Source organism: Lycium ferocissimum, chromosome 4 (genome assembly GCF_029784015.1).
Source record: "Lycium ferocissimum isolate CSIRO_LF1 chromosome 4, AGI_CSIRO_Lferr_CH_V1, whole genome shotgun sequence".
Taxonomy (NCBI): domain Eukaryota; kingdom Viridiplantae; phylum Streptophyta; class Magnoliopsida; order Solanales; family Solanaceae; genus Lycium; species Lycium ferocissimum.
Window position 1 is genome coordinate 39,637,228 of NC_081345.1, and position 255,386 is coordinate 39,892,613.

Below are 255,386 nucleotides of genomic sequence, written 5' to 3' on the forward strand. Positions count from 1 at the left end.
CATTTTCAGAAAAGGTTATTATCTTCCGAAACTGATTTATCAGTTGAAGCATACAGACGAACCATCACCTACTTCTATAGCACGGGACAGTAAGTTCAACACGAAGATCAAACATCTGTGAAATTATCAAAATGTTAGCTATATCTGTCCACGAGTAACACACACACAACACTCACGCACACATATACGGGCACACACACACCACAAAAAAAAAAAAAAAAAAAACTCATACGCACACACACCTACATACACGCACAACACTCATGCACACATACACATACACACACAACATTCACACATATTACGTATACATACACACCCTCACAACACTTACACGCACATATACACACACACACACACACACACATATATACATACACACACCCTCACAACACTCACACGCGCGCACACACACACACACACATAGATACACACAGACACATATTACATATACTTATACACACACAACACTCACACACACATATACGCACACTCACACGCACATATACACACAAAGATACACAGACACATATTACATATAGACACACAACACTCACACACACATATACACACACAGACATACATAGATACACACAGACACATATTACATATACACACAACACTCTCACACACACATACACGTGTCCAGTAAAAAAATTCACACAACACTGACACACACACAACACAAGTCCCGTAAAAGGTTTCGCGAATTAAAAAGAGAAGATACTAAAAAAACATCCGGAATTAAAAGTTCAGCATGCAAAAATGAAATGTAGCAATTATCGGAATGAAGGCGATTCATCAATGCAACTGTAGAAACCCTAACCCGAAATTCAAACGCTAAGACATTGAATAAATTTCATCTATCAAGGAAAATTTGGCGAGTTTGAGAGAAATAGAACATTAACTTATCTGTTTGTGAAGCGCAGTATCCAATACTATTCCAGAATGAGCTCTTAAGCAGATTTGAGTGTTGATTGCATTTGTGTATTCAAAGAGTCACTCATTCTGAGTCAGACAACTGGGAATGCCGCTTAATGTGATGATCCAATTTTAACCGTACTATTTGTGTTAATTTCAAAATCTTACATTAAGTAGGCGTTTGGCCATGAAAACAAAAAATTATTCACTTTATTTGGAATCCTGGTTAGTAGAAGGCGATAGCTAGAAAGTTAATATCGATTGCTTTAATATAACGAAAGTTTTTAAAAAGCGAAAGAAAAAAAAGTAAAAATAAGGTTTTTAGTATTCTATAAATTTCAAATATAACTTCAAGTTGTATTTAAAATTTTTACTAATTTTTTAATAAAGTAAAAAAAAATAAGAAAAAAGTGAAAAATTCTCATGGCCAAATGGGCCCTAAATTTATACAGTAGATTTCTTATTTTCAGGATTAATTTGGAAAACAAAACTAGCTTTCTTAAATCACATAAAATTGTTTCAAATAAATATATAAAAAACTTTTTTCTGTTTTCAAATTTAAACATATCTAGCACTTACAAAAGAAGTTATTTCATCCGTATCATTTTTATGATACTACTTATATTTTATAAGTTCAATTTTTTTTTAAAAGGCACATTTCTCTATTTAAAAATAATTAACTTTAAATTTTTTATTTCCTTATTGTTAGCTTGCTTTTATTGTGATAGAAATTTCATGACATCTGCGGCTGAACTAGAGTTTCATATAAGAGGATTAAAAATAAAAAACTTAAGCGGCACACCTAAAATTTTGACTTATAACTTAAAGGATTTGTTAACCTATTTATCACAAAACTAGAATCTTCCGCTATATATAGGGGAATTCAACAGTGTATACACAACAAAACAAATTTTATTTTATTTACACAATATAATTTTCTGGTGAAAGAGATTCAAATGAACCTTTTATCTCAAGCTAGCTCTGTCAATGCATATTATGGTACTCCTATTTAAGATCATACGTTCTAAGTTATTTCATTTTTTAAAAATAATCAATTAAACTACACCACGTAAGTTAAGGAGTAGTTGATTGTTAAATAATGACTTCACTTAAAACAAAGAATAATACTCCTAAATCCGAATAAGATCAGGCTACATGAGGTGTGTGTCTAATCTAATCAATAAAGTTGAATTTTATGAGTTTTTGCTCTCCTCACTCCACGGACTTGGTGTCCAGGAAAAGAAGTTCTCCCACTTGCCCCGAATCGCCCACAACTCACAAGTGACCAAAATGTCACGATTGGACAAAAATATCAGCGACTAACGAGATATTTTAGCAAATCAAATAACAACCACAGGGGGCATTTTCGGCACACGGCTCCGCTTTATAAACACCCGAATTCGTGGCCATAACGAAATAGAGCCAAAATTACCCGTCAAAATTCACAATAGCCTGACCACTCCTTTCGTAACCACAAACATCATTTCCCGGTTTATGGCCGGCGCGTGGTCGTCTCCCGTCACTGGGCGCGTGGTCGGTTCCACTGTCATCGAGCTTACCCGAAGAAACTCCCGAACCGGAGCTTCGTTTCCGGTCCGGATATCCACAAGGAGGCATGGATTATCAACTAGTGAAGAGCCTGAAGGACCTTCATGTATATTCGTGGGACCTATTGAGACAGCTAGCAAAGAAACCTTAGAAGCCCTCTACCGCCAGGTATTACTCATCTCACTCTTACAATCAGTAGGATTTTGTTTTACATTGACGACGTCTATTCAAGACCTAAGTTACCTTGTAGAACTATCGATATATTGATTAGTTTCTGAGTACTGTATGTTTGAGCCTTTGCTTTAATTAAGTCAAAGAAATGATTAGTGTTAAGGTGCCTTCAGGCGTTCACATATATTAGATATGTGAAGTAAGGAACCTATCATGTGTTGAATCACTTGAGTTTAATGACATACTTCATCCGTCTCAATTTATGTGGCACTGCCTAACTAGTTACAAAGTTTAAGAAAGAAATTGAGACTTTTAAAATTTGTGGTTTAAAACAAATCTCAAACATTGTGTGGCTATAAATCATTTCATTAAGGGTGAAATGGAAATTTTAAAGTTAAGTTGTTTCTAAATATAGAAAGGTGATATCACAGACTAAAAAGGAAAGTGTGTCACATGCATTGAAACGGAGGGAGTGGCATGTTTGATAGTTTGCGTGGTTAAAAGCTTTCTATGCTTTTGAATACTTTATACTTGTTGGTTGAATTTTTTTGGGTTAAATGATTTTAGTCCTCCAACTTTACTTTAAAAATCAAAGACCTCCCGTTTATCAGGGTTTGAAAGGTTCTCTGTAAATATGAAGAACTACTTAGGTTATGGAGATTGGAGAAAAATTGAAGACAGCAGAAAGAGTTAGAATTAATTAACGGAGGAAACTATGGAAAATTTATATATTATTAATTAGGGTACTAGCTAATTAATTAAAAATATAAGTGAAATTCCCTTTTACCCCTTTGATGACAATCAAATAATATAAAGTTACCGGTCAATGTACGGAAGTTGAGATAAGGGGATGAAAATGTCGATTGTTCAATGTTGGGGGAGGTCTTTGATTTTTAAAGTTAAGTTGGAGGACTAAAATGATTTTTACCCGAATTTTTTTGATAATTTGGTGAGGAGCTAAAGAAGATCTGAGTGGTATATATGAGGTCCATCTCTGTGATTTTTAGTTCATGATGGAGCAGTTTTAGTCCTTGGCCAAAAAACTGGCGTTATAAACTGTATGTATTTCAACAAGGATTTATTAGTAGATAGTGTTTGTCAAAATCCCCTTTAAACTAAAGACTGGTAGAAACACAGAGAAACTTGATTTCTTTTTCCTCCATTTTTTATTTTTCTCCCCTGTCCGGCTGCTCTCTGATTTTGTACTTCTGTTTTCTCTTAGGCACGTGATGCTTATTACAGTGGAACGCCTTTAATAGTTGATGATATGTTTGACAGAGTAGAGGTAAGTTTCTAAATATAGCGGATAGCTAATGAAATCTTGAATTTTCCTTTTATGTTCTGATCCTCATGCACAATGTTTTCTACTACAGTTAAGATTGCGGTGGTATGGTTCAAAGCATGTAGTCAAGTATCCCCGCTGTAGTCTCAGGCGGCAATCAACTTATGCTGATGCAGAGGTGATACTACTGTGAAATGAATTGCTTATTGTGCTATACATAGGTTATATCAATTGCTTATTGTGATATCCCTTTGAGTTTTTTCTTTAACTTTTTGTTGGTCATAACTATTTGTGTGTTTGGAATATTACTTCCATTCATTTTAGAATACTGTAAACGTGAGTACTTCAAACTCCAAGTGGAAGTATCTTAAATTTCCGTTAATATTGTACCTTGTTATAATATTACTCTCTACCTTTTCTTTTCTGTTGCCTCTAACTTGTTTGATATATTGAAGTCTATTAAACTATCATGTTCCAAACTTGATCCATCGACTTTGCTTGTGCCTTGTATGTCTTCACTAAATCCTATTAGATTGATATTTTCCTTGGACCTAATAATTGTTCTTCGTAGATGAAGTCTCTGCATCTGCCATGACAAAAGGAGAAAGAAAACATTATGGATGTATACAAACATTACTTATCCCACAATTTTAGTTGTGCTATTTGCAAATCTAGTTCAGCTGTGTCATTCCGTAGAACAATAATTTTTCATCCTGGAGTAGTTTTTCTACTTGTAGACCAGGCTTTCGTCCTACCCTTGAATATTGATTAATGTGGATGTAGGGCAGGAAGATCCTTCACAGGCATTTGCATTAGCAAGCGTATGGTTGTTGATTCTTGGGTTTGGGAGTTCATTCTTGATTGTGCCTTTAATCTACACCATCGTTCAGGCTTATCAAGACACATTTGATTCAGGAATGTCCTACACCGATCAATCTTTTGAGTTGTTTACAGTGCTCAATGGAATCCTCTTTATGGTGTTGGGATCTATTATAGGCTTTCCAATTGCTACGGCATCTGGTAATGTGTTTTATTTCTTGAACCTTCATTTGTCAAGTTTAACCATTATCAATTGTTTGAGATAAAGTCTCATATTGATATACTATATAAATTACGCGTCTAGAAATTAGTTCTGCGATATTTTGGTGTTGTTGGTGCTCATTAGTTAGGAGTTCTAGTGCAAGTAGTAAGTTGGTGAGAATTATAAGAATCTTTTGGTTTCTCAATATGAAAAGGCTACTTATAAGGAGAAAATGGTTTTCTTTATCTATCTCAATTTACCTGCTGCTATCTAAGCTCTGTTTCTCAGGTTGATTGACGTCAATAATCATGCCTTACTCTTTTTTTTTTTTTTTTTTTTTTTTTTGGGAAAAGGTAAAAAAGAAACAACCCCTTATCCTAAGAAACGACCTCTTATCGTTTTGGACCTTTCAGTGTCTAAATAGTCTGCCTTTCTTTTAGATGAAACACTTGTGGTTTTTGTAAATGAATGTTTTCTTCAAAAGTTGGGGAATAAGTGTATGAGAATTTGAACCAACACTGCTAGAATTGGATCTTAAGCATCTAAAAGAGACTTTGACTTTAATATCCTTGTTTGAACCAACAATGCTAGAATTGAAAAGGGGAAAGTCCAGTCATATATTGTCAAGAATTGGAGAGGAAAATTTAGGTGCCGTTTGGCCATAAATACCAAAAAACATTTCACTTTTTTTGGAATTTTGGAGTTGGAGTTGTGTTTGGCCATAGTTTTTGAAATTGTAGTTTTTGGTGAAATGTAGTTGTAAAAAAGTGAAAAAAGTGAATTTTTTTTGAAAAATTAGTTTTTTGAGTTTTTGGTATTCCGGAATATAACTTCAAGCTGTATTCGGAATTTTCATGGCCAAACGCTAATTCCGGAAAAAAGTGAAAAACTTTTCTGGAAAAAAGTGAATAATTTTTATTAGAAACAGCACCTTAGTATATTGATCCTTAATAGTGTCATTCCCGTTCTAATTCTGCATCATGTTGGTACTGTTGCATAATTAGGTACTAGAGTGAGGTTTGCAATAATTTCATTAAGAAGGTTACTATTAGGAAATGGTGTTTCTTTAATTATAATTTTTTTATAACTTACCTCCATGTTGTACTGTTGGGTGATCTTCACCAGTGTAAATGTGGTTGTTGAACCATGTCTAGAAGCAATGTTGTCCAATGTGTCCATAATTTTCTGAGAATTATTTCTTCAATGCATTCCAAGTACAGTTTATAACTTGAGATAACTAATCACAGTTGGAGCACTTCAAGGACTTTGGAAAAATGACTTGGTAGCTCTGAAAGGGTCATGCCCAAACTGTGGTGAAGAGGTAATCAAGAACTAGCTTCTCACATGTCCACAAATATTTCTAGAAGTTATTGATATGATTCCAGTAAAGAAGGGTTAAATCGTATTCTCCTTGTACAGAAATGGATGAATCTTATAGCTCTTAACACTATTACCTTCAGGTTTTTGCTTTCCTGAAAGCAGAGAAGTCCAACCGTTCCCCACATAGAGCTGATTGTCATGTTTGTGGAAGCAGATTAGAATTTCAAACCAATGTTGAGGTACTTTTGACATGACTTCGGTTCTCATCTTACTTCACACTACATGCGTATTTGATTGGAGGAATTTTGTACATTTCCTTTTTGCTGTCACTGTTACATTTTTTTTTTTTTTTTTTCACTTGCTAGAAAGTGGAGATCATTCCCTTTACAGATTAGATATTGTTATTCATGTATACTTAAGCTTTTCCCTTTTCTTTAGATACACTAGTTTGCAAACACATGATAACCCTTGAGAAATAATTAAGCTAATAATTGTTGCGATGATAGATTATGCGATTTCACTCTAAATAATTGTATTTGCATTCTCTTAAAGCGGTCATAGAACTCTTTGTATACTTACTGCTTCAGCTTACCTCATTACATGTAAATAATGGTCTGGTCACATTTTCTGTTTCTTGTGTCTGAAAATAATTAGTATTTTTCTTGACATGATATTCTATTTCTCAATTTTAGAACTTTTGCAAGATCATATTTTGTTATGCCGTCGAATGGTCTATAAGAGAAGATTAAACTATACATCTTAAGGTGTTGAATCTATCTTTGAGTTTGAATGTGTTTTCTATTTATTTTAGTTCATAGTTATAACTAACTTGAATTAGTTTTTTTTTTTGATGATCTAACCTGCTACTTAAATTGTTATTCTCACTCCGTTTTTGTGTTTTTTACTGTTTTATATTTTTTCGTTATTAACAATTTTTCTCGACATCTTTATGAAATGCCTAATTCATTTCATTTTTGCACCATTCAGATTCTCTCTCATCCAAGTATATAGTTGCCCTAATACCATGTTCTTTTACTGCAGCAATCCGTCGCAAGACCTGGCAAACGTTGGGTTTATGGTCGCGTTTACTTAATTAGACAGAGGCAAAGATGGGCGTGACGATGATGTTGATTGAATTCCGTTCAGTTACTCCTGATGATCACAAAGCGTTATGTACAACTTCTTATCAGCCAGAGCTAAAAATTGCGATACAATGACAGTTTGCCTTCTTGTGCCAAAATCTCCATACTAAATAGATTTGAAAATTCTGCTGCAAGTGGTTGAAAAGCTGTTTGAGTTCTTAAATCCAACTCAGTGGCACAACTCACATCATGAAACATTTACTGGTACTATAATAGAAGAATTCTGCCCAGATATTTAGAAACTATAGTGTATTTGCTCATGCTTGCAGAAAATTTAGTGAACAGAGTTGTTTTTTGTAAGATGAAAATATCTCATTTGTCAATATGTGAACTAGCCATTTGGTTGAACAGATAATTGTTTTTATGAACTGAATAAATCTCATTTGTGTATATGTGAGCTGTTAATTTGATAGTAGCATAATCCAGAATTAGACTGGCTCCTCTCATTCAGCATCTCTCCTTCTATGTCCATATACATCATAATGTATTATATTCCCAACTTCGAAACAATGACAAGCATAGGTAGCCTCTTCAAAATTGGCCAATTCTTAGATGAACAAACGCAATATTATCTGACTAAGTTAAAATACCTAACAAGGAAAAAGCTCGATACTTGTCTGAAAAGATAGCAGAGAAAGATCTTGTAAATTAGGCATATCATCAAGTTTCAAGGTACTACTATCCTTGTTTCCCAGTACAATTTGAGGCTGCTTGTCAAGAATGCTGCCTTGGCATTGTTTAGTTAAATGTTGTTGCATCTTGGAATACAGTAACTGGAGGCATTGTGCGCAATGAGCAGATTAATGAAGCTATGAGGTGCTTCCTTCAAACGCAAACAGAGAATGTGTCACCTCATGATCTTATCTTGATTAGCATATTCTACGCTTGTGCACAAGCTGGGATGCAACACTGCTAGACGAAAATTGATTTGAATATAATTGAGATGGAATTATTGGACATGTTTTAAGTGTGGTGACTTGGACGCTGATGAATTTGTTTCCAATAAGATGCTTGAACTGGATATAGTAGCCTGGAGTGGAGACCTCCATGAAGAGTCAACACATAAAAGTATAAAGATGTAATTAATTCTATCACCTAAGAAAAACTAAGAAACAAGCATAGTTATTAGGTCAAAGCATGATCTGCACTTAGACCAAAGAATGCTGAACAAATACATCTTAAACTATGTTTGAAAGGGAAAGCTACCATGTCTCAGATTACACTGAAGATAATAATGCACAGTCGAAAATTGGCCATTTCATCAGCCAACGTTGTCTTTTGGAACTCCATCCCAATAACAAAAATAACACCTGGTACATCTACCAAAATATGAGTTCTGATTTGAAAAGAGACAGGAAGCTCAGTCGAGTTGAGAAGCCGGAATCAGAAGTGAGCCAAACTGTAGACTAGGGTCCAAAAAAGCTGTGCAAACATAATAGAAGAAACAGGAGAAAGAAAAGATATTAGCAACAATATGAGAGACAAAGGTGAAGGACATAACTTGTTTTTTGACTTATATAAACGGTTAAAAAGGGGGTCAAAAGGAAGTTCAAAGTACCAGAAAGAGTGTCATAGAAGCAAAAAGCCCTTCTTGAAGGAGAGCTCCATGCCCACCAAATTCTTCTTCATCAACTTTTAGCACCACCGCATAGTAACAGTAGATAATACCGGTTGAAAGTGCAAGAAACCTAAGTTTAAGAAGAGTACAATTACTATGGTGAGAATCGGTTAATCACTACAGGATATTAAAATTACGGCCAAATATTTGAAAATTTGGATGATCTTCAACTCAAGCAACCAGCATACTTCCATTAAAAGAATAAGAAGCAGATAAGTTACCAGTTTCAAAAAAAAAAAAAAAAAAAGAATAAGAAGCAGATCTCTACTGGATTTCCTGCCAGTATTTGGATTACTATATAGCGGTTCATCGTGAATCAAATTGTATAACTAGAAACTGTATCCACTTCGGCATGGACTTCCTAATTGATTTAGCTCGGAAATAAGTATTATCCATGCTAAATAACTACCAAAATGCAGAAACACTACGAGCTTGAAATTTTATTGTGTTAAACTTTATCACTATCTCCACCATATGAAGCAAAATTACCGCATACTTTGTCCTACATTTAAGTAATTCTCTTTCAACTTTTTCTCTCCCTTATCAAATCACTCACTCCCCAGACCCCACTTGTGGGGTTATACTGGGTATGTAGTTGTACTTAGAAAAGAATCACAGAGAAACAGAAAGGACAAGGAGGTTCACCTCACTCCTCAAAAAGAAATTCTAACTCAAAAATAAGAAAAGAGTGTTCTTCCAGTCATCATCCAAGGGGGTGGATCTAGCGGTCAATGGAGTGGACGAAAATCGTGGGAAATCAAGATTCAAATCCCAACACAGACAAAGCACGCTAGAGGGAGGTAGCAGGTCAGTGGAATAGTCCAACTATATGCAAGCTGACTCTTAACACCACCATTATAGAAATAAAAAAGAAACACTCTTCCAATCAACTAGTGATTAAAGGCTCAAGTAAAAATTAGTTCATGCCTTTACAGGCTCTAAATAAAGACATGTTCGGTTTTGATTCTTTTTACCTTATTTAATCATATCAATTTTTTTATTTCATACTACCAATTACTATTTCAATAAATAATAATTCTTACATGAATTATTCATTAATTTCTTACCAAAGCATAATTAGAAACAGTGATCCAAACCATAAAGCCTTAACTGTCCTAAAGAAGTTATTGGAGTACTTTAATGAAGCCATTTAAACTACCGAAGTAGAATCTTTTAGCAATTACTTTTAAAAAAATTAGTGAAGTCGAAAGGCCCATACTCAAACATAGATAAGATTGAAGACAGAGATGCCCCTATGGTAATTGAAGTACATACATGATCAAATAAGTTCATGCCAACTATGCATGCTCATTTACTTTCTTATCCTTGTTCCTTGAGTATTCATCCCATCTTCATTTTTGCATATCCTTCTTTCCTGTGCAGTCCTTTCACTAATTGAGTGAAAGGGTATAGCCTTTTAGTTGCTTTCTGTTCGAACTACTACCCCCCCCCCCCCCCCACAACCAACTTCTCTTGTATGCTCAAATTTCACCCTTTTCTCTAGAATGTTTATAGGGAGAAAAACTAATCCTTCGTCTAACCTCCTGGCATGTTCTAGTTTTTGTTTTATTTATGATAATGCATGGCTCGCTGCCTCAATGTGTCCTTAGACAGACAGCCCATAACTTTGCAAACAAAATACACTCAATCCTCCTAAGTGAATGAATCATTAGAGCCATCATAGCTTTAATATTGACCTAAAATTCTGGAGCACTTTCTGCGTAGAAGTATATTATTTCAATTCCATGCTACGGCATTTTGTCCTAGTCCATGTAAACAAAGCAGAACAATAAGTACATACATGAAGAGTTACCATATAAACTAACCCAAGTACTTCTTACAAAAGCTAATGAATTCAAATAAAGTCAACTGATAATAATCAAACGACGAGCGCTAATGACTTGAAATAAACTCAACTGATAGTAGGCAATCAATAAGAGCTAATACAACAACATATCCAGTGTAATCCCACAAGTGGGGTCTGGGGAGGGTAGAGTGTACACAGACGTTACCCCTACCTCATAGAGATAAGGAGGTTGTTTCCGATAGACCTTCGGCTTAGGTAAAAAGCAGTTCAAAGCGGTTTGAAAAGGGCATACAGAAATCAACAAGAGCAAAAGAATTGCAATAAACTCAACATACAAGCAACAACTAACAAGAGCTAATGAAGTGAAATAAAGTGCAGCTACGGGAATGAAGAAGCGTATATTTGACATACAGCAAGTCAATAGCAAATTCCATGGCTTCAAAAGGAGAAGAAGGCGAGGTAAAGAAGAAAACTTACAACATAAACCAGACTCCACCAACCAAAGGAATGGCACCCCATATTAATCCACAAACAAGAGCCATCAATTGTCTCATCCAATGCAATACATCACCCAGTTGATCCTGCAATTACAAGAAAAAAACAATTACCAACTTGACCAATGTATAATACAGCAAAAACGGAAGCTAAAATTCTAAGAAATATTTCCTTTCAGATTAATATTGTAACAAAGAAAAAGTTAAAACGTTTCCTGATTGAAAATTCTCTAAGTTTTAAAGATAACAGCTCCAATGCTCCTCACCAGCTTGAACCACCTTCTAATATTAGTAAAATACATTTACAACTACTTATAACTGTAATATATGCCATTTTGTGAAGAGCAGCCATGAAACTTGAATAAATCACAAAACAATACTAAATTTTAATGTCTTACTCACTAGTCACTCCACCCACTACTCCAAATCTCCCACTAAACACTCCAATATGATCAAAAGCCTATTAAGTGCTAATCTATTTGTGGGGTTCTTAGATTCATGGTTTATATCTCAGATTTCCAAGAATGTGGGAATTTTCTATTATTAGAAGGAATAAATCTACTTAAAACCGAACACCCATAAGTCAAATTTCGAAGTTAGCAACATAAAAGAGGAAAAAAACATCAATAACATTAAACAATGTACAACTATCCAGAGTTCAAAAACAAACAAATGAAAAATCAAACCTTATCCCAAGAAGCTTCGGGATCGAAAAGTTGTCTGAACTTAGACAAGTGACCATTCTGATGTTGGTCTTGTTGTGTAACGTCTGAATTTGATTTCTTCCTTTGTCTCATGGTTAGATAAAAGAATAAATGTTAAAGCAAGAAAATCACACTTCTTTAGGGTTTTGATGAAATCGACAAAACCAATGTGTTGATGAGATGAGGGAGTTGAATTAATGGTGGAGAAAGTATGTATTATAAAATTAGGAAAAAAAATGATTGTAGATCTAGATTGAATATAAATGATTAGATTAGATGGAGATGGAGAAAGCAGTAATGTTTGGTGGTGTTCTACTTTGGGTATATTTCTTTTTCTTTTTTGGGGCTTGATTTGGTTTTGTAGGCTGATTGGCACGTGGATATTTTTGATTTATATGGACTTTATTTTAGTGCTTTTCCTACTAGGAGGTGACTTGACACAAATAGGATTTGTAAAACAAATTAATTTAACTTATCAATCATTAAGTAATTTAATACTAAAATATAACTTATTATATATTAATTAAGTATAATTAAGTGATAAAAGTATATGTGCAAACATATATCATGCATTTATTAGTTTGATGTAAAACATAATACGATTAGGAATGAAGATATTCGGGTCAAGATGGGAGTGGCCTCCGTGGAGGATAAGATGCGGAAAGTGAGGTTTAGATGGTTCGGGGATGTGAAGAATTGATGTGTAGACGCCCGGTAATGGTGTGTGAGAAGTTGGTTGTAGCCAAATGGCCCGGAAAGTTGAAGGAGGGGTAGATATAGGCCTAAAAATAATTGGATGAGGTGATTAGACAAGACATGACATAACTTCAACTCAACGTGGACTTGATTCTTAATAGGAGGGTGTGGAGGTTAAGAATTAGGGTCTGGTTAGTAGGTAGTCGACGTATTTCTTTTCCATTCCCGGAGTATTAGTATTTTCGCATTCTTAGATTTCTATACTACTTATTGTTTCTTTAGCCTCAATCATTATATTCTTATCAAGACTATTATGCTTGGACTTGATTTCTTAATACGAGGGTGTGGAGGTAAGGATAAGATTAGGGTCATTCTAGTAAACCCCCGTGGAATCACGTATTTCTTTCCATTGTAAATATATGAAGCGCCAAGATAAAAGTATATGTTTCATATTAAGCAAATGAATCATGATTTTTTCTATACTTTTTATCATTTATTGTTTCTTTAGCATCATAAATACTTAATTTTACTTTGTGCAAAAATTCATGAAATCAACGTTTCCAAGCCATTAGGCTTCTAGAAAGGACTTATTCTTTATCTTATGTAAATACTGAACAAATATTTTTCTCGTGACAACGATATATCTTTGATAGGAATGCGTTAAAAGCTAATGATTTTTGTAAACGAGATTTTTGTTAAGCTTATACTCCTGACGATGAATAAATAGTATATATGGGACTTTGATTCACTAAATCTAAATTTTATCATAACTATGGTCTAAAAGCCATCATTCGAAATGAAAGTATAAGTGTGTCACTTCATATTTATTTCTAAGCAAATGAATCATGATATTTTTCTTGTATGTCGGCTTTTTATCATTTAAAAAATACCGTTGAGTTTATTTTTGGCTCAAATATACCCCTTAATTAAAATTAACTCTTTTAAAAAAGCAAAAATTTTGTAATTGGTCAATAATAAAATTCCAATTTAAAAAAAATGCTTCTAGAAAATCTGGATTTTTTTAAATCTTACGGAATTTTATTATTGACCAATTGCAAATATTTTTAAAATACGAATTTTTTTTAAATGGAATTTTTTTTTGACCAATTACGGAATTTTTAAAAAAATGATTTTTTTTTTTAAACGAATTTTTTTTAAATTACGGAATTTTATTATTGACCTGACGATGAATAAATAGATATTTATCTGGATTTTTTTTCACTAAATCTAAATTTTATCATAACTATGCCATTTGGCTTTTTAAAAGCCATCATTCGAAATGAAAGTATAAGTGTGTCACTTTATCGTGGGCATATTTATTTCTATACACACATAAAAAGAAGGTTTGGAGATGCTTCAATATGTAGAATAAACAATAAGGGAAACACACATAAAAAGAAGGTTTGGAGATGCTTCAATATGTAGAATAAACAATAAGGGAAAAATAAATTTTGAATGTGATGTAGAATAAACAATAAGGGAAAAATAAATTTTGAATGTGATGTCAACATCACCTGTATCACTATATTATCGTCTTTCTTTCCCTTTTTAATTATATGAAAGCGAAACTAGACACTTTAAAAATGTCTTTTTTAGAAAAAATAAATAAAAATGAATTGATTGGTGTGGAGTAGCTTTGATCAATTTTCATTACAAGTAACTTTCTTTTTCTCGGAAAGGGCAAAATAATCAGTTATACTAATTAGAGAATTATCAAAGTGTTAAATGCTAAAAAAGTAACGACATGTTTTATGAAGATATGAATTGCGGATGGCATACAACATGCACAAATTGATTAGGATAACCAGCACACAGACCATGGACTGTTCTGTTATTAGAAATTTTTGGAATCAAAATCCTTTAAAATCTGGAAACCAATTAAAAATACAAAAATAAAACAAGAATATTTACTATAAGGAGTTCCTCCTATTTAAATAGGTTTTACGCAACGCGAATCTAAATTAGTCGACCAGTAAATTCTGAATACCAAATGATTAGTAATAAGTATGAAAATCAATTATAAATGACACAAAATATGAGATTGCCACTTATCAATTCAATATAATTTTGATGATCTAACTTGACTAATCAAGAAACCTAATCTCTAACCATGCTACTAAAGTACTAGTCAAATATTAAGAGGAGAATGTAATTTGCGGTTTGTAAATCTATTACTTAACTAAATATCTAGAAATATTTCCATTTCAAGCGTGCGAGTATAAACTAAATTACTTGTATAAGTCGTAACCAAAGAGGATTTTAAGAAAAGAAAGAAAAAGGAAAAATTAGAAATAAAATGGATGAACTAGAAAAGGATAATGAAAACAAACCCCTAAAATTCTGAAACAAAGAACCCACAACAAACCCTTCAAAAAATTAATGGACTTATAGGACAGTAGTGAGAACAAACAAAGGTTTATCCATTCTTTTGTCGAAATTAAGGGCTTTGCTGTTCCAATTTTAGCGGAAATCTGTCCAAAAGTTTTTTTTTTCCCTTTCTTTTTCTTGTTATTCTTTAGTTTCTATTTACCCTTCTTTCACGACAAAACCTCCCAACAAGTCGAATTCAACTGTAAAACCAGTAAAAAACCCAATTAGAAACTACTTTAATCCTCAGTCCTCTTTTTTTACCACCTTTTTTTTTTTTGGATAAGAAAGTATGGGTATTCCGTTTTCCTCTATCATCGTACGGATGTCAATTGTCTATCACAAAGACAATATACAAACATTAACCGTCACTTAGGTTATATTGAAGGTTTTTTGTAAGGTTGATATTACTATGTTATTGATTAATTATATTAACTCAACTGACTTGAATACCATATTGGATCTATAACTCATCAGTAACTTACGAGACATAATTTGATTGAACTCAAAATTTATTTAGCTTTTAAATTTTATAATATTAAACATATCACGATAAATAAGAAATTTATCTGCACTCGCATACACTATATCACAAGTGCGTGTCATGTTTACATAAATTCCATTACTAATAACATTGTTCATTAATAGTATATTCTTACTCAATTAATTACTTTATCATAGTAAATTACCATAAGTTAATGTATACACTTAATCAAGGTAATTTTTATTCCTTAGAAAAGATATTATCATAAATAGGAAAAATACAATCTCAAATGACTTACTACTACTAAGATATTGATGGTTATAAAAGAACAAATACTACCACTAAATTCAACTATGTTTTCTCTTTGGTTATATCTTTAAAATTTAGGATGCTTCATCTCTAACTAGTTGACGAATATTACTCCCTCCATCCTAATTAATATGAAGGTGTTTAACTGGACACAAAGTTTAACAAAGAAAAGAAATTTTTTAAATTTTGTGTTACCAAGGACAAAATAAAAATGTTAAAATTAAATTGTTACTAAATATAGAAAAATATATTTTTTTTCGGGACGGAGGGAGTATTACACTGCACATGCTTAGTTAGTGAAGTCATTTAGAAATAATTCGAAAATAAAATGAAAAAAAGAAAAGCACAAATTGAAAGAAAATTGGCTGGCTTCGGTGACTGAACGTTTTTCTCGATGACCGGTTGATCGGTAAGTTGTAACACGTGGCATCATCCACGTCCAAGCTGGCAGGGATTATATGGGCCCACCATTTGTCGAGTAACCGGGTCTTTAGGTGGTTTCTGTGACACAAACCTGGTACTGCAAGTGCATCTACGGGCTTTAACCGTTAGAGCCAGTAACTGTATAAAGAACTGGGGGTTTAAGACACATACATACATACGTGGTTTCTCTCAGGGTTTTATATTTTCCCATGAACAAAGACATTCATCATCACATAACAATTATTATGGGGTAGACTTATTTTCCTGATCCTTTTCAAATGCTTATTTCTTCTCAGAATTATCCGTTAAATTTTCTGATCTTGAATTGTTTTGTTGCTCTATGGGATTCTTTTTTCATGGTGATTCTTGGAGATGAATGTAGACGTAAATTTTGTCGCTCTAAGGTGGGGTTGTTCATTTTTGTTTGATTTGTTTCTTAAATTGATAAGGTTACAATCTTTGCTTAAGAACTTGGTTTGCTTGGAGAGAAAAATCTCGCTAAGGTTAAAGAAACCGTTTATTTTGAGAATGACTTGGTAAATTTTCACGGTTTGTGTTTTTTATAAGGTTTCTCTGAGACCAGCAGAGCATTCTTGGGATTCTTAACTGTCAACCTTTTACCTTTCGTCTGAATTCAGAATATCTTGTCGTGAACCTTTATTTTTCTGGCCTCATATCTTGGATCCAAAAGCTTTTCTCTTTTTAAAATTCAGGGTATGTTGGATTAGATCTATGTGTCTTTCTCTTGTTTTAGTTTTGTTGATCCGATGCTCTGCTATTGTGAGGGGAGGGGGGTGCGTGGTGTAGGGCAGGGCGGAAGGGGTTCATCCAAACCCCCTTCGCTTGGAAAATCACACTATATATACAAGATTTCTTTTTTATGTATATATAGTTAATGATGAACCCTTGGTGAAAATCTTGCTTTCGCCACTGGGGTAGGTATTGGAATATTCATTATTATGACAGGGTTTTGGGCGGGGCATTTTCAGTTTTTAGTATCCCCTTTTTAAATTTGCACAATTTACTTCCCTCGTCAGAAAATGCTTTCTTTATCCCCCTAAACAAAGGATGCATGAAAGAGGGTTCTATGTATGTTCTTTCTTGGTGTTTGAAAGTTTCTAGTAAGTTGCACAAGACTAGATTTTGTAACTAATATGCCTTTATTCCGACTGATCATGAAAAATGCCGTATTCGAACGTCTATATGTTTCTTGTCATTCTTATTGTGTTGATCTGGTTATGGTTATTTTCCTCTTTTCCCAAACTTTGATATAGGAAATAAATAACCTCGGTGCATTTTTCAAACTTGCTTCTCATTTTTGTCTATTTACTGGAGAGTAGGACCTTGAAATATCATAGAGATCTTGCAATTCTGAGTAATCTGCGCTTCGAGCAAACATAGAATTGGAAATAGCTTTTATGTTCATCATTCATTTGCTATAAGATCCTTTGCAATTTTTGTATGTATTTACCTGCCCGTTGAAACTACATCGGACTATGATGACATCACTAAGTTTTCTTGGGATCAAGCAGCAAATCATGGTTGAAATGTGTAGTTTGACTGTGTTTCTAAATGTGAAGCTTTCATTTAAAATCTAGCAGAACTTTTGGTATGACAACAGCTCTAGATATGATTTAAATATATCAGATGTTAATCTAATATCTTGGTCGATAACCAGCATTTAAGTGTCAATAAATTAGATTATGACACTGAGGGGGTGAGTTTAGAATAATGTTTTTAATACAAGGTGCTAGTTTTGTTGGATTTGTTTCTACTGGCATCTAGTGCTATATCAAACGCTGGTGATTCTGTTTATTTACCCTTTTTGCCCTGAATAAAGGGAACTTCAACTCGAGGATTGTATTGTTTCAATTTACCTTTTAGCTTAGGTATGACTTAGTTAATGATTAACATAATGTTATTTTGCGTAAATGTCTCAATTTATAATGCTTCTGATTTTGCAGGCCTCTTTCTCTTTAGACTACTTGGTGCAGTTGACCACAGGAGTTGTGTAACATGAAGTTTTTAGGCTGTAAAATTGACCAAAAATTCGCTGTTATTTTGTGTTCTTCGGATCTTTCTTGGTATGGTTGATGAGATATGGTGTTGCGGAAGAGGTTAGATTATGGATTCAATGGTTATCAGGTGCCTCCTATACCTCGAGCTACCAGATCGGCTAGGGTAATCTCACTTTTCAGATGCAATATTTGCCTTTTCAGTATATTCCTCTGCTATCGTGCCACTTATCCTGATCTTATTTCCCTTGTCAATTTCTTTAGAGAAGGGGCATTATTAGGGGGAAAGCTGATGGCGATGGAAGTTGTCCCTTTGACTTGTTAGCTACTGTAGCTGGCAAGCTGCTCGGGGAGGGAGAGAAGGAGCAAGTTGCAATTGTGAAAGATGAAAAGGTAAAAGAGCACGAGGATAGATCTCTTAAGGAAAAAAATTATACTGAAGGCTGTTACGAGCCGGGGTTCATCATTTCTGAGCTCGTCTCACAAGCTCCAGTTGTAAATCGTTCTTTAAGCGAACTGCCACATGCTCAAAATGATACGATCTCTGGACCTGCATCTGTCACTATGAGCTCTGATTGCTCGGAGAAGTTTCCCTTTGCTAAAAAATTTGTAAATGGTGAAAGCAGCGAGGAAAATGGAAACCTTTCTTCAAAGACAGAACAGGAGGCATCTGGCTGTGGAGTCTTTTCCAGTTGTACATTAGACACCGAAAATGATAAACAGATTAAAATTGAGCTGTTAAGTAATGCTAAAGTTTCTACTAATAAGGGGGCTTCAGAGTTCCCTGATGTTTGGAATAAGAAACCTTCGACACTTGTTACTTCAGATGAAAGTGTAAAATTATCTCTGTCTACATATCCTGCTCCTTGTAGGTCCTTTCCGGTGATTCGGAATGATGTAAATTTAGCTAATAAAGACGATGACGAAAACTCTGGGTGCACTCAACCTAGCACCCCAAATAAGGCCTCTGGATCGGCACCACGTGTACGAGATTGGCCAATTAAGAAGTTACTAGCTTCCAAGTATTGGGAAGAAAATCTAAAATCTGATCATGAGGGGCATGCCAATTCTGGTAAGTATTTGCTTATTTATGCAATCCTTCGTATTCACTGGCTTTGTGGAGTTTGACATGAGGAGGACTTGCCCAGGTAGTGGAAAAACAATGCATGTTTACCACAACAGAAACATTGGCTACAAGCACCAAAGGTCTCAAAGGGATTTTCCTTTCAAGAAAAGAAAGCTCTTTAAATGTGGCTCGTTCTCTAATTCTGATGGAGAGATGAGTATTGATGGAGGAATAAATAGTTTTCCAACAAATGACTTACATGGAAATGCTTCCAGTAGTAGTAAAGCATCTTCAGGAGGTTTGTTCTCTTTAGAGTTCATGCTTTTTATGCAACAACATGCACATGACTCGGTTGTCACTTGCATGCATAAACGTGTATGTGTTTCAATTCCTATTGATACTTATTTCCCTCTGCATATCAACACTGACAGGCTGTGCAGCGGCTGGGACGTCAGTCTTCAATGGAGGGCGTGCATCCTTCAGGCCTGATGATTCCCATGGTGAGAGATTAAGATCTTCAGGTGAGTCACATATTGCACATTTACCGCTTTCGAATTTTTGAAATTGGATTTATACTTTATCGACTTAATTTTATTTTTATTTCACAATTGGGCACGCTAGATCATATATCTATATGCAGATAGATAGATCGACCGGTGGATTTGCACCTCCCATAGATATGATAAATCTTTAGCCTGTAAATTCAATGACTGCATATTACCTCTCGATGATCTTGAATCGGATCAATACCATTCTTTTGGAGATATCACATCAATTCTTTTGTGTCCTGCTCTATCATTCAAGAGGCTCTAATACAGACTTTTTTTTTCTCTTTGTGCAGTTAAGTTTAGAATCAAGTCCTTCAGGGTTCCTGAGCTTTTCGTTGAGATTCCAGAAAATGCAACTATTGGTTCTTTAAAGGCATGTGAAAAGCATTAACCCCAAATACTAATCCACTTTCTCAACAGGATCCTATGATCAGTATTCTTCCTCATGCTCGAATTTCAATGTGGAAAAGCACTATTCATGCTTCTAATATTTTTGCAGAGGACCGTAATGGAAGCAGTGACTGCTATACTTGGTGGAGGACTGCGCATCGGTGTAGTTTTTCAGGGTAAGAAGGTTAGAGATGATAACAAAACCTTACTGCAGACCGGAATTTCTCATGATTACAAGCTTGATGCTCTGGGCTTTTCACTGGAGCCCAATCCTGTTCAAGCTTCCCAACCTCTTGGTCCAGACTGTCGTTCTTGTGTACTTCCTTACGATACACCTCGACCACTAACAAGGTATCTAATTGTCGATCTCTGGTGGGTATTAGGATTATAGCCATTTCTATTATTGAGCTGCTGCTTCAAAAACAGCCAGGTATATGGGTAAATTAGAAGTCAATAACTTCTTTCAACTCTTCGTGGGTTGTTTCTAGTCTTTCTAACCTTTCTAGTATCTTCTCCCCCTCCCCCGTTTTTTGGGATAATTACATTTTTGGACTGCTCAAAAAAATAATAGTCAAGAAATGTATAGGTTTTGTATATTAAGTATAAATATACATATTGTATACATAAATATACATGTCAGTGTGTATGTTTGGTTTTGGCTAGGGGCCGTAATTAATTTTGGTCTACGAACTAAAAATGAAAAGCCCAAGCACCCCACACCCCCCCCCCCCCTTTTTTTTTTTTTTTTTGTCTTTGTTAGTACTTTCTTTGTGGAAAGGGGGTGTATTTAACTTTTAAACTTTAATTTGGGAATTACGTCCTCTTAAAAACGTTCTGGAATCAAAAGTCCTGATGATTTTGCACTATTTATGTCACCAGGTGCCAATCTCCTGCTACTGTGGTGCATACTGGCATCCAGCAGGGTAGATCTGATGATCATACAGGAACAAGTTTGAGTAACTTTCTTGAAAGTGACCATGAGTCAGCACCATCTTCTCATTACACGGCATTGGAGAAAATTTCTGCAAATTCAAGAGCATTGGTTCCAGCTACTGCGGTAAATGCAGAAGCCTTGTCTGTGGTTCCATTGCGGAAGCCCAAGCGATCTGAGTCCACACAGCGTCGAATCCGTAGACCTTTTTCTGTTGCTGAAGTGGAAGCACTTGTTCAAGCTGTTGAGAAGCTTGGAACAGGAAGGTATGTTAAGAAAAATAATACTATTTCACAGGTAAGGCCATTCATACACCTTCTGCTGAAATGAGCTAATGCTCTGTTGTGTATGGAAAGCTTACCTCTTGAGTTCTTTTTTATGTTTTTCAGTTATTGTTTTGTTGTTTCGCAGATGGCGTGATGTGAAACTGCGAGCTTTTGATAATGCCAAACATAGAACTTATGTCGATTTGAAGGTATAACATTTTTCACTTGCTCTTGCTTTTCAACATCCTATCGTCCACAGTACAGCGAATCCACTACAAGCAAAACTGGAATTGGCTATGAACTTCTTCGCCAATCAGTCACTAAATTATAGTCCCATTACTTCTTTTATGCTTAGCTTTCTTAACTATAGCTGGTTCATTCTTTGCATAATTCATTATAAATCTGTGGAGTCTCATCCTAAACTTTCCGTTTGTTGCTTCTTCAAGCTAAAAACTCATTTGGTTTTTAAAGTTGCTAACTTGCGTCTTTTATTTTATTTACATTACTTAACAAAATCTTCTGTGATATACTCATTGTAATCGCATGACATGGAATTTAATTGACGGTTGTTCAGGACAAATGGAAAACTCTGGTGCACACAGCAAGAATATCCCCTCAGCAAAGGAGGGGTGAGCCCGTGCCACAGGAGCTCTTGGACAGGGTCCTCACCGCTCACGCTTACTGGTCCCAACAACAAGCCAAGCAACAGATGAAACAACCATCGGAGACTTACCTTCTCCTCTAGGAATAAGATGTAGATGGGGGAGTGAAGAAGTTTTGATTATTTTGTTAATGTAAAAAGTCTTACGTTAAAAGAAGTATTACCAGGGAAGATAAATTAGTTAGAACCACATACAGTTCCTCGCATGGAGTGGGGGTGGAATCAGGCACTTGTAAATGTTTTGATAGAATAAAGTGTATGCTAACAGAATTTTTTTGTGCCAAGACTAATTTGGCACTAAATGCTTCTTTTCTTGGAAAGAAATTCTTTCTAGGGTAAGGGTGTTGTAGTTTTGTAGTTAACTGGTCGTTCAATGGAAAAGGGAAAAGGGAAATGTAGTCATATTCCCTATTTGATTGTAAAACTTAGTTCAACATTATAATATGATTCTATGTTTTTTTGGACATGATCAGTTTCAATTTTCAGATTTTAATAGATAGAACAATTAATATTTATTTTGGTTCATCTTGTGTACTAGTACTGCTACCCTTGAACCACTCAGAGCTATGTTTTGGGTTTAAGCTCTGGGGAGAAACCTGATAGGAAGTGTTTCTCTTTTTAATGTACCTTATGAATGTTGATTAGTCGGGTCAATGGGTATCAGATATTAGATGGTTATACAAAGCAAATGAGATTCTTGATGAAAAACAACGCATCCATCTACACACGATAAGTGATGTGTATTACCACTTTAACTTTTAAGTACTAAGATTATGTCAATTTTATTTGTGTAAACATGTCTACCAATTAACAAGACACTTATGTTCTGGAATGTCATAATCCTTTTAAACTATATTACTGTTTACCTTATTTAAACAGGAAATTTGTTGTCACTTTTAAATGAATCATTTTTTTGATAATTGATAGTAATAGAATTATTATATGCTGAAAAAGCGATGTCTACTGTTCCAAAGTCTGACAACAACAACAACAAGCCCAGTATAATCCCACCATGTGGTCCAAATGCAGAGGAGGGGGTAGAGTGTCTGTGACCTAACCCCCACATCGAAAGGTAGAGGCGGTACAATTTGTTTCCGAAAGACCCTTGGCTCAAGAGAGGAAAAGAGAGGAAAACAAGAGGAAAACAAGACAAAAGGTTAGATAGGGTCAAGCATATCGAAAACAATATGATAACAACGAATACCAAAAGCGAGAAAGTCATGGTAGAACAGTCCGGAAAGAAAGGAGCATTAACTACTATAGATAAATAAGATAATCAAAGTACAACGGCCCAACAAATATAAGCAGCAATCAAATGCATAAACCAAATGACAATAAACAAATGAGCAAAACTGCAACTACTATGGTGAAAGGGTAAGCCACCTAGCCTTCTATCCTAATCCGAGTCCTCCACAACCTCCTATCTAAAGTCATGTCCCGGAGGTAAACCGTGCCATATCCCGTCTAATCACCTCTCCCAATACTCTCTCTCGCCTCTCTTTACCTCTCCCGAAACCATCCATAGCCAACCTCTCACACCTCCGCACCGGAGCATCCGTGTCTCTCCTCTTCACATGCCCAAACCATCTCGGCCTCGCTTCCCGCATCTTGTCCTCCACCGACGCCGCTCCCACCTTGTCTCGGATATCTTCATTCCTAATTCTATCCCTCCTAGTGTGCCCACACATCCACCGCAGCATTCGCATTTTCGCGACTTTCATCTTCTGAACGTGACATTTCTTGACTGGCCAACACTCTGCTCCGTACAATAAAATCGGTCTAACCACCACTTTGTAGAACTTGCCTTTAAGTTTTGGAGGCACTTTCTTATCACACAAAGACTCCGAGGCGAGTCTCCATTTCATCCACCCGCCCAATACGACGTGAAACATCGTCGTCGATATCCCCATCTCCCCGTATAATAGACCCAAGATACTTAAACTTCCTTTCTTTTGAATGGTTCGGGTACCAAGCCTCATTTCCTCGTCGCCCTCACCGGTACGCCACCGAACCCGCACTCCAAGTATTCTCGTCTCGTCCTACTCAATTTAAATCCTTTAGACTCCAACGTCCGTCTTCATCCCTCCAAACTTATCGTTAACTCCGTCGCGAGTCTCGTCAATTAGACTATGTCATCTCTGCGAACAACATACACCAAGGCACCTCACCTTGTATTTGTCGCGTCAATTCATCCATCACCAAGGCGAATAGAAACGCGCAAGAGGCCGATCCCGACGCAACCCCATCGTAACAAAGTTGCTCCGAGTCTCCTCCTACCGTCCTTACCCCGGTCTTAGCTCCATCATACATGTCCTTTATCGCTCTAATGTACACCACGTGTACACCTTTAGCCTCCAAGCATCTCCATAGACCTCTCTGCACCTTGTCGTAGCCTTTTCTGGTCAATGAATACCATGTGCAAGTCCTCTTCCGCTCCCTATATCGCTCCCACCAATCTCCTTATAATATGAATGGCTTCGTAGTCGAGCGCCCGCATAAATCCAACCGGTTCTCCGAAATAGACACACCTCTCTTCACCCTCATTTCCATCACCCTTTCCCACACTTTCATAAGCGTGACTTAGCAAATTTCGATACCTCTATAGTTGTTGCAGCTTTGAATGTCTCCCCTGTTCTTGTACACGGGAATCATTGTACTCCATCTCCATTCTTCCGGCATCTTCGTTGTTACAATGCAACCCCATTAGAACAGGGAAGTACTCCGAGTCTCCTCCTACCGTCCTTACCCTGGTCTTAGCTCCATCATACATGTCCTTTATCGCTCTAATGTACACCACAAGTACACCTTTAGCCTCCAAGCATCTCCATAGGACCTCTCTTCGGCACCTTGTCGTAGCCTTTTCTAGGTCAATGAATACCATGTGCAAGTCCCTTTTCCGCTCCCTATATTGCTCCACCAATCTCCTTACAATATGAATGGCTTCTCGTAGTCGAGCGCCCACGCATGAATCCAAACTCGGTTTTTACAAATAGACACACCTCTCCTCACCCTCATTTCCACCACCCTTTCCCACACTTTCATAGTGTGACTTAGCGAAATTGATACCTCTATAGTTGTTGCAGCTTTGAATGTCTCCCTTGTTCTTGTACACGGGAATCATTGTACTCCATCTCCATTCTTCCGGCATCTTCGCTGTTACACGTCTGACAACAACTCTTACAATTAAAAAGTGTTTGAAGTTACACGTTTCGATCGTCTTTCTTGTATGTTCAATTTTCTTTTTATTCTCTATTATTATTACTTGTCAACAAAGGATGATCGACAGCTTCTTTCTTTTAATCTGCAGTTCATTCACTTTTAATTGTACCAGTTACTAGTACTAGTGACTATCTATGATGACTTAAATATTTAATTTTGAAATAACAATGCGCAGCCAGATGTGTTGGCTGCTGTGTTGGCCCCACGCACTCACCGTGCAAAGTTATTACCGAGGAGTTAAAAAGATTTAATTTTGGCACCTTTCATGAAACATCCGGTTCATATTTTTACTAGTTTTCTGTTAAGTGGACGAGGTTTTCATCAATAATCCATATGCATAAAGCATATTTCAATTAATATAATTGATTTGGTCAAATCCTTATAAAGTGTCTTTGTTCAATCACTTGTCCCCTCCATCACAAATTTATAAAGTTATTTGACTAGGGAAGTAAAATAAGACGTTCATGATTCCCTATGGTGCCAAGATTTTCACTTGGGATATAAATAATGGCATAATACTTAATTTCGTGTGGTTAAAACTTGAGTGGGTATCCAATGTTAGACTACTAAATTGGCAGTTTGTTATGACTGAGGTCTGAGTAGTAATCCTTCCGGGACATTTTATTTGTCATGTATTTTTTTTGAAAAAAGGACATTGAGAGGCCATCAAGAAAAAAAAAAAAAAAAAAAAAAAAAAAATTACGTGAGAAGTCACGATATCATAAATAAGAACATAAATAGCAGAATTTTTCATATTCTACAAAAACAACACTGTTCATTACATGTATAATACATTAAAAGAAGTATATGAAGAATGGGAGACTCCCAAAATCAGGGATTTAGTCATATCTTTTAGTTTTTATTTTCATTTATCCATCATATAAGAGATAAACACATCATTTATTCTCTTATTTAAGATAAAAATCTACTATGTATCAATCTTCTCCAGCATATATATCCTCCATCTCCTATTACTCAGCCCTTCATTTCTTCATTTTCCAGTTGAAAAAATACCTTGTTTATTTATGGTATAAATATAGTTTTGCAAAAATACCATATATTTATAGCATATAAATGGTATATATGGTATATCGTGAGAAGTCACGATATATGATGAAGAAACGAAAAAACAAGGCCTATCCCGGAAAGGTCTTCGAAATTTATGCTTCTTATTTTTGTGTAAACCCGGACCTTCTGTGTTAGGTTTCAGTGTAAGGACCAAACGATCAAAACGAATCGTGTCCAGCTAGTATTTGCTATGGCAAAAACAGAAGGAAACGGATGAAATCCTCATATTATGTATGTACAAACACTTGCAATATAAAGAAGCGTTATGAAAACATATGTCTCAGACACGACTTTTTATTAAATACCTTATACCGGGGATTATTGTTGAAATTTGGCAAAGGCAACAAGGTCACGATGAACCGAGCCCAAAATCTTTTAACACCCTCGAATGGGGACTGCCGTCTCAAAATTTGAAAAAGGCAAGGATTCAGGTATCCGAACCTAATCTATTATAAGTAAACGGTCGGAAAAGGTTCAAACAAATTAAAAACCTCGACCCAAAATGCTCAACGTGATTCGAAAACGTCTGAATTCACAAAGCACAAATAAGCCCCGCGGGCAAACCACTCGATAAAATCCTCGGTCAAAAACATACTGAACAGAGGAAAAGCCAATACTCAATGAGTTAAGATAGGCTCAATTCGGATAAAGAGGTAGCTCCGAACCTTGGATATTCCTTACGATACGAACGTTTAAGACAAAATCGTACCATACATTCAGATAAAAGAATGAAGAAAACAACGTACCAAAAAGGAAATATGCATTTCATATATAAACCAAGGCTTTACACTTAGACTTTTACACAAGTCAAAAAACAAAAACAAAATGAAGGCTCGTACAGGCCCTAGTCTACTCGGTATGGGTGGAACCAGAATTCTCAGAAACCATTTGCTCGGAGTCTTCAGAGTCGGCATCAAGGGATTTCTTGGCCCTGTCCTCGATTTCTTTGGCTTCGATATCCAGGCCTGGATGTCCCCCAACCCTCTTTCAACTTGTTCGAGGGTAGCCCGCCGGGATTTTCACCATTCGTACTCGATCAAAATTGTAGAACGAGCCTCGTCAGCCTCCATATCTTTAAGAGATTCTTCTAGATCGGCCTCGACTTTTTTTAATCTAGCCTCTAGCTCGGACTTTACTTCAAGAAGAGCGACTCGAATTTAATTGGCCGATTCAAACTTAGTCTTAAGTAGATCATGGGGCTCAGTAGCCTCCGCGAGTTTGCTCTTGAGCTCATCACTGATCCGAGCTCGAATTTCGACTTTTTCCTCTGCCACCCTCAGTTTCTCCTTGTCATTGGCTCTCTCGGATTCAAGTTGGTGATGTCTTTTTGCCACCTTCACAGTATCAGCCTTGACCGAGTCAAGTTCATCCCAAAGTTGGTTAATAGTGGCCTCGAGTTCACCAAGCCTCGTAGTAAAGTTGGCATTGTCTCGGCAAGATCGATGTTATCTGCCTCCAGAAGCCGGTTCTTGTCAATCACATCGGCCAACTCGGCCTTTAAGCAAAGGTTCTCAGCCTTTGCCGCTTCAAGCTCGGATTGAAGGTTGGGAAGAATAGTGGTCCGACTCAGCTGATCTTCTTTCTCCTGCAGGAAGAGTTTGAACTTCTCCGTCTCTCGGCTCTGGGCATCCAGCTGGGCCTTTAAGTCATCAACCTCGTGTTGGACCTGGATAAAGCCCTCATTAACGAGCACAACACTCTGCAGAAGAAGAAGCAAATCAAGTTAGGAAATTGATTAAACAAGAGTGGAATCACACATTAATATTATGGAAAAACGAGCATGAAGCTTACCCGGTTGCCTGCATGTATGCCCTCGTTTATAAGGCACTGCCAAGGAAGCCCGGCCATTTTTTCCTTGTCCGAATCTGAAATGAGAGGCCTTAGATAACTTGCAACCCCCACGGGACGGGATAAAAAACTACAGTCCTCGGGGACGGTGACCACAGCCGACCTCGTCCTTCTCGGTTCTACACTGGGGGCTGGAAAAATACCTACAAGGTTGTTCCTCGCACCCGTTTCAGTGGACCGACTAGCTGCCCTCGTGGCCCGAGGAATGGGAAGATGGCCAAACCCGGCAGCTTCCTCGATTGCAGGAGGGATATCCGAGAATATGTCATCGAGGTTATCGGACCTCGAAGCATGAGCAGGAGAGATCGGAACAGCTCTAGCAGCCTCGGTAGTTGCGGGTACCTCAGATGTGGTAGCTCGGTTGCTGCCGAGCAATGGCCTGGTAACCATTATAGCCTCATTTTTCAGGGTTGATTCAGCCCTTTGATCAGCCTCGGTGTCCGAGGACGGGCCAGATCTTCTAGATCTCTTCACCAAGGGTGCCGCTTCTGGCAAGGTATCACCTGAAATGTCGATAAATTCAATGGCCCTTAGAGGAATCGAAAAAAGAACATTGTTATACCCTATTTTAACCTAAGTCAAAATAGTTTACAACATCCCAGTAATTCCGGGGTTATTTATAGTAAAGGAGTCGCCACCTAATTATTTACGGTGAATTAGGGCACCTAAAGTTTATTTAAAGTTATTTCTAAAGTTGATTTTATTTTAAAGTCTACGAAACCAAAAAGATCTAGGTAAGGGTTCTACTAATCTAGAGGGAAGGTATTAGGCATCCTCTAAATTCCATTAATAATGGTTAATCCGGCCAGACTTATGATTAGTTAGGCTAAGTGTGACTGTAGTGTTATAGAAAAGAAAATAGCTTTATAGTATTGCTAAAGTTATAAATAAAATATAATAATGTTATTTAAAATAAGACTTGTAGAAAATATGGTAATTTTACATATAAGTAATAGCTTTTAAGAGAAGACTTAGCAGATTTGAACCTTTGATAAAATCATGTCATATGGACACGGTGATGTAGAAAATCTAAACTTATCTTTATGAATAGGATGCTAAAGAAGTGAGTTTCTTTCTTTTCTTTATTTTTTTATTAACTATGCTTAGCTAAAAGTCTACGTGATTGATTCCAACTCGAAGAGTTATTTATAAAATATACTTGAGTTTATACTTGCGTATTAGTGATGTTTCAAAATTAAGCTAATAAGAATATGACTCCTTTAATTCGAAAATATGAATTTATACTATCAATTATTCTAGAAGTGAATATTATGGAAACTATAAATAATTTAAATATAAAAGAAGAGAATGAAGCTTATGGGATTAATTATCCGTTTCCTTAAATTAGCTATTCATTATCAAAACTAAACTCCACTAATTTCGCTAAGATTTAATCTAAATTAAGAAATAAAAAAGTGTTAGTCATGCCATACAATAAAATACACAACAAAAAAAATGAAATAGAAGGGAAGAGGAGCAAATGGACAAGTCCATTCTAGGACTACTGCTGCAGTCTATTTGCTATTGGGCTTTGGTCTAGAAAGTCCCTTTTTGTTGTATATTGCCGCAGATGGGCTGATGGGAATGACTCGAGGAGATTTCGTTGGGCTTTTAGCCCAACACCGAATGCGGAAGATGACGAGCCCTTCAGACTCGTGTGCGAGATGGTCATGCAAAAAAAAAAAAAAAAAAAAAAAAAAAGAATTAGTACATAATCAATGGATAATGTTAAACATGTAAAAATATAAACTCAAACAAATCTGCAGATCATGTATACTATTTCAAGCATAGCATCTGTTTCTTTTAAGACTCAGCAGTCCTTAAGTGTAATATCAGCACTATATTGCAGTAGCAACAGTTAACCAAGAATGCTACAGTGATGGAAATGAATAGCAAAGATAGGAGATCCTTACGAGCATAACAATGGTTCCAAACAGCAAACATAGTGGCCAAGAAAGCAGGCAACATAGCAATCAACTTAAAAAATAACGCCCTAGTGACATAGCATTCTTACTCAAATAACAAGCATCTATCAGACCCCTGCGATAGCTACAACAAGATCTTGTGGTTTTCGGATGCTCAACATGATCAAAGAGGAACAGAGATGCAATATTATAGGAATATCCAATTATACAAAGGCATGAACATTGGTACGGTCACCTGAGTTGCGCGCGAAACAAAAGCGTACAATGCAAGATTTTAAATCTTTCTGATAGATAGTCATATGATCTACATACATTGCTCATTCTTAACGTAAAGTCCTGTCACAACCTCAATAAGACAGAGTAGGCATGGTTTCTACACGAGAACTGGCAGACAGACTGGACAGTAACATCGCTGAATTTAGACTAAGCCTTAAGAGAAAAAACAGTGCACTATAGGCCCATTTACGTTTGCCTAAGTGGTCATGTAAGTTGCCTTATTTCATTTTAATCAACACATAAACGATTATACTAGACGTAAAACTCGAGCATGACTAATATGAATTTGAAAGTTGAAGAGATATGGTCATACAAGGTTTAAATCCGAATCATTTCCTAGTTCTCTTAGATAGACTTGGATACATATTCATTTCTATAACTCTTGACAAACGGTTTCTATGTTGAAGGACGTAAGGAAATCACACTCACTCATTCGTGTTCAATAGAAACCGAAACCGTAGGCACGAGATACCGCACACACATGAGCCGAAAAATTCAAAAATCACCACATAGCATCAACAAACAAGGTGAAGGCTACACCGAAATTAAATGGAACGGTGCCACATACCGACGGTAGACGCGGGGGATCACTACTAAAAAATTTCTAGATTAGTTTATCGGACGAAGAAAGAGGGAACTTAAATCATTCCATGTTTAGGTAGTTAGAAACAAGTTCTTATGAAGAAAACACAATATGAATCGAACCGAACCGGTTCGAAAGTAGAAAGGCGAATCAAAACCTCACTTAGAGAAAGAGATAATAACCGAAGGTTCTTAGTAAGAGAACTTGTTACACACTTAAGTTGATTAAGCGGATGGTTAGGATCGAATTCATTTTCAGCATATATGGAGTACTAAAAATCGTAAGCGATCCATACTTCGCAACTCATACACCAAGAACAAAGTACAGCTAAGACGATTACAAAATCAACTGAGCTATGTTGAACTCCAAATAACACAGAAACGCAGAATTAAGAAATTAACTGGAAATACTAAACAGCAACAGAACATACACAATTTCAAGTCTAGCAACGATTTCAACACAGCATTGTCGGGCTAAAGAAATTAAACAGGAGATGATGTTACCTTTTTGTAGTACAGTGAACTGAGGCGACGAGGGTCTCGAATCTACGCTCTCGAACCCGATTAAAGTAACTAAAGTTTCAACTCGGAGAATGAAAATAGAGTAATATATGGCTGTTTTTAGAATGAGGCTATATTTTCAACGATAATTTTCAGTCCCAAAATCTTGTATTTTTCAGAAGTGTTTTCTGATTTAAAAGAAAACCAAGACCCGAAGAACCTAAGACTTGATCATCCAAAAAAAAAACCCCTTTCGGCTGAGCACTTAGAGGCGTATTTATAGGTGAAGTAACTAGGGTTTCGAGGTTTTGAATTCACGATTTTTGGCTCCAAACAAAGTTAAAGGAGCCGTTTGAAATCAACCCGTGAAGGAATCTTATGCTCAGATCACTGAAAAGTTGCTCTTTTTCCTTCAGAATTTCAGAGGTGTTCTTGGCCATTTGTGTTGACTCGAACGTTGGGGACAAGGAAGGAAAGTTATTTACGTGAAAGTGGGGCAACAGGTCTGCCATGGTTGAAAGAGGGTCTGGATTTTGGTTGAAAAGGGAAAGGATGAGGAAGAGGAGAGAGCAGAAGAGAGATGAAAGGAAGGAGACGGCTAAGGGTTTTAGGGGTAAGATGTTGGGCCGGTCGGGTCGAGTATTGATGGTGGGCTGGTCGACTGGTGGGCTGGAAGGGTATTTTTTTAGGCTGGTAGGGGAATAATGTGTAATGGGTTTGATGAGTTTGGGCCATTGATTGGTTGAAAACATGGTCTTTCCTCCTTTATTTTAATCATTTTTTGGGGCTTTTAACTTAATAAATAGTACACTATATATTATGTGAAGATAAATGGTGATTAATATGTATAAAGTAAAGATTTAATAAAGCATAATTAATTTAACGAGTACAAATCCTAAAATGAAGCGATGACGAATCATTTAGAATTTGTGATAAAGTAATACTATTAATGTTGATAGTAGAATAGTGAAGATGAAAATAACGGTATTAATAGTAGTAGCAATAAAAATAATAGTGAAAATAAAGTGTTTAGCCCGTCAATAAATTTAGAAGCCCGAAGAAATAAATTAGAATAAAGGAGGAACAAAATTAGGTGTCAACAAACATCGTCTTCCCTACCTGTGTTCGGGGTCGGAATGGCAGTTCTTTCCTCAGCTGTAGACTAGGAGGGAATAGTAGTTTCTTCCTCGGGAACAGAGGCGACGAAGGAGCCCGCATCAACCCTTCAAATAATAATATCGGGCTCAGATTCATCCCTCAGGGTCCGAACATCGCTCCTCGACGTTTTCTTTTGCTTCTGCCCTTTGGCCGAGGGTTTTTTTTGCCTCTTTTCGGCTGCGGCAATAAGCCTGGATGATCCTGCCGTATCAAATTCAGAAGCCGGTGTGGCAGGCTCAGCAGTTGGTTAGGGTCGTAGCTCCACAGAGCCCTTGGGCAAGCCTGAATATCAAAAGAGTTATAGAAATAAAAGGCAAAATGGGAGAAAGCAATAAGTACCGAATCAAGGGGAAGATTACCATGATTTTGGGCAACCCACGGGCCACGGGACAGGTCTGCCCATGTCTGTTCACTGTGAAGGTGTTGGCTGATGATTGCCTCAACCCACTCAGTAAAGCTCCCACAACGTCGGTATCCCAAAGTAAAAAAAAAAAAAAAAAAATATATAATATATATATATATATATATATATATATATATATATATATATATATATATATATATATATATATATATATATATATATATATATATATATATATATATATATATATATAAGGGAGCAAATTTGGACAAAGTGTAGAGGAAAGACAAGCTCGAGGAACTTACGCTATTATTCCACTTTTCGGGAAGGGCATGTAATCGACGTAATGATGTCTCCGATCCTTTACTCGGATATAACGTTTCAACCATCCTTGATCTCTATCTTCGTCGAGTTTGGAAAGAATCGGGTTCCGGCCTCGTTTGACGACCTTTATCACGCCCCGGCCCTTACTCGGATATAACGTTCTAACCATCCTCGATCTCTATCTTCGTCGAGTTTGGAAAGAATCGGGTTCCGGCCTCGTTTGGCGACCTTTATCACCCCCCCTCGGAGGATCCTCGGACTATATAATCGGATGAAGTGTGCCAACGTTAATTCCTTTTTGGCATTATTAGACAGTAGATGGAGGCAGGCCACGATCCTTTAGATAATCGGCCCGATTTGGGCTAAGCATACATTGTATGTCCGGCACATCTCGAGAATAACCGGATCAATTGGGGGATCGATTTTGAGTGTGAACGGGTACATGTAAACGTACAAGAACCCTTCCTTGTAGTCGGTGATGGACTCGTCAGGGCCGGGGGCAAACACTTGCACCGGATGCTTATCCCATTCACATTCGGCTCGGACCCGAGGTAGGAGGTCCTCTGTAATTGACGAAGGGTACCGCCTCACGTCGAAACCCCTATCTGCGATTTGTACCGGTTTCTCAATGACAAACTCATGATTATAATTGGGTTTGGACGGTATTATGACAAACACCTGGATGGTCATTTGTATCCTTTTCCCTATTTTTTTTTTTACACATTTCTTAAAACAACATTAACTAATTTGATTAAATTATTACACTGCAAGAAAGTATTGAAATCGCAACAAAATTTTTTATATTTGGCAATAACTTAGTTTTATTGTTGGCAAATGATTTTTTTGTTACCAAAGAATTTAATTTTGTTGCCATAGTATTGATTATTGTTGCAAAAGTACTTTTGGCAACAAAAAATAAAAAGTTGTTGCGTTGTTGCAATATTGCCATAAGATTTAAAAAGTTTATGCAACAAAATATTTTTTTTTTATTGCCAAAAGTACTTTTTGCAACAATAATCAATCAATGGCAACAAAAAAAATTTTGCTGCCAATTTTTTTTTTTCTTGTAGTGCTATCTCAATTTATGACTATTCTTTTTTTCACCACATTTATTGTATAAGAATAAAGGTAAAACTAATAATTAATAATGATAGCTAATTTTGAACCAACTATTTTCAGTAGCTCGGCAATTAAATTGGGCTGAGGGAGCACGTGGTATGAGTCATTGAACCTGGAAAAATAAAATGACAAAGTCGAGGGCGTGAGCAATGGTTTCAATTATCAGTTCAATTTTGTTCCAATTGCTGTTCATAGTCTAGCAGTATTATATTTTTAGAATTTTCTGATTAAGTATATTTTACTTCTATTTTACTCGACGTTACTATTCTTTAACGTTATTTATAGGTTCATAATTTAGATCTTATGAACTATGCGGAGAAAATGAAAAAGAAACTATCTGAAGAATGGAATAAAGTTGGAACATTTTTTGGTTGAATCGCATTAGAATATTCGACTTATTGTAATCAATATTATGGCCTTACTTTTATATAACATCCTTCTTGACTAAAAGTGACGAAGTATATAAGATAATTCCGTTCCAAATTTGACCAATTTGCTTCCTCTCCAAGTATTAATCCACCTATATATAAAAAAAATGTAGTGTGATGTAAACAACATGGTGTGAACACAAGAGTTTAATGGAATATTAAATGAAAGTAAACATCTGACCATTTGATAAATTATCTATGTGCGACTTCACAATTCCTTGGCATCAGAAAACATTATCTGACAATTTCCAAATTTACAAACACAAAACAAAATGCTTAACATAATAACCTCGTTATCCTCATTTCAGGGTTGATCTATTTTCGTATTTTTACATAGTCAATAAAACTATAAAAGAGTATTAAAATCTAATTAAATAATGCTCAATTCAAACTAGCATTACGAATTCAAATTATAACATCTTAATCACTAAATTATCCTTTAAAACCTGTTACCACATTTCTAACACGAAACAAAGTCACTGGAGAATTATATATACTCATGAGTTATATATTGCCTTTTCCGTACTGGCTGAACGAAAAGATCACTGATGATATAAAGGCAATTCACCATGGATTTAATAAATTATATATACTCATTATATATATAAATGACTTTTATCTATAAATATAATTTATTAATTATAACAAGTTACTTACCATATTTTGTAAGCGGTTACTAACTAAAAATAATTTTATAGTTAAGAAAATAATTTAATAATATAATCATTATGTAGTTAATATATAAGCGTTTAGAATTGAAGCTTAATGCACTTATGATATAAAAATTATCTACGTGATCGGATTATGTATAAGGATGTTACAAATAAATATTTATAATAAACATAAATTAGACTTGAATAAAATTAGTAGTAATTAATTTGTATTCACATATTATATCTCATTGATATTATAGAATTTTATAAGTTATCCTTGCATACAACTTAAATTTATTTGCTAAAAAGAAACTCATCTAATAATCTTTATTAATTGGGTAAAAATTTATCAAATTCAATATTTATAGAAACACGATGAACTCATAATACATACATATCACTAACCTTAATAGTTTCCTATATATTACACCTCATGTACAGTTAAGAGGCACACTAGAGATAGAACTAGGGTTTAGACTGTGGTACAAAAGATCGCCGTTCATCATGTCTTCCGCTTTCGCTATACAAAAAACCTGTAAGATTTTGTGATTAATATGATCTGCATTCCGTCTTTCGCTTTTGCTTTACGAAGAACATATAAGTCTATTATTTATGTGATTTGATTTAAATATTCAATGTCTTTACTTTTTCTCTTGCACAGAGTCATCGATTATTCGTTAAAAGGCTAAGTGGAATTAAGGCTATCTAATGGGACGAGATATTCCGGTCCCCCTATCTTCCCGTTAGCTTAGTAGGATGAGAGGGGCCTAGGGTCCCTTTCCTTAAGAAATCATCCCATCCCGTCCCACTAATCATTCAATCCCCCATTCATCCCACTTAAATTTGTAATTTTATGGATTCAAGTTTGAAGTGTATTATAAATTTGTGTCCATTTACTGAATTTATGTAGTCTTATATCACACTATAACTTTTTATATTTTTTAATACTTAAATATTTAAATTAATAAAAACCCCACTAAATCCCTAACCCATCCCGTCCCGTCCCGTCCCCTTAGTTAGTGGGAGGGGACGGGCCAAATGGTTGGTCTCGCTTATCCTGTTAAGAAATCGTTCTCTCCAGTTAGACAGCCTTAAGTGGAAGTGTGGGGATGCTCCCAGAAACGCACTAATCAGGCTGGTACAGTGCAGAGACGCTTATTGGACAAAGAAAGAAGATTGACCAGGTTTGATACCCATCAATACATTTTGAGGTGTCCAATTGACTGCCGTTAACGGGTTAAAACCTCGACCCGTCAAGTTTTATCTCTTCAATACTTTTTCACTTGTTTCTTTCCTTCTCCTTCACAGAAGGTTCCTTTTCCTTTTCTTGGCTTAATAAAGGAGCAGCCTTGACTCTTTCTTGTGCATCTAAAAATATAACATACATATCCTCTTCGCTATTTTTGCCTTTCTTATTTCTCTTCGAAAAAAATAAAGTGAGAGAGCGCTCTGCCTCCCATTTTTCACTTCACCGCTCAAACTTCTTTTGCTGTCATCTCTTCACTTCACTCTAAGGTATGCACATATTAAACAAAGAAACGGGGCTTAACTTTTAAAGTTGAGATTTTTCCGATGAGCTCTAAATTGGGTTTTTCTTTTCTTTTAATGTTTTTTCTTGAAGTTTTTTCCCCTTAAAAACTTCAAGAAAGAAGAAAATCATGGTGTTTCTTTCTTTATCTTTCAGTTTGTTGTTTTGCGCCTTGTGCTTTCTTTCATTTCTTGAAGTTTTCCAACTCAGATTTGATCTTTATTCTTTCTTTTCTTTTATGTGGGTGTATGTATGTACATCTTTGAATTGACTGTTTTTCAGGACTTCGCATTTTCTAGGCTGATATACTGTAGATTTGTTCTTTGTCTTCTTTTTTATTTAATTTTATTTTTGTGTTTCCATTTTGAGTCATATTATTAATTCTATGCTTTGATTCATTTGGTGATATCGTTAATGGTTGTTTTGGTTTATTGCCATTAATGGGTGTTAGATCAGTATTCTGTTTCCACTAATGTTTTTTGTGCTTGTTGAATTTGTATCTCTATTAGTAGTATGCAGTCCTTTTTTTTTTTTTTTTTCCTCTTTTCTTTTTTTTATATGAGTATAAAGTTACTTCATGTTAATGGTCTCTGGAGAAATAGTAACCTTTTGCCTTTTGGCCCTTTATTGTTGGGCCTCTTTCAGATGTTAAACCAGACATGCAGTTGGAAAAAAGTTGATTGATTTTCTTCATAATTTCAGTAATTAGTTTAATGATTATGCAAAGTCTTAGGTTTTGTTTCCACCATTATCTGGTTTTTCTATTGTCTTGAAGTCTTATAATGATATTAGCCAGTATAAGTTTTCGGTAAATGAAATAGTTATCCCCTTTTCAATATATGCATATCCTAGGGCATTCTCATTGTATATTTCAACCTTACAATATCCTGTTGCATTCCTCTTTTTTTTTGTTTTGTAGATTTTTTTTGTAAACAACTGCAATGGATCCTCGATTCAATCCGTTGCCTGATCCTGGGAACACTTTCGAGTTTGACGATCAGATCAATTTGCCAAGCTTTGAGGAATCTCTGGAATTTCCTCAGAATTATAACAATGAGTATGCATCTTTTGGTGTCCCTTACACTGCACCAAGCCAAGACATTGATAATTTTGCTCCATCCTCAAACGCTAGCTCGGAAGTAGACTCTCCAGATGATCACTACTCTGATTCTCTATTCAAGTACCTAAATCAGATACTAATGGAGGAGAATATTGAAGATAAGCCGAGCATGTTTCATGATCCGCTTGCTCTAAAAGCTGCTGAGAAATCCTTATATGAAGCCCTTGGCAAAACATACCCTCCTTCACCCTATCGTATCCCTTCTCAGTTAGAAAGCCCAAGTCCAGACAGCAGTTTCCCGACTTCCAGTGACCATAGTACAAGTAGTAGGAATACCCATAGTAATTCCACCGATCCTCACTGGATTGTTGATCCAGGTGAATCTAGGTTGCCTGTGGGGTCCATCCAACCTTTGCTGCAGAGTAACTCAGAGGGGTCCCGTGGTTCTTTAAACAACTTTGCTAACTCGAATGGCCCTATGAACTCTTTTTTAAACCCTAATGTTGTTTCAAACGCGTTTACTGATAGCGAGTCTATCTTACAGTTCAGGAGAGGGATGGAGGAAGCTAATAAATTCCTTCCAAATCTTAGTCAATTTGTCATTGATTTGGATAACTATACGTTGCCTCCAAAGACGGAAGAAGTGACCAAAGAGGCTGTGGTCAAGGTAGAGAAGGATGACAGGAATCACTCACCTAATGGCACGAAAGGAAGAAAGCATCAGTATCCTGAGGACAGTGATTATGGAGATGAAAGGAGCAATAAACAATCAGCAATATATGTTGAGGAGGAGGTTGAGTTATCAGAGATGTTTGACAGGGTTCTCCTGCTAGGCGAGACAATGTGTTGTGATGGGAATGACAAGTCTGAAATGCCATCTAAAGTAGACAAGAGTTTGGATCAGAATGGACATGGAAAAACTCGTGCTAAGAAACAAGGGACTAAAAACGAAGCTGTGGATCTAAGGACTCTCTTAATTAGCTGTGCACAATCGATTGCTTCTGATGACTACAGAACGGCATATGAACAGCTAAAGCAGATCAGGCAGCATTGTTCTTCTACTGGTGATGCATACCAAAGGCTGGCCAGTGTATTTGCTGATGGCCTTGAAGCCCGGTTGGCTGGCACCGGCACTCAACTATATGCTGCCCTTGCTCCGAAAAAGATAACAGCTGCTGAGAAATTGAAAGCATACCAGGTTTACCTTTCGGCATGCCCGTTCAAGAAAATATCAATATTCTTTGCAAATAAAATGATCTTTCACACAGCATCAAATGCCAGGACATTACATCTCATAGATTTCGGTATACTTTATGGTTTCCAGTGGCCAATACTCATCCAACTTCTCTCACAGTTACCTGATGGGCCTCCAAAGCTTCGTATTACTGGAATAGACCTTCCCCAATCCGGCTTCAGGCCAGCAGAAAGCTTAGAACAGACGGGGACCCGCTTGGCGAAATATTGCGAGCGCTTTGAAGTACCGTTCGAATATAACGCTATAGCAACACAGAATTGGGAGAATATTAAAATCGAGGACTTGAAACTTGTAAGCGGTGAGACTGTCGCTGTGAACTGTCTTTTTCATTTTAAGAACCTTCTGGATGAAACAGTTGTGATAGACAGTCCGAGGGATGCGGTTCTGAGCTTAATTAGAAAGATGAATCCGGATATTTTCGTGCAAGCTGTAATCAATGGATCTTATAGTGCACCCTTCTTTGTCACTCGCTTCAGGGAGGCTCTCTTCCATTTCTCAACTCTTTTTGACATGTTTGATGCTACTTTACCCCGTGATGATCAGCAGAGGTTGCATTTTGAACAAGATTTTCTTAGACGCGAGGCAATGAATGTCATTGCTTGTGAGGGTTCTGAGAGGGTTGAAAGGCCTGAGACGTACAAGCAATGGCAGGTCCGTAATATGAGGGCTGGATTCAAGCTTCTTCCGTTGAACCAACTCCTCATGCAGAAGTTAAGGAGCAAGGTGAAAGGGGGATACAATCGAGATTTTGTGTTCGATGAGGATGGCAAATGGATGTTACAGGGTTGGAAAGGCCGGATAATATGTGCTAGTTCGTGTTGGGTGCCAGCATAGAAGTATCTGAAACATTGTTTTAGTCAGACTCAGTTTATAAGGATGCTGTTATGTAGCCAAAAACGGCGTGTTCTTAGCTATTTTGTACATAATGCTGGCTCTAGAAAGGATTAGTCGCTGATCTTGATTTAGTGTGGTGAAACACATGTATGAAATGTTAGTGTGACTTAGCGTTGCTTGTCAGTCTACTTGTGATTGTTCTGTAAAATTGGCCTAATGGAGTTGTTGTCTATGAGTTCAATTTTCATTACGGAGAAAAGAGGATATTTGAAAGCCATTGTGTTGCAACTTTGGTTTTTGAAGCTACATTTTTTAACTTTGGTTTTTGAAGCTACATTTTTATCTGTTCTTTCTCATGTCCTTGGCATTAGTTCTCTCTAGTTTTCCTTCCTATCGTCTAACATATTCTTATGATAATAGAACTTTTGGTCGAACTGTCCTATATTGCTTTGACTCTTCATGAATATCGACGGGTGTGTGTTGGATTCTCCAATAATAGTGCATTTTTAAAGAATCCGACAGAGAGTAGAGAGAGTTCGAACGACATGTTTAGAGAGTTGAGAGAAAAACTAAAAATAAATCCTGACGTAGTAGTACTGACATACTCCTAGCATTGTTTTGTTTAACCAACGAAAAACTAAAAATAAATCCTGACGTAGTAGTACTGAAAAAACTGACGAAGACATGTGAATATGCTTAAAAAAGGAAGAAAATGTCAGTAAATAGATACTATCGTTGATTCTGAGACAAAGTTTTAGCCGATATTTGCCCTACACTACCTTTAAGAATACTATTGATTTCATTTTATATATTACCTTTTATTTTACCATTACTCCCTCCATTTCTAAGTAAACGATGTTTTAGCTTTTTCATTTTGTTTCAAGATAAGTGGTGATTTAAGATTTCAAGAAAAAATTAATCTTATTCTTCTAAAATTACCTTTATTTACAAAATCATTAAATAGCTTTTTTTTTTCTAGGTATTTGATTAGGGGTAAGCTAGTAAAAACACTCCTAATTTTCTAGGAGCGAGCAATTTCTTAAGAAGTGTGCATAAGCTAAAAACACCACTTATTATGAAACGAATGGAGTATTGATTCTTTTTATTACGAGCATAATTAGGATTAGAGGTAAGGAAATTTAGTTCTCTGCTATATGATACTCCCTTCGGTTCAAAAAGAGTGTCCATTTAGCCATTCACACACCTCTTAAGAAAATACTAACTCCTAAACAAAAATGAGTAATTTGACTAAAATGTCCTTAATTAAATAGGCATTGAGATTTGGTTACTTAATAAGGACAAATCTGAAAAAATAAGATTAATTCTTTCTTAATTTGATAAGTGGACAATTTTTTTTAAGTAAAATATAAAGACTAAGCGGACACTCTTTTTAAACCGGAGGGAGTACTATAATATTTGTGAGTCGTAACATTGGACTTGATTTGTCAGCAATAAGAAATCTAGATCTCACTCTAGATCCCTTCACATAACGGTTGAGAAATCGGTAAGATATGAAATACTTTATTTATTTATTTATTTAATAAATTATAATTGCAACATTCTTTCTCGGTAGAAGTTTGATTCTTCTCTTGTGTCAATCACGTGAAATATTTATGGTGGATATACCCAAATTCAGCAGGGAAATTTACACCGTGGGCCAGGCTTATACATTTATAAACATAATTAACACATAGACATAGACAGGGCCGGCCAGAGGGCCAAGCCATTAAAGCGGGGGCTTTTTGGGGCCCTCATTTTTTTCATCTGGTGTTCGGTATCTATATTGACTTTTCCAATTAATTCGATTTTGAGACACGCAAGGCCGATTAAAAAGGGAATCACTCCCCGGCAAGATTTTTTTAATCACATACTCGAACCCAAAACCTCTAGTTAAGGGAGGATGAGACCTAACTTTTACTTACAATATATTTATAGGTTAATTTTTCTTTTAAAAAATATTGAGCAAAAAAAATAAAAATGGCCTCCCGTTAAAGTTAGCTTTAGGCCACCAATCTTATTGAGCCACCCTTGCACATAGAATCGTGCAAACCATAAAATATTTTATATTCACAACTAAAATGATAAATTATTAACTGGTGTCAACATCTTAATTCAAATATTATCATTAACAACATTTTTTGGATTTGTAGGCCTTCGCAGCCTCATATGGAAATCCGGACATTTTAGCTGTTGGTGGGGACCAAGCTGCACCATAATCTAATTATTGCTGTAGTTTTGTCAATTAAGCTTGGACTAAACATTCAACTTGAGAGAGAATTGACGGTTCGATTGGAAAACACATTTGTTTAATAATTGACTTATAGAGTATATGTCTTCGTACATCGCATGTCGCCTTATTGTTTTGTGATTGTCATTTTCTATGATGCTTTTACTATCTTGGAAGGTCCAAGCAATAACGCAATTCTGAAATTGATAACATCCCAAAAATAGATGTCCATTATTGCATAGTCCAGGTGATCCTCTATGAAATGTGTTTTATTGCGTCCTTGTCATCTGTAGCTGCGGGAAATTTCCTTAACTAGGGGATACATTTTTTTGAATAGAAACAGTAAACAGTTTTCTAATTATTATGATTAGAAAAATTTAAAAGAGTACGTTAATTACTCAATTTTTAAATCTCAGGTTACTTTGAATAGTCAACTTTCATTTTCAAAATAAATATGCTTCGCCAAAATGAAACGACTTTAGAACTAAAATTTTAGAAGAGAGTAAGGGCCCGTTTGACTTAAATTTTTTAAAAAAAAGCGACATTATAAAGGCTTAAAAAAATAAGTTGACTTAAGACAAAATGGGCATATGTTACTACCAAACACTCAAAAAAACTGAAAACAGCTTATAAGTTGTTTTCAGCAACTCATAAGCTAAGCCAAACGGGCTCTAAGCCTTTTGTTGAATGAGCCTAAGCTGGAGCGGGGCGCATGCTAGATCAGAGTTAGTTTAGCTGGCCCAAGGAATATATACCTACTCGGATGAGGCATAACCGGAACTGAAATCACATCTCGTTGAGCTGCTCTAGCAAAAACCCCTTTCGGAAGCTCAATTTGTAGGACCACGGAAAATACTCGCATGCATTTTAGTTCGACTATATACTTGTAATGTCTTGATCCGCCTGGGGAACCATTATGCTCAAGGTAGCATGAACACTAAGGGGTCGTTTGGTAGCTAGGTAGGGTTATGCAGGTATTAGTAATAAAGAGACTAGTTATGAGAGAATTTATTTATTATTATTTATGCAGCGATTAGTTATTTCACCTTCTATCCTGCATAAAATAATATATTGATTCTCTCATAACTCATACATGTATTAGTTATGCGAGTTTCTAAATTGCAACCCAAACACCATATTAAGTTTATACATGAATAACTTACCTCCTAACTAGCTACTAAATGTGGTATTACTTATGTAGGATTTAATACCTGCATAACTCACCTCCAAATCAGTTACCTAACGACCCTAATAGCTCTATTTAGTCATTAATCCTCCTTAACCGAGATAAAAGAAAAGACCCTGAGTGGTGGGAACAGTAACTACTGCAGCCTGCATAGGGGCGGCAAACGATACTCCCAAAGTGAAAGTGGCTTTTTACCTTTGTTTCCAAGAAATTGAGCCTCAAAATTGGAGTACTATTTGTGACATTGTTATTTGTCTTAAACAAACAAACCAACATTTGTCACCATTTTTTCTTGTACTAATTTGAAACAATTATGGGTAAAAAATTAAACCTGCTTGATTCATTAATGGAATCAATAATCACTTAACTACAACGTTCTCAAGCAATAATCAGGAATGTGAATTAGAACTTACTACTCATGAAATTGCTAATTCTTCTGCCCGTGCATCATGTCCAATTAAGGTAGTTTCATTTGAAGAGGATGTCAATCTTCTAGCATGTGATTACTTTGAGGGGGTCCGTAGGTACATTAACCAGATGCTTATGGAAGAGGACTTAGAGAATAGGCCATGTATGCTTCAAGACTCCTTAGCTCTACAAGCTACTGAGAAATCCTTCTATGATGCCCTTTCTGCAGATCATCAATTAAAAATTCAACATATTTGTGTGAATTATTTTATGGCCACACAAGAACACCAATCTGTTATTGGCACAAGGGGCAAGAGATGTGGCTATGAGGATTTTAATGATTCTGTAGAAAGGCCAACGAGTAGTAAGTATTTGGCAAGTAGTTTAGAAGAATTGGATCAGACTGAGTTGTATGATACGACACTTCTTTGTTCTTCCAAGAATCCTGGATTTTATAGTGATCCACCATGTTGTCAGAGTGATTGTTCAATAGAGGAAAAACTAGCTTATAAGCCATTGTATGTCCAATCAAGAATGCCAAAGCGAGGGAGGCCACGAGCTGGTTCAAAACGAGTCATCGCGAATGCAGTAGATTTGTGGAGTCTCTTAACTCAATGTGCACAAGCCGTGACAAATTATGATACTAGGACTGCCTATGAAAAGCTCAAGCTGATTAGGTTACACTGTTCTCCACATAGTGAAGCAACAGAAAGAATGGCACACTACTTTGCTGATGCCCTCAAGGCTCGCTTAGCCAGCACTGGAATAGAACTGTATACAGCATTTGCAAAGAGGACAATATCTGCTGCAGACATATTAAAAGCCTTTCAGGTCAGAGGCAGTCTTATTGCTTTCTCGTGGAACTATGTATACATATGCAAAAAGTTTTTAAAACATGTACAATATAATAAGTTTACAATCATTCTGAATCCACTGACTTTAGATCCTAAATTCGTCTTTGTTTCAGGTAAACGTTACAGCATGCCCGTTTGGGAGGATGTCAAACATATTTGCTAACAAGTCAATTGGGATGTCTACAAGGGAAGCAAAAAGTATACACATTATTGATTTTGGTATTTTGTATGGTTTTCAATGGCCATGTTTTATTCAGGGATTTTCCAAAGGCCATCAGGACCTCCAAAACTTCGCGTTACATGAATAGATTTTCCACAACCAGGATTTAGACCAGCAGAGAGAGTTGAGGAGACGGGGCATCGACTAGCAAACTATTGCAAGAGATTTAATGTCCCTTTTGAGTATAATGCTATAGCTAAGAAATGGGATTCTATCCAGCTGGAGGATCTGAAGATAACAAAAGATGAGATGCTTGTAGTTAATTGCTTATACAGGCTTATAATAGTGTCTGATGAAACAGTATATGAAAACAGTCCGAGGGATGATGTTCTAAGATTGATTAAGCAAATGAAGCCTTATGTTTTCCTTCATGGGATAGTTAACGGGGCATATAACTCAACTTTCTTTATAACTCGAGTTAAAGAGGCATTATTCCACTTCTCTTCTCATTTTGACATGATGGAGGCAACTGTACGGCGTGAAAATCAAGAGAGAATACTGTTTGAGAAGGTGATTTTGGAAATTATGAACATTGTGGCTTGTGAAGGTACTGCAAGAGTTGAGAGACCAGAACCATATAAGCAGTGGCAGTTAAGAAACCAGAGAGCTGGCTTTAGGCAGCTTCCATTAGACAAGGACATAATTAAAGAAGTGAGGGCCAAGGTGCATAGGCGATACCACAAGGAACTTTTGGTTGGTGAAGATGGCCACTGGATGCTGCAGGGATGGAAAGGCAGAGTTCTATATGCTCTCTCTTGTTGGAAACCTGTTGATAATGATCATTCAGAAGTCTAATTAAATTTTAACAAACTGAACATTTTGATTCTCATTCATGTGTGTTGGCACTTATATGGTCTCCCTTTGCTTCTGTTTCAAGGATGTTTAAGCTGTCTTTCAAACTGATTTCCAATTAAATATATGTTCATGTTTGCTTTTGATGAACTTGAGACACAAGAAGATATTTGACATATATCAGTTACAACATTCCTAGAGTTCTCACTTTTTTGGTTAAGCCTGAAACATTCATTGATGTGAAGTGATCTTTCTTGACAATGAATCCTTGTTTACTCCATCATTTCAATCACACGTTGCTTTTGCGTGACTCCGATTCTTAAGGGGCTAGAACTACGGTTAAGACCCATAAAATGGTTTTCAATATGCTGAGGCTTGTAGTAATGAACAAGGTGTCCCGTACAATGTCGAGTTTGAATGGTAATCCTTGCCATGCTATATTGCTATTAAGCCAAACGAAATAAACCCTTTGACCTCAACTTTTGTAGTGATGCTTTTCACGAGAAATTTTTATGTAGGTCACATTGCAGTATCTGTGAGATACTAAAACAACTACCTAATAAAGAACGGTATCAGAATCCCAAAGGACTATCTAAATTGATTCATTTCTACCAACAAGATTCAATTGCCTAACAGGAATTACAAGGGGAAAAAAGAAGAGGGGGACGGCGCGCGCGGTTGGGCCGGGGGGTGAGTGGGGGGCGAGGGGGAGAGAGGCTGTTCTTCCACAATGTAGATCACATTTATGGTGTGGGAAAAAGGAAGAGGGGGACGGCGCGCGCAGGGTGGGGGGGGGGGGGGGGGGGGGGGGGGGGGGCGAGAGGGAGAGAGGTTGTTCTTCCACAATGTAGATCACATTTATGGTGTGGGAAAAAAGAAGAGGGGGACGGCGCGCCGGGGGGCCGGGGGGGGGGGGCGAGATGTTCTTCTTCCACAATGTGGATCACATTTATGGTGCCTCTACTCCGGAAAGTAATTCAACAACAAAAGAAAAATAAATAATAATGCGGAGCTAGATATTGAAGATGAAAGTTGGTTGGATTGAAAGTCATTTCACAACCAAATACTTAATATTCATGCCAAAAGTTGCTTCTAGGGAGAAGTTTTTACAACTATAGTCACATGAGAGATTTCACGTCCACTAAGCAATAATAATACAGCTAGGGACTGTGAAATCAATGAAACAACTATTATTCAGGTTTACAGGCGGAAAAAAAAAAAGGAACTAGAAAATAAAAATTTAAATAAATACTACTATATGGTTGTCTTTATTGCGAGATAACACAACTAAACTCTGACTTCAATTGCAGTCTTTTCTGAGTAGCGAATGTCTGGTTTAACATCTTCCCATAACTCCGGTAATGCTTCCTTCATGTTATGAATACTCTCTAGCGAATTATCTATACCTTGTGTTCTATGTGAGGCACCCACCTACCAAATAAGTGAAATTCATATGCATATTAGTAAGAACTAAGAAGGAAGAAAAATGAGTTTTTTTCTTTTTGTTGCTCAGAAAGTTAGTAATTCAACTTACCCAAACAGTATGAAGGCCCATTAGCTTAGCAGTCTGAAGGTTACGGACAGAGTCATCAAAGAAAAGCTGAGGAAAGCATAAAGATAAAAGCATTAGGTTAGAATTCAGGTAAATCGGTAAAAGATGGAAATGCAGAAATCAAGGCTAATTACATACCGTCTTTTGAGGGTTAATATTGGCTATCTTAAAGGCTTGTTCATAGGCTTCTTCGAAGGGTTTGCAAACAATAAGACTCCTAGGGGATTCTGGAAGGAGAAGAAGTATCTAGTATTAGTCAATACATTTGAAATGTCTCAAGCGTGAAATGGACAGACTCACCAGCATTGTTACTGTTAGTAGGATTCAAAGTCTCAAAGCATATGATATCATCAAAACAGTCCTCTAATCCCAGCCTGCTAAGAACTTTCGCCACATGGGCTTCATTTGCATTTGAAAATATCTGTTTCAATCACAAGAATGCTCATTACACCAACGTTGTCACACAAAAGAGTATACCGTCACAAAGGTACTTGCTTGTTTGTAGTGATATGGAAAAAGTATGTGTAACTTACAACTTTTCGAACAGGCAAGCTATGCAAAAGATTCCTCAAAACATAGTCATGCTTTAAAAGTTCATAAGGTAATCTCCCATGTACAAAACTGTCAACAAAGATCGGATTGTTTACTTCTCATTTCAAAACAATATAAAGAGACGTGTAAGGAAACATAGACAGAAGTGTAAAGAAACATAGACAAGAAGTGGTACCTATGGTAGTCATCATAATCAAAGTCGTAACCAATGGCCTAAAAAAAATGAATGTCAAGTTTAGCATATGTACAACCTAGACTTAACTGTGCAAAGTTCATTTAAACAAGCGAGATAATCTTTACCCTGAGACCAGCCATGGTTGTTCCATACTCCTTATATAAGCTTATACACATTTCCGGAACTTTAGTCTCGTCTATGCCAAGCTTTTCAATCATATAATCTAAAAGATACATTCATGGAAATATTATTACTTATTCGATCCAAAAACATTTATCTAGGAAGCAATTATATGAGGAAAATCAAATGACAGAAAACTGCTAAATTACCAATGATATTCTTCGTGCATTGTGCTGAAATACCAGAGCTCTGTGGATAAAGTGTATCATCAACATCTGCAAATTGAGGTAGAGGCGTTTTTAGAAATGAATACACAAGGCAATTTTCCTTTTGTAAAGAGAACACGTAAAGGGATTTTAAAATCTTACCAAAGAGAAGGCACTCGTATTTTGGCTCTGAAACTCGCTGGTAGCTGTCTTCGTGCTCCATTTTGTTATAAGGATCTTAAACAACATAAACATCAAAATTTAGTATTTGGCTCACAAATTGGATATACGTGTGACAGAAATTCGTCTAAAAGGCTATTGAGAGAGCGTATAAAGCTCAATTGAAAATTGGAGTTCATGATATATAGCACTGATAATAAGTAGTGTTCCCTCCACAATAATATAAAGAAGAAATGGATACATCCGCAATGCTCCTATCCAGTAAAACCTCTAGGTAACAGTTCCTCTGTAACACCATTTCAATATAATGGCCAAGTTTTCTTTTGGAACCGATTTTCATATTATCTTATGTCTTATCATATGTTCTCCATAACAGCATCTCGCTATAGCAGCCAAAAATTATCCTAACAAATGATACTGTTATAGAGAGGTTTGACAGTAATAGGAGTATGGCTAGGACTGCAAGAGAAGCATCCTTAGAAAGGGTTAAGGTGATGGACTCATTATCATAAGCAGATCAACATAAGGGAGACCAAAATGTCCAGATAATACAGGAGAAGATCTAAAACCTCAAACATGGCTTTTCCAATTTCTCTAGTAAAGAACATAGTTTAAAACGTCTTAGCAGACAAGAAATGAAATTTCATTGCATATCTCTTCCTATAAAATTGGAAGGTTACAAACATTAGGATATAAAAGATAGACTCAAAAACTCACACAGTGATTGTATTTACTGTTGATAAAAATTCAATCTTGACCTTTGAGAAATAAGAAAAAAATCATACAACAGGAAACAATCAAACAGAGCACCACTAATTTCCTCTTTAACCGACTATGCCCATAATATTGGTATAGTTTATTCATCATTAACCATTCTTGCTATAAAAAAAAGGGTAGAAACAAACAAGGAAGAAGATCAATCCTTATAAAAATTGAACCTTTACCACACAATGATTCAAATGGACAAGACATTCAATCACATTTCTTTAACAAAGGAGAAAATTAAATAAAAATAAAAAAGGAGATAATCTTGGGAAGTACAAACAAGAAAACTCATAAAATTGCAATGAAATCTGAAAACAAGAAACCCCATTTGGAGAAAAAGAAAAAAAGAGCATTACTTCATAGTTAAGGATACTTGAAATTATAAACAAGAATACACATAAACCTGCAACAAAATCATAAAAATGGGGAACCCAAATGAAAGAAGAGAAACAGAGATGATTACCAGATCTCCCTACACGAGAATGTGGAAGTTACTTTGAGCAGTTTTCTATTTATTTCTTCGCTATAATAAGAAAGGAGGATGGGAAATAAACGCGGTGGACAACGAAAGAGTGCAATGTTAGGAGGCTATTTATAGCACAAACTTTGAAATAAATGGAACCGAGTATGAAAAGACATTTTGAGCGTTTACTTCTTTCTTAAAGTAAGGGAAGGGGTGCCAAAAGAAATTGAAGAAGTCTTGGGTCCTACATCTAGAATTCTGACCAATTGTTTTTCAAATGAATCTTTTCTTTCCATCTCTCCAACCACATATGACTCCCCGAATTGACAGCAATTGCAGTATACAGTAGTAAGTACAGTAATATATTTCTCCTACTTGAAAATTAATTCTTACTCCCTCCATTTCGATTTATATGAATCCATTTGACTGGACACCATATTTAAGAAAGAGTAAAGACTTTTAAAACTTGTGGTTCAAAATAAGTCTTGAATATTTGTGTCGCTGTAAATCACTTCATAAAGTGAATTTATTTTCAAATTAGGGAAAAGATCATTCATTTTGACATAAATTAAAAAAGAATTAGGTTCACATAAATTGAAATAGAGAGAGTATAATATAATCATAATATGGTATATGAAACCTACACTACCGACTAGGCTTTTTTTTTCTTTTTTTTTTTTGCCATGACTAGCCTAAATTTGCGCTATGGACCCATTTAAAATGGAAACCGCACAAATCGAGTGTTTCTCTATTCCCCAAATTTAAATTGGAAACATCCGACTAAGAATGGGTAATTCGCACGATTGTCCCTATCGTGGGTTGGCCTTTAATTTTTATCCATCAAATTTTTTATCTTTAATTATTGTCCTTCGGCACTTTAAGTAATAAAGAAGTAACCGAAAATATCCCGATATTCTGAGTTCGAACACTAACAGAGTAAAAAAAAAAAAATCAAAAGACAAGGTTTTTATTGAAACTATACATATTCGGGCAAAAATTAAAGACCAATCCAGAAGGGGAATCCGTAAGGCATAGTCCCCATCCCATACATATCTACAAAACTATGCCGGACAAGGCATATCTTTATCCCGAATAGGCATAGTTTTTATGAAAATCTTGTTTTAATCATAAAAAATTATTACTTATTTTTCAATGTACACTTTGAAAAAATACATAAGTTTAAGTAGATTAACAGATACTTCTTCCATTTGTCTTTGGCTGTGAACGATTTTGTTTTCATAGAAATATATATATTCCGAGTTTTGAAATATAACTTATATATTGGTTATTTTTACTATAAGCACAACACAAATTTTCATTAAATGAAAAATAAGAACAAAAATTAAAGACCATCAATTTGAGGATAAAAATTAAAGACCAATCCATATGAAGGGGAATCCGCGCAATTTTCTTATTAGGAATGAAGTGAATCTGACCCATCCCACTACATATCTAATTAAAAGTTTGAAATATACCGTAGTTCTACAAGTAGACACTCTGTAGTCCTTTTATACGCATATTAATTTTCTCTAGTCCTTTTATATGCATAATATTTTTCTTTTTCGTTAATCATATGAAAAATTAAATAAAGTAACTCCTAGTTAATCAGGTTCAATGTAGGTATGGACACTAAATTGAAAAAATACATAAGTTTAAGTAGATTAACAGATACTTCTTCCATTTGTCGCAAGTTTGGCGTGTGAACGTTAAGCTACTTTGTTTTCAATATGAAATAGTATATATATTCTTCGAGTTTTGAAATATAACTTTATATATTGGGGGAAAAATTAATTTTACTATAAGCACAAAAATTAATAACACAATATCCGAAGAATGTTTGAAAAAAAAATATTGTAAAAAAAAAAAATTATTTGGCTCCTGTCACATAAAATGAAACATAAGTAGTAGTATCTGTGCAATAACTCTTAAAAACATCACATGAATTGATGAATAACCGATTACTCCAATTCATTCTATGCTTCAGGCTTAGTTGAGTCAATTCCACAAATGGTCATTGAACTTGTAAGAAAGTCCCCCTAAAGTAATTTTTAAATTTTTTTTTAAAAAACTTAACGTTACGAACATAAGATACGAGGTGTTACATATGTCCATGTTTCCAAAAAAGTAAAACCATCCATTTTTTGACATAAAAACCCCTTAACTCATTTTTAAATTATAAAATCCATTTGAATATTTCTATTTTACTTTCAAAATGTGAAATATTAATTCGAATAATAATTTTAGAATATTGCAAAACTATAACTCAGTGGACAATAAGAGGATACAGTTGAATGGTAATAGAACTGAGCACAAAGCTTAACTATAGGTTTTTTAATTGATTGTAAATTATTCTCCTCGATATATAAAATTTTCAATAATAAAAGAAAATATTTAGTATTTTTATTTTCTTGGAGGGTGAACTTGTAATATTTTGATTATATTTAAGTTTTATAAATAAGTGGATTACAATTAATGTAAACATTTATATTTTTAGAAAGCATATATACAACTAATTGTAAAAGTGTTTTCATTTTTGCGACGTCGTTATCCAACACGATTTTTTTCTTGAGAAAATTTATCCAAATATTCTACCAATAAACCAATCTCGTTCTAATTCAATATATATATATATATAAACCGAAAATAATAATTACATGCATCATGGATTTATATAACGTCTCATGTGTTTCAATTATGTCCAAACACTTCTATTCAGTAAAATATTTAACTTCCGAGTTTGAACAATAGAAAAATATCAAAATAGTTCAAAAGATGTTGATATAACAAAGAAAATCAGCTTATAGCATACTTAAAGTTTGAACGATTATAGTGTTTTATTCTTATAGCTTGAAATATTATTTGAATATTTCTATTTTATTATTAAAACTTGAACAAGAATTTTGGAGTATCTAAAAATTGTGCCTAGGTAATGGGTTTTATAATTTATATATGGGTTAAGGGGTTTTATGTGTAAAAATGGGTTAATTTATTTTATTGGAAATAAAGATATAGTTTAATGACCTTATTGTCTAAAAAATTCAAAAATTACTTTAATAGAACTTTTCTATAAGTTGAATGATCATATGAGGAATTAACGCAGCTTAGTTTCAAAGAGGCATGCATACCACCTTCAATGGCCAACACCATTTTAAAGTAAGTCAAATCTTTATTATAATTAATTATGCATCCAAAACCCCCTCCCCACGCCCTCCCTCCAAAAACAAAAAAGAAATTCTTAATTATTACGAAATCGAATACTATGTGTTGGAGTATTCTTATTAGGACAACACGCTATATCCAGCCACCACAAATTCTCTCTAATTAATGCATTCAATCTTCGGCCACATGCTCAGACCGTCCTTCTATTACCAAAAAGCCCCGCTTTCACACGGCTTAATTATTCTTCAACAATGCTTTTTGTATTTTAATTTCTTAAGAATTGGTGAAATTCATTTATTACACCACGTTTATTTGCTTAATTTAAAATGTGAATACAAATTAATTTATTAGGGAGATTCCTTTCTTGCTTTTGACCGGGAAACGTAGTTATCAAACAAGAACATCTTCAAATACACTCAAACCTCTCTATAACAGCATTGTTATATTCAGAAAATTTTTAACTATTATAGAAAATAACTGTTATATACCTATAACAGCATTGATATTTAAATAATATTTAGCTGTTATCGACCAAAAAGATTTATAAAATTTAATTTTTTCATTTTTAATTGCCAAATTTTAAGATTAATTACACTATATATAACGAAGGAAAATCTTATATATATATATTCATATGATATCTTTTTGTCATTATAATGTATTAAAGGATTAAATATTTGATCAAAATCTCTACACTTTTTAATTGTAATTATAAATATTCTATTTTTATAAAGATGGTTAATTATTATATTATCAAAAAAATAAGATAGTTGTTATATGGCGAATAATTTTACAAAGAGCGTACTGTTATAAAGATGGATGTTGTTGTTATTAGTGAAATGCTATTATAAAAAACTAAAATATAACACAAAAAGTCGATTATGAAAAAACGTGATTGTTATAGAGAGGTATTGTTATATTAATATAGGTTATAAAGAGTTATTGAGTGTAGTTCCTATGAATCATATTGAATCATCGCTCAGGAGTCTAGTTCGTATCATGCCTTGTATATATTCAACTTCTTTTATTATTAAAAGAAAAACAAAAAAAGACATTAACGACCTTTCATAGTAGATTCGTCACAGTTCTTTTTCCACCGTACTTCAGTTCATTTGGCTCTTTTTTCGTTATTTAGGATCCGAACTCGTTCCAATATGTGTTTTCTTACATTCTCGAAGGTGATCAACTTTCTGAATCAATGACTTTACTGTATGCCCATTCCTATACTTGAAAGACAATTTTCGATGAAGGGGTCAATTCTAATAACGTGATGTGTAAGTTTCCTTTACCCATAAGAAATGATAGGTTAATCCTTTCTTGTTAGGGAAAAGTCCCTTCTTTGTAAATAAAAGAAATCAAATAGAAATCAAATATTAAGATAAAAGAAATCATATATTAAGATATTCCCCCCTAAAATCACTATCATTTCATACCAACAGTTGTAGTATTATCTTTGTAGGTCCTTGTCTTCTGATTCCTGATACTATTTGTTGTTGATTGTACTACGATTATTAAATTGTTTTAATTTCTATAATATTTATTCACCATGCCTTTTATTTTTTTTAAATTAGATATTAGTTTAATGTACTATTTTAGTCCTTCTTTTCCTATGTTATTTATCATATTATCCTTTTTTATTATTATTCGATTATTACGTTTATTATTAACGATGCTTTTTAAAAGAGGTATCTTTCAATGGCCAACACCATTTTAAACAAGTCAAATCTACCCGTTAAAAAGTTGAGATAATGCATCCATCTTACTACCCCTCCCCACGCCAACCTCCAAAAACAAAAAAGATTATTATTACGAAATGTTGTTGTTGTTGGTTCCCCTATAACTAAAATCACATCCAAAGATTTTACTTTGGAGTGTAATAACGTTCTGGAAAAGTTTTCACTTCTCCAAAATTAGTCAACCGACATGATATTTTATACTCCATGTTATTTTGTACTAATGGAACCATGGTAGGATAGCCACGTTCACATCACAACATTTGGCTATAATTTAAACAGACTTGGAAAGTTTGTAAAGCGAGGAACCAGATACGTCGATCCTTGATCAAATCTTATCCAAACTAGAAAGATGCTCATAAAAACTATAAGGGCTCATTAATTTGGATTCATGAAAAAGTAATCTTAATATAAAAACTCAATAGTAGAGATAAGAATGTTAGTATAACCATATCCATAGGAAAGGCTCGGATCATTTTCCTTTCGATAACATCTTTTTGAAAACGAAACTGTACATGAAAATATTAAAATCTTTAAAATGTTTCATGGTTTATAAGTGAGACGAGATAAGAGTCGGTCATGACAGGAGCCTATCATTTTGAGATACAAATTGTTGAGAAATAAAATATTGGTAAATTGATGGAGTAAAAGATTCCATTGTTTGGCAGTGGGCTTATAAACATTAAGGAAGAAGCTGGGCTTACAACAGTTTGGCACAGATGAGATCATGGGCCTTAAGTTGGCCTGTAAACAGCTTCCCATTCTTGTGAAGACAAAATGTAGCCCATTATATTGGGCAGAAAATGGTATTTTGACAGGATATGGTATCATTTAAATATGGGAAAAGGACACTGTGTGTCCATCATAAACTAATCCTTCACATTTAACCATGTTTGTATATATTCACTAGGTGTCCGTTATTATTAAAATAATGCAAAAAATGCCATTCGACCTTTCAAAATAATGCCAAGCGTTCTTTTCCAACTTCAGTTCATTTGGCTCTTTTTTCGTTATTAAAAAAAAAAAATGGAATTCTATGTAAAAAAATTTGGCTAAAGGGCTGCTACAGCATATATACATATGTTGAAATTCTATATACACTTTATATACAAGAATTATACATTTTATATACATATCAAATTAATCATACATTTATTTTACATAAATTATACGTTAATTATACATTTATTATACACATATTATGCAATAATGATATAATATTTTTTTTTTTTACATATACAATAGTGATACATATTATATGCCACCATGATACGGTTTCTATTATACATTTTTATACGTATGGTACATTTTCTATACAAGACCGATACTAGTTTATATACACATCTATTAAAGAATTATATATATACACTTTATATACAAAAAATGATACATATTATATGATACAATTTTCTATTTTATACGAAAAAATTTGCTTTAACGCTATACACATTATATACACAAATGATACATATTATATACAAAAATGATACATCATATTATATACAAAAATGATACATACCTTAGTGATTCATATTTTATACAGTTTCTATACATTACAGATAGGTACTGATACATATTTTATACACAAATGACACATATTATATATAAAAATCGCCTCAAACATTTTTGTGTTTGGGTTTTTATTTGAAAATTGTCTTATTTAAGTTTTGGTTAATGGATGGGATTAGTTTAGTGGGTATAATTTGGCTTTAGAAGAATTGTGGCCAGCGGGTGGAATTAGTTTCACCCCACCGGCCAATTATGTCCTTTTCCCTTTAAATATTTGGAATCGCTCATTAATTTTTAATAACTATTTAAATATAATTAAAAAAATTCAAGGAAAAAAATAATACCTAAAGAAACGTACCTTAGCTAAAGTACGAAACAACTCGAGCACAGAGTGTTGGGGTGCGTAGCTTCAACAAGTAAAACTCCGGCACAATATGTTAGAGTTCAAAAAATTCGAAAGGTTTCAAATGTGTGAAAACTTTTCATGCAGGTTGAACTAATAAAGAATCACTCACAATACCTATTCAAATCCCAAGATACTTTTCCGGAATTTCAACTTCTACAAATGAAACCTTAGGATTGTTCTGGAGTTCAAGCAATGGTTTGCTAAGAGAATAATTTTGACCTTATAAAAGTAAACTTTTAGGATTGTATCAAACTTATATATTGTACTTCAGGACAAGCCTTAATTTTCGAAATAGTGCAAGTGGAATGTTAGAAAAACTACATGATATTATCTGCTCTTCAATTATATTTTTATTATGTCCAACCATAAGTTTTATTTTCAAATATAATTTTTTAACTTGACATCAGCTATACTTTTAACAAAAAAAAATCAATCCATTTATATCGAAACGTCTACTAAATTTAGTGTATTGGCAGTACAAAAGATATCTAACAGTAAAAAAATTCTTATATTACCACTAGGGGTGGGCATAAACACATAAAAAAAAAATCGAACCGAACCGAATTAATTCGATTTTTCGGTTTCGGTATTTCGGTACGGTTTCGGTTTTTTTATATAACAAATATCGGTGTTCGGTTCGGTGTTCGGTTCCGGTTCTTCGGTTATTTCGGTTTAACCGAACATACATTTATTTTACATAAATTACGTTATAAAGCTTTTTATACAGTATTGTCTTGATTGCTAAATTTTCTTCACTAATTTGCTAAAGAATAAATTATAGCAATTTGCTTTGATTAGCTAACGCGTCAAATACTATTATGGATGAGTTGGAAAAAGAATGCCACGGATGACAGATCCGGAGCTCTAGGAGATTGATGATATCATCTTATACACACATAAGCAGGAATGGTGATATATACACTAGAAAGGAGGAAGGGAAGAAGTATGGGATACCAAGGCACCTAAGAACTTTATTTTAATTGGTTTGTGGTGCAACATGCAATATTAGCAACATATAATTTAAGGAAATCAGGTGGTGAATTAGTATTGCTTGTGTATAGAATCGGAGAGAGCACATACCATAATCTGATGCATTGCATACTGCATAGATTTGGAATATCACACTTTTTTTGGTTTGGTATTAGATCGATAATGTCAAAGAGAACTAAGACGACGATCCAACATGGAGAAAAGGCAATCTTTAGAAGATAACTATGGATTTTGATGCTAATATGTTGCTAAATATCTTTAGCTAACATGATTTTTCGATAATTCATTATTGATTTTCATCGTTAAATAAAATTAGCGATAATCTTTTATTGTTTAGCAATAAATAAAGTCCATTGGAAATTTTTACAATACAAGGCTTGAATTATGTATGGGAGATTGGATCAATGATCACCTAAAGGAGTGCTAATTTTACCTGGTAGCCAATTTTTACTATATTATTTAAGCACTACAACAACATACCCAATGTAATCCCACAAAGTGGGGTTTGGGGAGGTAGAGTGTGCTAAGCAGACCTTACTCCTAAGTAAGATAGAGAGGATGTTTCCGAGTAGACCATATCGTACTCAAAGAAAGGCAAAGTACCACAGTCCGAAATAATAATAATAAAAGTAACAACTATAGATGTTATTATTGAAGTTGAAAAGTAACATCTATAAAAAATATCAATTTCGTTTTTTTTGCAAAAAAAAAAAAAAAAATCGAATTAAAAAATCGAAACCGAACCGACAAAAAACCGAAACCGAAAAAACCGAACTAAAGTTTGAAAAACCGAACCGAAAAACCGAACGCCCACCCCTATATTACCACATGAGTATTCTGAACTCTGGAGACAGCTAACTAGTGGCTCAAATTCGAATCCAACGTTGCCTTGATCTTCCCGTCAGAAAAAACCCTTCTACTTTTGTATTAACGGCTCAGGACGAACCACGTACCTCATCCATGTCGGCCCAGAATGTCTGTGGTACCCACACGTGGACATCAAATCCTACTTAGCTGTCCTCATCCCCCACCACATTCTATTTCTCCCTAGCACTTTCCAGAATTACCTTTCTTTAATTAAAAAGTGCTAACTAAGCTACCTCAACTCGTTCCTTATATACGACACTTGTTTCACACGTTTTTCATATTCATTCGACGACTATTGTTATTACTCTTAGATAAACCTGGGTTAATCCGAAAAAGGGAATGTTGCGTGTTCTATTCATTTTTAGTGGAATTATTTAGTACTAGTATAATGGAGATTAAGGGGTACGAGGATGTTACGGTGATGGAAGTAGAAGAAGAAGGGTGCTCAACGCCTAAACGTGACGATTGTCAAATTCCGGTGATGATGGTCCCACCACCGCCGCCAAGGAAGAAGCGGACGTATGATTGCGGCGGAGATAAAAGAAAGCTGCCGGAAAATGGGTATTTTCAATCTCCCGAGCTCGAACTTTTCTTCGCCATGCAGCCTAGATGTCAAGGGACTTTTGCTTAGTTAATTAATGACTGCTAATGCTGTGTATTGTGTATATATAGCCCCTTCTCTGATGATAAACTCTTAAGACCCCACTTGGCTGGTTAATTCGTTTTTGTTTGCTGGCTAAAATATTTAGGAGTACGTGATGTTTTGCTATTGGGGTATTTTTGTGTGTGTTGGGGGTATAAACTACTAGTACTAGTAGCAAGGAGGAGATGCACGTGTACATAAATATGCTTGTTAGTACATTTTGTAGTTGAGATGCTTAAGTTGTACTGTGCTTTTTATATATAGTTCTCACTCTGTTGTTTATATAGTTCTCGTTAAATTAAAATTTAATTCAAGCAGTTTAATAAATGTAACCTATTGTCGAACATAATCGTGAAAGAATTTATATATGTGACGATCTCCCATTATTTATTCCCTCTAACCTAAGAATCCAAGAGGAATAAGTGAAGATCACAAGTTATTTCTTAGGACCAACTGTTCTTAAATACGAATCAACTATAAGAGGTTTTGACTTTTGTTCTAATTGAACTACAGAAGAGTTATTGGGTTACTTGCATTGTGAATGAAACTGTGTTGATCGGTTTAACCGGTGCACCACATTTAATAGAATTTTTCTAGATGACTGGAGTTTACTTAGTAAAATTTTTCGCTATTTGGGATACTATGGAAGTGCCGATGCTACCTAATTGTAGTTGTTCTTTTCAGAAACATAAGACCAACAGAAAAGCTGGTTTTGTAGTTAAATGTTCGTTCGGTTTAGTGGGTTTGTGGGTGACCCAAGTGAAGTTAAAATTGGTTTGGCCATTGGGCCACTACTAAAACCCAGAATTTGTATTCGGTCTTCATTGGAAAATGGAGAAGTTTTTGGCATCTAACAGCCAAGTAGTGCACCAACTGCAACGTAACCAGATTCCGCAAAAGAAAAAGGATTATACACCAAAATGAATGCTTGTATTAATTATCTCACCGATTCATTATAAAAGATTATCAGAGGTATTAGCGTTTTTATATTTTTATTTCATGTTTGCAACGCGGGTTACGTGCAAATTTATTGCTTTTTTCCAGACTAAAGACGAGAAGGTTTTTCTTTTATCCTGTGCGGAAGGGATGAAAAGTCAAACAAAAAATTTCTTTCTCGGATACCATATCGAATCCAGTGAATTTTTTAATTGAAATTCAAGAAGTTACTCATGAAACAATACTATTTATCTATTTTCGACCAAAGAAAATACATTAGAATTTTTCTTTCAATGGTGTCATGGGGGCCCCTCCAGATGCAATTATTCCCGAATCACATGATAGCTACCCCTCGCAAATTTATCCCCCTTTAAGAGAAAATTCATTGGGGATCAGAATTGAGAAGAAATAGTAATGTGTGGAAGATGCATTGCATTGGTTTACCTTTTTCTATTTACCGTTCGTACAGACCATGTGATTCTGCAAAATGTTGATCAATTTGGACATTGAAGTTTGACCCAACTCTCTTCTTTCTTTGACCACTCTCATTTTACGTCACTTGATTCCCATGCTAAAGTTGAGAAGCTAATAGACAAATTATACTCTAAAGCTAATTATGTTAGTAATTTTCTATTTATAGGCTAACATATTAGATAGATAAGCCCATTTTATGATCTAATAAAATGTTATTATATGGGCCTAGAAAATAGTTGTTATTTTTTCTCTTTTATATTTGATGGAAATATATCTGAAAATGTACCTATTCTGAAGAGTTGTCAGAATATATACAGTTGGTCCCTAAGTTTAACACATAATTTTCTTTCTCAACCTCATCTCTGAGAAGACATAAAATATAGTGTCTTAAGAGACTTAAGACTTAGAGCCTCTTTGGATTTAGCTTATTTTAGGAGCTTGTAAGGCAAAATAACTTTTTTGGGTAAGAGAAAAAAGTACTTTTAAGCACTTGTTTTTAAATAAAAATAACAAAAATAAGTCAAAAGTCATAGGTTAGGATTCCTAACTTATTGCTTTCGGCACATAAGTCAAAAGTTATAAGCCCATCCAAATGAGCTCTTAGAAGATCCAACTATTCAGTACCAAAACCTGAGTAGATTCAACAAAGTTTGACAATAATAGATCAAAGTTAGTATTCATCACTGTCTAATAATTTACGTGTGATTGTGAATTGTTGTTTTCATTAAATTAATGATTATCAGCGAAAATGAATATAGTGTGAGTAAATTATCAATACGCGCCAAATATTTCCCTCCGTCCTGAAAAACAATGACACTGTTATTATACTGAATCAAGTAGTTTTTACTTTGAGTAATATTATGCAGTTTTAAATATGCATGTATGAATAGTTCTTTTTTACAAAATATATAAGAAATAATATGTGGTGGACTGGACTCATATAAATTACTAACAAAAATATTTCATACTCCGACTAAAATTACAACGCATTGTTGCGAGGATCAAATTTTAATGCCTCGTGTCACTATGTTTATTTGGACCTCCCCTAAAAAAAATGATGAGTTGAATAGATTCCTTCACCTTTAACCAAAAATTTCAAGTTCAACTTCGGAAATAGAAAAATTCCTAATAGGGAGCATTTTCCCCTTTAGATGGACCTTATGCGGTATGAATTTGAATTAATCGGATAATTGGATTTCAAACACCAGAATATATATAGTTAGATTAAAAATAAAATATAAACTGCAACATCTGAGTGTACTGGACAGAAGACAGCCGAAACCTTATAAACTATTAAACAATCATGCATAGGATTCACGTCATACAGTCAAAGCATTCGTGGCGTGGGAATGATAAATACAGAAGTTGCCATGCATTTCAACCTCTTTTCTCATTCACATCTTCATTTCACACTCATGAGGTATCCTCTGACAACAACGGTTACAAACACAGCATGTTCTGCCTGTCCTTTTCCACTCTTCTTATTTCTTTTTCTGTACATAACATGAGCCAGTGAAATTTGAAATCCTCACTATATAGGACTTAGGAGTATGTACTATATATTCAATGTATGTAGTAGTATCATTTCATCGGGTGCCAAGCAAGCTGAGTAGTTCACATAGATTAACATTGCTTCTTTACTTGAAGTGCAGTTATCAATACTACATGTGAAGCCCATACCCGCCCACTATAGAAGAAATTAAACCAAAGTCAAATTTTGCAACTGTACTACTGAAACTTTTACAAAGTCCTGCATGCAACTATTGCTTGTGAGCAGAACCAGTCGTGCACATATGGGGACCGGATCCAATCACATCTTATTCTTCATTTTACTCCCGGTCCCATATTAGTTGTCAAGATTATTAAAAAATAATTACCCCAATATATTTTTATTTTACAAAATCAAGATGAAATTAATTAATTTTGGCCCATTTTGCCTTTAATATTAAATGTTCTTGAAAGTAATTAACCAATATTGATTACATAATATAGAAATTATAAAATTTGAAAAGTTCAAATAAGTGATTATTCGTTAATATTATGATTGTTCAAGTACCAATAAAATTAACTTAGCCTCGTTCTTATATAGAGTGCATAATTATTAAAGAGAGAAGAGTAAATTAATTAAAAATACTTTTATTTATAATTTCTTAAAAGATGTGCAAAAGATAAATGTGACAACAATATGGACCGAGGGAGAACTATTTAATTGGGTTGAAAGAAGTTGGTTATTTAGAAATTTCTAAACCTTTTATTTTGTTTTGCGACTTATAACCAGTACTGTTAGGTAAAGTGTGCAATCTGTTTTTTCCCCGTTGAAATCAATATAAATGTATATTTGAGAATTGAGGGTATTATCGAAAAATGTCCTGGGAGACTATGGTTTACATCTTGAGATAGGGAAACACCTAATAGATTGTTTTTTATATTTGTATTAATTTTGATAGACAATGTTACTTTTTATTATGCTAGTGAAAGTTAAATAAGGCGAGGTGCCTCTAAACAAACACATAAATGAGATTATCCAAACAAAGAAAAAACAATACAAAATCCTGATCAATAATTGGAACAATATTATTGGTCAAGTCGCCTGGCAGCCTGATTAAGTTTTCAAATTAAGTAGGCTGAACATAACTTATATAATGTTACAACTTGAAAATTGATACTTAATGAGTTCTGATTTTAGCGCCGTACACGGGCATGTGCTGGAACATTTTCCACTGTAATTTACCAATTGAAAAGGTCCTATTCTTAATTAAGTGATCTTCCGACGAAACCAGATCAGTGATTTAATTCTCAAATTCTATGACGATGATCATCAATCAATACTTGCACAGCTAAAATTTGGAAGGCAAGAAACACGGAATTTATGTGAAATTATATAAAATAAATAGTAGTAGTATCAACATTTTAATTCCCCCAAAGGAAATCTTAACAAATTTATTTTTACCACATATGGGGACAGCACAAATTCTATGTAGTAACCGGTAAAAAGCTTGTACATAAACAGATCACTTATAAAATAATTACATGTAAATCTTTATTGATATACTTTAAGTTCAAGATCAATATGTACCGTGGCTGAACACATTCAAACCAGTAAATTAGCTGCAAGCCTGCAAACTAAAAGGTCGGTCCTTGACTTTTTGAAAAATTCTTAGTCCAAATTTCGAAGAGAAATTAATATATGCAAGTATTAAACATTGGATACTCCACTTTAAATGGTTTACTGAAATCTAGCAGGGAGTTTGTGACAGGGGAAGTCTGACGAAAGAAAAAGAGCATCTCACAGAACTGCAGGAACACAGAAATCACCACAGTAATTGACCAATTGTCCATCATACAAGTGAAAGACTGCAAAATCTTCAATCATTTAATAATCCTACCGACCATATTTGTGATATGGGTTTCGAATTTCAACACCATTTAATTTGTAGGATATAGTATTAAATAAATATATCAAATATTCAAATCCCTGTCACATTTCCCATCTACCATCAAACACTTCCTCATGAGTATGCGTGTGCCTTTGCCTCTTCAAACAAATTAAAAACAAACACAATATGGGATAGATGTAAGAGTGTCGAATGGAGCACCATACATGAATCGCATCTCCATAAAGGATGATGATCTCCATAAGGAGGTTCAAGAACCAGAAATTAGACGTGTCAAATTAGCTCATAAAAAATATAATTTGTTCAGATTGAAAACAAAAACAAAAAAGATTTTAGTACAGAAGGTTGAGTTATGACTAACTAAACTCAAATTGGCCCGTCTTTCACCCAAGCAAACATTAAACAAGTTATGACTCGATTTTTTAATTGAATTGATCCATTTTAATTCGTTCAAATGTGGCTTAACTTGTTCATTTGTTACTCTTGTCAAAAATAGATGAAGGCCCGAGTCTGACAATGCTTCAAGACAAGGCCCAATTACATTGTGCCACAACAGCAGTACAGGAATATATATAAAAATGTTACAGCTAGGATGAACACCAGACATTATACGTAAGCATTAACGTGCGATGCTACCACATTATTAAAAAACACTGGTCAAAATTCAAAAACCTACTTCACTTTTTCTTTTTCTTTCTTTCTTTTTTTTTTTTTTTTTTTTTTTTTGGTGAAAAAAAACTTATATAGTCCTACCTTTGTCCCAAGTTGCTATAAATAGATGCCAACTCTTCAGCATCATTCTGTCATACTGTTATCAACTATTTATACACCTTCCCTTTTCTTCCATACATTATCGACATCTATTTTTGTTCCGCTCCTCCATTTTCTCTCGATACCCGCTACAAGAATTATCAGAAATTTCGAAGAAAAAAGCCTTCAGAAAGTTCGAGGATCAACTGTGCGGAGTTCGTTAATTAAGGACCAGCAAAATGGAGTATTACATGGATGAGAAATGGAGACTATCAAAGGATGATCCATGTTGTCATTCATATTCATCCTCCAAGTCATCATCTTTACTTAGGAGCTTTTCACAAAAAAGCCCCAACTCAAATATTCCCTCTCTTCCTAGAAGTTTTTCACAAAAGAATCCATACAAATCTTCACTCTCGAGGAGTTTTTCACAAAAGAGTACTACTTCAAAATCTCGACTTACAAAAAGTGCGTCACAAAGGTGTGCCAATTTCAGAAGCAAATGCAGTAACTTGGCTAAAGAACAGAAGTCAAAATTTTATATTGTAAAGAGGTGCATTGGTATGCTTGTTCGATGGAACAAGCATGGAGATTCTTGAAATTACTTGATATTATTGGCAGAGTTTCCACAAGTAAGATCTCCTAAAGTACCCTTTAAGTGTGAGAACACAAGTTTCTCTGCCATCCAATAGAGAAGAATAGATCGTAGTAGTTGTACTCTGTTTTTGTACCTCGAAATGGATTCAAGATTTAAAATCAGTGAATTCAGAATGAGTGTGATTTTACTTAGGTATACATTTTGAATTCTTTTTGGCATATATACATAGATTAGGGGTTCGATAAAATCTGTTACTCGTATTTACATCAGGCAATGTAGGCTGCCGACCTTACACCTACACCAAACCCTGCATGAATGAGAAATGTCTCGTACACTGCTGCTACTTCTTTTTTTTTTTTTTTAAATACATATATACTAGTGAATTCAGTTGAATCAATGTTTTAGATCTGTGCCTCGGTATCAATGTAAGGAGGCGGTGAAACTGCAATATATATAGTAAAACAGATTCCAAGAAAATGTAATTCTATGGATTTTGGTTAAGTTGCATTGAAGAATACCGGTAAAACAATGTCACATGTTATTGTCTGGGAAAGCTGTATTTTCTGCATCACTTACTCTTTCATCTGCAATATAGAAAGATTCTTTTTTCTGTAATTAGAACTACCAAATAGAAGAGGACATAGAGGAATAGTCATCTTTTGTCCCCATACAGAAAGGAAATCATGGGGATCAGTAAATCTTAGAAAACATATGGCACATGATCATAATAAAACTGAACCTTAGTAGGCGTTTGGCATGCGTTTTCAAACGGTTTGAAATCATGACCCCAAATAAAGCCGACACGCATTATTTTCGATTTAAACCCCAAATCATCCAAAAAGGCATGATTTGGGGTTTAAAACCATGGTTTTAACCTATTTAAATATAAAATTTAACCCATAAGTTCATATTTTGTAAAAAAAGACCCATAAGTTGATAGATATTTTTAACAATTACCCACATCAATCATTTACTAATCTCATTAACTTCCACCAACCTTTATTTATGTCTACCAACCTTTAATTTATGTGGGAGAATTATATTAAAGAGTAGTTACATTACTATTCATGTTAAATTTTTATTTTTATTGAACTAAAGTTTGATTAATTAATATTATATTTTTTAGAAAGGCCTTCCAGTAGTGTACTGATTTTGTCATGAACTATGACTTGCTCATTTGGTAAGATTGTATAAGAATTGAGAATATTTTAATAGTTTTCACAATTTATGGGGTTTTTATGTCTATAAGAGAAAATACAACTTAAAATATCCAAATTACATGTCCAAAATGATTTGAAACCCTGTTTTCAAACCATGTCCAAACGGGGCCTTAGTGCAGAAGTATCCATTAAAGTGAACTTAATCCAAAATGTTTGAAGGAGGAATACACACCCCCTTTTGGAGCATTCATTTTCACGTTTCTAGTCTCTCGCATACCAGGAATGTTCAAGCACGTTAAATAGTTGCTGACATTCGATATTTACATCAAATCAAACAATTTAATAATAATAGTTAAAACTTAATTCAAGAATACATATCACTCAACCAACCATAGTTAAGTGATTAATTTACATATGAAGGAAACATATTTTGCATTTATTAGCTTAGTGTAAACACCAGGTGTTAATAAATTTATATCGTTTACCCACATAGCCTATTTTAATTTTTTGAGTCAGTTCCTATGTTGCTCCAACGAGTACAAAGATCAAGTACTATAAAAGTTGTTTCTTTAAGAATTTTATCTTCTAGTGGTGTTAAAAAAAGTTTCCATGTTCAATGTAATTCGACCTGTTCCAATTACAATTAGTTAGCATCAACTTTCCAGGTTACTGACCGGTAAATCACACATTTTCGTAATTGATTTTAAAGTTATATGATTATGTAAATAATTTTTACACTTATAATTTGGTTCACTGAGATTATAATTACAATTCATAGTAAAATAATTTTTCAACCAAACATTGGATGAAAAGGAAATCAATCTACATCAACTGGTGGTCCATAAAATCCACTGTTTTTTTAGAATAAGTTTTATCACATTGACCACCTTCTGTCGTCAAACTTAAATCCTAGAACAAAAAATTGTTTTCCAATAACACTCTTGACGAAATACCATACCTTCAGTACTAAAATCTCCTCGGAATTAATTCCGTCAAATAATCATGTGCTCTTTTTACACGAAACATAACAGATTATGGCCTTAATTGCTAGGAATTAAGAAACTAACTCAATTGTCAACAATTGTAAGAGGGAGTAAATATCACGTTAATCTATGTTTTGTTTATGATTTGAAATCTTGGGAAAGTCTAATGCATCTTCATGAGGAATATTCATAGTATGTATGTGTTGGTATGGTAATCCAGCTATTTCAATCGAATTTAGCTCGAAGAAATGATCTTCAATTCAATGTCTACCTATAATCTAAATAAAAGAAAATGATCCAACAAAAATTTCATGTGTTTTCTTAATAAATTTCATGTGTTACTTTTTTACTTATTTTCTGTGAAAAAGGTCATATAACAAAAATAATATTTGTAACGGACTAAAAAATAATATTAGAAGTTTGAACGGAACTGCGGGAGAGGGACACTTGACTCGCCTTTCTTTCAAGCAAGTACACTATAATGGATCCGTTATTGACATGATTAAAATTAAGCCTTTTCTGATTTACCACAAGTCAATCATAAAAGAGAAACTTAACATAAAAGAGAAATGTGGATTGAATTGAAGTAAACTTTAAGGATGTCAGCGCAGAGTGAATAATAGGGAAATTAGGGGGAAATCGCTATCGAGAACTTTTCCAATAGGAGAAATTTAAAATGTTTTATTGATTAATCCGGCAAAAGTTTTACATAAACAAAATCTCCGTCACTCTCCTCCCTTTCTTATTCTTCAATGAAGAATCTCAAGCAAGAAAAAAACAAAATACACAAGATTGCAACAAAATTAAACCAAAAGAAGTCAAATACATAATTAAATTATTGAAAGAAGAAAAACGCTGGAGAACTGATGAGTTTCTTAACACTTGGGAAGATCAGCTGGTGGTGGGAGCAACTTTTGGTTAGGAAGATCTCCATCTAACACTAACCAAGCCATCCTCAATCCCCAACTCAAATGCACGTCAAAGTGACAATGCATGAGCCATACTCCTGTTTATACCACCAAGAAAAAACAAGGTTAATCGCATTTATTTTTACGCTATCAGTATAATTTAACATGTTTATAATAAATAACCTTATATCCAGGTTACTAATCCCACTTTTATGGAACAGTTACTTGTAGTCTTCTTTAGGTGACGTAAAAAAAAAAAAAAAAAAAAAGTATACTGTCGTTGTAAAGAAGTTAAAAACCAATGAGAACTTATATGGCAAAACTTTTGTTCTCTTAAGGATTTAATAAGTTATATACACGATGGTGTAGTTTAACATGTGATAGCAAGTTAATTATCATTTTTACCAGGTTACGAATCAATGTGTATTGTAACAGATTTACCTATAATTAACTTACTAGTTACCTGATTTTGTAAATATTTTTACATTGTCAATGTATAGAGCTTTTAAAGTGACTATAGGAATGATAACTCACCTGGATTGTCAGCTAGAAAACGAATGGCTACCCATCCACCAGCTGGAACTCCAATGGTGTTTCTTTCAACAGGATCAACAAGATTGTATTTAGCAGTGTCCCTCTTAGGATCAAAATTACCAAAACCTTGGCCAACAACATAGAAATTATAACCATGAAGATGAAGAGGATGACTTTCAGCACCAAGAATACTAGTGTCCTGCATTACCAATTCCACTGAAGTATTGTATGGAAGCACCACAACTTTTGTGCCATTAGAGACGTTAGTATTATTTGGAGTGGTGCCAGTGTAATTAAAGGGCATAAGAGGAAAACTTGGAAAATCACTAGTGTATATTCCATTTGATTTTTTGAAGAAGTAGGATTGGAGTAGTGCTGTGGTTGGGAGAATCATAGAGACATTATTAACAGAAGCAGCAAATTTTGAGGAATTATTAGGACCTTGACAAGTTTGGTTTTTTGGGCACGGGTTACTACCCAGGCCTACGGTAAAGAAAAAATGCTTGTCAACTTTTTGTGGAACATTAGCTGGGAATTTTGCGCTAGCCAAAGAGCGAAATTTGCTAGTAAAATTGGCTACAAACGAGGTGGAATTAATTGGTGGAAGAGTTGGGATTGGGAGATTTTTAATTGATGTGTGAGATGATGATGAGCTAGTTCCAAGTAAATTATGATCATACATAAGAATTCCAGCAATTGTGGAATTATCAAATGTGCCCTGGCCAGTGAAATAGGGTCTAGCAGCCATTATGAAAGTGGTTTGTTGAGGATTATGGTGTGTTTTAAGGAGGACATTTGTGGTTTGTCCAGGAGTAATTAGAATTGTGTCTGCTTTTAGACACGAATTAATTCTTGCATAACTGCTTTCAACATAAAATAGATGATTAGCTATTCTGAAGAAAAGATCGTCATTGAGTGCAGCATTGATTATACGCAGCAAATATGTCTTTCCTGGTTTTACCTTCAACTTAAAAGTATCTACAAAATGCAACGTCAAAATAATTTCTCAGTTAGTCGATCTATACATCAACGGTATAAAAGAATGTTTAAGTGATAATTTTGGGTAAAATTCAAAGATAGTCATTTTTCAAAATTGTAATTAAAAATAGTCATAAATTTAAAACTCATTTAAAATAGCCAATTTTTGGAATCTGTGACACTTTGCCCGGGATGCTATCATGGAATTTTACTTTTTTAATATTTGAAATCCATAATATTATCCTGAGATTTTCACTTAATTAAGATTAAAATCCGTGACACTGTTATGATATTTCAGCATCAAAAGTGATTACTTTTCAACGAATTTTCAGATACTGTTTATGTTTCAAAAACCGCTTGAAAAAGTGGCTAGCCTATATAATTTTCTATATATTAGAAGCATGGTTTCAACATGTATGCTTAAAGTCATTGTAATTGAAATTAAGGGCAATTCTGACATTTAACAATTAGCTATCTACGTGTATTAGTCTTTGAAATAATTTTGGACGCAGATCAGTTTTGCTTAGTTAGTTGGACCTTATGAATACCTTTAGAAAAAGTCCAACATTTCCTATTAAATTACAAATCATGACCCACATTGAAATGTACATGAATATGGTGGGCCCATAGAACTTTTCAAATTGACTCGTACTAACGTAAGACCTGTGATAATGTCATATTTATTTAGTTTCCTCCATATATTTCCCATTTGAATCTGGTGAACGGTAAATAATTTTCTCCCTATATAAAAATATTTGGTGAACGGTAAATACTATGAAAAAAAAGGGTAAATACTTACCATCTATATCCACGTTTATATCAAAAAATTGTGTAAATTTAATATAGTTAAGTAACTTAATGAGGTTATAATTCATATTAGTTAATGATGATTAAATAATACTAGTAACTAAATGTCATATATTCCTTTTCTTTCTTCTTAATTATCCCTTATACTAAAAATAAGTTTATATTTTTACTTGTTCATTTTAGCAAATCAAGAGAGATTAGGTCCTTTCTAATCTTAAGGGTAACCATTAAGTATAGTTAAGTAACTTAATGAGGTTATAATTCATATCAGTTAATCATGATTAATTACTAAAAGCAACTAAATGTCATATATTCCTTTTCTTTCTTCTTAATTTTCCCTTATACTAAAAATAAGTTTATCTTTTTACTTGTTCATTTTAGCAAATCAAGAGAGATTAGGTTCTTTCTAATCTTAAGGGTAATCATTAAGTATAGTTAAGTAACTTAATGAGGTTATAATTCATATTAGTTAATCATGATTAATTACTAAAAGTAACTAAATGTCATATATTCCTTTTCTTTCTTCTTAATTTTCCCTTATACTAAAAATAAGTTTTCCTTTTTTCTTGTTCAATAGCAAATCAAGAGAGATTTATTAGTTTCTTCTAATCTTAAGGGTAATCATTAAGTATGCATGTTGAAACCATCCTTTCTACTAGGGGTGTACAAAATGCACAAACCGCACAAACCGATAAACCGAGAAAAAAACCCGACTAATGGTTTGGTTTGACTTGGTTTGGTGTTGAAAAAAAAAAAATCCGACCATAATTGGTTTGGTTTGGTTTTAACAAAAAAGTCAAACCGAATCAAACCAACCCGACATTACATGTATTCAATTTTTAAAATATTTTATACATAAAAATATTTATTTGTAATGTAATTTATAAATATTTCTTAAATTTTTTTGTAGTTTTTTTTTTATCTATTATCATATTATTCAAGTTGAATTTTGAATTTTGAATGTCAATAAGTTTTATATCCTATGGATGTTAGTAACTCAAATAAAGCTCAAACCAAAACCAACTCAAAAAGAATACTAACAAAAGAAATTCAATTTTACCACTAGGAATATAATGTTGGATATCTATATAATTGATTTAGAGAGTGAAAAATACATAACTTAAGTTTTTTCTTTGTCGTGTAATTAATACTTAATTATTAGCCGTACTTATTTTAGCATGACTTGGTATTTTTAGATTATGGTCATTTTCTTTATGGCTTGTTAATTAGCAATATTTATTTTAACCGATTTTATTAGCTTTTGTTGAATATTTTAATACAATGTCATCACTCTTCTCACATTTTGTGTTATTTTTTTTAAGAAACACCTTAATTATGTAGTTGTATCTTACTAGAACTAAAGAAATATTTGAAGTAAAAGTTATATGTTTTGTATCAAGACTATTCCGGAAAAAAAACCCAAAAAACCCGAGAAAACCGAATAACCAGAGAAAACCCGAGGTTGAAAAACCCGAATTTTATTGGTTTGATTTGGTGTATATATTTAAAAACCCGACGCAATTGGTTTGGTTTGGTGTTTAAAAAATCCGAACCAACCCGAATCATGTACACCCCTACTTTCTACCATATAGAAAAAGGTAACCATTAAGTAACTACATAAAGTACTAATAAAAGGCAAAATATTCAATCAACATTTCTAAAACTCATCGTGCTTTCAATATTAAATATATATTAGGCTGTGCATATTGTAATCGTGATATTTTGTTTTGACCAAGATATATTAATAGTTTCAATTTTCATAATATTGGGCTCGTGCTGGCACGGGCCGTTGCCCCCTAGTTTACAATATCTTTTCCTTTTATATGTCCGGGATGGTTCATTGACCAAATTATACGGGAGCTATGCCAAAGTAAGAAAGTATAAAACTATACTATACCCTTTGCAGAACAATTGTATAATGGTCCGGGAAGACCATTAATAGAGTATGAATCAGAGACATTAGGTCCAGCTCCAGTTACAAGTGATTGATTAATCACAGCCTCAACATTAGCATTCCACCATTCACCTGCAAGCATTGTAAATTAGTATTAACATCCTTTTTAATCATCATAAAACTATAATATAGACATTGAGTGGTGTTAATTACCAAACATGACGGGGACTTCTTTGTGGGGTTTGGCAAATGGATAAGAAGTATTATGCTGGGGATAGATGATAAGAGGACCATAGAGGGTAGCCCTCATCCATGAAATATGAGCATGCCACCAAAGTGTTCCTCTTTGGCCAGTAATGGTGAAGTTGTAGACATAACTTTGGCCAGTTTGTATTGGGCATTGGGTGATATATGCTGGTCCATCTGCCCATCCACTTCGAAGTTGTTTGATACCATGCCTGTTTTATTGAAAAAAACTAATTAACCATATATAGATAATTAACACTAAAGATAATTTTATTATTCATATATTTGGACAACTAAAGATTGCTAGAAATTAAACTGGTGATAATAGCATAGGTGAATCTAGAACGAGTTCTGTGGGTTCAAATAAAGTACTCATATATTGTTTTAAGTTCAAACAATGGTATATGTGCACATTGACACACAAAGAAAAAGGGTTAAAATACATACATATAATAAGATCTAGCGAAGGATGTTGAGTCATTTGACGAAAATAGAAGGTTTTTTCCTATTAGAGAAGGCCATGTGGAGTAAAGTAAAGTGGATGAATGATCTTGAAAAAAGGGGGATCACGCCTATATAAAATATAAGATGAAATAAGGAAAATTTAATGAATAGATAGAGTCAACGATACGACAAACAATGCAGCCTACACAGTTGAACTCTTCCCTGACAAATCTATAATGATATATTATGGTTGTACTTCTCTATTTATCTATCAATCTCTAGTTTATGAATGTTATGGCTAGACTTTTATATTCATTCTGAATCAATTGATTCTAAATTCTAGATTCGTCACTAGTCATAATAGTGTTCCAATTGAAAATTAAAAAGATGAGAGTTCATACCAATGAAAGCTAACATTGTTGGAGACATGATTAACAACCTTGACCACTAGACGATCACCTTCTCTAGCAACAACTCTTGGTCCTGGGAATTTCCCATTCACAGTGACAATGGTCTTTGTTTTGCATAACCTAGTCACATTTTTCAATCTTATCTGCAAAAATTATAAAACATGAAAAAATATGTTCTGAAACGTTCAAATGAATACAATTAATAATTAATTTACTGAATTTCAAGAGTGACAACGTAAGTTGAATAAACCTACATCGAACTTGTAATGCCTTGTAATGCCAGCAGTGACAAAGTCTGGAAATAGAATAATGCTACAAATGCAGAAAAAAGCAAATAAAAGTGCTGGTCGTGAAAAAACAAAAGCACCCATATTGATTCTTCTTTGTTTTTTTTTATGTTTGGCAAATAAGAGAGAGATACTGTGAAAGTTTAATAGGTTTTTCTTTGCATGGAATGATTCTTGAGGAACCCATGAGATATGCTTATATAGACATGTTTAGATATTGCTTGGTTAATAATTAGTACTAATATTTGTCTTATTAAATTCTCAGTACTGTGAAGAAAAACCTCCAGACAAAGGGAAAAAAAAAAAAGACTATCACTAGGAAAGAGATATCCCACCAATTGTTAAGAGTGTACCTAAAGTCTATTCAGTAAAACCTTATCTACTCATAACAATTAAAAAGTTCTTACCAAGAATACACATGATAACTCTAACCAGAAAATTACATATGTGTAGGGATTACACTTATACTATGATACACCGAAAATGCAAAAACAAATTATACTGTCGATGTAGTTTAACATGTTGTAGCAGATGCCTGTAATATCTTTTAGAAAACTTGATTGTGTCAAATTAAAATTCTTTTCATACTATTAATATATAGAAGTTATAATTAAACTCCTTATGTTGCCTATCTTGGAGGGTGTTCTAGCAATTTTGCATAATTTAGTTAAAACACTCGAATTTCAACTGTTAATCTTGCTGACCAAGATAGTGTATTCTCTTCATATGTCATATTCTAATTCATCATTTTCGTGTAGGACTGTACCTTAGTTAGAAAATTGTTTAAAAAAAATTAGTGTGACATTTGACCCACACCTTTCTTCCAAGCAAGAAAAGATTGACAATACATTAGGTCGTTCCGTGAATTTTGTACTGTGATCAACACACAACTTACTATTTCTTTGTAATAAAGCAAATTTAGGAGAACTCCATGATTAGTAGTGTTTACAAAGTATTAAGTGCGTATTCTATTTCCTTTTTTATGCAATTAGTTATTCATAACTAGGATAAATTGTTCAATACAATGGCTAATCGTTTTTTCAGTTACACCAACTACATACCTTGTTGGGTACATACTGCTACTAACATCACTTAGTGATGACCTATTGTAATCAACACACTAGCTACTTACTGTGTTTCTTTGTAATAAAGCAAATTTAGGAGAACCCCATGATTAGTAGTGTTTTACAAAGTATTAAGTGCGTATTCTATTTCCTTTTTTACGCAATTAGTTATTCATAACTAGGATAAATTGTTCAATACAATGGCTAATCGTTTTTTCAGTTACACCAACTACGTACCTTGTTGGGTACATACTGCTACTAACATCACCTAGTGATGACCTATTGTAATCAACACACTAGCTACTTACTGTGTTTCTTTGTAATAAAGCAATTTAAACTAGCGGAATATGAGAAAACCACATGATTAATACAACATATTATGTGGCATTTTTGATTGGGCACAAAGTTTAAGAAATAAGGGAATACTTCTTAAACTTGTGATCTAAAATAAGTCTTAAAGATTTGTATGAGAATACTTCTTAAACTTGTGATCTATAATAAGCCTTAGAGATTTGTATGACTATTAATCATCTCATTGTGAATAAAATGAAAATTTTAAAGGTAAATTATTTCTAAATATAGATATGTAACATTTTTCTTGAAACAAACTAAGAAAGAAAGTATGTCACGTAAATTAAAACAAAGAATGTATGTCACATAAATTGAGACAAAGGATGAGTGATTTACGAGGCATTAAGTGTGAGAATTCTCTTTCCGTGTTGTTTTGGCTTAGTTACGTAAATGTTGCTTTTTTAGGCCATTATGTAGATTTTGTCCTTAATGTTGAAAGTTGTGCAGATATTATATAATCCTTGGAACTGATAAAACATTAAGACTATTGTCTTACATCCACAAATTTTAGACTTGGTCTAGACATTTTTTTTATAAGATTTTCAGTTTGCTCAAAATGAATCTTTAGAGCGTGGTTTATAAGGCCCATAAATTGCAAAAGAAATAAAAAGCAGGCCAAAAACTAAACAGTTGTCCCAAACAATGGATAACCGGCGAAAATGTTTTCATACCACGCACCTTCCGAGGTACTCATTGGCCATTGATACAAATTGCAGTTGGCGGTTACCTACGTTAAAACTGAGTTTATCTAATTTATCACCCTACACCTAGATAGTAGAATCAATTAAGTTACATTCTCTTCGCCACACTGAGGACATAGAGCCCGTTTGGACATAATTAAAGTCATTTTGTGCTTAAAATAAGCTCAAAAAAATAATTGGACATTTAACTTTAAAGAAACTTTGGACTACCTCCTTATTTTTTTTCAAATCTAAGCCAATCCAAACGTCATAATTATGAAACTTTTTCGAATTTGTTTTTCGAATATTTCGATGAAATAACCTAAGCTAATATTGAAGTCTTGGCCAAGTGGTTATTATTATAACGGCAAAGGCTCAAATATGTCCCTAATGTTTTCGAAATTGTACATATTTGCCCGTCGTTAAAAGATTGGTGCAAAGATGCCTCTAACTTTTTTTTTTTGCCATATGTGCCCTTGAGTTAACGGAAAATATTGGAGGGCATATTTGTTCAGTTTTGCAAACGTTAAGGGCATATTTGAGCCATTGAAATTCCTGAATATTATGGCACAAAATATCATTGCATTCCAAAACATAAAAAAACATTTGTAATTACAATCCATCCACCATTGCATTACATCAAAATTATACAACTAAAAGAGCAGATGCAATTACAACCATCTTTTAAAGATCAAGTTTCACAAACAAGAGCGTCATTTCCCCTTTTCAAAAGATTTTTTTTACTAATGATAATACCATTTTTATTTTTCAATTTGTTGATGATCTGGATAGTTCTTTCTGGATATTTTTCGTCTTCTCAGTCCCAATATCTACATGATAATGGATGCAACAATTGCCGCAATAAAACATAAACATAAAAAAGGAGATAACTTACGTTAGACTTATGACACATGAAAAAATGTCTCCCGCAGTGCTCAAAATTTTGATAATAATAATAGAAAGAGTATCACATTTTAAGCATTTATACGGTTTCTTACATAACATTCAATGCGGTTTGGCCCTTTCACGAATTTCACGCATAACCAAAATTTAGTAGAATTATTTGAAGTCCATAAGTGAGATGGAGTGCAGTAACACCACGTCCACAAACCCTTCCACAACTCCACATTCACAAACCCTTTCATAGCTATTTGAAAAACTCGAAGCTTCCGACATTTCATGAACAAGTGAAAGAATAAGAGAGAAAAGTGAGGGGTTGTATGATAAGTGTGGAGTTTCAAAATGCAGTTGCAATAAATCATTGGCTAGCATAAAGTGCCCTACAAAAAAAACTGAGAACTATTTGTGCCATAATATTCAGGAATTTCAATGACTCAAATATGCCCCTAACGTTTGCGAAACTGAACAAATATGCCCTCCAATATTTTCCGTTAACTCAAGGGCACATATGGCCAAAAAAACGTTAGGGGCATCTTTGCACCAACCTTTTAACGACGGGCAAATGTGTACAATTTCGCAAACGTTAGGGGCATATTTGAGCCTTTGTCGTTATTATAACTTCAGAGGTTAATCTGAAAGACCTCGGGTTCAATTCCTACTGGATTGTAAGTTTGTGTCCAAATTTTATGACATTTTTCACATTCGTGTGTGTTAAGACTTAAGAGGATGTCAATTTGCATTTATTGGTAAATACTAGCTTTAGCGTACGTGCATTGCATATGTCAATAAATTAAAATTTTATAAATAAATAAAAATTGTAAAATATCAATGGACGTCAAAATATAGATGCAACTTCTCTACCGGCGAAAGAAATTGATTTGAATTGATAAAAAAAAAATTACTACTAAACAACCATTTGATAACATAATCATTAGAGCCTGTACCAAAAAAAAAAAAAAAAAAACTTTAGCTTCTATTATTAAATAATGACGATATGCTAGATCTCATGATTTATTCACAATTGAAATAGTTGCATGTAGTTAACTTCACAATTCTATTATTAATTTAAATTTTTTAATTAATATTAGTTAACTTCAAATATTAAACAACTTCTTTCCACAAGTTTGAACTTTGAAGCTCGTTCTTTTCAGTTTCGCAACCACATCTAATAATTAGACTATCATTCAATACCTATTACATATTCAAATAGGTAATAAAAACCTTAACAAAAATAGAACAAAATGAATTAGAAATAAGATTCAGAAAAGAAGTTATACGCTTAAATTCGAGCTTAATCAGCATGAAGTCTCAATTACATATTTCAATCTTGTTTTGCCTGCACAAGAATGATGAAGAATCAATCGATAATGACTTATACAGATTTATTAGAAGAAGGTAAAAAAAAACTAATAACAACTCTAAGTAAAGAAAGAGGATTTAGCTCCTAAACCTAAAATTTTGTAACCAAAAAAGTACTTCTTAAGTCTTAACCTAAAAGGAGTTGAGCGCCAAGCAAATCTGATATCCTACTTAATTGATGATATATATATTTTTAAAATATATGTAGATCCCTTTTTTTTTTTTTTTTTGGAGGGAACTTTAATTGGTCAAAATCCGATTTAGTGCATACTGCTTTTACGTATCTTTGCATTTAATTTTAACTCGTACAAATCATAGCCAGTAGTTATTGCCATTGATACAAAGCTAGCAAAATATTACCATAAACTATTCATAATCTCGTAATGTACTTCGCATGTGTTATTAACTTTTTTTTTTTTTTTTTTTTTTGCATATATGTTATATTTTATATAAACAAAAAAGGAAAAATTAATAATCAAAATTTTAGTTGATTTCAAAGTCCTAAATTTTAGGTGCATTATTCCAATAAGGAAAGGTTTAATAATCAAATTTTAATGAATTTTTAACTCCTAAATATTAGACAATTATTAAATTACTATTTTGTCTATTGTAGAGTCCTTTAATGAAGAGTAAAAAGTTCAATCAATATTTCTAAGACCCTTCGTACTTTTTTTATTAAAATTAGTCAATAACACTATGGTTGTTGGTAAAAAAGTTATTTCCAATTAATTTATTTACAATATATTATATTAATCGTAGAATATTAAAATATTCATTGTTCATTTATTTAATTCCTTTAAAAAATATTAGTACCAATTATGTTTGTATTCTAAATTTAATGTATTGCCCTAATATAAGAATCTAAAACTTTTTGTAAACTACATCCACTGATCCCTTAGGCTTCTTAAGGTTTAGCGTACGTGCGTTGCACATATCTAACGCGTAAATCATTAAAAATTATATGAAATAGCAATTGACGTTATAATAGATATAACTGATGACGTTTAAAAAGATAGCGCTGTGGAAATCATGCATAATATAAAAGAATTTAGTTAGTCAAGTTACAATATTAATTTCTTTTTCCACGTTACAACTTAATTAGCCAAAGAATAACTTAAGTACACCAATATTTAGATACTAGAAACTTTATAATTAGTTTCAAAACGTTAACTTCTAATTATGAAAATAACATGTGAAAACTCTCATGTAATTATTGATTGCCTGATTTAATTATCAGAGATTAAAATAATAGAATCAATCATACATAACAAAGATAATTTCTGAGGGAAAGAAAACGAACAGGAACACAAATGAAGAGAATGCTAATTCATACTATTGTGCTTGTAAAATATCTGAAGTTATAAAAAAAATAAAAAAATAAAAAAAAAATGTTAAACTCACAGTTATGATGCTTGGGCAGTGAGTAGCATCAAATTTACACTTTTGCTCAAAAGGTGATCTACAATAATTTTCTACTAACTTGCAATAGCGTGGTCAAAGGACTAAATTTTCATCTTTTGAATTACCTACAACTACCTTTTGAAAAATCCCCGAAGAAAAATAAAAATTTGTGACAAACTTACAAAAATTAATTATGATTCCATAGTTATGCCTTCAATTTCAAGATTATCAAGTTTCTTCTCATCTCTAGTCTCTTATCAAGGTTTCTTTGTTCTCTTGTGAAGTTCACGATCTCACCAAAACTTTGAAATTTTTCAAGTTGTTTTTCGTATGGACAATATCAACTGCTCGCTTCTAAATTTTACTTTCCAACATGTATCTTAAGATATATATCTGCGAGACTCTTCCAGCTCCCGCCATCTTCAATTAGCTATATCTATTGGAGTACCCTATAAAATTGTGTTTTGTCTTATTAAGGGAAGAAAGAAAAGTTCCTCTTTCTGATTGCGAAATTCTTCAACTTCAGTGCATCGAACAGGCTTCCTGCTTGGTAGCACGGATTAAAGAGAAGAAGATCTCTAAAATTAATCTGCTTTCAAAGTGTTGTTCATCAACTGTGTATATATTCATCATGTCTTTAAGATACCTACAAAATCAATGTACCTACAAAGCAAATCAAATTATTGTCATTATAATTTCCTAGCGTAAGAAATTCCAATTCAAACAACAACGAACAAACTAAGACTGAAAAAAAAAAATGTTGTCGTGAATAGTGAAATAAGTATTCAAACGAAAAATGGTCCTAAAAAATCATTTAATAATATTTTAAAATAGTACCTTTCACTTTATCTAAAATTTATTGCATTACTGAAGAAATACAGATGAAGTTTACAAAAAGTAATAAATAAAGAGACTTTGAGCATTGATATTAAATTCCTTACCAACAGATTCAGCCAAGGACACAGCTTTTCTTTTCTTCCTTTTTGTGCATGTCTTTGGCCGTCAACTTCTACACGTGAGATTATTTGGCAAAGAAACTTCAAGGTAAATAAGACCACTGCGTGATAGCAAATAGTGATCAAAGACCGTCTAAATAATTAGTTTGGAAGCTAAAATTCAGGAAGTAGTAATTGTATTAAATTCTATACCATATTTGAGCTCTACTACCTATGTAATTAAGGTAAAGACTCCTATTATTAGGCCTCATTTGTTTTCATTAAAATTAAAATGTCTGAATCTGAATGCACATCTGAATGATTAAAATGTTGTCTCTAGATCTGAATACTGAATGATTAAGACTGTTTGTTTTCAACATCTGAATGTGCATAATGTATTTATTTAAACATAATAAATACAAAATTAAAATTTAAAAAAGTAACTACATATTAGAAAATAAATACAAATTTAATAAAATAAAAATATTAGTTGATAAAAAAATGAAAATTTCATGTTTGATAGTAATGATGGAGATTTTTTGTAGTGGTAATGGGTAGAAGTTTTGGGGGTGTAGGTAGTGGTGGGAGGGTTGTGGGAGTAGTGGTGGGTGGTGGCGGTGAGATAGGTCGAGAGGTAGGGTGAGGGGTGAGTGGTGGTGAGGGGCGTGGTTAGGGGTAAGGTAGGGGGTGGGGTGGAGGTGGTGAATGGGGTGGGTGTTGGGTGGTGGTGGTGAGTGGGTTATGAGGTGAGGGTAGGTAGGTAGTTGTGGGGGGATAGGTGGTGGGTAGGTGGGGTGGGGGATGGGGTGGTGGTGGGTGGGTTGTGAGGTGGGGGGAGGGGGTAGTGGTGGGATGTTGGGGTTGGGGTGGTGGGTGGTGGAGTAGGGGTGGGGTGGATCAGGTGGTAAAAATTATCTATACAAAATACCTCTTAATGATATTAAGACTTTGTTCAAGATCTTAATAATTAAGATCTATTCAGACCAAATAAGTGTTTAGATCTTAATGTAAACAAATGCACTTAATGGCCTAAGATCTGAATCATTCAGATTCAGACCTCTATTAAGTGCAAACAAATGAGGCCTTAATTACTTGTATGATATTATTTCGTATCTCCTTAATTAAAGATACGTTTGAATCTTGACATTAGAAAGACTTCTATTTTCATCACACTTCTTACCAAAATAACCTATTTGTTTTTGTAAAACAATTATACGTATTTAATATTTAATAAAATAGTAAATGACAATTTTGTCTGTTGTAAAGTATTTTAATGAAGGGCAAAAAGTTCAATCAACATTTCTAAGACCCTTCGTGCTTTTAATATAGTATAGACTAGTCTATGAACGTGCTTAGCACGTTAATCCATGTCAATCATAACAGATGTTAGGTATTATTGTTTGAAATTGCATATGTACTATTTATTTCATGAGGTACAAAAATATTATTTGATTGTAGCCACTTAATACTTCTCAAACGTGCAGTTACGCGTTATTCCTAGTCAATCTTAATCATACTAAAAAATTATTAAATAATATTATTTGTAATTATATAAATTTATTTTGTGAGTTACAAAAATGTTACTATAGTATATGATTTAGGATTGTACCTATGTTATACTTCATTATATATTGATTTTTTGTTTTATGTACATATATTATTTTTTGCTTCTTTTTCCCCATATAGAATTATTTTTTATATTTACTTTTATTGTTTTCTCACGAACCCCCCGAATGAAAATCCCGAATCCACCACTGTTGTACTAAATTGATAATATAAATACATTAGAGAATAAGTGACCATATATTTGTTTATTGTCATTTACAAATACGAAGGTGTTGAAAATCATTACTAAACAAAATTACATTACAAGAATATCTATCAATTTTAAAAATATTTAGTTAATAACTTAAAAATAAAGTGATCACTAAAATAAGGTATAATAATATTTTCTATTAAAAATTCAAGTAATACATAAAAAAATACATCCAACCAATCCATAAATAAATATAAATATCAATTCAAGAATTAGCACCTCATGAAAAATAAGTTAACATAATTAATAAACCACAAAAAATAGATATAGGGAAAAGAAACTCATACCATATCCTACACAATGCAGATTATCAAATTTGTAAAATAACTAAATAAAAAAAAATTGATCTGCTAGTAGTCTCTATATATGTTTTACGAATTGCGTACCTAAAATATAAACCTTCAACTGCAAATTTTTTTCTCGTTGATTTCCAAATATTTAAGAAATCCCTTCCGTCTCTTTTAACCTATTAAAAATAGAAACTTAAATACTTAGTTCCTTAAACGTACCTTAATTTCTCCATATGCAGTAATTAATTTAATGATATTTTATTATTAATTGAATTCAAAGTCCTAACTATTGGATAAAATATTTAAGAATATAATTTTAGTCAACGTTTATGTTACTCATTGTCTTGAAATTAATACGTTACTTTAGTTTAACGACTCTTATTCTATCTTTTAAGACCTCGCATATCAAGTAATCTAAAAATACCTAACCCTATTAAATTATGGTCTAATAATTACCTAATCATTTTATTTGTTAGACTTCAAATTCTAACGTGCACAAATAACTTTTAATCACACAATTACTCCAAGGAAAATAAGGACATCCGTTTGATACTTCCTAATCTGAATGTGATAGCAACTCTTTAACTAATTTGATTCGAAATCGAAAATTAGAAGTAGTATTTGCTTTAAACTCTAGTTTTAGTTGTGACACTTTTTATATTTACCAAAATAGTCAATAGAAATATAGTAGAATTAGACTAAAAGGGTATAAAAGTCATTTAATATTTAAAGGCCATTTTGGTCTACCAACATTTATATTCATGCTTTTAAAATAATTATAAACGTGCGGTTAGCAAGGCGTTATTTTAATTGATCTCAACCACTTTAAAAGATATTAGATAATATTATTTGCAATTATATATATTTATTTAATGAGTTATAAAAATATTACTATAGTATAGGATTGTATCTACTTAATACTTCTTTGAAATTGATGTTGCCGTATTTACCTTTTTCTTCTTTTTTTACTCGTATAGAAAACATGTTACAACTAAAATAATTCAATATTAAAGATTAAGTAATCATCAAGCCGACACGTGACAACCACTATCTAGAGATTAATTAAAATTAAATAATTCACTTGTTTGTGACCTTATTTTATAAATTCAATTGTTAATCTTTAATCTAGATTTTAGGTTAAACATTCCGATAATATTTCCCATAAAAAACTCATAACCAAATATATGTAAAGTACCGAAATTATATTTTAAATTAGTGGTGATGAGAGTTCCACATGTCTTTTGCTCAAACTTGTATATTAAATGGTCCGAACAAGATGGATTTATAATTTATACTTAATAAATTCAACTTTTAACTTTTTAATCTTTGAACCCGTTGTATTTCTGAAATTATGAATTCAAGATATAACATTTATGAATATCTTAGTGATTTTTCACAAGTCCATTTATGTTTCTTGTCCAAAAATGGACCCATCAAATACATCGTCCATCCGCCTCCCCCAACAAATTTAGGAGCCATTTGGACGTGATTTAAAATTACGAGATGAAATCATGTTTGGACATGAAATTTGGATTTTTAAGTAGTATTTTTTATTATTTTAAAAATGATCCTTAGTTGTGAAAACCATCAAAACTTTTCAATTTGCCCTTGTGGGCTCGGGGTCATTTTTTTTGTCTTATTTTGGGCTCTAAGTAAAATTAATACGCTACCAGAAGACCTTTCTAAAATTTATAACATCAATTGTTCAAACTTTAGTTCAATAAAATGAAAAATTAAACAAGAGTTAAAGTGTAACTACCCTTTAATATAATCCTCCCACATGGTTGGTAAGAGTAAATTTGTTATAAACATACTATTAACTTGTAGATCTTTTAATTTTAATATTTGATATAAATGATTGGTAAACATGATTAGTAAATATATCTATTTTTACCAACTTATGGATCTATTTTTACAAAATATAAATTTATGGGTCAACTTTTACATATAAAAAGTTTAAAATCATGATTTAAAATTCCAAATTATACCTTTTTAGATAATTTGGGATTTTATCTCGTGAAACGCCTACTTAGTCAATTTTTGAACTTCACTCTCTAATCAAACATTGATTTATAATTTAAGGGCTTTAGACTTCAGTTGAAATTTATGTTGGGCAGGTCCACAATTTAAGTAACGATGTCTCGGAGTTTGAATCTCAAAGACATCTTGATTAATGTTGCTTTTGAACTTCCTCAGGTCATCTCCAACCCATTGCACCATTTTTTGCACTAAAATGGTGCAAACACCAAAATAGTGTAAATTAACTTTAACTCATTGCACCATTTTTTGCACTAAAAAAGAATATTCCTTTTATATTATATTATTTTCTTTTACTTAAATTTTATTTTTAATTTCATAAAAAATTTAAGACTCCTTTTTTTTTTTTTTTAACTTTTTTTACATATTCATCCCATGTAATTCATAATCCTTTGTTATATAATCATTTAATATAAAATTATTTTATACCATAAAATTTTAAATAATATAAATTGTAATGTCAAATATTATACGATATACATATTAATGGATAATTATATATAAAAGGAAATCATTGATAAAATATAATTAAACAAATACTATTACATTAAGGTAGAATTTATTTTAATTTCTACATAAATATTAAACATTTCATGATTAATTCAATATTAAAGATTAAATCCCATAAATGCTCTACTAATGCATTAGAGAAGTGCAAAATGAGCAATCTTTGTTCTTAATTTTTTTAAATGTCAAGCTAAAAATTGTTCAAATCGATAATTTTCAAAAAACTCTACCAAATATATGTAAGTTGGACCTTATATCTTGAATTGGTGCATTAAGATCACGCTCATCCTCGATTATCATGTTGTGCAAGATGGATAATACATGATGTTAATATATCATTCAACTTTTAACTTTTCTCCCAAAAACGCGTTTATTTCTGAATAATTGCAAAACAAGATTGCAAAACTCAATGAATATCACGTTCAACATCTTTTCGACATGATTCTTGTTTCGTCGCGAAATATTTCTTCTTATGTTATTGAACATTGTGTTATTTATTAACAACATATTATATTTTATATTTGCACTTTTCATTTTTGTGATGGTTATATTTTTTAATACAATTATAACTTATAATAAAATTAAAACTTACAATTTTATATAAAATAATATATACGAAAATTAATTTATAAAACTTACACCCCAAATTAAGATGTAAAATTAATATTATAAGATATTACATAAACAATAATTAGGTATATTAGTGTAATCTAAAATTATAAATTAAAATTTATAATATGTTAAATTAAAAGTGTTATATAATAAAAAAATAATAATAAAATATTAATGGTGTAGATGAATAGGTATATTAGGAATCTAAATGTAAAAATTAAAATTTATAATATGTTAAATTAAAAGTGTTATATAATAAAAAATAATAAATTATTAATGAATAGTAATGGTGCAATGAATAGTGTTACCAAATTTTGAACACTATTCATGCAAACAAAATGGTTTAAAGAATAATGCAAGGGCAGGTCCAAAATATAACGATTTTTGGAGTTTGAAAATAGACATCTTGATTAAAAAAATGTTGCTTTTGAGATGGCCTTACTCTCTGTTACTATGTGTAGACAAAGAAATGATGTGTTACTTAAGTCCAAGCAAGCACACTGTTAAATGTCAATGTGAGAAAACCATGAAGGTAAAGGTTCGTTTATTAAACTAGAGTTTAGGTTATATACATCATAGCATAAAGATATTTTCACACCATCAGCTCATGTAAAAGATAAATACGGGTAAGCTTTTTTAAAATATAAAATATATGATCTTAAAATAAAACAAGTTACTTGTTATAACAAGTTAATATGACATGATGGTATAAAACAGTGACAATATATATTACTTAATTAACCCCTTTTAACAATTATATAGTTGTCTAATGTCTTATCAAGTGTAGATTGGGCCCGGGGATTTACACTTGTCATGAAATCAAGGATTTGCAATACTAAACTAAAGGATAAATCAATTATGTTATGAGTTTTATGGGGCGAGTATTTCCATAAAAGGAAATCATTTGAACTTTAAGTGAGGTTTCTACTTGATAAAGACATACTATTTACAACTTTTAGAAGCAAGGTAAATTAGAATATATTCATATATCTAGCTTGCACAAAGCTGACATATATATAAGCAACTAAAGAATTACCAAAGCTGGAAGGCACAATGGGAATTTTGATGGGGGAGGTGAGGCACAAGTAGTTTTTATGATGGTTGATTTACAACAATAAGTTTGGATGGGGTGGTTCTGAATTTTTGTGACCTCTGCTTGCTCATGGCTACAATTTTAAATTTAACTAGTTTTGGACTTTTGACATGAAGGTCTGTCCATAAGACAAGCGGGATCAAAAATTTAAGACCGCCCACTTCAAGATCATTGCGTGTAATTTCTTGGTTTCCAACTTGTTTTTAGATTGTGGATGTGTCACATGAGGAGGTAAAATGAGAGATTAAGGTGGTTACGTTGTAGAAATGGCTTGGCAAAGAGAGTGAAAATCTGGACCAGAGTAGGAAGGAGGAATACTGGGCCAGACTGGAAACCTTAGGGCTTAGATCCATAACCAGATTTAAGACCAGTGGGCCCAATTCGATGAATAGATATGTGAAATAACCAAATGAAATTGTGGCAATATTTAGTTTATTAGCTTTACAAATTTATATCTTAGTACAGTATCTCGATAATTATTTATCATATTGATAAAGGTGAGCGAATCAAAAATATTATTTAATTTTAAGAAGAAATAAGATATCTTGGTTTCTTACAATTTGAATAGAAGAAAATGACTTTCTATATATATATATATTTTTATATATATATATAAAATATATATATATAAGTAAAAATATTATAAAACTAAAAAAAAGTTTGTAAAGGGCCAAACAACCATTCCTCCCTAATTTTGAGGTTCTTAAGATTAAAAATATGCGGCTTCGTGCTGTGATTGTGATGTTACCATATAGACATTAAACAGTCGAAATTTATCATTACAAATGAATGCCTTTGACTATAAGCTTTTGAACTTTACTCTCTAATCAACATTAATTTTTTCATTCAACAAGGCAGATTCGTGAGTTAATCATGTATTTTTGGTGAACTTGATAAGATAGATGACTTTGGTCATTGTACTTAATTGTATTTATAGAATTTTACATATATTAACCCCTAAGTTCATGTATGAGATATACATTAATGTATACATATGCTTATGAAACCCAAATTTTTCTAATTAAACTACTCTCTCATAAAGAAAAAACACGCATACATATATAAAATGCAGTCACATGTGCATGTATACGTCCATATCCGTAAGAACACAATATCTCGTTCTATTGCAACTTCGAATCTTATCAAATCGGTTTTATTGCTCAGCTTACGGAATGAATTTCTTTGTATATATAGATTAACGCCTGGTTTTACTTTTTTGCTTATTATAGAAAAATAATAAATATAAATAATTCAAAATTCTGAATTCATCTCTATTTTTATTTTACTATGTAAATGACAAGTAGGCTTGGGAGGGTGTGGAAAGTGTGAGGAATTGGTGGTGGAGGAGGAAGATTTAAGTTTTCAATTTAAGGATGAGTTAACTAAGCCCCATAAACTTAAAGGTATTACATAAGAATTATTCACTTTATTTTTTACAACTACAGAAATTTTTTTCACTTTTTTCCAAAAAAAATATTTTTTTTTTTTTTTTTGTATCTATAGACAAATGGGGCCTAAATTTTGGTAGGGTTTTGGAAATGAGAAAAAACCGAATCAAACGAATACAACTTTTAAAGTTGTATTACGGAATACCAAAAACTCAAAAAATATATATTTTATATAAAAAAATATATATTTTTTATATACATTTTTACAACTACATTTCACCAAAAACTACAATTTCAAAACTATACTAAACACAACTCCAACTCCAACTCCAAAATTCCAAAAAAAATGATTTTTTTTTTTTTTTTGTATCTATAGACAAATGGGGCCTAAATTTTGGTAGGGTTAAGAGTTAAGACTAGGGGTGTTCAAATGAGACCGAAAAATCGATCCGAACCGGTAAACCGAATCAAACGACTTGACAAACCGAAAACCTAAACCGATAAAACCGAAACTTGGTTTGACTTGATTTGGTTTTAAATTTTAAAAAATCGATAACATTTGGTTTGGTTTGGTGTTAAACCAAAAAAACCCGAACCAAAACCGAACCAAACCGATACATACATACATATATATATATATATATATATATATATATATATATATATATATATATATATATATAAATTAGTCCAATACAAATTTAAATGATTAGAAAGAAAAGTGTAGCCCATTTAAGTTTAAGGTAAAATAAAGAGAAATTTGTTAAAGGTAAAATTGAATTTTTCCCTTATTCTACGGTTCCCTCATTTACATGCTATTTGAATTACTACTAATAAGCTAACATTTTATCCGTAACAAATCAAAGGAAAGAAAATGATAATTGGAATTTAAAAAGACTTAGTAGATGACTTTGTCTTAAAGGGAGGAAAACGACACAATCAAATTTAAAAAGATTTATCACTTTTTGTTTTAACTTTTGTTTTTTTATATATTCTCAATGCTTCATAAACACGATGAATCTAGATAACAAAAATTTCGGAGGGGCTGCGTAATATCAAAAGGCTATATATAGGGAGGTAACTACAATCATGAAAAATAAATGTTATGCTTCTATAACTTCTATACCCATAGCCATAGGCCTATACCTAAATAAAGTTAATGAATTAATTAAGAAGTTCTTAGATTTGAATGGATCACTGTCAAAGCCGTATTTAGTTACCATTTGATTCAAAGGTTCTTTGTATTAATACATTCTTAAAATCCGAAAAAACCCGCAAAAACCGAACCAAACCGATAAAACCGACAAAACCGAAACCGATAGAATTTATACTTTAATGGTTTGGTTTGGTTTGGTTTGAATATTAGAAAAAACCGACTTAATTGGTTTGGTTTGGTTTTAACTAAAAATCGAGTCAAACCGGACCATGAACACCCCTAGTTACTCTTATCATTATATAAAGTAATAGTAGTCAAACTTTGATTTTCAAATCATAACTAATGAAAATAATGTAGTAAAACAAACTACTAATAAATATTTTCTTAAGGGAAGTGACAAGTCAATAAATATCAAGCAAAATAAAATGAAGGGAATTCTACTCGGGCTAAGGGTAAAGTTGGTAATTTTTCTTACATCTCCCCCTCCTGTAGCCTGCCAAGATAGGCTTAGAGCCTGTTTGGATGGGCTTATGGCTTATCATTTAAAAATAAGTGCTTAAAAGCACCTAAAAAATCAATCCAAACAAGCTCTTACTTAGTATAGTTTTCTACTTAACTGTATTCTAATAAATATGATGAAAGAAAGAGTAAGGTTAAAATGAGATCAAGGAATAAATAAGCGCAATTTAGTCAAATTTGTCCTTTAAGACTTTTAGTTAATGGTTTTTTAAGGGTTGCAAAAGATAGACTTGACAAATAAAATGAATCAAAGGAAATTTTTTGAATATTGGATAATTTTGTAACAACATACTTGGTGTAATTCTTTAGTGGGAACTGAGTAGGATGGTGTGTGCGCAACCTTACCCGTACCTTGTAAAGGCAGAGAAATTATATCTGAAAGACCCTTGACTCAAGTAGAATACTAAATTATTTTAAAGAAAACAAATATTCGCGCACATAAAAGAGTGAGAAGAGAGAGGCATCAAGGATGCATCATCATCAGAAAAATTGAGGAGAAGAAACAAATGTTGCATGGAAGAAGCTAATAAAAGCATCTTATTTCCATCACAAGCACAGTAGGCACAAAATTAAAAAGTCCCAATCTCTCAAGACAAGTAGATACATACATGCCCACCATCACTTTCTAGTAGCTGCTCTACATTAATAGGAATCTATACTAAATGCCTCATCCTACATTATTGATGTTTCATATGAAATTAACATAATACTAACTTTCGGGATTAAATACTTCCAAACCTATAATTTTTTATAACGATTATCTCTTCGGGTATGGACTACTTCCCACTAAGCTTTAGATATATGGAATATATGGAAACAATCACCTAATTTGTTTTTTATTTATCCCCGTTGAGGTTTGAGCCATGATATTCAAATTGACTATTAGACCACACTCTTGAATGTTACTTTTTGCAGAAAAAAGGATATTCAAATTTATCTGAGTAAGTTAAAGAAAAAATCAACGTTTTTTGGCAGAAAAAAATATAAAAATTAAATAACCTTGCATCTCAAAGGCAAAAGAAAAAAAATTGACAAAAATATAAGTATTTATTATATTTAATTTTGGGTGCCGTATTAGAATTTGGCCTTAAGCCACAAATATCTTTGAGATGCCCCGGATCGTATGTTGCTCTATTTTGTGAATTATCATTTACAACTTTTTAACCCGACTAGAGAATTGCTATTTCTCATGAGTTTTAAAAAAAAATGATTCCAATCGGATGGAGTATTTAGATAAGTCTAATCCAGTATATGAGCTTAAATTGATTGAACTTACTCCCTCCGTCCCGTATTAGTTGTCCACATTACTATAAATATCTGTCCCAAAATATTTATCCATTTACAAAATCAAGATAGAATAAATTAAATTTTTCCTACTTTGCCCCTAACATTAGTTTTTTTTTTTTTTAAGAATCCAATATTGATTAGAGTGTAATTAATTGGAGAGAGATAAGGGTAATGTGGTAAAAATACACTTTTATTTATGAGTACTTAAAGGACGTGCAAAGAGAAAAGTGGACAAGTAATATGAGACGAATGGAATAGTTATTATCCTCCGTCAAACACAATTAAGTAGCTACCTCATCATCTTCAGTAACTCTAATCTTCTTAAAATATTTTCTTTCCGTAAGACCAGATCTTTATGTCTCCAAGAATCTTTCTCGTATTTACACATGTTTAAGACAAAACTGATTTAATCTCTTCGAAAGCATCCTTCTTGCATGTTGCAACAACTATAGTATTCCTTTTTCATTTTCAGTACCTAGGAGTATTAACTTCCAACATGAAACAATGAGCTAATAGCAAATATTTTTGTGTAATATTGACTATTGCCACTTAATTGTCTTAAATAATTCTTTCCCATGACTTATCTTTCTCATTTTGTTCTCAAGGATTAAAATACTGTTTACCTCAATCTTGTCAAAAAATCCTTGTACCGATGAGTTTGTAGTTTAGTACTTAGGATCATACCTTATGCATCAATTAAGTGCACCTTGCTTTGTTAGTAGGGCAAAATACATCAAAACACTCCTAAATTATACCCAAAATGTCGATATCACACCTAAACTATACGAGCGATCTACTACACACCTTAACATCTTAAAAGTGAATTGAATTCCCCCCTACAAGCTGATGTGACACAAAATAAAAAAATATTAATAAGTGGCGCGTTTTTTATAAAAATTTATTTTTTTATTCCATTTTTTATTAAAATAAATATTTTTGTACCCCCCACCCCCCGCCTCGCCCCGCCCCTCTATCACTCCAAACCTGTCCCACCTCTCTTTCTTCTTCATCATTGCACGGCTGCACCCTTCATCCCTGCTCTTTTTTTTTTTTTTTTACATTCTCTCTCTCCTCCCTTCACGCTTGCTCCATCCCCCCACCACGCCGCTGCCCCGCCCCTTCCCTCCACCTTCACGCCAAACCACCCCCACCCCCGAAACCCCTCCCTTTCTTCTTCACCATACCTTCCATCACAAATAATCACATTGCCACCATCAATTTCACCATCCTCACCTGAGCTACCATCAAAAATTAAAACCCAAAGACCATTAATATAAATATGTCAATCAATTTTTGTTGATTAGGATAGTAATACAAAAAAAAAAAAAAACAAAAAAAACATGAATCTCGATGGTGGTGATGGCATCTTTGTTTATAGCTAGTAAATTTGATGGTGGTGATGGAATTGATGATTGAGTTTGGGGATGGTGATATGCCACCGGTGTTAATGGAGGTTTTGTAATGAGCGGGTGGGGGAAGAGGAGCGGGGGGAGGGGGAGGGGAGAGAGAGAGGGGGCGGTAGCGGCGGCAGAACAACACATTGAATAGTCGGTCTTTGTTGAACGGCGGCAGAACAAATTGAATTTTGGACGGGGTGATGTAATTTCGGTGGTGAATTTAGTTGCGGATCTTGAATTTATGGTGATTGTTTGCAATTTCTTATAGTGGCAGTAGTTATGAAGCGATTTAATGGTTGATTTGGTTGTGGGTGGTGAAATTTGTGGTTAATTTTTTTATTTTATGGTGGTGGTTTGATGGTTGGTTTGACGGTGGTGATGGCTATGGTGGTGGTGAAATTGATTGTGGTGGTAGCGGCGGATATGGTGGTGGTGAAATGGGTGGTGGCGGATATGGTTGTGGTGAAATTGGTGGTGGGGGTGGTGGGTTTTGTAATGAGTATAGAAGAAAAGGAAAAAGAAAATAGTGCAAATTAAAAAGAAAAAAGAAAAAGTACTGAAAATAATAAAATTTATTTTATTTCCACGTGGCGCTGACGTGGCATGCGCGTGTGGAACACCACACGTCGTGAAAGTGGTATAATACCTTGCGGGGTGGTCTTAAATTCACTTTTAAGATGCTAAGGTGTGTAATAGGTCGCTCGTATAGTTTAGGTGTGATATCGACATTTTGGGTATAATTTAGGGGTGTTTTGATGTATTTTGCCTTGTTAGTAGTAATGTGTTTTTGAAAAGAAGGTCAAATTCGTTCTTTTACTATTCGAAAATTGATTGAGCAAATCTGTCAGGCGTAACACTTTTTGTCTAATCTTTGCTTCGTCATCAGAAAAAAAGAAAACCTTATTTTCCCTTGGACCCTGATTGATCTCTGAAAAATAATCAAGGATAATGTAAAATCATAGTAAAAAATAAAGGAGTAAATCTGAACATTTGCCCTTGAAGAATTTTGAACACTTGGAGTTCACCGGTTTCATGCTACAACTTTGTTAATGGCAGGAACAAATACTATTATATTGTGAATGATACCAAAATTTAATGAAGGATAAAATTGAAGAATTTGGGATAACAAATAGACAAATTTGAACTTTTTCCCTTGTATTTTTAAAAGAGGAAAGGCCTGAAATTGCATATCACCATATCAGCCACATTTTGCCTAACCAGCTGCCAGGACCCATTTTCAGTAATTAAAACTAAAAAACCCCCAGTACTTATCTAAATTAGGCAATAAAGACTAGATTTTTACTAAAAATATTAACTTACCACAAGAAGCCATCTGTTAAATTTTAACAGGTTAAGTCAGTGTTTGGTTAAACAGTAAAGTCAGATTTGAGTAGTTCCGAATTCTGAATATAAAGAACAAACGTGTCACCTTCAGATTCTTCTACAGGAACACGAGGTAGACAAACATCATTGTCCTGCTTACAAAACATGTATGCATATATTTATTTTCTTTTTCACTTGGTCAATTAGGTCCCTTTAATTAAGGAAAGGTAGTAGTAATAATTTGTATTTACCATGTAATAATAATAATAATAATAATAATAATAATCATAATAATAAAATCTAGTACTCCATCCTTGTCCTGCTCACAAAACATGTATCCATATGTAGTATTTTCTTTTTCACTTGGTCAATTAGGTCCCTTTAATTAAGGAAAGGTAATAATAATTTGTTAATGGCCAAATAATCTTTATTTACCATGTAGTAATAATAATAATAAAAAAAAATCCAGTACTCCATCATTGTTCTGCTCACAAAACAAATATCATATGTATTTTCTTTTTTCACTCGGTCAATTAGGCTCCTTTAATTAAGGAAAGGTAGTAATCTTTATTTACCATGTAGTAATTAATATTCATAATTCATAATAATAGTAACAAATCTAGTACTCCATATATGAATTTAATCCTCCCCTTGTGTAGTTGTTGAAAAACAAAACCCTAAAACTACCTTATAACTACAATTCGCCGCAAAGATTGAATTTTTCTTTAACTCTCACTTTCTCTTTTCTCTCTCTTTATATTTCACATTCTCAATAAACTCTTTCCAACCCCTTCACCACCCCTTTCAATTATGCCCAACTTTCATGGAGTTATGTGATCAAAGATTGGATTTTCTTGTCTTAAATCTTTGATTTATCACTTTTTGGGCATGTGGGGTTTCTAGATTATCATAAAGTTTTGATTTTTATAGCTTTCTTGGGTTGTTAGGGTTTGTGGGTATATTTTGTTGTGGTATGAATTAAGTGCTTAAGTTTGTAAGAAAGATGCTATCTGAATTTGGTCCAAGACCAATGCTTGGTAACAATGATAATTCGTTTGGTGATGACTTTGAAAAAGAATTAGGGTTTTTACTTAGGGAACAGAGGAAACAAGAAGCTGATGATCATGAAAAAGAGCTAAATTTGTATAGAAGTGGTTCAGCTCCACCTACTGTTGAAGGTTCTTTAAGTGCAGTAGGTGGATTATTTAACAACAATGGGTTTATGTCTGAAGAGGAACTTAGGTCTGATCCTGCTTATTTATCGTACTATTACTCGAACGTAAATCTTAACCCTAGGTTGCCTCCACCATTGATGTCTAAGGAGGATTGGAGGTTTGCACAAAGGATGCAAGGAGGGGGGAGTTCCGCGATCGGGGATAGGAGGAAAGTGAACAAGAATGATAATGGGAGTAGTAGTGGTAGGTCACTTTTTGCTAATCCTCCAGGGTTTAACTCGAAGAAACCGGAGACTGAGAATGAGTCGGGTTCAGTAGAGTGGGGTGGTGATGGGCTGATTGGGTTGCCAGGACTAGGACTAGGTAGTAAACAGAAGAGCATTGCTGAAATTTTTCAGGTGCACACATGAAACTTTTGTTAGTTTCAATTTGAACTACTTTGACTAATGGATATTCCTTCCACATTGAGGTATCAAGTGCTTTAAATATTAGGCATTTTTCTCTATGAGAATCAATCTTGGTAATTTTACTGGCCATAAAGGAAAAAAACTGTCTACCAAGTTTTCTGGAGGTATTTATGCATGATTTGAGATTCCTAAATTTGTAAAATGTTTTTTCGTCGTGTGGCATGTCACAGAGTGGTGGTTGATACTATAAACTAGTTCTCTTGAAATTCTAGTATACTCAGTATACTGTTCTCTGGCTGTATGAGTTCATGAAAGCATTCCTACCTTGAGATAGTTTACATATATTTGTGCATTAGAAATCATACTTATCATTTCTGTCTCTGTAAAACCATTTATTCATGACATAGTTTGATGGATCCATAACTCCATTTACTCAATCATTTAGTTGAGATGATGAAATATTGGGCATTTACGTGCTCAAGGCAATTCTGCTATTGATAGCTCTGTTTTTTCTTTTTTTTTTTTCTTTTTTTCTAAAGTCCTTCTAGCGACCACATATAATTGCAAAAATGAGTATAGCATGTTCCATACATGATAGCAGTTTTTCCACTGGCATGATAAACACAAAATAGTGTAACAACCAATGTTAACTCGAAAACCATGGCTGCATTCCTTGCTTAGTGGGTATGAACATGCTAAGCTTTTATTATTTGTTTGTTTCATCGGTGTACCAATAGTATATTGTATCGCTCTTAAAAATGTCCAAGGAATAAGTGGAATGATTAGTTGATGTTTCTTTTGATTAAGATCTGGTCCAGTCATGCTGGTTTCACTTTACTCTATCTGCTTGGATTGATTTATAACCCACTATTTAAGACCTCTCTGCTTTCCCAAAATCGAGTCCCGAGAAACACATAAGCAGCTGTGTGGTAATTTATTTCTAACCTTACTGGCTGAACAGCGAAAATGTTTATGTCCTCCCTATTTTTGCATCTTATTTTGTGCTTGGTGACGTGTGTGATCTCTGTTTCCTTTCCTTCTGGGATTTATTTACCTGTGTATATAACTGGAGTTTGCATACTGTATAAAGGAAAGTCCTGTTAATTGCATTGAATCTAGGAAAGTATACCTTTTAGAATGATATGAAGAAATTTCAACTGTTTCCTGCTTGTCATGTGATTCGTCGTAAAATGCCATTCTTATGCTGATATAGATGTTTCTTGTTAACTTTTTTTCCGTTTTGAAACTTTGAGATTCTATCAATGTAATAAATCGTTAATGATATTTGTTATGTGGCATAACCTTCTGGCTTTAAGGTGGAAAACACCTTTAGGTTTCTCCAATAGAAAGTGTTACAGTTTTGTCTCGAAGTTTTTTTTGTTTTGTTTTGTTTTTTGTTTTTGTTTTGTGTTTTGAAATGACCATTCTGATGGGTTATAAATCATGTAACTTCCAGGATGACTTTGGCCGTGTGTCTCCTGCTCCTGGTCCCCCTTCACGACCAGCTAGCCGTAATGCTTTTGATGAAAGTAGTGATAACCTAGGTTCAGCAGAAGCTGAGCTGTCTCATCTCCGTCATGAGTTTTCAACTTCAGATTCTTTAAGGTCATCATCTAATGGACAAGGCTCATCTGCTGCTCAACATGTTGGGGCGCCGCCTACTTCCTTTTCATATGCTGCTGCTTTGGGGGCTTCCTTATCAAGAACCACTACTCCTGATCCCCAGCACATTGCTAGGGCTCCTAGCCCTTCCCTCACTCCTATCGGTGGAGGAAGAGTGGCCACTTCTGAGAAGAGGAGTCTTAATAGTCCAAATTCATTTAATGGCGTCTCTCACACCGCCGAGTCTGCGGATCTGCTTGCTGCTTTGTCAAGCATGAATCTTTCAAATGGTATGTTAGACATAGATCGTTCTCAGATTGAACACGATGCGTTTTTACAAATAATATTCTTACAATTTTACAGGTAGTCAGAATAACGCTAAGCAGCAGCATGCATATATGAAGAGGTCAGAATCTGCACAGTTTAGTATGTCTTCTAAATCTCACTCTGCAAAAGGACCATATACCGACACTGGTGCTGGCAACCTCCAAGATGATCTGCACAAATCTGCGGTTGCCTCGAATAATTCCTACGCCAAAGGATCTCAAACATCCACCATGAATGGTGGAGGAGGTGTACTTTCTCAATATCCACATGTGGATAGTCCTTCCAATTATGGCCACCTTGGCAACTATAATCTGCCTCCTTTGTTTGAAAATGCTGCTGCTGCGTCTGCGATGGCCTTACCTGGATTGGACTCTCGAATGCTAGGGCCATCTCATTTGAGCTCTGGGGTCTCAGAGCAGAATCTCAGCAGAATGGGAAATCAAATGGCTGGGAATGCTTTACAGGCATCCTTCATGGATCCTATGTATCTTCAGTACTTGACAGCTGAATATGTTGCACAAGTTGCCGCACTTAATGATCCTTCCATGGATAGGAACTACATGGGTAATTCCTATGTTGACTTGCTTCAGAAAGCTTATCTTGGTAATGCACTATCTCCGAAGTCACAATATGGTGTTCCACTCAGCAGTAAAACTAGTGGTTCAAGTCATCATGGCTATTACGGTAATCCTGCATATGGAGTCGGTTTATCATATCCTGGAAGCCCCTTGGCAAGTCCTGTCGTTCCTAACTCTCCATTCGGTCCTGGTAGTCCAATGAGGCACAGTGATTATAATATGAGGTCCCCTGGTGCAATGAGAAACATGACTTCAGGTGTAATGGGATCATGGCACTTGGATAACATGGAAAACAGCTTTGCTTCCTCTCTGTTGGAAGAGTTCAAGAGTAACAAGGCCAGGTGCTTTGAGCTTTCAGAAATTGCTGGTCACGTTGTCGAGTTCAGGTAGTTAATGCAATTTGTTGTGTGATTCTTTTTTTCCCCTTAAAAGAAGAATTATTCCTATTTATTAATAAGTTAACTAGAATTGATTCTAAATTCTCTATATCATCTACAATCAGTGCGGATCAGTATGGTAGCCGGTTCATCCAACAAAAACTGGAAACTGCATCCCCTGAGGAGAAAAACATGGTTTTCCAGGAAATTATTCCCCAAGCTCTTACTTTAATGACTGATGTTTTTGGTAATTACGTAATCCAGAAGGTATGTGTACCTTTGGTTTCAGTCTTGTGCTCTCCAGTGTGTTTTGCTTAGACTGACTCTTAAACTTCCTTTTCAGTTTTTTGAACATGGAATGGCATCTCAGCGGAGAGAATTGGCTGGCAAGCTCCTTAGCCATGTATTAACACTGAGCCTTCAGATGTATGGTTGCCGCGTGATACAAAAGGTTTATACCAGTGAACTATAATGTGCTTATGCAGACTTTTTTCCATTGTATCTTTGCTTCAAAAGATATTTATTCCAATAAGGAAAAATAGCTCAAAAGAAATTTAACAATCTAAGCAATAATTTTATATAGTTGCTGGAGATTTATATTTGCTCTGGCAGTGATTCTGGTATGTGATATGTGCCTTCTTAGGTATTAAAGAAGTCTTAAGTAATTGGCTGATTATGAGCTGCTTTCCAAGTATCTGATTTGCTCACACAAAATTTTGGTTCACTTGCAGGCGATAGAAGTGGTCGATGTAGACCAGAAGATTAACATGGTTGAGGAGCTCGATGGTCATGTCATGCGTTGTGTACGAGATCAGAATGGGAATCATGTCGTCCAGAAGTGTATTGAATGTGTACCAGAAGAACACATCCAATTTATTGTCACTACATTTTTTGGTCAAGTTGTGAATCTCTCTACTCATCCATATGGCTGTCGTGTTATTCAGGTAGATGAGTAATGTGTGCTGTAGCTATTCATCTGAGTCATTTGAGGTTTGTTTTGAAGAATTTTCTTCATCTGGCAGAGAGTATTGGAACACTGCAGTGATCCAGTTACTCAAAGTAAAGTGATGGAAGAAATTCTGGGATCTGTTAGCATGTTGGCACAAGATCAATATGGTAATTATGTTATTCAGGTATGTCTTTTCTCAAAAGACCTGCATGCGTCGCTCTAAATCTCCTATTCAGCAGTCAATATTCTATTTTATTTCTTGGTGCTAGTGATTTCTTGTATCATGCTACTAGAAAAACATATTTTGTTGTATTGATGTATCTTGTTCTCCATCTCATTCCTTGACTATATATATTATGGAACAGTTCACACAATGCATCTGTTTCATTAATTTGATGCGGAAATAGCATATAGTCACTTGTTCTATATCTGTAGTATTGCTCATTTTGATTCGATTAATGAGTATATCTTTAATTTATTGTATGAGGAAAAGTTGTTTCATTAAAAATGCCAAAAAGCAGGACTGATAAGGCACATTCTCAAAATCCGACTATAGGAACGTCGGAAGGGTGGAAAACTTTAACTACCTTGGACATCTCCCTAGCTTCTTTACTTGGTCCAAATATGCTTTCTTTATAAAGGCAAATATGGATCTTAGATCGAAGTTATTGTCAATCCATCTTCCATACCTCACTAACGTTTGTTTCTTGCTTCCCTTTGTTAATTTTTTTCTAGCTAAAGGACTCGTTATAGGCTTTCTTAGTGAGGGAAAAAGCTCTCTTGTTCATTTCAATTCTTAGAATCCAACCATGCTATGTTCTTTGACAACACATGTTTCTTTGAAGAATTCCTCTCATCCATATCTGAGATATATGCCCCTCCCCCCACCCCCCGTTTTCATTTTAAATGCAACACTGGCAGCATGTACTGGAGCATGGGAAGCCACACGAGCGTTCTACTATTATTAAGGAACTAGCTGGGAAGATTGTGCAAATGAGCCAGCAGAAGTTCGCCTCTAATGTTGTTGAGAAGTGTTTAGCTTTTGGCGGTGCCAGCGAAAGGCAGCTTCTGGTGGACGAGATGCTTGGCACGACTGACGAAAATGAACCTCTTCAGGTTTGTCTAATCTTCATTTTATTTCTTGTCTTAGTTTTATGCATAATATTGCTGTGTATAATTATTAAGTTCTCATTATTCTATACTGCCTAGTATTGGACCTTCAAAATTTTGAACCGACCCTCATTTGTTTGGCTTGGAATCTACGTAAAGGTTAAGATTTCCTCATCAGAGTTTTGGGGATGCGGTACAAACCTTCCATCCCTTGGATATAATATAGGTTGAGCGTTTCCTTTTTTTTTTTTTTTTTTTGTCCATTTTGTAAATTTTAAACTCGTGTCTGGTCAAAAACACTAAATTCATGAATACATCTTTTATTGGGACCTTAGGGTACAACAACAACAACAATAGCATGCCCAATCTATTCCAAAAAGTGGGTTCTGGGGAGGGTAGTATGTACGCAGACCTTACCCCTACCTTTGTGGGGTAGAGAGGTTGTTTCCGATAAGACCCCCAGCTCAAAAGAAGTTATCAAAGCAGTGCTGAAAGTAAAATAACAACAACAAAAGGCAAGCTAAACAAAGCAAATGAAGCAATAGTAGTTGGAAATGAAGAATACGATACTACGAGAATACCAAGTAATACTGCTAAATAAGGAAGAGATGGGTATAGGGACCATCCCCCTGCCTCTCCCACATAAGAGTACAACACCACTCGGCTACCTACTGCCCTTCTACCCTAGTCATCGACCTCCATACCTTCTTATTTAAGCTTATGTCCTCAGTAAGCTTAAGATGAGCCATATCTTCGGCCTACCTCTACTTCTCCTAAAACTTGCTATAGCTAACCTCTCACACCTTCTCACTGGTGCATCTGCGCCCCTGCTCTTCACACGCGCAAACCGTCTCAGCTTCGCTTCCCTCGTCTTGTCCGTCACAGAGTGGTCCACCTTGTCCTGTATAACCTCGTTCCTAATCCTATCCCTCCTAGTATACCTACACATCCATCTGAGCATTCTTATATCCGCCATATTCATCTTCTGAATATTTCTGTTCTTGACCTGCCAACTCTCTGCTCCATACAATAAAGTAGGCCTAACCACCACCCCGTATAACTTACCTTTGATGACACATTCTTATCAACATAGTATCCCAGATGCGAGCCTCCATTTCATCCAACCCGTTCCAATACGACGTGAGACATTATCGTCAATCTCCCCTTTCCTTGGGTTATAGATCCAAGATACTTGAAACTTCCACCTCCGCCTCATGCGTAACATTATTGAACGTGCATTCCGGGTAGTCTGGTTAGTCCTGCTAAATCTAAAACCTAGGGCTCGTTTGGTATGATGGATAAGCAAAAATAGTCTTGGGATAAAAATTTAGTGCCGCCTTATCCCACGTTTGGTTGGAATAAAAACTGGATTAGTTATCCCGGGGTTATAGTGTTTTTTTATCCCACATTGAGGGTGGAATAACAATCCTGGGATAACTAATCCCGGGATAACTTGTTTTCTAACCAAACGAGCCCGTAGGATGTACTAGATGTTTTGGTACTTAACAGTATAGGATGTACATAACTAGAGAAATGGTGAAGCCATTATATATTTATACGGTCTTTGCAGTGGTCCCTTATTGCGGTAGCTTTCTTGGAACAACCTATTGACTCGCACTGCCGATAATTTGTGTCCTATGTACTTATTGAGAAGCAGAGCTCGGGTAATGGAATAATGTACTAGCAACAACTGGTTTTTTTATTATATGAGACAGCTGATAATGTTCATATTGATCTCTGATGCACCTCAACATCTAGCATTGGGTAGGTCTCATAGGATAACTTTCTTAGCTCTAGCATACCTTAGTATTAATGTATTGTCTACTGATGTCACCTTAAATTAGATTGGAAAACCTGATAGGATATCTATTTTTTTTTTTTTTAAAGATTAATAGGATATGGAAGAATTGGAATCTTAGATCAAAACACTATGTATGAGAAGAGGCCGGAAATTACTTTATATACAAGGAGCTCACAAAAAATTACATTTCACTGTTCTGTTATTTTCCCTCTTAACTGGACCTTGAGGAAGTCTCGAAATTCAACAGTGTCCAGAAGCCTCTTGACTTTCTGAATTTGAGTTTGGAGGTGTCAGCATGGACCTTTTTGATAGCTACTCATTTCTGTAAAAGTTGAAGTCGGTGAAAAGTGGCAGCTGGAAAGTTGTTCTGGGTGGTATGACTTCAATTGAAAACAAAATATTCTGTGGAGAATTTTCTTTTCCCATGGGCAGGAAATACTTAAGACCATTCATCGTTCTTTTTTTGAGAAAGGTAAATATACTATTTTTGAAGCACTAAAAAGTGCCTGAACTACAATTGAGCAAAAACCAAAAGAAGAATCTCAATCTAATCTTGTAGTGATTCTAAGAGGGTAAGTATATTTACAAGTTCCTCTTTACACCAAACTGAAACAAATGTGTGCAATTAACTTGATCTGTTACATGGAGTTAATTTTGTCTTCAAAACATCATGCATTACTTTCCTTTCACACTGCCAAATGCAAGCTGGAGTAGAGTTCCACCAAGCTATTTTCCCTTTTTTCCTTCTTTTTTCCAGGATTAGGTGATTGATAAAATTCTGCATGAAGTACACAGTTAGTTTTCATGGCTTAAAAGAAGCAAATACTTCTTTGATGTCATGCAATTTGCTTTAATTTTTACAAGAATCTTTTGATCAACTCCCCTCTCCACGATATCTTTCAAAATCTTACCTGCTTTTGCATCATGGACGACATTCCTATATATGGATTTAACGTGTTATCACTTCTCTCCTTGGATTAACAAATGCATATCACTTGTTTTTATGAACCATTTAATGGCTTTACTTTTCAGGTCTGCATTTTTCCTTAAATCATGTTTGACTTGCTAATCTCCAGCTCCTTCCTTTTCTTCTTGCCTCTGCTCGTTTTGTTTCATCGGTTAATGATACTAAATTAAGGCTTCACTTTTCAAGTCTGCAAGCCTTGCTTTTGCATCTCGTGTCTTTGATTAACTATATCTTAATGTTGATGTCGTTTTTTTTCCTTCAATTTGTGTTATTTTCTCATTTTTTTTTTCCTTTTTCACCAGGCAATGATGAAAGATCAGTTTGCAAATTATGTTGTACAGAAAGTTTTGGAAACGTGCAGTGATCAGCAACGTGAGCTGATCCTTTCGAGAATAAAAGTTCACTTGAATGCTCTAAAGAAATACACTTATGGCAAGCACATTGTTGCTCGTGTTGAGAAACTTGTTGCAGCTGGAGGTTAGCAGCAACTCTTCTGCTTGCATTTAATTGGAACGTTGCTATCTAGTTGGTATTATGATACTGAATGATTTGCTTTTGTGAATGTTGCAGAACGAAGAAGTGCTGCTCAGTCTCCAAATCTTGCTTAGCTTATAGGAAAAAAGTTGTACAGCTGACCGAGGCTAGTTTGAGCTACCTCTCTTCCTTTATTTTCTCCCGTATCTTGTGCTCTAGTTCTATGACTCTCTTTGAGGGCAGTATGGGCTGATTGCAAATAAAGTTGTTGCTTGTACTAGAGAACTGTATATTGTGTAGTTCGACGTTTATACATAGGATCAGGTTATGCTGAGGCTCGGATGTCAAATATTCCTGATAGCCACGCAGAGGAAATCAAGTCTCTAAAACGGTGTATAAATGATAAAAAGGTGAGGTAGTTTATATATCGACGTGACTGTACAAAATGTCGCCATGTGGAGAGTTGATGTTTTAGGTGAAGCCAGAATTTTTATGTATGGCATTGACAATTTTCTATCATGGCCTGTCTCATTCCCTTATATTTATGTTTGCTTTCTTTGTAAATTTGGCGTTAGATTCTGATTATATTTGGTCGTCTATTTAGATTTGCTAAAAGTGGAATATAGATATATGCAGATTAAGTTATTTGCTAAACCGTAGCTACTTCAGCTGTTTAAAGCCTGAAGGAGTATAGGCTTATGGTTTATTTAGTAGGACATTCTCATAATCTTTCTAGGTGCCCCCCTCTTTTAGAAAACATGATTGAGAGGAACCTTGGATACCATTAGGTTAGGTTCAATCCAAGGATGATGGAAGGTGTTAAAAAGAGAAAGGTCCATCTAAAATCACATGAAGAGGAATACTTTCTTAAATTTTGTATGTCATACTAATTTGTTGGAATTAAGGTTTGTTAATTGTTATACTAGATCCAGTGTTTGTCACGATTCTTTGTAGATGGTTAAAGGTGTAGTATATGCTAGTGTCGAAATATGCGGGATTAAAAAGTATCTCTAATGTTAAAAGAGTCTAAATTCACATAACAGCTATAAAACAAGATTATTTGTGATGAAGTACAGTGGATGATTATAAAGTGAAATGATCACATGATTCGTTTGGGTTTCAAGCATATATGATTGCATGTAAAAAGTGAACGCGTAACAGTTTCCCCACTAGGTTTCGTCTATGGTTTTAGTTCATTTAGATACTCCATAAATTGACTAGTATAAGAAACGTCATTCTAGTTCAGATGAGTTAATTGTTGAAACTCCATGTTACATAGTTTTTCCATTAAAGTTCAACTTGTATTTGCCCAATCGTGCATGATGAAGTCCTTATGGTTTAGGTTGGCCGCTGATCTATTAAAAAAACAAACCGTCTGGTATAGATTCTAAATTAGTGTTGATCGCTAAATCAGTATCAATATTATGTAAACATATTATATTAAAGGCTTGGGTTATTTTTAGGCATTTAGGTGAAGAGACTTCTCTTCATTTTTCCACTAAAATTATGGTAAATAAATTAATAATTTAAAGAGCAGGATGGTGATTGGTGCGACTGCCCAAGCTACGTCAATCGTCATTACAGTTTTTTTTTTGACGTAAAAGTTGGAAGTATTCGTCCAACTTGTAGTTAGTTTAAGGAAAGCGGATGCATTGTCAACATGGATGTTAAATATATTGTTAAAAAAAGGTAAAAAAAGTAAGAGAGTTGATTCTGGATGATATGAGAATCTTTTATTTTATTTTCTATTAGGTGAAGTCAATTCTTTATAAAGTAAAATATATCAAAGTGCAAAACAAAGTCGGTAGCAAAGTATAAAAGAGCAAATAGCAATAGCTTTAATATTTATCGTACGCTGTAGCTACAAGCGTCATGACGCTAACAGAGTTTCTAGATACTAATGCTACTACTGTTTTAGGTGCATAAAGCGTTTCACTCTAACAAAACAGCAATATACCCGGTGAAATTGCATAAAGTGGGATCACCTTACCTCGGGAGGTAGGGAGTCTAAATGTTATAACTAACGATATTAATTTAGTGACAACGTAGCATAGTTAGCGTTTTTGTGCCAAAATACTACGTTATTGCTCTATTGTTTATAATGGATTCATATTTTGTTTACATATTTTATGGCTTCTATGTTTTGTGCTTGCGTTAAATGCAGTAACAACTGGAAGAAGATGTTGTTTCATGTTATAGTACGTGTCGTTCACTAATTGTGTATTCATGTTATATTTTATTAGTAAAAAAATAAAAATAAATTGTTTTACGTTAATTCACTAAATCAGTTACTCTGAAATTACTTTTGTCTCCCCACCCCCCCCCCCCGCCCCCGGGCCCCCCACCTCCCCCAACGTAGAAGTATTAATTTATGCTGATTTAATGAAGTCCGTTACTGGAGCGGGCGTTTTTGGTTAACGATGAAGGTACTTTGCATATGCTCAAATGATAGAAAATAGGCATATATATGCAGCGGAAACAGACAACCAAGATCGTATTCTTACATGTAAACTAGACAAACATAATAAAATACGAGATTGTAACATACAACCTTTTGAAGTTCGTTGCACAAGTCTTCAATAGCGTCATTTCTCGGTGCTACGTTCTTCACTAGTATCCTGAACTTCTATGAACGAAATACTTGAGTGGCAAGTATTGCGGCTAAAGAGTGATTATCACTTAGGGTTAAATGACTTTCTTTATATATACACGTTTTAGGGTAAATCCTAGCAAAAAACGTGTAGCCCTTTCCTTACCCACCAAGGATATTATTTTTCTTTTTTATTTTCTTTGTTCTAGAATATTCAGGCACAACAGGGACCACAGATTTAATAACGAGGCTTCCTATTGCGGTATTAATTCGGAATGTAAGTGAATTAATGCTACCGCAATAAATTACAATTTATTCCACTAGAAAACTGTAATTGCACTCCTCTGTTTAATTTCGAAATCATTCATTAAAACTTATTTAACTCCCCACGTTAAGATTACAGATACCAATCAAATAAATTAAATTACTGACAATTTAATTCATTCACTAATTTAATCCTTTATACTTCCGTTTAACTTATTTCATATGACGGATACAAAATCCACATGCAGGGTTTTCACATGAAAACTTATAAGCATCTATAAAGGGGTATCATCAATCTCAAGGTCGAGACATGGATTCTATCAACTAATTGTTATTTCACAAATGCACTTTGCCATTATCCAATTTACCAGGAATACATTAACTTGCAATTGAGTCGTACTTTTTAATAAATCAAAATAATGAACGAAGCACATTGATCATAACAATCACATCAAGATTAAGAGTACAAGTACATTTAATGAGCTAGAGAGTTGTTTTATATATTCGATGACAAAACACTTATCTCTACTTGGTTCGTTCAATACATACAAAATGTACTAGCATAAGAAGTTGGAACAAAAACCGTTCCCATAATCAAGATAGATTATATTTTAATCTTATGCTACAATCATCAAGATACTTTGCCCAGTTTCGTCTTTGATTGTGAACATTAATTTTATAACTTATAAGAACCGACAATTTAATCTTCTGCGCATGAGCTAAAACTCCATACACCAAATCGTCTACTATATAAGTAAAGGGCACACATATGAACGAATAATCTATTTAAGATAATACTTTATTGAATTGAATAAATAAATAAATAAACAATTGTTCCAAAAGGAATAAAACATAATACTATAATCAAACAAAGATAGTTAATAGTATATCCCAGATATATTACCCCATAAAAAGCAGAACCGACTCAGATGGAGAGTAAACTGATAATTTATATTAGGTAAATATCACATTAAATTATCCCTAGTTCCATTCAACCAACGTGTAACTCAGTTGGAGAATCAAGACAAGCTATTAATTAACTAGGGATTACAACATAGTAATTAACCATAATGAATCTACCCGATGGGGAGGAAGACGTATGTCAACACATAAACTCATTATATCACTGCTACATACAATGGAGATCATAGAGAATGAATCCCAACACCAAAAACAAATAGAAAGCTTGTTTTGTTTTCAGTAGTTCAAGAAATAATTTGTTTTTGTTTTTTGATAAGGAGGTCAAGAGCTTAATTATTCCACTTGGCTAATAGTAATAAGCGGTATGTTTATGTGTCAAAAAGAGAATGAAATCATGAATGATATGATTAGATTATTTTGAATTGTTCAGAAGCAAATCTGCTCTACTTAACTAAAAGATAAGTGTATTTTTGGACAAAAAGATAAATGAAGGGCGTAATCAACTGTTTCCAATACTTGAAGGACATTTTAGAACCTTTGAGAAAGAAACAGATGAGAAATATCTGGTAAAGACATCCACGCTGGCAACCATACCCGTACTGGGTCAGTGCCACTTTGCAACCAGATATTGTACTTTTTATCACACTAAAATGCACCTTTTCCCTTTATTTATTTCCATTTTCCACCACCCGTCCCTTTCCCCACTTCCTCATCTCCATAATAATATCCTCCATAAATCGTTGACTCCCTTGTTGGAAGATTTAATTTAGAGGGAGAAATTGTAATAACGGGAACTAATGGGTGAAGAAGTGAATGATGAGAGAGTTCTGTGGTCGGTTGGTCTTCCCGGCACCGATGATCTAACGCCGTTGACTCTACAGTTGATTCCGGTGGAACTTGCTTCTGCGTTCAGAATCTCGCCGGAATCCTCAAAGACAATGACCGATGTAAATCGCGCTTCGCAGAATACATTTTTTTCTCTCCAGAGGTGGCACTCACAGGTAGGTACGGGTGTCAAATGGACTGAATTTGGGCGGGTCAAAATGGGCTGAGTTAATAATAAATTGGCAGGTTATTGAACCCACCCAAAAATTAGTTGGGCTGAAATGCTGGTCATAACTCAATATGTCAAATTCTTACTAAATTTTAATTGCTTTATTTGCTCTGTATATTAATATAGTTGTTCATTTTTACTTGTCCAGTTTAAAAAATCAAGAAATAATTTTACCATTTAATACCTATTTTACCAATTATTAATCATTGCGTAGTAAAACTGTCATTCTATTTTTGGTTCCTTAATAGGCGTGCCAAGTCTAACACATGACAAGTAAAAATGGTTTACTCCCTCTGTTTTCTTATTAGCCCGTGATAAAAAAAATGACCCTTTGTATATTTGGAAACTATTTGTCTTTATGCAATGATTTTTGCCGCACAAAATATGTGTGTCTCATTTAACATCACAAGTTCAGAAGTTTTCTCTTGTTTCTTAAACTTTGTGTCCAGTTAAATGGGTTCACATAATTGAAATGGAGGGAGTAGTACCTTATAATTTTTCTTTTATATGACTATATATAACATATAAGCTAATTTTGCCACCTCTACTCACAGGATATGGCTTCAATGAATAACTCCAATTTCAAGCCGTTTGATGAGGAGAGGACTAGAGAAGAGACTGTTACTGAAAAAGACGAAACGGATCAGGGATCCGAACCGAGGAAGATCCGGAGGGTTGAATCCGGCGGCACTGAAGAAGCTGATTCTGCTCTGTGTAACGAAGATGATTCCTCGGCTAAGGCTTTGAAGCGGCCAAGGCTTGTTTGGACCCCACAGTTACACAAGCGTTTTATTGAAGTGGTGGCACATTTAGGTATCAAGAATGCTGTGCCAAAGACGATTATGCAGCTTATGAATGTGGAAGGATTGACACGAGAGAACGTAGCAAGTCATTTACAGAAGTATAGATTGTATACCAAGAGAATGCAGGTAGGGAGTATATCAGTTACCACTAACTTTTGTTTAAATCGTGTATTTTTATTAGGAAATTCGTTAAATATAGAGATAACGGTAAAAAATACACCTGAAATATCACCATATTTTTGAGGTAGGAAAAGAGAACAACTGATAGTTGAGGTTTGTTTTAATACATAAATGGTGATACAAAGGAGAACAACTAATAGTTGGGGTGTGAAACTCGCGAAAAAGTGATAGATCAGGCGTGTTTTTACTATTATCTCTTAAATATATGTAGAAATATATAGCTATGAACCCGGTAACTATAACGATTATAGGTTTGGCTGCAAGTTCAGAACCCATAAATTCTAACTTCCAGCCCTCTGAATGCAGGGGCAGTCAAATGAGGGGCCTTCTTCGTCTGATCATTTGTTTACTTCCTCGCCGGCGCCACAGAATTTGCATGAGTCCAGTGAGAGTGGCCACCTGCGTAATACTAATGGCCACATGGCAATGCCAACTCCGATGCCGTACCAACCACAAATGGTGCCGATGCCAATGATTGGAATGGCTAACGGAGGACATGTAGGCATGCCAGTTGGGTACGGGGGTGGACCACCAGTTGGGTATCATCATCAGTATAATATGATGCAACAGCGGGACTGGCCTGGAAATAATTTTGGTTACTATCATCCTGTTGCTTCTAATGATAAATAGCTCTAAAAGCTGAGGTAAGATCCTTTAATTATAGGAGCTGCTATCTGCTGATGTGTCTATTCGAGCATTTTGAGAATAAACGTTAATTCTGTGGTAGATTACCAAACTCAATTATTCCTCTATAATTGCTTGTAGAGGGCTGCGCATTGATTTCAGTTCATCAGAAGTTTGAGTAGGTGGTTTGCAACTAGGACTCTGAGTTAGAGCATCGAAACCCCTCCCCCCTCCATTTCTTTGGCGATTGGTAAAGAAAATAAATTTGCATCAATCAATCGTGCAATCAAACAATCAACTATACCTAAATCCCGAACTAGTTGTGTTGCCCATTTAATTCCAATACTGAATCATGTATCTATTAAAGCATATTAGTAGTTCTCTAGAGCTAAAAGTTTTCTAAATCTCATGCTTTATAATGAAAAACAAGTTTCTAGCCTGTCTAAAGACACTTGACAAATTCTCTTTGTTTCCGATTGTAGGTTTCTAACTCGAAAGATCTTCTAACATAACAGAAGAAATCGTAGAATAATATATGTATTTTGCTTCTTCCTTGTGTGTTGGTCAGTACTGTCGTCTACATGTTTGTATTCTGGCATCTGTTTATATACTACGACTTGGAGGTGAATCCATGATTTTTCTAGAAATGGGGAAAAGCAACATAGGATTGCCCCATTCGTCATCTTCCACAGATCTTGTGATATAATAATAAAAAGGAAAGACAAGAAATAGACAAGAAATTAAGGATAGAATAGATTGACACAATTGAATAAGACTAAAAGACAACCCTAACCATAAAAGATTAGGACCTTCAATTAGATTGTCCAAAAACACCAAACTCTTAAGGAGACCAAAAGGGATTGATTTCCCAATTAACCACCTTCTCAACAATTCAAACAACCAAAACCTTAACAAGCTCTCAAACACTCAATTCTAGAGTTTTACAAGTTTTCAATATCTCATCAAAATAATCTAAGTCTTCCATGAAGAAGAAGAGAACTATTTATACTATGCTAGAAATAAAAGATAGCAAAATGACATAAACACCCTTAATGAGACAAGGGCCTTGTTTGGCTATTCTTCTTTCTTCAAAATCTTGAAATCTCCTTTGCAAGAATAGCCAACTCTTCATCTTTTAGCCATTGTGATGACTTCCCATTTCCTCTTCTCTCCAAGCAATCTTCATCAACAAATGGACTTGGGATCCAAGGTGCTCATCAAAAGTATACTCAAGAGCCTCCCGCATCATGAATAGGCTTCGCAAGTGTTGTAGTTCCCGGGCTTGGCTCCTTGTAAATGGCCTTGAGGCAAGTGGGCTTGCATCATCTTGTGTACTGCCCACCAGTGGCTTTTTAGGGTATTCGGTTGTGAAACTTAATAAAGCTGAATTTTTTTATTACAGCAGCTTGCAGATTTTATGTTTGGGTGTTAAGATTACAATAGCTTGCAGATTTTATGTTTGGGTGTTAAGATTACAATAGCTTGCAGATTTTATTTTTGGGCTATAGGATTAGAAGTAGACTACTTCTAAAGAGGGTTTAGGACATTGACCATTATATCAGGAAGTTAGACTGGCAAAAGTGTTCTTAGCCAAAACATCTTGAGAGATTATTGCCATGAAAAGATATTATTGCCCGGTACGGATCGTGTTGGGCATATTGCCTGCTCTTCAGCTGTAAAAAGTAAATATTAGAAGTAAATTCCTTACCATTCTCTTGAATTGATGCAAACCATGATGGACGGACAGCTAAAAAGTAAATAGGAGATTTTGTTTTATTCATGTAAAGCCTTTTTTTTGTATTTCTGATGAACGAAGATGCTATCACAGACCAGAGCAAGCATTCTATGCATGCTGGAAATTTTTGATAGCATGCCTAATTACATGTACTTCTGTCTTATTGAAAATTTAGTAAATATCCGAACATCTCTCAATGTAACTTCATTTGTAGTGCAGACCTGTCAGATGTCATTTGATCATGGAAGAATCATGGCTGATATCATGAGTTGTTCTCTGGTAAAATCTGGGACAAATTCAAGTTTGACAGCAGAAAGGCGCTTGGTTCGGTCTATCCTTGCGATGCATTTTAGTGATCTTTTTCCTATGTTTAGTCCAGTAGCAGCAAATTGTTAATATAACGTCTACCTGTTATTTGAATGATTAATGGTGTAACGTGTTTTAGTAATGGGTGTATTGAACCTTCTTTTTCCGCAATGGTCCAAACTCAGTAATATACCTAAAACATTGTCAGCAGCCCCTGCATATTGGGCATTTGAATCTTCATCCTTCTGTCCCTACTTTATGGTATTCTTCTTCCTCATTCTTTTCCCCTCAACTTCTATGAGAAATTAATTATTTGCTCATATTTTGTTAACATATTTATGTCTCTTAAGTTTTGCGGTTGCTTCAAATTCAGGAACAACTGGAAGAACTTTTGTTACATATTATTGGAGTGATTCTAGCATATATTTCTTAATTCATCAAGATGATTTGCTACCCCAGTTTCCCTAATATGAACTTGATACATCAATCTTTGGGAGGATCCAGTAGGTAAATTTCTTATACAGTCTAGTTGAATTAAGTAATTGTATATCTCACCCTCATATTGGTGCATAGATTTTGTCTGCTCGTCTACTTTGCAACTAAAATCATATGGGATTAATCTGTGAGAACTACTGATGACTTTTATGTGCATCATTTTGTTCACAATTTCAAGAGAATACTGCTTCCTCCATTTGTCCTGCTTGGAGCCTTCTATTATGATTGATGTCTTTCACTTCATAGGTTATAAATCTATGCGTTTATGAACTATCTTTTAGTGAATATGTCTGGTTTGTACTGTTTCCTCTCTCAAACAATACTGAGCAGGTAATTTGGCAGCTCTATCCTGCTGATGTAAGGTTCTGGTCTTCGAAGAGTTTGAAATTTAATTAATTTCTGCAACTCGTGTTGTATTTTACTTTGTCACTATTAGAATAATTGGTAAAATAATTTTTATCAACTTTTTTCCCTTAACCAAAGTTCTATTATTGCACACAATTTGCTTGTACAGTTAGCACTTAGGTTTTATCTTTAAGATGATGCTTCCTCTTCTCTAGTGTTGATGAAAATTCAGAAGTTCTAGAAGTAGGGAGGTGATATGGCTCCTCATTGTATGAGGTAACTGATTAGGTAATTTACAGGTGAAAATTTAGAACAAAAAGAGGAACTCCTTCCTTTAACATGACTGCTTCCGCTGGTAAAGGCTGGTGAAGTTGCAACTCTTAAAAGTAAAGAATAGTGGAGATCTGACAATTTGTTTAGTATCATACATGGAAGTAGATTAAGAATTCCCTGCTCAAGACCCTTACCTTCTTTTGGACCTTGTGAAAAAACAGTTAATATGTATTTAAACCGTCAATCGAAACGGGACCTAGGTATCTCAGTTACTGCACGAACCGTGTACATGTAGAAGACAGAAGAACCAAGTGCATATTTTGTGTCCTCCTCTGCGAAGGCTAATAATTTTCTCTGTATTTGATTCATTATCTAATAGCTTGATATACGACCATCAGTTTTTTTTTTTTTTTTTCCCGTAAAGACCTGGTAGTCTTCTGCTTAATATTTGCCTCCAATTGTCAGTCGTGAAATGCGAATTATCATATTGGAGCTAAATCAGTTTATGTGATGTTAACACTGACCTGATTGATTTTAATGCCTTCACTTACAGTGCCAATATCTCACTCTAACTAATTTGTACGGATCCGTCATCCTGAGTATCTTGGTACCCTTTCTATTTAGTCTCAGGTCCATGAGAACTGCCTTGGTTCTCAGAAAAAAATGACATTGTGTTCTAAAGTATTGAAAGTGATTGTTGAGTATTGAATTTCACCTCCTCCATCAATAATCTAGCGGAATGGACAAGAAATTTAGCATTACCATTTAAGAAAGGAAATTGGTTTGAAACATATCAAAAGAAAAATGCCAGATTCCATTTGCCCCGTCAAATGTATTAAGGGAAAGGGTCAAAAATGCCCCTCTATTTTGAAAAAAGAGCTAAAAATATTTTCCGTTATAAATTTGAATAAAAAATACTCCTTCCGTCATTATAGTAACCCATATACGTCTTTTATTTAGTTGGTCATGTTTAAAAATGAAATTGAATTATGTTAGGGATTTCCATTGAAACAAATATATTTGAAATTTTAACCTAAATTTGTAATGGAGGATATAACTCCGTTCTCAAAGTAAAGGGGCATTTTTGACCCTTTTCCCAATGTATAAACCCGAATAGCACACTCAGAGAAGACACACTCAAAGTAATTATAGTTATTTCAAGGAACCCCCACCAGGGGAAAGAACTGAAATATGGGAACAAAGGAATGCACAAAGTTCTATATTATACATTTGTTTGGTTACACGATGATAATAAAAGCTAGAGAATACTCACTCAAATGTTCTAACCATAATCATAGCCGATCTTTTACCAAACAACGTTTAGAGTTTACCGAATGCCAAACTCAGAAGCATGCAATTCTTAACTCATTATAAACTATATAGATCTGACTAGCTGCAAAAAAGAATCCGACGATGAAATCTGAACCTAGAATCTCTCTCCAAAACGGAAGAATATTGCCCCAGTACCAGAATTGTGGTCAACAGCATATTCTGCTCGTACTAAACCTAGTTTCACACCAACACCATATGAGGAGCCATGACCCATCCTCCTATAGACCTCTGTTGGGTTTCCTTTGACATCTTTTGAAGTCCCGAGATCATTTCCATGTTCTGCAAATGCATAAACATGGGTGTTTCTAACAGGTATCCGCAGCTCGGCAGCCAACTGGAGGAAGCATTGCAACCATTACATCAGATAAAAGACATTTATTGGACATAAATTTTGCAGCAAAAACCGAGAGAAGAAAGTACTCATTATAACTGATAACTTTGATAGAAGAAACCAAACATACCTCAACAATATTTCTAGCTGCACCTATCTCTCCCATATTGTAGCCCCTAACTGAATAAGGTCCCCCAAGTGTGAAAGCATCATAACTGGGAAGATCTCCGACACATCCACCGTAGTGGCCATGGAGGACTAGCACAGGTGGTGGAGCCTTACCAGCACCTTCTTCTACTTCCTTTAACTGGACAAATCGTGTCATTGTCAGCTGGTGGCGGTTAAAGAAGGGGAACTTACTGCCAACTCCAAGTCCTTGATCGACCTGTAACACAATATTAAACAACTATATTAGAATCCATAAAAGCAATGTAAGCAGAAATTAGATCAGATCCAAGATGCAATTCATATCTCATGTGCTCTTCAGCATGTATGAGAGAATGTCAGATTAGAGTCAATTATTAAATGTTGAGCACTTGCTTCTGGAGGAACATATGAAATGACTTCCCTGATGAAAGCAATATAAGACCAGTAGTCGATATAGCATTTTTTCTTAAGAAAGCCCAAAAGCTACTCGAAACTTCGCTTTGCAAAAGAAACTCAATGAGAGAAGACCAAAGGAAAACAAAGCTAATCTCACCTGGAAAACATTCCTCTCACCAACTATTGTCCCATTTATGAACTTGGTGTTATCTCGTGTGATGTTAGCTTGTAAAAATGCCATACGGTCAATGCCAGTTTCACTAAGCGTAGTGGGAGGTCCATCTGCACTAATTCCACCACTTGGTAATACCCTCTGTCCACGAGAAGAAATGTGGCTGCTTTCATCACGTGTTGTTATTTCTTCCATCACAAGTCCATAAGTGAATTTACTCTGACGAGTGAAATTCTGCAGAAAAAAATATGGTTAAAAGAATTGAAAGGGTAATTAGTACACTATCTATGTGAAATTCTAATCAGTCCCAAACGAGTAATTCCACCAATCCATTTCAACTCAATTTTCTCAGAGATAGTACAAATATTCAGCTAGTAATCAAAACAGACAGCTCAACAATGTCCTATCCATACAGACTTTCATACTTTAAACACCTAGGCGAGAGATCCTTTTCTTTGGCTATTGAATTATATTATTTAATTATTAACCACCACATGCACAAAGGTTCTCTACAAGCAGACAAACACTTCATAATGGAGATCTGTTGGCCAGATACATCACAGTAATAGCAGTGTTGGAATACAGCATACCTCAGTAATGTTGGCTTTAACACCAGCGCGATCAACCCATATAGGGGGGACTTCATCTACTCCAGGCCCCCCAGTAAAGACAGGACTCAACTTTCTGCTGTTGAAGCAGCTAGTACGGAGTGTACGGTTTCGAGGATTATAAACACCATCTAAATAAGGATGAACATACTCCAACTTAAATGCAAGATCATCCTGTAAAAAGATTAAGCAGGGATAATTACTAACGTGTAAGGCACTGGAAAAAGGACAGCAGAACACAACCAAGAAGCATCAGCAATGAAAACATAAAGGAACAATCACCTGAGGATTGAGGAAGTTACTGGTAGTAACTGAACCAAGAACTGAGCGATTGAGCCCGTAAAGATTCCGATGCTCAAAGGAAACAGTTCCACCAGGTTGAATTGAAGCCTGAATGCCATGATACAGAAAAGGAAGGCACTTAGCATTGGGCTAACAGTTATAATCCATATCAAAACTGTGCAGTTGAGATGTTTAATGGTGTACCAATGTGGGGCGACCTCCACGTCCTGGGACAATGCTCCATTCAGTACTGACTTCAGCTGACTTCTGTTCCAATTCCTTGAGCTTAATTTCAACAATTATCCCTCCCTCATTTTTTTCATCGGGGCGAGGGTTGACTTCAATATTCGAGAACAGAGCTAGAGAGTTTATATTTCTCAAAGCTTGTTTTCCAGCTTCAATGTTGAAAACTTGCCCTTGACGAAGCTACAGTATCACACGTTATTACAGCCATGTTAATCCCAAATTGCAAACTTCAGTGCATAACAGCACAAGAAGACTAAAATGAAGTATACACGTAAAAATACAACACTTAAGAGTGCATTTCGAAAGAAATTTTGATAAGCAAAATCAGTTTAGTCCAATTCTGTAGTACCAAATAAGAACCAAAAGATAGAGGAGCACTAAACATGCTACAGACCAGCAAGAAATATGAGATTCAATAGAATACTCAAATAATCAACCTCTACCAGAAGTTCAATCAAAAACTAAAACGACCAAGCAAGAACTTATTGTAGTGCCTCCATCAGCAGAATAGCAATATAGCTCTTTAAGCAACAACTATGACTATACACTCATCGAAATTTATGCTTATTAGTGAATCTACCAAAAAGATTCAAATCAATCTAATAAAGGAAAGCCAATGATTCGAAAGCATAAAATGCATAACTCTCATTCAGCTCCTGTATGCAGTTAAACAGTCATTTCTTTTATAAATACAATGATGGTAATCAAAAAAAAAAAAAAAAAAACATGAAAACCAAATATCGCAGCATTTCAGAAAGACACAACTTTATTTCCTTTTAACCAAGTTCATTGCATTAAAGAAAGAAAAATCCTTGGTATCATTCATTTTCTGGCTTACCTGCCTAGGCATTTCTCTGCGAACAACCGGATACTGAGTGTTACCTTCACAAACATTGCCCAACTTATCCTGAAACTGAATAACCATTTGAGTAATATCCCCTTCCACCACTTCACAAACCACTTCCTTAGTATTCAAATTCCCAAAATTCACTACTTGAGCACACGCGTACCCGTTATCATGATACCATTGCTGCACTTTATCCCTAATCTTCTGCAACAACCTAGCACTAACCGCCCCATGTTCCTTCAACATTGCCAAAATCTCCCTTTGCACCGATACAGGCAACAAACACGGCCTAGACCTTTCAATCCTTCTCCTATAATCCTTCTCTTGACTCCTAAAATACTCGAGTTTCTCCTTTTCCGTCATATCTGCATCCATTTCTATGGGTTTCGATTGTGGCATTAACCCCACATTAATACACCTAAACTTATCAGCTGATTGCCAAGTACTTTCCAAAAACGATATAGTAACACTAACTGTCCCATCAGGGTTAGTTTTCGCATCAAGATCAACCTTTTCGAACATTCCACTTGTTGCTAGGGTTTCTAACTCTTTTGTAAGCTGTGCTTTGGTGTAAACTCCACCTGGCCTTAAAGATAACATTTCAAAGAAGGAATCTTCAGTTCCAACCGTTGACTTACGACGCCGGTCAAAGAAAAGGATTTCGGAAACTTTATACTTCTTAAATCCACTTAGTTTGTTTAATTGTACAACAATATTCGCCGGTAAACCATGTGAATCCCATTCAGGTGATTCATCTTCACCGGCAATAGCTGCCGGTGAGAAAATCCTCGACCAGAAGTTATCTCCGCCGCCTCCGCCGTCACCGCCGCCGCCGGAACCACCCATTCCTCCGCCGTTTCCACCGCCGGAGCCGGTAAGGAGGGTGTTACACACGCCCGTGGAGAGCGCGTAGAGGCCGACAGTAACGGCGGTTGTGGTTTTGATGACATTGTGGAGATGTTTTGAGGACAAAATGGTAATTTTATCGCGGGGTTTAGGGTTTTGGGAAGAGGAAAATGTAGGGAGTTTGGATTTGATTGTACGGGGAGCTGTAGTGGTGGTACTTGTGCGGTTAACGGAAATAGCTGCGAGACCAGGAGCGGCGATGGACGCCATTGTAGGGGATAGATAATGGGAGAGTGAAGAAATCGAGGTGGTAACTTTTCGACACTCTGAAAGAAGGGTAGTGAGTGAAGTGATTTCAGGTTGGATCCTGATTAAGCTATTGGGTGGGCTTTTAGAGGCGAGTCAATATGCATCGTGGACTGCGAATTACAATTCGAGGCCCATCAAAACGAAAATGACAGGCTTTTACGTCGGTCCTTGTACATAGTAGTAGTACACGCGGAAATGAGAGCTCGACTAACATGTTCAATACTCCCTCCTGCCAAAATAATTGATGTTTTAATCTTTCAACGAGGTATTTCATTCTATTTTTAAAATTTATGGCAAAAGATATAAATTGTTCCCAAAAGTTATTTGCACATTTAAATTATATAGGCGATTTATTACATATTTGAACATCTTAAAAATGAATTTATTTACCCCTGCAAACTGATGATTAGTTGCACAATGGGGAGTGTAATATACTGCCATCGCCAAGAATCGCCACATCACGTCGCTAAAATCGATTTCTTTTAAATTTTAAATTATTTTTCTTTTCTTTTAGTTAAATTATTTTTTCTTTATTGTAAAATATAAATAACCCCTCAACACCCCCCACCCCCCCTTCTTCTTCATCTTCTCCATCACTGACCCCTCAACCACCACCCCATTACTAACATCACCCAAATCTCTTTTAAAAATCCATTTGAAGGGCAGTTCATGCAATTTCAATTTCTCCAGTCCATTTGAAGGGCAGTTCGTGCAATTTCTTCATTGTTTAACAACAATGAAGAAAAATTATCCAGTCCATTTGAAGGACAGTTCGTGCAATTTCTTCATTGTTGTTAAACAATGAAGAAAATTTATCCAGTCCATTTGAACGGCAGTTTGTGCAATTTCTTCATTAGTTATAGACTGTAGTGTTGCAATTTAAACTGTAATCCCTCCGTCTCATATTAGTTGTCCACATTACTAAAAGTATTCGTCACAAAATACTTATCCATTTATAAAACCAAGATAGAATTAATTAAAATTTTCCTATTTTGACCTTATCATTAATTGTTTTTTTAAAATAACCAATATTAATTAGGGTACAATCTATTGGAGAGAGATAAGGGTAATGTCGTAAAAGTACAGTTTTATTTATGTATTCTTAAAAAGCGTGTAAAGGAAAAAATAGACAAGTAATATGGGATGGAGGAAGTAGCCATTTTGTTATTCAACTATTTTTGCAAGATAATCAATTTGTTTTACATTACTATATTAGAAAATAGTATAAAACTCAAAGAGTGTGTATTCAACATTCTCTGTTACAAAATTTATTTAAAAAAATAAATGGCACAATATCTCTTACTGCATATCTACTGGTTTTTAACTTTCTATAAAATGTTCCAGTAATCAAAGACCACTTAATCTAGGAAGCATTTGATGTTTTAAGAGTCAACAATAATATAATAAATCTAAAACGATTGTTTTTGTTAGTTAAATAATGAAACTGTTTCTTGTCATGTGGTTTTGGCTCTAAACATGATGCTTGGACATAACTTGCCCCATGACATGAGGCTAACATACAGGAAATTAGTTGCTCTGAAGACAAGTTCAAGTCCGATTTCAAATCAAGAAATTTTTAAAATATTTTTGCATCTTAATCTATTGCCATTTGTAAATTAGCAACAAACACTTTGATCAAATAACACCAATTGGCTTTTAATTTCCAACCAGACGAACCCGCAAACCATGCTTTAGCTATCATTGAATTAGTTCTTAAATTTTCTCATTTGTACGAAAAGGTGAAGAAAATTCTCAGACAAACTGACAGACATATGAACAGATAAGTGATATAAGGTTTCAAGGCAAGAAAAAGACACAAATGGCTCAACTTGATCCTGCACAAAAAATTTCACAGACATCCAAAAGTACTCTCCAGTCCAACTCACCAACTTTTGGACAGCTTTTACAAGGTTAATTCTCTAAAGAACACAAGCAAGTTGAGGTTTGATTGCAATTTTTGTTATTTCTATAATTAGTAGATTATTAATTAATACTGAATTTGATTAGGAAATGAAAGGGGTTGGGCAACAAGTACATCCCCAACAGCTTATTATGACCAAGAAGAATATACACCAACACATGGCAAGAAATCAGTTATCTCCAAAGTGAAAGAAAAGGCAAAGAAACTCAAACACTCTTTAAGTGGCAAGAAGAACCGGCATGAAAATGATGTCCATGATGATAATGACACACCTTCATGGGGTGTTACCTTGGAGGACGATGATGATGATGAAGATGGAGATCCTGAATATCTTGGCGCTCCAAGTAATTTTTTCTTGACATTACTCGATCACTATTTCTATCTTTAATAAGTATAAAATTAAGAACAACTTGACTATTGATACGACGAATTGGAATTGAGTAAGTATATTAGATTTTTGTTTCCCTTTTCTTATTAAATTTAGTTGCTCCAATATATTTTCCAAATCATATGTATATTACTATGTTGCTTCTATAGCTCTTGCTTTTGTGTTTAGTGTATGAATCAGAACTGGCACCTGAGCCATTGAAAGAGGCTGCACGACAACATCCACGAGCAGATCCCGTGCTATCCGAGAAACATGTTCTTCCCAACAATATCAAAAGCGATCTGGTTATTGAACACGATGATAATTCCGAGAAATTCCCTGATAGCCCCAGTAAAACCATAACAGAAACTGTCACAGAGAAACTTGCACCAGCTTATGCTGCAGTATCTGACGCAACACACGCTATTGCTACTAAGATCTCAAACCTCACTCTAACAAACACCGATAACAAAAAACCTGAGATCCAAAACGTGCCAAAAACTGGTCAATTTGCTGATGAGAGTAATGTGAATAAGTTGGGAGAAAATGTGGAGCAAAATGCTAGTGCTCTTACCAGCCCAACACAAAAATGGGACAAAGGTGTTTCAGTGAAGGAGTATTTTGTTGAAAAGTTTGAGCCTGGTGAAGGTGAAAGATCACTTTCACAGATCATTACTGAGGCTATGAGCCCTAGGCAAGCAGCTTCCGACGATATAGGTAATCTCGAATAGTTTTGTCTGCATTTTTCTCCAAATCAGATACGGCCAATATTCGAAACTAATAGCCTATTTGGTCCAGCTTCCAACATTCGTTTTTTTTTTTTTTTTGAAAAACGCTTTTTGTGTGAAGTGTTTTTCAAAAAAAAGATTTTTGGAGAGTAACAGTTTGTGTTTGGTTAATCAATTTGAAAAACACTTCTGCCAAATGCCAATATTCGTCAATGTCCCAAAAGTGCTTCTGGGGAAAAGGTACTTTCTTTAAGATTCTGAAAAACAGTTTCTGCAACTACTCAAAACGCTTGTTTTTCCCTAAAAGCTTGGTCAAACACCTCAATGTTTTACAATAAACAATTTTGACTTCTCAAAAGCTTGGTCAAACAAGTTATAAGGCCGTTTTCACACTTTAAAAGCATTTCACTGATCTGTTTTTGCCCTGTTTTTTTGTCAACCAGGTATAGTGGAGAAGATGAAGGGAGCAGTAACATCGCTTATTCGGTCTGATGAATCCCCTAAAACACCAAATAATAGCATCAAATCATCAGCTTCCAACAATCCCATTTCTACAAGTGCCTTATTGTCTCCTAAGAGCACGATTATTTCCGCTAATGATAATTTGCCTGAGGATAATCCCATTTCTATGCCTCATAAGAGTCCCATGTCTACTACTAATAATGAACCTGCATCATTAGCACAACTTCCTGAATTCCACAGTGCAAGATCATCGCCACTCATTCCTATCTCCACCAGTGTTGATGAAGGTAATTGGCTATGCTTAATTACTAATTAATGTGCATGGATAAATTACTTTTTCTAATGGAGGATTTTTTAATTTATTTCAGTTGTTGAGGAGGAACAAAGCCATGGAAGAATTCTCCAACCAAACTGAAATGGGAAATGGTTACAGACAACTCCAAATAAAGAATCAATCTACTGATTCTAATTTAGTTTTGTGAATTAATAAGCAAAATAAAGAAAGAACATCTAGCATTTTGTTTTGATTTTGAGATATGCTGCTGTTATATCAGCAGCAAGTTCTAATTTGTACCTAGTCATTAAGAAAACTCTATAAGGAGTTTAGTAGTAGTACATTTAGATGCTGGGATTAAGGATGGAAAAGCAGTAGCTGGCACAATGACATTAAACATTGAGATGTATGTTAAAATGTGTGGCATAATATGTTACATTACAATAATACATTGTGGTAGATTCTTAAAATTGTCTTATGTTGCTAAATTTTGACGTCCTTTATTGAAGAATGTTCAAGAGAAGTATATTAATCAATCAACTGAGCCTCACAAATAGTTGTGTTAGTAATATAACTTTTTGTATCTGTCACACCCCAATCTTGATCAGGGTGTGATGGGCACCCGACCCCACATCTGGAGCCGAGCGAACCCTCTGACTCTTATTACATAGGTAAATTCCTGTATCAAATAAAAAAAAATAGGATACATAGTGAACTCAAATTTTTTTTTTTCTATAAGTAAAGTCTATTGCCATGTGGGACCCGTGACATGAAACATAATAACATGTTAACCAAATACACCGTCTACAAAGCTGTCACTCTATACCCTCGACTCTGTCTGCAAAGTCTCTAACACTGAACAAGGCACCATAGCTCATATTCTCTGACTCGGCAAAGACTCCAGAACAAGTGGAGCCTACCAACCCTGCTGGAACATCTCGTACGCTAGCTTCAATTCGTCTGGGTGTACCTGCGCGGCATGAACGCAGCCCCGAAGAAGAGGGGTCGCACGAGCATTGTACCGAGTATGTAAGACATGAATAGTAACATGATAAAGGCATATGCAAGATAAATAATAACGGTACAAACATATGGAGCTTATCCGGTTAGATATAACTCCGTACGTGTGAGTGCCTTTCAAAGTGGATGCCATACATGCTTAGTTTCTTTCCGTAAAACGGTACTTCTTATTTACATATACGGAGAACGTAACATTTCGGAGAACGGTGTCCTTTATTTACATTCACGTACGCCGAGTACATCGGCTCTCCACCCCCATCCCCAATAGTGTCCCAACATATTATACATATGACATATACAGAGAAAACGTAGCATTTCGTAAAACGGTGTTCTTTACTTACGTTCACGTACGCCGAGTACATCGGCTCTCCCACCCCCCTCCCCAACGTTGTCCCAACATACAATATATATCACATATACGACGCCGTTTCCGGCTCTCCCATATCCCGCGTCCGGGCATCCCGCGTCCGGGATGATAAGCTAGCTGAATCAGGTGGACACAGTTGCCCTTTCCCCTTCCCCACATATACATTTACATATACATATACATATACATATACATTTCCATACACATATACATGTATCGTAAGGCGAGATTACCAATAAAAGGTGTCATTTATGAGAAAAACATCAAATAGGATCATAAGGTATAGTTTCATCTACTTAGAACCTTTATGGCGGTCATTCTCTATGATAGCATTGCGATATCAAGAAATCGTTTAACATTTCCATATATTCATTTTTATAGCGTAACATATCTATCGTAGGCATTTTCTCATTTTCAACTCCATCGTTATCATTATAAGATCATATTCTTCACCTTAGTCAAGGAATCATCTTTGTCGTACCTATCATGGATGTATGTTCTTTCTTAGCATTATCGTTATCACGGTCATCATAGACATTTTTACATTAGGATAGTGATGTACCTATCGTTTGATAATCGGGACGAGGATCGAGAGTTTCCTTAGGATTCTTCTCCAAAACAAGTCAAACGAAGCGATAGAGAAAATCCGGAACAATGGGCCCACCTCGGGTCAAATGAGGCGGCGCACACAATTTACGTGTAATACGTCTCATGACATTACTTATGAGAGTTTTAAAGTAATCGGGTCTCATTTATGCAAGTTCTAGGTCTAAGAAGTTTTCCAACATTTCGCACCATTTCTAGTTCAATTCTACCGAATGAATAGTAGCGAATTTCAATCTTGGATTTCGAGAAAAGGAATGGTCCCCGAGGCCCGTATCCAACTTAGTACGTCTAAGACATGCCATAGAAAGAAGGGTGAAGTCTTACATACCTCTTTCCGTTCCTTATGCTGTTCCAAATCCAAGCTCCAAATTCGCCAAAATCTACAATTTGGTCATGTTTACCAAAACTTGATTAGAGCATTTAGAATTGGATTCTTAAAATAACACTTGGCTACCGAAATTCCTATAAAGATTTCCCCCAGAAATACTCCATCCCACCAAGTTCAACTTGGCCAATTTCAATCAACAACAATCCCGGAATGCAACCCGCCAAACCAACAACAATACCAACGATTATTCTAGCAATACTCCAACATTCAATTCACATAATCTTCCAACATTAGTGGCTCTTTTACATAATCCAACAACATTTCCTTTCTTCCATATTCATGAAATATCATCACCACACCTTAACAATATTATTCATGCAAATATAAGAAAACCACACTAATGTCATACTAACCTCTTCAATAACGCGCAAATAATCTCAAATTCATCTCGAGCCACCAAACCTTCATTTTACATCACGGAATCCACAACACACAACAACTAAAATATCAAATAGAATCAATTCACCATAACTTGCCAACCAACCCCTATTCGGCCACAATAGCATCACACATGTTTTCATGCATTTTTATCCATTTCAACACAACCAAAGGACTAAGTAAAATTAATCCATTCTTTCTACATAACACACCAATCATTCTACTAAATAAAATCATTTCATCTTTTCTACACAACAAACCATGCATTCGGCCAACACACAACATACATGTTTTCCATGAATTTGCATCCTTTTCTATACGTTACAACAACAAACTTACCTCATATAATTAATTCATCATTTTCTCATACAACAACACACACACGGCCACACCCACAACTTCCATATTTTCATGATTTTCACCCCTTTCTACATACTACAATACTCACAACCATCCAAAACATATGAAAGAAGATTGAATACATACCTTTTTACTTAACTTCTTCTTACTTGACTAGGCTCCAAACTTGTACAACAAATGCTTTGCTTGTTCCAACAACCACTCCATGTTGTTGAGGACCTTCAATTAGGTAGGAAAAGTGGAAGAAAATAATTTATTTTGAGCATCTTCCATGGCTCCCATTTTTGGAGCCATGGCCGAATACTACTATGTCCCTCTCTTCTTCTTCTTTTTTTTTTCTTTCTTATTTCTTCAACTAAGAGATGACTCCAAATATATATATATATATAATTCTCCCATCACTTATATATATTTATGTTTAGGCCCCTCAATTTTGGTCACATATTCCCTTTCTAGACTTTTCCTCCTTTTTCTTGATTTTTCTTTTCTTTTCTTGACTTTTCTTACTTGGTCAAAGAAGACCAAGTGTCTTCTTTTGTACACTTTGGCCCTTCAAGAATTTCCTTGAACCTTTGTGAAATTACCATTTTACCCCTAGCCTTCCACATTATTCCCATGATGCCACTTTGCAAATTTTTCCTTTTTACCCTTAACCTTTTTCAACATTTCCACAATACCAATATTCATAAATAATATTCCTCACAACTCCGACATTAAAACTATTTTAGAACATGGTCTTGTCCTTAATTTCTCACCATTGTCTCACAACATCCGACGCACGAAATACGGCTATAACATCCTCCCTCTTTTAGAACATTCGTCCTCGAATGTTCAACTAACCTTATGGGGCGTCATAATACTTCGGGAGGGTTCCTTTTATTCTGTTCTTTCCTTCGTGCCCATTTCTTATTGTCCACCTTATCTCATCGTAATGACCACCTAGCTTTTTCATGAGTCTTTACTCTACACCCTAGGTTTTTCTAATCCAGTACACCAACTCGTTTCTACTCCTTTCACTCCCTTAGTTCGCTTGTTCGTGGTTCTTCCTTTACTTTCGACCCATGTCATCATTTTGTCCACATTCCCTATACTTTTCCATCCCCTACTCGTCCTTTCACTTGTTCAGTTCATTTGCTCGCAATTCCTCCTTACAAATTTTTCACCCTTTTTCCTGTACTCGATCTCTTTGTCTTCCACCGGCTTACTCTTTTCTTTTCCAAATGCCGTATACATTTCGTCTCTATGTATATACGCCTACTTTCAACTAGCCCACAAAGTACTTCCCAACGCTATTCAAGCCTATTCTAATTCCCAAGCTATGTCGTGCTTTCTCGTCTCTTCACCAATCTAGTCTCGCCTTGTTCTACATGTCTCCTTATGGTCTCCACCATCTTATATGCCGTAGTTTCACGTAGTCGTTCTAGTTTTCCTTAGATTACCTTAGCTTTTCATTTATCTCGCATGTCTCAATTTATAAAATTTCTTGTCAACTTCCCAGGGGGTCACCCATCATAGGATTACTCCCACCTGAGCACGCTTAACCCAAAAATTTCGCTGGAATTCGGTATCTTAATGCTGATATTTTCGCGTCAGCTCCCTCACCTGACCTTTATTACCTATCATGGGGCAAGTCGAAGTCTTACAGGCTCCAAAACATTTTCGTAATACGTCCTTTCTCTTATAATTACCGTTTTGCCCTCCTTGATTTCCAGTGTTCACCTTCCGTCTGTATATATGGCTACCCCCTGTCCTGGACTTCCAGATTCTCGACAGTAACGTTCACACCTCCGTTGCCATACCGAATTCATGACCTTTCTGGAACAACACATCTCACCTATTGCCGATTTGTAATATTTCCTTTCCACGTGCCTTTCTGTTAGGCGTGTCCATTCTTACAGAATTCCCTTTTACCATTCCTACTCTTCACCCGTGCGTAACAATTATCGACGATACTTTACGTAACATACTACCGTATGACATATTCCACCCATTCGAACTTCCTATCCCCGAATGGACGTATATCCCAACTTACCTCTGTGTCTTACCGTATCGTCATTCGCCTCTTTCCGTCGCTATTGGACGTCTGCGAAAATTAACGATTAGTTCCAGGAATTTCATTCCCTATAGCTTGGCTCTATCGCACGATCTAAGACCGAATGAAGGTCAACATTTCCTAGATGCCCCGCAGCCTCCTATTTATAAATGTGGCCGGCTTCACACCCATAAACAGGACTCTACCGGACACGACTTTGCGTACAACCCTTAGACCGACCTCGCTCGATACCACTTTGTCACACCCCAATCTTGATCAGGGTGTGATGGGCACCCGACCCCACATCTGGAGCCGAGCGAACCCTCTGACTCTTATTACATAGGTAAATTCCTGTATCAAATAAAAAAAAATAGGATACATAGTGAACTCAAATTTTTTTTTTCTATAAGTAAAGTCTATTGCCATGTGGGACCCGTGACATGAAACATAATAACATGTTAACCAGCGACACCGTCTACAAAGCTGTCGCTCTATACCCTCGACTCTGTCTGCAAAGTCTCTAACACCGAACAAAACATCATGGCTCATATACTCGACTCGGCAAAGACCCGGTACAAGTGGAGCCTACCAACCCTGCTGGAACATCTCGTACGCTAGCTTCAATTCGTCTGGGTGTACCTGCGCGGCATGAACGCAGCCCCCGAAGAAGAGGGGTCAGTACGAGCATTGTACTGAGTATGTAAGACATGAATAGTAACATGATAAAGGCATATGCAGTATAAATAATAACGGTACAAACATATGGAGCTTATCTGGGTTAGATGTAACCTGTACGTGTGAGTGCCTTTCAAAGTGCGGATGCCATACATGCTTAGTTTCTTTCCGTAAAACGGTACTTCTTATTTACATATACAGAGAAACGAACATTTCGGAGAATGTTGTCCTTTATTTACATTCACGTACGCCGAGTACATCGGCTCTCCCACCCCCATCCCCACACAGTTGTCCCAACATATTATACATATGACATATACGTAAAATGAGCATTTCGTAAAACGGTGTTCTTTACTTGCGTCACGTACGCCGAGTACATCGGCTCTCCCACCCCCTCCCCAACAAGTTGTCCCAACATACAATATATATCACATATACGTACGCCGTTTTCCCGCTCTCCCATATCCCGCGTCCGGCATCCCGCGTCCGGATGATAAGCCACCGAATCAAAGTGGACACACTTCTCTTTCCCCTTCCCCACATATACATTTACATATACATATACATATACATATACATTTCATACACATATACATGTATCATAAGGCGAGATTACCAATAAAAGGTGTCATTTATGAGAAAAACATCAAATAGGATCATAAGGTATAGTTTCATCTACTTAGAACCTTTATGGCGGTCATTCTCTATGATAGCATTGCGATATCAAGAAATCGTTTAACATTTCCATATATTCATTTTTATAGCAGAACATATCTATCGTAGGCATTTTCTCATTTTCAACTCCATCGTTATCATTTTAAGATCATATTCTTCACCTTAGTCAAGGAATCATCTTTGTCGTACCTATCATGGATGTATGTTCTTTCTTAGCATTATCGTTATCACGGTCATCATAGACATTTTTACATTAGGATAGTGATGTACCTATCGTTTGATAATCGGGACGAGGATCGAGAGTTTCCTTAGGATTCTTCTCCAAAACAAGTCAAACGAAGCGATAGAGAAAATCCGGAACAATGGGCCCACCTCGGGTCAAATGAGGCGGCGCACACAATTTACGTGTAATACGTCTCATGACATTACTTATGAGAGTTTTAAAGTAATCGGGTCTTATTTATGCAAGTTCTAGAGGTCTAAGAAGTTTTCCAACACTTCGCACCATTTCTAGTTCAATTCTACCGAATGAATAGTAGCGAATTTCAATCTTGGATTTCGAGAAAAGGAATGGTCCCCGAGGCCCGTATCCAACTTAGTACGTCTAAGACATGCCATAGAAAGAAGGGTGAAGTCTTACATACCTCTTTCCGTTCCTTATGTCGTTCCAACTTCAAGCTCCAAATTCGCCAAAATCTACAATTTGGTCATGTTTACCAAAACTTGATTAGAGCATTTAGAATTGGATTCTTAAAATAACACTTGGCTACCGAAATTTCAACAAAGATTTCCCCCGTAAATACTCCATCCCACCAAGTTCAACTTGGCCAATTTCAATCAACAACAATCCCGGAATGCAACCCGCCAAACCAACAACAATACCAACGATTATTCTAGCAATACTCCAACATTCAATTCACATAATCTTCCAACATTAGTGGCTCTTTTACATAATCCAACAACATTTCCTTTCTTCCATATTCATGAAATATCATCACCACACCTTAACAATATTATTCATGCAAATATAAGAAAACCACACTAATGTCATACTAACCTCTTCAATAACGCGCAAATAATCTCAAATTCATCTCGAGCCACCAAACCTTCATTTTACATCACGGAATCCACAATACACAACAACTAAAATATCAAATAGAATCAATTCACCATAACTTGCCAACCAACCCCTATTCGGCCACAATAGCATCACACACGTTTTCATGCATTTTTATCCATTTCAACACAACCAAAGGACTAAGTAAAATTAATCCATTCTTTCTACATAACACACCAATCATTCTACTAAATAAAATCATTTCATCTTTTCTACACAACAAACCATGCATTCGGCCAACACACAACATACATGTTTTCCATGAATTTGCATCCTTTTCTATACGTTACAACAACAAACTTACCTCATAAAATTAATTCATCATTTTCTCATACAACACACACACACGGCCACACCCACAACTTCCATATTTTCATGACTTTCATCCCTTTCTACATACTACAATACTCACAACCATCCAAAACATATGAAAGAAGATTGAATACATACCTTTTTACTTAACTTCTTCTTACTTGACTAGGCTCCAAACTTGTACAACAAATGCTTTGCTTGTTCCAACAACCACTCCATGTTGTTGAGGACCTTCAATTAGGTAGGAAAAGTGGAAGAAAATAATTTATTTTGAGCATCTTCCATGGCTCCCATTTTGGAGCCATGGCCGAATACTACTATGTCCCTCTCTTCTTCTTCTTTTTTTTCTTTTCTTATTTCTTCAACTAAGAGATGACTCCAAATATATATATATAATATCTCCCATCACTTATATATATTTATGCTTAAGCCCCTCAATTTTGGTCACATATTCCCTTTCTTCCCTTTCTAGACTTTTCTCCTCCTTTTTCTTGATTTTTCTTTTCTTTTCTTGACTTTTCTTACTTGGTCAAAGAAGACCAAGTGTCTTCTTTTGTACACTTTGGCCCTTCAAGAATTTCCTTGAACCTTTGTGAAATTACCATTTTACCCCTAGCCTTCCACATTATTCCCATGATGCCACTTTGCAAATTTTTCCTTTTTACCCTTAACCTTTTTCAACATTTCCACAATACCAATATTCATAAATAATATTCCTCACAACTCCGACATTAAAACTATTTTAGAACATGGTCTTGTCCTTAATTTCTCACCATTGTCTCACAACATCCGGACGCACGAAATACGGGCTATAACAGTATCCTTTCCACTTTATTCAGGTTTCAATATTTAACGGATTTGTACTTACTCTCGGTAAAGTTTGAAAGACCAACATGAAAAGAAATGAATGGCCGCATCAACGGAAAATTTCTCTAAGAATACTTCATTGTTCATATATAAGACCATGTAAGCATTCAGGGAATCAAACATAATAAAGAAGGTCAAATGAATAAATGGATAGGACTATAACTCCAATCAAGTAAAAGAAAACAAAAAGCTACAAGCTTTTGTTCTTAATTTGAATGATTTTTAACTTAATTTCAAAAGGTAAATTAATATTAGTGCATGATACATGAAGGCTGGTTTCCTGTAATAGCGAAATATTACTTGTAATAAGTACTGGCAAATAATAAAACTGCTTCGTGAAATCACACTTGTGAGATTTCACTGGTGTGTTGGTATTGTTGCTTCGTGAAATCACGGAGGCAGTAAAATATCACTTCCATGGACAAAATATAAAAGTTGGTCCTTGATTAAAAATATTTTAGGTAGATACTTACCAAAAAAAAAAAAAAAAACATTGTTTGCTTTTCAAAATAAAAGAAAAAAATACTTATGGTTTTTAGCAAAATGCTAATCCAACCATTTATAAATGATGCAATATGCAAACAAACCGGAGTATGAACAAGGAGTAACGACTTTTGTGTAATGTCCTGTTTTAAGTACCAAAACCCAAGCGAACCATTGAACTAGTTTGTACTACTTCCGGTAGATATTATTTATCTTTTTAAAAGGTTTTTTTTTTTTTTCGCTCTCTCGTTAAGAAAACCGTTTAATACATTAATTGTAAGCGTTTAGACTAGATTACCCTTTATATCTATGAGACTTTTAAATCATATATTAGATTAAGGATAAACTTGGAAAAAAGAAGTAATTAAGACTTATAGGTTGTCTAATATAACACTTATTTTCGACCAAATTTAAAAGGCTAAAAAGCCATTTGAAATGAACCAAAACAGCAAAAGATAACAACAAATAGCCACGTAAAAGATGGAAGCTTGTGAATGTTCATTAATCATTAGAATAAAATGTCCGTTACATGTAACTGTTCCACAATTTTTTCACACTCATCTTTTAATATACATAAAAATCATAACCGTGGAAAGAAAAATAGAATCTTCTCAACCGACCCCATACTTTCCGCACCATAAAAGTACATTCTATTTTCTCCCTCTATTCTCGCTTCATTCTTAAAACATATTTAGCTCCTCTTCATAGTTTTTTTCTCACTATGATACCAAAGATTCAAGGAACCATTATTATCACTATCTGAGAATGGAAGAGGCCGAAAAAAAAGTGTCTTGTACGAGGTTGCAAAAGAAAGCACCTTCTTCTCTACAACTAGATAACAAAATGGATGTGGATGGTTTCAAAGTACCTTTCAATTTCATGGAAGAAGCTTCATCTCATTGTGCCATTCCTTTGTTATCTCCCCTTATTTTTCCTACAAAATCTCAAGATGAAAATGCAAAGTGTAATGATAACATTAATGGACCAGCCAAAAATATTATTCAGGGAAATGGCCCTTCGGAGAAGAGTGGTTGGCAACATCCTGCTTTAGGGACATATACAGAACCTTCGACGATTTTCGCCTTGTTTCAGTCACAATGCACTCTTGCCAATTCCGGGCATTGAGGTTTATCCCTATGTTGCTCGTTCCCTCCACAAATGTTGTCGTAGACATACCTGACTATATTTTTTAAGAGGCCGAGCAAAGTAGGCTTGTTTTGTATAGGTGAATTAGATGTACTATTTCCCGAATTTGTGTGATTTTTTTCTTATGATATTAATAAGTCGAACCTTCGCTCTTACATTATAGTAAGAGGTTAAGGATCTGAGTAGTCTGTTTATTTGTTTTACACAATGTAACCATATTTTTGTTATCTTCTTTGTATTTCATCTGATTTTAGATCCGATTGTTTTAAGGTACATACGGCCTGTTTCTTGGCTTCCTAACTGCTTTGAGACAAATAGAGATAGCATTTGCTCCTCAATTTGTCATCAACAATAAAGTTTATCATGTTTAATGTTTTAGAATCCGAGAACCCAGTTTTAGAATCCGAGAACCCAGCTGGATGATACGGAAATGATCATTTCTTGATGAAAAAATGCGAGTATTCATCTTATTACAGCATCTAATTTATTATGCAAATATGTTTTCGTCTGCTTTTTGCACCTGTGATGCAAATCAATCCTTCCGCAAGGATATTAATCATCCTCGATTTCAATATGTACGTCAAAGTCAAATGGAAAGCAAGGTTCAATAAAGCACTACCAGGTCAGGGTGGCTACACCGTGGAATACGATAAGAACTTATACGCCCTGGTATTTACACCAAACTATATCAATTTGTCATGCATTGTTTAATGATAAACTGAGAATAGAAGCAGCTAACTATAGTTTAGAAATAATCGTATATGTAAAGATACACTGTTTATTCATTAGGTTGGTGAAAATATTGAGGCGTGAACTAACTTTTCAAGGTATGGATATCACAAGGCTAAAAGCTTGACCTGTCAGTTTTTTTTCTTTTTGTTTTCCGATTGATAGCAGAGCCTAGCACAGACGTGAAAAATTATACAAGGTTCAACAAACATGCATTTAAGGCAATAAACTATGTTGTCAATAGCTGAATGCAGCACATTAAGTTCATCGAGACCCAAAATTTCTACCACACCACTAGGAGCCATACTCAAAACTAAATTCTCATAAGCCACATGTTACAACACATTCACAGGTGAACACCTAACAAGCAAATTGGGAATTTATATTAACACGGCTGATCCAAGGAGCACACAGTCATGGGAATTACCCAAATGGGTTTCATGAGCTCAGTTCAACTAAAATTACATAAACAAGAGAAAGAAAGTTTCCACTGGTATTAAATCAACCAAGATGTTCCAAAAGCGCACAACACTTGAAATACACCCGGCTAACCAAAAAACGTATCCACCAACGAGCATTAGGCAACTTAAGTCTCCTCGAGTTTTTACTTTCACTGAAATACCATCAACAAAATAAGTAATCAGCTAGATTGCCTCCCCGATTTGAGCTCCTTACTGCACATTAGATTTTCGTCCAACTGCCTCAGAAATCAAACTCTCCAGTTGCCTGGACAAGTAACAATGACCAAATAGATCAACTCAAAGGAAGAGAAACAACACTAATAAAAACAAGGGACCTATATAGCAAATAAAACAAAATGGAAATCAGAGAAGAAAAAAAAAAGGTTTTTTCTAATAAGTACAACAAAAGGTTCTAGAAATCCAACCTTATTGAAAAGAATATCTTTGTTATTTATGTGCATTATGCCATCCTTAAGATTGCATTTCCACCTGCTCTTTGTACGCGTCACCTACAGAAGGTTGTATCAAGTCAGCTTTTGTAGCACAAGTCAGACATTTCCATTTTTTGAGATAAAACAACCGATGGGGCCTACAAAATCTTCCCACTCAATACATTAACAGAAAGGGCATCTTAACCTTGTCAAACTGAGCCAGAACTAGATGTGCTGTGTTTAGATCCTCCCCTTGGTCCACATCATCCAAATCATCGTCGTCGTCTTCATTCAAAGGCTCATCATCATCATCAACTTCATCATTCTGAAGGACAGGAGCAGGAGTAGGCGCTTGCATATCTAAAGGATGCCAAAAAGATGTTGACGCAGCATCAGAATAAGGATAAATTATAGCCATAAAGATTATGCAGCTGAGAATAGATTACCATTTGGTGCTGGTGTGTTGACAATATTATAGTCTTCATTGACCACCCCTTGATAATAGATCTTCAAGTTGGGAGAAAACAAAGGTTACTAAAATACAATTCCAAAGCTGTTAGATTTCATGTTTCTCAAATAATACGAGGAAAAGAGGATAAAGAAGTTATCATCCTCACTCCAGTAGAAGATCTAGAAAGCTTCCTCAAGCATATATGTTACAGGATAGGCACAATAAACCGATTGTATTTCTTATTCAACATTATGATTGCAGACAGGATTCAGAAACATATACACTAGGCTACACTTCTATCTATTAGTTGATCATAGTTCAAAATTGAGGGCAGAATCTAGGAATGGATGTTATATTGACCAAACTAATAAGGTTAGGTGATATTTTTCAAAATAGTAGAAAAACAGCAGGTAATTGCTAGCGAAAAAGATGTGCGATCTCAGGAAAAAGAAAAATCAAATAGCATTAGTTTATTTAGTTACTCACTTCATCATATGCGTATAACCAGGTTGACTTTTCACGTAGGTTAAGAGAGACGAGTTCCAATGATTTGTTATATTTGAGTATGTAATAAATATGTTAAAATAATCGAAGGAAGACATGGGTCAGGTATGAGATGTAACACCAAATTCAGACCATCATTTAATAATAGAATTGCTTCCTGATATAGTGGGCGTCGCCCTTGAAGGGAAAAATAGGTTCTCTTCCTGGTCAAACTAAACAGAAATTACGTCAACCATAATGGATCAGGGCATGCTGTTGTTAAACAAAATCAAAATTAGTTTCTTTCACCTTTTTATAAGTAAAACGAAAACAACATTAGTTTACATTGGCTTGAATTCTTCGATATAGAAAATTTTGGCCTTTAAGCAGAAGGGTCAGACAATCAAAATTTAAATGAATTTGCTAGTGACTTGAGTGAGAATGTTAGACCATCTTTTTGTGAGCTTATTTAATGTCATAATAACTAAGGGTCTTCGCCAGCTCCAATCCAACTCAAGCATGCCTTCCTCCATAGGTAACTGACTATCCCATCAAAATACATGCGTATGTTACTTCATCAAAAGAAAAAATCATACATATGTTATCTGTGTCTCATTCAAATAAGCACTTTGCGGAGACTAAGTCAATACCATACTTAGATTTTGAATTATCTGGGTCACAATACCCTAGCTGACAAGGGAAGCTTCATTGGATTGTGGTAACAAGGGATGTCAGCTATTCATATGCATAACCATTTTCGGATGCACATGGGAAAATGTTCAAATAGATACAGGTGAGCAATGTAAGCAAGTCGCTAATCATTATGACAATCTTATTCTGCTAAGAGATCTATAACGTAAATTTTAATCGTCTTGATCTATTGGAAGGTGATCTACAAAAGCACCTTTCAAAACTCAAAAAGCATCTGAAAATTCATTCTCAGAGTAAAAGGAAATTTTCAGGAAACCCCAAAGTTAAAATGCCACAACGGAAGCAAAAACAGATACATTGCACATGGATGAAGACTGCAATTAAAATAACACATGTGTGATCAACCAGGTAATTACGCCTTGAATAAATAGGACAAAAGGCATGTCCTTGCATAGAATGTGAATATGCCTTTCTGTGACGATGTAGAACTTTACATTGGCTGACTCATCAAAAGGAAGAACTTACATTGGGTGTAGAAAGCGCATCATCGTAAGAGTCCGGAATTGGACCGTCGAACTGAGGAATTCTATAAGCAGCAGCCTGGACAGGGGTGACCAACTCAAGCTCAATACTGCTGCCTTCACCAGTCTGTAAAGGACGAACCATGATCAAACACATACATCTTGTTCTTACTATAGGTTATTTGTAAAGACAGAAACATAATTCAAAACGGTGATCACCGGTTGGAGTGCATCTAATCAGACAAGTAGGGCACCACTACGTTAATCTTCTAATTATGAAATTCCATGCCAAGAGCTATATTTAACAATGTCGGCAACTCAACTCCCTTCTCCTTGGAGGAGTAAATTTCCAAGAAATGACTTGTGTTGTTGACCAAGCAGTGAGACAGATCGACCTACTTTCTCTTCCCAACCCAAAGCTAATCCAAACCAAAAGGAGCAGGAATGAAAAGCGGGGAAAAAAGAAGAGAGGTTTTCCTTCCATGGATATAAAGCATATTTCACCCAGTATTTTGAAATGGATGTGTGGTCATATAAGATTGGATATCATATTATACGGAGGATGCAAGTAGCATATCAAGGATAAAATGAGCAAATGAATTCTGTGATAGATTGAGCATGTCCTACGCAGCCCTCCATATGCACCAATTCTTAAGCGTGACGACATGATGATGAAGATGTTACAATGGGACAAGTTAAACCTAAAATCACACGGTAAAAAGTTCTCTCAAAAGACCTACAATTTGTTGAAATAGACAATGAAAGCAATGGATAGATGTAGGCAATACTAATTAGTTGGAGCTAACGTTTAGTTGTGGCTACACTAACTAGAGACTTGCCAGCAGAGGGATTATGAAATTCAGAGAATCTCCCTTTTTTAAAACCCCTACCTCTCTCTCTCTCTCTCTCTCTATGACGTTGGTGTCCCGACCGGCTTACATGCACCTTAAAAATTCCACTGAATACCGGCTACCTCCCACCAATATAAATACCGGGTAACTCTATCCACCAAGGCTTAGGTAGATGGGTCTGCAAGATCAAAACTGGATGTGCAAGATTATATTTGCACATGTAGAATGGGCAAGATCAAAAGTTTTATCCATTAGGAAGACATCTGATATTTACACATTTAGGATTGTACACATGTTACATTGTTTAACGATACAAGTCCAGATCTTACTGCCTGCATTTAAATAACCCACCCCCCTCCCCTCAAACAACTGCTCTCTCCAGATATAATTCTCATTTGATCACCAAGTCTTGTTTGCTAAAGTTAGCCAAGAGTTAATATCATCGATTTGATATATATAAGTATCAAATTCCGTGAATGAGCAAAGGCCCTGCCTTCATGTTGTCATATACTGTATCTGCAGCACCATCTTGTTGAGGTATGTATCCCCCATTATGATATTGAGATGCAAAATCTTCCCTTTTCCGCTTTCCAGCAGAATTCATAAAGAAGTCCTGCAATTTAGATAACATCAAGTCCGACACTGGATCAAAGAGTAACATGTTTTGTTAGAGGAAATATGTTTAAAGCCAAGAGAAAGGGAAACAATGGTACAGGACATTGACATGACCTATATATATAATATGAAGAGAGAGATTTGTTGCTTGAGTACACAAGAGGGTTGAAAATTGAGAGATTCACATCAAACTCAAGTATTTCCTTCCTTGGATTTATACAAAATACTTAATTACGTCCAACATAATGATGTAAACTCAAATCATGCAGACCTACCCCCTCCCCACCCTACAGAACCTAAAAAATGTGTTCATGTGTTCAAAACACAGCAACATTCTGATATAAGCTTATGTATTAGGAAACAAAACATTTACTAATTAGCACCTTCTCATCAGGATGAAACCCTGCAAAATTTATTTAAATGATCTCCAAATTACTAAATGTTGTTTTGAGACCATAAAGGCAATAAAACCAGGCAGATAAATAAATTCTGACCAAAAGTTTTTCACCCGATCTACAGCCAATAGTAGTTACTTACTATAGCTACATATGCCATGGGAGCTTTTTAAGAGAAGAGTGAAACGGGCTACATAAGAAGGGCTTCTGACTACCAAGATAAGTAACTGTACAAGTACTTACTAAATGTACAAAAACGTTAGTTTGGGAATTTCCAGAGAGAGGAAGTATTATCTATAAACTATGAGAATGGTATGCTGAAACAAAGTGGACTACTTTGTTTCTAATTGCTCTTGTTTACATGTTTGCTTGTGAGGAAATTTTCCAGGTGCGACAATTAAAGATTAAAGTTAATAAAAATATATTTATGCGTGTGTGTATGTTTAACAGGAACAGCATGTCACACGATTTACAATAAAGACGATGCGTGGCCTTTCTTTCTTTAGCAAATATATAGAAGCATAATATTTCACCTGAGTCATGGGTTGCTGAGTAGCTCCGCGATCACCTTCTTCTCGGCCTTCAACATAAGCTGCACAGGAGGAAGGCGACTAATGCTTAATATACATAATGCATCAAAATGATTTGCTTCCATGGAATATATTTAAATATTTTGCTCACCAACATTAACATCAAGGGGAGGCCTTTGATTCAACCAAGGGGAGGGTGGCTGCTGCTCAAGTAAAAGCAAAATTTTTCAATACTATACTGATCTCGAAAGCAGAATACTAGCAGCAACAGAAAAATGGAAATGCCAACAAATCACCCTATTAGAAAAACTTAATGTTTCCATGCGGCCAACATAAATCCTAGACAACAGATGCAGATTCCGTTGGACAGAACACAATAAGGATAGTGGAACAACAACAACAACAACAACAAGGATAGTGAAAGCCTACCATAAATGGGCTAGGTCTCCCTGGACCGGCTTTCATCTCAGGTGCACCACCAGTATCAGTTAAAGGAGAGTAATCACTAGGTGTAAAAGGAGTGCCACCTGTAGGAATATTATACATTGATGAGCTATCAGATGTTCCAGGAAGTGGTGTTTGGGCAGTTCCTGGGAGGGGTGTCTGCACTGTTCCAGGTAATGGTGTCTGGGCTGTTCCAGGCAAGGGAGTCTGCAATGGAGTCTGCAAGTGGAGAACATCCATGTGTCAATTTAGCAACCTAGCTTACTTACTACTCCCTCCGTTTCAATTTGTTTGTCTTACTTTCCTTTTAAATCCGTTTCAAAAAGAATGCCTTTTTCCTTTTCTGGCAACCCTTTAATTCCAACTTTCCACATGGCATGTTCAAGACCACGTGATGAAAAGACATTTTGGTACATTCCACATATCTTTAGCTTATGACCACAAGATTCACAAGTCTTCTTTACTTTCTTAAACTCCAAGCCAAATCAAAACCACAAATTGAAACGGAGGGAACAATAAAAATCTCTCAAACTGAATGACAAGAAGCAGGTACTCACGGGAGGAAACAGTATGTCTGCTGTCGGAGTTTCATACTCCTCAGTGCCTTCATAAGGCATATTAAGGTCATGAACCGGGGTTATTGGACCTCCGGGCGTCGCTTTGGGAGCTGAATTCCTCTCTATCGGACCCAATATTGCCCCAGCCTGCATCATCTTCGTCTCCCATAACTAAAATATTCACAGAAAACTACCAATCTTAAAACCCTTAATTTCACCTAAACTGGATCCATAACCATCAAAAAACAGGGTAATCAAATCAACCAACCAAAAACCCTAGAATAGCAACTAATCTGCAACCCATTGAATTTAAACCTACAGATACAGAAAATTACCAATCTTAAAACCCTTAATTTCACCTAACTGGATCCATGACCATCAAAAAACAAGAGAGAGAAAAAAAACAGGGTAATCAGATCAACCAACCAAAAAATCCCTAGAATAGTAAAAAATTCAAACCCTAGAAACACATAAACATTCTCAAATCACATCATTAAATTACTAATTATTGAAAAATTCAATGAAAAAAACAAAATTAACCAACCAAAACCCCCCTAGAATAGTAACTAATCTGAAATCAACTAATATAAACCCCATAAATCACATCATTAGATTACTAACTAATGAAAAAATCGATGTAAAAAAAGAAACATTACTCCTTGAAGCTCGTTGAGGGTTGCCTCTCCAGGCCCACCATTGTTCATAAACTCCTCACGGACCTTGCTAATAACATCCTCAATTACATGAATGTAAACATTACTTGTAGTAGAACTCGCCATTCCTCCAAACCTAGGTTTATAATATTAATAAATCTAAGGAAATATTAACGTAATAAACGATCGTACGAAACTAAACCCTAACCGATTGATAATACATGGGTGAAATTAGGGCCTAGGGTTTTCGAGTTTGTGACGGAGACAGATAGAAAACAGGCGGAGGTGAACAAGGAATAAAAGATTGCAATATAAATAGGTTTGCATCCGTTTATATGTGGGTGTGAGTACACGTGGCGGTATCTAGTAGCTCCTAATTTGGGAGAAAGAAATTTTATTTTATAAATTGGGAGATTTTTTTTCCAAGACAGGGACATGGGTGTATCAGCTTAGGCGGCCCATAGCTGCCTCACCAATACTACTTTCTCTTAACCTGAACTAGTATAATTTTTCTTTCTTCTACTACTTTTTCTGTCATTAAAGCTTAAGATATAGTATAAAAAGTACTGATACAAAAATATAATGCATAATAGGAATTTCTTTGAGAAGTATGATTATATTAACAAGTTTAAGAGTAAGAATGCAAAAGATGGAAAATTGAGGGCTTTTGTTTATGTGACATATTGAATATTTGAGAAACTAAAGCAGATGGTAATAAAATAATCACTCTTTTTAAATTAAGATCAAAGTACAACTAGACTTTTGAGATTGAGACGTAATTTTTATTATTTCTTTCATAATTTTTTTAAAATAGTATTCATTAAGTATTTTTCTTTTTAGCAGATTGTTGAGTTCTATCATTGCCGTGAAGCTCATTCCATCCTTTCATTTAATTCACACACCAAATGAGTACCAATAGCTTTCATCCTATAAGTATCATATATTCGTGAATGTTACATGCTCGATCATTCAATATTGACAATTTTTTTGGACGCAAAATTTTATGAATTCACGTCCACCATGAGAATTAAGTTTGTGACTCGATTTGTGTGATAGTTTGTATGTGCAATGTATCATATCACATTCATAGTGACATTCTTCATGGTTTTATTGCTCTGGTTAGCGGGATATCACATTCATTTCTATTTTGTAAACAAGCAAAATGGTAAATGATCTCCAATGAAAGTGCTACTTAATCCTCAACATCTTTGTTGTTCTTGTTGCAACTTCAATCATTAAAATTCATTTTCAAATAGTCTTTTATTTAATTTCATATTAAATAAAGATACGTGCTAGAAAATAATATGTTGCTTTAACAGTTTCACTAGTCACTAGGAGAAATAAATGTTCAATACAGGACCTGATAGTTCATTTGACTTTTGTGATGATTCTTCACTTTTTTTTTTTTGTGGATGTACAAATTGGTAATTAAATAAGACAAATAATTTTGTTCTCATTTTTCATTCCATATTTTTGACATACATGGGTCATGTCATATTTGCACATATATACCATTCGTTTTTCATGTATTTAGATTTTGATATAACCATATGCAAGAGGGCCTATCTAACCTCTCACCACTGAGTCAAAGCATATCTTTTTTACTAACAATGAAAAAAAAAGTTCCTGAAATTGGAATAACGACAGTTTTAAATGCTTCAATTAGCTTAAAGTGGTATATTAATAACGAATGGAGGTTTAATAAGAGCTTTTAGTTTAATTCTTAAACTGAAATTGATCAGGAAATCATTGTAGCCTGAGTAAAACTGTTCCTCCCAACCCTTTCCCTTTAATTAAGTATATGTAGCTAGAAAAATATCTTAAATATTTTGATGGGAATTATTCTTTGTTACTAATATGCAGCAAAATGGTTAATTTGGTCGAATACGTACTGTATAACTCTTACAATTATGGATACGTACTGTATAGCTCCTAAACTTGCATAGGGGACTATACAATGCTTAATGTTATGCTAGCAGAGAATTAATAGTATGCTAAATTCCAGTATTTTTTCTTGGAACTCTAGCACGGGTGTGCTAGAACCTAACTTGTAAAAGTTCAACTTCCAGCACATTATGTTGACTGCCGCATATGGTGACTTTGGAACTCTAGCATAAGTGTGTTCAAATTTTCACTTATATAAGTTCGAATGTGTTTTAGCTAGGGATACTTTAATTTCTCTAGATTTTATTTTTGTCATAAAAATAATTATTTTTCAACTATCTTATAAATGGAGCGATCTTTTAGTTACATATTCGAAAAATGATCAGTCCCGCTACTTTTGCGAAAAGAAAAAGAAAGAAATGAATGAGAACTTATATAGTTCTTATCAGGAATTTCCACTAGTTGTCCCTTTTGAAAACTTTTGTTAAATGACCCTCTTTTTATTTCTTTTGTAATTTATGGACCTTATAGACCACAGTCTAAAAATCCCTTTTAATAAAATGAAAATGTTATTCCACAGTCTACATTCTATAAATATTACAAATGTTACACACCAGTTTAATATTTTTTCGATAATGTTGAGAGGTATACGAGCAAAAATTAGACGGTAGTCTAACATTGTCTAGAAGGATAACTTTTTAAAGGCTATATTTGCGCACTTTAAAATACCATAAGATCAAAATCTAAATGGTGGCCTAAAAAATGAAATTTATGTAAATGGGCAATTTGCAGGATTGTCCTTCGCTGGGGGTGGTCTTTAATTTTTGTCCCTCAAATTGGTGGTCTTTAACTTTTGGCCTTCGCTAAAAATCCCTTGGTTTCGAGTTCGAACTCCCGCTCAATAAAATTTTTTTAAAAAATTCGCAAGGTAGAGTTTGGATATGCAAGCCAGAATTTTGGCCTGAAGGTAAAATTCGGCCTTAAGGCAGAGTTTTGCATGGATAGAATTTTGCAAAATTCTGCCTTAAGGCTCTACCTTGAGAATCCAAGCAGTTGCATTGTGAAAATTCCTTTTTTTTTTTTCACTGAGTTGGGGTTCGAACCCAGAACTTCGGGTATTAGGCGAAGAGCAAAAATTAAAAAATCACCAATTTGAAGGCCAAAAATTAAGACCACCCCAAATGAAGGAAAATCCGCGCCAAAAAGAAATTTTTTGACATGTCATGTAAATTTCAAGTGGAACAAAAATTGCAGCTTTTATTAAATTTGGGTATACTTAATTTACGCTCATTTACTCCACAAATTCAGGGAGAATTACTAAATTTATTCCATTAAATTAGGGATTCACAACTATTCAATATTTTATCTTAATTCTATTTTTTCAATTCATTTCTATTCCTTCTTTAATCAATACTACCCACCCCCCCCCCGCCCCCGCACCCCCGCCCCCATATCTCAATTTTCTCCTTTTTTGTTGTTCGACTCTATGCTACTATGTCAGTCATTAGGTTGAGTGATTAATTATCTATTTCCATTCCTTTTTATTTCATGTTATGCTACTATGTCAGTCATTAGGTTGAGTGATTAATTATCTATTTCCATTCCTTTTTATTCCATGTTAGATACTATTAGTTTTTTCCTTTTATGTTTTTGTTTATTTGGGGAATAAGAATTAAATCAACATACTTCAGTTATTATTGTGTAAATATATTTTTGTGAAAATACCATATATATTTATGGTATAATTTTTTTGTGAAAATATTATGTATATTTATGGTATAAATATAATTTTTTGTTAATTACCATGTATATTTATGGTATAAATACATTTTGTGAAAATACCATGCATATTTGTGATATAAATATGTTACATGAAACTACATCTCAGTTGAACAAATACCATGTATATTTCTTGTATAAATATATTTTTAGTGAAAATACCATGTATATTTATCATGTAGATATATTTTTGCGAAAATACCAATTATAATTTTGTACTATATATTAATTACACATAAACATATATATATATATATAAACACACACAAAAATGCTGGATTATTTTATTTTTTCTGCAAAATATATCTTAGAAAAGGAATAGACGAAAAAATTGAATGATTGTTTGAGTTTTTTTTTAATAATTATTGACAAATAGAAAGAGGTTTGGTTCGATTGACCCTGTTTAATTCTATGGAATTTCTTTGGAAAATGTTAAATTTATTTCAAAATGAAAACTTAATAGTGCTGCTAGGCTAATGGAATTATTTTTTAACAATTGCCTACTTATGTTTTTTTCCCAAAAAAGTATGTAAATCAGCCAGCTTTTACGGACCTCCATTTTAGTGGGTTTGTATTGCCGTTTTAGACTATGGGCTTTCCACGTCCACAGAACACTCAATCCCTCCCAATTCCTTCTGGACTGCTTCATTTGTGGCCTATATTGTCATAAGTTATTATTTTTTGATGAAGTATTGTCATAAGTTATTATTTGTACACTAGCTTGGGTTTTGTACATAATTCATATTGACAAATTGTTCATTTTTTATCAACTACTATTATAATTTGTTTTCCCTTAAGGATTTTTGTTTATTCAAATACTTATTTCATTAACAAGGATGCAAATGAGCGATTGAATTTAGATCCGGCATTATGTTTGCTCTAAAATTATTTGATCTTTTTTGTACTGGTCAATATAAAGTCTACTTTATATGTCAATTCAAAAATCTTCTAGTGTTAGGAATGTAGGCTATGAATCATTCTGGTTAATATCATCTAAGTTGATAGTCATATTGCACTGAGTACATCGTGATATATGCGTTAAGTGCATCAAGATATCGCCTCTTCGCAATCTTGAAGAATTATATCTTTAATACCTCCTTCGCATCATTTTTTGTGTTTTGGTTTTACCTGGCGCAAAATTTTAAAGAGTAGAGAAGGCATTTGAATTTATTGGTCTAAACTAAAGATGTATACCTGTAATATAACGAAATATTTTTGAATATGTAGTCTTAAATATGGTATATGAGATGTTTGATTTAAAGAATTATTGTACTAATACATAATGTAATACTCGTCTTTAAACACATTAAATTAAAAAGAAAAGTAAGATATAAATTGAGAATTTAAATTTCTTTCTTTCATGTTCTAGCTAAATTCGAGTTCTCCCTTTTTAATTCTGTTTTTGCAGATGAATTAGTGGAATAAGCCTAAAATTACGAGTTCTCAATAGATACAGACACCAACGTCCCAAGCTCCCAAATTTGGCATTATTGTCTATTCTCCAAGGCAAATTAATGGACTAGAACTGAACTTATAGGTAGCTGAATTAGAAACCCCCTAAGCCTCTCGAAAGGCCAAATCTTTAACCTCACCCTATTTCTTTTCCACCAAGTAATATCATAAGCTAGGAAACAAGAAGCACAGTAAAAAAGACAGCCACGGGAAATGAAGTTCTGTTAGGAGGGCAACCGACGAATAAGTCTTAAGGGTCTTGGTTCCAAGGAAAATATTTTTACAAAAGGATATTTACAGATAAAGTTTCTAAATCATGAATTCTAATTTTGAAAATAAAATAAATTATCTGCTACAACCTATAAAGATAAAGATAACGTGAATATGTGAAATGGTTCTTATATTAACTGAATATAGCAGTATTATTTAAACTCGTGAATTTAAAGTTAGCAGAACTTTTCCAGAAATCATAAAAAAAACTGAATAAACAGAAGTGGCAGTGACACGCTATTTTAGTCGCATATTTTGTATGATCAAATAGTATTGTTACTAGTAACTTGTTTTAAACTCTTCTAAAAGGCTCGATCCCCTAAAATCTATTACTGCGTGTATGGATCACACTTCACAGGCCTATGAATCATTCGTAGTAATTCAGCTCGATCAAGTAACTAGCCGTTCTTCGTTGTGCATATCCCATTACAGATTTGGAAGTATGAGCATATGCAAAAGTTGTTTTTGTCTTTGTTCTAAAAGCTCGAGTTCTCATGAGATACAAACACTAACGCCCTTTGCAGCTCCTCGATATATTTGGCATAATTTTCTGCTCTCCGACCTTTAGGATCCGCCCTTAAAACCTCTCAAAAGGTCACATATTTAAGCGGCCACCGCTTCTTCCCCACAAAGTACCAGGTCAATCAAAAATCACTGGAAACCACGCTAGTGAAAATAATTATGTACTTTTATGTTACAAAAAAAAAAATTGATATTTCACGTGATATGTTTAAGATTATAAGATTCAAAAACTATTTTGTTAATTTAGATTTATAAGACCTATTCCATCTATCCCAATTTATGTGTTACATTTGAAATTGATTCATTCTCCTTCCTCTATAATTAATGTGTGTTATTTAAACTTCTAAACTTTGATACCATTATATTATACCATATGGGGGGAAGTTTTGATAGCAAATTTTATAGTTTTTTGAAATAAAATTTATATACTTGAAAACTAAGTAAAAAGTACTATAAATCACAATAGTTAACATCTTATTATCTTAAAATATTTAAAAGGCAAAAAAAAAAAATTGGTTTATTCTCGAAATTTCAATTGTGCCACATAAATTTGGATGGGGGAATTACTTTTTTTTATATTATTATTTTCTAATGGAAAATTATTTTATTTAGAAACTCAATAAATCTATATATAAAATAAAAATGTGGGCCCCATATTAAACACCATATAGATAAGGTTTTAAATATGGACACAAACTAATATTAATCCTCTATTGACAAAATCAAGCAATATATAAACAAAAAAAAAAAAGTGAATCCCATTGATCTTTTTTCTCCTTTTTTGATTTTTTCTCTCATTTTTCTTAATTATTTTATTTAAAAAATAATCTGCATAACTCACATCCCTTAATCTTCATAACATCTACTTTTAATTAGTAATAAGTACTGTTTTTACTAAAGAAGAAGGCAACGTTGATTCATTCTCCTTCCTCTATAATTAATGTGTGTTAATGTACATTAAACTACTCAAGGGCAATAATATACCCGTTCGTTTTAGTTCTATACCATTATATTATACCATATCTGATCTTTTTGTATTTCCATGGGGAAGTTTTGATAGCAAATTTTATATACATTGTTCTAATCATGCATAACTTATAGGTTTGATGCAAAAGGATGTAAAGAGTTGCAACAAGAAAGAAGAAAGGAAATAACATCAAACTTGGAGCCAGCATATGCCTATATACAGCGGTACATGTCAAAGACATTGTCAAATCTGTTGCTTTTTGCTCTAGAGTCTTTGGTTATAACCCTACACTGTTCTACGCTTAGATGATAATCGCAAGTAAGTTCTTTGCTTGAGTTTGTTTTGTTAGTTTAGAGCTTGATGAAAATTGAATTTATAATTTGTATTGTTTTCCTTTAGTTTCAAAAGCAAGACACACAAAATAATATCCCTACCGCTCCACTCTGCATGATATGATTTAGAATACGAGAATCAAATCACCTAATTTTCATACTTGATACGGAAATAAAAAATTTAAATATTTTAAAATAAAACTTACATATGTATATGCTATATATAAAAAGCACTATATGTCATAGTAGAAGTAAAAGTAAATTCACTTTGCATTTATTTTATTTTGTTAAAATAAAAGGGTAGAAAGTAAGAAAGCAAAGATGGGGAAAAACAAAAGAGCACGTCAAGAAGGGGAAAGTGAGAGACAAAAATTGAGGCAAAAGGTGGAGAAGTGATGGGTAGGGTGAAAATGAAAAGGAAGGAGGAGAAACAAACAAGAAAAGTAAATAAATAGTAATAAAGCAAAAGAAAAGTATGAAAAGATATTTAATGAACGAATACTGCATTATCCTGTGTGTTTTCCCCTTTTCATGCGCTTAAGGAGAATAAATACAATCTATGTCATATGGCGTAAAATGGTTGTAGGAGATATGCTTTTTACAAGTACACGACAATATGTATTCCTCAAAATTTGGTGTGCAATTCAAATTTTTGTTCAAGTTGAGGGTGTATGCTTTTTGTTTTTTGTTTTTTTCGTGTTGTCCCTTCCTTTTAGATTTTAAATCAGGATAAATTATGAAAGTATTAAAATTTAACTCACTAATGAAAAAAAAAAAAAGGATGAATACTTATGTACATATATTAAATACTAAATACACAAAAAAAATAAATGTTACTCACTAGCACATAAAGAGATTAATCGTTTTAAATTATAAAAGACTAACAACCGCTAAGTGGCGAAAAATTAGAGAAAAGTATTAAGTTAAATGTTAATAATAAAATATAGATTAAAACTTAAAACTAAACTTTTGAAGACTAATTTTTTAATATTCATAAATTTAAAAATAATTATTTGATTTTTTTATTACTGAAATTCACTAGTTTTTAAATATGCTACAATCTCCACTCTACCTCTCTTGTTATGAAAATAGCTAGCTAGCAACACCCCTATAAATGTTAGTATGAAATCTACTTTAACTCAAAACAGGAAAGCCTATTCCTATAAAAAAAATTGACTATAGATCATAATTAAACATGAATTAAAATATCAAATCTTAACCAATTTCAATTTTCTACAACTTTGAATTATTATTTCCAACATTTTCTTAAATTTTGTGTTTTTGACCAGTATGGTGTCCTTTTAGGGATAAATCCAATAAATGGGTTTGTGATAAATTTTGTGACCAAAATGGTGAAAACGCACGAGTCGTAAAGCATCTTCAGTGCACTATTTTCAGGTCTAAAAACAAACGGTCCGTTAAATATATTTACACTGAAGGTGCTTTGAGATTCATGAGCCTTCAGTTGATATTTCAAACTTTGGGGAAAGGCTCATTCATCGTAGAGAACCTTCAGTGTAAATTTTAAAAATCGGAGAATCTTAAAAAGCAAAGTTTTTTGCTCTGATGTGACAAGTGAGACAGAGTCTTTCAAACCTAAAGACTCATACATCCGAGGGAGCATTCCCTTAGAGAGCCTTCAACATTATTTTCCCATTCCTCTATATCTGGAGTAGAATATATTGTCATGTACATAATTTAATTCACAATCTTGAATGCTCACCAATCTGAATTTGGAGAAAAAAGGTTAGTGATTTTTTCATTGTCAATTGCTCTTACCATTGAGTAAATATTTACTGAAAAGCGATGTATTTTTCAGGTCTAAAAAATGTCAAATAAACGTCATGTTAGAGTTGCATTGTATTGGGTCGGTGGTATAATATATGAATCTGACACAGTTAGATATAGTTGTGGTGCTCGTTCTGTTGTTAAACTTCCATTAAATGTTGAGTATGATTGGTTAGTTAGAAACTTACTTATTATAATGAAAACTAACTCGAATAAGTTAAGAGCTTGTTATTTTGGGTAGATGGCCATTTTCCATTGTCCAGGGTAATGCTCGTTATTCTAAAGTTCCCATACTTGACAATGAGTCTTTGCAAGATTTTATGGTTGCACCTGATATGGTGCGTTATATGATGAATCTTGATTTGCTAGAGATGTATATTAAAAGAGAAGTGTTGGATGTTGTTGAGCCTGCACGCAATCTAAATGCTTCCTCTTTGAATCTTAATGAGCCACCTCTTGATCTTTATGAACCATCTGCAACTATTATGAGTAGTTTTTCAGATTTTCAAAATTTTACGAGCTTCTTGTCACAGAGTATAGCACCACAAGTTGATGTTCCATCCAATAGATATGGCCATGGATGTACTAATTTTGGTACAAATTTTGATGTCGGTAATTATAATTGTTATGATTTTAGAGATGGTGCAGCAACTAGCAGGTCCCCTCAAGTTTTAGACATTCCAAGAGTTACCAAAATACAGGCTAGGGTAGAAGTTGATGCTCATGCCGATGCTCATTTCGGTGAAGAGGGTAATGATTCCGATAGTGATGTCCCTAATGATGTATATGAGTCGGATGAGATGGGTGACTCTGGTGATGATAATGATAATGATCAACAACCATCCGATAATATACCACAAAACACACCATTTCACTAGGAGAACATCCCATTTCTCTGCGATCTTCAAGATCATCCAGAGGTGTATGCTTCTACCCGTAATCAGAGGGTGTCAGCTGTAAAGTTTGGATGAATGATAAAGAATCTGATCTTGAATTTGGGCAGTTGTTCCCTAGTAAGGATAGATTAAAGACTGCTGTAAAACTATGGAGTTTGCGGGGTAACACAGAGTTCACCGTATGGGAATAAAAAAAAAAAATTATTGGACTGTTAAGTGTAAGAGGTGGGACTCAGGATATGATTAGATTCCCAGAGGTCGAAAAACACCAACAAATTTATGGATTATCGGAAAATACTATGACAGGCATACTTGTCACATGGGTGTAATCCCAGTCGATCATTTTAACTTGGATTCTAAATTAATCTCTTCTTTGTTGTTACTTTCCCTCAGGTTTAACCCTCAATATTGGTTGAAAATGTCCAAACTACTGTTGAGGTTGCATTAAAACATACAGCGTCCTACAATACAGCCACGTCTTGTAATGTAATACATCCACGTCCTGTAATGTAATCATGGCCTCCCCAGACTTAAGATGGAATGTATGAGTCTCTGGTCGCCATCTTTCGACCAAAGTAGTGATCATAGCATGATCAAGTGGTGTATGTCCGGCTGCGTATATACCATAAATTTCAAAATCAAGTAAGTAACGACACACACACTCGTGCAATGGATGTTTACCTATGTGGTCCCAAATTCACCATCATACCGACGACACGTCAGTGTGTCACATGTACCATTGCTCCAAATGTGTTCGCTCCGATGATCAACTTGCCCTACAAGAACACTCCGATCAAATGGACGTGGATGCACCGTAGGTGACGCCATAAGGCCTAAAAAGTCAAGCTAAAGTCAATATCAATATGATTTTCTTTTCAATTTTTAGTAGTCTACAAAAATTAAGATACACACTAGCCTTCCATTATTCTACTCTGCAAAGACTATTTTGTGTTGAATGGAAAAAAAATAAAAAACTACTGCATATTTTGAGACTTGTAAAATTGAAAAACTAGCTGAAAAAAACAATGCCTATATCTTTTTCTCTTCTTAATGAAATGTGAAAATAGTTACGCAATTAGAAACAAGGACAATTATAGTAATACAAACCCAACAAAGAAAAAACGATGACCCAAAGCAAAGTAGCAAATACTAGACCAAATTGGAAGGGTTGCTTTTAATGGTTCTAGTTTTGTTATTCTTCTGATTAATTTTCTCCTTTTTGAGTGGTTACTTTTAAATTAGTGCAACGAATAAGCAAACACCTAAAATGACCAATGAATATTTATTGAGGCAATTAACCACCACTGAGGTTGAATTCATTTATGAGGAAATGGTGAGAATTGAAAGCAAATGGAGGAATAACAAATGGGTATTGTTACACCTCGAAAAATTTCACGTTGATGCACAGTGGATAGACTAACGAAGGGCACGAAGTATAGGATGCTTCAATGAGTAAGAAATAGTAATTAATGGTTCTAATTGAGACTTCAAAGACATTCGAGGTAAGAGAAAAAAGTTAGTCAAGAAAGGCGAGGTATACGTTGTGTATCGAAAAGGATTTACAAAGTACTGAGTTAATGATGGCTTAATGATGTCTTGGAAAAGAGTTATAACGTCCCTTAGATTGTTAATGAGGTGTTAAACAAGTGTTTGAAGGTTCCATAAGGATTGAAAATCAAATGAGTCGACGAGAACTAGTTTCGGAAAGCTGGGCATTATACGGTCCAACATACTAGCCGTATAAAATATACTGGCCATATATTAGGCCGTATATTCTGCCCAGAATGGCAGCCCTCACTGGACCAAAGGTAAGGCCATACATACGGTCCATATAAATTATACGGACCGTATGTTGGTCTGTGAAACCAAAGCGGGACAAATTGTGAGTTATTAAAAAGGGGACCCAAGTTAATTTCATTTCATTTTCACTCTCCTTCTCTCAAGAACTCTCTAGAATATTTCCCACACCCCTTCCACAAGAATTCAAAGGAAATTGATGATCAACTTCATCAAACCAAGAAAATCAAGTGCAAGAAACTCATTAAGGTTCATCCAAGGAAATCCAAGTGGAAGTGGAATTAGGGTTTTGCTCAAGTGAAGTGTTTCCACATAGAGTCCATTCCTACACCATCTAAGGTTTATGGTCATTCCATGTTGTTTAAAGTATTGAGGGGTTGAAAGACTTGGATTACGAAAGGAGATAGAAAATGGGTTACAAAGATGAGAATAATGAGATTTTGAGTAGTAGCTTGGAATGAGTCATGTTTCTTGATGTGTTGTGATTACAAATATGTTATAAATGACATTAAGAACATGAGATAAACATTTTGTGTGAGTGAACGTAATAGTGTACTATGACCATGGTTATGGATGATTTGAAGTGAATTGGGAAAATATGGATAATGTAGGTGAATAAAGGTTATTGCTTATGATGTTGTGAGTGTTATTATAGACGTTTGGGAGTTGATATATGATATGGAGAAAGTTGTATGAACAAAGGAGATACTACCCAATTCTCTCTAACTTTAGTCAAGTATGCTAAGCTATCGATTATCTAATATTAGTATAAACTCTAATGAAGGTAGAAACGTGAGCATTGAAGGAGAATGTTCAAGTGGTAGAATAGCTAAACGAAAAGGTATGTAACATTAACCCTTCTTCAACAAGGCATGGTTCCTTGGCTATATATATCTATCCTTTCATGAGTTCTATAATGCCCTCCAAATGATTCTATCGTTAAAGCTACTAAAGCTCGTGATTCTCGATACTTTTACGAATCTACTAATTTCCTTATATGATGGGTGATCCTCCAAGGATAGATGTAATGAAACGATGATAGTAATGATGGTTGACGATATCTTAGGTATATGCATCTATGTACGACTATTATGTAACACCGAGATTATATGGCCGGGTATGATATCTATTGCGCGCACACCACTGCAGTTGGGTACGGATATCACTGAGCCTTGGTAGGGCCAGGTATGTATAATCACCGAGCCTTGTTATAGCTGGGTATGTGAAACCACCGAACCTTCATGATCGGGTATGCTATGGATATGAATATGTATATGAATACGAATACGAATATGGGTAGGAATACAGATATATGTATATGTTTGTATGTATGTACACGAGCACGTATTAGAAATGGAAGGTCCCTATGAAAGACAAGTAAGTAAGTAATGATGATGATGGCATTATTATCTCCCGATTCTCCCATCTTATGCTGTCTCTTATGTTCCTATTATGATGTTGATTATACTTTACATACTTCCGCACAATATTCGATCGACGTCCTTTTGTTTGTGGACACCGCGTCATGCCCCGCAGTGGCCGAGAGCGTGCTTGATCCATAGCTTTTCTTATTCAGGGACTACTTAGGGGAGCTCCATTTCATCCGGAGCTATAGCTTTTGGTATTATTCTTTTATGTACATACATGGGCACGGCGGGGTCCTGTCCCGCCTATATGATATTACTTACTCTTCTTAGAGGCTCATAGACAGTTGTATATGGTTAGATGTCTTGAAGCCTTGTTGGCTAATATTTTGTATATCATTTTGATAGCCTCGTCGGCTTATGTATATTGTTGTGGGCATAGTTGTTAACGATGGTAAAAATGTGTTGTTACAACGAGTTTAGCATTATTGATGTATAGCATTCATGCGAGTAAGCTATGTGGTCCACCTATATGTGAATACGAATGTACGATAAGAGGTACCCGGGTGGGTTAGCACCGGGTGCCCGTTATGGCCCTCGGATCGGGTCGTGACAGGTATAGTGGTTAATAATATTAAAATTCTATAAGACAAAATCAACAATATAATACAAATAAACCCAACAATGTATAGATAAATGTGGTAAAAAATTAATACACAAATTAGAAAAGTAATAAAGTACAAAAAAGTAAAATAAAATGAAAAGGTTACCTCTTGAAGATGCGCTTTCTGATTTGAATGGTTGATTAATGCACAAATTATTCGGATAGAATTGATCTCCACCTTCCGAATAATGTTTTGAATTTTTTTTTTTTTTTTTTTTTGTTTATGGAGAGCTTTCTTGACAGAAGGTGGGGAAACGGGGGGAACCTCAGAAAAGTGGTGGGGAAATCGGGGGACCTCAGAAAAGTGGTGGGGAAGAGTAAGGGCGTTTTGAGAAAAGTAGTGGGTAAATGAGCTTCATTGAAGGTGTCTTACATAGTATGAGCCTTTAGGTTTAGAAAAGGCTACCATGCTATGTCATATCACCGCACAAAAAAAAAAAAAAAAAAAAAAAAAAACTGTTCAGATTCTGATTTTTAAAGTTTACACCAAAGGTGCATTACAAAGATGAGCCTTTCTCTAAAGTTTGAAATATCCACTGATGGCTCATGGGTTGCAGAGCACCTTCAATGTAAATATTTTTAACGAATCATCTATTTTTAGACGTGAAATTGAACACTAAAGGCGCTCCAACACAGGTCCGTTTTCACCATTTTGGTTAACAAAATTCTGACAAACCCATTTATTGGATTTGTCTGCCAAAGAACACCATTTTGGTTAAAAATTCCGGATAGAGTATGTGATCTCATGCAAAAACCAGGCAGCAGCCCACAAATTGTAACTAAGAATGTTTCATTTCAGTCACCGTTCAAAATTGCGGCAAAACCATCTTTGCTATATTTGTTACGGGGACACTCAGCACGTTTTGCTGACCTACGCGTCGCATGCTTTGCCAAGCCAATAATGACGCATTTAGAGTTGGAAGTTGAAACATTATGGATTCGAGTTTGAATCCTACCACAATTTAGTAAATTCTTTAAATTCAGAATTTGTTATGTACGCTTATTTAGAAATAATTTAAACTCATACAAAAGAACGATATACCACATCTCTGTTCGGAAACAGAGCCTTCATGTATAATCTTGAAATTCAGTTCTAAATTGGTGCTACACTTAGATTGAGGATGTAGAATATATAATACAGCAGCACAGTGGCCTTGTTTAGCTCTGAAGCTAACTATATCATGACTATATATCTACCGGATTCACGAATCAGTTGTTTTACTTTTCTGACTTTATGAATTTCTGTAGTTATCGTTTTTTTTTTTTTTTTTTTTTTTCAGTTAGGACGACGAATGGCAGCACCAGATGTCTAATCGCTGTTACAATTGTACTCTTGATGTTAATTTCTTTTTGTGTTAGAAAGAATTGGACTGTGTACAATTACGTGGTAATATGATTAGATCTCCGTGTCCACCTAATCACTTCGTCAATTCATCTTGTAATTAGGAGTGGTTATGGTCACAGGTAACTTGAAGTCACGTTACCCTTTTGACTCAAAATCAGGAGGCAATAATAATGATGAAAATTGTTAAATCATAATTCAAATTTTGGAGTTGTATTCATAATCTCTCTTAAGAGGTCGTAACAAAACCTCGAAACTGAGAACAACTATAAGAATAGGATTAGTAAAGATATGTAGCCTTTCTTAACTCCTATTAAGGTTAGCGTTGTCTTCCCATTCAAAGAAATGCTTGTCTTCCAAGTGTTTGTCAAATTAAATTCTAGTGTTTGATCGTATGAATTCAACATTCAGATCAAATATGATGATTGATGACATGATCCCTTAGTAGGCCTCGGATCACATGCAATTCATTAATGTGGCCAGCTGATATTGATACTGCATATATAGAGAATATTCTAACACGAGAATATATGAACGTAAAATGATGGAGTAGTAGTTTTGGTTTAATAAAGTCTATGTGGATCTTCTCAATTCACCTCTAAGCCTAAAATTATGCTCGAGGACTGATGAAATAGATACAAACATGTACAAACGCCCTTTCAGCTGATAGCGGACAACTCCTCAAATGTTCAAAGGTTATTTCAGTATAGTGCCTTTATTCTTCTTTCCATGTAAAGAGGTACAACAGGTACTCGGAAAACTGAGTAACACTGAAAAACACACGCACACGAAAATAAGTAAATGTCAGGTAGCAGAGGAACCATCCGCTTTAGTTTTTTTTAATGCATGCATTAAGTTGCAGAGAGACACTCAGCATATTTTGAAGACTTACGCGTAGCATTGCATGCTTTTATCTCTCTCACACACATAAGCAAACCCCTTTCCCCAGAAACTCATCAGAATGCTCTATATGCGTGTGCAGTTTCTTGCATAATCCGCCCCCTTTCTTCTTTCAGAATCGCACCACGTCATCCATCTCTTCCTTCTCTACTTCCATTTTTTCAGACTCCCATGGTTAAAGCCCGGTCTATGTAACTTTTTGATACCGACTCACATGGTTAAAGCCGGATCTACGTTACTTTTTGACACCGACTCCCATTGTTGATAAAAGGCGGGCTGCGTTAAAATGATTGGTCATACTCTGATCTGTCTAATTTTTTTCTCTTTGTCTAAAGTGGCAGTTTTCGAATTTTGAGAGTCAAATAAATTTTTCTTTAAACAAATTTTTTCATGTCATTAACTATTTTGAATTATTAATTATTGTGATTTATTTTAAATAACTTAAACATTTTATATCCGAATATACAGTTAAAATCAAGAAATTTGAATCTTAAAAGTTCAGCTGTGTCACGTAATTGGGACAGATGAGTATTAAGTTTTAGTTTTTTTGTTTATTCTTTTGTACTTATTTGAGTACCTGCTAAGCTAATATCAAATAAAAAAAATCATTTTGAAAATATTTTAACATGATTCCTTGTAGGTCAATTTGTACAACATATTCAACTCAATTTAAATAAGCTGACTTGGGTGGTCAAAATGGAAGAGCCCATGACCCACCTAAACTTAAACTGGTTAAACGATTATATTGATGAGTAATTTTGCCACCCTAATTCGAGTAGGCTATAGCTAACCTATTGCAACAAAGTCGAGATTACTCACGCTGGCCTGTTTATGTGGTCGTATTTGTCTCGAAAGAGATATTTTTTTCGTTTCACTAGATGTGAACCTATTTAATTGAGTACATAATTATATTTATACACACTAATATTTTAGTGGTTTTCAACAATAAATAATCGTTCTAAACCAATTCTAAAACTAGCTAGTTACAAACGGTCAAAGCTTTCAGTTTTGGTTTAAAGTCTTTAACATGGTTAATTATGAATAACGAAATGGAGAGGCAGAGAAAAGCTTTAGGTCATATTAAAAACATTTCACAGCGAACTTAGATATCTGCCGTTGCTATTTGCCTAACGCAAAGTAATATTTCCATACTCCAGTTCTCAGCCATTCTTTTTCCATTTGTCATGCCAGGCTTGTATACGGTAAAATTTGGATTAATGCTAGACTGGTGAGACCGGGGATCGAGGGAAGGGAGAAACAAGCACGAGCGCTCAGACCAGGGATATTGCATCAGAAGTGGTTGATCAGAAGAAATTGGAAGAAAACCGTAAGGTCCGATTTATCCGGGGCAAACTCCTCATCACAGCCAGTCCGATTTCTTCATGGCCAAGTTGATCGTGGCCGTTAATCCGATTTCTCCATGACCGAGTTGATCGTGGCCGTTAGTCCGGTTTCTCCATGGCCGAGTTGATCGTGGCCGTTAGTCCGGTTGATCAGTTATTCAATTGCCACGTGTCGAGACCGTTCTACCACGTGTCTGCGCCAATCGTACGGGTGTCAGACCGTACGACCCAACCTTATGCTTTTAGGGCTTTCTTTATTTTAAAAGGGCTTTATGTTGTAAGAGAGGTCCATGGGCAAAACTATAAATAGGGGGCACTTCTCTACTTTTAAGGGTTAGCTTTTTTCAGGTCTAGAACATTATAATAGAAATTATATTGAAGCTCTCTCTCTCTCTAATTTTGGTTCGGATTTGTAGTGTTTTTTGGCTTGATTCATCTATCCAATATGATATAGTACCACAATATACATATATATTTAGCTTGAATCCATAATATTAACATATTCATCCACGTTATTAACACATATATTTATATATATATAAGTTGTTATACACGAATCCACATATATATTCCCCCAAAAATTAAAATAGATTAAAGTTTGTCCACATATCCTATACCTTACTTACGAATTCAACTTATTACTTAATTTCGGGGTAAACAAGGCTGCCAAGTGCCAACAACCCTAATTAATTCCTTCTAATACATCCTAGCACGCGTCATCACCTTTTATCCACTCTTTTCACTACGCAAATCCAATTTACATTTCGTTAGGTGACAAAATCTACATTATGAGTTGGGTACAATGCAGTTGCACCAACAATAGAATTTGACTCAACCAAATTAGGCTTCTTGAATTGTGGGTTGCTATAACTAAACGAGAGGGTCATCACAGTTGATGTATTATTCACTAAGATCAGACGATTCTTTACATATTTTAAAATTTTGTATTCAATCAAATTATAAATACAAAATAAAACGAACATTAATCAAGTTGTTAGCCAGTTGTTTTGGTGGAAATTACTAAGAATAGTTGAGACAAAAAGGAAGAGATACTGAATTGACAATGGATAATTGGGATGAGCAACGTGGCAATATGTCAGGTGGAGTGTCATTGTCAATGAGTAGGGCAGAGTGGAATTGCTCGCCAGCAGGAATAAGGATACGTGGAAGCTTTTGCATGTTTTCAGCAAAGAAAATTTCGGGTTTGTTGCACTAAACTCCGTAGAGAATACTACTTCCTGCGTTCGATATTTTTATATGACGCTCCCTATTGTTTAATTGTTATAAAATAATGGCGTTTTTTATATAATAATAATAATAATAATTAAATTTGTATATTTTATTCTTTATATAATAATTTATCGACACATCAATTTTTTATAATTTATTTTAGAATATAAATTTTACAAGTCTATATTTCATTCTTAAAACTCCATGCTCAGTTAAATATCAGTCACATAAATTGATTAGCTTTCACAATCTGATTATTAAGAAAAAATACTTTTGTCAAGAGTATCTTTGAAAAGTAGTGTTTTTATTCAATTTTAATTTATTTTGTTAATATTAGAACATCAATTCATATTGGTCAAGATTTTATAAATACTTCGAAAACAGCAGTCCTATCTTGGTAGGAGTAAGGTCTGCGTACACTCTGCCCTCCCCAGACCCAATGTTGTGGAATTTCACTGGGTTGTTGTTGTTGTTGTTCATGAGCAAAGCTACTATTTCAACTTTTACGAAAAAATATCGGCCGCTAATCAAAATTACATTTTTTTCTTCAAAAAAACTTGACCAAACATGCTTTAGGGATATTCCTTATAAGTTCGACATGGCTTGTTCTAAAATTACAGAATTCAAATAATATTTTAAATATATTATAAACATCTTGGATAAGTAAGACTATAAAATTCAAAAAATAAAATATTATTTAAACTTTATATCCAATCAAATCGAAAGACATAAAATGTGACGTGCTATAAAAACGAAATATTAACATCTAAAATTTAAATAGTGGAGTAATAGCATATTGTTAATAACAAACCTCCAAAAAATTGTTACTACATTTGTTTTTTTTTTTCAAAAAATTAAGAAAAAATGGGGGATATTTATAAGGTGAAAAATTGACCCTCACTGACGAGATAAAAATTTGAACGACCAACTGAGCTACTAAGATTTATAACAGCATTTGTTTCAATTTAAATTTCGTGTGAGAATCACATAGCAAAACGGAACGGAGGAGTGAAGAGACTTCAAATTTGGCGAGCGCGAAGGTCAATGAAGCTTTGGAGACAGCTCGTCCCATCCGTCAACGTCCATGTTTACCTCTGTCAGTGGGACCTTAATAAAGACTTCTATTACTTCACCTCAATCTCCTAGTCTACCACGTGTCCCATCTTTCCAGCCTTTTCATGCCCTTTTAAAATTTTAACACTAGACTAGATACTCTTCCAATTTTAATTTTTTCATCTTATATTTAATGAACATGTTAGAATTAAGACCACATTGTACAAAGAATGCATCTGTCTATTGTATATTTAGCTTGTGTGATAAAAAAGTTTACGTCTTTTTGATTTTATTTTATGTTTTCAGTATTATTATACAAATATAATTTAGTTTGATTTAATTAATGTTGGTTGATGAATGGTTAGGTCTTAACAAACTGAGGCGGACAACAAATGTGTTTTGTTTGAAAATTCAGTAACGTGTCACGGAGAAAGTTTTTGTTTTGCCACATTTCGTGTTAGCTTTTCCTTGGACTATGAGCCAAGGGTGCTTGCTTTAGTGTATACGTGTTAGATTAGAAAGGACGAGTGTAATAGCAAGGGAAAACATGCGGCACAAATTCCTTGGTTTAGGCGGGTATGCACTTAAAACTCATGATTCAATTGTTTAACCCTTTTTTTTTTTTTTAATTGCTCATTCTAATGATGTTTCTTTCACTACCCAATGCACTACTCTACGTACAAGCAGCCAAATCAGCGTAAAACAACAATAATAGAGTACTCATATGGTTTTTTAATTTAGTTGAGCTTTTTTTTTAGTTAGTGTCCAAAATAAATAACCTCTTTCCTAATTCTGTAAACAAATTTATTTTATGAATGATTTACGACACAAATTTTCAAAGCTTATTTTGAACCACAAGTTTTAAAAGTCTTTTTTTTTTTTTTAAATATCGTGTCCAGTCAAATGAGTTCATATAAATTGAAATGAAGGGAGTATTATATATACACAAGAGGCCTTTGATTGAACTCGAAAGTTAGTAAAGAAAGACAATTTCTTAACACATACATTAAAGTAGTTATAGTACCAACTTACTTTTTTTATTAGGAAAAATATCTTTATTTTAGATATAAATAACAAAGGAAAATAACATTAAAGATGTTTTAAGATTTTTATGATTAAAAAGACGTGTTACATTAAACGTTTGAAGTTAAACAAAGAATTAAGTATAAAGCCTTTTTATTCCCTTTTAAAATTTTAACACTAGACTAGATACTCTTCCAATTTTAATATTTTCATCTTATATTTAATGAACATGTCAGAATTAAGACCACATTGTACAAAGAATGCATCTAGCTATTGTATATTTAACTTGTGTGATAAAAATGTTTACGTCTTTTTTATTTTATTTTATTTTATGTTTTCAGTATTATTATACAAATATAATTTAGTTTGATTTAATTAATGTTGGTTGATGAAAGGTTAGGTCTTAACAAACTGAGGCGGACCACAAATGTGTTTTGTTTGAAAATTCAGTAACGTATCACGGAGAAAGTTTTTGTTTTGCCACATTTCGTGTTAGCTTTTCCTTGGACTATGACCCAAGGGTGCTTGCTTTAGTGTATACGTGTTAGATTAGAAAGGACGAGTGTAATAGTAAGGGGAAACATGCGGCACAAATTCCTTGGTTTAGGCGGGTATGCACTTAAAACTCATGATTCAATTGTTTAACCCTTCTTTTTTTTTAATTGCTCATTCTAATGATGTTTCTTTCACTACCCAATGTACTACTCTACATACAAGCAGCCAAATCAGCGTAAAACAACAATAATAGAGTACTTATATGGTATTATATATGCACAAGAGGCCTTTGATTGAACTCGAAAGTTAGTAAAGAAACACAATTTCTTAACACATAGTAAAGAAAGACAATTTCTTAACACATACATTAAAGTTATAGTACCAACTTACTTTTCTTATTAGGAAAAATATATTTATTTTAGATATAAATAACAAAGGAAAATAACATTAAAGATGTTTTAAGATTTTTATGATTAAAAAGACGTGTTACATTAAACGTTTGAAGTTAAACAAAGAATTAAGTATAAATATCTGCATCTTTTTTAATGGATTATAAAAAGAAAGATGGACCGCCAAATATTCTTCTCTCACATTTCGAGTGATAAAAATGTCATTTATACATATTTTAATATGTAAAAATAACTGCACAGAAATACAGTACTAAATATCATGTGACACGTTTCAGATCATGAAGTCTGAAAATCCGTCTTTCTATTTTAAATTCGTATTCTATAAAAAACTGACACACACCCAAAGTGATTTCCTTTATATTGGGTCCTCCTGTTTCTGCCATTGATTTCCATTTACATTCTCTCCTCTCTCATTTCATCTCTTTTGTTTCCTACCCTCAATTTTTCCAAGCAATTGTTCTATAAACTGGGTATTAAAGGCCTATCAAAGTCGCCGTACATATATATATAACTTCTCAAAGTGAACAATAAAAGGGGTATAAAGTGTCTTGTTGTTTATAGAAGTGAATGGCAGAGGTTTGCCGTGGTGTTGTACCTGAAACTGATTCATCGCCGTCGCCGCCGTGTGAGAGTCATTCACGGGTGGCGAGAAGGCGGAGAATGGAGCTTCGTAAGGTAAAGTTCGTAACTCCACCTGAAACAGAGAACGGAATAAAACGTCCAAAATTAAGGATTTATTCAAGATTTTGTGATAACGCTGTGGAAAATTCTTGTAGTGATGAGGAAAACCAACTGAGATTATTAGTGACTAATAAAGGGTCACCGCCAACTATTATTGTGGCTCCAATTTTGAGTCCTTTGAATTGTACTTCTCTTCTTGTTCAGTCAGTGGCATGTCCAAAGTTCGGTTTTGCGTCTGTTTGTGGACGGAGAAGAGATATGGAAGATGCCGTGGCGATTCATCCTTCTTTTCTCCAAATGGAACAAGAGAATAGTGGAGATTTGCATTATTTTGGCGTCTATGATGGTCATGGTTGCTCTCATGTACGTAAATATATACCCAAAATTATCAACTCTCTCTTTGCATTTATGAAGTTTCCGGTTGCTTACAAATTTGCCCATGTGCTATGTTTATGATATGAATTTAACTCGTGTCTATTGCGATTGGGCGGATCCAAGATTTACATTTGATAGTTAAACGTTTATATTTTCATCACTGAACCCCTTGCACCTTTAAAGGTGCAATTATGGGTTCAGAAATTAAAATTAGTCGATATTTTAATGATTTTTTTTCTTCAAAATATTGTGTTTAGTTCAACTCGTTGAATTTATGTTGCTGCTAAAGAATTTTTACCTGCAAAGGCAGATTCAGGATTGAAATTTTATGGATCCAGCGTTGAATGTATTAAAATTTTTAATTTATATTTTAGACATATAAATTTATTCTTAGTAAGATTTTATATATAAATTTATTCTCAGATAATTCAAATACTATAATACTACATGGGTCCCGGTTTGCAGTATATGTAATACGTGTTTGTAGCAAGAAGAATTTTTTCATGTAACACATGTTCGTAGCAAGAGAATTTTAACATGTAACGTATGTAGCAAATTAGCTGTCTTATTAATTAATCTCATAAATTATGGGCAAATATTTATGTAGATGTGTGTGGATTTTTGTAGGTGGCGACGAAGTGTAAAGAGAGGTTACACGAGTTGGTCAAGGAAGAGTTGGAGAATAACGAAGGAAATGATGAATGGGAGCTTGCAATGGACCGAAGCTTCCATCGTATGGAGAAAGAAGTGATTGCATGGAATAAGACGGTTACTCGAGCTACATGCCGATGCGAAATGCAAACACCGGAATGTGACGCTGTTGGTTCAACTGCGGTAGTCGCAGTTGTAACGCCCGACAAGATTATTGTCGCGAATTGTGGTGATTCCAGAGCTATTCTTTGCCGAAATGGCAAAGCTATCCCTCTTTCTAACGATCAAAAAGTAAATCTCTTGTCCAACTCTTGGGGTGATAAAGCTGATGCTTTGATCTTTTTCTATGAACTAATTAATTTATGGTTATATGTTATGTTTCAGCCCGATCGTCCAGATGAGCTAAACCGGATCCAAGAAGCTGGTGGTAGAGTAATTTATTGGGATGGCCCTCGCGTTTCAGGGGTTTTGGCCATGTCTAGAGCCATTGGTAAGTAAAACTTGAAACTCTTCTGAAACAGATTCAGAATTTTAAGTTATCTACGAATTTTATGAGGAGAAGAAAAATGCAGAATGTCACGCATAAAATTCATATCTCCAAAACTTGAGCCATCGTCACGAAGAGACTAAAAACTTCTTCTGTGTGATAATTCACTGGTTTTTATATATAAAAAAAAAAAAAAAGGATTATTTTTGCCTCGTTTATACAAGCATAATTTTTAATTTCTCGACAAGGAGGTTCAATTGATACAGATCTGTTCCAATATATAGCTATTTCTTTCCTCATAATTTGTGTAATACACTTTTCTTTTTAGTCGATCCAAAAATAATATCACCTTTTTATAATCGGAAACAAGTTAATTTAAAGTTTCCTTTTTCAATCTTAATAGATGATTTATAGTCATACAAACATTTAAGATTTATTCTAGACCCCAATCTTCTTTAAAAGAAATTCTAAAACTTTGTAACTAGTTAAACAGTGCCACACAAATTGAAAAGGAGGAAGCATATAATAGAGTGTATATTATACAGATCTGTCGATGTTTTACTTTGATCACTGAATTGGACGTTGGAATGCTTATGGTGTTGTGTGAATTGTGGATAATGTGCAGGTGATAATTATTTGAAGCCATATGTAATATGTGAGCCAGAGGTGACGATAACGGATCGAACGGCAGAAGATGACTGTTTGATTCTGGCAAGTGACGGATTGTGGGACGTAGTCTCAAACGACACTGCATGTGGCGTTGCCGGGATGTGCCTGAAAGGGAAGGCACCGCCAGTATCGAGCGCGCCAGCATCTATGCCGGAAAATGGACCCGTCGGCGTGGTGAATTCCGACCAGGGTTGCTCTGATGCTTCAATGCTTTTGACTAAACTAGCCCTCGCGAGGCGGAGTTCCGACAATGTCAGCGTTGTCGTGGTTGATCTGAGGAACAACACGTAATAGCATCGAAGTTTCTTTTTTCTTTTACGTTGTGTTGTTTTTTTTTTTTAATTTTGGGTCGCGTACACTCTATCCTTCTCCAACCTCCCTTATATCCAATTAAGGTGGGGTTGGGGTTGGGGGGGGGGTTAGGATGGGGTCAAGGAGGTGTCCGGTTTTAGATTAGTTCTTAGGTGGTTTTAATTGGAAGAAAATGAAGGGGATTGGGGAAAAAAGGATTCCCCAAAGAGAGTTTTAGCTTTCGTTGGCCTTGTTCTGCACTGCTTTAATGTGAAAAGTAGATGCAGCAATTAGCCAAGGGATGTAGTATGTACAAATTAAGACTATGTCAAAAGGAAAAAAAGTTTCACTTGTATGTCTAATGATATCATTTAGGTGACTCTTTTTGTTTTTGGAGATTTAAATGGCATGAATTTTGATTAATATTTTAATTTTTTTTAATCAAATTAAATATAGATAAAGTTTTAGGTTTTAAATATATAAATTTTAATTTTAAAATACTAAGTTAATTTAATTCAATTTAACTTTAAAGTTTCCTCCCTCTTATTTGAAGTCTGTGTGTTGGAAAATATTGTTTCCTCGAGCTTAGATTCTGCTGATAAAGTTGGTTGCTACTTGCTAATTATTCTTGGATTAATTTAAAATTAGTAAAACTTACACAAATAATTATTTTTTAACAGTTTCTAATAAGTTATAGCTATAAGTTAAAGATTTACAATTTGTAGCTGTTTTTTGCTGTATTTCAGTTGTATCTCGCGTTTTTGAAATACGGTGAAATACAGCGTGACTGTTGAATTAAAAAAAGGCTATATTTATGGCAATAAAAATCTTTTTCAAATTATATGGTAATTTGAATTAATGGTTCCATGATTAACGCAAACTTCGTGAAGTTCCATTACAGCTAACATCTCTCTATCAAAAATCAGTCCATTCAAAAGTTTTTTGTTGGTTTTGTTGTATTCGATTGTATTTCGCATTTTTGAAATACACGAATATATAAAATTTGGCAGAGTAAAAATAGGCTGTATTTATGACACATATTTTCTTCTTTCATTTTAAATGGTAAGTCAAATTAAATCAACCATGTATCACGCATAACGGTTGAAGTTTCATAACAACCCACATTTCTCTCTCCAAATTACTCCATTCCAAACTTTTAGAAATATTTTCAAATACAAAAAAATATACATTGGAATACAATGAAATATGGTTGATTGTTTAAGAAATATAAAATTGTAGTATGCGTATATATAATGGAATACAATGAAATGTATCAGAAACTGTTTCGTAAATTAAAAATACATTGAAATATAACGAAATATACTAAAACAGTACATTGAAATATACAAAAATATACTAAAACACCACAACTACAAACCCTATTGAACCACCACAACAACTGGAAAAACCCTTCTCCTTCCTCCGCCGCCTTTCTTTCGATCCACCATCCTACTCCACTCCAAAAATCCTACTGAACCACCACAACAAACTGGAAAAAAACCTCCTCATTGAGGAATCAAGTCTTTGAGGCAAAGTTTGCAAGACTTTCCTACCAGTCATACCAAGAAGAAAAGGTTGATTTGAAGCAGTAAGATACTTTCCATAACAACTTTTTAAACGTATAACATTGTCTGTTTTTTCCACAAATTCAACAAACCATTTTGCATTTTTTGAAGCACCGTTACGATCTTGTGTTACTGATTCTTCATCTTCATCAGCTGTTAAATACTTGTCATGATGACTTTGTAAACGTATTACTTTTGCTTTGTGGAATAACTCCATTGCTGATCTTTTTGTTAATGGACTCTGTTCAAACAAAGAAAAAATAAAAAGATGATGAAATGATAACTGCTCCCTCTTTTTCAGATCTGATTGTATTCTCAGATTTGGCGTCGTTCCACCACCATCGCTGCCACCTCATCATCATCAACAACAGGAGCAACGGCAGCGGCATCGACGGCTTTAGCAGCCGCCGGAGTAAAGTCATGGTTGTTATTCGACTAGGAAGCAGCAACAACTTGTGCAACAACGATGTTGCTATAGTTTCTACGAGCTTTAACGCTCAGTTGCCTCACGAAGTTTGGCTGAAGGAGAAGAGAGGCCGGAGATAGAGAAAGGGAGGGAGAGAGGCGGCAATGAGGGGAAGGGGAGAGAGGAGAGAGAATTTTTTTTAGGGTTTAGAGAAGATGATAAATCTTAAATGTGTAATGAGAGAATAGAGAGGTACATTTATTTCAAAAATTACTGGACTAATTATGAAATGTAATTTTGAAAAAATAAAGCTATAAAAATTAAATAAAAAATAAGGTAGTTATTATTCATAAATAAATTTTAGAGGTAGTTATGACAAATAAATTTTTAACTATAACTCAAATGGGGTGGTCTAACAAGTCACGGATACGGAATGATTAATCCTTGAACATCACAGTTGATGATTATGATTTTATAGTTAGTCAATTTTATAGATAGCCTTTATATAGATAACATCGAAATAAAGCTACAAATATTGTTGCCCCAAAAGAACAACTTTCTTGTACAAGTCTCTCTCACTAACAGTAGTCTCCACCACTTGGCAGGAGTTTGCAAGTTCTTTATGATACACTATCAAATATTCTCCTTATAGGCCCCAGGATAGTGCGTTTGCGATGTTATTTTTGGGCTACACGTCCTCACTCATGCTTTACACGTAGCTTTGATTATTACAGCTTTTACAAGCCTTACACAACTCTTTTTTCTGTTGGCTCTTTTCTTTTTAATAATAATCTTTTGACCAAATACAACATATCTTTGAGCAAGTCAAGACAGTTGGATGCGTGTAAACTCTAATCATGTAGCAACAATCATTTAGTACCTTGTGATATTTAGTTTCCTAGTTGCCATAAGAGACCAGTTTTTGAATGTACTAGTAATTGCTATGTAGACACGATGATCATACCAGCCCATTTGCTTACATTGTAGAGAAAAAGGGTCCTCATCCACACTAACACTAACTAGAATTTTTTTACAAAAAATCGCTTTTTAACTTTTACTTTATTGCATCAAAATCACTATTAGGGATCCTTTGATTGTTGGTTAGAGTTATGCGATAATGCTGAAATCTGTTATGCGAGATTTAATAATTCATGTACTAATTATTTCATCTTCTACCTACATAAAATTCTCTACAGAAATTGACACATAGCTTATACATGTTTTCCTTATGTGAGATTATAAACTGATAACCAAACATCAGTATTTGATGTGCTAAATTTTATACATAGAACCTAAATACCTATGTATAACCAAACGACCCTTTAGTGTTCAATGGACATGTTCATACTTCTGTTCCAAATTCAGACGGATTTTCAGAGCGAAACTATCATCGCAAATATTGATCAAAGATCGTTCTTTTTTTTTTTTTTTTTTTTTGGGTGTAGTTAGGTCCATACATAGAGTCTAGAGGTGGAACGGACGGTAAAAAGAGGGAATGTCTTTTAGTGGAACTGAAATCCAATTTTTAACTGGCGTAGGTTGAGTAAGCTGCAACCGCCCATCCCGTATCTCCATATTCTTCATTTTAAAAAATTTCAGCATATACACCGAAAGTTCCACTAACCAGTCCAGAGACCAACAGAAAAGCAAACTTCGAAATAATGTCTAATAAAATGCTTCCATAACATAATGAATAGAAGTTGGAGCTCAAGGTTTCAATAGTAACTAGGAAAGGAGGAGGTACATATATTTTTTGCCTCACATTCCTGCCAATTCCGAACTGTAGCAAAGAAAAACTTCAGAGAAGTTGAAACAGAAAAAAATATAACAATGAAAAGCACTTTTTCTATGGATATTAAACAGATTGTTTTGACACTCCAAAAACCAGTTCATTGACAAATTGCGGGCATTGTATTAGAGATCAAAAATTCAGATTAAGTTGGTCTCAACAAAATAGGTCCATCAATGAGAAGTAGCATCTCAAACATGGTAAAGAATGGAACTTGAATTATCTAAAGGGCCAATAGAAGGCGGACACGTTTGCAAGGAGAAAATTCTCCAAGACATGCTTCTAAGATCTAACTGATACTACAGAATACACGACATTGAGTCAAAACTACATTTAACACAAGCATAAGATCGAGGTTCAACAACAGAAACCTTTACCTATATGCTCTTGAGCCAGAAATCCATCTTCTGATGCCAGCCAAAACATACCCTTATCACTCTACATTTCTTTTCCCTCAGTTTCACATGCATCACTCTTCAGCTCCTTCAATCTTCTGTAACCCTTGTCAGTACCAAATAACCTAACGAAAGAAAGAGATCCATCAAATCATCCACGCACAACATGATACCTCAAATACTTTCTATTCAATCTTTCAGGCAGTGAAATTAAAATGAAAACTTCCAAAAATTTATCAAATACATCACTGAGATTGAGATTAGCAGTCAGCATTTGTTGCATGAACACGGGAGCATCAGCAGCTCATAATGAAAAATGAAAAAGGCATGGACAACAATGTCCTAAACTTCCAGTGTCTTAATGCTCAAGGCTTTCATCAGAGATATGTTATTATTTTCATGCCAACTCTTAATAGAATTAAGGAGCTCTACGCTAATTTACTTTAGCCTGGGAGAAACATTTCTGCCATCAGTATGCTCTTTTAGGATTAAAGAAACTGAAACTGCATAACATGCATACATTTTTCTACAAATGCACAAGGTAACCAAGTGCTGCTACTGATGTGTTGGAGTTTCTGGACTTGCTAGTCTTTTGTCATCTGATTTGGACAAGTCCAGCTTTGTATCCTCTTCTGTACTACCTTGGTACTGAGCATTATTTTTTTTTTTTTTGAAACTGGTAACTTTGGTACTGAGCATTAATGTAAGACTTTACACCTTTATTAAAAAAAAAAAATCAAGTGTCTCTTCACGGCTGACAAGACTGACTACTATGTTTCCAGAGATCCACTTAGCGCTATTTTATTTGAAGTTACAAAATCTTTTCACAGATCTGTATTTCCCACAGTTTAAATTTTCACAGATCTGTATTTCCCACAGTTTACTCAACCGTATTAAATAATAAATGCATAGGCTCCTGATTTGTTTTGATGGTAATCTGAGTTTTTGGTTTTTCTAAATGCACTCACCAAAGTAATATTATAAATCTAATTCCAATTTAAAAATTCGGATTTTAGAACTTTAGAAAAATAAGAATATCAAAGCCAATCCAATTAAAGGCATAGCATTTCTTTCAGAGACTGTAACTTCAAAAACAATCATGGCTTTTCCTAAGCAGCATCAAGTAGAACTTGTAAGAAAGGAGAACCAACACTTAGAAAATGAACTTCACCATATTTTTCTATTCTTCCGTTTTTAATATATCTCTCTTCTTCTTTATTTCTCTTTTACGGGAGGGGCTGTATGACAGCAAGGATTAGCTGCCAAAGTGAGGTATAAATATACTTGATTCTGGTAAAATACGGAAATTTGTATTTTCTATAGAATCAACACTACCACACAAAATGATCTTCAAGTATTTTAGTAGCATTTCAAACACGAAATTGACTTTCTCATTGTTAATTTATTGTAGAGAATTACCAGTCCATGTAAACAAATGTTGAGGAATAGTTTCCAGACTTTGTATAGAGCAATCGGTGATGATAGTCATGAAAATCAGCCCTGATAACCAAAAGCAGCAGTTTCAGACATATAGTTGATATGCAAAATGTAAACAAATATATTAACAGTTCTCTAAGAGTAAATTTGTGTACAGACCCCCCATATAATGGCAAGAAGTTTGAGAGGCTCCAGGGGAAATGGTAACCACAATGTGCTTCAACTGTCTCAAGGACCCTAAGTACCATCCACAACCATAATGTTATCAAATGGGGCCCAGTGATGGCTGGACCCACTATTGTAGCAAATCCCAGGAAGAGAATTTCAGCAGGGTGAGCATATTCAGAAGTCAATCCAAATGGTGTTGCATACCTGTGGATGTAACAAGCACTAGCTGTGAATGATTGGACAAAAAACACAAATGAAAATATTGATTTGAAAACATAATAATCTTTACTGACTCGTGATGGACGCTGTGGACATGCTTATAGAGCCATTTAGTATGTAAGATCCTGTGTCCCCAATAGAATACAAAATCCTCCAGGATAAAGTAGAAAAATACTTGCGTGGAGATCACTTTCCTGCAGAAGCAAAATATTCGCAATCACTCCCAAGACGTCAATAAACAACAAAATAACAAATTCGATACCCCACGCCAACCCAAACAAAAACAAATAGAATAAGGAAAAGATTAGAAGACAAAAAAAACAATATTTTGCAGCTGATAGAACTCTGTGCACCTGTCACCATCACCAAACTTTAAGATAATCATATACAAGTATGTCATTTCTAAGCATTAGTACATAAAGAACCTGAAAGTACCAGGATGGCAACGGGAGAGTACTTCGCATCCCCATTAACTTAAAGACGGGATAGGATGCCATCATAAGTGGGAGATTAACACAACAATGATACAGCAACAGGCGAGTGATACATTTCTCCTGAGCTGCTGGGGTATTATTTTTTGTCTGCAAGAAATCAGAGGTCAGGAACTCTAATATTGAAATTCAGTAAGATAAGGTCAAATATCCATCTGAAAAGGACATATCCAACGGAAAAGGACATATTAACCACCAACTTTTGGAACAACCAGCTTCTGATGTGAGAGAATTCGAAAGGATAAAAGAAAGAAGCAAGTCAAATGTCAGCAAAACTTAGGTTTAGGAGGCATTTGGATGTTTGTCGGAAATATTGCTTTCAAAAAGAATTTATTACTTATAAGCGATTCATCAAAAAGAATTTATTACTTATAAGCGATTCATCAAATACTCTAAATATAATTGTTGATACAAAATATGATGTGGTTGATAACTTTTTAAGCAGGAAGAATAGCATACAACATATAGGAACTGGCAAATTTCTAGGTAAAACCAAAAATCTCCTTTCTGAAGGGCTATGGTGCTATCCACTTGGTTTGGCGAGAAAAGGCCAGTCTCTTTATGTTAGACACATTATGATGCATGAACATGAAATATATACTTCACTCGAAATATGAATCACTTAAAGAGAAATTTCCATCTTATTTAAGATCTGTCCTGCTCAAACTGAGACATCCTGAGAATGTTCAATGGATGCAACAGTCGCAAACAATAGAGGTTCAATGGATGCAACAGTCGCAAACAATAGAGAAGGCAACATTTGGGACTTAAACTTCAGAAGGAATTTGCAAGATTGGGAGTTAGGTGAGCTCACTAATTTGTACAGTCTGCTAGAAGGTTGCTCAGTAAATCCTCACATCCCAGACAGTCTCAAATGGAATGGTTCAAGCAAAGGATCCTACACAGTCAAGGAAGGCTACAGCAGACTTAACATGACAAATGCTTTAACTGACCACTGGCCTTGGAAACTGGTCTGGAAGACTAATCTCCCTCCAAAAGTCAAATGTTTCATTTGGACAGCTCTTCTAAATGGTACTCTCACTCAAGACAATCTCAAGAAGAAGGGTATTCAGATAGCTAGTAGATGCTTCATGTGCCACCTTACAGATGAGACAGTGAATCACTTGTTCTTACATTGCCCTGCGGCAACAAACATTTGGTCCATGTATTGTGCAGTTTTTGGTATCAGCTGGTCAACACCACTCACCCTAAAAGAAGCAGTTGCTAGTTGGAGCCTATGGAAAGTGGATAGATCCATCGAGAAAATCTGGCAAATGGTACCAGCCTGTATATTTTGGTGTATTTGGATGGAAAGAAACAGCAGGTGTCATGAAGTGATTTCGACTCCTAACTGCTCCCTGAGATCTAAAAGCGTACTGTATCTTTTTAGCTGGAGCAATCTTTCCCCTGTAAATGATGCAATTTCCCTTTTAGATTTCATTAGTTCCCTCTCAATGGCTTAACAGCCTTGATTTTTGCTATAGGTTTTAACTCCCAGATCTTACTTATTTTTTTTGTGTTCTGGAGTTATCACCTACTTTTTTCTCTGTAACTTTCTTCCATCTACTTGATGCTTTTCAATACAACCACTTACTTCATCAAAAAAAAAAAAAAAATCCTTATAATTCACTCAATAGAGTAAAAAGTGATACCTGAATTTTGTATTTGCTCAACCATCCTGCCCTTTCGAGAAGAATGAAAGGAAGTCCAGACAAGAAGAAAACACTTTCATGAAGAAAGAAACTTCCAAGACAAGCCAATTGAAAGTCATTGAAATTTGTAACCAGATACTGAAACATCAAGAAGAAAAACAGGAGGTTTTAGTACTTTGCATTTTGTAATTACACATAAGATGCAATACAGACACTTAAACTTATTTAATCGAAAAAGGAACAACATCAAACTATGAATTTAACTATCTATTTCTTGTCAAGTTCAGCACTAAATAACAAGCAAATATGGAAGCAGCCTGCTGCAATTAAAATTTATAGTGATTTGATAACCAAAAATAAACTTTAACCTTCAAAATGTGTTTTTATGTTAGGATCAACTTTACTGCGAGGAGAGGTCCTCAAAATGGAAAAGTGAGCAAAAGAATAGAGAAGAACACCTAACACCGCTTAGATTGTTGTATTTTAACACCCCATTGCTTCACCCTACTTTTTCCTTCTGTCTCAAACTGCAAGCCAATATTTCTAGCCACAAAAGTTTTATCATCTCTATCTTTCTCCTATCCTCAAGACAGCTCATGACGAGCATCAAACGCCCGCAAGTATTATTCAAACTAAGACATTAGTTCAGATTTCTTTGTGAAGAGACTGGTGTGGACTCGCATGTAGTGCAAATAGCATGCAACCTGACAAGTCACAACATACCGCAACAGCACGTGATGTCTAGATTTTTATTAACTCTGTTTATAAATAAGGGTTTTACATTCGTGAAAGAGCACCAGGTGAGTGTCATATATCTGTAAAATGAGTTACAGCTCCAGAGATCTCAACATGGGATGTGGCATATGTGCACATCACCAGTTCGAGCTCTGCCAGTGCCACTAACCTGGCCAAATACCCAGCAAATTCTCAGTTATCCCCAAAAAAATTTAAAAAGGGTTGATAAGGCAGCTTAATTTCCACATAACTAATTGCTTTTTATTTCCCTTCAAAACATTGACTATTCCTCTCTTCCCACAAATCCCACATAATGCATAGCAGGGCAGTTCCCAGAATTTTCGAGCAGACTATGGAGCCTATTCAAGAAGCTAAGTACCAACCACTGCACCGTACAACCCAAATTGTTCCACAGAGAACCTGGAGCATGGCACATTTTTCTTTTGTTTCACAGCATGTGGGTAACTGAATCTTCATGAGTTACCATGCTGAAACATTTGTTAACCAAGGTCTTCCTCTAATGTTGTATTGCTCATAATTGACTCACATAGTGCTGTCCCTGTCCATTCAGAAAAGAGACATTCACGGGTGTTATAGTTCTCTACATTGCCTTCCAGATATCCAGGGAATTTTTCAGTTTCTTTATTTGTTGTAAGAATTTGATAGTAAGGATGCAGTTTCAGACAAAGCAAGCTATATGGCGAAAACGCCTGAAAGTCAACAAAATCTCGATCACATCTGTAAATTGCAGTTATATCTTCAACAATCAACTTCAGTAAAATCAAAAACCTTACTTAAAGAAAAAAGAAAAAAACAGAGGAAAATTGGCGGTTTCATCCAACAATCGTACAACCAAATCATGCATGGAGAAATTAACTTATAAATCATAATCAAAACCATACGCTGATTAACATTCCGATAGAAACAATGCTGTATAGTGTTACTCATGCAGCAAACAGACAGATTATCAAGGACGGCTAATTAAGTAGATCCACAAATGAAACAGCAATCTCAAAATGCGGTTAAAAGAAAAGCCAAACCAGTACAATCTAGTCTAGGGCTAATAAATAAACATGGAGAGAAGAAGAGAAAAAAGTGTTACCGTCCAAGCAGATTCAATCAGGGAAGCCATGGTCAAACACCCGAGAGAGAGTGGAGGTGGTGGAACTAGAAACTACGAGAGAGAGGTGTTTGAAGAGGCGCACTAAAGAGATGAGATAGGCAGACTGTCAAGTGGGAGGGAATCTGTGCTGACAAACACATGTGCCTGCCTACTTTTTGTACTTTACATGCACGCGCTGCTACCCTCATCCTACTTGGCTTCCCCACACATTCACCAGCTACTTTACATGCCACCTTGCCTTTTTTTTAAAAAAAAAAAAATGGCCCTACGTTGGATACCCATTTTGGGGTCGATATGCAGCTTTCAATTCGATTGTTTCTTGATTCCATCTAACCAACTTTAGTTATGGATCAATACAATCGTGGCCGCTTGGGTGTCGATGGTTTTTTGAAAACCAATTTAATTAACTGAACCATATCGAATTGATTAATAGGTTTATTTTAATAAATAAAATCGAGAATAATTAGGTAAGTTTTTTAATTTAATAAAAAGGAAAAAGGTGCAAATATGTACTTTTCAACTTTTTAATTTAGAGCAGATATATATTCGTTAAAAAAGTGGTGCATATATACTTTTGACGTTACACAAATATTGCAAATATATGCACTACTTTTTTAACGAGAGGTATATCTCCTCTAAATCGCAAAGTTGACGAGTATATTTATACTTTTTCCCTAGTAAAAATAAATTGAAAAAAATATCAAATTGTACCTTATAAGTTTATATGTGTAAAAAATATATTTTATATATTAAGTTTGAAAATAATGAAACATTAAATTTTTTGACTTGGGCCTAGCATGATGAAAAAGACTACAAGCCTAATTAACACCAAAGTTCCAACTACGAAACCTATTATGCTACTCCTAAAGATCTAAATTAGTTTTAGCCATCTCGAGTAGTAACCAGTAAGCTGCAAAGTATTCTAAAGATCTTAAATAGCAAGCAACAAGATACTCGCTCCGGATCAAGAAAAGAGTTCACTTAGCCATTTGCACACCCCTTAAGAAAATATTAACTCCTAGACAAAAATAGGTAATTTGACTAAACTACCCGTAATTAAATAGGTATTGGAATTTGATCATATAACACTTAATAGGTGCAAATATGAAAAAATAATGTTAATTCTTTCTTGATTTGCTAAGTGAACTCTTTTTTTGATCCAAGAAAAAAAGACTAAGTGGACTCTTTTTTTGATCCGGAGGGAGTATTAGATATCTTCCCTATTTATGATATAAATCTCTTATTAAATACTAATCTCAGTGGACTCAGTTTTTGAGTCTCATCTTGATTGATTTCTTCCAGTTCGTGTGATCGAAACTTTTTATCTTTGCCTAACTTTGTTTTGCATTACTTTAAAATAGTGAGATGAATTTCTATTCTTGTCGTTTTTTATGTTCCATTGATTCATCACTTTTTGAACCGTAAAAATATCTAGAGTGTTTTTGTCAAAGTCTTACAGAAATATGCAAGATTCCGTGTCCAAACTTCTCCTTATGACTTTTACTTGACGTTTTAAGCAAAAAATCGAAATTAATTGAACTGTATCGAGAACGAAGAAAAACCGAGATGATGGGACGGTTTCAAAAAGTAAATGTGCCTTTTTACTTTACATGCACACGTTACAATCAGTTCGGCCACTCATCCAAATTGGCTTGCCCTCACATTCACCAGATATAATAGATGTTTGATGCCACCTTTGTCCTTTTTTTTTTTTTTTTTTCTCTCCCTACGTTGGATACCCAATTTGAGGTCTGTAGAGCTTTCAATTAGGATATTTTTTTGATTTGATCTCAAGAACTTTAGTTATGGGTTGATACAATCGTGGCGCTGGGGGAATCGATGGTTTTATTGAAACCAACTTAACTAATTGAATCATACCGAACCGATTAATAGGTTAATTTTAATAAAATCGATAGTTTTTATATAAATCCATAACAGTATCCAATAATTAACTAGGTTTTTAATTCAATAAAAACCAACCGAAAAAATATTGACCGTACCGTTCATGTACTGTTGATTTAGGTTTTTAAGTTTTTATATAATTCTTGTCGTCTTTCATGTTCCATTGATTCATCTCTTTTTAAATCGTAAAATGTCTAAAGAGTTTTTGTCAAAGTCCTACAGAAATATGCATGTTATCGTGTTCAAACTTCTACTTGTGACTTTTACTTAACGTTTTACAAAAAAAAAAAATGAAAATTAATCAAACCGTACCGATATAGAAGAAAAATTGAGAAGATGGGACGGTTTCGAAACGAATAATTTTGATTATACAAAATAGAATAACCGAAGAAGAGGTATGATATAAAATTTATAAAATAACCGCTCGAACCGTACCATCGCACCCCTAACTTGTCAATGAAATAGATTATTTACTCAAAAAACATTCCTTTAATTCATTTTAAGTTTACTGGACCACATGACTATCGTCATCTCTTTGCTCATCCATCAGAAACTCCTAATAATCTGCCGGGATTTGTGAGCAATTTATCCCAGCTTATAACACAATTTGTATAAAAGTCCTAGTGATGATTTGCACTTGTGGCAACAAATTTTTATTTATTTATAAATTCCTGGTGTCCGCCAGAACTTGTGAATAATTTGTCCTAAAGTAGCGATACAATTTGTACTATGTCATGGTGACCCGCCATGACTTGTGGCAAGGCAAATTTTGCTTGTTTATACGAACTTCTAACAAACTTCGCAGCCAAGTTCTGATCCACAAGTTCTGGCCACGTTTTTGCTATTAAAAAAAATAATCAGGGTCAAAACTTAAATAATGATGTGAAATGATGTTATTTGTGCAAATCTTCCCAATTAATCATAGACGGGCTTGCAGGACTCTTTCTCATTACTCATTAGTCCCTCACCACAAACTTTTACTTGTTTCGCCCCCAGATTTTCAAATCTTTGTAATGGGAAATTGACTAAAAGCAGTATGGACCTACACTAAGCAATTTGTACATTTGTTTCCCGTAGAGAAGAGATCTACACAAAATTCCATCTTTACTGACCACTAATTTTCCATGATTTCACCTACTTCATTGACCGCTAAATCACATCATTAAATAGCATCCAACAAAACATGTTGCATATCGATTTGAATGTCAAAGTTATTAAGTATTCCCAGATGCGAGATGATTTATTTTTGTGTTGTAAATTTATGTCAACAAATAACTGTACATATTGAAGTTTCGCCAAAGATAATTAGTCCATTTGATTAAAGCTGATGCGTATATGCTCTTTTGATTTGAACGTTGTGAGTTTAACTCGTGGAAGAGTATTTCTCTTAAGCGGTTCTGTTCGTACATGAGAAAATAATAGGCAATTAAATAAAACTTGCAAAATACTTCTACTCATGTTCATGCATATTATATTGATACTCCTATTATGATTTCTCCGAAAGAATAATTTAAGCAAAGAAAACATCATTAACCTGCAAACAATTTGAAGATATTTTTTTAATTGTAACTTGAAGACATTTTATTTGCAAAAGGAAAGACAAATTTGGGTCAGCCCCGCAACACAAAATCATCAACTTGATTGTCCAGATAATCAGTACCGCTGAAGAAAATATTCAGAAAGACCACTGTAACAAAGTCTTGCAATCTCCAGCAAAGCACTTGGAATACATGATACAATAACTTGCATTGGTTAAGAAAAATCGACTCATAAACACAAATAATATACCGAAGTCTGTCTTTGAAATATCTAAAACTTCATGTTAAAAGAAAATGATGTCAACCGGCTCAAACACAGCCAGAAGTCAAAGATTTTTTGATAGGTAAAGCTCTTGAAGATTTTAATGTAGAATGATAATTCCAAAGTAGAAATGAACTGAACAAACTCTGAATCCAAACGCACAGCAAAACCTGGCCAAGGAAATTGCATCAATTTCGGGTAAAATACCTAAGCTAGTTAGCTATGGGACATTTCACATTTTTAAACAGTAAATTGCCCAAAGCTTTCAATACTACAATTCATCCACAAGCATATTTCTCATAATGCTATAAAGAAAGCGGCATTACCAATTCTAGCTAACCCTGAAAATAGACTTTACAAGAAGAAGAAAAAAAGTACTGCATATCAAGCATTCACGCCTAGATCACTGATCACACCAAGGAAATCATCTTTTAATGTACCAATGCAAAACTGCAAAAGATATAGCAAAAACCAACACATGTGAGGGAGACAACAAATGTTCATTTAACACAAGTAATATAACCCACAAGAGTATATTATTTGAAATTATTTTGTTGTTTTTCTCCAATTAATGTTCCCTCGTTCTAGTATCAAGTTTCATTTACGTGCATTAATTATATCAGCAGCAGTTAATTCTAGTTGCTTAGACATCAGTAGCTATGACAATATGTTTTCACATTGCCCTTGTATGATTTACATAAGGTGCCTCATTTCTTGGAAGATCCCCAACCTGAAGATTTCATTTGGTCACGGTGACCATCAGTAGTAATTCAATCACAAACTGACCAAGATATAGTTGGCATCTAAATAAACTTAATGAGTAAATGTAATTTATGCCCACTAAAAGTCATATACATCGTATCTCGACAGTGTAATTCCCTATTTTGTTTTGGACTAGTGGCCATTGATCATTTTCCTGTATGTGGGTGATATCAAAGAAGAAACAGAAGTGACTAGATAGTTGGCATAAAATTCATTTCCTCAGAGTATGCTAAATTGATGCATCTCATCAGTTTCCTCCTCCCTTCAGCCTTTAGGTCCCCATCCTATCACATAAATGTTGTCCTAGCCACTTGTCAAACTCCCCTCCCAGAAACACTAAAAGAAACAGATAACTAATTGAAAATCACAAAGAGAAATCCCAACTTCACCGCGATGAAATTTTCTACCCACCACCTCTGAGTTGCAGCCACATACCTCATGTGGGATTCATAGTTGGGGGTGGGTGGGCTTTAGAAGAGGTTATTAGATAATTTTGATGTTGTCCACAAAGGAGGTCAATGACTCGACATTGAAAACTAAGATCAGTGTGATGGACCGTCAGTCGCTGAAATTAGGATCAACTCGAACATTTAAACCTTGTCGCCGCCCCCTCCCCCCCCCCCCCACCCCTACAACCAACAACAACACACACACAAGAAAAAGAAACTAGTGGACCATCTTAATATCTAAATCAGAATTTCAGGGCATCACTCAAGATTTCAGAATTTTCACAAGGTTATAAGGCAAGTCAATGACATACCATTTTTGTGGCGTCAACATGAGTTCCAATGATCTTCAATCTAACTTCACTTTCCTTCTAAAATTTGACCTGAAAAAGATGAATTAATCAAATTACCTGATCATATTTTTCATACTACAGGCTGAAAAGTTCTAGAAAGAAAGAAAGAAATAGTGTGGTAAAGCAAGAGAAATTCCATACGGAGCCATCGAAAGTTGTGTAGTTTGGCACATCTCCTGACTGAAACTCCATGTTATCTGGTATCAACTGACCTGTATATATATGGCCATTGTAAATAGAAAAGGACAGATCGTGTTTTACATATATCTACAATGATACTCAACTAATGATAAGCATGAAACATAACACAAAAGAAAACAACTGGAGCGGGCAAAATAGCTTAGTTTCACGATAATAAGACAAAATCCATGAAGGTTGAATCATAGTGACTCCAATTTTATTTCAGACTACTAGAAGAGGCTGAGAGCTTCCCAACGACCAAATCACAATATAGAGAAGCATTGTGCATTTAATTTAACGAATTGTGAAGTGCATCCCTTCATGTCAATCTAAACTGATCAACTAAAAAGAAAAGAAGGTGTATTTGGCTCCACCTCTCCTCATTCTGTTCTCAAGATAATATATGTAATTTAGAAGGACAAAACGAAGAAGGAACTGAAAAAGTTACAAAGCTCAGACTGAACCAAATTTATTTAAGATATTATGAATGTGAAAGAACATGAAGACAATGTATTCTCTATGATGAAGGGACTTTGAACCGCTGTTTCATAGTTCATATTCCAGAAAAGGAGTTTGCGATAAACGGACTTCAGATTACTTTGTCAAGTTGGAAAAAATTACAACATCTAGACTAAAGAGATAACTTCAAACAAAAAAAAAAAACTAAAGATTCACTTAATAACCTTTTGATAAAACCATTCACCTTTCAGAACCACAAAACCAAAATAACCTCGCTTTACCTTTCTAATTTTATCTAGTGCAACAAAAGCTAGCATATTAACAGTTTAATAAAAAGAAATATTGGCAGCACACATAATTTAACCCATGAACAGAGCAGAATATGTGCTAGTATTATGGTAAGCTAAGACAATTGACCTTAAGAGTCAGAAGAGAACAACATATTCTGGCCTTCTAACATTCTAGAATACAAAACCAACTCACGTGGTTTGAAACGAAAATATGCACTGGCCCTGCTTCAGCATTCAGCAAGAAATCCAATCTGCACTGATCCACGATAGTAAAATATCTTAAGGTAGACGAAAATAGAGTAACTTTAATTTAATATTAATTTCCTACCTTGTTAACCATGGTTACAACGGCTTCCAAAATTTCACCTTTGAAAGGTCGAAATACAACACATTGATATTTCACGGGGAAAGTAACAAAACCAGTTCCACCACGAATTAGACCTTTACCAACGCTTTCAACACCCATGATCGCCACAATGAAACCGTGCCTACCACTGAAGAATCCAAAATCTCAGGGTATTTTCTAATGTTAACACATCAACATTGCCAAAAACACAAAATTGAACCAAATGCCAAAAAACAAAATTAAGTCAGTGTTAAAAAGTGCCGCATCCACTACTACTTTGCACAATTGTTGCAGAGTAAATAAAGATATTCCTATATACATATACAGAGGCGGATCTAGGATTTGAAGGTGACGGGTGCCACAATTTTCTTCAATATACATCTTGTTAGGAACGTGTATTTGGGTCAGTTCTATCTCTTTTTAGTTTATTCGGGTCAACTTAATGGGCTTTTTTTTATTTGCAAATATGAAAATTACATCTCAAAAATCAAGAAACGAACATAATTAGCCTCTTAAATAAAGAATCACACCCATTAACAACAGAAGTAAAATTAACATTTTCACCAAGGGACATTAACATTTTCACCAAGGAACTTGCATCTCTTATATATATTAAAAAATGAATTTGCACAAGTAAAATAGCATCTTCAGTAAGGGAATTACACCAATCAAAATAAGAAAAATAATAGAAAAATTCTTCAATAGGTAAATACACCCCATAAGTAAATGCAGAATTAGATAAACTACAAGTTCTCAAAAATAAATCATAAATTTCATATTTTTTCTAAGCAATGCTTACGAAATTTCCATCACAATTTAAGTAGTAAAGTGATTTAAATTGAATTTAACAATTATGGAATAGCATAAATTTTTATAACTCCCTCTGTCCATTTATATTTGTCCATTATACTAAAAATATATGTCCACTTTTACTTGTAAGTTATATAGTTTGAAAAATCAAGACGTAATTTACCATTTTATACCTATTTTACCCTTATTATTAAATGCTCCAATTCATTTCTCATTTTATTTATTGCTTATTAAGAGTGTTCCAAGTCAAATATAGACAGTTAAACATGAACGGAGGGAGTAATAAACAAAAGAAATTATAAAAAAATATTGAATTTTGATCTCAATCCAAAATTTCCATTGAGAGCCAAGTTTTTTTATTTAAATACTCACAGATTTGAGATTAAGAGAAATGCTTAATTTAAGGGATTTTGAAGTTTCTATTTGTGTGTTCTCGCTAGAAATCACAGATAAAATAATAGAAAAGAAGAAAGGCAATATAAATAATAAAAAAGATAAATAGAAAATTGGGAGAGCCGAAAAGGGAATTACTGGTACAAAGGAAGTAAAAGCACAAAAAAAAACGGGAGTCGAAAAATGTTCAAGATAGATTCAAACTTGTGTCTACCAGTCGTGGCACCTTTGTCTAATTTACGACTAGGGGTGGCAGGATCAAATATTTAACCCAATTTAAGCAAATTATAACATAAGTATATAAAAAATTTATTAATCTAAGGGGTGCCATGCCACCCCCACCCTAAAGGGTGAATCCGCCCCTATACATATATCAATTTTATTAAATGTATAATGTTTTATATATTTGGTTGTTTCTTTCACTTCGTTTATCTTATTATCTTGAAGTTATTACTGCTTCTTTTTCATCTTTCCTTGAGCCGGGGGTCTATTGGTAACAACCTCCTAACCTCACAAGTCACGAGGTAGGGATAGGATCTGCATACATCCTACCCTCCCAGAGGCCCAGACCCAACTTCTGGTACTACACTGGGTATGTTATTATTGTTGTTGTTGCTGTAATGTTTTATATATGTATAGACTTCGAGTTTAAAGCAATTCAGTCACACCTGACCCTTCCATGCAAAATATATATATATATATATATATATATATATATATATATATATATATGTGGGTTTGAAAATAAATTAGGGTTTAATGGAACCTGCTGGTTCCTTCAACATCTTTCATGAACTTGGAGACGAGCGTTTTCCCAAGGTGACAAGGATGAAGCTGCATGTTTCTCTCCAATACTATGTGAATAACATTGTATTTGCTTTCGAGAGAGACTAAAGAACGTAAAAAGCTTAAATTCGTGTATGTCTTTATACGTGATGGTTGAGCGACATGCAACAGTCTGCGAAAAAACAAAGAGGAAACTGGAAAGAACAAGATTTAAAAATTCATTTTGAGCAAACTAAAAATCTTGTGAGAAAACATTAGACCACGATCTAAAATTTTTACTTATATAAGTTATCGTAAACATTAGAGCTATATGAGCAAGTATTACACACGAGCTTAATTTTGTCCAATCGGTTAACTGTGTAAGAGCAATATTTGCTCCTCCTTCGAAAATAGGGACAAAATCTAAATTACGGCTAAAAAAGGATATGTGCGTAAATCAGCTTGCTATAATCCCTAGACTTACACAGATTCTGTGGAATTTTAAATAGGAGTGTTCAAGAAAATCAGAAGAATCAAAAAGAAACCGAACGGAACAAATCAATATGCACTCTGATCTGATTTATTTTTCAAAAATCCATAAAATTTTGTTTGTGAGTTTAGTTCCATTTTTTTTTAAATTGATAGTTTCAAGAAAATTTATACAGATGTCATAGTCTTTTCCTTTCATCCTCTGTTTGTTTTAGTGTCTATACAACGTGATGATGCTAGTGTAGAATTTAGTTGTTATATGACTATTCTAGTAAATGGAATTTATTCCTCCATGACCTAACATTCTTTTAAGATATTTCTCACTTGTTAACAATTACATAATGTGGTTCATGCTACTTGTAAAATGGCAAAGAAAATTATAATGTTTCAACAACCAAGACTCTTCTTTAAAAAAAATTGTTTTTCTTTTCCTTTCTGAGCCTCTTTCTTTGTTTTGGTCCTACTCGATCGGCTAAGTTTCATGCAATGTGATAGTACAAAAAAACAATACACTCAAAACTCAATTGCAGGTAAATAGTTACACTATTGACTAAACACATTATTATAATGTAGTAATTAGAAGGTTGCGGATCCAACCATGAGTCCAGATTCGGCAGAACAACATTGCTTTCAGGCCATTGATTTATCCCTTTCAGTTTTTAAACCGTATTGGCTGCGATGAATTACGTTTTGCAGTTAAAGACGATGCTGCGTCTCATTTAGTTCTTACAAAGTTAGAATTATCGCCAAAGCACAAGATAAAGTAGTACTTAATCAAAGCTTCAACAGCACTTTTATTACAGGATATTGAAAGCAGAGCTGTTCTCTTACAGTAAAACAACAAAGAAACTAGTGAACTTTATAACTGCTCAATTCTGGTAAGAGAACATTAAGAAACACACCAGACCATTGTTATATTAATCTAAAGAACAACTAGCAACTAAATGCAACTCTATGGTGTATTTGAGATACGTGGCGCCGATAGGCCATGGTACGTAGAAGGTGGCAGATTTGTTTGTGGGCTGGATGGTGTAGTTTATGGAGTGCTTAGTTGAAGCCCATATGGAGGGGGAGAAGGGGGTGAATATGTAGTTGGTGGTGGTGGCTGGCCATAAGTAGGACTTGATGGAGGAGGCGAGTATGTAGGTGGAGGAGGGGCGTTGGTGGCGACTGTGCTGGGGGAGGAGGGGACGTTGGTGGTGGTGGTGGCGACTGTGCAGGGGGAGGAGGGGACGTTGGTGGTGGTGGTGACTGTGTAGGGGGAGGAGGGGAATATGTTGGTGGAGGTGGTGGTGATTGTGCAGGCGGAGGAGGAGAGTATGTTGGTGGAGGTGGTGATTGTGAAGGTGGAGGAGGGGAGTAAGTTGGTGGAGGCGGTGGTGCTTGTGTAGGCGGAGGAGGTGAGTATGTTGGTGGAGGTGGCGGGGGCGAGTATGTAGGTGGAGGCGGGGAGTATGTTGGTGGAGGTGGTGGTGATTGTGCAGGTGGAGGTGTAGGAGGTGAGTAAGTTGGTGGTTGTGGCTGCCTAATAGGAGAAGGTGGTGGATGGCCATGTGTTGGTGGTGAACGATGATGAGTAGGTGGCGCATGTCGATGGGTGGGTGGTTTTGGTTGATGTCCACGTGAAGGTGGCGATGGCGATGGTGATGGTTGTGAGTGTGTTGGTGGAGGAGGTGAGGAAGTCGGTGGTGGATGTCTATGTGTTGGGGGTGAACGTTGATGAGTAGGTGGTGCATGTCGATGGGTGGGTGGGTGTGGTTGATGTCCATGTGAAGGCGGCGAGTTTGGCGGTGGCGATGGTGATGGTTGTGAGTATGTAGGTGGAGGAGGTGAATAGGTTGGTGGTGGAGGTTGCACTTGAGGAGGAGGAGGAGGTGAGAAAATTGGTGTTGGTGGTGGTTGTGCATATGTAGGTGGAGGAGGCGATTGAGTTGGTGGTGGAGGATGTCCATGATGACTCGGAGGTGAAGGATGATGATGGCTTGGTGGATGATCTCTTCCACGTGGCGCGTGCCCTCTAGTAGGTGGTGCATGTCCATGAGAAGGTGAAGGCGGGCTTTGCCCCTGAGATGGCGGATGACCACCACCATGAGAGGGTGAAGGAGCACCATAAGATGGTGGTGGAGAGCTCACAGGAGACGGGGGTGGTAAATGTCCTCTATGCGGTGGAGGACTACCAACAGATGGTGGTACATGACCATGAGAAGGTGGTGGGTGGGCGTGGCGAGGTGGAGCATGCCCTGGCGATGGTACATGTCCATGACTCGGAGGTGGTGTAGTTGGAGCACTAGGCGGTTGATAGCCTTGAGAAGGTGGTGGTTGGCTGGTAACAGGCGGAGGAGTGTTGCCGCCATACTGAGATATTTCTGCGGAATAGTCTGCAGCAACAGAAAGAATAGTGGTGCTCTGCACCAGTAAAATCAAGGCGAAAAAAGGGCTTAGCTTCATTGCTAACGACTTGCCTGTTGTGAATACTCAGGTACAATCTTCATGGCATATATATAGTAGTAGTTGACAGTCACGGTACTGAAATACTCGAGAGAAGACACCTGCCAGATCCACCTGATAATCAGCAAATTTCTCATGTAGAGTTTCCAAGTTCCTACCAAGACAAACCACAAAGCCTGGAAGAAAAAATGGAAGAGGTTTGTTTTTACTTTATTTACGATTAATTACAACTACTGTAGTGTTTCTAAAGTAGTCAAATAAATGACCGAATGTTCTGATAAGTAGACTGAGGTCACTCTCTTAGATTCCCAATATTTGTTTGTTTGTTATCATATTCAATGGAAAGATCAGTGATTGTAAAAATGATGAACAAATCTATTTGTCTAGTTGTACAACAGACACCTGATATACAGGGAATAGAACTCTACCTGATATAAAGGGAATAAAGTTCTACCTGATATAAAGGGAATAGAGAGGTTCTTGAGATCGGTGAATTTCCTCCTTTTCTTGTGCAAGTTAATGGGGCTTTCGACATCCATTGAAATAACTTAAAATAAGCACTCCTCTAGTAACAGACAGACCATACAGCTAAAACTGAGAAGTCACAACATAATGTCACTGGAGTCTCATTCTCTTTGATAGGAGTATATCATATGTCCTCCTTTGTTGACTGTATAATTAGGCGAAAACAGACACACAAGCTTTTGTCAAAAAGCTAAATATTTCCGTAAGATAAGCGTACAATCATCCGTTTCTCTTAGATGCCATCTGTATTTGCTCATAGAGATGGCGGGTAGGATGAGGGATGGGAACGGACCAAATAGGCCAGAAACTTTAAACGTTGAACCAAATCAGTAGAAACTAGCAACCAACTTGGCTCACTTATCAAATACCATGTAATTGGGGGTAAACTATAAATGTGGCTGGAAAAAGAGACAAACTTGCATCACCCACTTAAACAAGATTGCACTGCGATTACAAACGGAATGTATTTACACGTCAAATCATAGATTGCACGAGCAAATTTTAAATAAGACAAACGACCCACCAAGAAAAACAGAAGAAAAGTACTCTGGCTTTGAGGCCACCATCCAAACTACAGTTAAGTCAAATTTTCATCTCAATACACATTTTCCTAAACTGAACCAGCTGCTTCCCTCATCGGAAAACATGCTTGTATGATGCACATTACAGAAGCCAGGATCTTCAACTTGCTCTTTCCCAGCACACAAGAATTTCTGCATAGAAACAACCATTTTCAGAATAGTTTAGAAATCATTTCAAGCATACATCACACATAACCATGCCGAAGCTGAAAGATTGTTTTGATGAAGATACAAAAGCTGAAATTCAGCATAGGAGACTGCCACATCAACCATTTAGATGAAATGTAGGCATCTTTTGCTCGTAGAAATCAAATAGGAGCACAATTGTTAAACATACATATTTTTAGCTACAATATCACACTAATGAAAAACAAACAAAAAAAAACGTGAACTCTTGAAGCAACTTAAGGGCCAGGCATCTACAATTTTCTAGACTTATTATTCGGTGAAGGCATAAAGCCTGATATGATTAAGATAAAATACTTGAAACTCAGCATTTTGGAGGATCAACAATACAAAGTACACCTTAGTATAGACCTAAGGAAATGATGCATTGATTTAATCTATGGTTTACTGATAATATGGAAGTGCCAAAATTAAATAGATGACGTGCCAAATTCCATGTATTTTACATCCTTTTTCCTTCTTCATTTTTTCCTTAGGTTGTTCCATGTATTGTACATGACTACAGTCAATCTGATGATTTTGTAAGACTTCTTAATCAAAGGAGTTAAAAGGTTATCTAGAGTACGAGATTTCATGGACCTCACTTGACATAATGATCGTTTAACTTGTAAAATCACGAGAAAGTAGGGCTGTCAGCTAATGAAGAGGGTTTTGAATTTGAAACCTCTGATGTTGTACTATAGTTATGTCCGTTAAAGATTGACTTTACAAAGTAGAGACGGTTGAGACACACTTACGCCCTGAAACTTTGAGTAACACAAGCAAGCCAAACACTTGCGTCAAAACAACAAGGCACTATGGCATGATCCTACCCATGGATCCTATCTTGAAGAGAGCTAAAAATAAAATATTGCTAACAGAGTAATACATTAAGTCAAGGAACTTTATGAACAAATATGTTGGTGCTCAACAATAGGAGCTAGAAATTTAATATAAAATCCAGTCATAAATTAAATGAGAAAAATTAAGAATCACTATGCGACTTAAGTGGAGAAGGGTAGAGTTGTGGGTCCATTATCCCCGAGTTCCAAAGGTTGTGGTTGGTCCTAAGGGTTGGCTCCATATGATTCTTGAACTTATCTGATTTATTTTTTTACTTTAGGTACTTCAGTGTAGTTTTCAATCCTTTGTTCCATAGAATTGTTGTCTTTGTTTATAGTTCTTTGACAGCTAGCCTGGACACCACGATGGTTGAAAAATAAAAATAAAAATAAAAAAAAAAAAAAGGAACAAGGTAGTCTCCTTTGACAATGAAGGATGAGAAAACCCAAAAAGTGTGGATGTGGATGCATATAGGTTTTGCTTATAAACAAAATCAACTAATCGACTGCAATTTCAGGAAAACGACATGAAAGTACTCATCCGCAGAGAGGCTTGACAACTACGCTCACAACCTTGATATATCATGTGTCATTTTACAAACCTTATAGAAAAAGATGGTTGGTAACTTACAATTACTTTAATCATGGAAGTAATCGAGAAGGACAAACGTATGCATAACGAGACAGCATTGTGCATTCCAAAAATTATAGGCAGATAAAGAAATGAGAAAGAGGAGCGATCACTTTGAAGCATTCTACCTTTCCAAATGCTCAACACAATCTTTATTATAATTAAGTTTTTTTAGAGTGTTTATTATAATTAAGCATTTGTTCTTCCCTTTACTTTCTTTACAAATCCAGACACAAGATCTATTGCCCGTCTTTGTCCGCTCAAGCTTTTGTAGTAGTTTCCTTTCTGTTGAAAGAGCCTTCTAAAAGAAATTAATAGGAACACCCAAAAACTTGCAAAAAGGAAAATCCAAGTACATTTTTGTTTAGGGGAGGGTACCTATAGATCACATTAGATACTTCTTTACAAATCCAGAAACAAGACTCTTTTGCCCGTCTGTTCGTCTGCTCAAGCTTTTGTAGTAGTTTCCTTTCTGTTGAACGAGCCTTCTAAAAGAAATTACTAGAAACACCCGAAAACTTTTAAAAAGGAAAATCCAAGTACATTTTTATTTAGGGGGTGGGTACCTATAGATCACATTAGTTACGTTGAAGAAGAAGGAAAAGGGAAAAGATCAAATTTTCATAGCAAAATTTCTCCTTAAAACACAGACCCTAAAAAGAGGACTAGAGGAGTCAAAACACAGAACAAGCTACATGTTTATCCAATGAAAGTTGGACACGGAATTAGGAAGAAGAACTATGAGCATTCTATCTTTGAAAAAATGTGGGTATTCCATAAACCCATGACAGAATATACCATACAACTAGAAAGCCATTCCCTACTTAAAAAAATTGCTGGAAAATATGAAGAGAGTAAAATGTAAAACAACATAAAATATGATATAAAATAGAATCATTACACGTAGTTAAGCTTTTAGGTTTTAACAACAGTAAATTTAGCCATATAAAATAGTGTCATTAAAGGCGGTTGAACTTTTAGGTCTTGAAGCCGGTAAACTTTGCCAGTTAAAGAATAGTCAATATGAATTAACTATAAAGCAAAGTATATCAACAAATAACATTCATGTCTTTTAGAAGGGATGGGAAATGACCCGAGCAACCCAGAAACAACACATTGTTTAGAAAGAAGGGGAAATGCATGGCTGAATGCATTTTGCAACCCTGGTATATATGCATACATGAATCAGCATAGGCCTTTTTTATTTTTACGGCACAGAAACAAGATCAATCTAAAACAGAGGTTTCTTGATAATATCATTCCATAGAGTATGCATTTGTCCTGGAAGAAATGGCAATGCATCAAGTACACCAACCTTAAATGCCACTGGGAGAGCACATCCATAAGTTATCACCTCTTGCTTCATAAGAACCGAGGTTTTTTATCTGTTGGCTTCAAAATCTGGAAAGAGCACATCAGATTTTCATCCACACTCATCATTGCACCAGCATTATCAAATTCGCCACAGTAGTTTGGTGCAGAAAATACTGTAACTAGCTGCCTTTCAGCAAAAAATTCATAGCCGTCCTCCACTACCTACGTAAGAGAATATCCTAATCAATACTAGAAACCATAAAGAGAAGACCAAAAGTTAAACATCAGTACCTGATGAGCACGACAAACAAGGTCCATATCATGTTGCGTCAAGAATTCTGCCACTTTATCAGGACCATAGGTAAACGAGACGCCCCTGTCATTCATTCCCCAACCTTTAACTTCCCTACTAGGGTCTGACCAAAGTAAATCACAAAGCAAACCGGAGTCTGGAACATCCGTTGGACGAGGTAAATTCCGTATCAGATCTAAGTCTGTTAGGTCAGGAGAAAGGCCACCGTGCATGCAAAGTATTTTATCATCTATGAGAGCTGCCACAGGAAGACAGTTGAAACAATCAGTGAAGGTTTTCCACAGCCTCACATTGAATCGGCGCTTGCATTCATCATAAAATCCGTATATCCGGTTAATAGAAGCACATTCATGATTCCCTCTTAAGAGAAAGAAGTTCTCTGGGTATTTAATTTTGTAAGCAAGTAGAAGGCATATAGTCTCCAAACTCTGTTTGCCACGGTCCACATAGTCCCCTAAAAACAAATAATTAGCCTCGGGAGGGAATCCACCATATTCAAAAAGCCTCAGAAGATCACCATACTGTCCATGAATATCACCTACAATCCAGAACAAAAACAAAAGAGATAGGCTAATTAGTTTGACCAAATACAACAAGTAATGATTATGACAGATTGCCCCAACCAACCAACCCATCCCCCAATAAAGAAACAGAAAAGTGAAATGGATGTTTTTTTATAAGGTAAATGTATATAAATAAAGGTACCAAGAAGGTACAAATATAGCAGACTAAACTACTGCCAGAAGCAGAAAAAGAACTACATACTAAACTACTGCCAGAAGCAGAAAAAGAACTACATATGTCCTATCTTCTCTAAGAAATCTAAATACTCCTTCATGTTTTCAGTAACACTGCTTTTGCACCAAAAAAACAAATTCAAAAGACATCTATATTTTATCCTGGATGCATATTGTTTTGTCCTTCAAAGCAAACTCTGTTTCTCTCCAGCCATATTGCCAATAAGAAGTGAAATGGATGTAACGAAGAGGAAGACACATAAGGAAAAAGAATCCTGTTATGAAACAACAGACTATCTGATATAAGATATAGTATTAGATAGATACAGTATAAGAAAAAATATTATGGTAATGACAAGATGATCTCAAGGGAAGCATAAAATGAATAAGTGATTCAAAAGGCACATCAAGTGAAGATTTCTGGGGACTAAATTCTCACTCTTTAAGGAACTAGAAAACCAATCTCAATGAAAACATGAAGACACTATTATATCCTTTCTTCCACAGCCTATCAAATTACAGACAAACAGATTAATCAAGAGCCATGTAATCTTATCAAACTACCACGAAACAAATAAAGAGTCGTGCTACTTACTAAAGGCAAAAAAAAGAGCATTAGGAGCAGAGCATCATGTGATATATCAAAGCAATGTCATCCAAAAGCAGATATGCTATTCAACTGTCTTCCACAAGTACACAAATATTTTCCGCATTTTACATTAAAACCACAAGCTACATCCCTACAAGTAAGCCACTATAGTAGATAAGTGGACGAACTATGCACTCAACCTTTAAAAACTATAAAATAAATAAAAAAGTTCACAGTTTATTCAAAATGAACAAACAGTGCTCTGCGAAATGAGAGAACACTCACCAATACCTCACACATTTCACGTCAAGTATACTCATTTCATTTTTCAAATTCACCAACAATTTTTCACATTTAACAGCACAGAATAAACACCCAATCGACAAATTTGAGGTCTTCAAGCCATACAACTACAAGGGATTTGACAAAATCAAATGCAACTATTACCCCCTAAACAGTAAAGAATAGTACATGCAAAAGAAATTTGCATAACCCTACATACATGTAATAACTATTGGCCTATGCAAGGAAAGTATAAGGCAAAGGAGAGAAATAGAATTTACCGCAGGCACAGATTCAACTGTTTCCCACAAGTATACAAATATTTTCCACGTTTTACACTAAAAAGACAAGCTACAACCCTACAAGTAAGCCACCATAGTAGATGACTGGACAAAATGTGCAATCAACATTTAAAAACTTAAATAAAAAAGTTCACAATTTATTCAAATTGAACAACCAGCTTTTCATTTTCTCCAGCGGCACGCATGCTCTGCAAACTGAGAGAACCCTCACCAATGCCTAACACATTTCAGGTCGAGTATACTCATTTTTCAAATTCATCAACAATATTTCACATTTAACAGAGCGAAATATATACCCAATAGACAAAATTTAAGGTCTTCAAGCCTTACAACTACAAGGGGTTTGACAAAATCAAATGCAACTATTAATCCCCTAAGCAGTAAAGAATATTACATGCAAAAGAAATTTGCATAACCGATCACCCATGTAATAATGATTGGCCTATGCAAAGAAAGTAAAAGAAGAAGGATAGAAAAAGAATTTACTGCAGAAACAGATTCAACTGTTCCCCATAAGTATATAAATATTTTTCTGCATTTTACACTAAAAAGACAAGCTACAACCCTACTAGTAAGCCGAGTGGACAAACTGTGCAATCAACGTTAAAACTTTTCCCGAGTATATAAATATTTACTATAAGTATATAAATATTTTTTGCATTCAACTGTTCCCCATAAGTATATAAATATTTTTCTGCATTTTACACTAAAAAGACAAGCTACAACCCTCTACTAGTAAGCCGAGTGGACAAACTGTGCAATCAACGTTAAAACTTTTTTAAAAAAGAAGTTCACAATTTATTCAAAATGAATAAACAGCTTTTCATCTTCTCCAGTCTCACACATGCTCTGCAAATTGATATAACCCTCACCAATACCTCACACATTTGAGGTCAAAGAAACTCATTTACAAATTCATCAACAAATATTCACAATTAACGGCGGGCAAATAAACAAATTTAAGTACTTTTTTTTATAAGGTGAGGTAACAAATTGAAGGACTTCTAGCCTTACAACTATAAGGGGTTTGACAAAATCAAATGCAACAATATAACCTCTAAACAGTAAAGAATATTACATGCAAAGTTAATTTGCATAACCCCCCATACATGTAACGATAGGCCTATGCAAAGAAAGTAAGAAAAGGGTAGAAAAGTAATTTTACCGCAGATCTTGATAGGGGCTTCAAGCTCCAAAAGATTAGGCTGCTGAAGGAAGATATCTTTAGAAGCAACACACAGAGAGCGAATCTCAGCCTCAGAGAGCTGAACCTGCCTAACAGTTCTTGCATTCCTAAACTCCAATAGCCTGTTTATTATATCATCAAGAACTCCAGCTTCTATAACCTGCCCATTTTGTTGAGCCATCTCCCCTTCTTTATTCCTACTGTGGTGAGGTGGGGGGTTTCAATATTACCCTAAATAAAACCTAAAACTCCCAAGAAAATACAACCAATAACAAGAAAATGAGGTCACAAAGAACCCATTTTTTTTCTTGTGGGAAACAAGAGTGAGTGAAAGGTTTGATTGTGATGGGTTAAATTAAATGAAATGAAATACTAATTGGTGGGATAAGAAGAGAGAGATATTTATTTTGGGGTGAGAGGGGCTGCAACTCCGATGTCGGAGTCGATGTAACCTGTGCTGCAGCCCTTGACCCTCGTGTGGCTCTATGTCAAATTTTGCTGCTCTACTATGAAGGTCAATCAAAATCTAGGGTTTCCTTAAGTTGGCGTTTGGATAATATTTATTCAAAAAATTGAGCTTTGTGGGTGGAAATCAGTATTTTTAATTTTCTTTTGGAAACCACTAGGGAATAGTATTTAAAAATCTTCTTCTTCTTTTTTTTTTCCACAACTGCATTATATTACGTCATAATATGTTTTACATAACAACAACATTACCAGTGTGATCCCACAAGTACGGTATAGGGACTGTAGTATGTACGTAGAAGCGTTACATATCTTTTTTACGGGTTAGAAAATTTATTCTGAAGTACCGCATTCCCCGAAAAAACGTAATCCATGTAGAAATGCAAGAGAAAATAAATGGCGCAACACTTAGTAACACACACATAAGGATAATGATCTACGCGATACCAAAATAATATTGCTACAAAAAAGGAGAAGAGAAGACGGAAAGGCTAGCCCCCTATCTCTCTCGTATACAATGCGACAAAATTCAACTACCTACTAATCTTCTATCCTAAATCTCGATCCCCAAAGCTTCTTATCTAATGTCATGTCCTCAGTCTCATAATATGCTTTACATGTCGATAGTTATTTGTTTTATGCGTCCATGAGATATCAACGCTCCAATTGCAATCCAGCTTGAAGAATCAGAATTATAAGAAATACTATGTATATCAACAGAGAGAATTTAGTTATATTATGAGTTAGCATATTTCGTGCACAAGGGATGTAGACAAAGTCGATTTTCTTAAAATAACTCATCAATCTCCATATACTTACAAGTGGTATCTATTTTCCAATATATTATCATTTTTCTTGTAACATTTGTACCACATTTTTTACATGTGATAGTATATGAACCTTTGACCAATCCTCTTTCCAATACGAGTCGAATTGCTAATGCTTCAATGGTGATGATTTTTCCAAAAATTGAATAGGGTTGTCAAAGGCATGAAGCAACTGACCAAAGTTATCTATAGCTGCTATTTCAATGCGGGTTATCTTTTCCTTTTCCACCTGCAGCATCTGTAAAAATGTTGAAATTTAAAAAAAAAAAAATTAAAAGGTATAACGTGGAGCGACTTATCAAAATATTTGTATAACGTGCATGTACAACAGTATATATATTTCTCCCCAACGTTTAAAATATTTTGTAAGACGTTATCTCTAAAATCATACTACATCAAATAAAAAAATGTATTGATTTTTTTAAAGCATATAGTTAATTTCGGTGATTAAAAAATATTTCTTAATAATTAAATATGTATATATATGCGAACATAAATAAAAAAAAATTGGCTCTTTTTTGTGCAATTTCATCTTTTTTTCAAAGACAAAATCTTCTTAAAGTAAAATGTATATTTTATATAGATATTTTTTTTTTCAATAATGTATCTTCAAAGAGGATTAATCAAATATATATCGTTTTAGGGGTTGAAAAAACTTAGTGTTTACTTGAAATTATTTTAGTCAACTTTATATGTCGAGAAAATTAGCTACCATTTTTTATTTTGATTAAAGTTCAAATATAGAATTTTTACGTTGAAATCTGCTTATAAATTCATGGAAAATAAATATTTACGATATTGAGGGAAAATTGAAATAATATATGTTTTTAAAAAATCGGCTCGGACCTTATTTTATTGTAATTATGCAAAAACGTTCATGATGAGTTATATCGATTTTGTTTGATGAATTGTGAGTTTTTCTAAAAAGTAATGAAGCATGGTTCTATAATTATGAAAAAAAATATCGGGTTCTATATAAAATATTACGTTTCGCTTTTGACCTTACTCGGATTATCATTTATGAAAAAACACACTAGCTATTGTCAAAAAAAATTTGCCAATTTTTTTTTTTATTTTATGTTCGCATATATAACACATATTTAATTGAGTGTGTTAAAATATTTAGTTCGATTAATCCAAATAAATATGCTCTAAAAAAAAATGTTTAAGAAGATGAAAAATATAATAGAAAAAAATATTTTGTAACAGAGAGAAATCATATATATAATGTTATAACGTACACCATACGGAAATTTTGTATAACGTGGATCAGTGAATAAACTCATGTTTTAATTATAGGCCATGTTAAGTCGGATAGTATACCGTTTTGCTATGTAATATGGCGTAGTTATGGTTTATCAGTTATTTTTATAAAGTTGTTTTACCTTTTCCTTTTCCACCTGCAGCATCTGTAAAAATGTTGAAATTCAATATATATATATATATATATATATATATATCTGCGAAACACAAAAACACTACATCAAACAAAATTATGATCTAGACAAATCTTTAACTTTAACAAAATCTTCTTAAAGTAAAATGTATATGTAAATATATTTTTCTTTTCAATTTTATCTTCAAAGACTTTAATCAAATATATATCGTCTAAATGCCTACTTGAAATTACACCTTCGGTCTACCATTTCAATATTTTGATTAAAGTTCAAATATAGAACTTCGGTGCTTATAAATTCATGGAAAATTAATATTTACATATATTGGAAAAGTATATATGTTAAACTGGACCTTATTTTATTGTAATTATGCAAAGTTCATGATGAGTCTATCGATTTTGTTTGTGAATTGTGAGTTTACTAAAAAGTAATGAAGCATGGTTCTATAATTATGAAAAGGTAGTATTACGTTGCTACCTACTCGGATTATCATCTGCGGTAGATTGTCAATAATTATAAGGAAAAATCTCAAACTCCTCAAACCTTCAAAATTACGGGTGTTGAGTGTTTATATTCCATCCAAATAAAAAGAGATCTGAAAATGTTTAAGAAGATGAACCAAATATAATAGAAAAGTATTGCAACAGAGATTGCTCATATTGGTAATGTTATTACACCACCGGAAATTAGACTGTAGTGACTAAACTCGTGTTTTAATTATAGGCCATGTTTCCGGATAGTAATTGTGTTGTGTATGGCGTAGTTATGATTTTGCAGTTCTGATAAAGTTGTTTGTTACCAAAAAAAAAAATATATTCTTCACATTATTATAATTAGTGGTTTTCTTTAAATTACTCGCTCTAAACTTTCCAAGCTTTACTATCATGCAACTACTATTTCAAGACTAACTTGTAATATTGTGTCGATTGAACAAAACGTGATTATCATTCATGAGTCAACTTCACCAATCATCATTGTCCATCACCGTGGCATAACTGTTACTTATCATTAACTGTTTCCACACAAATTCACCACTTGCTATTACCCCCGACTACCATCACAATCCTTGCTAACTACCATCATCACTAATTTATAAATTGTGTTTCATGAAACATAATGTTTTAATATTACATAAATAAATTTTAATTATATGAATATAATAATATTTAATTATTATTTCTTTAAAATTTAGTTTTAATATCTTGAAAAGAATAAATATTTTTAATTATCCACTAGTCGGTTTTAAAGAAAATACTCCCTCCGTTTCAATTTATATGAATCCATTTGACTGGGCACGATATTTAAGAAAGAGGGAAGACTTTTGAAACTTGTGGTTAAAAATAAGTCTTGAAAATTTATGTGGCTATAAATCATTCATAAAGTGAATTTGTTTTTAAATTAGGAAAGAGATCATTCATTTTGGTACGAATTAAAAAGAAAATAGGTTCAAACAAATTGAAACAGAGGAGTATCATATTGAGAAATTGGAAATTAATCCTTAAAAAAAGAAAAAAGAAAAGACAAAGTTGGTGGCCTCTTAGCTTTCCGGTCCGGCCGCGCTGATTCTTCCTAAAGGAATACAAATAGGAAGAATCAATTATGGCGTGCCCATTCAGCGCCTTATTTCATTCCATAAAATAATTGGGCTCTAACTACGGGTTTACAAAGAATGTTTGTTCAATTTTCTCTAAATTTATTCATTTTCAGCTACAAGCCCTAGCTTCCCTTGCCTGTCTCTCCATTGTTTCTCAATCCAGGTGATAATTCTCTGCCCTGCAAAATTGCGCTTTCGACCTTTTTGATTCTCTTTTCTGTGATCTAAGTATTGGGTATGTGGAGTTTCAAGAATGTTTTATTCCTGAAAGATATTTCTTTTTTGGGTCATGATTGTGTTGATATATAATTGAACACGATAATTTTTTCTGTTTAAATTTTGATTACCCCTGCTCTGGAATTGTTGTATATAGTGTAGCAGCCATAAAACTTGAGAAGAAATGGAGCTTGAATGCTGAGTTAACAAATATGTTATTCTCAACCAGCTTAAAGGACTTTCAAACAAAGTTTTTTAGAGTTGACGGTATTTTGACTCCTTCTATGTCATTGATAGTAAAAAGTGCTGAATAGATGTACTTGTTGGATATTACTGTAAGGTTAATAATGATGGTGAATCATGTATCTATATCACAGAGCCTATACCAAAAAGTATATTGTCCATTAATGCTGCGTAGACTTTTCGTGAGTACATTTCAAACTAAAGTTTACTGTTTAGATTTACAGATCATGGCTTGACTTACAACTTAACTAAGGTTTACCATCTACTGCTTTCTTGCTTTATTCTTGTTGTTGACCTCTCAGGCGGTGTAATTGATGATCAGGGGCAGATCCAATGTAGCGGTATCAGGTTCATCTGAACCCAATACTTTCGGTGTGTAAAATTGTACTAAAATCGCAATAAATACTAGATTTGAAGTTTGAACCGATAACTTTAAAAATATAACGGGTTCGGTGCTAAGAACCTTAAAAATTGAACCCATAAAATTCCAATCCTGGATCCGACTCTGGTAATGATGAGGCTTCAACCATGCACTTCTGGGTCCAATTCTAGTGAATCTTCCCCTACCACTTTGATATATGTCATTGAGGCAGCATTGCTCAAACTCTGCAGTTCTATTTATTAGTAGTTCCTTCAAACATTTGGCTAACAATACTACATATTGAAACAGATGGAGCAACAGGAGGATTCCAAGTCTGAAATAAAGCAGTTGCTGGGAGCTAAATGTAATGGCCATCAAGTTCATTTTTCTTGCAATCCAATTTGCTCATTCTCGGAGCAAGAACATAGTATGTTGGATTCGAGACAAAGGTCAAAGTCGACTATGAAACTTTGTGGACTCATAATCTTCTATGTAATGGTCATGGCAGTGGAGACCATTGGCGGGGTAAAAGCCCACAGCCTCGCGGTTCTAACTGACGCAGCTCACTTGCTTAGTGACGTTGTTGGATTTTCTATTTCTCTTTTTGCTGTTTGGGTGTCCGGCTGGGATGCGACCAAAGAACACTCTTTTGGATACCACCGACTTGAAGTTTTAGGAGCCCTTATTTCTGTACAGCTGATATGGCTCATCTCCGGTTTTTTGATTTATGAAGCAATTCAAAGAATGTTTCAAACAAACGCCAAAGTGGACGGGAAGCTTATGTTTGCTATTGCTGCATTTGGTCTCGTTATAAACTTCATCTCAGTTGTTTGGCTTGGCCATGATCATTCTCTCCATAGCCATTCATTTAGTCCATGCAAGGATCACGATCACGATCATGATCATGATCATGAAATGCAAAAAATGCATCCAAGAAATGAAGAAGAGAGCTTGAAACTGGTAGCAGCATCCCCTAGTTGCAGCAAACATTCAAACATAAATATCGAAGGGGCTTACCTGCATGTGATATCTGATTTGATACAATCTGTTGGAGTGATGATTGCTGGGGCTATTATGTGGTACAAACCAGAATGGTTGGTGGTTGATCTTCTATGTACTATTTTTTTCTCTATCTTTGCTCTTAGTACTACGGTACCCATGCTTAAAACTATCTTCTCCTTATTGATGGAGAGGACACCAAAGGGAGTTGATATTGTTCAACTCGAGAATGGCCTAAAATCTTTAGCAGGAGTTAAGGATGTTCATGACCTGCATGTTTGGGCTATCACTATAGGAAAAAATGTTTTGTCCTGTCATGTTGTAGTCGAACAAGGATTTGACCAGTATGAAATTATTCAGAAGGTTAGGGAATATTGTGACACGACATACAGTATTCATCATGTAACCGTACAAGTTGAACCAGGTTCATTGTAGATTGTATATATTACTTAATTCGTCTTTCTCTCTATCTCTATTGTTGAGCATAACTTTCTCTGTTTCCTTGATAGCATAATTGATTTAGTGAATCTTTGGGTAGGGAGACGATTGCCAACATAATTTGAGAATTTAGGTGTTTTGTTACCCAATTTTCTAATGTTTTTCAAGTTCTCAAAGGGTCAAGACAGCAGCAACTATAAAAAGTTTTAATTTCTTTTCCAATCTCTCTTCCATTATAAAGACGATATCTGGAAAATGCCATGTTTTCTTTGGATAGTTTCTATGTTTATTCTAATCAGGTATTAATCACCAACTGGAGTTTCCAACTTGTGCCTTTTGCAATTTGAGAGGCCACCGTTAACCAAGTTATCAGCCGTCCACTATGCGACTTTGTCTACGGGAAAGGGACATTTTTGTTTTTGCAACTTGCAAGTCAAAACAACTAAAAGAGATGGAGACAGCCACAAGAATCGAATTCAAGCGTTATTTGTTAGTGCATTGCTCGATTTGTTTGCATCAAAGGGCAACTTTATATCAACTGTCATGTGATTAGGCTTTTTTCAAATCTTCCCATTTTCGACAATCCCATTAATGTCTGACAAATGTTAAGGGCGTGGTTCTATTTTTCTCCTTTCCCTAATATAATTAAGTCGAACTTTCTTTCTTGCATCTTTTGAAAATCAGAAAACATTAGCGGTCTCTTAAATCTATTAAGAAATGCCTTGGAGATGAAATAGGTCGAACAAAATAATGAGATAGGACAGAAAGGTTTAAGAGCGGAACAAGTATAGGACTTCTATAAGGACTTTGAATTAAAAATCTCTTACATTATGGGTGACAACATTGTAAGTACGTGGACTAGACTAAACATACTTTTCTTCTCCATACTATTCTTTCTTATAACTTCTTTCTTTTTCTTTTCCTCTTCGGTTTGTAAAATGTAAATCCGGACTCCGCCTTATATAGCATCTCTCTAATGTTATTCATATTCAACTTTCCTTGCTTTAAATACTGACACAAATTTGTAAAGGAGAAGGCAAATTGACAATAAATACTGAGAGAATAGCCGAAATTATTAACAGAAAATACAAGATAACATGCTGCCATTGAATTAACAACTCATGTGCACCATGTCCTGGAAGATTAGAGTTAATAATTTGGTCTTGCCAACATTACCAGTAGGTAAACAGTGAAACTGTGTATCATATGAAGTATAGGTCGTCCTAAGCCACTAGCCAATTGACATGCACAAGCTCTTCTGTTTTATCAATCAAGAAATCTACAAGCCTCTCTTACTCTGGGTGAAGGAAAAAGGAGAAGAAAATAGAAGAGAAAGAAAAGAAACAAGGGAAAAGCAAAAGTTTATGCGTTGCTACAAATTCTATTTCCTTTTTGAAACATCAACTCAAGTTGAACAGCAGCCTCTCTTCACATTTGCAGAGGTATCATTAACGTTGATGGTTGTACCATGACCAGGAGTTGCAGTGCTCGTGGCGGCTTCCTGGGCTGCCAATGCCTTCTTGCTAATGATATGGTATATATCTGTCAATATAGTGTGAAAAGCCTTATCAACGTTAAAAGCTTCCAATGCTGATGTCTCAAGAAATGACAGTCCTTCCTTCTCAGCTAAAGCTTGACCATCCTGTTCAGAGACTGCTCTAAGATGCTTAAGGTCAGACTTGTTTCCAGCCATTATGATCACAATATTAGAGTCCGCATGGTCTCTCAATTCCCGTAGCCACCTCAGAACATTGTCAAATGTTTGCCTCTTTGTTATGTCATAGACAAGGAGGGCTCCAACTGCTCCTCGATAATAAGCACTGGTGATGGCTCGGTATCTTTCTTGCCCCGCAGTGTCCCATATCTGGGCCTTCACTGTTTTTCCCTCCACCTGTATCATAAAGTTGAATTAGTAAGAGATGTCAAAAGAACAATAATTTTGTATTAGCCTCCCATTTCCATGCCTTAATAATGAGAAGAAATAAATATTGCGGCTGGCAGAAGCAATTTGCCTCACGAGTCCACAATAGGGCTTACAAAATTCAGAACTTCACTCACAGTACAAGATCTTTTTGACCTACATGACGCAATAAACGCCACTTAAGACATCTAGTTTTGCTGTCAAACATTTTCATTTTCACAGCAGAAAATAGCAGAGTTGTATAAGGTAGTAACTTTTAAGGTGTCAATGCCAAGTCACAAGCTGTCCTACTTTTCTCTCAGAGGCAGATCAATCCATAAACAAGACGATTCAAGCGTAAACCACAATTACCGAAGTTACTTCTCTCCTAACAAGAATGTCTATACAAAAGTCGAGCTGCATATACGCAATTTTATCTTGTGTATACCTTGAAATATGACTGTTTCAATAGACTATCAAAGAATCAAACTTTCTTGGCGTTCATTCAGAAGATGATCATGTCTGAGGTGTTTGTTTTTTCTTTACAATGGAAAAAGAGAAAAACTAACTATGATAAGTCATTTAGTAAAAATAACATATGATCATGGAAGTGGAAGTCAAAATAAGAAGGAACAAAAAGAGAAGCAATCATCGGTTCCTTCATGTAAATGACAGCCACATTATTACATTAAATTCTAAATGCTCAATATCAACAGCTCCCATCTCATGATTCAATAATCTCTGACATTATTCACATCGCAAAAAACATAATTCCAATAGCTTAAAATTAATCATTCAACAATTTAACTTAGTTTTCATGTTTCATAAGATGAACCAATGAGCAAATAAAATAACATCATGAGATTGATAGAAACCTGAAGAGTTCTGGTGGCAAACTCAACACCAATTGTGGACTTTGACTCCAAACAGAATTCATTCCTTGTGAACCTGGATAAAATGTTTGATTTCCCAACTCCAGAATCCCCGATCACGACGATCTTAAATAAATAATCATACTCATGATCCACTCTATTCGCCATTATCACTTTGATGATCTCTTCTCTCTTCTCTCCCAAAACCTACACAAAACAAACGAACAAACGATCGACAATCTAATCGGATCCCAAATAAATCCTAATTGCAACATAGACATAAACAGACGCTATTTGATTTTCAATTACAACACAGCGAAATGTATGCCGATATTGTAAAGCTTACCGGAAGGAGAGATCAGAACGGCGTCGTCCGGAGGAGAATGAGAGAAATGGTAATGACTATTATGGGAGAATTGTTCTAGTTTTGAAACGGCCAATGTGCGCACTACTTCTTTTCCTTCGTATTTTTTGAATATATACATTACTCGGTCCAAGAAAAAACGAACAGTTGTATACTTGCATTATTATTACTAGTAGTAGTATAGTACGTTTATTTTTATTGAAAGAATCAAACACTTTTTCCAGGCTTTACTTACGGTGACGTTCTGGTGAAGCTAACATAAATAATAGGTGTTTGGCGGAAAGACTTTGGTTGGCGCTGACAGTTGCAGGGCTGGAATGGGAATGTTTAATGTTAGTATTCTTTTAGATTTAATTAATTAATTCATCGTATCAAACGTTAACAGGCAAACAATTGGCATCAATTTTTACCCCTAAAATATTATTTTGTGTTCCACCACAGTTTTTGATGTTCACGACACCCTTTTCATTTCCAAGGAGAGGTTTTTATATACCTAATATCCTCTTAGATTTCTTTTTCTTTCTCCTTTAATTTAATCATCAACTGTTAAACATTTGTTAATCTGACTAATTGAGATTCACGAAATAGACACGTTCATATACTCCTTCTATTCATTTTATGTAAAAATATTTGATGGCATGAGATATGTAAGCTAAATACATATAAAGTATCAAAATTATCCTTTTTAAATATTTAGTGGTGAGAGTTCTACGTATCTTTCTTTTTCTCTTTCCTTGTAAAAAAAGAATCTTTATATCAAATGTATAGTGATCACAAAAATAAGTCATGTCAATAAAGATAAAGTGAGAATATTAGCATTAATTATTTTTCAAGAAAATGACATTTTAAGAATAGAGTTAAAAAAAATGCGTAATATAATATGTGGGAGAGGATTGCTAGCTAACGGTATTCATTGTCAGTCATAACATAATAATGATAACAAATATAAAGTATTTGAGTGGTAAGTAAGCAAGTATGCGTTTACTTTCTATTTCGTGGGTCAACCATAGCAATAATGCAGCATTATGGTCTCATCATGAAATGTCAGAACTATATTCCTTCACTAAGAATTAAACTCAATTAAGTAATCAACCCAAAAATGAAAGACTATGTCGACTTAAACAAGACTTCTTGAAATATATGTGCAATCTATTGAGAAATAATAATTGCACAAAAGCGAGAAGTGAAAAAATTGAGTGGAAAAGAATTTGGTAATCCAAAAAAAAAAGAGTACGGCATAGAAAGTACACGATTTTCTTTAGGAATTAGCTCTGACTCAACCGTGACTATAACAAAGCTTAATTGGCTACATTTTACTCATATTCGAGTCTACTCTTACGAGTAAACCATTTGCATATTCGAAATAATATATAGTGTGACGAAATGAAATACAGTATATTTTATTTCACCTCACACCAAATCAATCAATTTAATCATTAGAGTTACAAATTAAATGTGTATACATAACAATTAACTACAGTTAAATAATAAAACTTGATATGCAAGACATAGGTCTTGTATCATTTACTTGGTGCACCTTTTGTGTACGTGTTATCCTAGTCCTGAAATTTCAGTTTTACGTTTTTGCCCAACCCGTTTAATACATATGACAATAGTGGAATCAGAATAAATTGCACGGTTTTCCCTTTAAATGGGTTGGTCTTTAATTTTTGCCCTCAGCAATCAAACTTATGTCTAAGAGGCATGAATTCTTTAAAGACGCGGGGGTATAACTTCAGAATATTATGACGCGAAATTATAAACTTATGCCTGAAGAAAAAGTTGTTTACTTTGAAGAGCAAAAAAATTAAAGACGAGCACCAAATAGGGAAAAAGTGCAAATAGCCCGTTTAATACATATGATAGTAGGAATTTTTACATGTTGTAGCTAACTATAAGAGGTATTTAAGTATAATAAGTACACTTTAAATATATTATCATATGTTGTTACCTATACTACCATAATTTGTGTATTTCATTTCTCTTGTTTCCTCTTTCACTCTCTTCTTTCCCCTCCTAAAAAGATACGGGCATTGACCATCTCTTCGTCGTGAATGTACATTGAAGCTGCTTAGCCGGAAACATACTTTGTCTATGCGTGTATGATTTGAGTGCTGACTATCTCGGGTTGGGGAAGCAGATCTGTGCGTGTGAGATTTTAGATCTGGAACTTGGTTACCGGTGCCGCCGGCGTCTCCGATCTTCCTCCTCCACCGTCTTCGCCGTTGGTGCTCCATTACCGGTGGTTGATCTCGGTTCACGCCGCCGGGACTCTATTACTTGCGGTTGATCTCAGTTCATGCCGCCGATGCTTTTGTATAGATCTTCTGTTTAAGAATCTGATAAGAAACAAAGTAAAGAAACTTGCAGTAAAAACAAAATTTGACTAGATCTAAAAGAATCAAACCTTTTAGATCTCTCTTATGCATTTATTGCAGATCTGTATGAATGTAATGTATCTTTTGAGTTTATTCTTCATTTTTTTTTTTTACAGTAAATACAGTGTAAATACATAGTTGAATACATTATTCAACAAGGTCACATTTGTATGATCTCGAGTGAAGCTGTTGTAGATCTGTATGAATACAGTGCATTTTAATTTTTCTAGTAAATACAGTATATTCTTAATTGTATTTGAGTGTATTCTTCATTATATGAGTGTAAATACATTATATTTCGTATTTCGCGGAGATCTGACCGGATTTGATTTTAAAAGACAATGCATTTTGTATTTTTGCCGAAGATTTGACCGGGTTTGACTGCATTCTTCATTTTTTAGTGTAAATATTGTGTATTTTTTATATTCTCTTGTATTTTTGTCTTTTCGAAGGAGAAAACTGTGTATTTGAATACACTCGAAACATGTGAAAGATAGTTGTATTTGACTGACTGTATTTTGAAAATGTGTATTTGAATACACATAAATATACCCAAAATAGCTATGAATTGTAATTAAGAAAATAATAGATATGGTTGGTTAGAAGCCTAGAAACTATAACTATTTATGTAAGCTACCATGATAGTACATTTTTTTGCGCGGAGTGCCCTTCTTTTGGGGTGGTCTTTAAATTTTGCCCCTCATATTTGAAATCTTTAAAATTTGCCCTTCGGCTAACACCCATAGGTTCCAGGTTCGAACCCACGCGCAGTCAAAATTTTTAAAAAAATTCGCAAGGCAGAGTTTAAATTTCGCTATGCCGGACCCGGCATACTTTTGTTAAGGAATTACCAAAGTTATGCCGGACCCGGCATACTTATGCCTTGTGGGCAAGGACTTGCATAAGTATGCCGGTCCGCATAAAAGATTTGCCCTTAAAAGTATGCCCTCATAAAGTTTGCCCATTAAAAGCATAACTTTGTTAAGGAATTACCAAAGTTATGCCGGACCCGGCATACTTATGCCATGTCTGCCCATAAGGCATAAGTATTCAAGAAAAAGTCAGTTCTTCACATAATTTTTAACTACATGCCCATCCTAATTAAAATAAACAGAATCCAAACTTAACAATATTAACACATCTGCCACGATTGACAACCTCATCATGAATTGCATTTGCACCAGCATCTGTACCATTTCCACCCAGCACAAGAGCATGTTTATTCCTGTCAAGAAGTAAATCTTAGATAAAGCCAAAGACAATAATTCTGGTGTAAGTAAGCTAGCTATAGATGGTCAGTCAAGCACCTGAATGCTATCCACAATGTCAGAAACTTTAGGTCCTCCACGTGATACACCTAGCAAGCTTCCACAAGAATGATGAATATTTTGAACCACTTTCTGGGATAACTGGTAACAAAACATGCTATGACTTATCACTCAAATATTTATTTCTGTTAGGACCCGACATAACTTTGATAATTCCTTCACAAAGTTATGCCGGTGGGGGCATACTTTTAATGGGCAAACTTTTCTTTGTGAAGGAATTATCAAAGTTATGCCAGACCCGGCATACTTATGCCAAGTCTGCCCACAAGGCATAAGTATGCCGGTCCCATAACTTTGGTAATTCCTTCACAAGTGTATGTCGCCGTTAGCGCATAGCGAAATTTAAATCGCCTTGCGAATTTTTTTTTAAAATTTTGATCGCGCGTGGGTTCGAACTCGAAACCTATGGGTGTTAAATTACAAGAAAATTTAAACATTTCAAATATGAGGGGCAAAATTTAAAGACCACCCAAAAGAAGGGCAATTCTGCGAATTGCCCATGATAGTATCAGCCTTAATTGTCATAAAAGGCCCATCAAATGATTTACAATCTCATGGACCAGTGGCCCATATAACTCCTCTAATGCCCAACTTATAAACCAGTCCACTGGACTCTGGTCCGGGTCTGTTAATGACCGAAACTTGCCAACAATCTTTTTTCCTTTATTATCATCTGCACACGCACGAGTATCATTTTCACAAGCAAACTGATCAATTCTTGAAGATGAAGAAGGAGGATACCGTGAAGCTAATTAGCGCTGAAGGTTTCGAATTCATAATTGATAAGAAAGCTGCTATGGTTTCACAGACCATTCGTAACATGCTCACTTCTCCAGGTCAAATCTATATTTTTTTTTAATTTCAATCAGGGCTTTGTTTTGGACCCATTTTGATTTAATTCCATAATCATTGTAATTGGACCAGAAATGTGATTTCTTTGTATAATTAAAAGAAACAATTAGAGCGATTGTTAATTTCTATTTGGTGCTGATGGCAATTGGAATGTGATTGTAACTATTTTTAATTTTATTGTTACAGGGAGTTTTGCTGAGACTGAGCATGGGGAAGTGACTTTTCCAGAGATTAGCACTACCATTCTTGAGAAGATCTGCCAGTACTTTTACTGGTCCCTTCAATATGCAAGGTCATATCTTTATTTATTTTGAACACAATACTAGTACCATGTTTTGTCTTGTGTTGATTTCTTAATGATAGAATTCAGGCTTACCCTTTAATTCAGAAGGATTTATAACTACAATGGGCCTCAATTTTCGATGTGTAATTTGATAAATGAGCGAGGAGGTTACCTAACAATAGCATGGAAATGCCATGATATGTTGTATACATGTTTTAGGCTTTTCAGTTAGTAGTTTGTGGGCCCTAAGAGGAGCATTTGAATTATGGTGTTCTTGCTGTTCAAGATTTTCGATATCAATTTTAGTTCTGGAGAACCCCTTACCCCTCACAGCTTGATGAACTAGCTGTAACTAGGCCATGCTCATATACTTGTATTGATCTTTGCAAATCCCAAGCTTTTCTTGGGGAAGAAATAGTCTTGGATATGACCACTTTTATTATTGAACTGAATATGGATTACAATTATATCAGGTCTCCTTAAAGCACCTTCAAGGAGGTCTTCATTTAGATGAGCTCGGCCTAATATAGACCATGATATATAGCTTTGTATCCGCAAGGTTCCAAGATGCGGTAAACTGGATTTAGTTTGTTTCTTGGTTCTAAATGGCCGTCCTAAGTTTTTCCTGCGTTTGGCATTACGCAATTGGAGTTAGAAATCTTAAGTTGCTGAATTGTGGTCTTGATTTTCCTTATTGGTTGAAATGAGGCGATAAGTCATTTTCAGGTTTATAAATCATGGAAATTTGGGAGGTATATAGGCTTACGCAATTTCATCAAGGAGAGGCTCACGTTTTAATAAGTAGGCTCAAAGAAATGAATGAATAGGATTGCAGTCTAGCACCAATAGAGGATGCAAAGTCAACAGGCTTTTCACCTCTTCAGCTTCATTTTTCAGCAAGTAGTCTCAAAGAAATGAATAAGTAGGGTTGCATTCTACAATCGAACCCAAAGAAATGAATGAGTAGGGTTGCAGTGTACAACCCAAAAACAATGCAAAATCAAGAGGACTGTCCACCTTTACAACTTCATCTTTTACCAAATAGGCTCGAAATGAATGAATAGCGCTGCAGTGTACAACCAAAAGAACACTGCGAATTCTGAGACTTATGTCCTCTTCAACTTCTGGTTATGATTTCTCTTGCTGAATATTTACAAATTTTGGGACATTATGGTGGTACAATCTATTGTGGTGCAACTACCTGCTTTAAATCAGTAAATCTTTAACTGTTAAGATTAGTCTTCTTTGACTTCCTTGTAGCTTTAAGGAGAGCATTGGATTTTTATAAAAGACGGTTATCACTTTAAAGTTTAATCTAAGACGATGCTTCATTTAATCGCAAAGGTGGGGTAAGGTCTGCGTACATCCTACCCTCCCCAGACCCACTTGTGGGACTATATTGGGTATGTTGTTGTTGTTGATGCTTCACTTAATCGAATTTTGCTTCATCTGCGAGGTTGGGGGCAAGCATTTGAGTGGTCAACATGCTATGGTAATTTGTTGTAAATAGAGATTTTCACTGAAATAGTGCTTCATCTCAAGAAACACAAGTAGGCTTTTCCAGTATCATGCTGCTTCTCTGTTTGTGATGCAACATATCTATGAGTTAGTGAGCTAGCTGCTAATAGGTCTTAGTGTTCCCCTTTTTCGTGGATCACATATCTAGAAGCTCCAACATGAGCTATTATTGGGTATTGATATTCCTATCCTTTTGATCTTATGAAGTAACTCCTTCTCCTTCTTATATGCCGTTGATTTTGTTTTGGTTGGGCCTGCCAAGGTAGGGGTAAGGTCTGCGTCTACTCTACCCTCCCTCCTGAGACCCCGCTTGTGGGATTCCATTGGGTATGTTGTATTTTGTTTGGTTGGACTTATATGGATTTTTTCTTCTGCAGTGGCAAAGAAACAGAATTTCATATTGAGCCTGAGATCACTTTGGAATTGATGATGGCTGCCAACTATTTGCACACCTGAGGTATTACTTCTTGTTATCGCAGCAAAATTCCTGATTGTGTAGTGTTTCCTTATTCTTTCTTGGTAATACTTTACGAGCCAAATATTCACATAGCTGACCTATCATCTTTATTTTTGTGCAATTGAATCTTTTCTGTCGGGATTTATAACTGCTTTGTGTTTCATTTCTTGATATACCCCCCTTAGTTTGTTCCTAACTGAGTGATTGTTTTCCAGGAACAATATTACTTTGGGGCCCTAAGGTCTAGAAGTTCGAAAAAATGCTGTTTCTAGCATCGAATTGCCATTGGAGCTTGTAGAATGTGGATATTTTTTAGTTGTTTCTGAAGTTGGCACTGTAACTTTTGGTACATAAGTTGTCTTTATCTGCTGGAGAATGTAATAGTATTTTAGACATTTTGGGGCCTCAGTTCTATCTGTTCTATGACTAACCCATTTTAACAGCAGAATTTATCCCCATGTGTATGAATGTTCATGTATCATGTGGTACTTGAATCTTTACGGTACTCTATACTCAAGACAATACTTGAAATGTTTCCTGATATCCTCCTTTAAACCTTTTCTTATATAACTAGTAATGGAATCCTTATTGATTGAGCACTATGAGAGGATTCCTTGTGAATTCTATCTGGTATGAGACATAAGAGGATTTTTTGGACTTTCTTTTAAGCATTGCATGGTACTTTTTCAATATAATCTTACCTTATCCAAAAAATTCCATGGTCCAAACTAATGCATATCTTCTTACAGGCTAATTCGTGTTATTTACAAACTTTCAATGATTAAAACAAGAAGGGAAAAGGACCACAAGGATCAATGGCTGATTTCAAGGTTCAAAAGCAGTGACCTATATAAGTAACATAGAAACAATTTTACCTTTGCTCCAAGGTTTCCTTTTTAAAATGATGCAAAACACTTGCAAACAGACCTGCTGTGAGGATTGTACTATCATGTTTAAGACGTTGTCTTCAAACAGACCTCCTGTGAGGATTTTTATCCTCGAAATAAACACACATACAAGTTGTAAAGTTTTACATTTCTCCTTTTCTATTGCTTGACGTCCAATAAGTGGGATAAAATTTGGTGCGTGCCCACAAACACAACTCAGAAAGTCTAGAAAATGAAAACCTACTATGAGGATGCTCCTCGAAATAGAACATATCAATTTTACATTTCTTCTTTTCTTTTGTTGTCTGTAGAAAATAATTACTATATGAAAAGTAACAACAACTAGTGGACGTGCCGGAGTGGTTATCGGGCATGACTAGAAATCATGTGGGCTCTGCCCGCGCAGGTTCGAATCCTGCCGTCCACGTTCACCCTTTTTTCATTATACTGATATTTTTATTTTATTTTATTTCTGTTTTATAATTTTTGCATTTAGCCACCTTTCTCTACCTTATTTTTATCAAGTAAACTAGTTTCGACATACGCGCTTTGCGCTTGATCAAAGCGCGTACAATAATTTGTATAGAGAATTACACTTTCTATTTGTCCTATAATTTAATTTAAATGTGAAAAAAAAACAATCAAATTTACATGGAAAGTATCGCTTTGGCATACGAATTTACTTAATTATGTGGTACAATTTTTTTAACTTATAGGTGAATATGAGTGCATTCTTACTTCATAGTGGGCGACACTGCAAATTTATGTAAAATCTTGGAGCAAAGTCTTACTCAGTCTTGAATTCCTAAATATTAGGATTTCTTTACATAGTTTAAATAAATAAAAATTTAAGTTAGCAAATATTAGTTGATTTGAAAATCCTACATATTATGTACATGGTAGTTCTAATAATAAAATATTTAATATATAATTTTCGTTGATTTCAAAGTCCAAAATATTAGAAAATAAATAAATTTAGGGGTTTCAATAATTCTCTACTTCTAAATAAATATTATAAAAATTATTAATTTACAGTTTTTTCTAACATAAAACTTATTATAACTAATTAAATAAAAAAAGAAGTAGAATTTGTCATTTATAAAAGGGTTATTCGTTGATCACAAATTAGTTATAATGCTTAGTTGTTTTTAACTTTAAAAAGATGAGAATTGGATTTTTATATATTTTTTAAGAAAACCTTTTAACTTCTTTTTTTTATTATTAACCTTTGAATAATTTGTGTATGTTATTGGTTAATGTTTCTCTCTGGGCAAAAGATTTGTATATTGAGTCATTTAAGAACTACTACTATTGTTTTGGATATTTTTAAAGACATTGAATAACAATTTTTGAAAATACTAATTCAAATAATGAAAGAATTTATGTTTATATGAGTAAAATATTAAATTTTTAAATATTATGAGTTCTTAGATAGTTCAATTTAGGAAAATTTGGCAGTCAAAATTTTCTTTAATTTGATAGTATTAAATAATTAGAAAAATTATTAAATGACAACAACAATAACATGCCAGCATAATCCCACATAGTGGGGAAATCTTGTCCATTTTTGAAATCTATTCTTAAATTTTTAGATTTTAACTTCTTTTTTTTTTGGTGATAATTGATTTGGTCATTTTCATACTAAATTAGATAATAATAAATTGTTTATAATTTAAGAAATATAGCGTAGCACAAACGTGAATGGAGTTCATTTTTACTTTATACATGTGCACAAAGAATTTGAGGTGGCTTATAAATTCGTTATGTCTTTTAATGTAAAAGTGGTTTAATCGTTAACAGTATATAGAAAACTTAGAGGAAAAACAAGATTTTTTTTTTTTTTGTAATAACATAAAGACTCCTAAACCTAAAAGGAAGCCAAAGCGGTAAAGTTTTCTAACGTGACTACATAAAATTTAGTTAACTTTAAAATTCTAAATATTAGAAAAATAATTAAATGACTATTTTGTCTAGTGCAAAATCTTTTTTTTATTTTTTTATTTTTTAAATGAGAATGTATATTTCGCTAAAGGCGTTCATGCTTCTAACACAGTGTGTGTGTCCGTATTCGATCACTATATAGTTAAAAAATAAATAGTAGTAATAATATGATTGATACTCATATACCATATACCCTCTCGCTTTTAAAATATTCTGAATACTCATATATTGAAAACATCAAATATTAGATTGACATAATTCTATAATAACAAAAAGAGAAAGAAATACATCCGCAATATAATATATATGCCAAAAAAGTTTTACCCAAAAAGAAATGAACCACAAGAATACACATAAAGAACAAAATAGTATTACTTATTATATAAAATTAAACTACTCCTAATAACTTGTAGTAACTGTTTAGAACAAATAAATTATCATAAATGTTGCTTCCGAGTGATCCGAAGTCGTCTTATCTAACACATTGCCAAAAACATCACCTTAATAAATTAGATTAACATAATTCTATAATAACAAAAGGAGAAAGAAATACATCCACATACATGCCAATAAAAGTGAACTACACGAATACACATAAAGGACCAAATATTACTTATTATATAAAATTAAACTACTCCTAATAACTTGTAGCAACTGTTTAGAACAAATAAATTATGATATATGTTGCCTCCGAGTGATATAAAGCCGTCTTATCTAACACATCACTATGAAAAACATGATTTCAATCAAATATTGCAAAAAACAATATGTAAAATTTGCTATCCATAGATAGTTACATTGAATTAATAAGCCAAAAGACAAAGAAAAAACTCAATATGAAATTGAAAATCATACCTAATTATAGACCGTCTTTGACTTGGTAAAGACCACCTTAATAACATGATATGTTCCTCCCTTTGTTCCTACAAATTCCAATTTAATTATAATATAATTAATTACATATAAAAATATTTAATATCTTCATTCATAAGATGAATCTCCTATATTTTAAGATCCTATTTAGCTTATTCAATAAAAGAATAAATTATGCTCCATTAAAATACTTATTTTAATTTGTTGTGTTTATTTTTTACTTCCAGAAACATATTGATATATGGCTTTCTATTGATCATATCAAATATTTTTTTATTGTTTTTTTAGCACGTACAAATAGGCAAGTGCTTTATTAATACTTAGTTCTTTTTCTTTCACTAATTTGTACTCACAGAGTTATATGTTGTAATTGTAAATTATTAGTTCTAAACTCAAGTATATCATGTAATAAAAACAAAACACAAAATAAAAATGTACAATATTAAGTGGATTTGGTTTTAAATTCTGATTTAAGTAAGAAGTCTCCCAAGAAATAATTTAGAGAAGTCTCCCAAGAAATAATTTAGGTGTACCTTTTAACCTAAATCTCATTGAATTCTAATATCTTCTACACTGGCAGTCTGGCCTAGGTCAAAATATCATTGAACTCTAATGCTCTTTTTTACTTTGTTTTTTATTTTCTTTTATTTGTTTGTACATTGTCGTATTTTTATTTCTTTCATGAAAAATATCCTCTGATCACATGCATACTGTTTAGGGGATTTAGTCCTATAAATTCATGGAGAAATTAATAAATAACACTTATAAAAGAATATCTCAATTTCCATTGTTTATACTAAGTTGGTGCAAAACTAATTAAGTTATATTTTTCAGTCTTGTTACAAAAGGAACTCCAAATAATGTTATAGTGTTGCAACGTTACTATTATACAGATATCATAATTCTAACTAAAAAAAAAAAAAAAAAAAAAAAAAAACATTGATCACTTTCATGGACTACAATGCATAGTTTTATGTAGAACTAACTTTGGAAAAAGAAAGAAAATTATACAACTGTACTTTAAGTTAAACAGGTAGAAGTTATACCTCAAAATAGTTCTTGCATCTATGGAGCGAGCTTTCTCCCGCTCAAGCTAAAATTTTGGTTGATTATCAAGTTCTTCACAAAGAGAATGATGTGCCTCCTCAGTTGACTCTAGATGTTTTAACTATTGCATGCCAGACGTATAACATGGCACATTCAGTGTAATTATTCATGGCCTATATGTATTTCAAACACTTGTTAGAGATTAGAAAAAGAACTGAAAACGTAATTTTTGACACAGACAGTGACAACGACTTTTTAAAATATCTAAATAAAATTCAACACACATTAGGCAGATAAAATCTCAAATCACACGGAAAAGATCGCTAAGAAATAAAAGCTGCATCTTGTATTCAATTTGATCATATGCATATAAGTGGACAAGCATCCTATGCACATCTAATTAGAATGAAAAGAAATACAAAAAAAAAAAAAAAAAAAAGACAGTGACAACGACTTTTTAAAATATCTAAATAAAATTCTACACACATTAGGCAGATAAAATCTCAAATCACACGGAAAAGATCGCTAAAAAAATAAAAGCTGCATCTTGTATTCAATTTGATCATATGCATATAAGTGGACAAGCATCCTATGCACATCTAATTAGAATGAAAAGAAATATTAAAAAAATTAAAATAAAAATAAAAATTCAACCATTCGTCAATAATGAGAACGTACAAATAAGCTCTATATATATAAGCAATAGGCGGCTGAAAATTGTATATAAGGTAAGTTTAATTCAATTCAAAGTCTTAAATATTAGTGTTTTCTACCTATGTCAAATAAGGAATGATTTAATAAGTTTTTTTTTTCTAGTTATGTTTTAATCCTAAATATTAGGCAAATAAAAAATGACAATTTTATCTACTATAAAGTCTTTTAATGAAAGGCAAAAAATTCAATTAACATTTCTAAAGCTCTTCGTGCTTTTAATATAATATAGATTAGGGGCGAAAGAGTTAGAAAATTACTAGTACCAGTATTTCATTCAAGAAAAAGATAAAAAAGGAAAGGCACTAACAAGAGGAAAGGAAAATTGCAAAGATAAAGAAATTGCATTGTATCAGATTCCCCAGCCTACAAGTCACATTTCAAGCATGCAAAATCGATATTCGTCTTTTGCTAAACGATAGCGGTCGTTTATAATACAACTATTTATAGTCTGTGGAGCAATATATCTCACGAGTATACAAAAGTGGTTTTGCACAAAATGGTATTCAGTAGCTTTGTAACGGTGTAAGAGGATGTTTAGGTCCACTTTCAAGTAGAAATATTTTTTGTGAGATAATATATATTTCTCACCAGAGAAATGGAACATAATTCCAATCCCAGCAAATGATGTTGTAGTATTAAATATTAAAAAATGTACAGTTACCTTTTCAATTTAATTTAAATGGAGCATCATGGTCACTGATCAGTAAAAATTCATATAGCTTAATTGATCTCAACTTGTTTAGACTTGAGACGTAATAATAATGGCATTATTGTGCTTTTCTTCTCCCTCTGTTAATCTATCATGTCAGGAACTCATTTTATCTTCCACAGGATTTTAAAGAGTAGGTAGCTTATTGGAACTCAATAGTTTTGATTCGAATATTGTATACGGAAAAGGGCCAAATATACCCCTGAACTATTGAAAAAGGGCCAAATATATCCCTCATTATACTTTGGGTCCAAATATACCCCTGCCGTTATATTATTGGTCTAAATATACTCCTCGTCCGTTAAAGTTGTCCAAGGTGGACATCCAATCCTACGTGGCACCGACATTTGATGAGGTGGATGCCACGTGGCATGCCACCTCAAAGACCCTTAACCCATTTTACCCTCCCCTCTATTTGTTCTTCCACCACTAAAATTGTCACGACCCAAACCGATGAGTCATGACGAGTGCCTGATCTCTAGTGACCAAACACCCTATGCTCGTATCTGAATAACACTAAATAACAAGGGCCCATAAATAGCTCAATCTGAACTATACTGACTCAAGAAAGGAGGACATTATAAACTCTGTATAATCTGCATATATATAAGCTGGAAAGAACAATGCAAGCCGACTAGGCCGCTGCATATGCTGTACACAAAAGAATAGAAACCGACAAGGCTTCATCACATTTCATCTATATACAATTGTCTACAGACCTCTACTAGAATAAAAGCTATAGAAAGGATGGGACAGGGCCCTGTCATACCCATATGCATATCTACATCTCAAAAGTAGCATATCAAAATGAACTGCAGCTCCGAATCAAGTGGAGCGCACTGACCACTATTGGATGAAAATCTGCGACCGAGGGCCGGGCCCGTATGTTTACACGAACTGCGGGCATGAATGCAGCCCCCCAAGCAATAGGGGAGTGCGACAATGTACTGAGTATGTAAGGCATAAGAGTAACATATACATAAGAATCATGAACGGACTCTGAAACGTAAAAGCTAAACTGCCTGTCTGAATGCATTTGTATGACTGAATATCTGAAAGTATCTACATAACTCGTATAACCGAAAATGCCTTCGGCGTATAATATGCATGCTCCCAATAATAATCATGTACATGTATATATAGGTCATAGTGCTGAGCAACGTTCAGCCCGATCCATATCTCATATCCAATCGGCCTCTCTGCGGCCATCATCAATATCATCATCACTGTGCACCAGCTGATCAGGTGGTAATGCGTATATAACGCCTATCCCTTTTCCCTCATACCCTATATACATATAATATACGCGTATATAACGCCTTCTGGTCACGGGTCAATATGAATATGAATAAGTGAATGCAATGCATAAATAAAATGAATACAGGACTCTCGGAGTGACATAAGGTCGTACTACCCTAATATACATCTTTGAGCTAATATCATCAATATAAGATCTTTCAAGAACCATGAATAGAATGAACAATCATAAAAGGGATACAGGAACATCAATGACTGAAGTACTCCTAGTGCTTCTAAGAGTAGAGTAATATGAAAGCTCGTTTACTCGCTTGTTCGTTCATATCATAAGATCATGCCAAAATGAAGGAAGGATAGCCTTAACATACCTTAACGTCTCCTTAATCACTTAACGTCTCCTTCCAAGTTCGCGAAGTCTACATTCAAGAGGAATCACACTAAGGTTAGGTCTAGAAAACACTACTTAAGTTCCAACTAGCGTAATTAACGAATTAACGAATTAACGAAATTTGGGCAGCATTTCCCTTATTTTATCGACTTCCACTATATTATAAAACAGCTCCCAATCAACAATAAAATTATCATCGATTCCATAGGCTTCATTTAATGCCCAAAACTCCTTTTCATATTCAACACATAACAACAATTTCAACACAACTCTATATACACTCGTATACCATACTTCCTCATCATCACTACCGCCATTCATAACAAGATTGCACTCATTTTATTTTATTTCCAACAACTCCAAACTTCTTGAGAGCTTTAAAACCTTCTCCCTATTATATTTAACAAAACCCAAGTGAAATCAAAGATCAAGAGGCAAAAATCAAGAGAATCAAGTGTTGGGAGGCTCACTAGGGTTTGTAGAACCCAAGAATTTCTTTGGTGTTGAAGTTGGGGTTTCACTCAAGTGGGATAGTTGATTCAAAGCTTGCTCTTGTGTGATTAAGGTAAGTTTTCACATCTATTTTCATGTTATTAAGAATGTCTAGTTGTTGAATAACTTGATTGAGGGAAGGAAAAAAAAAGGGAAGTTCAAATGTGGGTTTGATGATATTATGAGTAATAAATTGACTTGAGTTGTGATTGTTGGAATGTTTTGAGTATAATCTTATTATGAATGGTGGTAGTGATGATAAGGAAGTATGGTATACGAGTGTATATAGAGTTGTGTTGAAATTGTTATTATGTGTTGAATATGAAAAGGAGTTTTGGGGATTAAATGAAGCCTCTCAATTATGGAATCGATGATAATGTTATTGTTGATTGGGAGTTGTTTTATGATATAGTGGAAGTCGATAAAATAGGGGGAATGCTGCCCAAATTTCGTTAATTCGTTAATTACGCTAGTTGGAACTTAAGTAGTGTTTTCTAGACCTAACCTTAGTGTGATTCCTCTTGAATGTAGACTTCGCGAACTTGGAAGGAGACGTTAAGGTATGTTAGGGCTATCCTTCCTTCATTTTGGCATGATCTTATGATATGAACCAACAAGCGAGTAAACGAGCTTTCATATTACTCTACTCTTAGAAGCACTAGGAGTACTTCAGTCATTAATGTTCCTATACCCCTTTTATGATTGTTCCTTTTGTTCATGGGTCTTGAAAGTTCTTATATTGATGATATTAGCTCAAAGATGTATATTAGAGGTAGTACGACCTTATGTCACTCCGAGAGTCCTGTATTCATTTTATTTATGCATTGCATTCACTTATTCATATGCATATTGAACCGTGACCAGAAGGCGTTATATACGCGTATATTATATGTATATAGGGTATGAGGGAAAAGGGATAGGCGTTATATACGCATTACCACCTGATCAGCTGGTGCACAGTGATGATGCTATTGATGATGGCCGCAGAGAGGCCGATGGGATATGAGATATGGATCGGGCTGAACGTTCCTCAGCACTATGACCTATATATACATGTACATGATTATTATTGGGAGCATGCATATTATACGCCCACAGAGGCATTGTCAGTTATACAGAGTTATGTAGATACTTTCAGATATTCAGTCATACAAATGCATTCAAACAGGCAGTTTAGCTTTTACGTTTCAGAGTCCGTTCATGATTCTTATGTATATGTTATTCTTATGCCTTACATACTCAGTACATTGTCCGTACTGACTCCCCTATTGCTTGGGGGGCTGCATTCATGCCCGCAGGTTCAGGTAGACAGATAGGCTGTCCAGCTCAGTAGGATTTTCATCCAGCGGTGGTCAGTGCGCTCCACTTGATCCGGAGCTGCAGTTCATTTTGGTATGCTACTTTTGAGATGTAGATATGCATATGGGTGTGACGAGGCCCTACCCCGTCCTTTCTACAACTTTTATTCCAGTAGAGGTCTGTAGACAGTTGTATGTAGATGACATGTGATGTAGCCTTGTCGGCTTCTATTCTTTTGTGTACAACATATGTAGTGGCCTAGTCGGCTTGCATTTTTCTTTCCAGCTTATATATGTGCGCAGTTGTACAGAGTTCATGATGTCCTCCTTTCTTGAGTCAGTATAGTTCATATTGAGCTATTTATAGGCCCTTGTTATTTAGTATTATTTAGATGCGAGCATAGGTGTGTTTGGTCACTAGAGATCAGGCGCTCGTCACGACTCATCGGTTTAGGTCATGATCCTTCCCTTCCACAACCATTGCCACCACTACCACCATATAGTTAAGGCTACGAGAAAAAATGACCTAAACATTGTAAATATATGTCCTAAACATTATCTTATTGATTAAGATTAAAAAATTAATTCTTTTTTGATATCTTATGAATTTACGTATTGATCTGAACATTGTCTAATAACTTCATAGAAAAAGGTAATTATTGTGTTCAGAGAGATCAAAATATTCTGATTGATGGCCATTTCAGAATATTGAATCAATTAAGAAAAGAAATTAGAGGGGCTGTAATATCTCAAATAAGGGGGATCTGAACATTTTTCGCTTGCAATGAGACTGCATTTCGTTTGCTGATTCATTTATGTGGATAAGCCATTGCTTCCCTCACTAACGTGGAAAGAAAAAAAAAAGGACAAAAAAATGAAATGGAAAAAAGAGGGAGTCTGGCCTGAGCAACAAGGATGATTTACTTTAAATGGATGACAAATAAAATATTTGATAAAACTAATATAGTGTGTAAAAAGTTTGAACAGTTACTTTTTTCAATTTGCTAGATTCTGTTTGAGTTTCATTTGCTTTTAAATTTTCTAATTTGTTCTCTTGACCATTTATTTGGACCATATTAGATGGGAAATTACAAAGCTAGCTACTTCTTGGTTAGTTATTTCTGCCTACTGCTCAGTTAGCGTAGACGAGGAACTCTTATCTGACTACTGACTTTTGCAATGAATTTTTACTGTCGAATCTATTTATACCACAGGGGCAATCTCATTTCTCTTTACGATATACCAGTATATTATAGCGTACTATGATTAAGATTTTATATTAGAGCTCTGGATAAACTGAAGTGGAGAACTAGAGCTTTAACTATATAGCGTTAGTGGTGGCAATGGTGGTGGAGACGAAGGAGATTTTAGTGGTGGAAGAACAAATATAGGGGAGGGGTAAAATGGGTGGTGGCATGCCACATGGTATCCACCTTATCAAATGTCAGAGTCACATAGGATTGAATGTCCACTTTGGACCACTATAACGGACGAGGGGTATATTTGGATCAATAGTATAACGGCAGGGATATATTTGGACCCAAAGTATAACGAGGGGTATATTTGACCCTTTTCCAATAATTCAGGGGTATATTTGGCCCTTTTCCGTATTGTATATATGTGTTAAAAGTTCATCAAATAAATTGATTTTGAATCTAGTTCAAATGAATTATGGTATAATTTTGACTTCAAATCAATAAAATTTAAATCTTAAATTTGCATATGTGTTCGGATGGATTTTCCGAGATATCTTTGAAGGGGGGGATGGGGTGGGGAGGTCTTTTTGTTAGTTTGTATTGATTCGAGACTGACAGTGCCATTTTAGAGAAAATTCTGATCATCCAACTTGACAAAGGTATACCACTCATGAAAGAGTATATAGATAAAAATGACATATTTTCAAAAAGAGATATCATTATTGTATATGAATTGAACACATGAAAGAGAAAATGGGGTCAGCACTAAGAAAGACGGAGGAAAAAGACCGTATCCGAATCTCAGAGCTGTTGAAATATTTTCAACCTTATCTTTTTAACTTTGTCGGACCAAAAGAAATATTATATAAATGAAAAATACTAATCCTTCAAACATGATATATTTCGGGCCTTCGGCTATCATCAGTCATCACCCATTAAGATCTATATAAAGGAAATCAAACGTTAGTCCAACATACTACAGAATATAATTAAACGATCTGATCTCTAATTCCTTTCTTCATAAATGATCCTAGAATCTTAAAGTAGTTGATTGTACAAGTGCTATAAGCTCTTTCACCTCATACATATGAGCTTTTCTCATTTATATTTCAGTTGAGCGATGATTTGAAAATAATAATCACCGAAAGAGACTCAGAATAGCATATGCGACACACCCAACAAGCTTAATAATAATGGAAAATGGTTTTTAAATGCCATTAATATTTGTGATTTATCTTATATTTCGTCGTTTTTTATCGACCCATAGATAAGCCCTTCAACGTCATTTTTGTCTCAAATATACTGCTTAATAATTAAAAAGATTTAAATATACCATTTATACTAATGATGGAAGCCACATCAAGATATATTTGTACTTCTTATATCGCTCAAAATATGCTTATATTTGGACCTTTTCCCTGGGACGGATTTCATATTCTCTTGTGAACAGAAAAGGATGGGAATCAAATCTTAAAGTGGAGAAAATGAGATGTACATATTTCTTCACATATGCATCTATATATATTCGGATAAGGGGGGTGTGGGGCGGGGGGGGGGGGGGGGGAGGGTGTTATATATACTACTATGATATTAAAATTATTTTTCCTAGACATTAGTGTTTTATCTATAATGATCTTCTATGATCTTTTAATTGGAATAGAAGAAATCGATCTTACAAATTTTTTTCTACTCAAATTGTATATAAGTGGGCAGGGATGATCACTCCTTCCCTAATTTTATCGCTAACTCCTAAAGAACATTGACAAAAAAATTCCTAATGTGAAACACTCTTCTACTAAACGAGTAGTCTGTTCCACTAGAGAATGTAATTATGCATACAATTAATGTTTATCATCTTATGTTTTAGGTAATATAAATATCAATAATCTTTTTAGCTAAAATCATATGAGTTCACCTACATGAATTTTGCAAAATCACATTCCGTGATGTAGACCATTGATCTGCACCAACTTAATTATTCCGTGATGTAGACTTTTAAAATCATATGAGTTTTGCAAAATATAATCTGTCCTAAAGTAGAATTAGAGAGTCGTGTAACTAGGCTGACAATAAACAGAATATAATCTCCGAACAATTATTTTTCTAAATGTAGTATTAGAATGGAATGAACCAGATTAAATGAGGATATAAAGTTACAGGAGACACCACTAATGGGTATAGTAGGATGAATGAAACTCCTTTATCATTAATCCGAGATTTTGAATTTGAATTTACTATGCCAATATATTAGCCGATGATGGTGATTGCTACAATTGTTATCTGCAAGCTATGTGAAACCCCACGAGTTGACATCATAAAATAGTTATACGAGATGAAAAAATAATTCAAGATTCAGCGTTTTTAAAATCTGAAAAAGAATGAAAGAGAAAGAAAGTTAATAAGAAAAGAATATTTGGACAATATTTAGTTGATGAAATTGAAAAATACGTACTCAATTCGCCTCTTTTTTTTTAATTTTTTTTTTCAGTGCCTCTTTTTATTTGATTTCTTAACCTTTTGCATACCTATTAACAAAACTACTTCGAAACTTTAATTATGAATGTTATTGACTATATTATTTTTTTCTTTCAAATTTACCCTAAAAATTTGTTTAATCATTTACTCTATTATACAAGGATAATAATGAGGAAAAATAAAAACTAATATCTTCTTGATATTTAAAAAAGTTGCTTATCTAAGACCAAATTTTAAAAAAGAAAATCACTTAAAAGGGAAAGTTGGAAAAATTAATTCGCATCCAGCTCATTAACGCAAGACCAGTGTACATATAATTTTTTACTGTACTAATTAACTACAGTCAAGTGTAACTGAAAATTATGTATTCTCATAAAGGGTTAAATTATTTCCCTTTCCGAAAGAGAGAGCGCCAACGCGGGCGGCACAAACATGTGAAGACGTCTATATAAAGCTTTGTGTAACGCTTTCGAGATTTCGTAGTCATTTCTCTGACTGCGATTTTCGCGTGGCCTGCCTGCCTTTTTCCTCTCTTAAGTCTTATTATAACTAGGACAAAATTCTTTTACTATAAGTACTAGTATTTTTTGACTGACACTGCCATTTACAATTATTTTCCTTGTGAGAGAAAAATCTTGGTTTCGTACTTTGCCCTTTCTCTTCTGGCAGTATTCTGATTTCTTTGGTGTACCAATGGAAAGTACTAAGAATCTTGGTTCTGCTGATCTTTCTGTTTCCACCAAAGAATTATCTCTGCCATCCAACTCCACGGGTATTTTCTCTTCAATTTTCCCACCACCATCTAAGGTATATATTTCTTTATTTCCCATTCTTTCAATTAATCCTTATTGGGGCTGACTTTGTTATTTGACCGAAATGGGATAGTAGTATATCTGATTTGACTTAGTAGTAAAGTTTAAACTTGAATATTTGAACGGATTATACGTGATATAGAAGCATAATGGTGTCAAGAATTTGGGAAAATCCCTAAATGGGAAAGAGTGCAATATAAATTACTGTCTTCAATATGATGACTTAGTGTATGATAGATGATAGAGAATGAAAATGAAAAGGGATTGATATGATTGCAAGATTTTGTTTTGTGACAAATTGAAAATTAAACTGGAAATAAGAACGTAATTTGCCAATTGAAGAACATGGAGTGGAAACATATTAGGAATAGAGGAGGGGGGGGGGGGGGGTGTGTAAAAAGTATAAAATTTCTTACCTTTTTTGTTTCTTAAGAGGGTTTGACAAACAAAAAGAATCTACCTTATTAAATTGAATTTACTAACAAGAATATAGTAATCCTATCAACTTCTGTGAACCCTAGAAACTCTATTTTCTAGTTTATATGATTCTATCATGTCAACTCTGTAAAGAATTGTGATAGGATTGCCACAACCTGCGAATTCAGACTAAAACTTAACTCATGATGGTCAACGAGTACGAATTTGGTAACAGTTGAAGTGGTGTATGGCATCCTTCTTCTTTACTCTCAATATAGTAGTTAGCGGTGGTTTTTGGCATCCTATGTTTTCTTACTTCCATTTTTGCCATTACTTTCTCTTCTAAAATATGCTGTTTTTGTCGAACACAAAACGTATTTTTGGGGATTGCGACTTTCATCATTGCGAATTTACAATCAAATTTTGAAATAGCATTGCATTGATCTCTTCTTGTGCTCTCTTTTTTTCCCATGAAAATAAATTAAAAAACTATTGTACTATCTCATTTTCTATAATCTTGTAGGTTATGGGAAGGAAAGCTTCGGCGGCTGAACTTATACAATCTCTGGAGAAGCAGTCCTCTGGTTGTAGGGAATGGAACAAAGCATCTCCAGGTGTCTTGTGATCTCTCTTTGGCCCCTCTCTTTGGCCCCTCTTTGTTTCACCTCATTTAATTTATTTGTTATTCTCAATCATCTCCAGGTGTCTTGTGATCTCTCTCTTTTCCTTCATTCCCTTTGGCCCCTCTTTGTTTCACCTCATTTAATTTATTTGTTATTCTCCAATCTGTCTCAACACCTGATTCTTGGAGAATCATTGTGGTGCTTCACATACTTGATTCTACAGACATCAGATAACCTTTAACATAAGAGAGATTCTCATACACCTCTTTGCATTCGCCTTCCAATCAGTTGTTCACACTTGATCTGTGTTTCTTGTGGTATAAATCCATACAAAGATTTAGGGGTCGTTTGGTTGCTAGTTAGGAGGTGAGTTATTCATGTATTAAAACCAACATAACTGGTACCATGTTTGATAGGATTTTAGTTATGTATAAAATTCAGCACACCAAGTACAATGATTGGTTACCTGTTTACAATCTGCATAACTAATGCATGTATAAGTTATGAGAGAGTTTTATGTATTATTTATGCATGGTAGAAGATAGAATAACTAATACATGAATAACTTAACCTTGGATAACTAATCCCTGCATAACTAATCTCTACATTACCAGTACATGCATAACTTTAACCAACAACCAAACGACCCCTTAATGTCTATAATTCTTGTGCTATGAATGAAAAGTAGGCAATGGCAAGAGAAGTATACTCCGTGTAATTATGATAAGGTTTTAAACACTGGAAAATCAGTGTGATGGTCTACCACTACAATCTGTTTGTTTTAACAGTTCCATGATCATGAACATTACTTTCAATCCTAGGTGCTAACTTGATAGTTTTGTTTTTATATTCTGCATTTTCACTGAGATACCAACACTTTTATAAATGAGGTGTGTGACAAATTAGTGTCTAAAATATACGTCATTGAGCAGCTCATGTGACAAAAAATAGAGAAGGTGCAGGGCATTGCACATCCAGTAAGGAACATGAATCACTTTTTCAAGATCAAGTGGAACCATGTCCCCTAAGTTCTGCTATCTTCTATGGTGGTCAAGAGGACATGTACATCAAGTCATCCGATGATCGAAAAACTATCCCGTATCCTAGAGTGAGTTTTTTTTTTTCCTTAAAATCATCTTCATAATTTTAAAAAGGTAATGTGATGGCACTAACTCCTTTTGATGTTTTGTAAATAAATCAGTATAAGAAGGAAGGAAGAGAATATGATTCTGGCGGAAACAACCAACATGATGCTTCTAGAGGAAATTGGTGGCAAGGTATGCATGTTGTTAGAATATTATGTTGCAATGTTTGCAAGTACTACTGAGTGGCAGCTAAGTTTTTGCAAATTCTTGTATTCAGGGTCCCTTTATTACTAGAAACATGGCCTCTGATCCCCCAAGACGTGAATTCCCGTTTATTTAGTAGAGGTAAGTTAGTGAGGAACACCAAACACTATTCCGTGGATCAAATGTGTCTCTGATGTTGGAAACTTTTATCTTGAGATGTTTAAATTTAATGTTAACTTTAATGCAAATTCTGAACATGTTATCTTAGTTTTTGATCCTGTGGACCTTTCGTTGAGCAGTATTATAGCCAGAAAAGTTGTTGATGATGGTTGCCTATTTCCATATTGCTTACTCTTTTCCCAAAAGAACTGTAACAGATTCATGCCGAAACTTGCACTTTCTTAAAGGGTGAGGGTGGAGGAAATTTCGTAAAGAAAGAGACACGTCTTTTCCTAAATGTATCTTGTTTATCTAAGATGTTGTGCAAGTGTATGATGTTGTTCTTACAGTACATATATTCCTTTTTTTACTACCTCCTGCAACACTGTGATGTTACTTTGTTGAGCTACAACTAATTTTTCGTTTCATAATTTCTTGTTCAATTTGCAGGAGTTCCTGAAGTCTTGGAACCAGGTTGCTATAGATTTGTTGAAGACGAACAAGTACGGCCATGTGTTGACAGACTCAAGAGTTTTCATTCTGCGTTCTCTTGTAATGGTTATTTGGACCTTATATATGACATGGACCTTTTTAAATATTTTTGGCTCAGTGCCTTACAAAGCAGGGGTTTTGATAATTGTGTTGACGTCTCTATACACTTCTAACTCTTCGCATACAATTAAACGATGTAAATCTTTGAATAAGTTCTTGTCAAGACTTGCATGAACTTGCATTGCCCTTTCTGAAGCTAAGGTGTTGGCTATGTTGACAAGAATTTTCTCGTGTTTTTACCCCCCTTGTGCCTCGCTGGTTTATAGTTCTCATCTACAGTTTTCTCCTTCTTCAGAGCCTTGCTGATTTCTGATGTTAGATGTAGAGTTTGAGATACAGTACAATTTTGTGGAGGTTAAAACAAGAAACAAAATAATTCAGTGGTGAATCAGATTTAATGAAAGCAATATTTTGAACGAGCTGTGCTCCTATTGAGCAATTGCTCGACTTGACAGAACAGTATGTACGCTTCTGATTGCTTTAAATTCTATGACCTATTTTGTATACATTTAGAATTGAAGAACATTTCAAACAGCAGTTTGTACCTACAGTAATCATCATGCTCCTTTGATTGTTCTCCATCACTTGAAATGCAAAGGAACAGCCTTTCATATGCCGCTGTCATTTGGGTGGCAGTGAATAACTTCAAACCACTATTCCAGACTTGCCTACTCATGGCAGCATTCCAGTTGTTCAACGAGTTATAATGCTAGTTACTATCCACTGGGGCTAGGAAGGAAGCCCCACAACCCAGCGTCCAAGAATAACTAGAATTTGAAGCTTGGCTCTAACGGATACAATAGCAGTAAGCTTGGCGTCTTGTGTGGTTAATGTTGTTGAGAACGACCTTATAAGAAAGAATTAGAAAACATTGTTTCTGGTCTTTAACAAAAAGATAAAACAAAACAAAAAAAAAAAAAAAAAAAAAAACGAAAGGAACAAATACAAATTAGCACAAGCAGATTTTTCAGCTGCAGAATTTCCTTTATCCTGCCAAACCTTCATGATTCATATAAAACTTTCTCAAGTTCTGCTACTGCAGGCACAAACAATATGTACCTCATCTCTTTGCTAAAAATAATAGACCTTGTAATGCTGGCAAGATTGTAGACATTACAAAAGTACGTGCAGGATCTTTCAAAAGTAGTGCATTTTTGGAGAATCCGACATAGATGCGGAAGCATTTTTGGACAGTCCGAGCAACGTATGATTTAGGATGACATGAACACGTTATTCTGGTAATACAGAGATCCCTGTGAGTACATTCGAGCAAAATCTTGGAAGAACTTTACAATCTTCAACCACCTTGATCACTATTGCTATGTATGAATCATAAGGAATTCCAAGCTAGCTAACAAGATTTCTCTTATTCTTTGATCTAGTACGCCTGAACCTTACACTCTTTTTTCACATCAAAAGGCATTCCTGTTGCGTTTTCGGCATGATAGATTGGTCCAGATATATCTAGCAGCAGTTTGTCTCAAGAAGGAAAATGGAGATTGCTCATTTGGTACAGGGAGAAGGATGTGTTGCAGGAATAAAGAAGATATGAAGTTCATGGCCATGTTTGACACAATAGCGAGGTGGAGTTAAGACGTGTCTTCAAGACCTCCTACGTGATGTTTATCTGGACATTTCTTGACAAAGAGAGCAACTTTCAGAAGACTTGCAGCTGGTATTGACAAAAGAGACAAGTTGGATCCATGATTTTGGAAATGCGAGAAGATTAAGAGGTATAATCATCTGCACATGTTAAATACCATAGCTAGAGAGACAAAAGTCCTATCATAAGACCAACGTAATAGATGAGAAGGGCAATAGAAAAGCAAGAATCTAGCAGTTTATTTTTTTCCTTCATGAAAGTTTAAAATCTGGAACTCACTCACCTGAGTTCTTTTCTCAAGAACCAAATGGACTAATTAATCATCTCAGCAGGAAGAAGGTTCCTGCACTAGTTCAAAAGATGGAACCTCTATAACGCAGAACCTGATGGGTTGAAAATCAAATTTTGTTTTGTGAAGCTTCAAGTTAGATCTCAGAAGCTTGAGATGCATAGAGAATAGGGGTGATCAAAATAGCCTGGTGGTCAAATTTGGAAGCTTGTAAATGAATTAATCCTACATGAAATGCAGTTACTTTATTGGACTTCTCCTTTCAAGGTAAGGTACTAAGAGTTTGTTAATGATTGAACTACAAAATATAAAAACAAAAGAATTGGCACTGATGTTATAAACTTTCTTTTCTAGCTCTTTTGGAAAACACAATACCTTCTTCAAAGAGGAGAGAAAATCCATTTAGTGATAAATATTCTACCAAGTAAAGGCATGCAAAACTATAGATATATAGAAAGCTAAAGATCCAAGAGCTAATATCATCAGTAAAACAAGGCGCTTGAGTCTAGACTTACACCATTTAGGACAATTCATGGCGCAACCTTGATCTGGAAAATGGTCACAAATGCCAGATTCCAGAAATGCAACACAAAGTTGATCCAACTGCAAATGGCAAAATCCCAACTTGTAGGATCTTTGTGTTAATATGTGCAGACAAGACACTGCTCGTTTATTCACTACCACTGCTGCTTTTATCCTTTACGCCTAATATCTTGTTTCTGGGCTAACCCAACTACACTGGAAAAGAGAAATGCTGTAAGAGACAGTGTTGAATGTTACAATACCGTAGATACTGCAGGTCCATCAATGCAGAGCTTTTTCGTAGCACTTGGCTTGGTGGGGTTTAAGGGCAGCCGAGATAGAGTGCATTGTTAAAGAGTGGCTTCATACTACCATGTCATCTATAGCTGATATGGGGATACTGGCTGAGCTCGGTTTTGCACCTCTCCCACCACTCTCTAGCAGTGAATGAAGGCCAGGACTCGTTGCCATATTTTTCTTCATAGTTTTTAGTAGTGTAAAAAATGAAAAACAGAAAACTGAAGACGCCATTTGCTTTTCAGAAGCAATATACTGAAAACTTGTGACTTAGCAAAATGGAGGACAGTGAGAAGATAACAAAACTTTGACCAGTATATCAGGTTGGTGGCAATTCCATTGAATAAGGACCTGGGAAGCATGTTAATGGAGGCATGTGGGAATTTCCAATATTCCTTTGAATAGAACATGTCGAGGATTGATTTGTACCTCAACATCAACACGTGACCCTGGAATACTTTTTGGATCACCTCATCACCCATCAATAAGAACTAACAAGCATAATTTAAAAACAATCAACAAATTCTATTTCATTTCATTCTACCAGGATCAGATTGATGTGTGCTGGCCATCTCACTCGAAGTGCGGTCTTTACTATTCAATGAGATCGATCAGGATAGCTAGTTATGACAGCATGATATCTCCTTCATCTTTGACAGGTTCAAACTTGTTAAAGTGTTAGGATTTGGAATCCATCAACATTGATCGCACTTTTCCCAGTGAAATACAATCTCTAATTCAGATGAGGTACTTTGCTACTCAAACTGAACTTAAGTCAATTTCCTTAGTTTTGAGGGGAAATTGAACTTGTGTGTAAGTTTAGTTGGGTCGATGTGGGATACTAGCTTGAGGGATTCAAACAACAACAACATACCCAGTGAAATCCCACAATGTGGGGTTTGGGGAGGGTAAAGTGTACGCAGACCTTACCCCTATCTCAGAAGATAGGGAGGGAGGCTGTTTAACTTTGCTAACTCTCAATTAGCTTGAGGGATTCAAAGTGACTGAGAAAACCCAACCTGGGAGAAAGAACACACTTTCCCTTCTTTTTCTTTTAATAACCAAATATTTTCAGAAATATGATATGGACCGGGAAAAATTCCCAAATTAGCTAATTGAGAGTTAGCAAAGTATTCACCCATATTCTCAAGCAAAATAAATGAATCACAATGGGTTACATGTAAATGCCTCAACTACCCTCTCTACTTAAGGCCTCTTATCGCAAGCAATTCAAGATTCCAATGCTTAGCGATAAAGAAAGGAATTGAACCGGAATTAGTTCGAGCAGCTAAGTACCTCAATGAATTAGAGATGTATTTCACTAGGAAAGTACCACCAACGCTAAAGGATTTTGAATCCAACACTATAACAAGTTTAAACTATCAAAGATAGTAAGAGATACCAAGCTACCATGACAAGTTACTCCAAATCAATCTTCCATCGTCGTAGTGCATTTTCTTTGTAATAGTACCAAAAAATGGACAACAATGTAGATGTCAGTAGCCTTACAAGTGAACCACAATAATGCAAAAATACAATCTATTCGCAATTTGATCAAATATGATGGAACCTCATGAGGTATGTTACAGGTTCAAATCATATATAAACAAAGTAGTAATTGATGAAGCCATCAACAATTAAACAGCTTACATTACACAAAGCTATTCACATAGCAATGTCTCTCGTGTTGCATTACCGGTCACAGTATTCACACCATCAGCAATTTTACAAAGATATTCACGTTGATCATCTCTTAAAGGAACATCAGTAAAATCCGCACCTTTAATAATTGACCCTTTAAAAGATGTATTTCCAGTTGTAAGTGCACCTTCAAGATTAGCATTGCTTAAATTCGCTTTTGTCACATTAGCTAATGAGAAATCAGCACTTCTAAGATCCGAATCAGATAGATCAGCACCTGTTAAATCTGCATCAAAGAAGCTAGCTCCAAGTAATTTTGCTCCTTTAAAATTAGCTTGTCTTAGTATTGATGTTTTAAAATCTTGTTTAATTAATGTTTTTCCACTGAAATCCTTAGCTGTTAGATCTTGGCCACGTGTTACTCCAGCACCGTAAGGACCTCCACCTTTAAAGGCTAAAGCTGGATTGGGAGTAAAGAAGAGTGAAGCTGAGAGAAGGGCTAGAAAGGTTGTTTTTGAGATTGATTCAGTTAAAGAGATTAAAGGATTTTTCGGGGACTCGAGTGGATTTAAGGAAACTTGTGGGTTAGAATAGAGGGAGAATGAAGAAGGTTGATGAAGTTTTGGGTTTGGAAGGAGTTTGGGATAACAGGAGCAGATGCTGAGAATTGCCATTTTTGTTAAGGAGAGGGTATGGATGGTGAGTTTTTATTGGGGGGTCTTTTTTTTTTTTTTTTTTAGGGGGATAATGTTGAGGAATAGAGATGGCAAAAAGTTCAAAAAAGATGCGAACGCCGTTGCCGGGGATCGAACCCGGGTCACCCGCGTGACAGGCGGGAATACTTACCACTATACTACAACGACCTTGTTGTTTCTCTGTGACAAGAGAAGACAGCTGTACGATATAGAAAGCTGGTGGAAATTAAACACAACAAAATGAAGGAGATCGAGAGTAACCGTAAAATTGTCCTAGTGCGATATATAGGTCACGGATTCGAATAGTGTAAGCAGCTATTAATGCTTGCATTAGGTTAGGTTATCTACGTAAATGCATAGATTTAGGCGACCCTTACTGATCCTACTAACGCGGATGTTGGGCGCCCTTTAAACACGACAAGCTGTTGGGATGTTGGCTGCCCTTTAAACACAACAACTGTTAACGCGGGATGCTGGTTGCCCTTTAAACACAACAAAAGACAACGGTAAAGTTTTCTTCGTGTGACCTATAGGTCACAGATTCGAGTCGTGGAAGCAGTCACTAATGCTTGCATTAGGTTAGATCGTCTATATCAAGTCCATAGGGGTGCAACTCTTTATCAGACCCTAACGTGGAATGCTAACTGCCCTTTAAGCACAACAAAACAATCTAATGTTTTCCACCAATTAGTATATATTCTAACTTCATTATATTAAATTACTTAATCATGATAAGCTATGTAAACATGAGACGTGAGTAAATTCTTATTCATAGAAGTGTACCAGTTTTTCAATTCGAATCTTTTAAGTCGTAAAATTCTCAATCTTAATCTAATAACTCACAATTGGGGTAATTAATAACTCATCATTACAGAATCAATTCCTCTCTCACATGATTAAATAGATAGGATTTTATTGAATAAAGTTCCACTGCCCTCCCGTGCAAAAATGCACAATTCTTCATTATTCAAACGAAAACGACATCTACTCGTGGTGCATGAATGGTCATCATTCTTCTGTTTCATAGCTAAATATTTCTCAGTCTTTCAAGCTTCATATTAATCTAAAACACAAAAACATAACAAAATCTCTAGCACGTCATACAAAAAATAAACGATAAATGCGTTTGAGAAAAGAAAATGCTTAGCTTAAAAGTAAAATGCAAAAAATCTAAATTGAATCTTCAGGTTATCGTCTAACATGTCGTTTTTGCAGCATGTATCATGTATACTGTTGCAGCATCATACCTTCGTCGTAAAGTATTCGAGAAAGATTCAGGATTTCTTAATAATAAATAGATATGAGATACTATTAGATATATTACTTTTAAATTTGTGTATATGAACATCGGTTTAATATGTGTACGGATTAAAACGCGTGCGTTGCACGCGTGTCTCATGCTAATTAGTAGAAACATTTTAAAATGATATAAATTGATAGTTTACACACACAAAAAGAAAAATTAAATAATGGGAAAACACCATAGAAAATAAATTCAAAAATAGATAAATAAATTCAGAAATAGGTCTAAAAATGCAGCTATCAGTGGGAAAGTTTTTGGCAAACGATGACAAAGCATCAAATTATAACAGAAATTTCATTAGCAACGGCAGTAAACAAAGGATGGAAAAGATGAAGAAAAGGAAAAAGCAAAGAGAAACATTTTCAGATTTCTTAATCATCAACTTTCGAAAATTACTTTTTCATAAGCTTAGGTTTTGATTAGGTTTGACAATACAGACGAGGAAATCATAAGTCTGCTTTATCTCAAATAAATAAAGAATGAGAGAAAGTTGGCAATTGGAATTCATGAATGTGCAATAACTATTTAAAACGGAAAGAAAGGACATTCCAGAGGTTGCAATAAACTGTAATTTCAACCATTAGTGGAAGATGAAAGGAGTTCAAATTAGTGGAAAAAACTGACAAAAAGAATTGAAGCAGTCATCTTTGCATTTACACGCACAATATGTTTTTTCAAGGGTTCCAAAGATAAACTTTGTAAATTGCCTTTTTAATACTTTATGTTAAGAGACTCATTTATATTTTGACAAAGAGTATAAAAATTTCAGCCATTTTGATATTTCCCACAAATTGAATGTCCGAATGTATCCCAACTTGGCTAATGTTGTGGCACTTTTTTTTTTAGTATTTATTTCTATACAATGTCTGGTTGTTTCACAACTTGCTCAACGCACACACATACACAACAATCACAATTGGGAACTTGTGTGACAGAAAGTTTAATCATCTACATTTGCATATGACAAAGACCAAGCAGAGATGAAGGCTAGAAAAATTAATTAAGTTTCTGCATTTATCCTGCTACCGACCATTCTTGAAGGTGTCATTTAATTATGAAGAAGAATTGTATGCAGTAGCTATTACGCAACTTTCATCTATGCTGTGCTCGGGCCTCGTTCTTCGTGTTTTTAATAACAGTCACCTCTAGCTGTTTCTTTTGTTGTTAGATCCAGCTCAGGGGCGGAGCTACTTCCGAACACCTTGAATGAAAATTCTGGATCCGCCACTGATCCAGCTTCTTCATCATTACACCATTATTTGCTAATGTTTTGTTGCCCACCACTGTCTGCTAACTGATCTCTTTTTCTATTTATTCTCTGCTTCTGTATCAATCTATCCCATGGAGCATTTGTTTGAACTTACAACTAAGTTCGTATATATAAGCACTGAAGAATGACTTTTCATATGTATAACTTGCAACTATTAAGATGAATTTGGATTAGTACTAAATCATTAAATGGTAACTTCTCATATTCTCTACCTTATCAAGATGAATTTGGTCCATTACTAAACCAGTAAATGTAACTTCTCATTTCTCCACCCTTTCAGATGAATGAAGAGAACCTGCTTATTTAATGAACAGATTTGTAAAGGGATAAAGTAAATTTTAAAGGGAAAAGTTGAATTCTAAGTACTAAAGAAAATATGCACAGATATAGCTAATTACTGGCAGATGAACCATTCATTCACCATTTCTCCGGTTCAATGCGTTTGATTTTCTTTCATTAACTATTACTATTAAAAGTCTTTTTTTTTTTTTTTAATCTTAAGGTTATGGGGAAAAAGTTAATATGGCGAAGATGAATGATAGAAACAATTAATGCTAATAATAGCTAAGGGAATTAATTTGCTATAATTAAAAAGTGTAAAAGGCTGTGAAAAGTTACTTTGAAGATGAACATGAACATGAACATGAAGCAAACAAAAAGGAATGAATGAAAAATCCCAGAACATAATGAGTGAGTGCATAACGTTTTTGGGGAATTAAGTGTGGGAAGTTAAAGTGCAACTTCTAATTCCACCTTTATGTAATTAAAGTATTACTATTTAGTTATATAGTTAATTAGATTTTAATTTAGTGTAGGGGAAAAATAATATTATTATTTAATTAGATATTTAATTAATTAATTTAATGTAGGAGCAAAATGATAATCCAACTTGGAAGATAGGAGCTTCCCACTTTTAATATAATATGATTACAGGACTATATATATGTGTATATCCAAATATACGTGTATGCCACGAGAGATTAATTCATGATTTGGATTTAATGAGTTCAATATTTAAGTTCTTCGCAAGCAGGCGTCCCACTCAGTGTCGACGGATCGCACGGCCGTCGTGCCGGCGACGCATCATTCAAATTTCTGCTCTATCAACTTTCGATGGTAGGATAGTGGCCTACCATGGTAGACTTGGAGACAAGGATTTCACTAACGAGATCCAACAAATTAAATAATTACATATACATACAAAATTGACCTTGTATATATAATATGATTTTCCGGAAAAAGCAATTTGAATAAATATTCCTTTTCGCCCTTGCAGCTCCTCTCCTGATTACACTTCCCAAGAGAAATAGGGCTAGAAAATCGCATCCTAGAACTTGCTCTTGCCAGTTATTACGCAACACATTCATGTTATTATTAGCAATTTTTTTTTTAACAGATAAATCTCTCTAATTAATTTGATCATGTCATCACGACAAATGTAATGACAGGCTTGATCACTACAACTGTGTGCCTGTTTCATATATATTGTGAGATTTTGTCTCTAGTAATATATTTTGGTGTTGCCTTGCACGTTATTCTAGCTAGCTTTGATATAGAAGAAACAAATTTAGAGCAACAACTTAATTAAGTGAATGAAAATAGTGTTTTCTTTTTTATAACCACAGGTACTCAGGAGCGGAGCTACAGCCTATAAAGAGTGAACACCTTTCACCGAAAAATTATATTGTGTATGTAAGTCAAACTGTGTTAATAGTAAGATATATATACGTTTGCACACCTTTGACATGGTTAGAGCATTTAGTGTGGTGGAAAAGAACCTTCAAAAGTGCTTTGATGTCGTAGGTTCGAGTCCTCTAGTTTTTGCTTCATTTGTTTGCCAAAACTCACGGTCGTTAATTCACACAGCTTGCACATTTCACATATTCTTTTCAAGAGACTTTTTGGCCCCTCCCTCAAACCAAGTTATATTGTATTTGACTTTAATTTCTTCTTTAGGTCATTAGATACTACTTATTAATTATTAAATTTAATTGAAACTTTAATTTGGGTATGTAGTTATATTAAATATAAAATAATTTTTCAAACAAGTTTCTATCAAATGAATTAGAAGAAAAGGTTTTATGCAATTACATATACCATTGTATTTTCGATTCCCTCTTAAGTAGTTTATTAGGAGGTTTGGACCAAAAAAAGTTAATAAGGGGTTAATTTCTTCCATAGTTTTGTAGGGAAATCGGGAGAACTAATTGAGATTTGAAACTTTTGATTAGAACTCTCACACATTCTCTATCAAAATACAAGAAAATTAACATACATCCATTAAAATTAAGAAGTAGCGAAATCGATAGATTGAAAACAACTTTAAATTTAAGCTAAAATCGATAAATTAATGTAATTTTTTCTTGAATGTGTGATATGTTCAGTAAAAATCTTGACCCATCCATTATAAGGCTATTATTTTTATTTATACAATTTATCGTGTATTTTTATAACTAAAAGCAACCCAAACTGAAGAATTATTTTTAGACGGTTTGTCTCTGGTGGAAAATAAATTATTGACGTCGTTTATGGTAAAGTCGCTAGGTTGCGTTAAGCAAGATGGATGTGAACCCACTCACTGAAATTTTTTGTTAGTTGCTTCATTAAACTCTGCACACCCTTCATAAAATCTCTGGCTCCGCCACTGCAGGTACTCCTCTTTTTAAACGACACTCTTTTTTGTTTTGGACATTCCAAAACTATATACTATTATAATATTGGCATGAAATATTTAGAGAATCATAGATTGTAATCGTATTCTCCTGACAATATTATAGGAAATTAAAAGTTGTTGTCACAAATTGCTACACTTTGTCCAAGTCATTATTAAACATGAATTTTACGTGTTAAAGTCAGGTGACGTTTTATTTATTGTTATAACTTATAAAAGTAAGGTGACGTTAAGATAGGTTAAAAATTTTGTTTACTACACCGAGGATATTAGTTAAATGCACGTATTGGAAAGAGACTAGTCTAAGGGCTCGTTTGGTTGGGAAACAACTTATCCCAGGATTAGTTATTCCACTTCAAGGTGGGATAAAATAAGGCTACAATTCCAGGAGGATTAGTTATCTCGGATTTTTATTCCAATAAAACATGGGATAAGGAGGCACTAAAATTTTATCCCGGGACTATTTTTGCTTATCCTTCACACCAAACAACAACTAAAGGTACAATATCTTTCTTTTTTCGGAAAAGGTCCAGATGTGCCCTTCTACTATACGAAATTGCACGGATATGCCCGTTGTTAAAAAGAGGTCTCACATATGCCCTTAACTTGATTTTTTGGATTACTCATGCCCTTGATTTAATGGAAACCCGGCAAAGATATTGGAGAGCAGATTTGTGCAGTTTCTCATAGTATAGGGGCATATTTGATCCACTGAAATTTCTAAATATTATGGCACAAAATATCATTGCATTCCAAAACATAAAAAAAAAAAAAAACATTTGCAATTACAATCCATGCATCCACCATTACATTACATCTAAATTATACAACTAAAAGATCAAATGCAATTACAACCATCTTTTAAAGATTGTTTTCACAAACAAGAGCACCATTTTCCCTTTTCAAAAGATTTGTTTTACTAATGATAATATCATTTTTATTTTTCAATTTGTTGATGATCTAAATAGTTGTGTCTGGATATTTTTTGTCTTCCCAGTCCCAATATCTACACGATAATGCATGCAACAACTGTCGCACAAAACATAAAAAAAAATTCATTATAGATCTGTCACAAAAAAAAAAATCACAAGTCATTACAGATCTACTAAATTTCTGTTATGCGTAGAATTCGCGAAAGGGCCAGACTACGTTGAATTTTATGTAAGACCGTATAAATGCTTAAAATGTAATATTCTCTCTACTATTGTTATCAAAGTTTCGGCACTGCGGGAGACGTTTTTTCAGGTGTCATAAGTCTAGTGTAAGTTATCTTTTTTTCCTTGTGATTTTTTTTTTTTTTTTGGTGGCAAATCTGTAATGAATTTTTTTTATGTTTATGTTTTGTGCGGCGGTTGTTGCATGCATTATCGTGTAGATACTGGGATTAGAAAGACGAAAAATATCCAGGTCATCAACAAATTGAAAATTAAAAATGATATCATCATTAGCAAAACAAATCTTTTGAAAAGGGAAAATTGTGCTCTTGTTTGTGAAAACAATCTTTAAAAGATGGTTGTAGTTGCATTTAATCTTTTAGTTGTATAATTTAGATGTAATGTAATGGTGGATGCATGGATTGTAATTGCACTTTTTTATGTTTTGGAGTGAATTTTGTGCCACATTTTTGTTTTTTGCCATAATATTTAGAAATTTCAGTGGATCAAATATGCCCCTATACTATGTGAAACTGCACAAATCTGCCCTCCAATATTTTTGTCGGGTTTCCGTTAAGTCAAGGGCATGAGTAACCGAAAAAGTAACGTTAAGGGCATATATGAGACCACCTTTTAACGACCGGCATATCCTTACAATTTCGTATAGTAAAAGGGCAGATCTGGACCTTTTCCGTTCTTTTTTTAACCTTTGAGCGGAACAATAAACATACAAGTAAAGCGCCGTAACATGAGAATTTATAGGATTTGTTTTTTTAATGTGAAGTCATCCTACTTTAAGTTAGCTTGTTAACTCCAAAAGCTTAATGATTTTAAATTTTAATACATTAGCAAATGCCAATAGTTATCTTTAGTTAATTTCAAATTTTATGAGGATTTGGGAACCAAAAACTATAAAGGAATTGAAGTAAGATATAAATCTATACTAAATAGATGTTCCTTTAAATTTAAATGAAGAACTTGCGAGTTAATTCTTTTTATAGCGGAAGATTAAAGCGAATCGTGAATTTATTAATCGGCGACGACTGTCACATTATGCCGGAGCAACCCCCTATATCACAGTCTAAATTCTAGTAACCCTGGTGGACGTTTATTTTAACACACGAACTTACACTCACAACAAAGTTTGAAGAATTCCTTCTTCCCGGAGAATTAGACACACAACTCACTTTATTTCAAAAATCTTATAGTTATAAACCTCCCTTCGTGAGCTCACTTTATTTCATTAATCATATACAGTACTCCGTAAACTCCCTTCCATCAAGTTTCGTCTATTAAATATCTATTTTAATTTAGTAGTTGACAAATTTACCCTTGTAATTTACTTTATTCTTTTGTGTAGCTAGTATCATACTTGAATCATGAATTACTCCTCTTCCTCTATTCAACTTATTCAAGCTAGCTTCCCACGCAAGCATATATATAGTGGACAACTAGTGCTTGCCTATTAGTAGTTTTTCCTTTTTGCGTCCATTTTATTTTCATTTTTTATTACCGTTTATGCAAGGAGTGAAAATTGTGGAACGACCAAATTGTAGCGAGGATTGTGCACATAGAACCGAACCAAAGATTTAAAATCAACAACAACAATATATCCAGTGTTGTTAACACCTAATTTTGGCTCGTCATTCTTGAAATTAACGTTTCAGGGCTCCCCGATCGTTAAATAGCATAAAATACAACCTTTTACACATTCTTTTCAATTTTAACACAATTTATTGATAATTATCCTTATTTATATAAACATTAGGATTCTTATCAATTTATTCTCATTTTTAGTTTCAATAATCATACTCTTACACAGTCATCTACACATACATAGCACAACACTACAATTATATTTAAGTAAATAATTTTTTTGTAATTTCTTTACAACACATTATATTTTTCAAGTAGCAATCACATTTTTTTATTGAATATCAATATATACATTTTTATATATATATATTAGTTATATTTTAATATGCGTCCGTCAGTATAGGAAAACCGGAAGAGTTTATCGCAAAATACAATTAATTTAGAGATATTTATAAATCAAATTACCCGGCGCAATTATCCGATCAATTAAGCCTCTTCCCCTTTTGTTAAAATCCCTTCTTTCACTCCCAAAAATGAGGAACATGTTTCCTTATTTTTTGGCTTTCTTTTAAATCACTTTTGGCTCTATATATATATTTTTCATTTCTCTCTCCATACCCACACGCAGGAAGTCCAAAAGGGAAATACTTTGACACATTTTTCCTCTCCGCAGGCCCCGCCTATTCTTTACTTTTTTGACTTTTGCCCAACCTTACGGGATTTCTTTTGATTTTCTGAGCAGATTTGGTTGAAAAAATGCGCACTCCTCTCTTTCTTTTTTCAACTTTTCTCTTTCTTTTTTAACTAATTATTTATTCGCGCTTCGCGCGGCCATAAAACATATCAACTGTTTAAATAGTTTTTCAATAAAAAATTTCAACATAAAAGAGATAAAAGATCTCATGTTATATATAAAAAATTAATTGATCCTATAAAAAGAAGAGGAGAAAGAAACAAAAAAAACAAAAACAAAAAAAGAACTTGATGAATAGTTACTTAGAACTTTCTAAACTCACACGTAAGTTGTTTATATGTATCCTTCACCCCTTAAAATTTGAATTATTTCTGTCTCTTTTTACCTCTCAGAGAATCTCTATGTAAAAGAATTCAACACAACTAATTTTAATGAATTTATACTAAAATATCAACACAACTAGTTTTAGTGAGTTTATATTAGTAGTTTTGTTAGTACTACACCTCTTATTTAACCGATAATTCCTTTAGATAACTTTTAGGCTCTTTAAAATAAGATTAAAAAAAAAGGGGGAATAAAATAAAAGATGAGAAAAAGATAAATGCCTTTCCTAATACCAGGACACACACACTTTTTCTATTATTGTGCTGCTCTTTTCTTTATTATTAATTAAAAAAACACCATTTACAAAGTAAATTCTAATAGATTTCGCGAAAACACTCAATCTCAAAGCAATATAATCAACCGTCATTTCCAATTGTGAAGAGCCATAAGACAAACTATATACTCCTAAGTTATTATGCAACACGATACAATATAAAATAAAAAAAGTTAAAAAAAAATTAGGAGGCAATACTAAGAAGATTACTTCTCCAAGCACAAGAAATATTTTTCATGTGTATCAAAATAAAATCATTGCGGTCTATTACTCCTCAGACTTGAATGCCTCTTTTCTTGATCGACCCAAACTTCTTGGACTCATCTTCAAGCAAAGTAACACTATATTTATAGGTAGAACTTTGATATATGTAGACGGATTAGCCATCAGCTTTTTCCTTGGTGATTCACATTGTCTCAACAAAATCTAAGCTCAATATATATAGCTATCAGTTGCTATTGTTGTATATGGTTGGCTCACTCCACTCAGCTCACTCCACTCAACAATCTTTGGCAGAGTCTTCTTATAAGCATTATTGAAGGAGAAGGATGAGAGGAATTAATAACGGTAAAATTACATTTACCGGATTGTTATGATGTTATTGAGTGCTCTTAATTTGAAATGAGCATAATGATCAGATTTACCAGCTTTGACTAAAATATAAATATTCTCAAAAGTAAAATAGATCAGTCTAAATTTTGTGCATTTGATTTATTTAAAACAAAAGTCATAATTAAAAATAAATAGATTGTCATCTAATTTTCTGTAAGTATATAAGTATCTACTTTTTTATTTTAATTTTATCAAAGAAGTAATTTTTTATTATCATTTAGAAAGAATAAAATTTAATAATATAAAAAATGAGTAAGTTAAAATATTAGGCAGAATCCTCAATTCCATAAGTAAAGGATTTGAATTGCATGAATTTGCATCACACTTTCTTCTTGCCGTCATACTCCTTCCCCTTTTTCCTTTCATTTTCCTTTTTCATCGTTTTTTTTTCCCCTATTTTTATGTCTTTCCTCCTCCCCCGTTTCCTCAATAATGTGATTTTTTGCAATAAGTCGTACTGACTAACTAAATACATGCTGTTAAACACTCCATTAGTAATATTGTTCTATCTACCATATTCATTTAAATATATATGGAGGGATCTAGAGATCAATACTACTAATTAATAACATGTGGCTTACCAAAATGAAAGCTATATATCACCCGGTTCTAATATATATATTTTGAGTAGTGCCCTCTATTCATTTCTCTGTTTTCTTTTTTCCCTCTGTTCCTTCTTTGTCACAACACCATACGCAATATACATAAGAGGATAGTTGTATATAATTCTCTTTCTAATGATCTATTTGTTACTGTATATCGTGATGAGATTTTACTTACTAAAAATGATTATTTTTCCTTTGGCGACATGGCCGATTGGTGGTGGCAATCCGGATCTTTAGTAATGGTTTCTCTTGATAGGTCATATCGAAAAGCCGACGATTTGGTTGAATTGAGGTAAGATGCATATGAGACCAACTTAATTAGAAGCCAAAACAATATTTGACACTCTTTCAGTTTTGTGTTGCCGCCAACATCACCATTGTGACAGTCATCAGGATCTACATAGATATTTGGGGCAAGTTCATATTTTTTGTAGAGAATTTTTCAGATTAAGCCAATCTTCACTTACACTGAAAGGATATATATTATAGTTGATGGCTTTTCATTTTCTTATGCAATAAAATTGTGAGTCATTTGCATTCTAGTAAATATCACATTTATTACAAAATTGAATTCAATCTAATGAATACCATATTGAATAGACACCATAATCATCCACGTCCATTACTATATATTGAATTGGAAGACAATTAATTTTGAGAACAACTATGAGTAAGTTGACTGATGACTTTTTAGCTTTCTAATAGAATTCAAATGGGTTGTTCTTAATATTCCATTTAGTAGAGAATTTCAGGAATTTTAAGGCGTCTTAAAGATAATGCTACGTGGGTTTTAACTCAGCATTTAGTTGAGGCTTTTGTTAAGCCATTTAGGCTGCTATGTGGGCTTTGGTTATTATGTATAAAAATGGAGAAAAAAGGTGGGAAAAAAAAAAGATAAAAAGGAATGGTGATCATAGAAAGGTTTTGCATCACTCTATCTATGCCTAACTTTATATTATGGGAAAAGGGTCAAAAATACCCCTCTACTTTGGAAAAAGGGCTAAAAATATCCTCCAAACTTATTTTGGGTCAAAAATACCCCCTCCGTCTCTTAAAGTTTTCAAATATCTCACATGATGGAAATTGCAAAAATAAAATAATCCAAAATCATTATTTAAACCCGCTTATCATTTAAACCCGACCCAACTAAATAATAACCCATAAGATCCCTTATTCCCCCAAATTTCTCAAGCGTCATACTTACGTATTGGGGGAATGAGATTCTTATGGGTTATTATTTAGTTCTACGGCGAAATGATGAAATGCAGTTTAGAACGATTTCAGGTTATTTTGCGTATAATTTCCGCTGGGCAGGTATATTTGAAAACTTTAAGGACGGAGGTATTTTTTGACCAAAATGTTTCTAGGATATTTTTAAATTTCCTTTTCCAAAGTTAAAGTGATATTTTCGACCCTTTTCCCTTATATTATATATATATATAGATTCTCTATCTCTTTCTCATTCTTCCTCCCAAGGGGCTGATCTCCATCCTCTTTCATCTCTTTTCCTCATCCGTCCCACACCCCATTCCTGCTCTTCTTCTCCTCTTTTTAAAACTTTTGCTAACTCTCCCATTTTTGGAGATCTCTACCAAGCTTTCCCATCTCTCTTCTCTCTCTTTTTTTTTTTCCTATTGTTGTTCCGCTGCTACTGCTTTGAGTTTTTTTTTTTTTTTCCAGGTTGATTTCGTGCTATTTGATTTTTGGTGGTTATTCGAATTTGTTGCATCTCTGTTTGTAAAATAAAAGAGGACTGTGTTCCATATGAGTTTTCATGATACCTTGACATTATTTTTGTTATTTTTTTGCTGCTCTCGGTATAGAAATACTACATTTCTGGCCAATGAAGAAATTTCCGTCGATTTTTGAGGCCTCCCAACACATAAGACGGATTGTTATTTTAAATCGCAATATATTTTTATCATAATTTACTAAATTCATTTTAATAGATATTTATCCACTATTAACATTTTTACTAAGTTTATGCAGGTATCCGGAATAACTTCCCAAAGAAGGCACACGAAAGAAGCTCAAATATCTTCTCGGGTTCTCTGTTTATATCTACTTTACGTTCTTAAAATTATAGAAAGCATAAAATATAGTGAAAAAAAACTTTACTCTCGGAGTGAAGGCGGAGACTATTAATTTACTTGCTCGCTTATTATTTGTTGTAGCTAATATTTTTATAGTTATCACGTTTAGCTAGAGTGTTAATTTAATTGCTTAGCATACTTTAGTAAATAATTAGGATAGTTTACCTCAATATTTAGATTTTAGAATGTGATCTCATAATTAGTTAATTAATTAGGCGTACATACTTAGGTAATTAAAATAGTTGGCTCACTTTAAATCGAATAAACTTGGGCTTAGAATAGTGTCATATGCAATATTTATACCTTTTCATATAGTAATAAAGTTAATTGATTTGTAGATAATTTTTGATTAATTTTTATCTCAAACATATTCTTTAATCTTCTTTTCATTCAAAAGCAAATTAGTTAATGTAGAACAAATATGTTCATACTATATATTCTCTTAAACCTAGAGTTGTTAGTCACTCTAATCATATATTTTATGTACATGTAAATAATTCTTTTTATACTAGATTTACACTTTAGTCAAAATTTGTTAGCTATTTATTCATTAAAAGTTTTGTTCCATCCTTTGAAACTTCTTTATATATTATATTTAAATAATAAATTTATTCTTTTTTATTCTTTAAACTTTAATTTTCAATGTACATTTGTTCATTCGAAGATTTTTTTTTTTTACTTTTTTTATTTATTGTTCTTTTAATATATATTTTCATTATGCAAATATTTATATTTTTTTACTATTTAAACATTCATTCCTAGACCCCACTTGGTGGAATTTTATTGGGTATGTTGTTGTTGTTGTTGTTGTTGTACTATATAGACGTTCATGTTCACCATTTTTTGCTCAAATTCTTTAATATGTTTTGTAAATAATAACAAATCATTTTGTATAGTCCTTGTCTAATTAAATCAGGTCCAGTCGGGAACCGCATTTTGTGGATTCTGAAGGATACTTAACACCTTTCTTTCGGAATAATTTGAACCCTTACCTAGAATCTTGTTGACACCCAATTTTGATCCTCCTTTCTTCCTATTCATTTTCTAAGCTTCTACATTAATAATTACATTATTTTCGCTACTATTCTCTACTATTATAGTAATTACCCTTTTTATTATCATTGTCACCATTTTTAGAATTACTAACTTAATTACATTTTTATTATTTTACACCTCTTTTTAATAATTGATCGTCATTACTTTATTAGCGTACTTATTAAATTAGCTATAAGTCGATGCTTTATATGCTAAATCATTAACGATAAGTTCGTAATATTAGTACTTTATTTTCTACATATTAATTACTAATTGCCATCGCGTGATAATATATTGTACTACTTATTAAGTTAGAAGCCCAAAAGGAATTAATTAGAAGAAGAAAATACCCAACAATTTCAGCTATTTGAAGCCCATTCTTACGAGCCCAATTCGTGTATCTGCAGCCCATTTAGCTAATTAATTACTAAATGTTGAAGACCCAACCCATAATATCTTTTACCTTTTCCTAAACCTAATTTCTATCCCCATCAGTTGCATCTCCTTTTCCCTTCCATTTTGGACGATTTCTGTATCTTTCTTTCACCATCACAAGAACCTGCTCCACCATTTTTGGTGAAAGTTTCAGAGATTACTCAAAGCTATTTTGTTCTCTTCCACAAATCTCTTTGTTCCAAGTCAAAATTTCATCACAGAGATTCGTTTAGACTAGAGATAGGTCATGGGTTTATTTTCTCTCTTGATCCATATCAGTCCCTTTCTCTTCTCTCTTCCGACATGATTTTGACCTCTCACAACGACTATATTTCAAAGTTGAAAAGTTCCCGCTCATGAATCTCGAAACCCTAATCTTTTCCTAGAAATACATCTCTAACTCTCAGCCAAAGGGGCCTTTTTTTTTACCGAAGACTTACCATTGTTTCACTGTCAACACTATTGCTCTAAAGAAGAGACTTTCTGGTGACTTTCCATCCGAAATTCGGATTTGTTCGTGAGTAGGAGAGTAGATCTGGATCGTCGTCTCGTTCATCGCACCACAACGTAAATCCAACTCTATTTTGTTCATTTACTCCCTCCGTGTCTACCGTCTTTGCTTATTTAGAAAAATCCATGTTCATGATTTTATTTTTGTGTGTTTACGATAATGAATGCTTAAAGCATGAGTATGATTCTACTTTGGTTAAGTTAATTTATTTTTCTTAACTGCACCCGCCATACTTAAATCTTCTTGAAATCCTATTCCTTGTTCCTTTCATTTATCACGTGGATGAGCATAAATGTTATCATGACTTAGAATATTTATTTTTGATAGGTTGTTTTTATTCATCCTTTTAATCACATGTATGAAGGTTTAATGAAAATGTTACTGTCTTGGTTCATATTTCTATGTGTTCTTGTCTCGATTTATATTTTCATATGGTAGAAGTATGACCTTAGGTCTCTGTTCAAAGCTATAGTTATTAAGTCATGATACTTTTCTTATGAACTTGAATGGACATTATTGTCTTAGTAGTAATGGTTAATCTTTTAATCAACACCAAAAATGATCCATGACCTCCTTGCTCGCGTAATTCATACTGTCTTGATGCATTATGGCATGAGTCCTAGTTGGTGATGTTAATTAGTCTATCTCGTTATGTCCGTAACGTTAAAGTTTATTCAAATAGTTAACACCACACATGCTTTCAAGAATATCTGTGAGCAATAAAGGACTAGTTTGCTACTTATAAAAATCTTGTTGCTAACTAACGTGTTAGTGATGATAGTTACTCTCTATTACTATTTTCATGGAAAATTTACATTTCTTTTTCTAACCATGTCTCTTTTATTATTTCAAACAGCCGTCCTACCTTGGTAGGAGTAAGGTCCGCGTACACTCTACCCTCCCCAGACCCCACGCTGTGTGATTTACACTGGGTTGTTGTTGTTGTCTCTTTTATTATTTTGCATGACATACCGGAGCCGACGAGTTTCACTTTGAAACTCAACGACGCCGCTATCACAAGGAGTCCGCACATCCGCATCCTCTATTGCTCATTTTCAGCCTTACATCGCCTTAAAAGCAAACCACGTAAAAATCTAATTTTGTTATTGGGAGCCAAACATGGCCGTTGATTATTCCGTTTATTTCAAACTTTGTTTCATTTGCTTGTGTTGGTGTGACTAATTGTTTATTTTCAACTATATGTTATCATAAAAGCTTAATGCACTTACTTTAATATTGAAGTTAGTTGGCATTTAGCGATGAACTCGTCTTTTAAAGTAAGCCAAGAATTTGATTTGTTCCTAAGTCTTATGCTTTTCTACTATTAAAAAAAAAAAAAAGGAAACGAAACGTGGTCTGATTTGAAAGAGTTCAGACTAAATGGTTTTGGCTTTTGACCACTCTTCTACTTTTAAAAGGGTCAACTGCTTCACTCTTAACATTTTATTCAAAAGTAGTCCAACTAATGCCCTTTTAAAAAAAAACTTGTAGCATCCCCCTTAGGAGGATACCACTTACGTAACAAAAGATAATTTTACACTTACCCGTTTAGAAGGAACTTATGCCAAAGGATATTCACCATTATAGTTAGTAGCGGAAATGGGCCCCGCGGAAAAAAATTTGGAAGTACGGCATTTTTTTTTTCTTTTTATTTATTTGTGCGCTCCGAAAAATTTCTTAGGTAAAATACAATATCAGAGTACCATTTTAATATGGTAATTCCCTTCTCAAGTTGTCGACACGTTTAAGAACTTCGCATTGAACTTTATTTCCAAAACGACACCATTGCGGGTCCATACGATACAAAAAAACCCAAACTAGAGATTTTCACGAAACTAATTTCACCCTTTGTACATAATTACAAGACAAAATACAAATTCGGTATATGGCATGACTTGGGTTAAAAACACACCCTAAGATAGCAAACCACGGTCACCAAGTTTAAGTTACAAGCACATGGTCTTGTTTTCCACAAGCTTCCAAAATTTCATACATAAGTGCCACACCGTATCATGTACAAGTCCCCAAAAGTTTACAAAAACTAAATACATATGCACATGTGATCTTCACTAAGGCTCCCAAAAGTATACTCCAGTGGCCGTCTTCATACCTCATCTCGCACACATTACCTACGATAGAAAACAACTATCGCTAAGCATAAAGCTTAGTGGTGTATAAACTTTGGGCTTGGAGCCATTAAATTCTCCAATTCCCTTGTTCGTCGTAGGTGGTTCGATAAGGTAAAAAATAAGCCCAAGTGAACAAGTATATCAAGGTATCGAATACAAACCTTGGAGAGTTTCAAAATGTCAATACCAATATTCTAAGGCTCGAGTATCAAGAAAGCTTATAATTCAATTCAAGAGAATTGTCAAATAATCACTTTCGCCCAATATGTACGTCATGCCATCACACTAAGCACAACCAATATCAAGACGGGCCGAAGCCCCGAAATTCAAGAAGGACCGAAGCCCATATCCGGAAGGTCGCTACCCAATATCAAGAGAATCAAGAACCATGTTGAAAGTGGCTTTCCACTCGTACTCGAAAATGGACGAAAATCCAGCGTCAAGACGAAATGTAAGTCCAAAGTCAAGATGGGCAAGATCCGAATCGAGGGGCATGCCAATATCAATGACTAGTAACCATAACAAGAAGGACAAAGTCCCAACAAGAATTCAAAATGATCAAGCAATTCGTACAAGTGGGCGATTTAGCAAAAGTTTTGCAATACTTGAGACAATAACCATACAATAATATAAGATGAAGAGTAAAGAAATAACTCATCAAGATACTTCAAAATTCCAGAAAAATAAAGATATTTTAAGTTCAAGTTTATACACAAACCTCGGCGTTTTACCACACAACAAGTTCTACCACAACTCGAGGAGTTCAAATCATCTACGCCATAGACCAACCAAAGTCCACTTCGTCTAATAATTCCTCTTAGCTTGTACAAGAGCATATATACCTTAAATACACAATCAAATATCTACTTAAGTTCAAAAGTCCCAGCACATCACAACTAAACACGAAATCAACGAAAATCAGACCAAACTATCAAAACGAAATTCTGATAGCGCTACTATCTTGTATTGTTGCACAGTTTCGAAGGGGTAAATGGAAAAACTGGACTTTGTGTCCTCAATGAAAGTTGTAGATATATGTCTTAGGGTTTCACACAATTTTGAATCACCCCTACAGCAATTTTGTACAAAAAGATATGCTCAAAATACTAACAGCAGTCCATGTAGAATGTTTAAAACAGAAATCTGGACAGCACCTCCCCCTGCACTTTGTCCCCCCTTTTCGAGTAGCTAAAGGCAAAACTGGGTTTTTTAAAGCCTTGATGAAAGTTTTAGGTCTACGAAATAGCTTTCTAGAACATCTTGAATCACTCAAAACGGAGCTGTATACAAGGAGTTATGCTAACAACACTAACGGCAGTCCCAATCCAAAAACGGGTTTGTATACAATATTTTCATACACTTTATTCTCCCAAATTTAAGAACAACAACTTATCAACAACATCAATAACAACATCAACTGTTATTATACATCATCACTCCATTAATTCCACCCATTTAAATCCAACAAAATGACCCCCAATCCATAAATTGCAATAAGGCAACAAACGAGTTTATAATGCTATTTTCTCCGTTCTAATCCGTTAAAACTCCAAATAAACACTTTAATAACACAAAATAAATCTCATACATACCTTAGCAGTAGCTCAACCACGAAAGTATCCTTCCCCAAGGTCAATATTTAGCTTAAGATGACGATGACAACTCGTACTACACTTTCCTCTTCACGAGCTTTGAGATTCGGAGCTCAGATTTTGATTAAATCTTGGTTTCTTTCTCTCTACTCTCTTCTCTCTCTTTCTCTAGGAGGTTCTGGATATTAGTTGATTTGAAAATGAAGAAGAGGGGCTTAAATATCACTTAAATGTCAAGGAAATGGGCCGACCCGACTTGAAATCGGGTTAGGCCGAATTTTGTCATCCAAATTGACCTTTCGCATTAAAAACGTCCATAACTCTTTATCCATATATCACCTATAAGCCCATAATATATGGTTGGAAAGGTATTTCAATTATCTACAACTTTCATTTTATGCGTTTTCCCAAATTTCTAAATTCGGATAGGGTTACGACCTCCCGAAGTCAGATCACCCGAAACATAACTTAAAAAAAATATATTTTTTTTTTCAAAGAAAATTTTGGGGTGTTACAATCATGTGACCTTTAAAGCTCCTTCACTTTCACACATCATTGTTCAAGGTGAAAGGTCATTGACATCTAATATTATCTCCGCTGGCGTGGCAAGAAAGATGATTAGTCGGGGTTGTGAGAAGCTTTCTTTGCTCATATATTTGATACACACCTAGAAAGTCCAAGCCTTAAGGATATACAAGTGGTGTGTGAATTTCCTGATGTCTTTCCCCGAAAATCTTCCGGATTGCCCACGGAAAGGGAGGTTGAATTTCCACATAGAGGTTATTCCACAGAACTACCCCTATTTCTATAACGCCTTATCGAATGGCTCCAGTAGAACTGAAGGAGTTGAAAAATCAATTGCAAGAACTTCTTGAGAAAGGTTTTATTCGCCCGAGTGTTTCTCCCTGGGGAGCTCCTGTTCTATTTGTGAAAAAGAAAGATGGGACTCTTAGGCTATGTATTGATTACCGGCAACTGAACAAGATAACAATTAAGAATAAATACCAGCTGCCAAGGATTGATGATTTATTTGACCGATTAGAGGTGCTAGTTTGTTCTCAAAAATTGACTTGAGGTCCGGGTATTACCAACTGCGGGTAAGAGAACAAGATGTCCCTAAAACCGCCTTTAGGACTCGATATGGCCATTATGAATTCTTGGTGATGCCGTTCGGGTTGACGAATGCTCCGTGCGTTCACGGATCCGATGAATCGCGTGTTTAAGCCTTATCTTGATCAATTTGTGGTGGTCTTTATAGATGATATTTTAATATATTCTAAGAATGGTGAAGATCATGGATAACATCTTCGAATTGTTCTGCAAACTTTGCGAGAGAAAAAGCTTTATGCCAAGCTTTCCAAATGTGAATTTTGGCTTAGTGAAGTGGCCTTTACGGGACATATTGTGTCGGTACGAAGGTGTGAAGGTGGATCCCAAGGGAAGATTCAAGCTATTGTTGAATGGAAACCACCTAAAAGTCCAACCGAAGTAAGGAGTTTCTTGGGTTTAGCAGATACTATGAAGGTTTGTCAAAGGCTTCTCCATTATAGCCTCTCCTTTGACTAAACTCTTGAGGAAGGATGTCAAGTTCGTGTGGGATGACCAATGCGAGAGAGCTTTGAAAAGCTCAAATCCTTATTGACACAAGCTCCTATACTTACTCTACCAACCAAGGAAGGGAAGGAGTATGTGATATATAGTGATGCTTCTCATCATGGTTTGGGTTGTGTCTTGATGCGGGGAAGGAAAGTGGTTGCGTATGCCTCTCGAAAATTGAAACCACATGAATTGAACTATCCTACTCATGACCTTGAGCTCACGTTGCCATAGTGTTTGCTTTGAAAATTTGGAGGCATTACTTATATGGCGAAAAGTGTCATATATTTACCGATCACAAGAGTTTGAAATACTTGGGTACGTAAAAGAGTTGAATTTGAGACAACGTAGATGGCTTGAACTCATTAAAGATTATGATTGCACGATTGATTATCATCCGGGTAAAGCCAATGTGGTGGCGATGCTCTGAAGTCGCAAAGTCTTTGCTAGTTTATCTCTAAGTCATCTGCCCTTGTTTCTAAAATTAAGAGCCATGAATGCTTGTCTTGCATTTAATTCGGATGGCTCTATTGTCGCTAGTTTGCAAGTCAAGCCGATCTACTTGAAAGAAGCACGAGAAGTTAGACGAGGAGCTTGTGAAATTGATCAAAAAGGTTCAAACTGGAGAAAAGCTTGATTTTAAATTAAGGGAGGATTGTTATAGCCCGTGTTTTATACGTTTGGAAATTTCGAAGTCGACGTGGAAAGTTAAGGACGAAACTATGTCCTAAAATTATTTTAGTGCATAAGTTGGTTATTAATATTAGTTAAGAACATTGTTGACATGGAATATTGAGAAAGGCTAAGGGTAAGAAGGAAAAATTCGCAAGGGAGTTCATGGTAAATTCGTGGAAAGGCTAGGGTAAAATGGTAATTTCACAAGGCCTTCATAAAAGGCCATATTGGCCGAAAAAAAAGAAGAGGAATTATGCACATGTGGTCAAAGCTTGCATGGCAAGAATAATTTGGTCATCTTTTGTTAAATTTCAAGAAAACTCTAGAAAAGAAAAAAGAAAAAGAAAAATGGAGGGAAAGGCACGTGCTTCTCACATGCTTGTAGCTCTATATATATAAGACATATTAGTCATAATTCTCATGAAAACTCTAGAGAATTTGGAGAGAGAGAAAACAAAAGAAGACAAAAAAAGGGGAGAGAGGGGAGTTCGGCAAGGGGTCGAATGTACCCCTTTGAAGATGATCATGGAAAATTTTTCTTCTTCTAGTTTTCTACTAAATGGAAGGTCCTCTACCATATGGAGTAGTTGTTGGATAAGATAACCATTTGTTTGGCAAGAAATGACCTAGCCGAGAGTTGAAGGGCATGTGGGATAAGGTATAATTCAATTCTCTTTTTTATGTTTGTGATATTTTAGACGTGTTATAATGCATGGAAATGAATAAACTTCATGAAAACATGGATGTTGAAGTCAAGCCTAGGATATTGATGTTGGCCGTGCGTATGTATTGTATGTCTCAGAGTGATGGATCAATTTTAATTGATATGTTGATTGTGGTAGTGTGTTGAAATGAATGGAAAATTATGGAACCTTGAATGTTGTGTGTGTGTAGGTAAAATTTGTTTTGGAGGAGAGTATGATGAACAAATTATATACTAACGTTTGGTCGTTGTTTCTTGTGGATTATGTGATAAAAATAAAGGTTTAATAACTTATGTTGAAGATGTAGAACCATGTGGGGTATTTTGATTTGGAGTTCCATGTGATTTCAATATGTTTTCTTGAATTTATGGAAGTGATGTTGCTAGTATGCGGATTGTTGATATAGTTTATGAAGTTGAAAGAAATAAATGCATTGTTAGTGTTCTTAAGACATTTGAAAGATTTGGGTTGGAAAGTCTTGAATATGTTGTGTGAATTGATATTATTATGATTGTTGGTTTGATTGTTGTTAGCTTAGCGGGTTGCATTCTAGGGATTGGTGTTGATTGAAATCGGCCAAGTTAAACTTGGTGGCATGGTATATTTACGAAGTCTTCTTGAAATTTCGGTAGACAAATGATTACTTTGAATTCAAATTTAGATGCTCAAAATTTATAATTGGTAAAAGGGGACCAAAACGTAGATTTTGGGGTTTGGGGCCCTTATTTTGGGTAGCGGGAAAGGGCAGAGAAAGA

At 34.5% G+C, this 255,386-nt stretch overlaps 21 protein-coding genes, 1 long non-coding RNA gene, 2 other non-coding genes and 1 pseudogene across 33 annotated transcripts; 13 read left to right on the plus strand and 12 right to left on the minus strand.

The window, feature by feature from the left end:
• The first annotated feature begins 2,231 nt into the window (after nucleotides 1-2,231).
• LOC132052853 (PGR5-like protein 1B, chloroplastic) lies at nucleotides 2,232-7,795 on the plus strand. The gene is made up of 7 exons (XM_059444554.1): nucleotides 2,232-2,637; nucleotides 3,863-3,925; nucleotides 4,014-4,100; nucleotides 4,711-4,942; nucleotides 6,191-6,264; nucleotides 6,404-6,502; nucleotides 7,305-7,795. Exons 1-7 carry the CDS (start codon nucleotides 2,416-2,418, stop codon nucleotides 7,380-7,382), a joined length of 855 nt encoding a protein of 284 aa, XP_059300537.1. The 5' UTR covers nucleotides 2,232-2,415; the 3' UTR covers nucleotides 7,383-7,795.
• Nucleotides 7,796-8,468: 673 nt separating this feature from the next.
• LOC132052854 (uncharacterized) lies at nucleotides 8,469-12,350 on the minus strand. Its single transcript, XM_059444555.1, has 4 exons — nucleotides 12,011-12,350; nucleotides 11,308-11,411; nucleotides 8,964-9,093; nucleotides 8,469-8,827 (listed from the first exon to the last, which is right to left on the minus strand). The coding sequence occupies exons 1-4, from the start codon at nucleotides 12,119-12,121 to the stop codon at nucleotides 8,789-8,791; spliced, it is 384 nt and encodes a 127-aa protein (XP_059300538.1). The 5' UTR covers nucleotides 12,122-12,350; the 3' UTR covers nucleotides 8,469-8,788.
• Nucleotides 12,351-16,231: 3,881 nt separating this feature from the next.
• LOC132052855 (telomere repeat-binding protein 5-like) lies at nucleotides 16,232-22,486 on the plus strand. Of its 3 annotated transcripts, none has more exons than XR_009414038.1 (10): nucleotides 16,232-16,557; nucleotides 18,272-18,488; nucleotides 18,587-19,394; nucleotides 19,471-19,686; nucleotides 19,820-19,909; nucleotides 20,230-20,309; nucleotides 20,436-20,677; nucleotides 21,206-21,554; nucleotides 21,669-21,732; nucleotides 22,098-22,182. XR_009414038.1 is itself a non-coding variant. In XM_059444556.1 (10 exons), exons 2-10 carry the CDS (start codon nucleotides 18,408-18,410, stop codon nucleotides 22,266-22,268), a joined length of 2,070 nt encoding a protein of 689 aa, XP_059300539.1. In that variant the 5' UTR covers nucleotides 16,240-16,557; nucleotides 18,272-18,407; the 3' UTR covers nucleotides 22,269-22,486. The 3 variants fall into 3 exon arrangements, 2 of the variants coding, with proteins under 2 accessions (XP_059300539.1, XP_059300540.1); XM_059444556.1 differs by having other exon boundaries at nucleotides 16,240-16,557; nucleotides 21,206-21,523; nucleotides 22,098-22,486; XM_059444557.1 differs by lacking the exon at nucleotides 16,232-16,557 and adding an exon at nucleotides 16,565-16,711 and having other exon boundaries at nucleotides 21,206-21,523; nucleotides 22,098-22,486.
• A 14,536-nt stretch (nucleotides 22,487-37,022) lies between these two features.
• Nucleotides 37,023-40,605, plus strand: LOC132052856 (scarecrow-like protein 14). Its single transcript, XM_059444559.1, has one exon. The coding sequence runs from the start codon at nucleotides 38,119-38,121 to the stop codon at nucleotides 40,324-40,326; it is 2,208 nt and encodes a 735-aa protein (XP_059300542.1). The 5' UTR covers nucleotides 37,023-38,118; the 3' UTR covers nucleotides 40,327-40,605.
• Nucleotides 40,606-43,521: 2,916 nt separating this feature from the next.
• LOC132054044 (scarecrow-like protein 14) lies at nucleotides 43,522-46,162 on the plus strand (annotated as a pseudogene).
• An 870-nt stretch (nucleotides 46,163-47,032) lies between these two features.
• Nucleotides 47,033-50,180, minus strand: LOC132052857 (uncharacterized protein C24B11.05). The gene is made up of 10 exons (XM_059444560.1): nucleotides 50,027-50,180; nucleotides 48,781-48,855; nucleotides 48,622-48,687; nucleotides 48,418-48,515; nucleotides 48,293-48,330; nucleotides 48,099-48,186; nucleotides 47,866-47,986; nucleotides 47,704-47,792; nucleotides 47,548-47,613; nucleotides 47,033-47,444 (listed from the first exon to the last, which is right to left on the minus strand). The coding sequence occupies exons 2-10, from the start codon at nucleotides 48,839-48,841 to the stop codon at nucleotides 47,301-47,303; spliced, it is 771 nt and encodes a 256-aa protein (XP_059300543.1). The 5' UTR covers nucleotides 48,842-48,855; nucleotides 50,027-50,180; the 3' UTR covers nucleotides 47,033-47,300.
• An 8,718-nt stretch (nucleotides 50,181-58,898) lies between these two features.
• LOC132054693 (cyclin-dependent protein kinase inhibitor SMR5-like) lies at nucleotides 58,899-59,642 on the plus strand. Its single transcript, XM_059446665.1, has one exon. It carries the CDS (start codon nucleotides 59,079-59,081, stop codon nucleotides 59,319-59,321), a length of 243 nt encoding a protein of 80 aa, XP_059302648.1. The 5' UTR covers nucleotides 58,899-59,078; the 3' UTR covers nucleotides 59,322-59,642.
• Nucleotides 59,643-68,290: 8,648 nt separating this feature from the next.
• On the minus strand, nucleotides 68,291-74,285 carry LOC132052858 (laccase-2-like). Its single transcript, XM_059444561.1, has 6 exons — nucleotides 74,105-74,285; nucleotides 73,842-73,993; nucleotides 72,964-73,208; nucleotides 72,754-72,882; nucleotides 69,072-70,049; nucleotides 68,291-68,635 (listed from the first exon to the last, which is right to left on the minus strand). The coding sequence occupies exons 1-6, from the start codon at nucleotides 74,219-74,221 to the stop codon at nucleotides 68,505-68,507; spliced, it is 1,752 nt and encodes a 583-aa protein (XP_059300544.1). The 5' UTR covers nucleotides 74,222-74,285; the 3' UTR covers nucleotides 68,291-68,504.
• Nucleotides 74,286-94,912: 20,627 nt separating this feature from the next.
• On the plus strand, nucleotides 94,913-104,558 carry LOC132052859 (pumilio homolog 2-like). Its single transcript, XM_059444562.1, has 10 exons — nucleotides 94,913-95,825; nucleotides 97,291-97,726; nucleotides 97,800-98,727; nucleotides 98,844-98,985; nucleotides 99,062-99,169; nucleotides 99,450-99,662; nucleotides 99,741-99,851; nucleotides 100,589-100,783; nucleotides 103,848-104,022; nucleotides 104,116-104,558. The coding sequence occupies exons 1-10, from the start codon at nucleotides 95,256-95,258 to the stop codon at nucleotides 104,151-104,153; spliced, it is 2,916 nt and encodes a 971-aa protein (XP_059300545.1). The 5' UTR covers nucleotides 94,913-95,255; the 3' UTR covers nucleotides 104,154-104,558.
• Nucleotides 104,559-108,455: 3,897 nt separating this feature from the next.
• On the plus strand, nucleotides 108,456-112,775 carry LOC132052860 (transcription factor PCL1-like). Of its 2 annotated transcripts, none has more exons than XM_059444564.1 (4): nucleotides 108,456-108,795; nucleotides 109,403-109,777; nucleotides 110,138-110,475; nucleotides 112,405-112,775. In XM_059444564.1, the coding sequence occupies exons 1-3, from the start codon at nucleotides 108,592-108,594 to the stop codon at nucleotides 110,459-110,461; spliced, it is 903 nt and encodes a 300-aa protein (XP_059300547.1). In that variant the 5' UTR covers nucleotides 108,456-108,591; the 3' UTR covers nucleotides 110,462-110,475; nucleotides 112,405-112,775. The 2 variants fall into 2 exon arrangements, with proteins under 2 accessions (XP_059300547.1, XP_059300546.1); XM_059444563.1 differs by having other exon boundaries at nucleotides 108,458-108,795; nucleotides 112,410-112,775.
• A 2,026-nt stretch (nucleotides 112,776-114,801) lies between these two features.
• LOC132052861 (protein TOC75-3, chloroplastic) lies at nucleotides 114,802-119,171 on the minus strand. Its single transcript, XM_059444565.1, has 7 exons — nucleotides 117,962-119,171; nucleotides 117,082-117,303; nucleotides 116,878-116,985; nucleotides 116,578-116,769; nucleotides 115,973-116,221; nucleotides 115,403-115,657; nucleotides 114,802-115,275 (listed from the first exon to the last, which is right to left on the minus strand). Exons 1-7 carry the CDS (start codon nucleotides 119,084-119,086, stop codon nucleotides 115,036-115,038), a joined length of 2,391 nt encoding a protein of 796 aa, XP_059300548.1. The 5' UTR covers nucleotides 119,087-119,171; the 3' UTR covers nucleotides 114,802-115,035.
• Nucleotides 119,172-120,793: 1,622 nt separating this feature from the next.
• LOC132054694 (uncharacterized) lies at nucleotides 120,794-123,429 on the plus strand. The gene is made up of 5 exons (XM_059446666.1): nucleotides 120,794-121,035; nucleotides 121,133-121,390; nucleotides 121,603-122,130; nucleotides 122,585-122,890; nucleotides 122,972-123,429. The coding sequence occupies exons 1-5, from the start codon at nucleotides 120,945-120,947 to the stop codon at nucleotides 123,016-123,018; spliced, it is 1,230 nt and encodes a 409-aa protein (XP_059302649.1). The 5' UTR covers nucleotides 120,794-120,944; the 3' UTR covers nucleotides 123,019-123,429.
• A 10,964-nt stretch (nucleotides 123,430-134,393) lies between these two features.
• LOC132052862 (transcription initiation factor IIA large subunit-like) lies at nucleotides 134,394-141,363 on the minus strand. The gene is made up of 12 exons (XM_059444566.1): nucleotides 141,278-141,363; nucleotides 141,079-141,211; nucleotides 140,423-140,593; nucleotides 139,851-140,084; nucleotides 139,573-139,624; nucleotides 139,425-139,483; nucleotides 138,375-138,494; nucleotides 137,035-137,157; nucleotides 135,371-135,431; nucleotides 135,130-135,284; nucleotides 134,919-135,002; nucleotides 134,394-134,758 (listed from the first exon to the last, which is right to left on the minus strand). Exons 2-12 carry the CDS (start codon nucleotides 141,199-141,201, stop codon nucleotides 134,735-134,737), a joined length of 1,206 nt encoding a protein of 401 aa, XP_059300549.1. The 5' UTR covers nucleotides 141,202-141,211; nucleotides 141,278-141,363; the 3' UTR covers nucleotides 134,394-134,734.
• Nucleotides 141,364-162,854: 21,491 nt separating this feature from the next.
• LOC132052864 (probable protein phosphatase 2C 24) lies at nucleotides 162,855-165,746 on the plus strand. 2 transcript variants are annotated; one of them, XM_059444568.1, is made up of 5 exons: nucleotides 162,855-163,261; nucleotides 163,472-163,630; nucleotides 164,270-164,584; nucleotides 164,678-164,783; nucleotides 165,406-165,746. In XM_059444568.1, the coding sequence occupies exons 1-5, from the start codon at nucleotides 163,154-163,156 to the stop codon at nucleotides 165,738-165,740; spliced, it is 1,023 nt and encodes a 340-aa protein (XP_059300551.1). In that variant the 5' UTR covers nucleotides 162,855-163,153; the 3' UTR covers nucleotides 165,741-165,746. The 2 variants fall into 2 exon arrangements, with proteins under 2 accessions (XP_059300551.1, XP_059300550.1); XM_059444567.1 differs by having other exon boundaries at nucleotides 162,857-163,630.
• A 3,853-nt stretch (nucleotides 165,747-169,599) lies between these two features.
• On the minus strand, nucleotides 169,600-175,929 carry LOC132052865 (methylsterol monooxygenase 2-2). The gene is made up of 7 exons (XM_059444569.1): nucleotides 175,700-175,929; nucleotides 173,863-174,000; nucleotides 172,155-172,300; nucleotides 171,794-171,913; nucleotides 171,492-171,704; nucleotides 171,315-171,395; nucleotides 169,600-170,020 (listed from the first exon to the last, which is right to left on the minus strand). Exons 1-7 carry the CDS (start codon nucleotides 175,727-175,729, stop codon nucleotides 169,939-169,941), a joined length of 810 nt encoding a protein of 269 aa, XP_059300552.1. The 5' UTR covers nucleotides 175,730-175,929; the 3' UTR covers nucleotides 169,600-169,938.
• A 3,312-nt stretch (nucleotides 175,930-179,241) lies between these two features.
• Nucleotides 179,242-182,575, minus strand: LOC132052866 (uncharacterized). 2 transcript variants are annotated; one of them, XR_009414040.1, is made up of 5 exons: nucleotides 182,241-182,575; nucleotides 182,040-182,163; nucleotides 181,125-181,195; nucleotides 180,945-181,013; nucleotides 179,242-179,592 (listed from the first exon to the last, which is right to left on the minus strand). It is a non-coding gene; the product is annotated as an uncharacterized LOC132052866 (long non-coding RNA). The 2 variants fall into 2 exon arrangements; XR_009414039.1 differs by having other exon boundaries at nucleotides 182,106-182,163; nucleotides 182,241-182,568.
• A 2,909-nt stretch (nucleotides 182,576-185,484) lies between these two features.
• On the minus strand, nucleotides 185,485-187,969 carry LOC132052868 (extensin-like). Its single transcript, XM_059444573.1, is given in 2 exon segments — nucleotides 185,485-185,873; nucleotides 185,876-187,969. Coding segments are annotated over 2 exon segments (1,410 nt in total). The 5' UTR covers nucleotides 187,164-187,969; the 3' UTR covers nucleotides 185,485-185,751.
• Nucleotides 187,970-188,106: 137 nt separating this feature from the next.
• On the minus strand, nucleotides 188,107-195,173 carry LOC132052867 (serine/threonine-protein phosphatase PP1 isozyme 2). Of its 2 annotated transcripts, none has more exons than XM_059444572.1 (4): nucleotides 194,610-195,173; nucleotides 191,513-192,072; nucleotides 191,262-191,443; nucleotides 188,107-188,401 (listed from the first exon to the last, which is right to left on the minus strand). In XM_059444572.1, the coding sequence occupies exons 1-3, from the start codon at nucleotides 194,809-194,811 to the stop codon at nucleotides 191,270-191,272; spliced, it is 936 nt and encodes a 311-aa protein (XP_059300555.1). In that variant the 5' UTR covers nucleotides 194,812-195,173; the 3' UTR covers nucleotides 188,107-188,401; nucleotides 191,262-191,269. The 2 variants fall into 2 exon arrangements, with proteins under 2 accessions (XP_059300555.1, XP_059300554.1); XM_059444571.1 differs by having other exon boundaries at nucleotides 191,223-191,443; nucleotides 194,610-195,172.
• Nucleotides 195,174-198,831: 3,658 nt separating this feature from the next.
• Nucleotides 198,832-201,201, plus strand: LOC132052869 (metal tolerance protein B). Its single transcript, XM_059444574.1, has 2 exons — nucleotides 198,832-199,076; nucleotides 200,043-201,201. The coding sequence occupies exon 2, from the start codon at nucleotides 200,043-200,045 to the stop codon at nucleotides 201,165-201,167; it is 1,125 nt and encodes a 374-aa protein (XP_059300557.1). The 5' UTR covers nucleotides 198,832-199,076; the 3' UTR covers nucleotides 201,168-201,201.
• A 1,024-nt stretch (nucleotides 201,202-202,225) lies between these two features.
• Nucleotides 202,226-204,423, minus strand: LOC132052870 (ras-related protein Rab11A). Its single transcript, XM_059444575.1, has 3 exons — nucleotides 204,289-204,423; nucleotides 203,946-204,149; nucleotides 202,226-203,061 (listed from the first exon to the last, which is right to left on the minus strand). Exons 2-3 carry the CDS (start codon nucleotides 204,108-204,110, stop codon nucleotides 202,576-202,578), a joined length of 651 nt encoding a protein of 216 aa, XP_059300558.1. The 5' UTR covers nucleotides 204,111-204,149; nucleotides 204,289-204,423; the 3' UTR covers nucleotides 202,226-202,575.
• Nucleotides 204,424-208,681: 4,258 nt separating this feature from the next.
• LOC132052871 (uncharacterized) lies at nucleotides 208,682-212,155 on the plus strand. 2 transcript variants are annotated; one of them, XM_059444578.1, is made up of 4 exons: nucleotides 208,682-208,848; nucleotides 209,051-209,156; nucleotides 211,043-211,122; nucleotides 211,872-212,155. In XM_059444578.1, the coding sequence occupies exons 1-3, from the start codon at nucleotides 208,737-208,739 to the stop codon at nucleotides 211,119-211,121; spliced, it is 297 nt and encodes a 98-aa protein (XP_059300561.1). In that variant the 5' UTR covers nucleotides 208,682-208,736; the 3' UTR covers nucleotide 211,122; nucleotides 211,872-212,155. The 2 variants fall into 2 exon arrangements, with proteins under 2 accessions (XP_059300561.1, XP_059300559.1); XM_059444576.1 differs by lacking the exon at nucleotides 211,872-212,155 and adding an exon at nucleotides 211,338-211,663 and having other exon boundaries at nucleotides 208,683-208,848.
• A 199-nt stretch (nucleotides 212,156-212,354) lies between these two features.
• Nucleotides 212,355-212,436, plus strand: TRNAS-AGA (transfer RNA serine (anticodon AGA)). Its single transcript has one exon. It is a non-coding gene; the product is annotated as a tRNA-Ser (tRNA).
• Nucleotides 212,437-224,989: 12,553 nt separating this feature from the next.
• On the plus strand, nucleotides 224,990-228,446 carry LOC132052872 (uncharacterized). 3 transcript variants are annotated; one of them, XR_009414041.1, is made up of 6 exons: nucleotides 224,990-225,206; nucleotides 226,152-226,242; nucleotides 227,184-227,359; nucleotides 227,453-227,528; nucleotides 227,614-227,681; nucleotides 228,150-228,336. XR_009414041.1 is itself a non-coding variant. In XM_059444579.1 (5 exons), exons 1-5 carry the CDS (start codon nucleotides 225,093-225,095, stop codon nucleotides 228,362-228,364), a joined length of 672 nt encoding a protein of 223 aa, XP_059300562.1. In that variant the 5' UTR covers nucleotides 224,990-225,092; the 3' UTR covers nucleotides 228,365-228,446. The 3 variants fall into 3 exon arrangements, 2 of the variants coding, with proteins under 2 accessions (XP_059300562.1, XP_059300563.1); XM_059444579.1 differs by lacking the exon at nucleotides 227,614-227,681 and having other exon boundaries at nucleotides 228,150-228,446; XM_059444580.1 differs by lacking the exon at nucleotides 227,614-227,681 and having other exon boundaries at nucleotides 227,214-227,359; nucleotides 228,150-228,446.
• A 3,935-nt stretch (nucleotides 228,447-232,381) lies between these two features.
• Nucleotides 232,382-233,342, minus strand: LOC132052873 (thylakoid lumenal 15 kDa protein 1, chloroplastic). The gene has a single exon (XM_059444581.1). It carries the CDS (start codon nucleotides 233,275-233,277, stop codon nucleotides 232,624-232,626), a length of 654 nt encoding a protein of 217 aa, XP_059300564.1. The 5' UTR covers nucleotides 233,278-233,342; the 3' UTR covers nucleotides 232,382-232,623.
• A 52-nt stretch (nucleotides 233,343-233,394) lies between these two features.
• On the minus strand, nucleotides 233,395-233,466 carry TRNAD-GUC (transfer RNA aspartic acid (anticodon GUC)). Its single transcript has one exon. It is a non-coding gene; the product is annotated as a tRNA-Asp (tRNA).
• Between the last annotated feature and the right edge of the window lie 21,920 nt (nucleotides 233,467-255,386).

Bases quoted from the DNA above. Each gene is read 5' to 3' on its own strand.
- LOC132052853 (XM_059444554.1), top strand. From the start codon at position 2,416: ATGGCCGGCGCGTGGTCGTCTCCCGTCACTGGGCGCGTGGTCGGTTCC. The intron at 4,943-6,190 runs GTAATGTGTTTT...AACTAATCACAG, and splicing joins TCCAATTGCTACGGCATCTG to TTGGAGCACTTCAAGGACTT. The intron at 6,265-6,403 runs GTAATCAAGAAC...TATTACCTTCAG, and splicing joins GCCCAAACTGTGGTGAAGAG to GTTTTTGCTTTCCTGAAAGC.
- LOC132052854 (XM_059444555.1), bottom strand. From the start codon at position 12,121: ATGAGACAAAGGAAGAAATCAAATTCAGACGTTACACAACAAGACCAA. The intron at 11,412-12,010 runs GTTTGATTTTTC...TTGTAATTGCAG, and splicing joins CCGAAGCTTCTTGGGATAAG to GATCAACTGGGTGATGTATT. The intron at 9,094-11,307 runs GTAAGTTTTCTT...TCTTAAACTTAG, and splicing joins GGTGGAGTCTGGTTTATGTT to GTTTCTTGCACTTTCAACCG.
- LOC132052855 (XM_059444556.1), top strand. From the start codon at position 18,408: ATGGTGTTGCGGAAGAGGTTAGATTATGGATTCAATGGTTATCAGGTG. The intron at 18,489-18,586 runs GTAATCTCACTT...CAATTTCTTTAG, and splicing joins GAGCTACCAGATCGGCTAGG to AGAAGGGGCATTATTAGGGG. The intron at 20,310-20,435 runs GCATGTGAAAAG...ATATTTTTGCAG, and splicing joins CAACTATTGGTTCTTTAAAG to AGGACCGTAATGGAAGCAGT.
- LOC132052856 (XM_059444559.1), top strand. From the start codon at position 38,119: ATGGATCCTCGATTCAATCCGTTGCCTGATCCTGGGAACACTTTCGAG.
- LOC132052857 (XM_059444560.1), bottom strand. From the start codon at position 48,841: ATGGAGCACGAAGACAGCTACCAGCGAGTTTCAGAGCCAAAATACGAG. The intron at 48,331-48,417 runs GTAAAGATTATC...CATTTTTTTTAG, and splicing joins CAACCATGGCTGGTCTCAGG to GCCATTGGTTACGACTTTGA. The intron at 48,187-48,292 runs GTACCACTTCTT...CTTTGTTGACAG, and splicing joins GATTATGATGACTACCATAG to TTTTGTACATGGGAGATTAC.
- LOC132054693 (XM_059446665.1), top strand. From the start codon at position 59,079: ATGGAGATTAAGGGGTACGAGGATGTTACGGTGATGGAAGTAGAAGAA.
- LOC132052858 (XM_059444561.1), bottom strand. From the start codon at position 74,221: ATGGGTGCTTTTGTTTTTTCACGACCAGCACTTTTATTTGCTTTTTTC. The intron at 73,209-73,841 runs GTATGAACTCTC...TCAATAAAACAG, and splicing joins AACAATGTTAGCTTTCATTG to GCATGGTATCAAACAACTTC. The intron at 70,050-72,753 runs GTATAGTATAGT...TGCATTTTGTAG, and splicing joins ATACAATTGTTCTGCAAAGG to ATACTTTTAAGTTGAAGGTA.
- LOC132052859 (XM_059444562.1), top strand. From the start codon at position 95,256: ATGCTATCTGAATTTGGTCCAAGACCAATGCTTGGTAACAATGATAAT. The intron at 98,986-99,061 runs GTATGTGTACCT...CTTCCTTTTCAG, and splicing joins GTAATTACGTAATCCAGAAG to TTTTTTGAACATGGAATGGC. The intron at 99,170-99,449 runs GTTTATACCAGT...GTTCACTTGCAG, and splicing joins GTTGCCGCGTGATACAAAAG to GCGATAGAAGTGGTCGATGT.
- LOC132052860 (XM_059444564.1), top strand. From the start codon at position 108,592: ATGGGTGAAGAAGTGAATGATGAGAGAGTTCTGTGGTCGGTTGGTCTT. The intron at 108,796-109,402 runs GTAGGTACGGGT...CTCTACTCACAG, and splicing joins TCCAGAGGTGGCACTCACAG to GATATGGCTTCAATGAATAA. The intron at 109,778-110,137 runs GTAGGGAGTATA...CTCTGAATGCAG, and splicing joins TGTATACCAAGAGAATGCAG to GGGCAGTCAAATGAGGGGCC.
- LOC132052861 (XM_059444565.1), bottom strand. From the start codon at position 119,086: ATGGCGTCCATCGCCGCTCCTGGTCTCGCAGCTATTTCCGTTAACCGC. The intron at 117,304-117,961 runs GTAAGCCAGAAA...GTGATACTGTAG, and splicing joins GCAGAGAAATGCCTAGGCAG to CTTCGTCAAGGGCAAGTTTT. The intron at 115,276-115,402 runs GTATGTTTGGTT...TGCTTCCTCCAG, and splicing joins CAGCTAGAAATATTGTTGAG to TTGGCTGCCGAGCTGCGGAT.
- LOC132054694 (XM_059446666.1), top strand. From the start codon at position 120,945: ATGGCTCAACTTGATCCTGCACAAAAAATTTCACAGACATCCAAAAGT. The intron at 121,036-121,132 runs GTTAATTCTCTA...GAATTTGATTAG, and splicing joins TTTTGGACAGCTTTTACAAG to GAAATGAAAGGGGTTGGGCA. The intron at 122,891-122,971 runs GTAATTGGCTAT...AATTTATTTCAG, and splicing joins CTCCACCAGTGTTGATGAAG to TTGTTGAGGAGGAACAAAGC.
- LOC132052862 (XM_059444566.1), bottom strand. From the start codon at position 141,201: ATGGCGAGTTCTACTACAAGTAATGTTTACATTCATGTAATTGAGGAT. The intron at 139,625-139,850 runs GTAGGCTTTCAC...TTACTTGAGCAG, and splicing joins GGAGACCTAGCCCATTTATG to CAGCCACCCTCCCCTTGGTT. The intron at 134,759-134,918 runs GTTGGATTTCTA...TTACTTGTCCAG, and splicing joins AAGATATTCTTTTCAATAAG to GCAACTGGAGAGTTTGATTT.
- LOC132052864 (XM_059444567.1), top strand. From the start codon at position 163,154: ATGGCAGAGGTTTGCCGTGGTGTTGTACCTGAAACTGATTCATCGCCG. The intron at 163,631-164,269 runs GTACGTAAATAT...GGATTTTTGTAG, and splicing joins ATGGTCATGGTTGCTCTCAT to GTGGCGACGAAGTGTAAAGA. The intron at 164,585-164,677 runs GTAAATCTCTTG...GTTATGTTTCAG, and splicing joins CTCTTTCTAACGATCAAAAA to CCCGATCGTCCAGATGAGCT.
- LOC132052865 (XM_059444569.1), bottom strand. From the start codon at position 175,729: ATGGCTTCCCTGATTGAATCTGCTTGGACG. The intron at 171,914-172,154 runs GTACTTTCAGGT...TTGCTTCTGCAG, and splicing joins ACTCTCCCGTTGCCATCCTG to GAAAGTGATCTCCACGCAAG. The intron at 171,396-171,491 runs GTCTGTACACAA...TTTGGTTATCAG, and splicing joins TTCTTGCCATTATATGGGGG to GGCTGATTTTCATGACTATC.
- LOC132052867 (XM_059444572.1), bottom strand. From the start codon at position 194,811: ATGGCTCAACAAAATGGGCAGGTTATAGAAGCTGGAGTTCTTGATGAT. The intron at 192,073-194,609 runs GTAAAATTACTT...TCTGGATTGTAG, and splicing joins AGCCCCTATCAAGATCTGCG to GTGATATTCATGGACAGTAT. The intron at 191,444-191,512 runs GTACTGATGTTT...TCTCTTACGTAG, and splicing joins TTGTTTGTCGTGCTCATCAG to GTAGTGGAGGACGGCTATGA.
- LOC132052869 (XM_059444574.1), top strand. From the start codon at position 200,043: ATGGAGCAACAGGAGGATTCCAAGTCTGAAATAAAGCAGTTGCTGGGA.
- LOC132052870 (XM_059444575.1), bottom strand. From the start codon at position 204,110: ATGGCGAATAGAGTGGATCATGAGTATGATTATTTATTTAAGATCGTC. The intron at 203,062-203,945 runs GTTTCTATCAAT...TTTATGATACAG, and splicing joins TTGCCACCAGAACTCTTCAG to GTGGAGGGAAAAACAGTGAA.
- LOC132052871 (XM_059444578.1), top strand. From the start codon at position 208,737: ATGAAGAAGGAGGATACCGTGAAGCTAATTAGCGCTGAAGGTTTCGAA. The intron at 208,849-209,050 runs GTCAAATCTATA...TTATTGTTACAG, and splicing joins TAACATGCTCACTTCTCCAG to GGAGTTTTGCTGAGACTGAG. The intron at 209,157-211,042 runs GTCATATCTTTA...TTTCTTCTGCAG, and splicing joins TGGTCCCTTCAATATGCAAG to TGGCAAAGAAACAGAATTTC.
- LOC132052872 (XM_059444579.1), top strand. From the start codon at position 225,093: ATGGAAAGTACTAAGAATCTTGGTTCTGCTGATCTTTCTGTTTCCACC. The intron at 225,207-226,151 runs GTATATATTTCT...ATAATCTTGTAG, and splicing joins TTTTCCCACCACCATCTAAG to GTTATGGGAAGGAAAGCTTC. The intron at 227,529-228,149 runs GTATGCATGTTG...TTCAATTTGCAG, and splicing joins TAGAGGAAATTGGTGGCAAG to GAGTTCCTGAAGTCTTGGAA.
- LOC132052873 (XM_059444581.1), bottom strand. From the start codon at position 233,277: ATGGCAATTCTCAGCATCTGCTCCTGTTATCCCAAACTCCTTCCAAAC.